Genomic DNA, 247,309 nt, shown 5'->3' on the forward strand with positions numbered 1-247,309 from the left:
ATGAGGACAATAATTCCTATTGCTGGGAGGGGAATGTTTCTCAGTCCTGGGACTCGGCGATGCGCGTGTTCCGCCTTTTGAAGAAGGGGGCTTTTGGTGGCCCCGTAAAGGCCACCATCACCGCTATATGAGTAGGAAGATGCATTGAACAATGTCCAGCCCATTTTGAAGTGCAGGGCAATGAACCAGAACTGTGGAACAGACACTGTCCGGAGAGCTTCTTGACGCTGGCCATTGTGATTTAGGCAGACTGTACTCTGCATATAAAGTATCCTTATCGCGGGGCAGGTTAGACTTTCGCTGCGATAAGTACGGGACACCGTCGAAAGAGTGCACGATTAAGCTGTAGCAAAGTACCCGGTACCAAGCCTCAAGGCCTAAAAAACATGCTGCATGCCGTCGCCTAATTGGTACCCGGTACTTCTTATCATGCACGGAGCGACATTCCACGTATAAGGATTCCCACAAGCGCCCGGCTTTACCAGCGACTGGGCCTCCCCCCTGTTCAAGAGGCGAACTCAAGCAAAATTAAGCACTTGGGCCTCTCCCCACCGGGTCCTTGAACGCTGATTTGCAGTAGTGCTGCCCTGTACGAGTCCGACACCACTCCCAAACCCACGCTAATCAACTGTACGGAGCCACTCCCGTCTCTGTTATTGTTAAGATCGACGTGGGGCCTCTTGCTATGGCTCCAACTAAAGACTGAAGAAGCCATTATCAGTTTATCAGCATGAAATGTCGAGTTAAGTAACTAGCTGGTTATCACTTGGCACGGTTATTGCAAGGCAGCGGGCTTCAATAATAATGGTCATGGCATAAAAAAGCACGCCTCTCCATCGACGAAAATCTGCTCACAGAGGTCATGTGCTATGTAAATAGCACTAAACCTAGCCTAACTAACGTTCCCAACCAATTTTGAAGGGATAAAAATATCCCATCCTTGTCTGGATGAAAAATACTATTTCAACCAAAATCGATGCCGAAAAGGGCAGCCGGGCCGGATGTTTCCCGCATGGGTTCATAGACCCCCCCAAGAACCATTAGAGTTGTAAGGATTTGATTTATCTTGGGACCTTTTTTTTAAAAAAATGAGTAGAGTAAGACAGTATTTGGGCGTACTGATTCAGCTAGGTCTTTACCTTGCGTGTAGTACCATACATGAATATATGGAAGAACAATTTGATAAACAACTCCCACTCCTACTCCTTCCTCCAAGCCATTTTTATTCCGACCAAGGTGAATCTTCGGGTATGTGCATATCTGGAAACTGGAAACACTTTTACGGCAGTATTGAACTCGACCTCTATCATATTCGATGCCGACGACAATCCTCGCACGCTCTCAAGTGGCACTGACGGCATTGGAGAATGTAGTTCCAATGTCGAGCAGAGCATATCTCGCACCGGTAACCTCTTCTCCCTGCACTGTCCGTTATTCGTTCAAACCGGCGCGAATGTTCACATTCATGGTTCTCAAGTAACTCGCGGCGCATCTGGACAACCCGACGTTCTCGCTCTTGAGGTGCCAGAGGCTGAACGGCCTCTCTGTCAACGACTTGCTCAGCCCGTGCAAGTAAATGCCGTTCGCTCCACTGATCACATTCGCAATTTTTCCATTGCACCCCACACAAGTAACAAAATTCAGCTTTGCAGGTACAACTAGATTCTCCATCAGTAAAAGCGCATTATATGTACATAGAAGGGCGACCTTACGTCATGTGCCAACAGCCATACTCATGAGCCACCATAGCCTTACAAGAAAAACATCGTTTCCACCGCTCACTCATAGCGAGCTCTAGTATGGCTTGAAGAGCTAAGTCCGCGGGACAATCATTACTATGGTATGGAGTTTTACACATTGTGCATGTTGCACTGCCACAGTTGCCACACTCCGCTCTGTCCGATATAATTCTGCTAGGAGGTATGAATTTTCCGCAATCTCTATTGCTGCAGTATGTTCGATCCTTTGTGGAAAACTCAGCCTCTGCGTTCTGAAACTGTTCCAGTTCACCGGCAGATAGTTCGTGGAGGACGAAAGAGAGTGGAATCTGTTGACGGCAGCATTTTGGAGGAAACAGAGTCTGGTCGGTGGTAGATCGCATGAAAAGGTTTTTCAGGCAATCGTGGCAGTAGCGGTGGTGACAATCCAGTCGAATAATTTGATGCAGTTGCATGGTATCTAAACAAACGCTGCATTGTACCCCCATAGAGAACCTCTTCAGCGCTTTCTCCTGATTATCAACATATGCCATTGGAGGCTCAGCTTGAACAGACAACTCGTCGTCGTCGGCGGCATCGGTATTTCCATTGTCACGAGAGCTGCTTGCCGGAGTCTGGATTTCATTTGTAATGAAAGTTTCGGAAATTGATTCAGCGTACGGCGGCGGGGCCTGTGGTTCAGCGTTTTCATCATTGCTGAATTGGGCCGCAAACCGTCTATCCTCCAGGGTTTGTTGATCAGTCGAAACAAGATCTGCAATAGCTTGATAGTCTGTGGCCACGGCCGACGCAATACTATGGGCAAATTTCTGGTCCTCAAGGAAGCTGACATGACCGCGAACCTCATCCAGAAACGTTGCAAGAGCCAGTTCCGGATCTGGGTGTTGATTTTCACGATATTTACCTTTCTGGCGGTCCGTCATCAAGTAAATCTCCTCAAGCTGCATGGCAAGAGCAGTAATCTCGTCATCCAGGTTGGAGTTCATCTTGATCGCGGGATATGTGGACTTCAGGCTCGTCACTATATAAGTGAAGAGTCTGATGTGATACCAAACAGCAAGGGAGAAAATGACCGAGGGTCGACAGAGATTTATTCTGATGGAGCTCACCGCTAGCTCTTTTTCTCCTGCGGAACTCGCCTATGAAAACAGCTCTAAAGTTGAAAGATATAAATATCAGTAGTCTCTTAACCTTTGCTTCCCCTCTTTTTCTCTTCTCTAAGGTCAGTAGTTGGAGTGTACATCCATTTAGCATTGCAGTATGGTGTTCTTTCACTTGATAATAACATGAGGAAGGGAGGAGTTATAGCACTCGGGAAAAAACTTCATGTCCCTCGCATATATGTTGAACTCATTGTTTTTGTTTATTTTGGCCTATGGATTTCTTGTCATGAATTGTCGGATACAAGATTCCAGTTAGATCAGTGCTGTACTCCTCAATCGATAAATTAAACAGCAAAGTTTTGCGGCCAAGTGATAAGTGATCTAGGCCTATGTGAAACAAATCAGCAGGCACAACCGCTAATCAGAAAGAATCAATTTGAGCCAGACGCCAATATCCGGAGAAAAATTCAAACAGAATATAATCTATACAGTTCCTCAAAGTATAGTATTAGAAAAGAAAAGAAAAGAATCATATATAACAAAGGAACCCCTGTAAGCGGGAATTTTCTCATTGCAAACCAGAATATTAGTTAGCAAGCGGGTAGAGTAAGGCGCGCCGAAGACTGGTCCTGGCCAAGAAAGAAAGATTCATCAAGTTGAAATATCAAAGTAAATAGTCGTTATTCGCATCCTCTTGTTCTTCGTGGATACTGTCAACCTGCCCATCTTCTAGAATATCACCTTGCACGTACGCATCATTAGAATTAGTTTGCTTAGAGAACTGGAACTCGGCATCCCAGTCCATAGTATCGGCTTCTTTGCCGAGTAAAAATTTACCAAACACCAGTGCAGCGTTGTAGACTTCTTTTCCTGTAGGAATAATTTCTTCTCTGGGAAGTAAGAAGCCATAGCTCCCTTTATCCCGGAGTTTAATTTGATAGGTGTATCGAACATGCAGTTCATGATAGAACCAGTCCAACGCACTTCCTCCAGCACTCTCCATACGTTTTAAAGTAGCGCCCTTCTTTTCCTTCTTCTGGGAATGGCCAATCTCAACTTGACCCTCGCAAGCGGGGCTCACGTCGTAATGTTGACTGTCGGTCTGGCGAATAGCCTTGGCGATCCCAAGACCCAGCTCTTGGAGATTCTCCAAGGTTGGAGGACTAACAGCGCAGGAATATGAATACGGGTATAAGATCTGCTGGGAATATGAGTGTAGGTCTAGGAAGCCAACAAGTGTTGAATTGCCACCGGTGGTTTCGTTGAGCGCCCATTGGGCAATCTTCTTTGACTCTAGGCCGCCAAAGGGCTCATTTCCCGCAAAATCTTCGGAGCAGGGGTTACTCCTACTATCGTTGCCATTCCATTCAAAGCCCCATGTTCGATCCAGATCGATACCGGGGCAGAATGCTAGGTCATTTTCTTGTCGGTTTTTTCGCCATAGACGGTCCGTCTCCCAAGTATACACGTATCCATCGGGATTAATTGTAGGTATTAAAACCCAGTCAAACTGTTCGATCAAAGTTGTGATTGGTTTTGATTTTCCATAACCCGTGATGAGAGAATATGCGAGATAGTTTACGGTAGAAACGCCGATCCACTCTCTGGCATGCGTGCCACCAGTAACAATGATAGTCTTGCGTGGTTTAACCGGCCGACTAGGGTCTGAAGGATGAGCACCAATACGGAAGGCCATAAGCTCGCGACCTTCGACGGAAGTTCCCAAGCTTATCAGGCGAACATGAGAGGAGAACATGGACGCCAGCAAGCGCATCCACGGTAAAATTACGGAAAGGGGTTGATAATCCTGAAAAAAAATGTTTTGATTCTCCGAGTCGGGCTGAATCGACGGGGAAAAGGCACGGGTTTGGTCGCGGATTGTGGAGGTCTGAGGGTAGGACTCGTAGATGGCCTGGGCCAGGTCATGAAGTACGGGGACATGTGCGGATTTCAGTGAGGCTGGAAGCAGCCCCAACAGCGATGGTACCTAAATCAGAGATCTTATTAGCGAGCGCTCTAGGAATTCCGGAGGGAGGGGGGCAACGAACAACATCCTTCGCCAGCCTGATATCAACCCATTCGTTCGTAGATGCCCAGACATCGAGGAAAAGAGTATTGGACGCTTCTAACAGAGCGTTGACATCGCTTTCTGATCTGATCGTGAACCGCAGTACGATATCGTCGCCATACCGTGCACGGATGGAGGAGGGGACCTCGGGCCACAAAACGGGCGACTTTGAACCGGACGGCCGGCGGCGGCTGTTTGGGACTCGCCAGATGGTCTCTATGATGGAATCACGTAGCTTAGTCCATACCCTGGGCGGAGAGGGGTCGAGAGAGGACGGCGGGGGCGAGTGGGAGGCATCGAAGGGGGACTGGAATTCGTGGACGCCGGATGACGGGACGGCGACGACGAGAGGAGCGGAGATCAGCGACGCAGCGGTGATGAGCGACAGGACGTGCATTCTGGCGCCAGATAGGTGCTTTATATCATGGCCGAGAGAAGCTGTAGAGGAGAAGAACAGGACACTCGCATTGTCGATAGCTAGATGGTGAGGAATAGTGGTTGGCTGTTGGAATTCCGGATTCTGGAGTCTCGACAGGGCTCTGCGGACTAATGACAAGTTATGTAACTAACTAACCGTTCCCTCCTCCGTAGTTGGCCAGCTAATTCATAGGCCAGTTAGTTAGTTCGTTAGCTATGCGGATGGTCTGGCAGTCTGGAGACAGTTACATACATACTCCGTACTGAGGACCAGAAATTCCTCTTCTCTCTCCGCCCTTGCTGCGATCAGCACCGCCGTCATCAGCATCATCGACGCAGCCCTGCGGCTCCAGCGCAGCGCCAGAGCAGAGTCTAGCCCTCGCCGTCAACCCAATCAGGCGCCAGCCCTCCTCGCCCGGGAAACAGCACGGTGGCTGGCCGTCTGACTTTTGCCCCTGGGTCTTCCGTCCCATTGTTTCTCCTCGCCTACTCACGGCCAAGCATCGCAACAACCCAAGCCCGCCGTGTCTTGCACTGGTCCACAGTCTGATTCACGCTGCCTGCACGCTCTGGTTCTTGGATGCTGGCGATCTCCACCTTTTCCGCCTGTTCCCACGTCAGCCTTGGGGCCCAGTCCAGCCTGCCCTCGCTCAGTCTCAGCATCCTTGCCCAGACGCCACTGTTCATTCCTTCACTGCCTGCCGACAGTCGCGGGTGTCACTGGGAACGCAGGAGGTGAGTCTCTTCCATTAGTTAGTCTAACCACCAGCCATTGACTGACCCCAATCGCTTTCTACCCGGCAGATTTCCAGTTGCTGTATCCACTCCCTCCGCCCCTTCGCTTCCTTCACTGAGACAACTCTTTGCCTGCTCCACGTGTTTGTTGTTTTTTTTTGCATCGCACGGCTCCTTCAATTGAGACTGGCCCTACGCGGCCCCTGAGATGCCCGTCAACTGTACCATGACCTATGGAGCTTGACCATGATCATCCTCGCTGACAGCCTGACGACTACATCATGCCGTGGAAGGGATTGAGGTTCGGTGGTGCCAATCAGAAAGGTAGCTCCCAAAAGCCACTGCCGCCCGCTTTATGTATTCCTCCTTCTCGACTGAGCGAACAAACCCCTCGTTCGCTGCATTCCAGCGACCACACAACGCCGCGCGGCTCGGATTCTTTGGGGCTGCCCAACCAATTCCCATCTGCGTCGTTTGATGATGGTGAACGCTACGCCAGAAGAGCACCAGACCGTGTCCTTCGCGCTCAAAATGCCAAACGAAACAGGTTCAGTTTATTGCGATTTCGACATGCATCCGATCCTCAGCTTTCCGCTTCTTATCAAGACGCAGAACCTCCGCCCGTCCCCTCAATTCCTTCATCTGCAAAGAGTAGGTCATTTGTCTTTCAGTGATGTAACTTCATACCGGGAATTCCTTGGCTAATCGTTGCACACTAGCACCCAAAATTATCACCACTTCCCCAACCACCAGCGAACCTGATCCACTCGGAAGACGCAGGAGCATCTTCAAACTCTCTCACAAACCTCGCGTAGAGCAATTAAAATCGTCTGATTCCACTCCATTCGTCCATGTGAGCGCACCGAATACTCCTTTTCAAGGCGCCGTTACCGCGCCATCAAGCGTCAGGGCATCTCACATCAGTTTTGATGAACCTCAAGGGAGGCTGTCGACGACGTCGTTACGTAGTGGAGCCGCCAGAAATCATGATGGGCTACATCATGGCTTATTACCCGCAGCGAGGTTATCAGAATCATCAAGGTCGGAGACAAGTTCTGGAGAACTAGGTGGTGTGTACAACACGACGTCCAAGACAGATGCCTCTTCTAGCACGTCTTCATTTTTTCGTATCCCAAAGTTCAAGAAAAACCGAAATCCTTTATTTCCGATTCCGAAAATACCTCCTGGGCCAGACCAACGATCTCGTGCTGTGCCTGACTTAGCCGTTGGCCAAGATCGTGAGCTGCTGTCTCCTCTCCCTTCTCCATCTCACTCCTCCCCAGGACGTGCTTCTCCAGCTTCCGGTTTCCCCGATGGAACACTCATTCGCAAAAACTCGACATCTGCCCATTCCTGCAAATCTTCTTCTTCACTCAAGCACGTAACCCGACCAGGCCGTAGGGGAAGATCATCTACAATCGGTTCCCTTCCTGATATTCAGGATGATATCAACCACTCGTCTCTTGATTATAACCCGTCAAGTCGTACATCTACTTTCACGGCTCCTCGAAAGAGTTTTAGCGATCTGTTTAGCCCTTCTCAAAAGTCAAAGCAAAACATAGATGGGGATAACTCAAGCATTGTGCCTGGAACCCCCCAATCTCTGACATCCAAGCAGAATTCTTTCTCTATAGCACGAGAGGTTGCGAATTCTCCGGCTAGAGAACCAGATGATACTCCAGCCACCTATTTGACACGTCTTGAGGCCGTTGTTCACAGAGCTGCCATCGCAACTGTTCTTTCACAGTCTGTGGATGAGTTCTATAAAACCACCTTGAGGAAGTATATGCGTGGGTTTTCCTTTTTTGGTGATGCAATGGATATGTCAATTCGAAAGCTGCTCATGGAAGCAGAATTGCCAAAGGAAACACAGCAGATTGATCGCGTGCTTCAAAGTTTTGCAGATCGATATCATGAATGCAATCCCGGCATTTTCGCGTCAACTGGTAAGTCGCGTTCATGTTCTTGTTTTGGGAACTTAACTAATGCACATCAATCTTAGACCAAGCATATTTTATTGCATTTTCCTTGTTAATTCTTCATACTGATGTTTTCAACAAAAATAACAAGCGGAAAATGCAAAAATCTGATTATGTTCGGAATACCAGGGATGAGGGTCTTGCAGAGGAGATTCTAGAATGTTTCTATGACAACATCTCCTATACCCCCTTTATCCATGTGGAAGATGAAGTCAATCTTGGCGTTCGAAGACTAGCGCCCAAAGCAAGAAGCCCATTATTCAAAGTTGGTAATTCCGACCGCTCAGTAAAATCATCGAGAGATCCCGTCGACCCTTATGCTCTGATACTTGAAGGCAAGCTCGGTGTTCTTCGACCCAATCTTGGAGATGTTATGGATTTGGAAGATATATACAGCTCTTCAGACCCTAACTATACTCCAGATATGAACCGCCTTCATCAAGCGTTCTACAAACCTTGCGTGTTGCAAATCGTATCTGAAAGGTCGCGGCCAGATGCCTTTCTAACACAATCGTCCATTGCTAACCCTGCTGAAGCCCAGCCAGGCCTCGTGGATATCAGGGTTGCCAAAGTTGGACTTTTGTGGAGAAAAGACACTAAGAAAAAGAAAACGAGATCTCCGTGGCAAGAATGGGGTGCTGTACTCACTGGCTCGCAACTGTATTTTTTCAAAGACGTGCCTTGGGTAAAAACACTCATTGCGCAATATGAATTGAGACAGAAACGTGGCCGTCGCCAGCCGGTAACTTTCACACCTCCTATCACTGATTTCAAGCCGGATGCTGTTATGTCGACTGCAGATGCAGTGGCCTTGATTGATCCAAGTTATAAGAAGCACAAAAATGCCTTCTTATTTGTTCGTCATGGGGGGCTTGAAGAAGTGTTTCTGGCCAATAGTGAACCGGAGATGAACGACTGGATGGCAACTATTAATTATGCTGCTACTTTTAGAACTGCCGGCGTTCGTATGAGGGGTATGATTGGTGCTAATTACGAAGGTCGGCCGCTTCAGAAACGCGCTCGTCCGAGTTCGATGGCCTCAGACACATCCGAATCGCCAACGCTCTCCGAAGCCTCTGGGGTTAATACAAGACGGATGGACCCGCAACTAGCGGAGGAAGTATTTGCAGCCCGGCGTGAATTAGTCACAACGCGAATACATGAAGCCAATGAAAAGCTATCCGCGGCCCAAAAACAACTTGAGGACCTTTTGCGAAATGCTAGGCATCTTCAAGTCTTAACGCCCATTCACCCACGCGCCAGAGATCAAGTTGTTCTTGCTGCTGGACGGATGGCCGCTAAAATTAAATGGGCCAGACTGGATATATGGCGCACTAAATGTCATCGTGACGTACTAGCGTCCGACCTTGCTGAGGAAGAGAAGAATATATCGGTGAAAAAGGTCCCGAAGAGTAGTTCTGCAGCTGGGGATGAATTATCCCTGACTGTCAGTGGTGATAGTCCGCGCATCTCCGATTCCGCTCCAAGTCTTGCCCCTACATCCCCTAAAAGTAATAGGTCTTCGAGACGCATTCGCTCTCGTTCTCCGACACCCATCGTGGATGCTGATCCACCATCCGACTTACTCGAAAATGTACCAATCATTTCTCGAAGACCGGAAATTGTGAAATCCTGTTCGTCTAACGAAATAACGGTTCTACAACGTGATCAATCAGGTAGCAGGAACAGAGACGACCCGGCGTTCGACGCACTAAAAGTGCTCAGTGATACTTCTCTACCACGCCAGTCATCGGTAACCAGCTCCATGCGCAGATTAGACCTCACTAGTTCCACAAGACAGGTCTCGCTTCAAAGAACACCCACTCCTAGTGTTGCGGATACCGAAGAGGAGCGTCTTCTTCGGGAGGCCGGGATCTTATCTAATGAACTCCTATCGCATATGTCTGCGGCAAATGAAGCAGCGGATTCAACCAGTAGCAATAACGTTGATGACCGTGCCGAAGTGTCAGCCGCTGAGGGTCGCGGCAAGGTACGGAGAAGCTTACACCGAACACTTCGCGAAGGCCATTTCATACCTCACCACCAACGAAGCAGAAAGGGCAGAGACTCGGGTACAACAATATCCCTTGCAGATGAAGGGAATTCCACTGCAGAGACAGAGACATTGGCTCGTGGTTCTGGGAGGTTTACCCTCCATGGGAAGAAGGCATCGGTGGTTACCTTCGGCTCTGAATGGGAGAATATGTCGCCGGAACAACGACTACAGCAACGCAAACCGCCTCACACTGAAGACCCCCGTGCTTCTGACATATTATGTCTGGATTCTCAGGCCGAGCTGCCAGGTGTCTCTGAAGTCATGGGTGTCGAAAGTGCGTGCCCCACCAGACCGATGACATTGACCTTACCGCACGATGGCACTAAGGCGGCTGCTGCTTCTGCTGTCAGCCATTCATCAGCCAAGCCAAGTCCGGTCAGCCTTGAGTGTCCGGCTATGCATACAGACCCTAGTACTACTACTACTACCGCCAAAGAAAAAACACCCGTCGACTCTGGCAACACGGTTGTAATCGTACCTGCCACACCCGAGCAAGAAGTTGACGAAACTACACATCCCTTTTCAGCGGAAATTCTGTCCAGCCACGCAGAGTCTCAACCAGCTAGTCGTGGTTCTGCCTCTCCTTTGGCCCATACCCCAATAGAGCAAACCCTGAAGGCATGACGTCCTTCGGAGTCCCCCCCCCTCCCCTCTCCTCCTTGTTATGCTTTTCTCTGTCGCCTAGAGCTCATTTTTGTTTTTATTCTTCTTACCTCATCATGACTTTACGATTGTTCAATGCTACCGGGTTGGCTTTTACTTGATTTCGCTTTGCATTCAAATCCGGCCCTATCTTCTGTCTACTTTTTCTCTTGTTTGCTCTTGTCTATAGCCAAAAAATTTCCATCCACATTCACTGATCAGCTATGCTTCCCCAATTTCTGTTGTTGCCATATTTCAATTCATTCTCTAAGCTGGTTTTCCTCTATTGATGATACATGACGGTGTTATTGGCTGCTCTACAGTTTCATACTTCATTTGTTACTTGTGGAACCAAAATAGGCCTTGTAGACGGTTTTTCTTTCTGGTCTGCTGTTCTTTGTGTGTTTAAATTACCACATAGCCTTCGCTTGAGCCTCAATACCATGCACATTGTCTAACAGTTCCATTAACTATCCTTTGTGGAAGTATGTAGGTACCGAAAAGGGAGGCTTACATAGTTTACACAGAGTGGACGCAGGTGCTTCTCAGACTCTTTTGCTCCTTCCTCATCTTTGCCCCCCGCCCAGTTCAACTCCTTCTTTATATATTCATCTTGGTAGCATTAACATGAACAGTAAGCGTTTGACCCTTGGCTGTTAATCTTTCTCTATTTTGGTATCAGCAGAGATATTATTATCGTTACTGACTTGATCAGCATACATATATCACTACTTCATTCTATCAATAAATGCACCAGCGTCTGCTTCATTATATACATTTTTTGCACAATGGATACCATACTGCAGCAGATACCTATGGCCACTGTTACAGAAACATACCAACCAATGGACACAGATCTGGACACGGATCCAGAAGATTCCGTAGTTCCAACACCAAGTGAAAGTTCAGACTCTGACACAATGGTCCAATTATCCATTCCGCTTATAAACAGCAGCAGCTCCAGTGAACGTTCAGATTACTCTTTCTTTCCCAATATACCTACAGAAGATGGAAATAATGCTAGATATGTGAGCACTGTCACCTATCAATGTGGTATTCGGCATCTGACATGGTGTCCCTATGGCCTACTAATCTATGGCTTGAATAGAAAAACCCAATATGTACCCATGTTGCTAATAGACCGCATACTCACGGACGTATGGATGTAAAACACAGCTGGAAAATAGGAGTAGTGGGGAAAGCGAAAGGCATGGGGCTAATATCAGCAATGACCATGCATCGCGGCCACTACATCCTCTGTGAAAAGGTGATGGTGGTGGAGGAAACGTTGGAATCAATGGGAAATTCCATCAAAGACTATAACAAATTGCTGGCAGACCAACTCAAGGAAGTAAGATATCCGGACTTTATTCACCTATTCTTTAACCTGCCAAAAGATTCAGAAGAAGATAAGGGAAAGTTTGGTGCCTATTTCGATAAAAACTGCATCCCATGCCCGACGTGTGACAACCCCTATGCTAGAGCACTTGGACCTAAGCTGCACTATCTCAACCATTCTTGTTCCCCAAATGCTCAGCCGACACTTATTGAGCGCACGGCCAATGGTGTTAAAGAATATTATGTGATTGTGCGTGCAAGTAGGAAGATAGGGCATGGTGAAGAAATCACTATAGCATATACAGATAATTACCTGCCACCCGCCTGGAGGAAAGAGAAAATGAAGCAAATTTTTGGATTTGAGTGTGCCTGCAAATGTTGCATGTACCCTGATCCATACTTAGAAAAGAGCTTTGCATTTATTGGTAAACGGATCCTCATCACGGCTTCATTAGAGATTATGCAGCAGAAACCAGCCCTGTCATTTAAAATTGCATACGCTATTTGGGCGAAGTTCATTCAGAATGAGTTGACGGACAGTCGATGCGCTGGCCTTATGTGGAATTGTGCGGAGAAGGCTGTCTATCATTCAGATGCAGGCCGAGCTATGATATTTTTGACCATTGGCAAATCAAATCTCTTGAAGCTTCAAGGGAGATATGGGCCAGATATGAGGAGGCTTTGCCATGCGGAATCAAACCTTGAATCAATGATAGCTCAGAGTCCGTCTAAACGGGGTTTATCAACACGGGAAGATGGAGAACTCATTGATGTTGACGGCAGAGGATGGAAAATCTTATTCATGCTGGATGTACCTGATGACGACTATCTTACTTTGTCTAGCCTTAGAAATCAGCAGGTCAAGGACCCTGCGGTTGGACATTTTGAGACAACCGGGCAAGAAAAGCAACCTGAGGAGGAATCAAAGGATGACCTCTCTGAATTTTTAGAGGCTCTCAGCTTAGAGAAAAAGAAATATGACGAGATTAGGTTGCAGAAGGGGAAAGACAACGGGAAGAAACATAAGAAAAAGCGTAAGAATAGGAAGGTTAAGTGAGCATATCCTAACCAATTGGTTAACTATCAAAGCAACAATGCCCTCGACAAATAAAAATGGGCCCTATTATTAATACCAATCAATAGCGATAATTCATAGCAAGTACTCTGCATAGTCCATTCAAAGGTTCTGTCAACTGCAAGCACCTCAGATATACTCTCATCACTTTGTTATAGTTCTCCACACTTCTGGTGCTGCTCATGGGTGAACAAGTACTCCATTATGTCGTATTGTTTTAGCGATGGTCAACTAGGTACGGAGTAGCTTGTGTGGGTGGGTGTTTGTTTTGTTTGCATGGATAGTCATCACCTTTTAATTCCGAGTATCCAGACATAAACTCAGATGAAAAGAATACGCAGATTGTTAAGCATCAGGCGCCCGGTTAATTTAAACATCAGGTCCTAGTTATCAGTGTGTAAAACACTTATAAGACATGGGATTTGGAAGTCCTGGTGGCCGTACAGTCAGCATCAAACCCACGCCGTAAGTTACACCCTACCCCCAGTCCACCCAATTACTGATGCAATATTGTCACAGTCCCGAGCGTGGCAGTTTCCCTCTAGATCATGATGGTTTGTCTCTCCTATGTGCGCAGCACCGTTTATCCTGCTGTATTGTATTTCATATTAAATACTCACGTCTGTCATGTAGGAGATTGCAAATACCTCATTGCATCATACTTGCACTGCTTAAAATCAGTCGGGGGTGTCAATGATGAGAGGTGTCGAAAGCTGGCAAAGGGATATCTGAGCTGTCGGATGGATAAGTGAGAACTCTATTTCCTCTTTTGGATATACATACTAATAAATTCCGTTTATTCGAAATAGCAACTTAATGGCTCCCGACGACTTCAGAAATTTAGGCCTTACATTTGAAGACAAAAACAAGTCAGAGAAATCGTCTGAAACGAATCCGAAGACGAACAATACTTCATCGACGAAATGAATGGTGTTCTTCTGCAAGGGCTTGTTTGTTTCAGAGCTTTCAAGAACCTCTCAGAAACAAACCCATTTGGACATTTGTGTAAATTATTCCAGTACTGATGTGCATATCATGGAGTTGGTGGCATTTTATCATATCCCCGGTTTTCGGCGTTTATTGGGTATAGGTGCACAGTACTGAGCAATTCCTCTCCTATGTAGAATATGCATATGTATATTTGTATGTATATGAAGGTATTACTGGTTAGGAATCTACTTTCAATTTTATTTTTATCAGTAAAACTCAGCGCCCCTTGTTAGCCGTGATAGTTTAGATTCTGTGGTTAGATTTCGACCTGCGCGACCCTCTACTCCCCGTCTCAATCCTGTTGAAGTTCCGAAGCTAAAGCCTCTTAACATCATTTCCACAGTACTTCTTCTAGAGTGACTAATGGCTCGCAATATCACCTAAAATAATCATATTCTATGTCTTCTGTTATTCTTCCTCCCGATCCATGCCTCCTTTCCATCATCCTCATCACTTGTTCCCGAGCCGGCCCTAGATTTGTCTACCATTACCCCCCAGCTTTCCCACTAGACTCCCCTTCCTCACGGCGCAGCTCTGGTGCTAGGGCGAATGTTGGAGGTGCCGACTCCAATCTCTCAACTGACGGCGAAGAGGCCTCCAGTTCAGAAGATGACGAGCTGGAAGATCAAACTGGAGGACTTGGTGCTACACGACCTACTGATAGAACTATACGCCGCCCGTCGTCAGGTAGTCAGACTACCAGGTCGTCGACACAACACCAGGAAGGACCTCTAGGAAGCCCAGCTGTGGAAGGAGATGGGGGTCTCCGTACCAACAGACGACCTGAAAGCCCAGGCGAGCGGCAAATTCCGCCATGGGACGTCTTTTTAGACATCAAAACAGATGTGTGGGAAAAATTACTATGTCCAGCGTCCTCCTGGCATAAAAGGCGTTTTGAGGTCGGAGTAAATGACCTCTCCTTTGTGGGATGGCCGGTGTTTGTGAAAGATGATGGGAGCTGGAGAAAGAAGAAGAAAAAGAAGAAAATGCCTCCTGAACATGCCGGCATGGGTATTTCTGGATTACGGTCTATGTCACAGGCTGACCGTACAGGAAGTGCAAAGAAGGTCGACGGGTTTGCCTACTTCCAAAGCTCGCGTGATGTGCCTGATGGACCTAGTCGTTCGTCGACCGAGAGCACGACTGGAGATGAGCACTCGTCTCTCAGTGAGAATGGCGATTCTATGACTATGTTCAACGTTGTCTTTGTGATGAATCCGCCAACCCTGGAGCATAATCAGCGGATCAAAGAGAACTACGATAATGTCATTAAGAAATTTGGCAAGGGGCTCAAGTTTGAGCAAGCAACAGCGAATTATGTCTGGAAGGAGGCTCAGACTATCACCCATATTAAAGATAGAGCTCGAGAAAATAGTAAGGCGTCCCTTTCGATTTGTAGGATACTAAATCTTGAGACTAACTACCATACTAGGATCGTCAATGTCGGAGCTATACGATCAGCTATTGTCCAAATCTTCTCTAGCACAAGCAATTGCGACAATCTATGATAACATATCGACCTCAAAGATAGCGTCTATCACTCTTACACCAAGGACCACAATGAGTCTCCAGATACCGCCGCTTACGTCGACCCCATACCTACCAGGTCCTACAGAGCCTTCTTATCCAGGACTCTGGCTCACTACGGCAGACAGCCTTTCAGCCGCAGACGAGGTCGCAGATGACGCAAATGCCGGTCAAAGTAAGGTGCTGGCCAAACATTTCGCATTGCTTTTGCTCAGTGATGAGACAACTATACTGAAGGACATTGAGAATTCAATGGGGACTTTGGGGCCTCCGCTGGCGCATTATATCCGCTCGTCAAAGCCAACCAAGTCGTTTGCACAGATTGCTACCACTTCCTCTATTCCGCTGAGCGATATCCAAGTCCTGGCGACTCACCTTATTTACTGGCGGCGAGCTCGAGCTGTGCCGCCACTCAACAAACAAGACACCTATATTGTTTCTCCAAATTGTGATCTGAGTAAATTAGCAGTCGCGACAACGGTATATGAAGCGGCATTTCCCACCCTTCCGAGCCTCGCAAAGATGTTAACGATGCTAAGCGGGGTACCACGACCCTATTCCAGCTTCATCCCTAGCAGAGACCATAAAGGAATTTACTATGATATCCTTGCGTGGTTAATGCGGGGAGGTTGGGTAACACAGCTTCGCACATTTGGATGGATAAAGGTGGACCCGGAGATAAAGAAAGAAGCCGATGAGGCGATAAAACGAGAAGAAGATCTCGTTTCGTCTACTGCAACCATTGTCAGGGCAAAAAGGCCTCAACTTAGCAACGATACATCCTCGTCGTCCTCGTCTTTGGACAGCGACAACAGTAGCGGGACGCCTGTTCCAGGACGTCATGCATACTTCCACGAAGGGTATCTGAATAGACGCAGCTCGCCGCGGACTTCATCTCTAATTCTCCGGCCGCAACGCGCGTCCCCAATAGAGGGACGGTGGCTTGATGAGATTATCTCGCGGTTCCCCGACGACTGCATCTCAGAAATCCAGAATGATGGAGAAAACTCCGAAAGCGAAGCGCCTATTCACAAATATTGGAGCACTCTCACGAAGTACTTCAACGGTACGGATGCACTGGAGAAGATAGCCGTGCGGGAAGGACTTAGTCGCAAACTAGCGTCGAGGCTCCTGACGCGGATCGACATCAACGAGAGCCCAGAAGACGGCGACGTGAATTCACAAGAGAAGGTCTTGCTGACCGTCCGACATTGGTAAGCAGTGTTTGGCTTGTTTGGTGCGTTTGCTTGGCATCACAGGCCGGTATTTCGCCGGTTCTGCGTAACACGGGTCTGTCTATACGGAGCACAAAGCCGTCACCAGACACATTGGCAGCATTTCAAATCATCTCATCGATAATTCGAATCTCGATCAGCCTCTGGCCAATGACGGATCACCCGCCAACAATTTACACATACCGTAACGAGCTTTCACACACCAACTCCATGCGGGCGTATAAGTTTCAGCCGGCATTGTGACGGGCCTGTAATACGAATACGTCCTGGGTTTGGAGCACAAGAGCTGCCAGTCCTGGTCCTGGCTGATGTGACCTCGAAAACTAAGGAGAAATCAAACCACGCGGCTTGCACCGGGCTGCAGTGGAGGAACATGATGCCTCAGCGTTTTGCCGTTGAGACGTAAGTAAAAATGGAGAGGCGGAAACTAGGCGGGGGCTACAGGTCCTGCTTCCGAGGATAAGACCCTTTGGCAAGCGCTTTTCTGGGCCCCACGGTGGGAGACCAGGCGCAAAGTTTCGACGGCGCTGTAAGTTTGTTTTCGGCTTTTCTGGTGGGCGGTATTTTGATGAAAGTTTTTTTTCCGTCTCTTGGTAGTTATTGTGAGCCCTGGCATTAGCTGCGTAACTACTCCGTAACTCCGTAACTATCGCCTATCAAACGTGAATCTATAGTGTCGACTGCCTGTGAGGGGCACGAAGGGGGGTGTATTAAGATGACACCTGGGCCACTAGGGTTTCCCAGCGAGTCAGCATTATTGCTATTTGGCAGGCGATTTTTTTTTTCTTGGGCACCGCAACCGGTTTGTCTGCTGTTTCCAAAGAAGCTTTTTCTGACACCCACACACAATTCCATAGAGCAACAGAAGGTGCAGCAGCCAAGTACAGGGCACAATGGCACTCTATAGTAGTAGTTGCAAGCAGTATTACTGCCATCACCAGTGAGCGTCCCTTGAAGGGTGCGTTTGCATGTGGAGGACTAGGGCAAGCAAGCCGAAATTGATGGTGTTACAGACACTCGTAATACAGAGTACACACTTCAGGATTTGGTCGGGAGTTTCTTAGGTAATGCTGTTTGCTCGATGGCAAGCCAACAGTCAGGTTTGGAAGAGCCCAAGAGAGCTGGCGAGAAGTTGGTTAACTGGTTGGTTGGCCGGGCTTGCTAACCGCTGAAGCCATATCGCGTTGTCTGCTGCGTATTCATAGTGAGCACGGCCACTCTGCAGCTCTGTGCCTGGATTCTCTGCCACTACTGCTGCTATTTTTGACTCTGGCTCTTGCTCTGCTTGTGCCTTGTACCTCTGCTGCCACGCCACAGCCCGCTCTCTGTCGTGCGCCGGCTTGCTTCGTGGGCATCGTCCGCTGACGCCCTCGGGCTGCTAGTCCCCTTTCGGCTGTTAACTAGTGTTACATAAGCACCGGCTCTTATTATTTTTTTCCCTCCAACATCCCACACTCCTCCCTCGCATCGCCTGCAGCTCGACTCCCGTTGTCCTCCTCCTCGCCGTCCCCTCCGTCTCCGACTCGCCTCGTTCGACCATTCCATCCACCTCTCGTCCCAGCTGAGCGTCTAGTCTGCCTCGTCTGCCCTGAACCAGCGCACTCTGACCCTTGGGTCACATCCCCCGTTTTGCTCCTCACCTTTCCCTTGAATTTTCTCGGCTGTGACTGGCTCTACGACATTCTTTCCTTTGGCTAGTCTGGCCCTTCGGTTCTGTTGACGGCTTTGCCTGTCTAATATTCGGCCCTTGTGAGCCGAGTGCTCATCAGCCCAGGTACCGTCACTTCCGTTACCCGCCGCTATCTCGCCTCAGCTCGCGTGCATCTTCGACCATCGTCCACTATCGCCGCCGTTGAAGCTAGTGGGGAAACTTCGTCGGAATATCATCTACTGTGTATCATTTGCCATCTGACTTCCTTGTTGACTGCTTGACCTACTCACGTCTTTCGATGCCTATTTGTCTTGTCTACGTACTATACATTTAAAGATCAGCCGAAGACCAGCGTCACGTCGTATATTCCACACTTTGGTGGGATAACGGATATTCCGATTACAGCCACATAATCCAGATCCTCTTGGCTACCTGATTGTGTGGTCGCCAACCATCAGTGGGGCAGCTCGCTGGTGGAGGTTGTTTCTTGTCCGTTGACTGGTGGTGGGGAAGTATTATTGGTTATCCGGCAGGATACTCTTCTGGCTGTTGTGCTGTATACCAGTGGAACACACGCGACTCTCGAAGCTTTCAATTCACATCTAGTGACACCTACCCCAAATGGAAAGTCCAGCAGCAAAGCCGGCGGCAGACATGCCGACCTTTTCTTATGCGCAGGCCGCGAAGGGTTTAGTTTCCTCGACGTCTGCACAGCAACAGTCCGAAAAATTCGACAAATCATCGGCTTCCCCAGCTGATGAGCAAAGTGCCGGGGTTGCTGGAGGTTCAGACATCAGTGGAGAGCCAATGTCAGCTTCATTCTCTGTCAATGGGCTGAACAGTGTTATAGAAAAGCAGACAGATCCGGCACCAGGGAAGCATATTCTGTCAGCATCATCGTCCCCGAGCATCGCTACTGCCTCTACCGGGACTATTCCTAAGGAAGATGACATGTCCTTGACACCTAACGGCTCGTCCGACTCTACCTGGGATAAGCAATCGCAGGCCTCTCTTACTATTGAAAGATCGCATGTTCGAGAAGGCGCTGAGGACGATTCCTCGGAGAAAGGAACGGAGAAAAGTATTGCGTCTGTCAAAGAACTAAAGCCTGCTCCTATACCTACGGTCAACATCTGGCAACAAAGGCTTGAAGCCCAAGAAGCGAAAGCAAGAGCCAGTGCTGCTCTAAAGCCCGGCGTTTCATCAAACGACCCATCTCCGAAGCCACCTCCAACCGTCCAAGGCTCTAGCTCTCGTCCTGACGGATCAAAGGGTGGAAACAGACAAAAGCCATTGGATTCTCTGGGAGACAAAAAGAAATCTGGTGAGGGTGCGTTACACCCACTGATTGTCATATATGTAACTTGACAGAACTGATATTTTTATAGCCTCGAAAAAGACTGGTTCGCGCACTCACCGTCCCACTACGGATGCTGACCCTACTGAATCGATCCCACCAGTAGCGAACTCTGCGTTATGGCCAACTCCAGAGTTCGCACGGGACGAGGGACAGCGAAAAGTCCAAGGAAAAGTTGAAAAGACTGAAAAAGCTGACAAAGAAAAGCCTCTCAGTTCTCGAACCCACGGCAAGGAGAAATGGATGCCAGTACCATATGTACCAACCGCTGTGTTCAGCACCCCTCTACCTCCGGCTGCCCGAAGAGGTGGACGAACTGCAAGAGGTGGTCGTGATGCAAGTGCACACAGCGCTAGTCACACTGGCGAAAAAAATCACGCTAGTTCCAAAACGGGTGAACGAAGATTTGCCAACGATTCGAAGTCGAAATCAAATGGTGTGGATGGTTCCCATAACGATGAAGGACAAGACTCGAAATCCCAGAACGTTGAAGAAATTCACCGACAATACTCGGCAAACACTCAACGTTCCTCGAACCTCGAGTCATCCTCCCAGCAACGTTACGACGCCAAATCAGTAGGGAAACTGCTAGACACTACAAATTTGCCTTACAGCCCAACGTTGAAACTTCATGGCGAAAGCCAGAGTCATTCCCGCTATGCTCAGACTGCAGAAAGGCGATTTGAAAATGGGCCTCGATCTGCCGACCCATACAAAGAACCTATTTCATTTGCTTCCCGTGATCGAGACTTTGGAAGAGACCGTGATTATCAGCGAGAAAATTACAGAGGCGAATCTCGTTCTGAGAGAGGCCGTGGCGGTTATCGCGGAAGGGGCGGACACCCCAGCTACACGAGTCCACAGAATATTGTCTATTCTGCGCCACTTCCCCAACACCCATTTCCTGCACCCAAACCATTTGCATATAACGGCGAACGTCAGCGTATGCCACAAGCTAGTGCTCAAAATGGCGCCCAGAGCGGTTCTCGAATGGGCCTGCGCTCCCCATCCATGCCAGCTCCAGCAATTTATGCAGCTGCCCCGTACCCAATTCAAACCGACCTAACATCGTTATATGGCTACCCGCAAATTCATCCCGGCCCAATGACCGCGATTCCATACCAGCCATACATGGAACAATACTCGTTGATGGGCATGATTTCAATGCAGCTGTATGTGTAGATATACTTAGTGTACTGGGTGATGACACTGTGCTAATATGATATACAGAGAATATTACTTTTCCGTCGACAACCTTTGCAAGGATCTATTCCTTCGCCGACATATGGATTCTCAGGGGTTTGTTCTTCTTACTGTCATTGCTGCATTCAAACGTATCAAGTCGCTCACTGAAGATATGGATCTTCTTCGTCTCGTTTGTCGACAACTAAAGACTGTTGAATATAGGCCGGGTGAGGATGGTCTGGACCGCATTCGTAAGAAGGAAAAGTGGGAACAGTGGGTTCTTAGTATGGAAGCGCGAGATCCCTCCGCTCAAACTGAGGGACCGCCGGCTGCTACCTCGTCATCTTTCCCGCAATTTGATAACTTCAATGAGAATGGAATGACTTCACAACAGGATGGATACCCTCATATTACAAATGGAGCCGCTCAGCCCTGCTCCGAGACCTTACCTCATTTCGCCGCCCCCCTATCGGATACTGTCAACAATGATACCTCCGCCCATTCGATCAAGTTATCCTCTGCCGCGCCTGAGTTCTCCCCCCAGGCCCCTGTGGTGTCTGCAAATGAAAAAGCTAGTGAACGAGATGCCGTTGCTGAGAATGTATTTCCAGACGAGCAAATTGGGAATTTGGTGATTGTGGTGCGTAAGCCAGGTGCTCCCAGCCCAACACAGTCACCTATTCTCGGTCCCTCGTCTAGTTCTTTCTCAAATGGCTCTGTTGACAATTGTAAAGCAGCCCACGGGCAATTAAGTGCAGGCAATATATTACCCCCCCCTCGTCAGGATTCTTCGACCAGATCCGACAGGTTTGTCCTGCCCCTCAAGTGTCTTTCCACATTTCCCGATTTACTAATTTGAGAATAGATTTAGCGTCGATACTGAACGACTGAAAAGGGTTACCGACAAATTGACAAAATCCTTTTCCACGAATACGCTTCCCGAAAAAACGAGAAACCCTTCGCCTACATTCTGGATCAATTCTAAAAATAGCCCCATAAAATCACCCCAAACCGATCTTATTCACGAATCATACACGGTATTCCGCAAACAAGCCCTTGATAAGTGGCTCTCCAAATCCTCGGGGGAACTCCCTGTGGATATGGATGTGCTCTATCAATTCTGGTCGCATTTCTTGGTTCGAAATTTTAATTCCCGAATGTACAATGAATTTAGAAACTTGGCGTTTGACGATGTTTCCTCTAGACACTCTACCAGCGGTATTCACTATCTAATAAAGTTCTACGGCAATACTCTTTTGAGGAACAAAATCATCGCTGACGGCCTCGCTAAGGACTTTCTTGATTTGGTGCAATCGGAAGCTAATGCAAAAGAGCGACCTGCTTTTCGGCGACTTCGCAGTGTATGGAGAAACGGCGCCTTTAACCTGAAGAGTAGAAAGAAAATTGATGAGTTGATCGATGAAAATTTGCGGTCTCAACTCGACCATTACTCTAGGGTTTAGTATCACACCACATCAGGACAAATCATATGGTGTAGTCGGCATCCTCCCTTGCGAGTTTTGCAACCATGCATCTCAGCCTCTCCAAATTCCAGTTCTTTGCGGCGTTGACTCATCGATCAAGTTCTTTATTCATTAATTCGGCTGTCACGTTCTCACTTCTTCTTTTCTCCATCTCAAGTTTACTGCTTTTATAGATCCCATTCTGACTTCAATATTCTACGGCTTTCAACTTCATTTCTTCCCCTTTTTATCTTCTATGAAATGTGATATTCAAAAAACTGTGCCTGGGAGCATTAAAAAGAAAGATGGATTTACTTTTCGGCTAGGGACAAAAATTACACCCAAGGTCTCAATTATCGCATCATAAAATGGAACGTTTTGTTAGGCAGGTCTGGGGGTACTTTTTGCAATCACGTTTGCTTTTTTTCTTTCATTTCTTTTTAAACATTTCAATTGACCTTTGAGAGGTTAGTCTTACTTTTTCATATTTCTGACCTGTTTTCCTTTTTGTTCAATTTTCCACGTTTTTTTGCATATCATTTTCGGTCTGCCTCCGACATTGCCTTTGTTCTCTCCGGCTCGCAGGACGGATGAGTAACATGTCAGTCTTAATGGCCTGCATAGGTGGCAGAGCACTTTCACACTCTTCTTCAAAATTGGGAATGTCTCTTCTAATGATTTATGGGTTTGTTGCATGGTTCCAGGCTGTTTTTCCCTTTTATCTTCCACTTCTCTTTGTCATCCTTGTCTTAAAATCTTTTACCCAAAGTATCACCCTGAAAAAAGCTCATAATGGCATTTTCTGGCCTCTCTTTCCGTATCACTATATTCTTCTAGTACTTCTACTTCCTTATTTGTCTATCGATCAAAACCCATGTGCCCTAGGTTTTTATAGTACTTGATTTTAAAACTCATCGCTGCAGATTCTGCTTTCTTTGGAGTGCCAGCGCTGTCATTACTATTTATAGACAGGCAATTTAATATCAACACCCCGTCAGGTTTTGGGCCATCGAAATTTTTCCATACAAAAAAATAATTCAAATATATTAATACACCTATGTATATTAATACACCTATGTAAGTAAGAATGGTGAAGACTTCGTCTGCGCGATAACCCATCACGTGATGTGGCCAGAAGACCTCAAAACAACCTTCATTGAAATCGATCTTTCTAACTTGAGATCGCACTTCCAGTTCATTTTTGCCGAGCACCACTCTGCCCAGCATGGAGTTGGCTTGCAGGTCAATTCTATCTCGGAGGCTAATTTTCCCCCGTACCCGACAATGGGGACAACCCCCTATGCTCATCCCAACATACTCATGCGTTTTCGCCCATCCTACTGCCCGTAAAAGTACGCCGCAACGTCAGTTCACTAACTCACGAACCCTCGCTGCGGATAATTCCTTCCTCAATTTTGCACCCTCTTCCAGCGGTGGTTCCATCCCCCCGACATACTTTTCCCACCGCCAATCTCTCCCCGCAAATACGATCATTAGATTTGTTCCACAGCAGACGGCATGGATTGTGGAGCGCATGGGAAAATTTCATAGAATCTTGGAACCCGGGTTAGCGATTTTGATACCTTTTCTTGATCGGATTGCATACGTAAAAAGTTTGAAGGAGGTAGCCATTGAGATTCCTAGTCAGAATGCTATCACGGCGGATAACGTGACGCTAGAGCTAGACGGTGTTCTCTATACGAGAGTCTTTGATGCGTATAAGGCTAGGTATGTGATGAAAAGACCTGTCAATTACCTATTGGCTTGTTATGAATGGAGCTGATCTTTGTTGTAATTAATAGCTATGGTGTTGAAGACGCCGAATATGCCATTTCCCAGCTTGCACAAACTACGATGCGTTCCGAAATCGGCCAGCTGACTCTGGATCATGTTCTTAAAGAGCGTGCGAACCTCAATGCGAACATTTCTCAAGCTATTAATGAAGCGGCGCAGGACTGGGGCGTCGTGTGCCTTCGTTACGAGATTAGAGATATCCATGCGCCTGAGGGAGTTGTGGCGGCTATGCATCGTCAAGTTACTGCAGAAAGATCTAAGAGAGCTGAGATCTTGGAGTCTGAAGGGCAAAGACAGAGTGCGATCAATATAGCTGAGGGTCGGAAGCAATCAGTTATTTTGGCATCGGAGGCTTTGAAAATGGAGCAGATTAATCTTGCAGAGGGTGAAGCTAAGTCGATTCGGCTCAGAGCCGATGCTACGGCTCGAGGCATTGATTCGATTGCAAAGTCCATTGAGGAGGGCCAGCAAAATGCACAAGCAGCAGTTAGCCTTTCTGTTGCTGAGAAATACGTCGATGCGTTTGGCAAACTCGCACGTGAAGGAACGGCGGTTGTTGTTCCAGGGAATGTGGGGGATATGGGTGGCATGATTGCAAGTGCGCTGGCTGTGTATGGGAAGGTTACTGAGAGCCAGGCAAAAGTAATGGCTTCAAAGGCTATTTTGCCAAAGGAATCTTCGAGTCAGAATGAGAGTGTCAACCAGAACGCGGCTGAGGAAGAGCTAAGCAGACGGCAGAGTCATGCCCAGCAGCAAGAGCAAGCGGGGGGCGAACGCGATGTTACTGACAGTGTCTTGGAGTCGTTTGAAGAGACCAGCAATCACGGAAGACCATTATGATTGATAACCGCCGGGCGCGCAAAGCCTACAAAGTTCTTTACTCCCACTCGCCTTCTCCAGTGATCTCCATTTTCCTGGTTGTCAAATTGGCTGCACCCCCCTTAGCATTATCGTCTGGCGTTTTTGGTCCTGGATTTTGGTCTGTACTATGACGGGGGACACTGGAGAAAGAAGAGATTTTGTCTATTTATGTGTAAAGCAACGGGATTCGAATAGCATAGCCAATATCAAAATGTACAACAGGCGGCTCGTATTGTATTAGATGTTAACTACTCCGTGCTACTAAGGTTCTAGTGCAGACTCGAGTGTAGTTATACTTCGCCCTAAGCTTTCGGATCCTTGTCGCAGCCAAAGCAAGAATAAACTAACTAATTCGTTGGCTGATCGTCTCTCACTGTGGCTGTCCAACCTCCAAGACGCAACCCAGCGACTGCTTCTTCTTCCTTTTTTCAGTTCCCTCCGCCGAAACGCCTTTGCCACAGAATTGCGATTCTGCTACTCCGCAAACCGTTGGCCGAATGCGAAAGCATTTCGAGACTGAGCATCCCGCTTTGCGATGAGCGACGGTCAAGCTCCGTGAACACTCGGTATTCCTTTGCGAGCTTCACTTCGTTAACCAATCGCGCGGCGTCTCATCTTGGTCTGCGCGACGAAGACCGGCGGAAGAGGACGCTGCAATGCATATAATCAAGCCTGTTTGGTTAACGCATGGAGGTGGGTGGCTACATTGACTATAGAATCGACAGCGCAGAATAGGAAGCTAACAGATGATGGGATCTTTGGTGTAGGTGAAAAAAAGGACTACGAGGTCTACAGTTGCGATGTTTCGCCTGACGGAAAACGGCTTGTGACGGCTGCTGGAGGTGAGCCTGTCTTTCAGCGTGATCGTTTTCGTGCAAGCAGATAATGCCGTTCCCCGCCCCTTTCTTCATATTGGCCTTCATGCACCGGGCGCTGGCTGACGAGTTGTTAAACCGAGTATAGATGGCCACGTACGAATATGGTCGACAGATGCAATCTTCAATGCTTCGAATGCAGATTTCGCTAGCAAGCCTAAGCAGCTAGCATCGTTAAGCAATCACTCCGGTACCATCCATACAGTCCGATTCTCTCCTAATGGGAAATACCTTGCCTCTGGAGCGGATGATAAGATTGTCTGTGTTTACGTGCAGGATGCAAGTCCTCCTTCACATTCGTCAACTTTTGGTAAGCCCAACTGCAGTGCGGAGGTGAGAGATACAACTTGAGCTGACGGGAATGATATGGATAGGAACAAATGAACCCCCTCCCGTTGAGAACTGGCGTACGATACGGAGACTGATTGGCCATGACAATGATGTCCAGGATCTGGGCTGGTCTTGCGACTCTTCCATCTTGGTTTCGGTGGGGTTAGATTCGAAGATTGTTGTATGGTCCGGCCATACATTTGAGAAATTAAAGACCATCTTAAGCCACCAAAGCCACGTCAAGGGAATCACGTTTGACCCTGCAAATAAATATTTTGCAACTGCGGGTGATGATCGTACTATCCGGATGTTCCGCTTTACATCTCCAGCCGCGAATTCTACCGCGCATGACCAGGCTCAAAACTTTGTATTGGAACATACAGTGAAGGCTCCCTTTGTGAATTCTCCCTTAACAACCTATTTTCGACGTTGCTCTTGGTCCCCAGATGGAAACCATATTGCTGCTGCCAACGCCGTCAATGGTCCTGTGAGCGCAGCTGCTATCATAAACCGGGGCTCTTGGGATAGCGATATTAACTTGATTGGCCATGAAGCTCCTGTTGAAGTGTGCTCTTTTTCTCCGAGATTATATTCAGCAAAGCCTTTGAATGAATGTCCTACAGACAACCAGGGTCATCCTCTCCATTCGCTTGTCACTGTGATCGCTTGTGCTGGCGGCGATAAATCTCTGAGTATCTGGATTACGAGCAACGCACGTCCCATTGTAATAGCTCAAGACCTGTCAGCGAAAGCAATATCTGACCTTGCTTGGTGTCCAGATGGAAAGGGCTTGTTCGCCACGGCTCTAGATGGCACGATACTACTCGTTCGTTTTGAAGACAAAGAGCTTGGATACGCTATGCCAATTGAAGAAAATGAAAAGTCTCTGGCCAAATTTGGCACAAATAGAAGAGGTGCAGGTATTGTTGAGTCTACAAATGGACTTCTTCTTGAGGAGAAAAGTAAGGCTGGTGAAATAAAAGGGGTTGAGGGCCGTATGGGTGCTTTGATGGGTGATAATCATGTGTCAACTGAGCCTGGGGTCAATGGAACATCCGGTGATCTGATAATGAATGGGGCTATTTCAACAGGAAGTGCAACGCCGGTGGCTACTTCAAAAACGCAGCAGAATGGGCTTTCAAACGGTGCTACCGGAGAACAAGACAAGCCAGACCCGTACGCTGCAAAACTAGAACGATTGAAACAACGCCCAACATTCACAAAAGATGGCAAAAAGCGCATCGCGCCCCTTCTGGTCTCTGGCGCCGGCGGCACACAATCCTCTCTTCCTCAGTCCAGGCTTATGGCTGCCTCGGCCAGTGCCCAAGCTGGAAAGCCAGAGGGCCCAGAAACGATTCTGGATCTCTCAAAGCCTTTTGATGGTCTTCCAAAAGGCGGACTTGCTGCCTTGCTGTTTGGAAATAAACGCAAGTTTGCTCAACTTGATGATAGCGAGGAAAATCCTCTTGAAAAACGGGTTGCTGCGGCAAACGAAAATGGAGTGACTCCAATTCTTGCAAACGGGCGAGATGGACTCTTGCCCGCAGTTCCCACTATAGGCTTACAAGAAACGCCTGAGTTCATTAGGCCTGCTGTGGTGAACCCTGTCATGGCCGTAAGCCAATTGAGATTAGCAGTGCCAAAAGTGAGAAGCCATATTCTCCAAGATACCGATGCCTCTGGGAACCCCGTTGATGTGGCCACCGGTTCTGGAAATTCCTCTTCTCAATCAAAAGCGGACCTCGTATTTGAAGCTCGCAACCCTTCTGGTGCGAGCTTAACGGGCAGGGCCGCTGACCGAGAACCTGCACGAATTACTCTTACACGCGGCGACCAGCCTATTTGGCAAGATTTCCTGCCTAAGGCTGTTTTGCTTGTTACTGGTAATAAGCGATTCTGGGCTGCTGCTTTAGAGGACGGGTCTGTATACATCTGGACTCCTGCAGGACGTCGCCTTCTCAATGCTCTCGTGTTAGAGGCGCAGCCAGTGATTCTTGAGTGTCGAGATTCCTGGCTGATGTGTATCACTGCAGTTGGTATGTGCTATGTATGGAATATAACCAGCCTCACGTCGCCGCATCCGCCTATTTCCCTAGCGCCTGTGCTTGATGCTGCACTTCACACCCTGACCGATCGCCCCACAGCAGCACCTTCTATTATTGCCGCTCGAATCAGCTCTCAAGGTCGCATAATTATGGCTTTATCGAACGGGGAGGGTTATAGCTACAACCCCTCTTTATATTTATGGCAACGGCTGTCCGAACCGTGGTTTGCCGTTGCCAGCCAGTACTGGAATACTACAGATGCTTCAGTGGGAGACTTGCAGGTGGCGAACAGTCAAATTGGATCAGATGCAAAGGTACCTATATCCGCCGGAATTATACCCTTCCTAGAAAGAAATACTACGCATGAAATCCTCACCCGTGGCCGTGGGTACCTTTTACAACGCCTCATCAAGGTTGTACTTTCCAAGGAAGGCTTCGAAGCCTTTGAAGCGGGTGCATCTATTGCTCACCTCGAAAACCGTGTTGCAGCCGCGCTATCTTTGGAGGCAAAAGATGAGTTTCGCTTATATCTATCGATGTATGCAAAGCGTTTGGGTGCTGAAGGTCTAAAAATTAAAGCTGAAGAGCTGCTGGAAGGGCTTCTCGGCGGCATATCTACGGATGGTGAGAATCAACAGTCATCCACGGAGCACGGAGCAAAAAATATAGGAGATGGGCCTTGGGACAGCGAATCGGATACCCTTTGCGGCTGGCCACGACGCGAGCTCCTGAAGGAGGTTGTTTTGTCTCTAGGTCAGTGAATTTCATTTTTTGTCATTTTTGGTGTCCATGGTGCTAACTATCCTATAGGAAAGCACCGAGATTTGCAGCGTATTACCGTCCCATATGCCCAGTTGCTTGGTATTCTTGACGTTGATTCTAATAAGGAAGATGCTATGGTTGTTTGATTTGTTTACCCCGTAGACATGGCCTGGCTCGTTTCTGGCGTTACATGGGTGGTGGATTGTGGTCGGTCTTCTGGTGGATGAGATGGCCACCACGGAGTTTGGGCGGCTGTCTATTCTAGTTATTGCGTCCTGTAGTATATAGTTCTCCTACTACTTCGTATTCTAGCGCTGTTCCATTTGTTGACTCCTGAAGCAGAGGTTGGAATTGGAGTCCTGGGGTGTGTGGCACGTGACCGCCCACCAAAAATCCTGCAGCTGAATTTTCCCTTCAAATTCTGTTCTTTTTCTAGTTACCCAAATACTGCGAAATTCGCAAACACTCCTCCCCTCTTCTCCCCCTCTCTTTCGAAAGAGAGATCCCTGGCCCATTGGGTCTTTTCATTGTGTCGTCCTTCTGGGTATCGCGGATATCCTTCTTTTCTACCAATTCACCTTTTTCACAGGTCGCAGCTGGTCCTGCTTTTTGCATAAGGCATCTGCCCAACCAGGCCCCGCGCGTCTCAACCCCCTCCCACTTTGTAATCCTTCGCACCTACGCCAGCAAAAAGAAGAAGAAAATGCCTCCTAAAAAGGCAGTCAAGGAGGAGAAAGTCCCTTTAGGTCGCCCAGGAAACAATTTAAAAAGTGGTATCGTACGTGCGGACTCAATCGCATTGTCTGTCCTTGGACTCTGTTCGTCTTCTTTTTTGCCTTCATTTCTTGCTCATAATCTAGCATATGCGTACTAACATACATACGTTCTCGTATAGGTTGGCCTAGCCAACGTCGGCAAGTCGACGCTCTTTCAGGCTATCACAAAATGCTCTCTGGGTAACCCCGCCAACTTTCCATATGCCACGATTGATCCTGAAGAGGCTCGTGTTATTGTACCCGACGCACGCTACGACTGGCTTTGCGATCATTATAAACCAAAGTCAAAAGTTCCCGCCAACTTGACGGTATATGACATTGCTGGCTTAACACGTGGTGCTTCCACCGGTGCTGGTCTTGGCAATGCCTTCTTGTCGCACATTAGAGCAGTCGATGCCATTTTCCAAGTCGTGCGTTGCTTTGATGATGCTGAAATCATTCACGTTGAGGGAGATGTTAATCCCGTGCGAGATCTTGAAATTATTAGCGAGGAACTACGCATTAAAGACATTGAATTTGTCGAGAAAGAAGTAGAACACCTGGCTAAACAGACTAGACGAGGTGGACAGAGTTTAGAGATGAAGAAGTTAAAAGAAGAAGAAGCCACTGTTGCAAAGGTTTTACAATTTCTGAAAGATGGCAAAGATATTAGAAAGGGAGATTGGTCCCCTAAAGAGGTACGCTTTACATTCTCTACTAACTTCGTTTTTTTATATGGCTAGTATGATGAACAAGAGCTATAAGCTCGATATAATCCCAGCTCGTCGAATGTCCTCGTTTTATCTCACGTAGAGGACATGTTGAGATGAAGTCCAACACCTGAAATTTGCTTTTCTAACAACCGCCCTCTAAATTTGAAATTGAAGCATACTTTACTTTTACTAATTTACTGAGGAACAGGTCGAAGTCATCAATCCTTTGTTCCTTCTAACTGCGAAACCTGTTGTTTATCTGATCAATTTGAGCGAGAAGGATTATATTCGACAAAAGAACAAGTATCTTCCGAAAGTTGCTGAGTGGATTAAGAACAACTCGGAAGGGGATCCAATCATTCCCCTGTCTGTGGCTTTCGAAGAACGATTGACTCGTTTTGAAGACGATGCCGCTGTCGAGGAAGAGTGCAAGAAGCTGGGTACCAAGTCCGCATTGCCAAAGATTATTGTTACTATGCGCCAATCTCTTAATCTTGGCAGCTTCTTTACTACTGGAGCTGATGAAGTAAGGCAATGGACAATTCGAAAAGGAACAAAGGCACCGCAAGCCGCCGGTGTTATTCATACAGGTATACTTATGTTAAACTAAGCTTGGTCTACCTGATGCTGACGGCCATGTAGATTTTGAAAAGACATTTATTCAGTGCATCGTCTTTAACTACGATGTCTTGAAAGAATGTGGAGATGAAGCAGCAGTCAAGGCTGCCGGGAAAGTTCTCACAAAAGGCAAGGACTATGTTTTAGAGGATGGGGATATCATCCTAATTAAAGCCGGAGCTGCGAAGGGTTAGCTGGGATACTATTTACACTCCACGCATTTTTTGGCATTGCAAAAATAGCTCCTCATAGTTTAAAAATTAATGCTATGCCCCACGATTTATGAACAACCAGCTCGCTCCCTTCTTTGTAGACTTGGCGGGTAAACTCTCTTGTCATGTGAGCACCAAGCCCTAATTGGGATCCTAGAGTCTCCCCGCAATGGTGGCCGGAGCTCATCGTGGCAGCTTCAATGTTTACCCTGCTCTCTTAAGGCTTCTTTGGACTTTGTTTTGCATTAATATACTCGCATCTAAGCTAATTTTGATCATTGCCAACATGTTTAAAAAAGAGTATGCTTCAACGCCCCTATTCAAGTCAACCGCAATTTTTACCCCGCTATTCCCCATGCAGAGAAGAAACGGGCCGTAACGAATGCGCACTCGTTTCTATGCTTTTAGGACTCTCTGTGTTGGTAGCAAGGGCAACTAAATACTCCAACCCAGATACGTTCTTTTCGATAACACGCTAACTTTGCCTATTATTTAGGATATCCCCTGGGGCGCGCTCCAAAGTTAAGTCCTCAGTACAGAGATCACTACGAAGCAAATTCCTCGAGACATACCCTGGTTTCGAGCCTTATATCGATGAAGTTATGCCCAAAAAAGCGTCATTAGAAGCAGTGAAACTGTACGCTTCTCCCATCCAGCTCCTTATTCTTTCGCGAGAGAAGAATATCGCTGATTTGGCCCAACAGTCCCGATCGCGTAACTCTTTACCTTTGCGATTCAAATCCTATCTTCTTTCAATCTCTTGATAGCCCATTAATTCCCCACCTTCGTGTCCTCCATGCCTTCCCCAAAGCTCTACCTACCATTGGTATCGACAGAGGTGCAATCCGTTTCGTACTCTCCGGTGCAGCATTAATGGCTCCTGGCTTGACATCCGCAGGCGGACGACTACCTGACCCGGCAAAAAACCCAGGAGATAATGAGTTGGAGGCGGGTCAGGTCGTTGCAATCACAGCGGAGGGGAAGGAAGAGATTTGCATGGTGGGCCAACTGACAGTTGGCACAGAGGAGATGAAGAAAAAAGCTAAGGGAGTTGTCATGGACGAGGGCCATTTCCTAGGTGACGGGCTCTGGAAGTTACAATTCGATTGAGCGTTTTTTGTCCAGTCTTTTCTCTTTCAGTACACGAATGGTGCGCAACTTATAGGCTTTGGCGTATGGAGTTCATTTTAAACTTGCATACAGGTATTTTCCATGAATCGGTTAGTGTATGGCTTTGCAAATAAATACTCGACAAGAAAGTTTGACTTTATATTGTCTTCCTATACGATTGGATGGCGCGATTAGGAAAGAAGGTATTCATGAGCTGCAAACTGCATATAAGGTAAGAGCTGTTATGACAATTTAACAGTCAATTCGCACGATCATTTTATGACAGCGACTCTGAGCTCTGTGTACCTAGAACGGTCTCCGTAGCTTTTAGGCCACCATCAGGTATTGCATAGCCATTCAAAGCAGGTGGTGTCAACTGATCTCCCCTCCGCAGCCCAACCCTGACAACAGCACGCCTAAGCATATCTCCTGAGCTATCCAGTGCTAGAAGAAAGCGAGCGAGCTCACCGCACAGTTCCCAATCCCCTTTGTGCGAAGCTAAAAGCAGAAGTCTTACCACAGACTCTTCAGTTTTTTCGGCATTATTCTCATCAGAATCGTCAAATGCGTGAAGTACAAGTAAATAGCCACCTGCAGTTTTGAGCGAATTGAATTTCAATGCTTGCTCGAATAGCTCACTAGGCGGGGGTAGGTAGGCGAAAAGTGTCTTCCACGACCGTAACTCCGTTTTGCGAATACATTGAACGAGTATGTCGAGGTATAGCTCGGGAGGGTTTCCAGCTTGTAAGAATGAGAGGACGGAGGGAAGTAAAGGCCCCTGCTTCGACGAATCATGGTCTTCTATGTGCGGATTATCGACTTCTTCATCCAGCACGTGATGCAGGAGTATTTCTAGGGCATGTGGAAAATATGACAGATGGGAAAAGTGATGACATATTGAAAACGCCGAAGGGGAATCAAACTGAGTAAGATTATATTGAAGTATGTACGGAAGGAAAAGGTGGCTCTGAGGATTGTTAGCAGCGTTTCACTGATACTGAAAATATAAGAGACGCACCCTGATAGCAAATCGATGCAAAGTAAATGGTACGTCCCGTCGCTGAGTAACTTCGGGCTCTATTCCAAGAATAATACCTTTATTAAGAAGGATAGATAAAGGATAAAAGTCGACTGGTATTGGCAGCGGTTTAGATATGTCGATAGAAGAATTTTTAAGTCGAATAACATCATGAACATCACTCCAGACCAATAAATCTTTGCCGCCAAATATCCATAGTGAGTCACGAAGAGAAATGTCAGATTGAAAGTAGTTCAATGCGGAAGCGGCGGATGGGCTCGGGGGTAGCGATTCATCCCCTGGTGGAGCAAAGTTATAGTATAATTGATCACGCATCAATATATAATACTCAACATCATGTGCTACAATACGCATGTCATATTTTAACTCTGCTGCATCAGAGATAGAGGGCTGTAATAAAACCAGCTTCCCGTCAACGAGAAATAAAACAGAAGCCACGGCGACATCTTGCGATGGATCACCGTTTCCTTGAGAGTCTGGCGTTAGTAATGGCACATTCAACCTGATTTGCTGAGATACTTACGAAGCTGATCGTCTGGCAAAACCCAGCTAATAGCACGGACACGGGTTGGTGCTCGAACAATCCCATGAAAAGCGATCTGTCCGACTTGCACGAGACTCAGTTTTGTTCCTGTCGTGTTAATAACGTAGTGATAAAGGATGTTTTCATAGGTGTACACTAGTAAGGAATCTTCTCCAGAAGGTCCAATGAATACCGCTGGTGATGGTAGAGGTTCAGCGTATAGGATTGATGAGTCGTTTAGCACGAGCTCACGCGAATACATTCGGAGCTAAAACATCAGTAAATGGCAAGCTAAAAGATGGTATAGGAGACTACCTCATAAGCAGCATTGCACTCGACGGCTGCAATTAAAATATGGCCATACCAGCACATCCCTCCCTGTACGGCAAAAGAGTCTTCTTGCTTCTGGTCTTCGAATGTCTTCCATCTGTGGCTTTGCACGCTGTAGTGAGCCAGACCCCGTCTTCCGGATATTGCAACATATTTTCCGTCCTGAGAGACACAACAAGACCGAATTGGCCACTGTGAATGCAGGTAGTGTGGGGGGTATTGCGCATGGTGCCATAGTGAATCCTTTCCAGATATTGTAGTTAGATCAGGTAAATCATGGCCACGATACAAAATAAACTCAGTTCCAGTTTGTAAAAGTGCTCTAGCCAGGTTGGCAGACGAGAAGCATCCTGTCAAGGCACTTCGGGCAAATTCTAAGATCCACACTCGTCTATCATTTGGGGCCGTTAGGATAATATCAGATCCACCCCCGATCCAGGCGCCAGCTGAAACGCCTGTGAGCCATTTCTCATCGTTTCCCAGAACCTGAGAAGAATCCACGTTAAAACTATTCCCCCCGGCCTTTCCGAAAACACTCCATGTCGTCCAACCATGCTTATAGCCGGCAAATAGGCAATAACCATCCGGGGAGTAGCTTAGGAACGATATAGCCCCCATGGATGTTGGAGATGCAGGGAGAGAGAGCTTATGGGACAAAGGAATGTTCCCCATGTAGTCCCTGGCCGAATATATAAAGACTTCACCGTTCACACAGCTAACCGCAAGAAGAGAAAACCTCGCATTGACAGCAACTTGTTCTGCTCTCTGGTAGCTGTTCCTGGGGTCATGAAATTTGTGGCCCTTGAAGATATATTTTGGGGATCCACCATCTTGAGGGTCTTCAATACTATGCTGTACAGCATATACTTGTCCATCGCTTGTAATCCATAGCAGCAAGTTCATAGCACGATCGTACACCATATCCAATACAGCCGTTGTCTTAGAAAACCATGGGATATGATGCAACAGCTCTGTAGTGGTTTGATGGCCATATTTGTCAGGAGTCCACCTGATTGACTGTATTGCTGCAGGTTTGACGGTAGCTACCATCAATTCGTTGTCAAGGGCCAACGCCTTGCTTATGCCAGCATCCACTTTTATAACCACTCTAAATCGTATGCTGGCTTCTCGAATGCTGTGCGAATCATCTGCTACAAAGCCATGATGTCGCCTTAGCTGAGTATGCAAAAACCGTTGATGGTAAACGTTCGAGCTTGAGGCAACGGCAACGGAATATGTAATAAGATACCCATGAAGGGTCTGGACAACAATGATCGCAGCGTCCGGTCGCATCAGGAGGGCCACGTTTGGGCCATAGTTCTTAAGGGAACGCGGGGAGCGCTTGACTGCAGCAATAACCGCCGTGGGCTGTATAGGTTACTTAATTAATACGTATCGTCAAAGAAGTTAACTCAAGACATACTTTGGTCTGCCAGACTGCGAGGGAGGACTGGGTCATTGTCGCGAAAAGCTGCCCATTTTTAGACACACGGAGCCCCTTTATGGGCTCACTCGCCCATACAGTAGACGAGGAATCAACACTTTGCTCTTCTTTGCCATCTCCTCCTCGATCTACCTTAGGACGGGTGTTTTCACCCCTCTCGTCCTTAGCTGCAGCCCCATCGTCCAACTCCGGCGGATCAATGCCTGGACCATTGACTGCGTAGATTCTGGGAACTCCATTTGGCCAGTACATTGCTGGGCGGTGGTCGTAAGCACGTTTGGATAGCAATCACCTTGGGTCATTTTTGAGGCGTAGAATCATAGTCAAAGCCGTCAGATATTCGTCCGCATTCCGCTTATGCTGTCGTTGAGCGACCAGCTTACGCCTACAAGCAACCACGCCGAATGGTTGCGTCATGTGATTTTTGCCCTTGCCGCTGAAGGAGGTTGCCTATCCACGCAGAATGGGGATCTGCTTGTCGACCACTTCACAACCCTCCTTCGGCCGTTATTTTTTGCTCGACAATTTCTCTGGTCGCATTCCTGTACCAAGACCAGATTCCTCGCTCCAGGCACAATGGTATTCACTCTCTCTCCCGCCCCTTTCTTTGTACCCCGCGCTACCAGAAGCAGCACTGACCAGGCAACAGACTACTCTAGAATCAAAGAAAGGATTGGCACTGGCTGTAATAGATTTCTTAAATGCCAGTGTTAAAGATGGAACTATTTCCGCGGATGATGCCGAATCTATCGAAGTCGCGCAGTCCTGCATAGCCGATGCATTCAAGGTTGACCCCTCAGACGCTGCTGCGATGAAAGCAGCCGTTGGAGGACAATCACTACTGAGCATTTATACAGTATATGAAAAACTAAAGGGAAAGACCGCTGCGCCCTCTGCCAACAAAAGCCCCGAAAGTGACTCGACACCAGTGCCGTCGCCCAACCCAAAAGCCGGAGCCCCCACTACAGAATCCGACAAACTAAAGTCAGAAGGCAATGCCGCTATGGGCCGCAAGGATTACACGGAAGCAATATCATTCTATACTAAAGCTCTGGAAATTGCCCCAGCAAACCCTGTTTACCTTTCGAATCGTGCCGCCGCTTTCTCCGCCTCGGGTAATCACGCAAAAGCGGCTGAAGATGCTGAGGTAGCTGTAGTTACGGACCCGAAATATGTCAAGGCTTGGAGTAGATTAGGCCTCGCAAAGTTTGCTCTTGGAGATGCTAAAGGCGCTGCGGAGGCCTATAGGAAAGGCATTGAAGCTGAGGGCAACGGTGGCAGCGATGCGATGAAAAAGGGCCTGGAAACGGCAAAGAAACGCATTGAAGAAATGGAAAAGAAAGATAATGAACCACCCGCTGAAGACGTTGATGATGCACCTGGTTTAACCCGTGGCGCCGGCGGTCCTGGCGGCATGCCTGACTTATCCTCTCTTGCAGGCATGCTCGGAGGGGGTGGCCGCGGCGCAGGTGGTGGTATGCCTGATCTCAGCTCGATAATGAGCAATCCAATGTTTGCCAGTATGGCACAGAATCTCATGAGCAACCCGGACATGCTGAATAACCTCATGAGTAATCCGCGACTCCGACAGATGGCTGAGAATTTCGGCACTGGTCAAGGTGGTCAAGGTGGCCAGGGTGGCCAGGGTGGTCTTCCAGACATGTCAGGTCTAATGAATGACCCCAGCATAGCAGAAATGTAAGAGTCATTTGTACTCTCGGATTTTTATATTTTTTTTTTTCGCTAACTTTCTCATTTTATAGGGCACGTAATCTCATGGGCGGTGGCCGAGGTGCTGGACCTGCTGGTAGAGGACAGTGATATATCCCTTTTGGCGTCAATTTTCAGTAGATTAACCTTCCGGCGGATTTGAATAGCAAGTTAAATTTTAAAACGACTCTCACTTTTAAACAGTTTATTTAATGCCTTTCCTTATGTGCAGTTAGTTCCCTTACCTGCTTGGTACGAAGTGGTTTCATTACTGCACTATATATAGCGTAGTAAAGCTGCCAGTCTACGGCAAGCATTTACGATGGTATAGAGCAACAACTATGATAGTATAAGGCGACTTAAGAGCCACTTAACATATCTCGTATTTTAGTATTTGATCGCTTGAGCCCAGAAGTTACGCCTATTTACAGTGAACATGCAAGAGAAGAGAGGATTTTTGCCATGAAATAGCACAAAAACGCCAGCAGCAAATGTGGTGCGAAGCATCACACAGAAACTTGAAAATTAACCCACCAGATCGTGATCTATATGGACTCCAAACTATTGTACATTGGTGAAAATAGTACAATAGTACCAAAACCAGAGCTATGCAGAGCAAAAAATGGGAAATTTGGTAAAATCATCGGGACAGTAATGGCAGGACAAAAATATCAAAAGAATATTGGAAGATTTTGATTAAGGCGTGTTTAGATATAATCCCGACCAGACTTTTGAAGTTCAATCATTCTCCAGCCTCTGGTCTCCGGGTTGTTGACATCCTCTGGAATCCTTGTTACACCAATAGCATAGGTAACCAGTTGGACCCTATCTTCCATACCAGCAGCGAGCTCATTTGTCTTTGCATTACGGTATACGTGTACTTCCTGGGTTCGGCAGGTGATAATAAAAACAGGTATATCGCCGGGTTCTAGCATGCGAGCGTGGGATATGTCAACGTGGCGAATATCAAGAATGCGGCCATCTGATTTTAGCCCAGCAGTAGTATATTGTTTCGCCAGGGCAGCGTATACGTGAAACTGGGCGTCTGAGAGCCAAAGCTTCAGCGTTTCAGCGTCTCCTTTGACATAGGCGTCTAGGACTTCCGGAAGAATATATTCTCGTAGCTCCCGCAGGAAAGGCTCGATTTGGAAATTAGGATCCATCTGGCGAAATCTTTTAATTACCATGGCGGTTTCGTTTTCGGCGAAGAAACCGGCTACGCGATCGGATATACCACGCGCGGTCGAGATTAAAGGATTCTCGGATTCGTTATATGTGTTTTTGAGGTTAAAATATTTTTGCATAATACGGCTAGAGTCTCTAAACTCACGCCAGGATTCTTTCCAGGCAGCATCTTTATGAACAGTAACGTTGGTGCCAGCACTGTATAACTGTCAGTTATGAATTTTTCTGTCAAAGTGCTATGGTCACTTACTTTGGGTCCTCTTCCATCTGTTCTACTCTGTTAAGCTTGCCAGACTTCAGCTCATTGAGCTCCCTTAATTCTCTCTGTTTCCGCCTTTCTTCCTTTTCAACCCAACCTCCGTATCGAGAGCTGCTACCGTCGTCTATCACACCCTTCATTTCCCCAACAGCAGTTTTATAGGCCTTTGTAGCACGAACTGGCCTAGTGGCTTTCTCAATGCCCTTACCAGTAGCAGAGACTCCAGTTCTGATTCCTTTGACAACAGATGTGTCCCAAGTCCAAGCGGCTCCCTTTCCAATGGCTTTCCCGGTTTGTTTCAAAGCCGAGGAGGTTGTAGAGGACGCAGCATCGGAGGCAGCTTGATACGCAGCACGAGCTTTTCTGACCGATTCACTCTCAGTAAATTGGTTGGCAGATGAGGCTAGAGCCTTAGTGGACTCATTCCACTCTTTGGATGCTTTGAACTCTGACCGGAGAGTCTCTGTGAACACTTGCCAGGGGGTCTTATCGCCATGGGGAGGGGGCGGCGGAGCGTCTTTTTGTTTGGCATCATCCTTTTTCTCTCCATCATTCTCCTTTTGTTCTTGCTGGGATTGCTGGTCTGTCGATTCGTCTGCCTTTTTTCCCTCTTCAGGACCTTCCGATTTCTGTTGCTGCTGTTGAGTGTTTGGAATTGACGTCTGAAAGCCACGGCGATCATAAAGAAGAGCGTGGGCTAAGCCAAGTTGCCGGGGAGCTGCCTGGGGAGACGAGGAAAGAAGGAGGTTGCGCGACTGCGGGCCATTAGAGCCGAATCGGAGGGACAGGGAGTGGCTCAAGAGTCGTGTTTGAACCAATGACCGTCGATACACCGGGGATATGCTATATGCAACGCTCTGGGGGATATAGCAGTGTCGAGAGAAGGCTGGTCGGCCAGCGCCCGGCGGCAATATTCTCCCTGCAGCAATCATGCTCTGTATAATGCGATTGCGGCGAGGCGAGCAAATAAGCTTTGCGGAGCGCGACGCAGTAGAGGATTCAGTAGTCGTAAGACGGGGCCGAATGGCAGCCACAAGGGCACAGAAGGAATCGGGCTGGCGGCTTCAGAAGCCGTGTGATGTGGTGGTGGAAGTCCGAAAAGGAAGACGAATTCTCGATGAAATCAACAATTTTTTGACTTTTCTGCCAAGCCCGCCGCCGAAAAACATCGTTTCCGCTCGAGAAGCACGGCAGCAACGGGAGTTGGATGCGTTTATTCCTTTTTATCATATCTTCTTTGCTTCGATTTTGCACCTTTCATCGTACATCCACATTAAGTTTTATACCCGAAAAGCCGTGCTTTGGCCATTGAATATGAATAGCTGCCTGGTCAAGAGGCTTCCTGCTGCCTTCAAGCAGTCCATTTTTAATCTACAATCCTCCGCATCTCCGTCGATATTCAGGCCTTTCTCTTCTTCGACCCGGGCATACAATACCGATAGGCCCCCTCAACAGCCCTCGGAATTGGGAAAACTGTCCGAAGACACAAAGGCAAACACTCTAAAAACCTCGATGGCAGCCATTCAAAATATCACGCATGCCCTGGCAAATCCATATGGCACCACCCCCCCTCATCACCTCCACGTCTACGCCCACAAACACAACACACACTTGACCTTAACACGTCCCAACCGAAGCCCTTTGATGTCTATCAGCTGTGGGTCAATTGGGTTCAAAAAGTCTCACCGCAGTGGATATGACGCTGCACATCAATTGAGTTCATATATGATGGCAAAGATTCAAGAGCGCGGGTTTTTGATGGATATTAAACACCTGGAAATTGTTTTGAGAGGGTTTGGTCCAGGCCGTGAAGCTTTCACTAAGCTAGTACTGGGGAATGAGGGCCAAAAGCTCCGTGAGAAAATCATTCGAGTGACGGACGCAACGCGCTTGAAGTTTGGTGGAACCAGGAGTCCAAAGGTACGGAGATTGGGTTAATAGCTCTGGTCATGTTAAGCTGCTTTGATTTCAACTTTGACAGTTCCAAACTGCACTGTTTCCTGCATGGTATCATGAATGGGTGTATACTGTATATTAAGACGTCTCTTTCTCCAATTCCTTGTTAGGCTCCTGGAATCAACCTGTTTGATTCCCTTGTACTTATAAACCAGTTGTATCATGCCCGGTAATATCTTCAGCTGTGCTGCTGCCCTGCCCTGCTGCCTCAGAGTAACTGGTGGGCGGATCACGTGCAGCTCTGCCAGCTTATCGATAAATCCAGAATCAAAGAAGATGAAGAGCTGCCTGTCACAAGCACACCAGCACGGCCCAGGATTGTTTTGCTTGAACCTGTATCTCTCTTTCTATCACTCTTAATTTATCCCATCTCCCCCAGATCTGCTATCCTCCACCGATTCTCCCGCAGCCTGCTACATCCTATCTGCTTCCTAGCTCTTCTAGGCTCCCGCGCCGCAAACGGCTCTAAAATCGAACACCTAACCAAACAGTGTAGCCGTCGGAGTATTGCTGTCGCAAGCCTGTGTCTGAGCCCTAAGTGCGGCGAAGCTTGCCCGCTGGCTCTTCAAATGTCGTTTGAATGCCCCCTTTAAACCCCTTTCTCCGTGCTTTCTTCCGCAGCGTGCTCCCAGGGCAATGCGTTCCGGTTCAGAATCACGTATGCCCTTCCATTTTCTCATTGCTATAACTATAGAATTTTTCCTTGCTAAATTTTAGTTAAGGTATTACTGGTGCCTGTCACCGAATCTCTTGTCAATGCCCGCGACCGCGATTCCGATACCCCCTACGTTGACCTCATCCACGCCGAAGAGTTCCTGGGAAGCCATGTTCTCCGGGTCTCGACCTCAGTATCGGCGAAAGATGCATTGGCTGGAGCGCGAGATTTTAGGGGTAAGGCTAGGCAGATGACCACCGCAAACGGCCGCACTGTGGTCATTAGAGAATCGATGGTGTTTAGTAACAAAGGTGTGGCGACCAGCAAGACTGAGTATGCTTCATTTCTAACTGGGACTTTAGGATTTAAGAACCTAAACCAAGCACAGCTCCTTTCCGATATCCTCTACTATGCGACGGGAACAGAGTCACAACCATGGCTAATCTACTACATATCTAAGCCTCTTCTTGGGACCTATGATCCGGGTGGGATTGCCCAAGCCATTGTGCCTGGGACACTGATACATGCCCCAGAAGACTTAAATGCCATAGGACGGAGCAACAGCATGCCGAATTTTGTGCGGAAAGAGCTCCAATCTTTCAGCGAACTACTTGCGAACTTTCCAATGATTGCAAAGCAAATGCAATCTGGATTAGAACGACTTTTGCGCGAATTTGGCAAAGAGCTTGGAAAACCGTTGCCACCTCCACCATCACTTTTGTCGCCTAGTATCGAAAACGAGTCTTGCGGACCTGATGAAACAGCCTCAATTCGAAGCATTGCGTCGTCGACCCAAAGGACACTGCCATTCAACTCCGCTGAATACTTTGAGAGTGATGAAGACCTAATTAGACGCGCGCTAGAGACTGCAGTGACATCAGCGATTGACCTTTTTCGGCTCGTAGATAGACAGCAATTGTCTCTCCTTGGAGCTACTACTAATCTTACTGGGCCAATGGTAGAGCGACTGATTGAAAGCTATATTACCGAGCAAGTTCATGATTCTCTTCTGTTTCCTCGAGTTCGCGGTTTTCGAAAGTTAGAAGACGCGGATCTAGATGCGCGAATCCGTCAAATGGAGCACATCGATGTATCACAAGTTGGCATCGCAATTGACGGTGGCCGACAAGGAAAAGAAGAGCTTATCCATCGTCTTGGGAGAGGCGTTGAAGAATTTCGAAGAATAGCTCATGCCAAATGCCCCCAAGACATGTTGAAGATATTACTCGCAACAATTAAGGTCATAACCATCGAATATAGACCCGATACAAACAGTGAAAGCATATCTGAGAAACAGCAGCCCTCCGTTTTAACGATCAACGCTGATGTTTTAGTTTCATTGCTACTTGTTGTCATCGTAAGGTCGCAAGTTCGCCACCTCCAGGCCCTGCTATCGTATATGCAGCATTTTATTTATACCGATGATGTCGAGAGCGGTGAATCTGGATACGCTCTGAGCACGTTCGAGGCGGTCCTCACATATCTTCGTAACGATTCTGGGGGGCTGAGGAAAGCCAGCGCAAAAAATCGGCGACTTTGGTCAGCTACTAAAGCAGGCAATGTCCCTGAAATGAAAGCAATTTTGGAGCCAGGGAGCCAAGATTCCACATCTATCTCTGAGAATAATCATGATATTGGGGGACAAGAAGACTTAGCTGCGTCGAATGGTTTAGTGGAAAAGGCCGCTCAAGATTCTCTGGACCCGTGTGCCAGTACCAACGGCATTATTTTGCCAATTGTCACTCAGGAGCCTATAGATATATCGGAAATTCCGGAAACACCGCGTCTAGCACACGTTTTCCCCTTTCAAACGTGGCAACAAAATTCGCCTCCGAAGAAAAAACCTCGCAAGCGAGTCTCCATGGACGTTGGCAGCCTGTCCGAATCTTCGAATTTCTCTTTCATTTCTCGCTCTACCACCTTTGGCTCTGTAGCAAGTTGTGTTGAAGGTGATATATCGGCAGAGATCTTGACAAAGACCCAGGATCCAACAGGCGATTCGATACCTATGATGGCAGTTGAAGCTTCCCAACCAGAATCCCTAAAATATCTCCTAAATCTTGAAGAATACTACCCAATGGAAAGCATTCTTGAAGATATCAATAGCGATGGGACCACATTGCTGAGTGCCGCTGTTCAGTTAGCCCATACCGAAATTGTTGATATCATGTTAGATTACATTTCGCGAATACAGGAACATGATATTCTAGTTTCTTATCTCGCAAAGGCAGACAGCAGAGGGAGAACGGTCGGGCATTATCTTTTCAGTGTCCCCTCTCTAATACGCCAAATTGGAACCGCACTTCCCTGGAGGCAACAAGATAAACATGGTCAAACTCCACTTTTTGCACTTTGCAGATCTTATGATCATCCGGATTACAAGCTTATGGTTAATGAGGCTTTGAGCATAGCTCAAGAAGCTCAGAGAGACAACCTCCCATTACGACTAGATGACCATGTAGATATGAAGGGAAACACACTTCTGCATATCGTCAGCGACGCCCAAATACTGCATAGAATTCTTCATGAAACAGATTGCGACCCTAACGCGATAAATGACAAACGCTTCACTCCTCTGATGGTGTCAAGCAAATATGGCCGTATTGATCTCGTTCGGATCCTGTTCGCAGATGCCCGCGTCGACCCCCATCTGCGGGAGGCGCGAGGGCTGACGGCAGTGGAGCTGGCTAAAGACGACGAAGTTCGCAATAGAATTGACGATCTTATATTATTCTCCAATCCACAACCATCCCACCTCGATCCATCGGGTCGTATTACAACCGTCGTCCGGTCCGTTTTTGCCGAGGATGCGAGCATTCGCTTCATTATCAAATCTGGTGCCCCTAACCCTACATCTCCTTCAGGGGATGAGCAGCCGAAAAAGATGCTAACATATACCGTTACTACATGCCGGCGCAGTCTCACTGACTTCGAAAATCTCGTTAATTCTCTGAAAACAGAACATCCTGCTTCATATATACCCGACGTTCCCCTGTTTCGTTCGCCTTTGCAGATCTATTCGAAACCATCACGAGCTGTGCTTCATGAGATCCAAGAGCGTTTAGACATGCTACTTAAAGTTCTACTGGCACATCCCACTTTCTCGACTCATGAATTACTATGGGAATTCTTCCTCATGCCTGAGGTGCAGACTGATATGATCCATGAACGCTCGCAACGGAAAGTCGCTGCACTTAAAGAGCGAATAGCAGACGACTACCAACCAGTAACAGCAGATGATATTCGGGACATTGAGCAAATTGTTGGTCACGCCCAGGAAGCTGTACGCGCAGTCAACGCCGGCACGCGGAGCATCATCCGACGCGGACACAAATTGCACAACACCTCCACCGATCTCGCTGATGCGATCTCCATGTGTGCATATGCCATGTCGTCTCTCCAGCCTCCGACCAACATCCTTCCTCAATTGCATATCGACGCCATGAACCGCTTCGCCGCCAGCTACGCCTCCTCCTCCCACGACTCCACCCCTCTCACTCAATTTCTAGCTTCCCTGACCTCATCTCACACAACCACGGCAGCCATGCTCGATTCCCTTTCCCGCCCCGGCACACTTATTTCCTCCCTCAACAGCTCCACCCGCTCCCTTGCCCGCTCCCACTCCTCCCTAGCATCGAACTCGCTCCCGCGCAAATTCAACTTCCCAGGCCTAGAAGAATCTCGTCAACGATCAATGCGCGAGCAGGAGCAAAAAATCAAGGAGCTGAATTTGGAAGTCGAGCAAATGGGGAGGGAGATTGCGTGGAACAAGGACGTGGTGGTCGGCGAGTTGGCAGGGTGGACGGATTGGCGAGGAAAAGTGGGCAAGGCAGCTATCCGGGAATTTGTGAAGACGACGTTGGTGAGGGAGAAGGAAAGGGCGAAAAGAATGGAGAGGTGCTTGAGAGGTTTGAGGGGGCAGTGATTCCTATTTTTTTAACGATACTTATGTAGGTGGATGGTTTTTATCTTATTACTTAGTGGATGGGTATCTATTAGCGGGACGCTGGGTGTGTCGGCGATCACTCCGCCTATGCCACTTCGCTGTGGTTTACTTTGGGGTTATTTTCTTGCTTTTGTGCGTAGTGATTACCTGGGTATGGGCATCTTTAGGCTGGAAATAAGTTAATAGCCCAATGAGTGTGTATGTGCTATTAATTTCGAATTGGCAAATCTTACTATATTAAAAGAGATTTGAAAAAGAAAACCCCTATTTAATTCAATTCTAAACAGGCACTTCCCACAACAGGGTCCTAATACTAATGACATGAATTGGGAATATCATAAAACTTATTGTTCTCCGAAGATACAAACATGAATGCTCCGATGGCAATGTTGCAAAAATTAAAGGAGAAATGCTCTCAAATAAATGCTTAAAGTATTAAAATCCAAATAAAAGAGGACGAACAGTCCAGGGTTGTATGAAAAGTAGGGGCACAGTCATTTGTCACATGAAAAAGAATGTAGAGAAGTTCTGTTACCCATTATGAGGAGGTACACTATAAGTATTTATCCCTGGATGTTGCGGCAACGACTGGTGTGAATAAGTTTGAGAAGTAGGTGGTAGTGGTTGTTGTTGTTGTTGTTGTTGTTGTTGTTGTTGTTGTTGTTGTCCGGTCTCTGAAGGGCTACTTAAAACAGGGTCCATCGGAGAAACGCTGCTGACAGGGGAGTACTGAGATACATTGCTGTTTCCTAGAGGATTAGTAGATGATATACTGCTACGTGCAGTTCTGTAATCGACAGTGTTGCTGTAACGTGCTGAGGGCTGACTTGGTGTTGATTCAATGGAGGGCGGAGTGAGTGGGTGGCCGGCGACTAGTTCCGCGACAATAGGTAGCTGAGGGGACATTACCCTGCCGGCAGGTAAAGATTTTCGCTGGATAGACATGTTTTGCTCAGCGTTATTTTGTTTTTGAGACACTTCCATCATGGAAATTGGCCTTAATTGAGAGGCTTGAGGGACTAGCTTATCCGAAGGAGGGTCGCTGGCAAAGGAATGGTGATCTTGAGAATTGGAGCTCATTGCCAGGGAGGCATAATAGCGACTGCTTCTCCTGGGTTGATTGTTTGTACTAGATTCATGCTGGGAACCATCCTTATGCTCTAAAAATGTAGTTTGAAAATCAGTCGCATAGGGGGTCTGAGATGGCCAACTGGAGGCATTGGGGTACTGCATATTATTCAAAGGTGTAAAGGGAGGCTGCGTATCGTCGACGTCTGGCAAGTCTCCACTCTCCGAACCCGATACCGCTGAATACTTTAATTTCTTTTTTTCTTCCTCATCTCGATGTTTTTGCCACCGTTTGTAGTAAAGTAGAGCAAGGAAGGAAATGGAAATAACAATAAAGCCCCCAAATACGGACCCCGCCGCAATTCCAGCTTTGCTAATACCGCCATCCGGTTGTGCTGGAGGAGGCGTTGCCGTGGCGGAGGGGTTCGTGCCTGGATCGCCTGTTGTCGAGACAGGAGCCCCGATGCCAGGGGCCAGAACAGAAGTGGCAACGGATATCGGTGCTCCTGGGGGAAAGGCAATGACGTTTGGGATCGATGTAGTGGTAAGAGAGCTGGTGGTAGATGTAATGAGAGTTGGAGGACGTATAGATCGAGATGAATGGAGAGATATAGGCAATCCCGTAGGTCCATTAATAGGCATTTCGGTGAGTCCATTGATTGGCATTTCCGTAGACTTAGGGATAAAATCTAGACTAGATGATGATGACCGTAGTTTATTGCTGTCATCATCATCATCGTCTTTCCTAGCTTTACCCTTATCCCCATCCTTGCCCTTGTCCTTGCCCTTGTTCTTGTCCTTCCACCTTTCCTTATCGTTTTTCTTATCGTCGTCTTCGTCGGTAGGAATGGGGCCACGAAAAGGGTGATGTTTTTCCTTTTTGTCAGGTAGAGGTGGTTCTTTAGAACGGTTTGAGAGTTGTACTGATCGGCGCATTGCGCTTGGGGAATCAAAGAGCGGCACGTCAGCTCTGAGAAGCCGTTTCTGGGGAGAGTCGGAACGGCGTCTCATAATACAATCGAAAGGCACTTCGTTCGATTCGCGTTGTTCCCTTACAAGGGTTGAAGGGAGGTGTGTCGCGGAAGATGACCAAGAATCAAAAGCTATAGCAAGAATAGCAAAAAGGAGATGATTCGTTTATGGCCTATTGAGTTAGATATACAGAGTAGGGCTGTGATTCTGTACAATGCGGCCTAAGAGACAACACAACGTTTACAACACACAAGCCTGACGAGCTAGCAAACAGGCAGCGAACAACAGCCGATCAGCACTGCATAGAAAATGCTGGCGAAGAACCTGCACGTTTGACGGTTGGATGTATGTTGCAGCTGAGAGAGTCGGCGAAAACACGGCGGGCCTGAAAGTCTGCAACGAACGGAAACCAATCCTATGAAAATATAATGCCGCAGTACAGAGTAGCTAACTAACTAGTTACTCTTTTATCAGAAAGTTCGATGTCTCTTCCTGTATAGTGCTAGTTGGTGCGGAGGCTTCCATGCTGTGGTTGCAGGATGGCTTATTACATTTCGACACAGCCCCAAAGGCTGGAGGGGGCAGCTTTAAGAAGTCCAAACAAGTGATTCATCCGGAGAATCCCTGTCGTGGCGCCTGTTAAAAGGCACGCGAAACGCAAGGAATTGACTATTTTAGGGTTCGGCTGCTCGGGTTGTGACTTGTGAGTGCAACCCGTTCGACCCGCCCAAGACTTCCAAGAGACATGAGAAACCACAGAGTAGCAAATTTGAAATAACATTATTTGGCGATGGTCCGCTTTACTTCGTAACGCCAACCAAGAATAAGCCGTTTGACGCCGGACAAATCTCTGTGCCGAGCCAGCCACTGCGATCAAGTGGTCGGACCCCACAACGTTCCGGGGCGCGCATCAAGGCTGTGTTTCAAAAAGGGATGTTTCCCAAAGCCAATCAAGCGCGCAGAGCACAGGACCAGGGGCTGTCAGCGGAGTCGGGAAAGCTGCCGCAGGAACGATACTTATAATCACAAAGGCACCTGAAGCCATTCGTCCACAAACGATGGCGCAGATGATTGCGGCGCTCCTTGGGCGAGCTGAACGGAAGTTGAACGTCCCGCTGACTAAGCAAGTGAGCGCCTTCTTAGTAATCAACGGCCTTGGCACGTGGATGAATTAAAGGCGGAACGGCCATACGATATTCCGGAGTCGGATTTACATCGGGCCGCTGGAGCCGAAATCTCCCGATTGAGTTTAGCGAGATCATCGGCCATGACGTCGAGCGTCTCATGAGCGAAAAGCCCGAATTTCGCCGTCGCAACAGCGCTGGTTTGCTGAAAATCCTGGTGCCTGGCAGGCCGAGGGCCCTGTAACGTATCCGTAGTAATAAGGAGCCTGGCATCATACCCTCCTTTGCAGGTGGCGCCTCGGCGACATTGCCTATAAAACTGCAGCAATGTCCCTCTCTTCCTCCAACCCCCGCTTTGAACCGTCCACCACCGCCACTACTACATCCATCGCCGGCCCAGAGTCAGCAGTCATTATTGCTCCAACCAACAAGGTCTCATCTTTCCTCAAAATACCCAGGCACCTACCAATCCTACGGACCCACCACAGCTATCCCGAAACCAATATGCCTCTTGTCGTCCCAGAAGTCAACGAAAACGACCAGGCCGCCTGGGCAGCAAAGCTGATGGGCAAGAAACTAACCGATGGCGTTACCGACAATGTGGTATGTCTCAATTCCCATGGTGCGAATATTCCTGCAACATTCTAAATCATTCTTTTCGGGACTGCAGTCCTTTGCGAAAAAGGATCTTCCAGAGCAACACCGCATCCTCAAACCCGGCGACTTTACTACCATGGACTATATTCCAGATCGGTTCGTCCTATCTAAAAACAATCCTACGTCATCAATCTCTGCTGACGACTTCATGCTCTGACTATTAGACTGAATGTTTACGTCGATGAATCCGAGACGGTTACAGATGTTAAGCACGGGTAGATCTGCAGCCTTTCCATCAGGACCCCGCCTTAGTGAATAATGTACATACATCTCTAACTCGAAATTATTCTCACTTGCGAATGTTTTTTTTTTTTTTTTTTTTTTTTTTTTGGTTTTTCTCCAATCATATTGCTGCACTGATCTAAGACCACTCCTTCAACACTGTAGCTCCTTGGTCCTGCTGTCTCGTCTTGGACAATAATCAACCATCACAAAGGGTCACTAAATCCACCCCAGCAACTCCAGCAGCCTTTTCAAGACTCCATCCAATAATTGCCATTCTTCCATGTTAATCCTAGTTTTCTCAAGAAACGATTTTCGTCACATGTGAGAACCTACTTCGAGCAACAGGTTGCCACACCTTGGGAAGTTTGGTTCGGGCACAAGGTGGAGATGGGGTACAATCGTATCCCACATGTGGAGAGGTTTTGGGGGCCTAAGCACCTACACACGGGGTTCTCTTCAACGCGCAAGGTATCCTCAGTCTCATTTCCTCGCCCTGGCTGCGCAGGAAAGAACACAATAGAATGATATCTAAGGATTCAGTCATCATCATCATCAGAGCTGTAAGCGCCTAATCCAAGTGCAGAGGATGCTTTAGGAAATGGCTTGGCTAGTGCCGTAGTCGGCAGCACGGACGTAATGGCCTTTTCCTTTGGTTCGTCCTGCTCTGGATCACTAGCTGCCTTAGGCAAGACTGTTCGCACATCTGCTTGGTTCCCAACTTTGCGAGCGGTAAGATCGCTATGTGTTTCATTATTAGCAGTGCGAGGCCCGCTGCTAATATTATAAGATTTTCGCAGTTTAACCCCGGGAAGTGCATCATGCTCCTTCGGTCGTCTTCGCTTTTTGCTCGTCGAGATCGTCCATTGTTCGTCTTCCGCAGCTGACCCAGCAGTGCCCATATTTTCGGGGTTACTTTCCAAGAATGCTTTTTTCTCGGCTTCGTCTCGCTGACGATGGAAAATCTCCAATTGTTCCATGGTTTCCTGCTTCACCGCCGCTTCTTTCGCACGAGTCGACTCGAGTACAGAATCAAGGAATTCAACTTCATCTTCGTCAAGAGTACGGAATTGGTTCTTCAGCCGGATGGACTCTTCGAACGCTTCTTGCTTCGCGGCTGACGATCACAACAGGCATACGTTCCAGTTAGCGGGAGTGTCCGTTGTCATTGCATGATAAAATAATCCGTAAAGTTAACACAAAGGAAAGGAAAACCTCGGCCAAGTTACCTTTGTTTTGCTGCAAGATTTCGTAAAGGCTCTTCCCCCCCTCATGCGTCCCTGGGTCTGCTCGACGTTTCCGCGATTCTTCGAGCTCTTGCTTAACCTTTTGCCATGCCGCGTCGCTCTTTTCCGGAGTATAATCTGTTGTACCTCCTACAACAAACCCAGAAGACATTACTTCTGAGTGTCAGGTTCGCATAGCCGTTAATAGTGGAGAGTCTCAGATGTCTATTTAGGGGGCAGTTGTATCAGGCGCTGTCGAGCAGCACGAGCCATATTACCTAACAGCTGACTAACTTACCAGTCACGTGTAAACATGTACTTTTTGTTGAGCAGGAGTCAGGTGACTTGTCAGGTGACCAGGTCTCCAAAGGAGGAACCGGAGAACCATAGGTTTGCCACCTCCTCCTCTCAACCATGGTACCAATTTCATTATCTTTGTCTATCAGACTGATGAAGGTTTGCTAGGGGTTTTTCATATGTTTTTTCTGTAGTTTCAGTTATAGCATGTTCATCTATAAGTATTTATGTCTTATTTGTTGAAAACAAGATCAGATGCAATATTATAGATGCTCAGTCATATGATCATCATGTGCTTCTGTGTCATTTAATGGTTATGAGTCTGGACTCTTTTAAAAATTTGATTGTTATTTAAAGATATGTTCAAGATACTTTATTTTACTTTTGTTACTCATATAAATAGAGATCACTATTAAGTATCTTGAGATCATACATTGAACTTTCTATTTAAGCTTAAATCTTAATTGTGAAGTTTGTGGAGATCTAATGCATCTATATATTTATTAATCTAAGTCTACAGAAAATCATAATCTAGAATCAACATCTCACTTCAATAATTAATTAAAAATGAATAAATCATCTAGAAGAGTTGTTATGCTGAATAGTTCTGATGATTGAGAAGAATGAATTGAAGACATCAAGCATTTAATAAATCTCCATCAATTGTGATCATACATCAATCTGACAAAAGAAACACATTTCAAACTTCAAAAATCTGTTATAGAGAATTTTCTTTCTTCTGAAAAAATCAAAGAAACTGCAACTTCTGTGAATATGAAACATGCAAGAAATATGCAAAGAAATCAATACAGAACTTAAAAGAAGAGAGTTTTAGTGATGCAAGAGCTATAGAAGACAATAAGAGATCATATAAATCTGTTTCTGAAAATTCTTACAATAAGTGAATTGAGCAACATAGAAACTACTGCAAAAGAACATCTGAAAGCTCTATATGCTAGAAATGCAATGAATGCTTCTCAATTAAAAGCTAGACTAATAGAGAAATTCAAAACTCTTGAAGAAGAGTTAAAGAATCAAATAATCAAAGCATATTTACTGAACTACAAAAAAGCATTAAATCAGACAACTGTGTACAATATGTGTGAATATATTCATAAATCTTTTGTCTCAAAACAATTTTTGAGAGCTATCTCTTCAAATTATAGAAAGTTCTTCTATATATATCTATCTAAGCTTCTAATCAAGAAGAATTTGAATTGAGAACATGAGCTGAATGTTTATAGACATATTCAGATATTTCAGCAGTTGTTAAAGAAAGATACTGAGTCAGATTAAAGTAATAAGCTGTCAGCATATTTCACTGAAAGAATCATTCAAAATAAGTCATCAGAGAAGAATAATGAAAGTATGAACTCTGCATGTCTTTGCAGAGAGTAACATGATTGAACATACTGTTCATATTTTAATTCACTTGTTCAATCAACAGACTGAAAACCAGATCCAAAAATTGATAATAAGATCAAGAAAGCATTGAAGAATTCAGTGAACAAAAGAAAATTAAAGAAAAAGATTGCAAATTGAAAGAAATTGAAGAATTCAAATAATACTGAAGAAGTTAGCACTTCAGACAATGTGACAGACAGTAATGCTAACAAAGTCATTGTCAAGACATCTTCTAATCCAACTATCTTCACTTTCATAAAAGTTTTTAACTTCACTAACATGAGCAATAAATATGAATTCTATTTATTACAGAACAGCTTTATATTAAATGAAGATGCAGATGCACATATTTGTAATGATTTTACAAGATTTCAAAACTATCAGAACACTGATTCTTCAGATATTGTGCTTGTTGAAAATACTTATTGTAAAATTCATAAATACAGTGATGTTGAAGTTTATACTCAAATGTCAGCAGATGCTGATAAGATATTACTAAAGAACATTCTCTACATTTCTGACTTTCATACAAATCTAGTAGTGCATGAATTGCTGTGTGCAAAGAGTTGTTATTTGAACAATGAGTCTCTTACAGTTTACTATATCAGCACAAGAGATATCTTGTTCAATTTGACTGTTAAAGAGAGAAAAATGATCATTGAATACAGATCTATTAACATTGCAACAGACAGTATAATGAAGAGTGTTTTTACTGTCTCATTAAACAAAGATTCAGTTAATAAACTGATCACAGTGTTGATCTTCAGCTCACTGAAAATCATGAATATTTGACATTTGAGACTTAGTCATCTGAGCAGAGAGTTTCTGACACATCTTCTGAAGATGTCTACTGACATGAAATTTGAAAAGATCTCTTAGAGTTCTCTAATAATGAAGTGCAGATCTTGTGCTCTTTCAAAAGCAAAGTAAATTATACACAGAACATCATCAGAAAGATCTACACACTTATTTATGAAGATGTCTGTTGATCTCATACAGTTTACTTCAGATTATAATGGAGATAGATGAACAGTTCACTTATATTGTGATTATACTCATCTGCACTATGTGAAAACAATGCAGCAAAAATCTGAAAGTTTAATGTGCACAGTAAAAATGATAAGAATAATTCTTCATTTATATTAATTAACTATCTTGACTATTTGAATTGATGAAGAAATCTCTATGTAGTCAGAACTGACAGCTTTGGCTCAAACATATGATATAGTTGTTCAACATTCAGCATTCTACATTCCAGCTCAAAATGAAGCTGCAGAATGTGCAGAAGCTTTAATAACAACAGCAGCACATATAATGTAAATTGAAGTCAACTTATCTGAGAATTTATGATCAGAATGTGTCAAGACTGCAGCATATATTTTAAACAGAATTTCAGTTAAAGATCTTGATTGAAACACTTCTCTTGAATTCTTAGAGAAATATCTTCAAACTGCAACTTCTTTAACTGAAATTAGACATATAAGAGTTTTTGACTGTAGAGTGTATTCTTTAATTAAGAATGCACAATATGAAAGAAATCAGAAGCTGACTTCTAGAGCAGAAGTAAGATATCTTGTTGAATACAAATCAACAAATATTTTTCACATTTAAATTTCAGTACAATGAAAGATTATATTAACAAGAGACATTATATTCAACAAAGATACACTATTTGATTCTAATGAGATTAGCAGCAAGCTTTTATTACAGAAGAGCTTTATTGTGCTGAATACAATATCTTTCATTGAAGTAAGTGATATTAACAAGACAAGTTTAAGTGAGCATGACAGTGAAGATGAAGACTCTGAGAAGAATACACCACATGAAAATCACAAGACTGTTAATCAGTCAATAAGATCAACAGAAACAATGACTAAGACACTAACTGATCAATCAGAAGAGACATATGCATTGTCAACATTAGAGTCTACATTAAAGTCATTAGCTTCAGATATCTACACTCAATCTCTTCTAAATGATTTAACAACATCATCAACTGAAATAGAAATGCTGAATCAACTTTCATTGACAGTCAATCATTCTGCTGTGAAAGCTACAGAGACAGTGAGTGATGTTGTAGTGAAGTCATCTGAAGATATAACATCTATTACACTTTCTGTCACTAGTTCTACAGAGATGATGAGCATAAATGATGAACAATTAATAGTCAATCATTCTGCCACAGAGATGATGAGCACTAATGATGGAATTTCAACAGTCAATCATTTTGTCACAGAAGTGATGAATGATTCAGTCAGTGCAAGCTTAAGTGTGAAGCAATCTTCTAGACAAAGTGCTAGAATAAAGTGTCAAAATGCAGATTGAATTGACAGATGAACAGTTTATACAGTGATTCTGTAGTAAACAGCACATTTGAATTCTTTTTATAGAGACTATTTAACAGCTTTTACAATTATGAATTCTAGACTTCACAGAGAGAATTTTCTGAAGTCTTCAAAGCATTATTTTTCAATGTTGCAACATTCACATGCTGATGACTTTAAGATCATCATGAATGTGGAAATGAAGAAGCTACAAACAAAAAAATGCTTTGAAAAAGTAGAGAGCTTGAAAGAAATACATTCAATCTCTTTAATGTGAATTTATACATACAAATTTGATGTTAATGGTTTTTTGAAACATTATAAGACAAGACTTATTTTTTGTGAAGATCTGAATATCAATAATAAACATGACATCTACACCACTACTCTCACTGCATGAATATTTCATCTTTTAATGACTATAACAGCTTATTTTGAAATGGAGATCTTTCAGATTGACACTGTTAATATGTTCATTAATGCTTCATTTGATAAATCTGTTTATTACAGATCAGCAGAGAATTATGATAAGAAAAGAGATGTTTGAAAGATTCTATGTATCTTATATAATCACTCTAAATCTTCATGACTTTGATATGAAGATCTTGCTTCAACACTTCAGAAACTAGAATTTCATCAGATTTGTAAAGAATCATGTCTATTTGTTGATAAGAATATTATTATCTTCTTTTACATAAATAACATAGTATTTTTATATCACAGAAAAAATGTTGAAACATTTGAGCAGTTATTGAAGAATCTATGAGTGTGTTACAAGCTTCAAGAGATTGAAGAGCTAGAGTGATTTCTAGATATCTATGTCTTATGTGATAGAGATGCTCAGAAGCTTTGACTGTGTCAGAATAGTTATATTGAGAAGATCACTAATAAGTTCAATCTTACAGAGTTGAAGTCATCACATACATCAATGATAACTGTGAATATAGCTCTCTATATGAGAATGCAAGATAAGCAACAAATACATATCTATCAATAGAAGATTGATTTGACTCTCTATGCTGCTATTATAACACAGTCTGATATTTCATTTACTACTGCAAAATTAAGTGAGGCTTTGGTTAATTCAGAATCAGAACATCATACAGCAATTGAGAGAATTATCTCATATGCTTTTTCAATAAAGTACTACACTCTTGAATTCCATGTCAATGACAGATTGAATACTCAGAGAGAGAATAATAATATCAATATCATTAACATCTATTTAATAATCATCAGTGATTCTTTTTTTACAGATGATTTAAACTCAAGACACTTCTTTCAGAGCTTCATATTTAAGCTTTTTAAAGACTTAATTGATTGAAAGTTCTTCAGATAAAAGACTGTTACAACATCTTCAACAAAAGCTGAGCTTTTAGCACTATTTTATACAGCAAAAGAGATCATGTGGTGGAAATGCTTATTTAAAAATATTACATTGAAATTAGAAAGAGATTTTGATATTTTATGTGATAATTTGCAAATAATATGATTACTGATTTCAGCAGCTCTTTAACTAATTATCAAGCTTCATCATATTGATATTTATCACCACTGATTATGACAAGCAGTTACTAATAAGAAATTGAATATTATCTGAATTGAAAGCAATAATATGTCTGCAGATGGCTTAACAAAGATCTTATCTAGACAGAAATTTGAAAAATTTATTAAGCAATTGAGACTTATGAATATTGATTATTTAATAGAGAAGAATTCACTGTCTATGCTGCTGCCAAAGCTATGAAGATGTGTTGAGCAGAAGTCAGATGACTTGTCAGATAATCAGATCTTTAAAAAAGAAACTGAAGAATTATAGATTCATCATCTTCTTCTCTTAATCATAATACTGATTTCATTATCTTTGTCTATTGAACTGATGAAGATTTGCTAGAGGTTTTTCATATGTTTTTCCCATAGCCTCAGTTATAGCATGTTTGTCTATAAGTATCTGTGTCTTGTTTGTTAGGAGCAAGATCAGACGCAATATTATAGACGCTCAGTCACATGATCATCACGTGCTCCTGTGTCGTCCGATACTTTTCCAAGTATGGAGTACGGCGTATAGCTAACTCAATTGGTTGATTTAACTACCAAAAGGTAATAAAAATATCACTGTTGTCTTGATATTATTGAATGAAGGAAGAGTTTCAGGAAGGCGAATATTATTACTTCAGGCCGAGAAGCCTAAGGATGGTCATCCTTTTGGTACAGTGATTAACACATCGTTTCTCAACGACCATCGTTGCTGATATGGCTACTCTAAATGAGCTCTGAGAAACCAAACCATTTCGTGGATTTTCCTAATATTTCGATGCAATTAAGTCTATAGAGTAGTCTACAGAGTATGCTGGCTCTTTTTCTAGAAGGCCCGCCTTTTGAATAGGCGATTGCCTCCTGTTTTTTCTTTGTAATAGATCGCCCTTCTATGTCCTCTTTTAGCATGAAAGAGGTCAGAGTTACCCATATATTGTTTGTATTCTCGGTACACAGCGATATATCAAGCCTTCAGCTTAGCTGCTTGACGTTTGTGGGCTTCAAAATTCTGTTTTTGAAAACGTGAACTTATCCTGCGAGGACCTTCACCACGCTTGTGAATCTTGAACCCCTTTTCTTCCATGGCCTCTTCCTACCTCGGCTCCACACACCCCAACTCACTAGCCCCATGGGGTTATGCTGTCTATCGGCTCACCTACAATGTAGGATCCGAAGAAAAATGGGACACTGCCTTAAGGATCATTCAAAATGCGGTTTACTCGTCAATCGAGGTTCGGAATAGAAGAGCAAATGAAATGCCGGACAGACACCGAAAAGTACGTTTTGAATATCAAGAGAGAGGAGCTAGACACCCTCGAACCCCCACAGTCTCAGTTCGGGACGTAAAAGATAAATTCCATCTCGAGGTTTTTAATGATTACGCACACTACAATGGCCTTTCATTGAACCAGGTTCGAAGCAAGTTTAAAAAGTGGATAACCAGAGTGTACTGGGAGACTGGCACGCATGAACTCCCAATTACTCCAGAGTTCTGCATCGCGGTAGACGATGAAGCGCTAGAGTCTCTATTAGTTAGCGGCGGTTATGGGTTCGTGAAGGTCATAGCAATAGATCCATGCGTCTCATCCTGGGAGAGTAATTGCGGATGGACACATGCTAGGCCTGTCGACCTGTGGAAATTCTGCGGTGAAGGTACAACTGATTGAATGGCCAAGTAATGTTGATATCTCGATTGCACGGCCGATTTTATATGTTCTTCGTTGATACTAGGTTTAAGTCTAAGGCCCTGCAGTTTAGATAGCATCTTTTAGGCAAAAATCCATAACCAACTCCAAAGGAGATTTGAAGTCTGGAACATTTTGGATCGCTTCAGCGCTGCCCCGTAACAGCCACTTTTACCATATCAGACCGGTCTATATAGTTCTAACTTGTAGCACTAAAGTAGTATTGAGACGAAGCCCAATACCGGTACTATAAGCGCCAGAAAATTGGCACTTTTTGTATCTTTATAAAGCTGTCGCCGGTGACCGTTTTGCATATCTAGCGCGAACTTCGAAAGTTATTATCACTTGCTGCTTTGTTTTCCCCACCGCCTGCCGAGTATTAATGCCGAGGATAGCTTAAGAACTTTGGTGGATCCCAAGGAATTCAGGTTTGGGGGAACATAATTTTTAGTAACTGCCTGTATGGAGTAGCCAAAGAAAATAGGAGTCCTGAATCTGATGATATTCACAAGGTGAACACCAACACTATATCCTAAAAGGATTCTGGAAACAAAGAACGCTAAACAAACGTCTAGCTGGAAAAACAGCAGTAGCTGTGATGAGAATCGAAGTTCTTGCTGCAAGTAATCCGTATTGTCAAACTGGCTAATAGCATTCATCATTTCATTGGTAGGATATGGTTATCTTCCCTTTCATAACTCCAGAAAACGACTGGCAACAAAGGTAACTGCATGTGGCTAGAACATCTTCATCAATAAAGCATCAAGGATAATTCAATTTTATTCTCTTGCCTAATTCCAAAACCCTTATGTTAACAAGAGTCCCACGGGGGTATTTCGCAGTAACAAGTATGTAATTTATGGAGTACGGAGTACGCTCCATGAGTGAAACCTACTACAAAAAGTGGCAATCCACGTAATAGAATATGGAGTAGTGATATGGAGCAATGCAGCCCACATAAACCCCAGAGATACGGAGTACTCCGTAATAATGGAGACATCCGCTATTGGGTACTCAGCTTCTGTCTCATTATCATTAAATGTTGAGAGCTATAGTATTTGCTTATGTTATCATCAGGGCTGGTGCCCGGATAAATTATGGTCCGATTTCCTGCGCCACAGCTGAGGTCATCGCCTTAAACAAGGTGCGCCACACGATTATCCTCTTCCAACGACAACTACAACCCAGCATCACTGAGGCAGATCAATCGCAGCCATGGCGCCGACCGCGCACCAGCTGCTGCCCAAGGTCTGGCGGGTTGCCAGGTAACGTCTTCCGCCCTCTATTCAAGAAGATGCACTTTCTGACACCTTTCCAGGTTTGCCTTTGAGAAGGCATCCCGGGCTTTGTGGGCAAGACTGCCCGAGACAGGCCAACCTTCACATTTAAAGCTTCAACCAGTATATGCCCATATCAAACACCGTCAACCTATCAATCGAGCAGCGGCAATTCGCCAAGGCCAGAGTCGCTATTTCTCAACCCTTCGCGCGTCCTCACGACGTCTTGTTGCCAGGACTATACCGTCTTCAAAAATTGGCACCGCAGTCAACCGCTTGACAACTCGAACACCATTTGCCACGACTTTAAGACCAAATCTCACCGGCGGCACCCTCTGTCGGACCGCCGGTGGATACAGCATTGGCGCAGGCCGCATAGGTGGGGCAAGATATTTCTCGAACAGCCCGGCATGCCCTGCTCAAGTGGTTCAAAACGTGTCTGCCGCTGTCCGAGCATTTTGGCTTTCTGGCCAGAGAGCTAGATTCGATGGCATTGATAAGAAGACTGGTCGCAAACAATACAAGACGGTAACCGCCCTGCAGGCAGAGGCAAGCCGAAAAATGGCAGATACTCCCTGCAGTGCCGCCGGTTCTTATGTCGACTTCAAGGTATCTCCGACAATCACTGCTTTCGGTTGTCTTAAAGAAATGCAATCATCATCGACGTCCTCATTCAACTGTGAGCAAATCACCCTCAATACACCTTCATTGATGGATTTGCTCTCTGGCGACCTCGCCCGTGCTTTGAAGGATTTTGTCGCCGTTGTAAATGATTTGAAGAAGCTCTCCACATTGGGAGACTTGCCTGTAGCACTGCATGACCAGTCTACAATCCGTATTCGCTTCCCTGGATGCGATGCAGAGTCTGTGGAACGGTTATGTATCGAGGTTGGCGTCCAGCGCGGCATTATCCACCAAGATGCGGACTTTGAGTCCCGAAACGGTGCCCAGATGGCATTACTCTTCCCCTTTGCGCCGAGCCATCACGAGTCTGAGTCCGAGCTCTTTTCCTTCTATGACCCTCCGGCTGTATCGCCTGACAAGCTTGACTGGCGGGAGATGATGCTTTCGGAAAAAACACAACGCTCGACAAGCACCAACTGGAAAGACTATCAATATGTTTCCAGCGCCGAGCAGAATCCCTGGGCCCGCTCGCTCTCCGGCTACGAGAGTATGGACATCAGCGATCTCGGTGATCGGGCGTTTTTCCCCGACATCCCCGAAGTCACTACGCCTAGCAAAGGGTCAGACTTCGGGGGCTTTGAAGGCATTTACAAGTTCCTCGAGGAGTGCGATAGAGCACGGCGCTAGTAGTCGCCTTACCATGATATCTTAACGAGTTGCTGTTTCGCATACCCTCCCTTGAAGCGTTTCCTTAATTGATATTTTCGCCAACTCCCGGGGTTGGCTGGATGCTCCGCCATCCTTCAATTTTGCCGTTTTTCGTGCAATTTGTAATTTTGACATGACATCTCTGCTCTACTTTGTACATACCTAAATACCATAAACGCAAATATAGTATTTCTTCACACTCTGCTCTGCTCACAATCCCTCCCTCCCCGTCGTCACAAGAGTTCTGGTGCGTGGCAAGACGTGCCCCGCGCCAACGTTCGCTCTCCTCGCCAACCGCCGGTCTTGCGCCAAGCATCACGGCTCTTTCTCTCTCAAACTCACCCGCAACTCAAGATTCTGCAGCCAGCCTTACGCCATTTGTTACTCTCGCAGACACACGCACCCACACTCCCACGCACGCCCCCGTATCGTATCGACAACCACCGTCGAGTCGAACGGGCCCCTACAACGCAGCAACGGGCGGGCCTAGCTAACTAGTTAGGTGTTTTCCAACCCTCCCCACGGAGAGACTGACGTCGCGCGCCCGCTTTCCGGCACGCGGCAGGGCAGTGGCCATGGATGGTTTCAACACGGAGTCGGATAGCGATTATACTAGCTTCTGGAGAGATTGGGTGAGTGAAGGCATTTGGTTGTTTTTTTTGTGTTTGTTGGAGCCGTCTCTTGACAGCTACAAAGAGGAAAAGGGTTTAAGGTTTTGGCTGCTTTATAGAGAGAATGGCAGTGGAACTGAATATACGTCTCTGGCACTGTCAGCCACTATCCAGGGAGACGCTGTTCTTTCTCAATTGTCCTTTGCTATGCCCTACGCGATACTCCCAGACCCCAGCTAACCACGAGACCCGGCTCTGCCGATTTTAGTTTATATCCTCGCGAGGAAATGAATACTTCTGCGAAATCGACGAAGAATACCTCACGGACCGGTTCAACCTGACGGGACTGAACAGCGAAGTCAAGCACTACCAATATGCCCTCGACCTGGTGACGGACGTGTACGACCTCGACGCCGACGATAATATGAGAGAACAGATCGAGAAGTCTGCCAGACACCTCTACGGCCTCGTACACGCACGCTACATAATCACAACCCGAGGCCTAGCAAAGATGGTAAGCCTCCGCGTCCCCCTTCCCGTCCTTAATATATATAAAGAAATATCAAGCACCAGCTAACATCCCTTCTTTTGTTCAACCAGCTCGACAAATACAAACAATCAGAATTCGGCAAATGCCCACGGGTGATGTGCGAGCAGCAATCGCTGCTGCCGCTGGGGCTGACGGACATCGCGGGCGTGAACCCGGTCAAGCTGTACTGCGCCAAGTGCGAGGACCTGTACAACCCCAAGTCGTCGCGGCACGCGTCCATCGACGGCGCGTACTTCGGCACCTCGTTCCCCAACATCCTGTTCCAGGTGTACCCGTGCCTGCTGCCCAAGCGGTCGCTGCGCCGCCACGAGCCGCGCGTGTTCGGCTTCCGCGTGCACGCCGCCGCCGCGCTGGCGCGCTGGCAGGACCGCAAGCGCGATGAGATGCGGGAGCGGCTGGCCAGGGTGGGGATTGAGGCGCCGTTTGTGGAGGATGAGGAGGACGAGGACGAGGAGGATGAGGTGGAGGATGGTGATGAGGAGCCTGACGAGGAGGAGGGGGAAGAGGGGCTGCCCGTGGTGGGCACGGAGATGGTGCTCGGGTTGCCGGTGAGTGAGCAGATGGAGAAGGCGATGGCGGAGAGTTCGCGCATGGACGTGGGGCCGTGAGCGAGGGATGGGGACGGAGCTTGGATGTTGGATACGCTGTGGCTCGTACATACACACGCTATTACTACTAAACTACACTTGGGGTGCAAGAAGAAAAAAAAGAGAAAGAAAGGATAAGATTGGGAAATGGGGAGCATACCCCCTGAACTTAGCTTTATAGCGAAGAGTGAAAGGCATTTGGGAGGGGGGGTGGTTTTCTCATATGGATGGGCGTTTGGAGTTTTTGTACATGGGGTTCTTTTTTTGTTCTTTATTTTCTTTTATTGATTGTTTCTTGCATTTTGCATACAGTCAGTGCCTTTGTTCAAGGTATGCATGTTGGTATTGGGGGGACGGGCGGCCCTTGTTTAAGAGATCCCTTTATTGTCTGATACTCCGTATAGTCTACCATAACTACCACTTTAAGCCATCCGACATACTTCCCTAGACAAGAAGCCTACCGTCCAACAGAGTGTAAATAGATAGTCATGAAGTATTCAAGAATTGGTATCAATTCTATTCTTTCTACTGTAATTTAGTCTCCTGAGTGGCAATCTTCATATCTACTCTATCCATTGTGCACTGGCAACACACACATCTCTCTTTCATAAAACAAAAACACGCAACCACCGACCGCCCTCAAACCATCTCCCCTCCAACAAGCACAATGGTTTTGAAGCCTGTCGTACAGCCCCTTCACAGCTGCGACTTCTTCATACCAGACATACTCAACGCGGCCACAATCACCGGCAACACACTCACAATCTCGCCCAGCCCGGCATACGCTGGCGGAATGCGCACCTTGACGAACGCACCGCCCGCCAGCAGGATCGCCAGCACATTGTACACGGCGGACCAGACGAAATTGAACAGGATGCGGCGGAACGCCGCCTTGGAGACGTCCAGCACGAACACCAGCCCCTCCAGCCCGGACAGCAGCACCACGTCAGCCGTCGCGCGCGTCACGTCCGACGACGACCCGATCTGCACGCCGACGTCGGCCTGCGCGATCGCCACCGCGTCGTTGGTGCCGTCGCCGCAGAACAGCACGGTGCGGCCCGCGTCCATGAGCGCCTTGACGTAGTCGCGCTTCTCAGCGGGTGTCTTGCGCGCCGCCACGTTGGCCGCGGGGATGCCCACGGACGCTGCGACGTCTTCGACGGCCTTGCGCTCGTCGCCGCTGACGATGTGCAGCGTGATGTTGCGCTGCTGGAGCCGCGCGATGACCGATTTGACTTCCGGTCGGAGGTTGGATTTGAGCCCGAACACCGCGACGAGCTCGCCGTTGATGGTCATGCACAGCGGCGTCATGCACTGCTGCACGACGGCGGTGACGGCCGGGTGGCCTTCGACCTGCAGCCAGCGCGGGTTGCCGGCGCGCAGGGCGGCGTTGTTGAGCGTGGCTTCGACGCCGGCGCCGGGCACGGACCGGACGTTCTCGAGGCGCTGGTCGGCGGTCTCGTTTTCAAGGTACTTGGCCACGGACACGGAGACGGGGTGCTTGTTGTCGGAGACGAGGGCCTTGCAGATGGACAGGATCTCGGCGCGGTCGCCGGCCAGCACCTCGGCGGCGGCGACGTCCAGCTGGCCCGTGGTGATGGTGCCGGTCTTGTCGAAGACGACGTCGGTCAGGCTGTGGGCGCGCTCGGTGGAGTCGGCGGACTTGATGACCACGCCGCCGCGCGCGGCCACACCGCCGGCGACGACCAGCACCATGGGCACCGCGAGTCCCAGCGCGCACGGGCACGAGACGGCGAACACGGCGATGGCGTAGGTGATGGCGGTGCCGACGGCGTTGCCGGGCGCCTGCATGCGCACCTTGATGCACACGGCGACCCAGGTGACGAAGACGATCACGGCCACGGTCGAGACGACGGGGACGAACCAGCCGGCGACGCGGTCGGCCAGGCCCTGCACTCGGGGCTTGGTGTTGGAGGCCTCCTCGACCAGCCCGGCGATGTCGGTGACGGTGTTCTTGCCGGGGAGCCGGGTCAATTGGCACTTGAGGATGCCCGAGCCGTTGATCGTGCCGGCGATGACGGGCATGCCGACCTTCTTGGGCACGGGCAGACTCTCGCCGGTGAGCATGGACTCGTCCAGCTCGCTGGAGCCCTCGATGATCTTGCCGTCCGTGGGCACGGTGGAGTGCGGCATGACCAGGAAATTGTCGCCGAACTGCAGCAGCCGTGCATCGACTTCCCGGTGTTCCTTGCCTTCAAGCAGATTGGCAGTGGCGGGCTGCAGCGAGCGGGTCGAGACCGCGGCCACGGCTCGGCGCCGGGCGTAGGCGGCCACCAGCCGGCCAAAGAGAACCAGCGTGATGAGCAACGTGCTCGTCTCGAAGAATTCCTTGGTCTCTAGCGGCTTGCGGGCCATGTCGAAGCCAAAGGCCACGACGGAGTAGAAGTACGCCGCGGTGATACTGATGACGACAAGCATGTCCATTTCAATGGTGCGGCTGTAGATCAGAGAGGAGATGGCGGGCATGTAGAATTCCGGAATAGCAATGGCCTGCACCACAGTCGCCAGGGCGAGCGAGATGTACGCCTTGGTGTCGCTGTGGACCAGGTCGTGGCCCCAGGCCAGCACGGCCACGGGGATGGTGAAGACGGCGGCGGCGACGGTCTTGATCAGCATGTCGTAGAGCCGGCGGCGTTCGGCGGTGGCGGACGGGTCCTGGTAGTTGGGCGGCGCCAGGCCCTTGGTGTAGTCGCCCAGCGAGGCGAGCAGCGAGCGGGCGCCGACCTCCATGGGGTCGTAGGTGACGCGGGCGGCCTTCTTGCCGAGCGGGGTCACGTCGATGACGCCGGGCGGGAAGTTGTTGGTGAGTTGGGCCATGGACTGCTTGGTCACCAAGACGTCGATGTACTGGTCGCTGCTGGAGAGCTTGGAGCACTGGAAGCCGGTGGCGCGGGTGACCTGGCGCATCAGCTCGTTGACCTCGATGACATTGGTGTCGAGGTCGAAGTCGGCGCTGCCCATGACGAAATTGACGCGCACGTTGAGCACGCCGGGGGTCTCGCGCAGGGTTTTGGCCATCTTGTTGCCGCAGCCGGAGCAGGTCATGCCGCTGACGGACAGACAGATGTGCTCGTGGCCGGCAGACTTCTCGAGGTCGACCTTCTCGCTGGCAATGATGGCGCCGCCCTTGGATCCGCAGCCATGGTCGTCGCCGCCGCCGCAGCAGCTGTCAGCTTCGCCATGGCCATGGTCGTCGTGGCTGTGGCCGTGGGCATGGTCGTGCTCATGGTCGTGATCGTGATCGTGGTCATGATCGTGGTCGGGGCCGGACGTCAACAAACCCCGGGTCTCCTCGACGGAGACCATCTTGTCCTTGTGGTCATGGGCGGGACGGGCGCCAGCCTTGCCGAAGAGCGAGAGACGCGAGGGCTGACGGGCACAGCAGGGCTCCTTCTGGGGGACGAGCACGCTGCGGCAGATGCAGCGGGCGGACTCGAGGTAGGAGTTGTAGCGGTCGAAGGCGGACTGCAGGTGGCTGCTGCACGGGTTGAGGTGATTGCCGTCGCCATCGTGGTCGTGCTGGTGCTTCTCGTTACCGGCGAAGTCACCTACGGGGCGGGCCTGGGGTTAGTGATGCTGGTGACGAGTTGAGGATGAGGATCAGCCGGGCGAGCCGTACCGTTGATTTCATTCTCACAGGCCATCTGGCATTCGTAGGCAGCGGCACTTTCGATGCAGCTTTCTGTAGCAGGTTGGGCAGTCAGAGACGAAGGATTCTGTGCACAGCAGGATGAAGACGGGCAAGGGGAATAAGAGGAATGAGGACGGAGAGGAGAAGGAGAAGAAGAAGAAGAGGGGAAAAAAGAAGAAGCCGGTGGATGGCGGAGACACGCACTATCGCATCCTTCTTTGCCTCCGTCCTGGCAGCAGTCCTCCAGGAAGGGCGTGGCCGCGTCGGCGGCATCCGCAGCGGCCACAGAGTCGCTGGGACGCGGGTTACCAGAGCACGGCGCCATGAGCACGCAGGAATTGCAGGACGGGAGGCGGGGAGAGAGAGAAGAGAGAGAAAGAGCAAAGCGAGCAGGAAGTAAGTCAGGAAGAGCAAAAGAGACCCAAGAGATTGCGAAGCAGACCAAGAGATCGATGGAGCCGGCGAGGTCGGTGCAGCGTCGTAGTCGAGAGCGTAGTCAAGACGAAGGAATGTCACCCGCGGCCAGGACGTGCGGAGCGACGCAGCATAAAATATAAAATTGGAGCCGGCCGGCCGCTGATCCCGGGAAGTTATAGTAACTAACTAGTTAGTTATTTACCTAGCACCGGCTGCCGTTGTCGCCGCTGGGACCTTGCCGGCGCGCGCAGACAGCCGTCATGTCAGCCAGCAAGCCCGAGAAACTGGCCTCTGTGTTTCTGCCCGGCACGCCCACCGGCGCACCGCCAGCGTGCAACGCCATCCCGCTCAGCGAGGGCGAGGCGACGGGCGACCAAACGCGACAATCATAATGCGGGCGATCCCGTATTCGCGATGCGATGGGTCACCCAGCTCGGCTCCGCGCATCCGCAGCAATCAAGCAGCAAAGTTCAAACGCAACCCTCACGGACTAGTTAATCTGCAGGCCGTTTAATTACCGCGGGGGATCGTGGCGCCCGGGGAGAGCCCAGACGCAACGGGCGAGATTGCGAGCAGCATAGTATAGCTAACTAGCCACCAGGAGGTGCTGCGACACACGGCGGTTGAGCAGCGCGGGATCTGGGGCAGCGTTTCGGGGGCAGTCCCTGTCGCACCAGGGCCCGGCGATGCGACGGTGTTGCGAGCGGCGTCGCGACGAAGGGGGACACGCGGGCAGCCAGGCAGGCTAAGGCCGGCGTGCGGGTGCCAAGGGGGGGCACACAGGAGGGCAGGGGAGCGCGATGTCACGCCGGCTCGCAGGGGTGGAGAGAGAGAAGAGAGGAGAGGGTGTTAATAGTTGGCCAGCCAGCCAACTACCGATAGACAGAGACAGCACACAGCAGACGCAGACACAGCAGACAGACAGACAGACAGACAACTAACTGCTCGACACAGCGCGCCGCCGCCCTTTTAACGGCTCGCCCGCCCGGGGACCTTGCGGGCAGCGTGGCGCGCGCGGTAGCACGCCGGCCACCCACCCCCGCGATGAAAGAACACCACCGCCGGGCGTACCGCTCGCCCGCCCCAACCGCCCCCAGGGACTCGCGCCGCTGCTCTTTCTTCGCGCCCGTCCCGCCCGCAAGGTCGCCCGCCCAGCACTCGCTGACAAAGAGCACAGCACGGAGTGCAGAGGATACGGAGTACTCGGCTTTTACATCGTTAACTAGTCAACTAGCTAACTAACTATTCCGTACCCATCAACTCACGAACTAGTCAACTAACTAACCAACTACCCTTCAACAGACTCGTCAGAAACCTCACAGCACCAGCTCGCCAGCCGCCCTCTGCACCTCGAAAGCCGAGAAGAATTCCGGGTGAAGAGCGACCATCTTCTGGTGCGCCTTAAACGCCTCCCGCCGGGCATCTGCTCCCAGTTCCCCTCGCTCCCCGCGAGCAAGATCGCCAAATGTGCCCGCCCAGAACGTCCATTTGAACCGGCCCCATGCTCGGTTTCTCTCAGATCCTTCAAAAACCATGAAGCGATCGAGGACATCTGTGGCCAGTATAAAATACTGTGCGGCCATCATGACACTGGTATCGCGTCGAATACCCTCCGGAAGGATATGTTGGTAGTCCATTGCTCCAGGAGGTATGCCCTCCTCCAAACAATCTCTGACGTCATACGTAGCAAACTTGCCGAAAGTGTTGTCCTCGCGAGAGATTTCTGCTGCAGTGGCGCGTGCGAGAAAGGCCGTGAAGTTTACCAGCTGGGAACACTGCTCTTTCACCTCGGATTTTTTACTAAAACAAATCTCCTCAAAGATATTTGCTAGACAGCGTATATCTATCAGTGATTTGTTCGCAAATAACCCAGATGATTACTTACTCTTATCATCATACCATTGATCATACATCTCTAAGTAGAATGATTCGTCCTCGGGGTACACAAAGCGGTCCATCTGACAAATACTGCTCAGTACATATAAGACTAGTCTTGAAATCAACACTCACTCCTGCAATCGGTTCCTCCAACGGCGGGATATTATACAGCTCTACTATGAGCCGAATAAGCTTATCTTGCTTTGTATCATTGAATGGAATAAACCAGGAGAGGCCGATAATCATTTTCTCGACAAGATCGCTGAGGTGCGGCCAGCCTTCTTTCTCATAGTTAAAATACGGATATTCCCGGCTCTCGTCAGCCCGGCCGTCCCAGAAATATTGGGTGATGGCAAGTGCTGTCTCGTGCGGAGCCTTGGGGTCGTCTGATAGAAGCAGGTTCTGCACCATCACCCCAAGGTCGTGCTCAGCGCTGCCGCTTTCGCAGATGATGTAATGATCGTAAAGCGCCGTCATCCATGGCTCTTTTGGATCGGTTGCCTCCGGCATATTGATGACAGTAAGGTGTTGAAGATGTGAGATGGGTCAGTAGGCGCCGACAAGAGAAGGAGAGGAAGGAGGGGCGGGTAGATGAATAGAGTCATAATATGGCGATGTTGACTGTGAGGGGCGACGGCGTAGTTAGGGAGTCAGCCCGGGCCTCGAAAACGCCTCGACAGGGTTCAGCTAGCTCCTCCATAAGCTTTGCAATTAAGGGGTACACTGGTTCAGCGGCTAGTTTTAATGAAGGAGCCAACTGCAGCTAGGTTTGGCGTAGGCCGAATTTACAGCACTTCATAGGCTGTCCGCCTCTTGAAAATTGTTGCTCCTGCATCAACAACTCTCATTCCGAGCGGGGTGTTTCGTTTCGCGCCGTCGCAAGTGAATTGTCGGTTGGCAAGCCTAGCTACCTACGGTCCCTGGTTGAGGCTGCCCACTCAGAGCTCAATAGCACAACAATAGTGATGTTCACCCAATTGGGAGATCATGTAATTCCCTGTCAAAGACTCTAGCTGAAACTCTTCTTGATTCTTAAAGATGCGCCGACTGACTTTTTACACCTCCCTATTGGCTGCTTTGGCTCGCTCGCCGCTCGGCCCGCTCCCATTTTTCCCGCGTTCAAAGCCACATATAGTACGCGCCAGGACCGGTGTTAGCTGATTATTATCGACTCTCTGAAAGCCAGACATTCAGTTCTTTTTCACCTTGACTTGAAACTAAATCTTTCTCGCTTTTGGACCCCACCTTCTAGCATCAAAGCCCTCAAATCAGCATCAAGACTCTGACCCGTCGTTCTGGTCCATTTGTTTCAATATCGTGCCCAAAACAATGATTGAGGGCTCAAATATGGAGATGATAGTATATGCAAGGCCACAGTTACTGTACAGAATGACAGAGCGCGTGTGTATTTGCTATGCTTGGGGAGCAGCCGCGGTGTTTATTTATACAGCCCTCAGGTATATAAGAGTCTTTCTTTCCTCCTGATTTCAGCAACCTTCTATCTACTCAGAGTCACGATTTCAAAGATATACCACATTCAAGTTGAAACTAGGAGCACTCTTGCAACAGTTCAACGCTCCTGGGTCTCCAAGAGATCGGTACGGCGGTTCCACTCTGCTTGCACCTGACTATTCGAAGGGTCTTTCGCACATAGTAAGCACTCTACTCAATATTTTGTTGCAATATTTAGCTTAACAAGAATCATCCTCAGTCTTTGAGCCATGGATAAAGGTAAACGTAGGGATAAAGGCAAACAACCAATTGATTTTGAGGGGTACCACGGTATTCCTGGTGGCCCCTACGAAGAAACAAGAGTTAGACGCAATTCAGAGGCTCCTATAAGTGCTCTGGTATGTAATGATCCATACCATAGTGCTTGTCAAAAGTGTCTGCAACTCTTAGAACCCCCACCCACCTCAAGAGAAATCCTTATATTCGCCTCCGCAACTCCCTCTATATATTATCTCCAAAGTTGGTATCAAGAATTGTTGCAGAAATAATTATTAAGGGCTCTTAAGGAGGCTGGTAAGGGTCTGATAGGGCTAAATTTTGAGAGTTGCTGCTACTTTTGACAAAGCACGATATTTCCCAGATAATATCAGACTGAACTAATATGTTGTAACAGCAATATAACTCTCCCAGAGGCAATATCCCTGGCCGTGGAGCTTTGGAAACTGCTTACAATGCCCCAGAAAATACTACATCCAAATTTCCTAAGACGTATAGAAACCTTGAGGGCCTCGAGGGCGATGCAAAACAGTTATTTGATCCGAAATGGGAGGCACGACAACGAGAGTTATCTGAGTACCCGCTCACTGGACCCTATGACTACAGTTTCAAACCTGATAAGCGACTTTCTACGCTGAATCAAGTGCAAAGACCGATTCCGCCAAGCGAACGTCGTGGAATTATGGACCCCGACAACAAAAAGGCCAGAGTTCCAAATGACCCTGGGCCTCAAAGGGTGATCTGGGCCTCTCCCAAAGATCAGTATTCCCGAGAAGATGGCGGGGTTTTTACACCACATTCTCGTCTCGACGTCGAAAACCCGCACGGCCGAGAACTTCTTGGAACGACCTACCACCCAGAAGGAACAACTCGTGGTTTCGAACGGTCTCGCCTCAGCCCACTTGATCGGCAGGGAAGACAAGATGATCAGCGATACAGAGACCGATCTATTAGTCGAGGCCGTCATTCTGAGAGCTGGCCTTCCCGGTAAGCGATATTCGGGACGGACGTTGATAAACATAGCTTGGGGGAGAAAGACAGCCACGAAAGGTAGAGCAAGTCGTTAGGGTTATTATTTGGCAGGGAAATGGTATGACCAGAGGTTTGCTAATGGTAACCATTTTATAAGAGCCGGAATGCGTATTCATATTCGGCCCGATATTTATCCGGAGCGCAACCTCCGGAACATTATGATGAACGAACAGCGAAGTCTCATTTCTTTACACTACGGAGTATGCTTTCCTTACTACTTTTCTTTTGTACGTATGTTTTGCTAGCGGCCTCCCAAATTGAATAGCTTTTTGGCCTGAGTTTTGCTTTGGTTTGTTAGGTGGGTTGAGTTTTCGATACGAAGGGCCAATCTTCCATTGGCCTCGCCCCTATGTGTGTGTGTGTGTGTGTTATTCGTTATTTTTCATAGGCTCTTATGGAGTCTTAGACTATGAAGAGCCACTCTCCCTAATCTGGCTTAGTTACAGTATGTGTTATCCTTGATATCTGGGCTCCCACCACTTCATTCTGTTGAAGTCTCAAACTGTAAGTATGTTTAGGAGGGGCCAAGGTCCCTTATTTGACTTTTCAAACACATCAAATTCTCCTCTTAGATCATATCCCCTAGGGAAATCCTCACAAAACCTAGAATGTAGCTTGTATATCTAAACATGACAAGAATCAATAGAAAATCAGAACAAGATGTATAAGATCACACTAAGACTGACAAGCTCAGTCTATTAACTTAATCTAGCATATGCTTAACTATGTAATTCCCATACCATCACTCACTCTAAACTTTTCTAGTTCCCAGCAGTCAATAATCTTTACTTCTAGGGAGAAATCTCTCCATCTGTTGGTAAAATACCATTTGGAGATAGCAGGATTCAAACCCATGACCTTCTTTCCCAGGTGGTTGTGCCCCAAAAATAACAAAGCCATGCCAGAAGGATTCCTGCAGACATTTACCAACTACACCATACACCCTCCCCGCCTCGCCCCTGTGCAACACCGTCTACTTCACACTTTTAACTCTACAGATTCCCCCCTATGGCCCCGCCTCAGTACTCATACTGCGTAGCATCCACCTCATATAAGGCCACTTCGCCGAGATCACTACCACCCGTTTCCATACCGAGCATGCATACGTCCTGGCCACATCTGACACTATCTCCCGTTCTGAAACGCCTGCGAGCACAGTCTGGACTGAATGACCTCAGACTGGCCCTGTTTCAACGCAGCTGCATGCACCACCAACAGCTTCTCGCCTCTTCTCTTCAACGCCCGCTAACCTGCTCAGCACTCCTCCATTGCCCGCCACCTTTCGCCGCTCCCGCATCTCATCTCCGAATCCGGAAACCGCGCCCGCCTGTTACCACGCTGCCGCCTTCACGGTGTCTGAAACGCGCTCGCTTCCCCTCTTTTGACATCCCGTGCAGCGACCGTGAACCACCTCCTGGGGGCCCAGACCTCTTTCTCCGTACGTCAATGTGGGCCGAGACCAGGCACGTCCGGTTTGACAGGTCTGCATGTTGCAGGGGCCTGGGCCGCGCGCGCGCGCTAGGGACGCTACGGCTGACACTGACAGATGCGCTCGAGCCTGTTTCCTGCAGGGACTGTGGGCGGAGGTGGCTGTGGTAAGAGGGCGTGGTCGTTAGTGATACGGAAGATGTTTTGTGGCCGTGGTGATGGATGCGATGATGTCATCTTCGGGTTAGCATTTTGGGGTTTGTTGGATGTGAATGGGGATGGCATAGTAGTAGGTATTGTTTTGGTCGGACCAACTTCGGCAACCCAGTACTCAGTAAATAGTCGACCGTTATATAGAACTGTACAGCTATTTATAGATTCAGAAGTAACTATCAATCACACGCCTCTATCCGCCGCAGACCCTCTAACGCCTTCATGATAACGCCCGCCAACTCACCACTCCTCCAAATCCCATCATGAGACTCCTTCAAATCCTCAATCACGACCACCTGCCTCGACCCTTCATTCCCACCTGCCTCCTTCCACCGCTGCCCCATCTCCGCCATCGCCTGAGCCTGCAGCGGATCAACCAGCTCATCCGCGCCCGACGTCGCCAGTACCAACAACCTCCCCGCCCTCCACCCATCCACAATCCCTCCCTCGCCCACGCGGCCCGGCGACACCCCGTCCCATACCCCCTCGTCCTTCCCAAACGCTGCCTCCAGAAACTCTTGGTACGCCGGATGCTGGTGCGCGTCGCGCAGCAGCCGCAGGTCGTAGATCCCGGACACGCCCACGATCGCGCGCGGCGGCGTCACGTCGTAGCCCGCTCGGTCCGCCGCCCCCTCCACGCGCTGCATCACCGTCTGCAGCGCTAATGTGGCGCCGCAGCTATGCCCAACCAGCACGTAGCGCTCGCCGAAGCCGTAGGTGCGCTGCAGGTGCGCCAGTGCACGCAGTACATCATGCACGTGGTCTGGGTGCGTGGCGTCGCGGAGCTCTTGCGGGTCCGTGGTAGCCGGGTCCTGCGGGAAACTGTGGTACCGGGTGAGGCGGTAGTCGATGGAGGCCAAGCCGGCGATGGCGGTGGGCGTGCCGGGCGTGTCGTCTAGGAGGTGCGAGACGGTCGTGTCAAAGGAAGATGCAAGGATTTCCGGGTCGCGCCAGGCACCGCCGTGGATGTAGCTGGTGGGAAGGCGTGCGGCGGGGCGGTGGTGAGCGATTGGTGTGAGAGATGGAGGAGGTGGGAGGAAGGGGTAAAGGGGGAAGGGTTTATTGGGTTAAAGACGGTCATGGAGAAGGAGGGTGATCGTACATTATCCAGGGTCCCGAGCTGCATGGCTGCTCGGGACTGTAGACCTTAGTGTTGTAGAGGACATGCCCTGAGGCGTACTTGGTGTACTCCTCCTTGAACATAGACATCTTGGGGGAAGTAAGCTAGATTTTTGTCGGTGGGCTGGCTTATACGACGCGAGGATAATGGACCTCGTAATATGAGGAGATTCAAGTGATCCAGATGATGTTTTTATACAGCCGTCTATCTTAAGGAGGATTGTTTAGAGCAGTTGAATAGCGTTAAATTGCACGGCGTTCGTAAGAGGAATTGACGTAATTTTGAGGAAGTGAAGCAGTAAGCTGCAGGTAGATATATATCAAACGAGAGAGCACCACAGCTTATATTTGGACAAGCAGCCAATGCAGTTGGACTCGCAGAGCGGGAGTTGTTCCTCTCTGGCCGTTGTTGATTCGTCGTCATCAATTAAGGTTCCTCCGAGGTTGTGGCTGCTTATGTCAGCATAATGCACGCTAGGCCGTTTCTGGCTATTCTTCCTGGCGAGCGCAAAAAGCTCGAAAATCACACAAACCAAACGACGCCGACAGCACGAACTCGCGCACCCACGCCCGTCGACGCTTGCTGTACCCGGATTGTCTCGCAGTATTATCATGGCGGAGTATGTTTCTCCAGTTCTGAGCGAAAATGAGGCATTGCTGACGTTTTTGCAGGAGAGAACAACCGCTCCAGGCCGTCCAGGTCGAGGCCCTGGTACGAATAAATCCCCCCTACAAAGCAACAGCAGCACCATATCGGACATTTTGGACGGTGACTAACAACTATGTGATGAAAAGGTTGTGATGAAAATCATCAAACATGGCACTCAGCTCTTCCCCACCCCCGCAACCGGATCGCTCGTTGGAATGGACGTTCGCGGGGCCCTCGAAGTCACAAACTGCTTCCCTTTCCCCATCGTCGATATCCCTGCCGACTCGCATTCCGATGGAGCTCCTCCAAACGCCGCTGCAGCGGCCCCGCGCGCCAAAGCCAACGCCGCATATCAGAATGAAATGATCAAGATGCTGCGAGAAGTTAACATCGATGCTAACAATGTCGGCTGGTACACCACGGCAAACATGGGCAATTTTATCAATCTGAATTTTATTGAGAATCAGTTCCACTACCAGAAGGATCTTAATGAGCGGGTGGTGGCGCTGGTGCATGATGTCAGCAGAAGCTCGCAGGGCGCTTTGAGTCTTCGGGCCTTCCGCTTGTCGCCCCAGTTTATGGCTGCGTTTAAGGAGAATAAGTTCACAGCGGAGAAGTATGTGTGCTCTGAGTATATGGATAGACTGGGCCTTGTGCTAACGATTTCTCCCCTCTCGTCCAGCCTTCAAAAGTCAAACCTTAGATACCAGGACATTCTCATCGAGCTTCCCGTCCATATCCACAACTCACACATCCTTACATCCTACCTTCACCAGCTCCCCTCCCCACCTCCTGCCGAGGAACTGGACTTCCCTCCCTCTCTCGCCGCCCTAACCGACGGTCCGCTCGCCTCCTCGTCCCTTCTCACGCCGAACTTCGACAACCTCTCGCTGAGCATCGACCCCATCCTCGAGAAGAACTGCGACATGCTCCTCGACAGTATCGAGACCCACCACACCGAGAACAACAACTTTCAGTACTACCAGCGCTCCCTGGCCCGCGAGCAGGCAAAGATCACCGCCTGGCAAACCAAGCGCAAGGCCGAAAACGCCACCCGCACCCAGCTCAAGCAGCCCTTGCTCGCCGAGGACGAGTGGCAGCGCTTGTTCAAGCTGCCACAGGAGCCTAGCAGGCTTGAGAGCATGCTGAATACCAGACAAGTCGAGCAGTATTCGCGACAGATTGATGGCTTTGTTTCTTCGACTACTGGGAAGATGTTTGCCGTTCGGGGCAATCTTCTGCCTGGGGAGTCACAGGGTTAAAGAAGGAAGAGGAAAAGGAACGGTCTTAATCATGACTTTTTTTCGGACATGTCTTGAAAAAGCGAGATTTGTTCTCTTGAAGGGAATTGATCCGGTTTACCGCTCGGAAGGCTCCTTTTTTTTTTATGAGATTTTGATTTTGCATCAGTGCATGGCGCAGTGGAAGGACTTTATATGGCCGACTCGTCGTTGTTGAGTATTTTTTCATGTCTGTGAGATGATGTGCTGGATTTTCTGTTTGCAGCCGTCGCTCTCTCTGGTCTGATATAGAGCCTGCGAGACTGGTTACAATAGAATGTTGTTTTTTTCAAGTAGTTTATATTGAGACGATACTACATTTATATCTCATTCGAAATTGGAGCGGCCCAGTGGGAATGTGATAAGGTTACGAACCAAAATTTGGATAAAATCATATTCAAAATGTCATCCCGTCAGTAACTAACTAATAGCTCCAGAAGAGAAAAGCAAAAAAAAAACCCACAGAGGGTACAGTACATACATACACGCATGAAACGAAGACTAGCCAGCAAAATATACAAGACACCAAAACACAGATATCATAGCCCAATGCTCAACGACACTGGTCCTCAATTAATAAAGAGGGGGTATATGCGGCGCGCATCGAGGAGGAACAGCCAGGAATATCCAATGGTTGAGTGGGATGCCCCTCCGAAATGACCATAATCCAATGCCCGTGGGAGACTTCAGCCCCAAGAACACCGGAAAACCCCAAAAAATCCCCCTTTGGAAACATGCACAACCCAAAAACATAAATGACAAAAAGGGAAAAAATGTACAAGTAATAGGTCCAGGGTAAGAACCGTAAGCCAATTGGTAAAAGGCCAGAATCACAAAACCAAGACTATAAAAATCGTTCCAAAGACATATCATCGTCAGAATCCTGTAATCTTCTTAAACCAGCTGGTCCTTTTCGAGGAACCGTTCCCATAGGCATAGCGACCATCAGGCTCATAGCGATGGTCGAGGTAGCGGTCACCGCTACCCTCGCTGCTTCTCACTTCCTTTTCGGCTACCCTGCGAGACTCGCGATGTCGTCGACGCCTCTCTCTATCTGCGTCATCGTATTTCGCCTGGTTCCGAGATCGATGGTGGATTGCGCGTCGAGCCTCTTCGTCTGAGGAGAGGGAGTGGTTATTAGCGTCTCCACGCTGCGCGGGGAGATCAACAACGGTCGGCATGATCGGCGGCACTTCGGGAGGATCCGTGTATTGCGAATGGATCCAGGATGAGGTCTTGTCTTTACCGCCATTGATCATAACAGGATATGGGAGGTCGGCGGGAGGGCGAGACGATCGTGATTTGCGAGACGACTGATGCTCATCACGCGATTTGTGGCGTCTGGATTTTGAGGCTTCATCGTCAGGGCGGCGATGTCGGCGATGCCGGGTCTCTGCTGCATAGTCGTCGGGGTAATCTCGTTGTTTCTCACCGACATAAGATCGGCGCCGATGGGCCCTTGGGTCTGGGGGTGGTTCGCCGTTCATATCGGCTTCGGCGGCCCGGTGTCTCGAGCGGCGGTGGGAGGTTCGCGGTTCATCTGCTGGAGGCTCTTCTTCATTGTTAGGGGGCTCTTCTTGGGCTGCTCGCCGTCTCGCTTTTTTCTCCTGACGCCGTCGCTCTTCCCGCTCTTCTTCCTCTCTTGCGCGCTTTTCGCGGGCTTCACGCCTTTCGTTTTCCTTTCGCCGGGCGCGCCTCTCTTCAGCTTCGCGAGCCTCTTGCTCTGCTACGTGCTGTGCTGCTCGCCTGGCTCGTCGTTCGGCCTTCCGGGCTTCAATTTCTTCGGCGTCGGTGTTAGGCCCGGCTGCTGGCGCTCCATCCGCCTCCGCCTCTTCGCCATTGGTGCCTGGTTTGGGTGCTCGCCTTTTCTTTTCTTCTCGCCTTAGGCGTCTCGCGTCCTCTCTCTCTGTATCTGTCTGCCTCCTAGTGTCTTCGTCATAATAAGATCTCGATTTACCCCGCTCACGAGGCTCAGTGGAACGGCCGGCAGGCCGTCGAAACGAACCGAAAATGCCAAAAAGGCCGCCTTCAGGCTTCTTTGGCATCGTAGTAGATCGGCGTAACGGCGGTCGTTCTTTAGATGGGGATTCTACGAATGCAATGTCGTCTGGGCCGGACACGACTTCAGGTCCGTGGCCAGAGGATCCGGGCTCCACCATCACGATATCGTCAGCTAGCTCCGTCGCCTTGGCTCTCGACTAGTTAATGGGGAAAACAAGATTAGTGACTGTTCCTTGGCTGGGACTCCCTGTAAGAAATGCATTATTCACTGCGTTGTCCATACCTCTCTTTTAGATTTTCGCTTGCGAGAGTCTCGCGGCTCTTTGGGAGCTGGCGGATCGGCGACTTCTGGTGAATTCACCATCACAATATCTTCATCGTCGATTGGATAGGGGTCGGGTGCTGGAGAGGATGACGTGTCAAACAACGTTTTGAAACATCCAGAAAAACAAATAGCCTACCTGCAGCCTTTTTCTTAATCTTTGAACTTCGCCTTGAAGGTTTTGAGTCGCTTATTCCCATAACCTTCGCAGCCTTGCTCGAGATCTCTGGTGACTCTTCAGGGGGCGTAGGAGGAGCACCCGAATCATCAATATCAACAGATTGTCGTCGGGACGCCGGGCGAGAAGCACCATTGGTGCGTTTAATGGACCTTGTTCTTGTTGGGGCCGCACCTCCAAGCATGAAATTGGAGAAACTCAGGCCTTTATTTTGTCGGGACAGAGGGGGACGCCTATCCTTCTCTTTTTCAGAAATCGACAGCTTATCAGGGCTCCTATCGCCGCCATCCGGCTTCTCTCTCCGAGTTGCAGCTGATTTTGATCTCTTGAGTGTTGTGGGTCTTTCTTTCTCCTTTTTCAGTGCGGCTTCATCGTCACCGGCAGCCTTCATCTCCTTTTTGGGAGACTTCCTTGGTGTAGCACCCCAAAATCCCCACGTAGCCCCCGCAGTGCGCTCTACCCTAGCGCGCTCCTTTTTCACGGCCTTTGGAGCTGGCGTGGAGGGATCAGCATCACCACCCTCAGCCTCGTCAGGCTCAATGGGGGAGGGGGGAGGGGATGCCATTTCGGGTTCGGCGCTCTTCTTCAGCGCGGAGCTTTTCTTGTTCTTCTTCATTTTTTTTGCTGATGAGGATGAAGCTTTTAAGGTTGGAGGGTCGGGCGATGGGGTCGAAACATCAATCAAATCATCATCAAGGTTCGGAAAGCTACCAGGAGCCGATTCTTGCGGGCCGGGGGCGTCGTCGATCACGGGCTCAGGGACGGGCGCATGTTTCTTTGACTTCCTTTTTTCCTTTTTCGATTGTTTTGATGGAAGCGCCTCTTTTTCCGATGCAGCGGGCTCTGGGGGTTCCTGCGCCGGGGGCTCCACTGGCTCGTCTGCAGGCGGGGCGGGTGCAGGGGCGGGGTCCGGGGGTGGGAGGTCCTTCGCCTTAGCCTTTTCCTTCTCCTTTTCCTTGGCTGCCGCAGCCTCCTTCTGCTGTTTTCGATTCTGCTCGAGGATGCGAATGCGCTCCGCTACCGATGCCTTCGCACCCACTCGCGCTGATGACGAACTCGTGGTCGCTTTGGGCGCTGGCGCTGCTTTGTCATCCGCAGGCCCGGCGCTAGCCTTATCTGGGCTCTCCCCGCTGACGTCATCCACTGTGTCGACCACGGCCTTGGCGTTTGTCTCGTTTGCGGCTTTTGCTTTGCGTTTGCTCTTTTTGCTTGTTTTGGTGTCGGCAGGGGGAGGCTCTTCGTCGACAACGACGGCCGGTTCGTCGGGCACAGGTTCTGGAACAGGCTCCGGTTCTGGTTCTGGGTACGGTGCCGGCTCTTCTTTCTTGGATTTGCTCGATTTCGACTTGCTTGTGCTCGTATATCCACCCCAGATACTAATAGGGACTGGGGCTGCGTCCGTGGATTTCGTCTCTATGACAGGTTCCGTTCCCGGTTCATCAGTAATGTCAACAACTTCCAGTCCGCGAGTTTTAGTCTTGCTTAATTTCTCAAATTTTGATGTTTTGGAGGCCGACGTGGTCATCCGAGAGAGACTTCCTTGCTTTAGACCTCTACTTCCAGAGCCACTAAAGGAGTTCCACGTAATGTCCACGGCATCATCGAAATTCGGAATGGGTGGAACTGGGTTTATTCCTTGGGTGGGAGGGGTAGGGGCAGGTGGGGGGAGCTCACTTTCATCCTTGCCTTTCTTCTTCTTTGCGGTTTTCGATATTCCCCAGATATCCCAAGGGCTACCGTCCGCTGGCTTAGGTACCAAACCAGTTTCCACGGAGTCTGTAACGTCGTCGACACGAATTCCTTGATTCTTCGAGGCTCTGTCCTTTGCCTTTTCCTTCGAAGAGAGTCCCCAGTCCTGGGCCCAGGTGCTCAAGGTTGGCTCTTCAAGAGGCGGTGAAGTTTCGACCGGGAATTCGCCATCAGGGCCCTTGGTTTTGGTGGCCTTGGTCTTTGTTTTCTTTGATGCCCCGAAGAAAGTCCATGGATCCGCAGCTGAACTATCAGGTTTAGTTGACTTGGAAGGCTCAATATCATCAAGAAGGTCAATTGCTTCTGTTTTACCTGTGTCCTCAGGAGGATCCTTCTCAAGATCGTCGCTAACGGATTTTTTGTCTGAAGATAATACTCCCTTCTTCCCTTTTTTCTTCTTACTACTAACACCAACGTCGTTCCATGCACTCTCTTCTTTTGGAACCTCAGGTGTAGAGTCGAGTTTCAAAAGAGGATCCCCAAAGCCCACATCTCCAAACCCGTCACCTGCAGCATCGCCTTCGAGATTTTCTTCCTTAGTAGCACCCTTACCAGCCTTACGTTTATCCTTTTTGGAAGAAGATTTTAGGTCTACGTCATTTTCTGCTGGTGGAGGCGCGGGAATATCATCGATAACAGGAGGCGTAGGGTCACTGGCTCCCTTTTTCCCTTTTTTCTTTTTGCTGATAGGGAATTCTGCCCAGTCATCTGCTGGTGGAGGCTCCGTTTCTTCAGGGCTCACAACTGGTTCAGGGAGAGGCTCTTCGACTAGATCTTTGCCTTTCTTCTTTTTGCCCTTTTTAGTTGACACGGAAGCTCCGAAAAAATCGTCAAGAGGATCTGCTTTGGGCGGTTCTGGTTTAGGTTCTGGTACAATCTCTTTCAGTTCGGATGGAGCTTCCTCTACTGGCTCCTTTCCTTTTTTACCTTTCTTCTTCTTGCCCGACACGTCACCCCAGGCCGACCATTCTTCTACTGGCTCGGCTTCGGATTCCGGGGCCGGTTCCGGGACTGGAGACGGTTCACGAGGCGCCGGGGGATTGGGTATAGATTCCTCTTTACCCTTTTTGCCCTTCTTCTTTTTTGTGGTGCTAGTAGCCCAGCTGAAAGCATTTGCTACATCCGGTTCGGGTTCTGGTTCAGGAGCAGGCGTCTGGTCTATATCCTTTGTCGCTAGAGGCTCTTCAACAACCTCTTTTCCTTTCTTACCTTTCTTCTTCTTTCCAGATACCGCACACTCATCAACCAGCGGCTCCGCCTCGAGTACCGGTACCGATTCGGGTTCGGGATCCGCGACAGGTTCTGGGGCTGGTTCAGGGTCAGCCTTCCCCTTTTTCCCTTTTTTCTTCTTCGTTCCAGTTTCCCAAAATGAGAAGTCTTCAGCGGCTGAAGCTTCAGGTTCTGGTTCAGGCGCTGGGTCAGGCTCCTTGACTTCTTCTGTAGTCTTCCCCTTTTTCCCTTTTTTCTTCTTCGTTCCAGTTTCCCAAAATGAGAAGTCTTCAGCGGCTGGAGCTTCAGGTTCTGGTTCAGGCACTGGGTCAGGCTCCTTGACTTCTTCTGTAGTCTTCTCCTTCTTTCCCTTGTTCTTCTTGTTCGAGCCAACATTATCCCAAGACCACAAATCATCTGCAGGCGCAGGAGGCTCGGGCTTGGGCTCCGGTGGAGGATCAGGAACTGGATCTGAAACGACAGGGGTAGGTTCAACTACATTTTTTCCCTTCTTTTTTTTGCCTTTCTTGCCGACAGCTGTTCCCCAGACGTCCAAATCATCGACAGGGGCTGTTTCGGGAGCCTTCTCTGGTTCGGGAGGCGGCGGCGGAGGCTCCTCAACCACAGGTGCATTTTTTCCCTTTTTCTTTTTATCTTTTTTACTACTGGGGGTTTCCCATGTAAAATCATCAGTGGGCTCCGGATCGACATCTTTTTTTGACACTTCCGGGAGCGGAGGCGGAGGTGCTGGTGCCTCCTCGACTGCATTTTTGCCCTTCTTCTTTTTGGACTTTTTGGAAGTAGTTGCCCACTCTAGGAATTCATCATCAGCGGCAGCATCAGCATTTGTTTCTGCCTTCACCTCCTCGATAGTTTCAACAGGCACCTCTACAACCGGAATTTCTTCGACGATTGAGATCTGCTTCTTTTTCTTGCCTTTTTTCCCTGGGGTAATTGACCAAGTATCCTCAACAGGAGGATCCGGCTCTGCGGCAACAGGGGGTTCAGGTTCAGGCTCCGGCAGTTCTGGGGCGTTGTTTTTCTTCTTCTTACTCTTGGTCACATTCCAGCCGCCCCATTCTTTGGGCTCGTTATCTTGAGGAACAGGGTCCACAATAACCGGGGCATCCCCCAGATCGTTGCTGCCCTTCACGTCCACTTTATTATCATCAAAGCTTGGCTCTGGATCGGAAGCTCCTTTCTTTTTCTTCTTGCCTTTCTTTCCTACCGGAGTAGTCCACGAAAATTCATCTGCCCCATCGTTTCCACCGCCTACAGGATCGCCGTTTATGGCAGACTCGTCAGCCTCATTTCCCATGGTGCCAAAGTCGAGGTCAAATATATTCGTTGACTTCTTCCCCGTTTTACCCGTAGTAGACCAAGGGTTTGTGGACTCAGGCTCTTTTGTTTTAGAGTCCTCTCCCTTGTCTGCGCTATCACCATCATGTTCTCCTGAGCGAAATCCGCTTTTCCAATTTTTGCCCCAGGTGCCAAACTCAAAGGAGTCTCCAGAAGGCTTATCAAATGAAAGGTCAATCTGAGGTACATCATCCAGACTGATGTCCTGAAAGGAGTTCGACTGCGTATTCTCTGCTGCAGCAGGGGCTGGATCCGAAGCCTGATAAAGCAACCCAAGTCAAATTTAGAAACATGAACAGAAAATGCGATCATGGGTTTCTTACCTTCCCCTTCTTCCCTTTCTTCTTTTTCGTGGTCGGAGTGAACCATGAATCATCCTGCTCAGCATCGTCTGCCCAGCTAAGATTATTGTTGGTCTGATTAAACAACTCCTCTTGTTTGGCCTTTTGCTCTTCCTCCTCTTTTTTCTTCCGTTCCTCCTCCTCCTCCGCTTCTTTTCGCTTCCTTTCTTCCTCTTCCTCCTCTTCCTGTTTCTTCTTCTTACTCTTTTTCTTTTTGCTACTGCTCACATTCCAAAATTCGTCCTCGCCACCATCTCCATCCCCACCTCCTGCGCCGTCGCCCCCATTACCGCCGTCTCCGCCATCACCGCCGGCCCCTGCGCCCGCGTCAGCGCCGCCTTCATCAGCTGCATCATTTTCATTTGGGGGTGGGTCGTTATTCCCGCCGCCTCCACCAGAATTACCACCAGATTTCTTGTTGTTGGCTTTGGCTTTCTTTCCCTTCTTCCCGGCGCAACCTTTGAATCGAGAAGAGTCATTCCAGTCAATCAATCGATTGGCAGGTTTGCTGAGGGCGCCTTTTGCCTCATGGTCTGGGCTTGGTAGAAAGGCGCACCTCGGTGGATCCTTTCTGGCCAAAGGAGCATCTTCTACAATGTACTCAGGCGGCAGGTCACCCAGAGCATCATCGTAAGGTGGGGGGCAGGTCACATAGGGGTCTGGTACCCAGTTTAAGAGCGAATCAAGTTCTTCAAGCAATGCAGATACTTTTAGAAACGAAATATGGCCGTCGCATATTGAAGGCTGCCAAAGTCAGAACATGCCCAGCACTAAGCCAACAGAGCTTATAAAAAGTACACAAAAGAGCCATCATGATAGTGAGGGTCCGTAAATAATCGAGAAAAGAAGATGAAGTGAAAAAGGGAGCTACAGCCTACCAGCAATGATGGGGGTGGGCATACCAGGGGCAACGGCTTATCACAGATGATGCTCGGAGTGATCAACATGGAATTTGAGCCAGCAATATTATCAGAACAATCTGCTTTGCTTCTATCTGCTACTCGATGCCTGGGACCCATATCTAGAAGGCGAATCTCCATGTTGTAGGTCATGGTGACGAAATGCTCGAAGCTAGTGAAAGGACAGTCAGCTACCACTCTGCATTATTGAAACAACTTAATATCCTAATAGAAACATCAGACAATCAAGCCCATAAAGGCTAAGGCCGTTCGGAAGCATAAAAATAGTAGCGAGGCTCTTCAGGGCACGGCGGGGCGGGGCGGGGCGTCAAGGGGCGGAGTGGAGGCGCGTAAATGTAGAGTCCGAGCCGCAGAACTTCAGACTCCTTCAGCAAAAGTCCCAGAAGTGTCCAGGCATTCACCATCCACTTTTGTGACCCAGTATCAAGGTACTTTTGTGGCTACTTTCTGGACTGCGGGGTGTCCAAGTCGTCGAGTAGCACTCAAACAAGGCGGCCAAAAACGCGAAACGGACGACGAACCCGAGCTCTTCGCAAGACAGGGAGCCAGCAAGAAAGGTATCTCGTCAAAGGACAGGTGTCGCCTTGTTCGAAAGTCGCGCGCGAGGCTGAGGGGCGCAGATTTCATGGCATGTCGGTGAACAGCACCAGTCTGCAGCAGATGGCATAAACGATACCGTTGCGAAGACAAACAGGCCGTGTCGACAGCGCCTCCAAGCTCGTCACGATCGCCTCCCCGATAACCGCAGGTAGAAGGTCGTTTCGTCGTTCCGCCGTTTCGCCCAGCGCTGCCTTTTCGCGTTCCCTGGCCCGCATGATATGCACGTTTCACCTGGACAAAAAAGATCACGCTGCTTACCTGCCGGGCATGGCACCATGCAAACCGCAGTGCCACGCAGACGCATCCAAGCCCGCGACCAAAGGGTGCTTTATAAGAGGGTGTGCTGGAGGAGGGCGCGTGCGCGGCCGCGGCGTCGTCGGCGGTCGCTCAGCGGGATGTTGAGATGATGATTGGGGACGGGAAGGCAACCTCACGCAGGGACCAGCCACTGAGAAAGGCGGAAATCGGCAGGGAGGGTTGGCTTTGCGAGGCCTCAACGAGCGGGCGCTGCGCTGTGCGTGCTGGGGAGAGCGAGCCGGGGCCAGGTCGAGCAGCGAACGAGGATTCTTTTTTTTTTTGTAATTATTTTGGCTGTTGACGGGCTTATCGATAACTAGCCGTGTCGCCCGTTGAGATGACGCCGAAAATTCTATGTTGCTGGGTTCCCTCGACATGCGCCCAGCTGTCCGGCGGTTTCGCAGCGCTCGATTGGCCTCGCCCACCAATGCTGCCGCTGATTTGCGATCACAGCAGCCTTGGGGGCTCCGACAGGCTGCCAATGGACTCTTGCTCAACCAGCTCGTATTCGATGATTTGACAGGCGAGCTCGCTGAGTCGCTGCAGCTCGTCTCTGGGGAGCCTCAACGGCAACAGTTGCCTCTCTATCAGTCCAGACGGGCGCACCTCCCACCCCGTCGCATCTACAGAGCACAGAGCCTATTATTTAATACACTACAGGGCACCGCTGCTGCTGGGACGCCTCCCGCCGTCACCTGGCCTAGCTGCGTCGGGTCATTCCAAACTCTCCAGCAGCCAAACTCTTGCCGGCTCCACCACACTCTTCCGTGGAAGCAGACACTCAAAATAAACTCTCCTCGCCGTGCCAATGACAGCACGCTCAATGTTGACACCTGAGCGCCCAGCCAGAAACATGCAGGTATGCCTGGTCGCAGTGGCATCGCAGCAACGCGAGGCAGAAACAGATCCGCGCACGCAAAACAGACACCTATCATCCAAGCCTGTCCGCTGCTTTTTTGCCTTCACCGGCTGGCAGGAAGGGAGGCGGTAATGCGTTGTTATCACCAATGCGACTGAATTTGCGACATGGTGGAAGCAAAGCTGGGCCAGCATCCCGGGTTGTTCTCTCACCGCTCGTTCCGCATGCCAATGGATGAACCCACAATTCGACACTTGAGACTCAAGCACCAGACGCAGGGTCGTCGTCGTCTGTGTTGACGCCCAATGACTTCGTAATAAGACCCCGGGCCGAGCAGATTGCTGTCCAAATGGCAAATAGTGCTCCATCCTAGAGCTGCGAGGTGTCGATTGTCCGTGGCTAGGCAACCACCTTCACACACCTATTATTTGCTGGATGAATACATTTCAGCCTGTGGCGAATAAACAATACATTGCACTGCCAACCATTCAATCATAATAAAAAATAAAAAAAAGGATGGAATTCCAAGAATACTCTGCATACATAAACCTACTGACATAACGAAAGAGGTACTGCCTGGGCCGGTTGTAGCTAACAAGGATCCAGTGCTAAAGCACATAGTAAGGTAGTGACTAGCTGCGTAAAAGAGATATCTTCCACCACACCAGATTACTCATACAAGGCCATATCGCGCCGAAAAACTCGGAAGTCAAAGAGTAAATAAGAAACAGAAACCCCTTCCATGGAACCTCTGAGTGGTTGGGGTTGTGGAATCTCAGCAAGTGGAATCCATTGAATCAACGACTAAATCACAAAGTAGCTGCGGCTTTCTTCGATTGCCGCTTTGGTGGCTGCTGGCCGTACACCGACTGATACTCTTTCGTGTACTCTCTAGTCGCCTCCTTGGCTAGGTTGACATATTTCTGAGATGTTTGGGTTAGCAATGAGAACTATTGTGGAGTTGGGAGTAATATTCTCACCTCTTGCTCAGCGCTCGACAGGTTTCGCCAGGCTTGGCCAATATGAACCATTTTCTTCGTCAATTCCAAGTGGTCAAACTCGCCGCTTTGAAGCTTCTCTTGGGCGAAGATGATATATGAGGTCTTTGGGCGTTTGACCTGTCTTGAATCCGAGATCTCTCGAACCGAGCGCTTAGTAAGTTTGCGGAGCCTTCGTCGTGCGGTGTTCGCTTCTTTGATTTGTAGCGCTGTATGACTCTTCACCCATTGCGCAAAAGCCTCTCTATTAGCCTCGACGTTGTCTTTTGCGACGGCCCGGAGGCGCTATATTCGGTTAGTTACGCTTAATTGTAGCGTGAGATAAAACACACCTCAAGCTCCGAGGCGGACAAGTTTTTATATGCCGCAGTTTTTTCCGAAATGCCTCCTTGTTGCATCTGTTGAAGCATAAGTCCGAACGGGCTGTGGGGCAGAGCCTTGGGCGGCGATAAAGCTGCAATCTTCAGCTCCTTGATTTCCTGCCTCTCCTTCTTCTTCTTCAAAGTTTCCTTCTGTTTATCCGTCAATGCCTTTCTCTTCGGCTTCTTTGTGGCCTTGGACTTCGCTTTGCTTTTTGGCTTGGGTTTCGACTTTGATACCGTTTTCTTTGTCGTTTTTTTGGTCGGTTTTTTAGCCGCAGTTCCCTGGGGTCTGGGCTTTTTCGATGCAGCTGCACGGCCTGTGTGGGCCTTGGGTCGAGCGGCAGCAGTAGCATAGGAATTTCTCAAACGAAGGGGAAGGGTCACGATACCCGCATTGCCGGTCAATGATGTTGATTGAGTACCTGTAGACGTACGCAGAGAAAGGTACGCAAGTCGTTGGGTGTCACGGGGAGTCAACCGGCGAAAGATGGTTGTTGCGCGGCGCGCAAGAATGTAAGCCATATCTTCTTCGCTGCCAATTAGCCCGTTATACAGTCCACAATTCCAGTGGCTTATACCTGATCTGTGGGATGCTCCAACTGCCGCGAGTGCATAGGACAAAGGTTTATGATATCAGGCAATCCCGGGAATTCGTAGAACTCAAGTGTGCCCACACGACGAGGTATTTCGATTTGAACCAAAAGCAAAACGCATCCCAGCACAGCCGGAACAGGAGGTTGGTTTGTTTTGGTTGATCTGGGCAGCGAGGCGCGACTGCGGGTCACGTGGACGGCATAGTGGATGAATCCAAGTGCGCGGAGTAGCCATGCACATAGTTAACTACATTCAGGGTGAGCTGGCAGGAAAGTGTAGTCTCTGCATCCGACTGCTCACTGGCAGAACTACTAATACCCCACACTGTCTACGAGCAGCGTCGCTTTCATACAGTGCATGTTCTGCTCAAGCTGCATTGAGATGGCGTATTCTTGGCGTCTTAGTCATCCAATTTGAGTTTATCTGGCATTGCCTCTTTGGGTTCAAAGTCATTCGCTTGAAGCGTTGCAACCAGGCGTGAAGTCGTCAATGCAGCAAAGCAGTTTGCTACATCTCTACCTTACTTCATTTCTGCGGGTTATTTCATGCTTTCGAGTCAGTTTATGGGTTGATTCTAGACTGTACCGAAGGCAGTCGCTTTGGTGATTTGCGCCCAAAAGCCATTCCCTAGACAAAAAAGTTAGGATTTGGCCTACGGAAATGGCCAGAGAGACTCGCTCACCATCGCCAGTAGGCAGTACTCACTCGTCGTCGAAACGAAGTCGCAGGAACGGTGACTACTACGATAAGAGCCGTCGCGATGATGGCAAGGTTAACAGGAGGTCTCGAAGTCCTACGGTAAGTCGGCAGGCTGCTGGCATTGGAGATTATACTAACATGCTTATCTTTCTGCAGAGACAATACCGTGATAGAGACTATGACAGACATCGAGACCGAGATCGAGACCGAGATCGAGACCGCGATCGAGATAGGAGTCGAGAGCGTGATCGTGGTTCCGGCCGTGATCGCGGCCGGGATAGTTACAGAAAGCTAGATCGCTCAATGGAGAGACGAGAAGACTACAGGGATGATGTACGTGATGATACTTCATATCGTCCAAGCCGGAGGGATCGGTCACGACCTAGATATCACTCACGGGATCGCCACGATGGCAGAGATTATCGCCACCGGAGTCGCGACAGGCGACATGACCAGTCTCGCGACCGCGGGCGGAGACGAAGAGACGATTCCGCCGATTCGAGATTCGCGTCTAGGCGAGACGCAAGTAGAGATCGCACAGCCAACAAGGCGTCAGCTACCAAGCCTCGGGAGGTACAGTTTTCTCTCACTCAATGACGGGAATGGATTCCGCTAATAATTTTCTCAGACCTCCAAGCCGTCAACCCCACCAGCCCAGACCGACGAGGAGAAGAAAGCAGAAAGATTGGCAAAGCTGGAGGCTTGGAAACAGAAACAAGCCGCTGAAAAGGAGCGAAAACAAAAGGAGCTCGCCGCCGCCGGCGGTGCGCGCAGTATTCTTGACGAAATTGATAAAAGATCTGGATTGAGGCAGACAATTGTATCAGAAGCACCTCTGACACCTCAGACGTCTGCACATACACCCTCGAAAACAATCAATTCAAAACCATCTACAAGTAAGACCCCGAATCCATCAGAACCCGTTTCGTTACTCGGAAAGGATGTCACCGCACCCAATGGCTCTACGTCGACCTCACCAAGTGAAGTTGCACTCACAGCTGTCAAGGATACACACACTGGTATGTGTCCCTAGTTCTAATTTTACATGTATTGGTAATAGATGTTTTAACCCTTTTGCTTAGAAGCCGCTCCATTAAAGGCGCGAGGTAATGTCAGCGGGTTTGGTTTTGGTACCAAGTCCGCCGCCGAACCGGAGAAAGCGTCGAAACGTGCGATCGATTTCGGGGATGAAGATTCCGGTCGTAAAAAACTCATGAAGCTTCCAGATCATTCCCTTGAAGATAACATTGACACTGTTAACGGAGATGATAACGGTATTGATGAAGGAGATGACGAAGACGATGTTGATATGCAAGACGGCGGAACAGAAGAGGAAAACGCTGCTGCTGCGAGAGCCGCAGCGGAAAAACGCGAGGAACGACTTCAAAACGAATCTTTAGACGTACCTCCAAAATCCGAGGAGCAAACAGACAATGCAGGTGCCGATACAGGCCCAGAAGTCCCCGCAGACGATGCTATCCCTGAAGCAATGGACGTGGATGAGGGAGACATCGATCCGCTTGATGCGTTCATGTCTGGTTTAAAAGAAACGGTTAAGAAAAGACCCTCCCGATTGAATACTTCAAAATTGAAGCATGAGCCTGAGCCCCTTTTTGGGGATGGCGATGATGTCAACCTAAAGGCGATAGATCTTGAAGCCGACGATTTTCTCGCAATTGCGAATAAGACTAGGAAAAAAAAGGAGTTACCGGCTGTCAACCATGAAAAAATGAATTATGAGCCGTTCCGGAAGAATTTCTACTCAGAGCCCGTAGATTTGGCCGGACTCAACGAGGAAGAGGTCGTTGCCTTGAGGGCAGAGCTCGATGGTATCAAAGTCCGGGGCGTCGATGTTCCCAAACCAGTGCAGAAATGGTCGCAATGCGGATTAGGAGTCCAAACTTTGGATGTCATTCGCAAGCTTGGATATGAGCAGCCGACCTCGATTCAGTCACAAGCCATTCCAGCCATCATGTCCGGGCGGGATGTGATCGGTGTTGCAAAAACTGGGTCCGGAAAGACTATTGCGTTCTTATTGCCCATGTTCCGTCACATTATGGATCAAAGACCCCTTGATAGTATGGAGGGCCCAATGGGGCTAATTATGACTCCTACTAGGGAACTCGCAACTCAAATTCATAAAGAATGCAAACCATTTCTGAAAGCCTTGAACCTTCGTGCCGTGTGTGCATACGGAGGCGCCCCTATCAAGGATCAAATTGCGGAGTTAAAGCGTGGAGCGGAGATTATTGTCTGCACACCGGGCAGGATGATTGACCTTTTAGCGGCTAACTCCGGGAGAGTCACTAACCTGCGACGTGTAACATACGTAGTGTTGGATGAAGCTGACCGAATGTTTGACATGGGATTCGAACCACAAGTGATGAAGATTAGCGGCAATATCCGCCCTACAAGGCAATCCGTTCTATTTTCCGCAACGTTTCCCCGCAACATGGAAGCACTCGCGCGAAAAACGTTGACGAAGCCCGTGGAGATCATCGTTGGTGGCAGGAGTGTCGTGGCACCTGAAATTACGCAAATCGTGGAAGTTCGAGCTGAAAACACGAAGTTTGTCCGGCTTCTCGAACTCCTTGGTAATCTATACTCAGATGACGCGAACGAAGATGCGCGTTCTTTGATATTTGTGGATAGGCAAGAAGCCGCTGATGGTCTGCTTCGGGATCTAATGCGTAAAGGATACCCCTGCATGTCAATCCACGGAGGAAAGGATCAAGTTGACCGCGACTCTACCATCGATGATTTCAAAGCTGGAATATTCCCTGTCTTAATTGCCACCTCGGTAGCAGCGCGAGGACTGGATGTCAAGCAGCTGAAATTGGTCATTAATTATGACGCACCCAATCACCTTGAAGACTATGTCCACCGAGCTGGCCGCACGGGCCGGGCAGGGAACACGGGAACTGCTGTTACGTTCTTGACAGAAGACCAGGAGCGATATTCCGTAGACATTGCTAAGGCACTGAAGCAAAGTGGGCAGGTTATCCCTGATGCCGTGCAAAAAATGGTTGATTCCTTCCTTGAAAAGGTTAAGTCCGGGAAAGAGAAGGCCAGTGCATCTGGGTTTGGTGGCAAAGGCTTAGAGAGGCTGGACCAAGAACGGGATGCAGCACGAAATCGTGAAAGGAAAACATTCAAGACCGGCGACGAGGGTGAGGAAGAGGAGGAAAAGGATAAGAAGGAGAAAGACAAGGGAGAGGATCTCTTCTCCAAAGCTGCTTCTGCCGTACAATCCTCTACGACTCCTGCAGCCGCTACATCAACTGCTACTCCTGGTGTTCCCAAGGGCATTGATCTCGACGGGAAGATTACCGTGCACAAAACCGAGCGGCCTGCTGCAACTGCCACAGGCAACAATCCTCTTGATAAAGTGGGGTCAGCGGTTGCCGATATCCATGCTCGCCTCAACAAGGCTGGAGTCATGAGGTCTGGCGTTCCCATTGACAACAAAGGCCCTGATGCCGGCGCCTTCCATGCCACTCTCGAAATTAATGACTTCCCCCGTAAGTTTCATTTTCTTCGATCCCTGCTCCCTGGTTTCATTTACTCTCTAGGAATATTTACTAACGTTTCTATAGAAAAAGCAAGATGGGCCGTCACCAATCGCACCAATGTCGCAAAAATCCTTGAAGCAACAGGCACATCCATCACAACCAAGGGCAGTTACTATGCCACTGGCAAAGAACCGGGCCCCAATGAGAATCCTAAACTATATATTTTGGTCGAAGGTGACACTGAAGTTGTTGTAACTAATGCCATGCGCGAGCTTATGCGCTTATTGAAAGAGGGCACTATTGCGGCGGTGGACAGCGAAGCCAGAGCTCCAGCAAGCGGCAGATACAATGTTCTATAAGGAAATTAGATATTGGCGTTCTCGATGCAAGATCGTATGCGGCGGTTCGCATTTTGGCGTTGTGATGTCTTGTCTTTGCTTCCTCTCTTGTAAATATGATAGTTGAGATCTCATTTCCGGGATTCCCGGGGTTTGTCGTTTCCAGATGCCTAAAGCAGATTACGGCGCCTAGACTATCCGTCCAAAATCACAAGTGCATGGCCTAAGAACGCTCACAAACAAATATCAAAACTGTAACTATACCAATAACCAATTGCAAGCTGTTACAAGGTTAGACAATATCAGTATATGGGCAGTGGGGTTCGCCCTCACAGGTCATTTCATCAGTCCTCTAGACCAACATCGCTGTATTTGGCACACAAAACAAGATAACTAGACAAAGCACGTCATTTATTCCCATCTCCTGGACGTCTCGGCAGCATCGGTAGCCCTGCTGGCGCGCTCCGCCTGGCTGATATCGTTCAGCGTCTTTCCCTGCGTCTTTGCCTTCTGCGCAGCAAGCTGCGAACCCAATTTGCCTTTAGTCGAGGCCGCGTTTTGCTTTGCAGCTCGTTCCTATAGCCAGGTAACACATGTTAGCACGGAGTAGTTAGATGGGTGGATGATTGGTTCAACTCCAGGAAGCAACTCACCTCTGCTGCACGCGCAGCAGCACTGCGCGCCTCCACATTACTACCGCCCGGCTGATCGCTGTTGTTACCCAAAACTCTTCCGCCTTGCGACGCCGGAGTCGTCGTGTTCTTGGGAACGGGGATACGGGCGGCAGTGGGTTGGGCGCCGGAGTTCCCGAGTGGGCGGCCTGGCTGCGCGAAGTGGTCATCGGAGTTGGAAGACTTGGAACAGAGACTCCCCATCGTTCCGAATAGTAGATAGTTAAAACAAAAAGGGCTATAAAAAGAAAAAGTAGGTGAAGATGAAGGGCGCGGTGGAGAACTTCCTCCTGCGCGAATCCGCCTGCACCACGCCGCCTCGACTCGGGTCCCCAGCAGTAGTGACTCAGACAGCTGCGTGAGTGTGATGATCAAAGACTCAGCGCGCCAGTCGTACGTTTCCTAGTCTGCGGCCCAGGGAATTATCTGGTTTGATCCCAGCCAGAGAACTTAGAAGATGTTGCGCCTGCAAGTGGCTGTGGAGGTGTGGATGCCCGACAGCCACCTCCCGGGTGGCTTACGTACGTTGGTCGGGGGCCAGACAGAGGGCTGAAAATTCTAGATTGGGCATGCTGACAGATACAGAGGATAGTTACTTAGCTCCCAGCAATGTGGATTGCGGCTTGCTACGTATGGGCGTAGTATTACTATTTAGAGAAATTAAGACTATGGTGAGGAGAGAAAAAAGCAGTCCCAACAGCTTCCGTGAAGCTTGTTTCCTACCCTGACAATTTGTATCGAAAAACACGGTTGAGAGAGGCCCGGACCTTTCCAAATAAAGTCAGATGCTCCTTGTGGATCTTCAGGAAGACCGCCGGATCCGAGTGTTGCATTATCATAGCTTGCTTCGGCGGGGTCGTAGCAATAATGTCATCCTTCTCCGCATCGGATCGGGCGGCTGCCATGTCCTGAAAGAGCTCGTCCATGAGCTCGTCCACCCCGGCACCAGTTAGGGCTGAACACTGTCGAAACGGCGCCTGGATACTTTCCGCGAAAGCCTCGCCTTCCTCCACCCGGACCTGCCAGGCGTTGTGGGGAAGATCAGTCATGGTTGCAACAACCAGCACAGGCAGCCCCTGCGCGTGCGGCAGCTCGGTCTGCACGTCTGCGTGCAGGCGTTTCAGGGCGTCAAACCCGGCGCGATGGGCCACAGAGTACAGCAGGATGAGGCCCTCTGGACGGCGGCCTGTGGTAGCGTCGGAGATGCACTCAGATGCGACCAGCTCGAGGACAAAAGAAGCTTCCCCGGTGTGGTGGTCTCTCCGCCCGGAGCCGTCCCAGAAGACGTCATATTCCACGAAAACCCTAGCCGTGTGCTAAATAGAACAAGACAAGAGCGGCATTAAGTAACTATTTTCTAGCTTTTTAGGCGAGAGGGGCATGCGGAGAGCTCGTGTCGGGCCAAAAGAAAGTATGCTTTTTATGGGGAAAAGGGGGGGAGGGAAGGTTGACGGGCAACTCACCCGCACAATCAGGCCTCGCTTGCCGACGCCGGGTTGGCCAACGACCCATGCGGTGAAGACCTGCCTGTTCGAGGCGGGAGTCTGGAGAGGGTTCGGCAGCAGGTCCATTCGGCGGCCGGACTAGTTCGAGTTTGGGAATAGGGGGCAGGATCCAGGAGAGGGCGTGCTATGCCCGCAGGATGGGAGACAGAACAGCAGCCGGAGAATATGGTGTGACGCCAAAGGAACGGCTGGGGGGGGGCGGACGCATCCCGCACCTTTTGATGGGATGGTGCAGGGCTGTGACAGGGCCGGCAAAGCTAAGTGTTCCTGATGCGGATCAAGGAAAATGTTTCATTTGCAGCGGTCGGCTGGCGGGCGGTGATTGGTACGCAGGACGTGTGGCGGCAGGGAAGGGCCCAGCGGTGGCGGCGGCAGGCTCGCGTGCGCTGGACGGCATTGGGAGAGGCTGCGGCGGGCGAGGGCCAGGCGGTGCGTCGGTGATGCCAGCGCGAGGATGCGCATGTCGCGATGTCGCCGCATAGGGTAATATGTTTGTCGCGGCTCGTGACCGGCCACGGCTGCCGGTGACGGTTGCTGCCCGGCGCCGCCGTACACGCGCGGTACACGGGCTGACGAGGCCGTCCCCGCCGCGCACGGTATAGCGCTACCGGCCGCCAAGCGCGCCGGCGCCTGAGGGCTCAGCCGCGCACGTGCCGCCAAGGGCCGCGCGTTAAGGCGCTGAGTCAGCCGCCGCCGCTCCGCCGCCCGCAAGGTCCCCAGCGCTGTTTCCCGCGCGATCGCGAGCCAAACTCGGCGCCCGTTTTGCTTTTGCGCAACCCAGCCCCTCGCTCTGTGTCGTCCTGTCAGATCCTTCGAACGTACGTCAGACGCCCGCTCCGTGTCCCTGTGGCCGTCGCCGTCCGCCCGCCTGCTGTCAGTCTCCCGTTGGCTGCTCCCGAATCTGCTGCCATCGCCGACTGACCGGCCTGATATCGCGAGCAGCCTCCCTCGCCCGGCCCCAACGCCCATCCCACGAAACCCTCCCGTTTGTCCGTGGTCGAGCAGCTGAGGCTGTCCGGCCCTCCGATCTCCTCTTGGATCCATGTCGCCCAGGCCCGACGCGGATCCATTCTGTCTAGAATGCCACTGGGAAAACTATCATATGGCGGAGAGCGATCTGCTCTCGCCATCAGAATGCTTTGATATAGCCTGCTGGAACAACTCGGATTTGGGCAACCATCTGTCCTCCTGCGACGGCCCCGACTGCTGCGATATGGACGACTGTGCTCGCGGCTGTGCCGACGTCTGCGACGGTTTCGTCGACTGCGACAAGTCCACCATCTGCTCTGAGGCCTTTTGCGACAATTCCAACTGCCAAACCGAAGGAACCGCCTGCTTCGACAAAGACTGCATCGGCTCTCACTACGACCACGACGCCTTTCTCTCCCAGAGCGGGCCCCTGAGCTGGGACTGCCTGAGCTTGGTGCCCGACCGCTCCAATAACTGCGGCTTTCATGACGACGGCTTAGAGAGCGCCCTTTCTTCGCATATGCACTCTCCAGGAACTGCCATCCCCTCCGACATATCGTTATCCCTCAAAGACTTGGGCCACAACTTTTATGCTAATCAGAACTCTTTCAACTCTCAACCTCATATGCCTCCTCCGCAATGTATAAATCACAATCTCGACGCTATCTGTGTGAGCAATATGACCGACTTTTGCCACACTCTCGGAAACTGCGCATACCCACACCGATCAGCAAATCCACCTTCGACTCTTGGAAACTGCTCTGAGACCTCCGCGCCTTATGCATCACTACACTCTTCTCGAACACCACATCATCATTACCATCACAGATACTCCTCCCTTCACACACTAGGATCACAATTTTCGCGACGACGACTAGATGCCACTCCCACTGTCACAGAATCGACACGGACTACTCCCAGTTTAAGTCTCCAATCAAGTCCGGTTCCTACTTCATCATGTCGGGACCTAAACAGCGTCGGCCCCTTTGATTCACCAGACTTCTTAGGCACAGAGGAACTGCATATCTGTCGATGGATCGCTCATAGCTCTGACAATGCAATCTGCGGAGCAATATTTCCCGATGCGGGCAGCCTGCAGAAGCACCTGACGTCGGTCCATGCTGATCCACGACAGGGGTGTCAAGGACAAGGCTATTATTGCTGCTGGGACGGATGTTCCCGGCCGGATGAGCCCTTTTCCCAGAAGTCCAAGCTCCAGGGTCATTTCTTAACGCACAGTAATTGTACGCTCTTACCTCCCACATCCCCTGCCGCTGCGGAGCCCGTCGGCCTTGTGCGTGGATACTAATAATGCCGATCTAGATAAAAGTTTTCAATGCTCTATATGCGGTAAACCGTTTGCTAGACAAGCCACGCTGGAGCGACACGAGCGAAGCCATCGTGGAGATAAACCTTATAAGTGTAAAGAATGCGGGAAGAAATTTACAGATAGTAGCGAGCTGAGTGGGTTAAATCTAGACAATACTGGTGCCTATTCGGTTCTAATTCTTGACAGAAACGCACATGCGCACTCATACGGGCGAAAAGCCGTTCAAATGCACGCACCCGGGCTGTACCTTTGAAACTGGAGATGTATGTATCGGTCCTTGAATACGTTAATTCCCATCCATACTAATATTTTTAGTCTTCGAATATGTCCAGCCATAAATTAAGTATGTCAATACTGGCATCTGTTCCGTGCACCCGTTTGACAACAATGTTGACTAATATACTTTGCGCAGCTCATGGTGAGAGGAAACATAAATGCCCGTACCCCGGGTGTTCAAAGAGTTTTACAAGGCCAGGTAAGTCACCTGTGAAAACATGGAAGGGATGGCTGGTTAATGACAACTCCGCTGCATCTAGACCAGTTAAAACGACATCTTAAAGGAACCCACAAACACACGAATATATTGCCTGTCCGGTTAACGTCGCCTCTTCGAGACACGTCTATCCCACAAGTTTAATATCTTTAAATGAAGGCTAATTGCATTCTTAACCACAAACCCAACCAAAAATATATTCAGATAATGTAGCGATGACTGTATACAATGAAAATAAGCCAGCAACAGTAAATAACACAGATATATGAGAAATGATACGATATTCAAGCAGTCATGTTACATGCATATGTACTCCGCAATAAAGATATCGCCATCTGATATTCAAAAGAAAATGGGTTTATTCTGCTCGTGATTTCTCCTCAAGAGCCTCTACGGCGTTTTTGAGTTCCCGTATTCGCTGCCCAACCCGACGTTTAATCTCCTCTTTAACCTCTGAAGGTATGTGGCTGGAGAGAGATGCTGTAGATTCGCCTCCTTGGGCAGGTGACACAGACTCCGCACCTGTATATTGTGCATACGCACGGTCTAGATCATCGAAAGCCTCACGCAGCGATGCCCGATCAGAGGCTGCATATATCGTCGCACCGTCTGTAGATTCTGCGGCGATTTCCAACTAATCGAATGTCAGTTCGGCAGCACATGGGAGGGAATCCAAGAGAAAAGGTACCTCGTCTTTGGCGATCTCGTATCTATGCCCGGGCTCAGTCTGAAGAGTTCAACTAGTTTGTAGGGGGGGTCTGATTTGATAGAACTTACAAATCCTGTAGTTCCACAATGTACTCGTCCGCAGTGGGCTGGTTGGGCTCGTTGATAGAGTAGCTTCTTACATGAATGTGATCTGCCGGTAGGCTTGGAGTATCCAGAAAATGACGATATCGTCTCAGACTGCGTATGCTAGAGTAGCTGCTGATAATGGACGTATTCATGCGTGCAAATGGCGCGACGATGCCTCGTTGCTGTCGTAGGCGGGGTCTGAAGAGGCATGACGCAGCTGCGCCATTTGAGAGGCAGGCCCAACGAGCATGTTGCCCGCTCCTAGTAGACTGCGCAAAAATGCTGGTAGGATACATTCTGAACAGAAGTTCTACGGTTATTATGGGGGTTCATCAAATGATGGAGCTGTGACGATGCTGGCTAAGCTACCCGGGTAGTCAGGTGACGTCACTCCCTATTTGGGAGAACATCAGAGTATCAACTTCACGTCTACAATTTTGCTCTACGCAGCCCCTGAAGCTTAGATGCGTCCCTTTTTGCCCATTCCCTCATCAGCTTCCGCACAATCTTGCCACTAGGCAGCTTGGGCACCTCGTCTATGAGCTCAACACCACCCGTTAGCCACTTGTGTCTGGCAACGCGGGGTTTGATCCACTCCTGAATCTGCCCTCGAGTTGGAGGATTCTGGCGCTGTTTCGCAGCTTCTTTGAGTACCACGTATGCACGTGGAAATTCTTCATCATTTCTGTGGACAATAAATTTAGCATTCGTCGCTGTCCAAGGCGATGCCCGGAACTCTAAGTAAGAGCCAGACTTACAGTGTCAATCCTACGACAGCAGCATCGGCAATGTCATCATGTTCCAGTAAGACGGCTTTCAGCTCTGCTGGCGCCACTTGGAGCGCGTTAACCTTGATAAGCTCCTAGCTCTCACAGTGTTAGTCTATGGGCGCTAGGGATGCAGGGAAAGACTACACGCCTTTTTCCTGTCTACAATCCAGAACCAGTCTCCGCGCGAGACTGCAATATCTCCAGTCCGAAGCCAGCCATCCGGCAGCATGGTTTCTTTGGTGGCTTCTTCATTTTTCCAATATCTCATGGCGACATTAGGCGCCCGGATGTACATTTCCCCGGGCTCCCCGTCGGCGACTTCATTTCCGTGGTCGTCTAGAAGCTTGCACTCGCAGTTTGGGTCAAGCACCCCAGCGCTGCCAGTTCTAGGCACCGAGTTAGAGCTAAAACAGTCAAATTTCGTTTGGGGTCATCCATACTGGTCTTTCAAGCAGGCGGGGACTCGCATGGCGCCCGTGGTGACCTCCGTCATGCCCCATCCTTGTTTGACGGTTACTCCATATTTCCTGGCTACTTCATTCTGCAGCTCACGCGACAGTGGGGCGGCCCCGCAGGATATTTCGAGCACGCTGCTCATGTCATACTTGGCTGTCTCTGGCCGTTTGCTTAGCATCACCATGATTGGCGGCACTAGGTGGAGATGTGTAATTTTATAATCTTGGATGGCTTGGAGGAAGTCTTCAAACACGAATTTCTTCATCACATATACAGGGAATTGAAGATGAACTGCAAGAAGAATGGTTACCATTTGCCCGTATGCGTGATATAGCGGCAGAAAGCCCAGCCATTTGTGCCTGGGGGGCCCTTCAGGGCCATATTGTTTCAAGACATCGCGTGTAAAATCCGCTTGCGAGACATTCGCAATCAAATTCCGGTGACTTACGCAGACGCCCTTGGGAAGGCCCGTGGTGCCAGAAGAATAGTTGATCGTTGCAATTGTCTCCACCGCTTCAGTGGGACTCAGCTCCGGCCATTGGTAGTTACGCGCTTCCTCAGGATCTGCTAGCAAGTCACGCCAGTCACGGACTCCATCTCGCGCACTGACCTCAGTTTCTGAGAACTGGAACAACCGATCGGCAGGTATACCAGCTCGCTTTGCCGCCGTGAGTGCCGTATCAATTAAAGAAGGATGAACGAGAACGAGTCTGGCCTCGGTGTTGCTCATTTGATATACCACTTCTGCAGGCGTGGGTCAGACACAAAACAGCTCAATACGTATAGTAATAAGAATAGGCCGAAGATCTTCACAAAATCCTTCTCGGGCTTCCAAGGCCTAGACGGGCCTTGGAGTGGACTCACCATCAACGCTATATGCCGGGTTAATGCCGCTAAATATTCTCCCGGACCCGATAATGCCTAGATATGCCACCGGTACGAATATCTGGTTAGGCGTAAGGATAAGTACCACTTCGCCCCTCTTCACGACCTGTGCTCCTGCATGATCCCGGAGGGTTTCCAAGCTCAAGCTCAGACGTCTGATCCAACTCAGGGCCGCGGCCGTGGAGAGCTGAAGGGCAGGGTTGGCAGCATCAAGCCAGATAGGATCGGTGGCGGAATGCAGCTGTGAGCCTGGGGGGAAAAGGAACGAGAGGAGGTTGCATGATGGGATTGAAATCGGTGCAAAGGGAGATTTCTTCACCATGGTTGCGATGTAGTTACTCCGTATGTGCCCTGATTCGTATGTGTGAGATGGATATAGAGGCGGTGCTTCAACGACAGTTCAAGAGGAGGATGGATCCCACAGAAGCCTTGGGGGCGAGGTGGAAACCTCCGCAAAACACGACTTCCATGCAGCACAAAGCCTGCAGAACAAAGGGAGAGGACCAGAGCAACATGCATTGCTTTCCGAGGCAGCGCTGGCCACCTCGGCAAGCACCTCATCACCCTGCAGCGTCCGGCCCAGATGGAAACCCCGTCGCTAACTAACAAGAGGAGACGACGCTAGTTGCTGCTAAACCCGCGGGCCGAGCTAGCGCCAACCATTGGATGATGATCCTGCGCCATGCGATTTGTATCAAGAAGAGCTTCACAGACAAGGAGGACTTTCCGCTGCCAAGGGCTGCGCACAACGGCCCTCTGTGACATAGGCTGCGTGGAGGCCACTGCTACATAACTACGAGTTGACAACAGCTCGGAATAAGACAAGACTACCACCTCTATCAGTTCCATTATCTATTATCTAGGTCCGGTCCACAACGCCTACTAGAGACATGCCGACTCTCATCTGTCGCTATTTTCATTACATAGTAGCTACTATTTTGTTTTTTTTTTTTGATAAGCGACATTCGAGAGGCTCCCATAGCCGAAAACAAAAACAAAAAACAGTACTCTATCACTATGTACAACGCAACCTTGAGAAGATGACGGCCTCCCTCCAGGCATTCGCGAGTGCACTGGATTTCAGCGTCTGTCTTCCGGTCGCTTTGACCACCGCGACTTTCCGTGGCCGTAATCGTCGCGGCGGTCTCTGTGCAGGCCCCGCTCGTGCTGATCCTTCTCACCCTGACCGCCTTTCTCATCCGGGTGTGTGTGGACGCCGTCTCGGTGGCCTTTCTCATGGTCATCGTGCTGCTTGCCATCATGGTCCTGGCCTTCATGATCATGGTCGTCATCGTGATCATTATCATTGCCGTCATGATGGCCATTATCATCATCATGATGCCATTCCTCGTCCTGGTGTTCCTTTCCATCGTGGCAGTGCTGGTCATACCATTCCTTGTCCTGGCGATCTTTGTCATTGTTGTTCTGGGGACGTTTCGCCTCGCGGCAGCGTTGATTGCGCCATTCCTCGGTCTGGTACTCTTGACCACCACGCTTGTTATTAAGATTAGTATTATGGTGATCTGTCCCATGCTTGCCGTCCCAGGTACGATGACCCTTTCCGTCATCACGGTCTTTACCATTGTGTCTGTTATCCTGTCGGTCGTCTTTGACTCGCTGACGATCCTTCTCCTTCTCCTTCTCCTTACCGCCGCCTTTCTTCTTATCCTTGGAGTTGCCCGGCTTCCGACACATGTTAGGCACCGGCACGGCGGGTGCCTTACGAGACGCCGCGCGCCACAGGGTCTGAGTGTCCGGGAGGATTGAATCGCAGCGGAGCTGCTTGAGTGAATTCAAGAAGGTATCGTCTTCCTTCTTGCCCTTGCCATTCTTGCTGTTGCTATTATTATTATTATTATTATTCTTGCGGCGGCCCGCCAGAACCTCCATCTTGGCGGCCTCGATCGGGAGATTGTTCCGCAGGCGCTTGGCGGCCTGCTGGCCTTCCTTGCGGAGACGGCGGCGGTCTGTGAGGATGCGGAGTTGTTTGAGCGTGTCCTTGGAGGCCCGGACGGCGCTGGTACCCTCCCCGTCAGACTCGAAGCGGTTGACGGAGTTGATGTTGGCCTTCCAGATCGCGATGGCCTGCTCGACGTCCGCTTCCCGGGTGGAGAGGGACACGCCGGCGAGGAGACAGAGTGTGAGTGAGAGTGATAGAAGCTTCATGGTGGTGAAAAGAGACTAGTATCACATACCCGGGCGTGTGCATGTGTTAGGGAGGGAATGTATTAATGTGAGGATCCTGTCTCGAGTAACGGGTGTACCCCTTGGGAGATATATATACCCTGACGGAGAGCACAGAAATAACAGGTTGGGAATGCATGATGCCACGATGTGTATTCTTTTCCTCCGTCTCTGCCTTGGATTTTCATTTTATACGGGCCAACATGAAGTGGTGGTGGTGCTGCCAGCAGTTATAATAATATAATGCCTTGATTTGCAGCTCCCCCCCCTTGAAAAAGCAGAGAGAGAAATCCAAGGCGTTTGGACACTTTATAGCATTCATGTTGTCTGCGAACGGGGTCGGTTACATTTGCCCATGTGGCTTGGAATGCTTGAATAGAGGAAACCTGCAGGTGGCTGAAAAGCCAGGATTGCCAAGGACAATCTGCTGAAGTCTATGCGTGGCCCGGGCGTGACGACGCCTTGATAGTAGTTCAACGTAGCTGGCACTGGCATAGTAAGTCTAGACTGGATTCGTAGAGAGTTTTGCGAAATCAGTTGCATCGTGGAGGTGAGCTTGAATTGATATTTATTTTCTGAAAATCACATCAAAAGTGGAGGGCAAAAAGGCCGAGATGGGGTTCATAAGCTCATGATTAGATAGTAAAGGAGAAAAATGTTTCTTAGTCATCAGGGGTTCAGGCAGTTATTTCTTGGAAAATCGTAGCGTCATCATGGGGAACTTCTTGGTCGTTGACAGCGGTCAAAAAATAGCAAGTCCACAAAAGGTCATAAGTAGGCCGTTAGAAACACAAAATCATTAATAAAAAAAAAAACGTTGCCAGAGGCGAGGGACATCAAGTACAAAAGACATTAGGGTTGTTAACTTCCTTGATACAGGGCATTTGGGGGGCCTAGATGCGCCCAACGACACAAAAAAGGCCTCATATTAATTAATACCTATGGGACTTCTCATATCTATCACGTTTGTCGTATTTATCATATTTGTCGTGGCGACGAGGCCGATTCGCATCGGAATAGTCGTCATAATAGTCGTCGTGGTCGTCGTCGTAGCGGCGGCGGTGCTGGTGCTGGCGCTTGGAGCGGTGCTTGTCGGACGGCTCGTCGGACAGGCCGAGGGCGGCCAAGCCCTTGGTGACATAGGCGGACATGCTCTGGCTGCGCTTCTTGTGGCGGCGGTTGGCCTGGTTGCTGACGTCGCTCGAGTAGCCTGACTTGGGCGAGCGGTTGCGGGTTTTCGAGTAGTGGTCAAAGGCCTTCTTGCCGGCGGCGGCGAGCATGCCCGTGGTTGCGAGGCCGGCCAGCCCCGCGGCACCGCCGCCACGGCCGCGGCTTTCGGATCTTGCGCGACGGGAATCTGGGACGAGCCGTCAATCAGGAGATGCAAACTAGTCAGGGCGGGATTGAAAGGGATAACTACCGTTCTTGCCGGAGCCGCTTTCGAGCAGCTTGCCAATGCCACCGGCGCCAATAGCCGCGGTCAGCACGCGCCGGCCTTTCTCGCCGGTCCAGCCACCGGGCGCTTTGCGGGCACGGTAGGCCTCGGCGGCACCAGCGGTCAGCGCTGCAGTCAGCACGGCCTTGACGTCCTTGCCGGGGCCGGCGCGATTGCGGTCAGGCGAGCGCGAGTAGCTTCTGCTGCGGTCACGGCGGTCGCGGTCGCGGTCACGGTGACGCGGACGGCGGGCGTCGTAGTAGTGGTCGTCGTCGTCGTAGCTCCGGTCGCGGCTGCGGGTGCGGCGCGGGTGGCGGCTGGAGCGGTGCGAGGACGAGGCGCCGGCCGGGTCGCCGAGGCCCAGGGCAGCCATGGCCTGCTCGCTGAGCGACTTGCGGCGCGGCGGCTTGGGCGAGGGCGAGCGCGACGAGGCGCTGGAATACGACCGGCGGCGGCGATCGTCTGGGTACCAGGGGGCGGTTAGTCATTCATATTGTCCTTGTTCTTATTATTATTGCTCGTTTCAGGACTCACCTCGCGGGCGGTGCGGGCGACGGCCGCTGGTGCGGTGGTGGTGGTAGCGGGTGTCATCGTCGTCGTGGTCGTAGTAGTCGTCGTCGCGGGCCCGCGCGGGGTGGGAGCGGGAGTGTCGCGAGCGTTTCGGGGCGGCGGCGGGATCGGCGTCCATGGGGAGATCGTCGGGGCGGGCGCGGTGGGCGTGGTCCTGGTAGTAGCCGGCAGCAGCCATGAGGGAGAGAGAGAGAGAGAGAGAGGGAGGATGGAGGGCGAGTCGATGGCGATGGCGAGAGAGAGCGAGAGCGAGAGCGAGAAGTTGGCAGCGCTTGGCTGTGCTGCTTGGCGCGGAGCCTCGAGAAGCATCGCGGCTTCACCACCATCGCCATCACCATCCTCTCTCTCACTCTCCAGCCTGGATTCCCTGGAACCTCGCGGCTGCAACCTTGCCCGGCCCAGCTGACGCCCTCACGCCGCCCGCGACACGCTCAGTCTGGCTTTGGCCCGAGCCCACGCCCGCTGCCCGTCTCGTGTTGCCGCTCGCCACCACCACCACCACCACCACCATCATCACCAACCATCATTCATCGCCCCCCCCCGATGCAACAGCACGCCAGCCCGCGGATGGTCTCCGGCATGCGTGGTCGTGCGCTGCAAGGTTGCCATGCGACGAGTTGCCCGCAGCACGGCTGGCCGTTTAATTACACGCTGCCGGGCCGTTGGCCTCACACGCACACAACCCTGCCCTGCGCCCGTGATCTCCTTCACCCACGCTCTCTCACCCTTCGCACCCCTGCCCGCGGCCAGCCAGAGCGGGAAAAAGAAAAGAAGCTGGAGAGAAGAAAATCATCGCGGCAGCCCGCCAGCCCTACCAGGGCCGCTCCCTGAGATGACGCTCCCGGTGCCAGCAGGGTCCAGAGCCCGGCAACCCAACCCAGCCAACTACTTTTGTTTTGAAACATTCTTCGCACACATCGTCGTTAAAATTTGGTTACGCCAGCTGACGTCCCTGGGGGGTCCCTTTCCAGGGGTTGGCCCTCAAACGGCCCCAGACAAGTCAGTCAGTCAGAAGTGGTTGGCCCCTGCGTTTCCAGACCCCCAAATTATGATTCTTTTTATTACCCAAATTTGCGTGAATACAAATGGGATCCCTGCCAGGGATCTCCTACACGCAAAGGGAAAAAAAAGAGAGAGAGAGAGAGAGAGGCGGAAAGAGAAAAGTGCCACTCTCATCTAGATGCCTCCGTATAAATCTGACTTCGGATACTACATCACCACACTGCATGGGTGTCTGCCTCGGCAGGGCAACCTCTCCGGTTCCCGACGCATCCAGAACGAAGATCCACCTAAAATGATCACTCTGCTGCATCTTGTAGTAGTTTGCGCGCCTCCACTTAGCCGAAGGAAGGGGGTGCAAAAGCACTCTACGGAGTAGGCCCTAGTCAACTACTCTAACTAAACTAGTTAATTTAAACTAGCTGGGCGAGCTAACTAACTAACTAATAGCTCAACGGACAGGCCCGGCCGTCATTTCCAACTCTTGAGCTATGTTCGCGACCCCGTCGCCGTTGGGTACGATGATGGAAGACGGGCGCCCGGACTCTTGGTATTTTTTCTTATTTTCTTCTTATTTTACCTTTTTTTTGTTCTAGACGGCCGGATTCTGCTCAGGAGCTGAAAGGATGGCGCACACAGAAACACACACACACACACATCCCGGCAGCGAAAGAGAAAGCATGCGTCATGGATTTGGAATAAATAATACGTCTTGACAGCCAGTCGGGCCTCCTCTGTGATCATGGTAACAGCTTGCAGCCAATCACGCGGCTTCAGGGCCTCACTGAAGTTTGCCCCCCGGACCAGGGCTGTAAAATTATTCAGGCCGCCGCATGCGTCTACCGAACCGAGCTGGCGTGCGAGTCAGGGGGTCATCTCGTGATATTTGGTAATATCTTGCCAATAATCGTTCTATATGAAGAAGGGGAAGAAGAGAGAGAGAGAGAAAAAAAAGAAAAGAAGAGGTATTTACCAAGAAATAAAGGAAAGAAGAAAAAGAAACAATCAAGTATAAGCAGGGGATGCTCGTGTACCACAGCAGCCCTCTTCCCGGAAAGAAAATAAAAAGAAAAAGAAAAGAAAAATAGCAGTCATTTTGTTCCGTCTAACGCAAAACGTGCCCCAGATATACACAAGCAAGTCACACGCACGCACACCCAGATTGAAGGGAAGGGGGGTGTGGGGGGGGGGGGGGGGGGGGGAAAGGGGGGGGGGGGGTTTGAAAAAAAAAAAAAAAAAACAACGTTCATGATGACAGCAAAACAAGCGGTTTGAGGGCTGACACAAGGCTTGTCCTGTGGATCATTTGGTGATCAAAGGCAGGGTGTGCCAGGGATCTTCTGAAACAGCCATCCTTCCACAGAAACACGCCTGGCGTTCAACTGTCAAATGTTGATCAGTGGAAAGAGAACGAGAGAGGGAGAGGCAGAGAGAGAAATGGTACTCCGTAATAACAGGGCAAACAGAGAAAGAAAAAAAAGGTAATATAATAACAAAATGAAGAGAAATAATAATAATCATACTCAAAACACGATGCTTGTTCGCAAATACCACCCTCCCCCGCTCCGTCCTTTCAATCAATTTAACTCGAAGTTGGACGACGGGGCATGGCGAGCATGGTTCTTCGGTGCGCTCGACCAACTGCTCGATCTCAGGGACGTCGGTGACGAGTCCAAGTCCGCCTGGCCGTACCCACCACCAGCAGCAGCAGCACCGGGCCTGGGCTGGGGAGTGGAGCCGGACGTGGGCCAGGACGACGTCGTGGTAGTGGTGGTGGTGGAGGGCGGCGGCGGCGGCGGCGGGGTGAGGTCGCGGTCCAGGGCGCGGTGGGTGCGCTGGTGCTGCTTCATGTTGTCCTTGCGCGTGAAGGCCTTGTTGCAGACCGGGCAGTGCACGCTCTTCTCGCCCGTGTGCGTCTTGCCGTGGCGCGCGGCGTGGCCCGAGGTGGTGAAGGTCGCGGCGCACGCGTGCGAGGATGCGTAGGGACAGGGGTACTTGTTCTTCTTGCTGGGCGGCGGCAGCGGCGGCGGAGGACCCTGCTGCTGCTGCTGCTGCTGCTTGGTGGTGCTGGTGGTGGTGCTGGTGCTGGTGCTGGTACGGGTGTGATGTGCTCCTCTGGCGCTGAAGGGCGAGGGTGGTGACGGCGACGACGACGGGTGTGGCTGCAGCTGCGCGTATGCGGGGGCCTGAGCGGCGGCGGCGGGCGGGGATTCGGTGTAGAAGGCGCGCGGCGAGGAGTCGATGTCGGTGTATGTCGAGCCCGAGCGGGCGTGGTGGTGATGGTGATGGTGGTGCTGCTGCGGGTGTTGGTGGTGGTGATGCTGGCGGCGGTCGTCAGTGGTGGTGGTGGTGGTGGTGGTGGTGGTGATGGCGGGCGCGGGCCTGGCTTTGGGCGCACTGCGCGGCACGGCGAAGGACGGGTTGTCGTCGTTGTTGAGGATGGACACCCGCTTGGGGCGGCTGTGGTGCTGGACGAGGTGGTGGTGGTGGTTGTCGTGGTCCATGATGCACCGCGAGGGCATGCGGGCGCGCAGAGGCGTGGATGAGCGGTATCACACAAACTAACGATGGACAGACTGAACGACGGGTATAGATAGAGACGGTCACGGAGCGCAGCCGGACAGGCGCATCGCAGCCGACCACGCGGCGCCTTATAACAGCACCGCACGAGAACGCGGGCAGCAGCAGCAGCTTGTGTTTCTTTTGGGGAGAGAATGAGGGCGGGCAGCAGGGCAGGCAGACAGCAGGTTGGCAACACGATATCGTGGTGCTCTCGCTGCTTCTACTTCTTTCTCTTCTTCTGCTTCTGCTTCCGCCCTCCCCCGGCGGCCAAGACACGCTGCGGAGACCCTTTTGGCTCGAATTATCAGGGGCCCCGGCGGGCGGAACGCAGGGCGGGCCAGCCGAGAGAGAGCACGCGTGCGGGTGCGCGGGCCCGACCACGACGCTCCCGACCACGACGACGGCCAAAAGGCAAAAAGCAAACGGCAGCACACACGAGGGGGGGACGGGCGATCATCGCGCGCGCAGGGCCCAGGGCTGCGACTGGCGGCGGGCTGGGGGGGAGTGTGATATTACCCAGGTAGTTAGTCGGTCCAGGGCCAGGCCACGCTGCGAAACGGCGGCACCCGCCGAAACAGCTCGCTGGCCCTGCATGCTTAACTAACTACCATGTCCGTCGTGCTCATGTCGCCGCTGTCGTCGTCGTCGTCGTCGTCGTCGTCGTGGGAGCTGTGCCCGCTGGCTCAGGGGGCGGCGGCGTCAGGCTGAAGGCGGGCACCGCAACCCGCGGGCGGGATCGCGATCTCGCAGCCGGCGCGCACGCACGCACGCACAGAACAAGGCCCTGAGCCCGTCGTCGGATGCGCGGGAGAGCCAGCCAGCCCGGTTCTGCGGGCTGGTTCGATGCAGGGACGTCTCTTCTCATCTGCCATGGCCAAGCCCAGCCAGCCAGCCAGTTATTAAGCCCCCCGTCGCGTCTAACGCCCGCCCGACGACGAAACGGCTGGAGGCAGCGCCTGGCCTTCGTGTCCACAACGAAGAAGACGAAGCAGCAGAAGAAGAACAAGACGAGACACACAATCAAACCACGCTCGCTCGACCGGCCGGCCCGGTCCGCAACGAGAACGCGTTCTCGCCCGCGTGCCACGCCCCGTCTGCCCGAACGCCAATCCAATTCGGCCTGCCTGCTACACAGGCTGCGTGCGCTTGTTCTCGCGGAGCCCTTCCTTCTCTGACTAGTGAGTTACCTCCCGGGAATGCTTTACTTTTACTCCGGCGAGATTTACTTCGTTGGCTAGTTAACTACGTGGGGAGAAAAGAAAGAACACGCCCCATGTCGGGCAGGGCCCAAGAGCTGTTGTGCATCACGCTGGGATTGGATTTCTCTGAGCTAGAAGTATGCGGGCGGGAGCAACTCGCCTGTCGCGCCGGCAAATGAGAGAAAAAAAAAAAAGAAAAAGAAAAAAAGGGAGGGGGGACGGAGCTGATGGGATAGTTAGTCTCGCCCGGAGGAAATGATATACACAACGGGAAGCAATAATGTAGAGAGCGAGAGAGACAGTAAGAAAAAAAAAAAAAGAAATCGCAAATCCTAGAACTGTATGCATGAAACGTTGAGTCTGAGTCCCCTCATCCATGACCCCCCCATTTATTAGCCAGACCAACGTTTCCGGGTATATCCTTTCATATCGCGCTGCGAATTATTTGCCTTACAAGATCGAGTCAAAGAGAGTAAAGAAGAAAAAAGAAAAAAGGGGGTGATTCGCTCGGAGATTGATTGCCTGCTTCAAAGACATCCATCAAAAAGTTAAAAAAAAAATAAAAAAAGAGAGATCAAATCCGCACAGGCTAATGTAAAGCAGGACAAACACGCGATGAGGCAACCAGCTCGAACAGTCAGCCAAAAAACCACAGTCCACACGACAAACCTGCATACCAACGTGTGGCACCAGGTCGTAGAATGTAGGTATTATTAGTACGATACGGCCGAGTCTCTTTCTGACTCGCTCCGTTCCGAAATGGCACCGATATCATTTTGATGTGTGTACAAGGGCGCGCATGCCGTGCAAGGGCGATGCGCGAGGCCGAAGAACGGCCACGAGGGGAATAATGCGGGTGTCGAGGGTATTTTTATTTTTGGTGCTTCTCTCTCTGCAAATACGATGTAGTACGGCAGGATAGCCGAGAGGAGAAGACCACGAGCATGATGCAAGCCTGGGGCGGACGAAAGCAGTCCACAAGGCTGCCCTTCGTGTGCCCAGGCGGAAGAAGACGAAGAAGAGAGATAGTTGACGATGATGATCTTGCACAGAACCTCACGCTTGGCTTGGCCCGCGAGAGAGAACGCGTCCGTCGTTCACCGTTTCTTCCCAAGGTTCAGCCAGCTGATGTCCGAGCTGATGAGCGGCGGCGGGCCGGTCGTGCGCGCGTTGGACACCATCGACTCGCCGCCGTCGCGCGTCCAGCGGTCCGTGTCGCTCGGGAGCACAAACGAGCTCGAGTCGTGCGGCACGTACAGGCTGGCCGAGTACGTGCTGCTGGCCACGCGGTCGTCGACCGTGCTGCGGCCCCCGACCTCCGCCACCGCCTGCTCAAAGTCATACTCGTCCGACGCGATGCTGATTGAGTCGCCGCTCGAGATCTTCGCCCGCATGCTGTTCGTCGCCGCCAGGCTGCCGAACGTCGGCACATGCTCCGTGCTGGGGCTGCCCGACGCCACCTGGCCCAGCGGGTGCGGTTGTTCTCGCCCCGGCGGCGGCCCGGCTTTGAAGTCGCCCACGCCACCCCACGACGTCCCGTGGTAGTCGGATTTCGAGTCCTGCGACGACGTCGTGGACCGCAGCCCGTTGGGGTAGTTGTTATTGTTGTATCCCGACGCCGTGTCGCTCTGGAAATACTTGCTCCACCCTTCGTCCGTGAGCCGTTGGCTCCCGTCACTAGGGAGCGGCACTCCTAACGTCGGTTTGGTCTCGGACGTTGGAACCGTTTCCACGTTTCGGAGCGGGCTGCCTCCCTTGCTAGGCTTGCCAGTCAACATGTCATCGAACGTCGTCGCCGGTTTAGATAGGTCGTCTGCTTTGCCGGTGACAAGGGCCCAGCTATCGGAGGATGGAACCGGGCCCCGTGCCATGGGCTGCACACTCCGCGTCAGGGGTTGCATGCCTTGGTCCTGGAAGTCGAACTGGTCGCCATCACTCAACCGATGCTCACTCTTCTCGTCGCTAGGATACTTGCCCCTGCGCCTCTTCCACCCAAGCAGCAGAAGGACGATGATCAGGAGAGCAGCCAGGCCTAGGAGTGCCCCTAGAGTCGCGCCGATTATCGTTAGAGTCCGTCGGTTGGACCCAGCAGCGGCGGCGGAACCTGTTGTCGTTGGAACCACGATGTCTGTGATCATCCCCGTGCGTCCATCGGAGGTGCCCGTTGGCGTGGGCGTGACCTGCGCTGCTTTGACCGAATCTACAAAGAAATCAGTGGTATTGAGCCAACTGTTTCGAGATTGGTCGAAGAGCGCGATTGGATCCTGTTTGTTGCCTCCCGAGATGACAACAAGGCCGTTTGCATCCTGCGCAAGCGAGTACTCACTGCGCGTCGTCTTGGGGGCGAACGTGCCGTTATACGAAGGGTAGCTGGCCAGAGTAAGCTCCCTTTTGCGGCGTTTCGGCCTGGCGATTCCGACCTCTTGACCAGGCGGCGCCGGGGTGCCTCCCGGTGTTACCATGGTATACCTACTAACGGCGTTCGGAGAGACGCTCATGTCGAACACTTCCAGGACCTTGCTGCCGTCATTGCCTAAAACCATGGCGCATCGCACTTTGGACATCTCAGGTAAGGGTTTCGCGAGGTTGGCACCTGTATCCTGCCACCCTTGTTCTGCGTTGAAGGAGAAAACTTTTGTATTTCCAGGACCGCCACCAACCATAACGGCTTTGTCTTCACTCCATGGTAAAAGGATAGGACGGAATGCGGGAGGCACGTAGGAGTTAAAGGACCGCACGTTGTGTGGAGGCGTAACGGATATCAGGAACGACTGTGTCGAGGGGTTTGAATCTTCGGCTTGCGAACCGGCATAGACAAGAAGGGATGCGGAGGCGTTGATATAAATGGCGGCGTGGTTGACGCGGTTTTGGACGTCTTTCGAGACAGGAATGATGGACTCCCACTTCTGATCCGCAAACGAATATCGCTGTAGACCGAGATAGTCTGGAGACTTGCTCTTCCCACCCACGAGGTAGAGGCCTAGATTGTTAGGGTTGCCGTCAACACTGCCCCTGACACAGGCAGCGCCCTCCACCACCTGGCCCATGGGCAGCGTTTTCCACTTCGCATCTCGCTTTAACGGCAGGGACAGGAAAGCAGCGGGGGTATAGACGTAGAGGGTATTATTATGGATGATAGAGCAATGGCCGACGAGGTCGACCGGAGGCGCGGGGAGGGACATGGCATCGATTAAGCCGTCGATCGACGACTACAGCAGGAGAACTGCAGGTCCGCGTCAATGAGCAACTCTCAGCGAGCAGAAAAGAAAGGCAGGGCATAGTTACCGCGTCAGCAAAGCCAGAAAACAAAGAGAACTTTTTGTGGGGTTTTGGCGAAACGCGGGCTCAATCGCTTATGCTGAGGGGATAAAACTCGTCGCATCCCTGGGGAGGTTTATGTCGCGGGGGGGGGGGGTGGTGGTGATCTGCCGGCGAGGAGGAAGGAGGAGGATGAGCACGATTGCGGGCGATATAGCACGGGCTGCTGGGGATTCTGTGCGAACGTAACGAGTGACTGGTGATGGGTGAGGATGCCGGCACGGCGGACGCGAGATGCCAGAGCTCAGAGGGTGTGGGCGGTGCCGGCGGTGGTTCGGAGGAGGAATAACGGTCTCTCAACCCAGGAGAGCAAGCGATCGGACGATGCGAAGAGAAGCGGCCGCATCAAGGCCGGCGGAGCACGGTAAGGAGCGAATAATGAGCGTGCCTCTAGGCCACAGAGTCTGAATTGAATCCAACCTCTCCCTCTCTCTCTCTCTCTGTCTCTCTTTGCAAAAGAGAAGGCAGTTAGTTAGTTGGTTAGGCGAAGAGAGGGGGGGCGGGAAGGGGAGAGACTCGCAGCGCCTGAAACAACGGCGTCTCTGTTTCCACTTGTCTGGGCTGATCAACTCCGAAACCGCCGAGCAAATAACGCGCGAGCCGGCGGGCCCAGCACGAACCCCTGGCGTGCTGGAAGCGGAGGATGCGGGTGGAGGGCGCGGCAGGCGGACTGTGTCTGCCCACGCCGGCGATGAGGATGATGATGATGAGGTGAGCAGCAGCAGGAGGCGGCATCGCCGCTGCACAGTTACACGTCCTTCTACTATGTACTCTGCCTAACTGCCCACATAACTACAGCAGATCGATCGACCGCATCACGCATCACGATGCCCAGCAGAGACAGCAAATGTGACAGGCCCCCAGGCTAAGCCCGTCCGGCTCGACCAGGGAACCACCAACCAGCGGCTCCGCTGGCCGTATCAAGCCTGGTGGCTGGCAGGATGACGGCGCCCACTCACTGTCAAACGCCGCCATTCGCGTTGGCGATCGTGACGGCGTCGACTCTATATTACACACTTCTGGCCCGGCTGGCTGGCTGGCTGGCTGGGTGGGCTGTGTCTGTTGCTTCGTATCGTGTAGCGGCGATCGGCAAGGCTCAACACTACAATTAAATGAAGCCCGCACACTGGGGACCAGATTGTTGTTTATGATTATTATTATTTTACAGAATTCTGCCTGGCCCAGGCCGCTCGCTGGTGTGCAACGGACCGGTGGAGGCCTGGGTGCTGCGATCTGCCGCTGCTCGCCCTTCATTCGGGTGCCTTGCCCTGCTCTTGTTTCCACTGGTAGGCCTTCTGCAACAGCCGGGACAGATTCGCCGTCGACTCGTCGTCCGCCGGGAACACGTAGTCCATGTACTCCTCGTACCGGTCCTCCTCGAGCTTGCGTCTCTTCTTCACCTTGCGCGGCATTTGTTTCTCGATAGAGGCAATGTCGCTTGCCGTCCCATGGGTTTGTTCGAACGCCTTCCAAGCATTCAGCAGGGCCACTCTCTGTTATTTATTATTGTTATCAAGTCAGAGTCGATCGCAAACAGCCGCCAAATCTTAATCTCGGGGATAAACTTACGTCTTCCTTTAGCTCCTTTTCCTTCATCACCTTATGGGCCCGCTCGAAAATTTTTCGCGCGCGCGATTTTGCCTCGTCAGAAACAGGTCTCTCTTCCTCGTCTTCGCCTTCGTCATCTTCCGGGATGTTGATCTCGAATCGCGCGTAATTGATCCAAACCTTGACGTGGTCCGTTTTCTCAAGTAAGCGCTCGTAGAGCCGCCGCGTGCGCTCATACTCCCCTTCATATTCCTCAAAGTCAATATACGCCTTCCACAATAGTTCTGGCATGTCCAGGGTCGGCTGATTAATCCCCAATTCGTAAATTGCGCGAGCTCGATCCAGGTCGTCGAGTCCTCTTTCAAGCTCGGCAAATTTTGTCCATGATTCTGTCTGGGCTGGGTTCCACTCAATTTGCTTCTCAAAGAGTGTTCGACAGCGTACGAATTCAAAAAGTTGCTTTTCTAATTCAATGTAGCCCCTGAATATCTTATCCTTCGGGCAAGCTCCAATGGCATGCCCGAGCGTTTTCCTCGCACTCTGAAGATCCATCTGCCGGATTTCAAATTGAGCTTTTAGTAACCATACCTTGGAGAATGTGAATTTCTTATGGGGAATTAACTTTAAGCACTCCTGGTATATTTGACGGGTTCGTGAAAAGTCGCGATTCTCCATCTCTTCCCACAGTGCGTAAAATATCCACAGGTAGATATACCGACGCCAGTGACGTTTTTCCTGCGAAGGTGGCACTTGCGCAATGGCTCGTTCATAAACATCTCGAGTCCGTTCGACGTTACCTGACGTTTCTTCAAGTCGGATATAGTCAAGCCAGGCATCGTAGTTCCTTGCGTTTTCTTTCACCTGTTCCTCGTATTGAACTCTTCGCTTGGAGAGAATCACATCCTCGACTCCCTCTTGATCGCCGAATTGCTTTTCAAATGTAGTATAAGCCTTGTGCAGAGCAACAGATTTTGAGCGTGGTAGCCTATCCAGAGCATACTTGTATATGGCTCTCGCGCGTTCATATTCTTTCAGCTTCGTCTCATAGCGAGCATATGAGATGAACAATCGCTCATCCATAAAATCTTCACCCAAAGTTTCAATAGCTATCCCAAAAACCTCTCTGACCAATTCACAGGTTCCATTCTCTTCTTCAAACCGGCTCCATTTGATCCAGTTCTTTGGCTCAGGGTGCACAACTGTAAAGCGTTCAAATATAGCCCGAGCTCTATCAAACTCGCTGTATCGTTTCTCAAGCTTAATATATGCGCTCCATGCATTTTCATCCGGCTCCCAAGTCATCCAGCGCTCGAATACCTGCCGTGCGCCCGAAATATTGCCCAGCATTTCCTCCATGTACACATATTTGTACCACAGCTTATCCACACGGGGTAGTATAGTCACTGCACGGTCAAGGAGATTCCGTGCATGGTTGATATTGCGCGACTTCATCTCCGCCTCAGTATATCGAATCCATAGCACGACAGATGTAGAATCTACATCCAACGCGCGCTCAAAAATCGATCGGGCCCGTCGAAATTCCTTCTGTTCTAGTTCCCATTGCGCGTAGCGCATCCAATTGTTCATGTTGATCCTGTTTCGTCGTACATAGTCCTCGAACTCCTTTCTTTTCCGGCCCTGATATTCATGAAGTTCTTCAAGATCCGCAAACCGCTGTGTTGGAGCCTGGAGGCCTGGTTCCTGGCGGTCTACCGCTTCGCGGAGAAGCTGCTCTGCGGATATTTGCTGGGGAGCGGGCGCCTTGTTTTTGACCCGCGGAGGGCCTCGTGACGAATCCATATCGGCGAAGCAAGGTATGGATTCTGGTAGTATAAGAAAGGTTATAGAATAGAGGGCAATAGAGAATTCGCAGTTCAAAAATGAAGGTGTTCGAGACTCAAGCAAAAGATGATGATAGCTTAAACTTCACAGGTCTTGGCGGATTACGTTGGTCACGTGGGGATATCTTTACACCTTGAGCAAGCTTCAGAAAACATTCTAGAACGATAGGACGCATCATTGTATATGCTAGTCTTAATGCTCGTCAACTATGGCGACTTTAGCAGATGAGCTACTGAACGATTTTGAGGACTCGGGATCAGAAAATGAAGCCAACGAGGAGACTGGGGCTGACGACCTTGCAGAGAGTGCTGATGGCGAACCAGCAGTTAAAAAGGCAGCATCTTCGATAATTTCTAAAAGAAACGGCGATGACGAGGATTTGGATGGTGATGTCGATATGGGAGCCACCCTCGACGGCGACTTTGCCCCGTCGCAAGAGGAAGAAGAAGATGCTAAAGCTAAAATTGAGAATATGCGATTTTCCCGAGTGAGCGATGTAAGAAGTGTCGCACGCCTGATGAAGACCCTACAGCCTATATTAGATGTAAGTCAAGATATAATATCTCGGATTCTAGAGTTTTGACAGAAAAATATACTAATCTCTCTTGCATTTTAAGAAAATTTCCCATTACCAATCCTTACCGCCAGAACAGCGAACGACATCCACAGGTTCTATTGAAGATAATCCAGAGTACCATCTTCTGACAGAGTCAAACTCTCTCTCTACCTCCATCGATAGCGAAATTATACTAGTACACAAATTTATTCGGGATCATTACTCTGCTAGATTTCCGGAACTTGAGACTCTGGTTACAAACCCCTTAGACTACGCGAAGACGGTGGCTATTTTGGGAAACAGCCCTTTGAACGATATTAAATCTCTGGCGCTTTCAGTGCACAACATGGTTGGCGCGACTTTAAGATCCGTTCTTGATGGACCTCTGCTGATGGTTGTCGCCGTCGAAGGGACAACCACAAGGGGTGTAGAACTAACCGAATCTGAACTACGCACGGTTTTGGATGCGTGTGAAATGATGCTCTCCCTGGATAAGGCCAAATTTATTCTTACAGACTATGTTCAATCGCGAATGAACATCTTCGCACCGAACCTTACAGCCCTTATTGGATCCCTTACTGCGGCCCAACTTCTCAACTACGCCGGAGGCCTTACAGGCTTAGCCAAGATGCCATCGTGCAATATACCCCCATTAGGCTCGAAAAAGCAAACTCAAGCGGGATTTGCTACTAACGTTGGTATTCGACATCAGGGGTTTTTATACCACTCACCCATTATCCAAGAAATTCCAAATGACTTAAAACGCCAGGCGATGCGTATCGTTTCAGGCAAAGTGGCCTTGGCAGCCCGCGTCGATAGAGTGCACAGCAGTCGGGATGGGTCAACAGGCGAAGAATTGAAACAGGCATGTTTAGAGCGGCTTGAAAAGCTAGCAGAGCCTCCACCAAATAAAGGTCCCCGGGCCCTCCCTGCTCCGGACGACAAACCATCCAGAAAACGCGGTGGGCGTAGGGCGCGAAAAGCCAAGGAGGCTACTGCAATGACGGATATGCGAAAGGCTCAGAATCGCCTGGCTTTTGGTAAGGAAGAAAAGGAAGTTGGCTACGGTGCGGGAGAAGGTACCAAAGGACTTGGTATGCTCGGTCAAGAGAACCTAGGACGGATTCGTGCTGCCCAAATTGATCAAAGAACGAAGGCGAAGCTCAGCAAGTCCAACAAAGGGTGGGGTGCTGCTTCAACAGTGGGAGGAACGGCGTCGTCGCTGCGTGGTTTTGGCCAGACTGCTGGAAGTGCATCTGTGCTAAACGGCCAAGGACTCAGGGCCGCTGGGGTGGGGCCGTCCGTGGGATCAGGGACAGCGAGTACCATTGCATTTACACCAGTTCAAGGCTTGGAGCTCGTCGATCCCAAAGCACAGGCTGAACTTAGCCGCAAACGCAAAGCAGAAGAAGACAGGTGGTTTAGGAGCGGCACGTTCACGCAGGTCGGCGGCGGTCAACAACCAGATACGGGAGGATTTAAGGTTCCAGCGCTCCCAACCAAACGACTGAATACTGGCGACGGGAAAATGGGACCTCCGCCTCCTCCGCTCAAAAAGCAATGACGGTACTGATGATATTCTGTACTCTATTCGGCCTCTATAGCCCCCTGCTTTGTCCTTATTTTCTGGCGTTTGGGGAGAATGGAATGCAAGGTTTGGGCGGCGGTTTGATGATTGGGACTGCTGTCACGTTTGATTTATGATAGCTAGGTGTCTCTCTTACCCCGACCAGAGACAACTACATGCCAGCCCGGCTCCAACATGGCTGTTCGACGTCTCCTGGGCTGAGTACGAGTAAACCCATATAAAGCCGCTGCTGACAAATCCTTACACGGCCCGCACGGTGCCTCGTATTTCCCGTACAATACGCGTAACTAATGCCACCACCCGGCCTGCCCCGCCAAAACAATTGACGGACAGAATTCTCCGAATCCGCAACTTCTTCCATCCTCAACCCCCTCCCCTCCCACCTAGAATCATTTACCTGCTATTCTATTCATTTATTCTCCAGTAAGCTGCTCCATGATAACTTTTTCCAATTGAATTAACCTTATTAAGAATCTCCTTTCCAAAAAGCTAACATACTCGACGATAGTCTACCCCGCTGAATTCCTTTCCTCCCGTCAACATGAGTGCTCCCGCCAACAAGTTCAAGGTTGCAGATATTGTACGTTCCTCTCACTATAGTGTTTGGTCCCCTGATTATACTAATTCTGTGATTAGTCGCTGGCTGCCTTTGGGCGCCGGGAAATTGAGCTTGCAGAGATCGAAATGCCAGGTCTCATGGCTATCCGCCGAAAGTACGCGGAAGATCAGCCATTGAAGGGAGCCCGTATTGCTGGTTGCCTTCACATGAGTATGTTAACAGTTCTAAGTATATAAACAGCGTCGTTTGTGAACTAACTGGATCTTTTAGCTATTCAAACCGCCGTGTTGATTGAGACTCTTAAGGCCCTTGGCGCCGAAGTTACCTGGTCAAGCTGCAACATCTTTTCCACCCAAGACCATGCTGCAGCTGCTATCGCTGCTTCTGGTACCCCAGTGTATGTTAAACATTGCCGGTTTATTGCGAAGCTTATAGCTAACCAACAATAGCTTTGCCTGGAAAGGTGAGACCGAAGAAGAATATAACTGGTGCATTGAACAGCAATTGTTCGCTTTCAACGATGGAAAGAAGCTCAATCTCATCCTTGATGATGGTGGTGACTTGACGTCGTTGGTTCACAAAAAATACCCAGAGATGCTCAAGGACTGCTACGGTGTATCGGAAGAGACAACGACTGGTGTTCACCACCTCTACCGCATGTTGAAAAACAAGGAACTCCTGGTTCCTGCTATCAATGTCAACGACGCTGTTACCAAATCGAAATTTGATAATCTTTATGGGTGCAGAGAATCTCTCATCGATGGCATCAAGCGTGCAACTGATGTCATGATTGCTGGCAAAATCGCTGTTGTTGCTGGTTTCGGTGATGTTGGCAAGGGCTGTGCCCAGGCACTTCACAGCATGGGTGCTCGTGTTATTGTTACTGAAATTGATCCTATCAATGCCCTGCAAGCCGCAGTTGCTGGGTATGAAGTCAACACAATGGATGAGGCCGCATCTTTGGGCCAGATCTTCGTTACTACCACTGGTTGCCGTGACATCTTGACGGGCGCCCATTTTGAAGTCATGAAGAACGATGCTATTGTTTGCAGTAAGTAACGCCAAGCCCATGTTTTTCTGTGGGGTTCTAACCTCTGCAGATATCGGACATTTTGATATCGAAATCGACGTTGCCTGGCTCAAGGCCAACGCCAAGTCTGTTCAGAACATCAAGCCCCAAGTTGACCGCTTCTTGATGCCCTCTGGTCGACATATCATCCTGCTTGCTGAAGGCCGTCTTGTCAACCTTGGTTGTGCCACTGGCCATTCCTCTTTTGTCATGTCCTGCTCTTTCTCCAACCAGGTCTTGGCCCAGATCATGTTGTACAAGTGCCAAGATGAAGCATTCGCCAAGAAGCACGTTGAATTCGGAGCCACTGGCAAGCGTGAGGTCGGCGTTTACGTCATTCCCAAAATCCTTGATGAGCAAGTCGCTTTCTTCCACTTGGAACACGTTAACGCCAAGCTCTCAAAACTCACTACTACCCAGGCGGAATACCTAGGATTGGATGTGGAGGGCCCTTTCAAGAGCGAAATGTAAGTTTTCATATAGGCGATCCGGCATTTTGATAGTCATATGCTAACAATTTTTTTTCTCAGCTACCGATACTAAATATCATTAATGTTACTAATATGCACAGCGGTCTCAACACAAGCGCCGCATTAGTCTTTCAACATAAAGCTACGATGTTATGAAGAAGGATACCCTTTCTGACAGTCATAGATTTGGGGTGTTCAATACAAATTGGGATTGTCCTTCAACAGCAAAATCACAGGGTTTATCGGGAATTAGGGGGTATTTTCATCTAATTATTGCGTGTTCTACTTCTTGATTTCACTTTTTAAAAATATTACTCTATGGAGCCAGTAGGTATTTACAATATATTCACCACCTACGAAGCCACCGTTGATTACAATTATAGATGAATTGTGTTAGCAGGGTATCATTACCGTGTAATTGGGCATCTTGGCTAGCTTTCTGCTCCCATGTTTGTGTAAATAGACAGCTTAGAACTTTTTGGGGCGGACTTGTGTTCCTGGTTCTAATCTGTTGTTTGAACGCTCCTTGAAAGAGCTGGCTGGTGCCTGGAATACCACTTGCGGTAGTCGGGCCGTGGTTGAATTGAATTCTCATATGTATGTACCTAAAGCCTTTAGAATGGTTAGCTATGTGTTTGACGATGCCACGCGACAAGTTTTCGAGGTGTGAAATTGGAAGGTCAGATCAAGTGTAGAATATTTGTCCACACACAATTCCACCAGCACAAGGCAGGGGAACTGTCAGCATTGCAGAATTCTGTTGTTCATCCTTTGAATACCACTGATAAGATGAAAGAGCATGACTTACTGTGCGCTGTAGCGAGTTGAGGCCAAACTGTCCGTCAGCCCGAACGTCGTACGTCGTCGAGACAGATCACAAAAAGTCGAAGTTTTGATGGGCGCCGCACGTGACGCGCCTGCAGGCCCGACTTCCAAGGAACGGCGACGACGAAGCGCAGCGCCGAAGACTCGCGAGTGTGCGGGAGAGTGAGACAAAGGACGGAAACCACTGCGAATCCCATCGAGTGTGCGGGTAGCAGACAGTCGACGGCAAGATCGAGCCTTCCTGTGCATCCACAACACTCGGCCTTTTAGCGTCTCCGGCTTTACCATATTTCTACGCGATGGCGGAATCACCAGGCTCACCCCTTTCTTCGCTAGCATCGGAGGAATTCACCGAGGATTTGCAGTTCGAAGACCGGGCTCAATCCCCTCCGCTACCCCATGCGCCTCCCCCGAAGCGACGCAAGACAGGAATAGCATCCTGGGACCATCATACCCCCATGTCCTCCATACACGACGAAATACCTCCCTCGCCTTCCGCGTCCATTTCCTCCGATAGTTCGAATGAACTCCCAGAAGCCTCCAGCCTCCTATCGCTGATCGGCGGCGGTCTTGATGATGACTATAGCGGTATTGGCAAAGATCAAGTCACCGTGTGCCGGTGGGAAGGGTGCAATGTGCGAAATTTGGCACACATGGATGCTCTAGTCAAACATATACACAACACGCATATTTTATCCAAGCAGAAGAGATATCTCTGCGAATGGAAAGACTGCCCACGAAAAGGCCAATCGCATGCCAGCGGCTATGCGCTCCGAGCACATATGAGAAGTCACACCAAAGAAAAGCCGTTCTATTGCAACCTACCTGGTACAGTTTTCACTCATTCATGTTTATCATATGGTATTCTAACAGACAGAAGAATGCGACCGCAGCTTTACCCGATCAGACGCCCTGACAAAACATATGAGAACAGTCCATGAAACGGAAGCGCTGAGGCTTGTCGACAACATGGCCAAATCCAACGCCCTATCGGGGTCGCCGGGACAGCCCTCGAATAAACCACCCCGACTAAAGCTCAAATTATCCCAGTTTTCCAAAGAAGTCGGCCATGAAAGCGAAAAGAATGACAAAGGCGGTGATTTCAGAGAAAAGGAATCGCTATTAAATCGCTTTGATACTGGATTTGGGTTCGACGGCCATGAACTGTCTTTACCTCCGCATCAGCTATATGCTCTGTTGCACAGGCAGGTCTATTGGGCCGAGCAAGAGTCAAGGCGACTGGAATCGGAGTGGCAGGTGATCAAGCGCCGAAGGAAAGAAGTGTGGCGAGAGAAGGAGTCGATTTTTGAAGATGTGATCTACGCTGAGCTGAAGGTATTCAAATCAGCTTTGACTGCTGAAGATTTGGCGCTTCAGGCCGTATAATGCCATGGCTCCCCAGGGCGCTTTCAGCTCCGGGATGGTGATACAAAGATAGAATTGCTGTGTAATTTTAGGTCCTACTGGGGCAACACTGAGCCTTCCATTCAGGGAACATGTTTTGAATTCGTTTGTACAAATAACGGCCGAGTTGTTGTATTTGCGATGTTGAATATTAGTCAAGTCATCTGTATGCAGTAAATCTGGTTCCTACGCTCGGTTGAATCATTGTATCTCATATAACAACCACATGGAAGCACAGGTTGTGGGCATAGTTGGCTTTGCCATTCAAAAATGCTCTTAGGTACATGCTTAAACATAAAATTATCTCCCAAACACAGACGTGACAACGGACCGCTGAAAGAGCTCTAATGTATGGTACCTTGCATTGTAAGAAAACAATATCTGGCTTAAGTGAAAGAGGAGAAAATATGCAAGTAGCCACCCAACCCAAATAGACAAGATCAGACCCGAAGAGATGTAAAACCAACTCAAGAAAACGGTAGGCCGCCAGGCTCAAGATGAGCGGGGTCAGATCCGTAAAATGTAGAAATGAACAAAAAACACAAAAGGGACAAGGTCATGGAAACAACGGTCACCAAGCTCAAAATGAGCGGGACCGAGGCCATGAGTAGACAAGAAGAAAAGCACTATCCGCTGAAAATGCCCCTCGAAACACATATCCTTGTGATGCCTCGGAAAATGAAAAAACGGAAGAAAAACCTCTTCAAAACCATAAAAATCAATCACAGTCGTGGTCGTCATAAAATGCGGCCCCATGATCAGAAAACTCTCCAACACCAATTCTTTTTTATGAACGCCTGATAGCACCAACCCAGATGCATCAAGCCAAAACATTTTTCTTTAATTTTCATAGTCGACAGCAGAGGAAGGTGGGGAGAAAGAGACAGAGAGAGAAGGGTAACAAAACATAGGAGTGGTTTGCTTGCTTTCATGGATTCTTTGTGTGAAAGCTTAGGACGTAGATTTGGATTGTGCAGTCTTGTCTGAGTGAACCATCCGTTTGTAAATGTCGAGAAGAGCGCTTCCGGGAGTGCCTTTATTGGGCCAGTAATGTGCGACGTGATCCCTAAGCAAAATTAAGTATTCGCAGACAGCATTAACGGGATTCGACTAGGAAACTTACCATAAACGTGTTTCAAGGAGTTCACGGGTTTCTTCTTCACCTTCAAGAGTTTTATGGATGAAGCCGCCAACTGAGGATAAAAGGCGACGAAGCTCTTTAGCCCGTTGGACTTTGTCTGGGATACTTTCTTTATTGCACTGTGAAATCTGCCTTAGGTTGTCTCGAATGGGCTTAAATACCAACTTAAGAGTATTTTCTTTATCAGGGATAGAGTTGACTTGGTCATAACTTCGACGGCGAGAATGAGCGTCACTATTACTATGTCTATGGCGACTTTTGTCGACTTCAGATGAGAGCTTTCGAGGTTCAGCGGTAGCTGGCGTATGCTGTCGATCACTACCACGGCCGCCACGAGCATGAACACGGTGTCTAAGAGAATCTGATTCTCTGCGCTTGCGGTGTGCCGATGGGGCAGGAGAGGCCGAGACACTGCCGCTGGTCTGGTGTCGTGAAAAAGTATGCTTTTTATTAAGCCGTTGGTGATTTTCAACCGCTTTCTTCGTGGCAGCATTGTTGCCGTTGCTCGATTTTTCTCTCAGGACAGACAGCAAATAGTCGGCACGGCGTACTAAATGAACCGCACCTGGAGATTTCATGCCTTCGCCATTTCGGCTTAATTCATTCTTGCGATCAGCTCGGTGCTCCTCCAAGAAAAATTTATCAGCAAGTCCCAAGTCGGCGTCGTCTCGAATTTGCGTCCAAGCTCCATATCCATGCCGAGCAATACCAATGCATAGCATTCCATCTTCTCGCGCCCCCCAAGTGCAAGAATAGTCCGCAGCTTTTGTCGCCTCCGGAAGTCGAAAACTCTTTGGGTCACTGATACCTGATGTGGCTTGTTTAAGAAGTCGCATCTCGATAGGCCGTTCAACGATTGTTTCAGCGTTCAGCCGCTTAACACCATTATAATTAAAGAGAACAGCTTTCCGCTCCTTTTTTGTGAAAGTCTTGCCTTCTCGCTCCAGTGCACGTAATTCTTCATTTGCTATCTGAACATGTTCTGTGGCAGATTGAATAATTTGTGTCAGAACTGTTTTCACAAGCGTCAAATTCCTGTCCAGGAGTTTTGCTTCCCTAAGGATATCTTCCTCCCGGTCGTTAAAGTCGCCATATCGAAGATATGCACGAACGAGGTTACGAATCTCCTTCTCATTAAGAGGTCGGTTCGGGTCTGGTGGAGCCAGTATATCAGAATCGTCGCCAGCATCGACATGAACTTGTTGACGGGCTCGGCGTTTCGCTTGTCTTTCCTCGCGCTCGTCCATAAGGACCTTTCGTTTCCTTGGCTTGCTTCGCTCAATCTCTTCGGCGAGATATTTGTCCTCGAGTTCTTTTTGCTCCTCAGCCTTGATTTTTTCGAGTTCATCCTTTGGTATGATCTCCTCCCAGGTAAGATCGTCAACCTTGACGTCAACAAACTCAAAGGCCTTTAAGAATTCTTCACCACCGTCAGCTTCCATGCCTTCCGCTTGCTCCGTTTTGTGTTCTTCGGCATTGGCAAGAACTGCATCGATGTCAAGTTCTTCAAGTTTTTTCTGATTTCCGGATTGCTCAAACATTCGTTGGCCTCGCCTTTTTAAAATTCTGGAGATGTCATCTGAGGAAGTAGGTTCGTTGACATGATGGCCGGCGCGGACCATCTTATCCTTCAGCTCGGTCGCCTCCTTATCGGTCACACCTCGCTGAATTGTGATAAACTCAAGAAGCAGCTTGTTTCTTGCTCTTTCGATAACTTCTTCCTCAACTGTGTCTTTCGACACTAGTCGATAGACACTTACCGGCTTTGTCTGTCCAATACGGTGCGCTCGGGCCATCGCCTGTAGGTCAGCCTGGGGATTCCAATCAGAATCGAATAAAATCACAGTATCCGCTGTCATTAAATTGATGCCGAGACCTCCAGCGCGAGTCGAGAGAAGGAAGGCAAAGTCGGTGCTATCAGGAGCATTAAAGTGCTCGATGGACAATCGACGAGGGCCAGCTGCAATGGTACCATCTAATCGTTGATATGTGAACCCACGGGCGTCCATATAGTCGGCAAGTATGTCAAGCATCCGAACCATTTGACTGAATATAAGGACTCGGTGGCCGTCGTTCTTTAGCTTTGCAAGCAACTGATCAAGTAGCATCATTTTACCGCTGCTGGTGATGAGAGCCCTAAGGGCATCCTCACGTCGAGTGCTGCCTTGTAGGATTCGCTCCTCTGCACTCGCAAACATGAAAGGGTGATTGCTTGCTTTTTTTAACTCCATCATGATGTTGAGCAGAGACTGCTTCTGGCCTTTAGTACCCTGATTAAGAGCAGCATAGTTTTTAGTCAGAATATTTTTATAATATTCTAACTGTACATCTGACAGCTCTACTCGTATTATTTTTTCCGATTTTGGCGGCAAGTCGCTCTCAACCTTGGATTTGGTACGACGAAGCATATATGGCTGAATGGCCTTCGTTAGCTCCGCTAGCTTATAGCTTGCAAGCTCTGAGCTCAAATCCATGTCATCATCAATGTCAATCACTCCCGGATTTAGGAAGTCCATCAGGGCGGAAAGCTCTCCAAGGTTATTTTGGACGGGAGTGCCAGTAATTAGAAGCCGACTTGGTGATCTGAATTCGTTCAGTTTCGCATACAGCTGGGAATCCCGATTCTTGAGACGGTGGGCTTCATCAACGGCGAGAAATTGCCATTTAATTTGACTTAGGAAAGAGGCATCGACCAATACGTATTCGTATGTTGTTAGGAGAACATGAAATCTAGGGCGCTTGATGTTTCCATCGACGAGAAGCTCATACTCCTTGATAATATTACGTGAAGTCTCATTTCCACTGTAAACGACATAATTTAGGTCCGGCGTCCAGTAATCGAAAGTTTCGGCCCACGAAGGCATTGTTGATAGAGGAACCACCACAATGAACGGTCCTTGTTGATTTCTCACATGGCGGAGCCAGTTGATAAATGTGACGGTCTGTACAGTTTTGCCCAAACCCATTTCATCGGCAAGGACGACATTCCGCCCGCGAACCCAGTTATATGCCATAAAATTAACCCCTTTCACTTGAAAATCTTTTAATTGGCCGTTACAGATAAAGTCCGGAGTGCCATGGATAGGTTCAAAGACAGATCGAGTCGATTGGTTTGATTCCAGTCTGTTTGAAAGTGGAGGACGGGAACAGCGATCAAGGTAACGATCAATTTCTTGCTGGGCGATGTGGCTGACCAGCTCTGCGGCTTCCCATGTACAGCACTCATAAAACAAGCGTTTCCATTTAACATAGTATTCCGTTTGGCCATCGATCTCACGAGATCCAATAATACGCTCAACTTGTTTAAAATCCTCGATAGCCTCAACGTCACGCTCACGGTCTAGGTTCCACTTTTCTTTTTCCTCGGGTATCAAATCTGGGTCCTTGAGGAAATATAGCTCTTGCATGAGAATCTTTCGTACATAGTTATCTAAACGGCGTAGACTTCGACATCCAGTGAGCGAGTCATCAGTTTCCCAAGTTGCATGATAATGTGATTTTCCTTGCCATTTTATGCAAAACTCAAAATCTGAGCGTCCAATATCGACTTTTGTAAAGTCACTGCCTTCTATAAGTCGATGGTTCAACACAACGTCGATGGCAGGGCAGTTGTTGTCGATAACGTTTGTCCATTCAAGGGGAGTCGCGTTCTCCGAATCTTCCCCAAACAATTCATCGTCATCATCCTCATTATAGTTCAACACTTTATTCGAACGACGGGTAGAGAATCGAATTTCGCCATGTGTAGGTGTTAGATCAGGTTTCGGCTGGAGCAACCGACGACGATTGTTATGTCGACGCCTATGTGTTTCATTGTAAGCGTCGCTAGAGTCGGCATCTGAATCATGGGAGAGTGACACTGAAGGTTGCTTCGATGACTGGAGAGACTGGCGACGCCTTCGTTTGACGGGTCTTACAACGGCATCGGAATCGGAGTCCGCATCCGTCAGAGTAGTCTTGCGGACAGTACGAGTGCGGCCGCTTCGGCGTAATCCATATAAGCTTGGGTTATTGCGAATGAAATCACTATCATCAACAGGCGACTTGCGCTTTATGCCTCTGCTTGATGCGTTGTCTGATGTGCGTGAGGAGGCGGATACACCGTCTACCGCATCGGAAACATCCTCCATGTGAGAATCGCCATCCTCGTCAATGGGTATCGGGCCATCCGGGATCGAATTACTTGAATCGTATTCTGAGGCGGGCCGCGAATTTGGTCCAGGCTCCGTCAAGTGACCGATACCATTTTGCAATGCGACTGGGCTATCTTGATCGTCGGTTTCGAAGTCGATATCGTTCGCAACACTGGGCGGGCTGTTGTTCTCTTGACATGACACTACAGTCGAGTGACCCATATGGGACAGACGATCTATAGCGGCCATATCGTCTTCGATTGGTGTGATATGGGAGCTTGCATTGCTTGGGATCACCAACGCGGTGGCTAGGGCAGTCGGGTCAGCATTGCATGAGGATTACGGGCATGGAGGCATTGTAACAGGGTCAAGGGCATAGAGGGACGACACGCGACCCAAAGTACAAAAGACTAGGGGTATTTCGAGCTAAAATAGCCATAGATAGCAAAGCTCGATGAAACTCGATGACATGGTCAAGGCGTTGATGAAAGATTGATGGACACAGAGGTCGAAGGAAGGCCAATGGGTGGACACATTTTTGCAGTCAGAGAGATAGAACAAGGGCCAGACAACACAGACACCAAATTCTAGAGGCAGAGAGAAAATATCACGCGCGCCAGCAGCATCCAAGGAGCAGTTCATCCCGAGGAGTGAACCAGAGGAACTACAGCAGAGGACGTGCAGAGAATGCGAGCTGGCGGCGGGTAAAGACAGATCAGAAAGAAAAAATGGACTTACGATCCATAGCTTGGACGGCCCAAGCCGAATACACGCGATTTCAATAGTATCAGCGACGGGGACGTCGTGGTGAAAAGGTACAGTGTGAGGAATGAGGCCCGGACTGAGAGTTTGGGAGAGAGAAGAGAGTGAATGGTTGGAGTCTCGCCAGTGAGGGCGACCCCAATCAGGCCTAGTGGGCGTTGTTACGCTAGTCCCAGAGTATACGTAGTGTGGCTTACGTCACGCATCCTGATCACGCGAAAAGCCCCTGGTTGGCTAAACGAGCCCCACCATGTCGGGTCTTTATAAAGCCGGGTCCGAACAGTTCCTGCTGCACGGAAATCCCGTTTGACCTGTCCGGGCTGTACACGGGCGTTTTCTGACAAATCGCTGGCGCACATTGGCTGGAGTCGCTGAGTCAGCACAGCTGTCTGTCATCAGTTCGTTCACTCAAATCGCACAAACTTCAATATCCGTAGTTCTCGGCCGCCAGCAAACAGCTTCCCACTCGCTTCCAACGGGCCTCTGCCGCTCTCCTCAATACTCCTTGCCGGACACTCCTCAATATACTCGTTCAAATCTCTGATTCGATAAACGACTACCAAGAGGCAGCAAATCGTGTCCGGTTCTTCTATCGCGGGGTACATCGCCAGAATCAGAATCTGCGCCAGAGGAGAGATCAAGCTCTGTCACCATGTCGGAAAAGCTGACTCGGTATAGCTCTTCCTTGCATATCTTTTTTCAATGATATGATGTTAATGACTTCATTTCCTTAGAATTGCCATCGTGAACAGCGATAAAGTATGCCCCGCAATCTACCCCTCTACCCATCAACTGTTGTTGCAAATGCAGAATCTCAACATAAGCTCCAGTTGCTAATGCTAAGAACTCACTTTATATAGTGCAAACCAAAGGTAAGTTGTTGAGAATGCTCAGCCTGTACCGTATAGTATGTTTGTGGGTCAACTACTAAGCCACTTTTCACTAGAAATGTCGTCAAGAGTGTAAGAAGTCATGCCCAGTCGTGCGAACAGGAAAGTTGTGTATTGAAGTTACATCTGAATCCAAAATTGCGTTCATATCTGAGAGGCTGTGCATTGGGTGTGGTATTTGCCCAAAAAAATGCCCCTTCGGCGCAATCCATATTATCAATCTTCCAACGAACCTGGAGACTCAGGTAACGCACCGATATTCGGCAAATAGCTTCAAACTTCATCGTCTGCCTATGCCACGGCCTGGCCAGGTGCTTGGTTTGGTTGGAACAAATGGTATTGGGAAAAGTACTGCTCTTAAAATACTTAGCGGCAAATTGAAACCCAACCTTGGCCGGTATGATGACCCTCCTGACTGGGAGGAAATTCTTAAATATTTCCGTGGATCTGAGCTTCAAAGTAAGCATGTTCATGTTACCAGAACGCTATGTGAGCTCCGTCTAACTATCAGGACAGACTATTTCACAAAAGTTCTTGAAGATGACCTTAAAGCTGTTGTGAAACCACAATATGTTGACCAAATCCCCAAAGCTGTTAAAGGACCCGTGAAATCAGTAGGGCCTCTCATCAAGACTAGATCTCAGATGGACAATATGGAACATATCATGGAGGTCCTGGGTGTGTTATGATGCCATTTCTGGTCTTAACTCCTTATGCTGATTATGCATCCTGCAGAGCTTAATCAAGTGAAGGATCGCGATATTTCTCTCTTGTCGGGTGGTGAACTTCAGCGTTTTGCAATTGGCCTTGTTTGCGTTCAGCAGGCTGATGTGTAAGCTCACGGCCCATCTACATTTACTTCCATTATTGCTCACTTCCAATACTTTAGCTACATGTTTGATGAGCCTTCCTCTTATTTGGACGTTAAACAGCGTCTCAGTGCCGCCCGTACCATTCGGGAGCTGTTACGCCCCGACGATTATGTCATTGTCGTTGAGCACGATTTGTCAGTCCTGGATTATCTCTCCGACTTCATCTGTGTACTTTATGGTCGCCCCGCTGTCTATGGTGTCGTCACTTTACCATCCTCCGTTCGTGAAGGTATAAATATTTTCCTTGATGGCCATATCCCCACTGAAAATCTTCGGTTCCGGGAGGAATCCCTGACTTTTAGAATTGCGGAGGCTGGTGACGACTTTATTATTGATCAAGGCCGGGCTTTCAGCTATCCTGCAATGGAGAAGACACTTGGCTCTTTCCATCTTCGCATTGAAGCAGGCAAGTTCACAAATTCTGAAATTGTCGTCATGATGGGAGAAAATGGGACGGGTAAAACGACGTTTTGCAAAATGCTTGCTGGAGTCGAAAAGCCGGACGGCGGTAAAGCAGTTCCAGCAATGAATATCAGCATGAAACCACAGAAGATCACTCCAAAGTTCCAAGGTACCGTTCGGCAGCTCTTTTTCAAGCGTATCAAGGCAGCCTTCCTTTCCCCTCAGTTTCAAACCGATGTTTACAAGCCTCTTAAACTCGACGATTTTATCGACCAAGAAGTCCAGAATCTTTCCGGAGGAGAACTTCAGCGAGTGGCTATCGTTCTGGCATTGGGGATTCCTGCAGATATCTATCTAATCGACGAGCCAAGCGCTTATCTCGATTCAGAGCAACGTATTGTGGCTGCTCGAGTCATCAAACGCTTCATCATGCACACCAAGAAGAGTGCATTTATCGTTGAGCACGATTTCATCATGGCTACTTATCTTGCTGACCGAGTAATTGTTTTCGACGGCAAGCCATCTGTGGACGCTAGGGCAAACCAGCCTGAATCCCTTTTAACTGGCTGCAATAAATTCTTGAAGAATTTGGATGTTACTTTCCGACGCGACCCTAACAGCTACCGCCCACGAATCAATAAAGACAAGAGTCAGTTGGATCAGGAACAGAAATTGAATGGAAATTACGTAAGTTACACTTCGCTTTGTAGATGTATCCTTCTTAACATATTTGCAGTTCTTCCTTGAAGATGAAAGTTGAGGCACCCTACAAGGGCAGTCCAACCTCAGAAGACCTTATTTGCGGTCACTTTTCGGGTACTTGTTTTCTGCCTGGCAACCCCAGCAAGTACTACATGTCCTTGGAATTCGACATATATTACCCTCGGGGTTACATAGTTTGGCCAGTGAAGCGTTCCAGGCCCGAAGGTGTTCGATACACCTTTCTATTTTTGATACGAAACAAGTTCTCCAAAAACTGTATGTGACCACTCAATAACCCCCGATCATCTTCTTACAACCAGTGAGACTAATTTCATCATAGGCTCCCAGTTCAATTCCTTTTTCCCGAATTGCTGAAGATACTAGCATACCTGGCAGCTGCATTTTTGCGTTGAGCATATTTGCCCAAATTGAATTACAGTGAAAATTTTGAATGCCCTTTTGCATTATATGATTGCTCGATATGACAGCATGTTGTGATTTTTGATTTGATTTGAGGTTTTCCTCAAATAGTTTATTAGCTGTATTCGTTCTATGCTGTCAATACTGGACTCAATCCTGGTTCTATATCTTAAATAAGCTAAGCTCCTAGTGATTTAAGCCAGCAATTTCAACGAATACATGATGCGACATCGACTGAACATGAGATAACTTGATGTGGAAAAAGCTTTTTTGTTTTTGGATTGATAATTGTAGCTACACTGGTAAATAACGTCAATTTTGATCTTCGTCTGAAAAATGCGGTCTAGTACAACGGCGAGTCTGAAACCACGGCCAAAATAGGCGCAGATTTCAACCGAATTGCCTTTGAATAAGAGTTATTAGTACATAGTCAGGGAAAAGCTATCTGTCACTTAATCTTCTTCAATTTCACCTTCCTCACTACCCGAATGAACAACTGGAGCCTCCTTCTCGACAGCCGTTCTATCAGAATCGATATCCATGCGAGGGCTACGAGGACGCACGCGCTCTCGTTCTTTATCTCTTCTGGGTCGATCAGACGCCCGATCGGAGTCTCGCCCATCACGTCTGTAGCGTTTGGCACTTCGGCTTCCCACACTTTCAGTTTCGCTATCTCGTCGTCGACGCCGTTCATAAGGGACTTGGCCGGAAGTACTCCTACTCACGTCACCGACGCCATAATCTAGCTCATCGCGACTACTTCTCGGATCGGCACGGCTAGGATATAATCGGTCGCGGTCGTCTTCCCAATCACGACGGTCGCGATCGTAGTGACTTCCTCGTTCCCTATCTCGGTCTCGGCCCCGATCTCTACCCCTATCACGATATAACGTGGGAGGTGGAGAAAGCCCGCTAACCTTCCTGTAAGATCTTTCACGGTCGGCCTGAGCTTTTCGACGATCAGCCTCGTAAGCGTCCGGTTCCGGTGTGCGGCTCATACGGCTAGAGCCCTTCCTTTCAGCCCGGTATGAGGACTGAGTACTGCGATGACCGCGTTCTACACGGTCCGAGCGATCGACGCGGTCGTAGTAATCACGCCTTAGAGTACGATCTCGGTCTCGAGCCTCGCGATCTCTCTGATTATCCTCCTCCTTTTCTTTCAGCCGACGGATTACTTTTTCAAAAGCCAGCGTACGCAGTTCGTCTGATTCAACTGCGCGATATTCTTCAGTGGTTTCTATTCTCGGTTTAATTTGTTCCCACGTATCTGACGGGTGAATGGGCGGATCAAGGTGTTTAATTCTTGAACGCAACGCATCGATAGCACGACGTTGCTGACGATTGGCCGCGTGTTTTTCATCTTCCGTCCTACGAAGCACTTTTTCTCGAAGACGATCAAAGAGGAGCTGAAGGGTATCACGGCTAATCCCCTCAGTTCGGCCGTCTGTCTTCATGATTGATGCAAATTCATCAAATGTTGTCTTAACAGTAATTTCATATCGTTTATCCTATGCAAATCATCAGCTCTTCTGTCATCCTTTGGGTTAAAACTGGGGTCTTACATCCAAAACATCTAGAACATCATTCCGAGGAGCTCGTAGCGAGCGTTCTTCATCTTCAATCATGTCCCGAAAAAGATCTAAAGGAGTAGAGCCGGTTTGGCCAAGAATCGCATTGTAACGTGAGTCTTCTTGCATGAGAGGAAGAACATCCATCCACTTGGTCCCGGCTTTTATCTTGCCCTTGTTTCTCAATTCCTGTAAAAGATTGATGAAATTATCCCTGTTTTGCCGCTCCCGTCTGATCTTGATCGCTTTTTGTTGTTGTCTGGCATCGTTGAATGTGCGTTCCAAAGATTTGATATGATTCTCAAAAGCTGTGAGAATATCTGTCTGGGTCAAAGCTTTGAATTGCTGCTCATTTTGAATACGTTCGTTCGACTGAATCAGATTTTGTGCTTCTGCCCAGCGAGTATAAGGCTCCAAATCCAAAGCTTTCAAAATTTCAGCAAGATCTTCCTTCGCCGTCTTCCGTGACTTAGCCTCTGTTTCGACGTGCTCCCGCTTGAGGTCTAGAATATATTCCTCGAAGAATTGTCGTCGTTCATTCTCATCACTCGTAGACCTAAAGATTGTTTCACCTTCGACAATAGGTCGAATGGTTTTCCATCGGCTATAGTGCTTAATCTCAGGATGACTTCTCAACATAGTGCCAAAATCTGTTCGTAATTTGGCTATTCTTTCTTTGGCTCTATCCTTTTCCTGAGTGAGAACATCGACAACGTATTTATCAAAAGCGGCTTTGCGATCACGCGGGTCTTTCAGAGCGCGGTACTGGGGATCTTTTATCACAGAGCGCATTGCTTGTTCCCAGGTCCAATCTGCCTGCACATTATTTCGCCGGAGAAGTTTCATAAATGCAGCCTCTGCATCTTCGAATGTAGAATAGCCCAAATCGGTTTGCTGTTGAGTGAGGCTAGAGCCAAGGGTACCATTGGTATCTGATATGCCATATTGTGGCCGACGATCTCCGGTGCGTTCGTGATCTTCCCGCTCGCGTTGCGCTGGATATGTAGGGAGGGATGTTACGCCGCCAGCGACAAAACCAGACACACTAAATGTATTAGTAAAGACTCCTATTCTCACCACAAGCTCAAACTTACGCAGGTCCTGGTATTGGTGAATTTTGAGCTTGCGCAAGCGCATTTTTATAGGCATCCGGCATCTCCCAGGAGCTCTTTTTTGTCTCGGTATTATACCAATATTTTCGGCCACCGTCAGCGGTATACTCTTTCCACGGCTGGTCTGCTAAAGCCCGCTGAAGCATATTATTAGCTTCAAAGAAGTATTAAAGAAGAAGCAACATCACATACCTCCATTGGGGTCATAAGTTCGATTGGCTTTGCCCATTGCGTGGCCTTCGTTTGGACATTGTAGTAATAAACGCGTCCCTCACCATTGCGTGCCTCCTGCCAAAGCATAGGCGGAGCTGAGCTAGATATAGGGCTCATTGTATCCATGGTGCAAGGCTAATCAGTGCAAATTCCTCGACAGATGCTTAATGCGCGTGGATACGAGAGGAAGAAACAGTTAGGCGCCTGGGACGGGAGGACTGGCTGGAGCCGCTTTGATACTGCCGCTTTGCTAAAGAGTTTTTAGAAAGTATTCCTCAGGGGTTTCGGTTGCATCCAGGTCCATATGGTCGACAAGGAACTGCGAACTCTAGGCTGAAGAGCTTCGTTTATCTCTGATTCTCAGTTTCTTCAGCAAATGCTGTGGAAAATAATTATTCCGAATGCTAAGGTCATGTTCAATACATTACCACTAAAGTATTCCACCAGCATAACACCGCTGACAGCGACTTTGATGGCAACATGCATGCGCGAGTTAACTCTACTCCATGCTTGCCGCAGTGTGGCCAGCCTCTAACTATCTTCAATTCCCGGCTATCATGGCTATCAGCTGTTTTTTAAATAACGCGAAAATTAACACTATTATCCCATATGAACCAGAGATTGATTTTGAGAGTGCTTTGAGTCTTTCGGTACAGCATGGCTCCGAGGACGGTGCATGGCCGTTTTCCAATATACAACAACGCAACCTTCTTTTCTTCGGTAAGCCGCTGTCCAATTCATGGGCATGGCTTGTCCTGACCAAAACCTTTAGATGAGCTTGTCACTACATATATTGTTCTTCAGCTGGTTGACTGCGAAGAAGCTGCCTTGAAATCACAAATACAAAATATAGCGCTCCAGCTGGACGTCTATGCTTTAACTGTAGCGGAGTCTAAACCAGAAGCTGAAAACGCTTCAGCGTCACCTAAGGAGGTCATATTTTCTAGCTCTATCAGGGACATTGATGACCCCCTTGTGATCGTCAATGCCGTGGGCGATGACGAGGGCACCCGGAATCATATATACGTGATTTGGAAATCAGAAGCATATTTGAGTAAGTGTTAACATTCTAGCTTTTCCGTGATTCTAATGCGTCGAAAGATCGCCCAAGGGCTCGTATACAACATCCGTCTGTAATATTCTCCGCCTCCGCTACGATCGGACCGGTGAAACGCTTGCAGAGGGCTGTTGAGGACGAATATCTTCCAAGTCTCACTCCTGCTTCCGCGAATGTCTTTCAGCCGTTAATCGGATTCGAGGCACAAAATACTGCACCACCATATCTTCCAGCATCTCGACTCTTGCGCGTGGCACCTGCCGCAAAGACCGAGGAGCCATCTTTTGACATATCGCAGTCCGCGCCAGTCCCTATTCGCATCATTCCCGCCGCGAGCGCAAGAGTGCGGTACGCCCGAACGAACACGTATTCTACTCAACCTGCGGTAATCGCTAGTCTAGACTTTGAAGTGACCCCTCTCATGAATCTCGAGCTGAACTTGGAGTCCGTGGAGATTTCATTGTTACATGGTACAGTGGAAGATTTCAGTTCTTCATCTGATGTTAAATTGCCTATTTTTTGCCGTGCACGAGACGACCTCACGTTCATTTACAAGCTGGTTGCGGGTCAGGCCGGGCATTATTCTACACTGGATATTTCGATAAAGGCTGTTGTTTTGTTGTCGAAAACCTGCCAGCCAGAAGTTTCTATGAGATGGAAAACAAGTATCGACTTTTCTATACCTCTTAATCCTACTTTTGGTGGCGCCAGCCAAGCGTTACAAAGAAACAATCGCCCCAGTAGCCTTTCCATGACTATGAATTCGACAGGAACATCATTTAGCGGGGCCCCACCAAGAAGGTCACCCATTTCTCCAAGGGAATGCGGGTTAACTGTGACATTTTCCGCTCCATTATATGTTGAAGTTGGACAGCCATTTGACTGGTGTGCTTTCATTGTTAACAAATCCGATAAAATGCGGCATTTCGCCATCACAGTCATGCCTAAAGACCCCAGGCCTAGCGAGAGCCCTAATCCACAAAGCCCATCCTCTATCAATACCAGCATTGCCGCGGGTAATGTGGCAGAAGCCGTTGTAGATGAAAGCGACATCTTCATAATGACACAAAAAGCAGTTCCCCATGAAACAAAATTACTCTTTCTCAGTTCCGAAGTCATATCCAGGTAAGCGTCCCTTGTGCTTTTGGTGTAAAATGATCTTACTGACTCCTCCGTGCAGGCCTCTCCTTCCAGGAGCCTGTTGCCTGGTACACCTTCCAATGCTTCCATTATCACTAGGAAATCTCCAGGTAGCTGCTATCAGGTTTGTAGATTTAAACAGCAATGAATCGATCGACATTAGAGACTTGCCAGATATAGTCACTGTCCCGAATAAGAAGCAATGCTAGAATTGGATGTACCGGCTGGATACCGGAATTCTAGCTTATTTGCTCTGTAAATGATCACTAAAACCAGAAATTTTCATTCCCAGGGCCAGCTGTCGTCATTAAAATAGCTGTAGTGTTGTATCATCCATGCGTCTTAATGATCACATCCATGTCTCGGAGATAAAACGAGGTGTCCCTTACTAGCGCCGCCCAGAACCAAGAGTTGCCCGCGAACCTGAACTCACCACCTTTTGCGTCATATACCATCCGCCAGACATTCAGCGTTCTTTGCGTTTCTCTTATTACACCCTTCCGGGCGTATACACTCACGTTCACTATGGTTGGCATGGGGAGACTTAAACTACTGGATAGTTTAAACAGACGGTACCTATATGGCTATGTTGTAAGTCATCTCCAGTTCATCGTACCCAAGATCGAGGTCGTGTGCGGCGACGATGCGCTCTTTATCTATGGAAAAAAGGCTCTGGAAGCGATACTGATTTATCTTCTCTAGCCCATACTGCATTTGTTACTCTTCGTTATCGAGATGGCAATCACCATGAGGTTGGCATCGAAATTCAACTCTTACTATGCCGAGAGACCAGGTATTACACTCGCTACACCGCCTGGCTTCGAAGCTCAAGTACTGATCATACCGTCTCTATTAGTTCTAACGACAATGGTAACCAACGCAGTAAGCATACCCAAATCATTTCTCCCAATACTTCCTACGTGGCCGGAATACTGAACTCAGCGGATATCAGGTTCTTGGCGGAATAGCGGACACCGTTGCACAGTCGATAACGGCAATCCGTTCACGGATAGAATACAATCGCCGTAACCGCCGATCTGGTGACGACCTTATGTCTATAGAGATACAAGATCTACAAAAGGAAAAGAAACCCCCGATCAGCGAGCTCGGATACCCCGGCCGGATGCCAGCCCCATTTGATTTCGAGCGGCTTACACGCTTCATGGCATACGGTTTCTTTATGGCTCCAGTCCAATTTCAATGGTTTGGCTTCCTTTCGAGAGCCTTCCCAGTTACAAAGCAGCATGCAACTCTTCCTGCGATGAAGCGCGTGGCGATGGATCAACTTATCTTCGCTCCGATTGGTACGATGTCCGACAGTTTAATCGACCCCGATGGTTTACTGATCAGTACTAGGTCTCGTTTGCTTCTTTACATTTATGACTGTTGCAGAGGGTGGCGGGCGTCGTGCGATCAGCAGAAAACTACAAGATGTCTACATTCCTACTCTAAAGGCCAACTTCATTCTCTGGCCAGTAGTGCAAATTCTTAATTTTAGGCTGATGCCAATTCAGTTCCAGATAGTAAGTGACACTATTTATTCCCCTGTAGCACAGCTGTGGCTGAAATGGTCTCTAATGCCTCAAAAACAGCCGTTTGTTTCGTCGATTGGCATTGCCTGGACAGCCTACCTATCTCTCACGAATTCGTCGGACGAGGAATAAGCATCTATTTGGGCCGGACGTTGATATATTTTTGGCGGGCTCATTGCGGCGCAGTCATGTTTTTCGGATTTCGTTACTCCCGTCTGTAAGTTGTTGGCTTTATACTCGGATTTTTTGCTAATTTCAATGGCGTACAACTGTAATAAATGTGTGGTTAGTATAGCACGTATACATATTCTGCGCATATTTTCTTTTATCACAACCTATGTATAATGCTCTCTCAGCCGTCCATATCCGCACAACACAAATTTTCTTTAGGATCCCCACCTAGAGGTGTCAAATGGCATCAATACCACAGCGGTTGAATTTGGGAACTTCGTGTCAACATAGTAATAACTATCCAATCATCAATCATCTACATATTTACATACTCCGTATAGAGTATAGAGGTATCAATGGAAGTGAAATACAGCAATCATCCTAAGGGATGAATGGCGTTGGGTTTCTAATCCGATAATGATGATATTTAAGTCGCCCTTAGCCACTGCATATTGCTGGTATCGTTTGCATGATCGTAAATTCAACAGGTACGTAATTATGATGGTGTTGCCGTCGTTTTCGAAGAATACCGTGGGGATTACATCATTGCGGGCGTTTTCCTCACCCCACCCAACAATCACCCCACCAAGACTCTACGTTCAGATATTTTAGAACAACCTCAGAGACGGTTTTCTTGCAATTGACGCCCTTGTATTCTTTTTCACCCCAGGAACGAAACGGTACACAGATTGCGTCAAGATGTCTTTGTCCAACAAGCTGGCCATCACCGATGTCGATCTCAAGGGGAAGCGTGTGTTGATTCGCGTATGTGCACCTCTTCGAACTCCTGACTGGGAATAGCACAATGGCTGAATTCGTATTCCAGGTTGACTTCAACGTACCGTTGGATAACAACAAAAAAATCACAAACAACCAGCGGATTGCCGGTGCATTGCCTACAATTCAATTTGCCATCGACAATGGCGCTAAGGCTGTTATTTTAATGTCTCACCTTGGGCGGCCAGACGGAAAGCCGAATGAAAAATACAGCTTAGCCCCCGTGGCGCCAGAGCTGGAAAAGCTCCTGAACAAGCCCGTTGTCTTCGTGAACGATTGTGTTGGAAGTGAAGTTCAGGGTGCCATTTCCGCAGCCAAGGATGGCCAGGTTATTCTTCTTGAAAATCTTCGCTTTCACCCTGAAGAAGAAGGAAGTTACAAAGATGAAGAAGGTAAAAAAGTGAAGGCCGATAAGGGCAAAGTCGAAGAGTTCCGCAAGCAGCTGACAGCATTGGGTGATGTGTATATTAGTAAGTTGCATTGGATGTACTAAACAAAAGTGTGTATGGCGCTGATGTATGGATGTTTCTAGATGACGCATTTGGAACTGCTCATAGAGCCCACAGTTCGATGGTTGGAATTGATCTGTCTCAGAAGGCTTCAGGGTTCCTGGTAAAGAAAGAACTTGAATATTTCGCTAAGGTCCTTGAGAACCCTCAGCGACCATTCTTGGCAATTCTCGGAGGTGCCAAAGTCTCTGACAAAATTCAATTGATTGACAATCTTCTTGGAAAAGTCAACAGCTTGATTATCTGCGGTGGTATGGCATTCACCTTTAAGAAAGTGATCAACGACATGAAGATCGGAAATAGCTTGTTTGATGAAGCTGGAAGTAAGACCGTCAATGACATAATGGAAAAGGCGAAGAAGAACAATGTGAAGGTTGTTCTTCCAGAAGACTTTATTACGGGCGATAGATTTGCCGCTGATGCTGAAGTTGGCTATGCAACAGATGCAGATGGAATTCCAGACGGCTGGATGGGTCTTGACTGTGGTGGAAAGAGTATCGAACTCTTCAAAGAAGCCATTGGTGAAGCAAAGACGATTCTTTGGAACGGTCCTCCTGGCGTGTTCGAAATGGATGCGTTCGCAAATGCTACAAAGAAGACACTTGACGCCGCCGTGGCAGCAGCAAAAGATGGTAAAGTGGTTATTATTGGTGGCGGCGACACGGCGACGGTGGCTGCCAAGTACGGTGTCGAGAAGGACCTGAGCCACGTTTCTACTGGCGGTGGTGCTTCCCTGGAGCTTCTTGAGGGCAAAGACCTCCCTGGAGTTTCAGCTCTCTCAAGCAAATAGACCGCAATTGTTTTAACACCACGAGAGCACCGAGAAAAGTGACAGAGGTGCCTCCATCTCTTTACCGCGAAGAAGCTACCTGTATGTATGTAAATATGTATTGATTGAAAATACCAACCCAGAAGAATTGAATAACTTGCAAATACATTAGACTTGGCTCTGCAACGATGGACATTCTTTCGTCTTCATATTCCGAGAATTTGTATTCATCAACTTGTGTATATCAAACAGAATGCTTGGAAGATCCTGACGTAATTTGCTCCGAAAAACACATCGAACGAAATATTTTTTTATCGTTGTTATGGCGGGCCAGTGTAGCTTCGGCGCACAGTATGATGGGACGTTCAGAGATGTCCTTCGCTCGTGGCCGGCACCGTTGGGCTTACTATCCCCGCAACGCTTAACAACCCCCCTTAATTTCGTAGTCCAATGCACGCGTCCAAGTAGAAGAGAAGCTAAGCACGTACGCCACGTACGCCTGTCACCTATCATGATACCAGACCTTGTCATTGCTTCACAGCTTCGACTTTCTTTAATTCCTCCCTATAATGAAGAAAGGTTTATCAATAATTGCTAACATAGGAAAGGCTTAATATGGACTTGATAGGAGCTCACCTTAATTGTTTCGAAAACTCTTCGTTATTATCGTCGTCATCCCAACTCTCTTCCCATAAGTGATCGTTGGTTCCAGCGGGACCAAGGGCCTCCGCATCTTCTTGCGGCCAGTCTGAGCAGCAGTTATATTAGCTTTGAAATCTAGAAAAAGTATAGAGGAATATATTTTGAATCGTCAGCTAGACAACGTACCTTCTACCGGAAAGTCTTCAAATTCATCATCTTCTTCTAGAGCGGCTGGGGCTTTGGTCGCTTGTGCTGGCTTTTCGTCAGAGGGAGTATTAGATGCAGGACCTCCTGCAGGTAGTTGAGACATGATGGAATCGTGTAATTGTTTTGACGTAAAGAGAGACGATAGGGAAGGATTGCATGAAGATGCAAAGCCATGGAGCTACAGCGGCTTACACGAAAGTGGCGATGCAAACAGTACAAACAGATCTTGAACTTTCCCAATGATTTTCAGCGGATCAAAAAAAAAAAAAAAACTCACCGCAAAGTACTCCGTACTCCATACTTCTTCCTTTCAAAGCAAGACGATTTATCATTCCGCCCAGCATGCCTGGGGCCAAACGCAGATCTGATGTTACTGAGGGAAATGCTAGGAAAAAGAGCAAATTGAAGAAGTTGCCTGAAAACGAAGTTGGTACTCAGAATGATGCCGCTTCTGACCTGGATCAAGATTCGGATGCCCCGAAGCCTGCCGCGAAACGAGACTCGTTCAAAGCTACGAAGGGAGAATGGCGGAAGACAAATGGGAAAGCCTCTGCAGGTGGTGATAAATTCGCTAAAAGTATGTATTTTTCTGCCCCTTGTCGGGAAGCTAGCTAATGCCCCGTGTAAAATAGTGACTTCAAAGGACACCCATATAAAGCAGAAATCCGTTGCCCAGGAACGAAAACTAGCCAAGCCAAATGCACCCTTGATTGTCAGAACGAAAAAGCTCTGGGAAAGATTGCGCCTGAAATCCCACGTCCCTCGCGATGAACGGAAACAGCTCGTAGCCGAACTCTATAGTATCATTACTGGCAGGGTGCACGATTTTATTTTTAAGCATGACTCCGTGAGAGTCATACAAACTGCTCTGAAGTATGGCATACCTGATCAACGCAAGGCTATTGCCCTAGAGTTAAAAGGAGCCTATCGCGATCTAGCGGAAAGCAAGTATGGCAAATTTCTCCTTGCCAAACTCGTGGTTCATGGCGATGAGGAGATCAGAGACATGATTGTGCCTGAGTTTTATGGCCACGTTAGGAAATTGATGAGACATCCAGAGGCGGCTTGGATTTTGGATGATATTTACCGACAGGCATTAACACCCACGCAAAAGAGTGCGCTGCTTCGCGAATGGTACGGCCCTGAGTTTGCGATATTCAAGACACCAACTGCGAATGAAACCTCTGAACTGTCGAAAATTCTGGAGGAAGCTCCTGAAAAGAGGGCCCCGATCATGCAGCATCTTCTCGAGCTTATCAACCTGCTCGTCCAGAAGAAGACTACAGGGTTTACTATGTTACACGACGCAATGCTTCAATACTTTTTGGATACAAAACCTGGCAGCACTGAGGCTAGTGAATTTATTGAGCTGTTGAAAGTCGACGAGGACGGAAATTTAGAAAAAAACTTGGCTTTTACAAAATCTGGCGCGAGATTGATGTGTCTTGTCCTTGCATATTCGACAGCTAAAGACAGGAAGCTGTTATTACGGATGTATCGTGATACAATTTCCATGATAGCGGAGGACGCGCATGCCCACAGCATTCTCCTGACAGCATACGAGGTCGTCGATGATACGAAACTCACCGCGAAACTGATTTTTTCCGAACTATTTGGAGACATGGCTTCCAGCAGTCAACGCCACGAAGTTCTGCTTCAGCAAGTAGAGCATCCTTCCTATCGTATTCCCCTACTCTATCTTTTCGGAGGCGACAAGCTCTCATGGCTTCTAAGTGAAGCCGACAAAAAGATCCTCGACGAGGTCCGTAGCATCAGATCGAGCACTTCAAAGAAAGATCCCACAGTGCGACGCAATGAATTGATTAGCGCCGCATCACCTACGATGCTCGAATTCGTCGCTTCGTCAGCGGGCTCGCTTGTAAAAACTGCTTCCGGCTGTCGGTGTATTACAGAGGTAGTTCTAGGTGCTAGTGGAGATAAAGCTGCTGCCGTGGCTGCTGTTGTTGCAACTGTTAATTCCGAGCCAGAGGCTATGGGGACACCATTTGCTGGACGAATGCTGAAGTCGCTGGTGCAGGGTGGCAGATACAACCCCGACCTAAAAGCAGTGGAAAAAAGCCAGCCTCCTTTGCAATTCGATGCATTGCTCTACGACGAAATCAAGAAGGACGTGTTGTCATGGTTAGTTGGGCCGAACCCGTTTGTCCTTGTTGCTTTGTTGGAAGCGGACGACTTTACGAAAAGAGAAGAGCTCATCAAAACATTAAACACTCACAAAAAAGAGCTTTCGAAACTTACTGAATCGTTATCGAAAAAAGAAGACGAAAAATCCGGGGCCCAGCAAGCCAACAGGAAAGCAGCTCGACTTCTGCTCGATGCAATGAAGTGAGCTGCGGTATGTTTGACAGGGATTTCGCTGGCCCAAGAAATTGCCTCTCCTGCGGCGTCGTGTATCTATTTATAGCGTACCATTTTCCAGAGAATCTAGACCTTTCTGCGACGAGCAAACAGGAAAACGGATTGAAGCCGTGCAGTCGGCTGGTAGTCATTCTATATTACATTTCTTAAGAAACTGGAATAACTACCAGTGAATTTCATCTTTCAATAATCGTAGCAGCGCATCCCCTACGGTAGACCACCAGGATATTGCCGCTCGCAAAGCACAGGCACCACAAGGCTGCGGCAACACTCGCCAGAAAAGCCTCCGCTAGTCACCTTGGCCGCTGACGAAGCTTCGTTCAAGCTTTGAGGCAGCATTGACACCCCAAGGGTTGCTTCTGGATACGTATTCTAGAAATCCTTCCGCATTTGAAGGCCCAAGGGCATGTTCTTCGTCCATCGCTAAACGTACCTGGCGGCAAGCCTCTACCTCGGCATCATGTTTCGGGTGGGATCCTGGCTATACAACAGGACCGCGCCCGCCAATGTGTCGACGCAGTCGCTAGATTCTCTGACTGAGTCACAAGAACGTGAGTTGGTACCCGGGTCCTTTTGATCCTTGTCTGTATGCATACATACATACGTACCTATAGGCATGCGGGGCTGACCTCCATATGAAAATGTGCTAGTCGAGAATGCACTGGAAGGTGAATTATCCATGACTTCTCCGTGCTCTTGGTCTCGTGCCAAACACGCACCGCCCTTGGGAGCCCACGGCTGACTTTTATACTCAGCGGCTACGCTTATAATGAATGATGATATAGCCGGCGCCGAAGAGGGCCTCGAGGGGGGCAATTCGTCGTTTCACAAGGTCTGTTGCGTAACCTCTGGCTTCCCGAGAATGCCGCGGATTGTTGATTGTGTCCGGAATAACTAGCTAGGGAAAGGCATTGTCACTTTCATTAGAGCCACACTAGGCCTTGAGCAAGATATTATGCGTGAAGGTCATTTACTTCCGTTTCATTAGTATTATACTATATTTGCTGACGTTTTGAATTCCTAGCGGCTGAAAGGCTAACAGAGGCCGAGAACAGTGCATATAACGATCAACGCAGATCGCACCATAAAGCAAGCGCCCTCAATTCCTATCGCTCTGCTATTTATGAACCTGGTACGGAATATTTGCTATGTCAGAGCATGGCACAGCTAATGGCCGCTCTCGTGGGCGTACTAAGTGAAAATTTAACGGAAAGCATAAAGGCATTCTACAAACTCCGCAAGGCGTACATCGCACTTGATGGGATTATGCAAATGGAAACAAAGTATTTGGAAAGCAAGGCAACCGACAAGGTTGAAATGGACCATCATCCATCTGGCACTATTGAAACACGGACGGAAAGTCATAATTCCCCCAGGGTGCCGACTCCTTTTCGGATTCCAGGGATGCCCACAAATCCTAGTAATCAGGGTGACGTTGCCGAAACAAAACTGGGTGTGGAGTCATCAAGAAATAGCAATACCGTTCAAATATTTCCCCATTTGAACGCTGATGTTCTGGCTCATCCTGTCGACCAATTTATTCACTCTGGAGCGAGTCTCTGTTTTGGACTATTGCTTCTTCTTATTTCTATGGTCCCACCCACCTTCAACAAGTTCCTTTACATTGCCGGTTTCAAGGGCGACCGCCCAAGAGGATTACAGATGCTATGGAATGCAAGCAAATCCCAAACCTTAACTGGAGCAATTGCCGCTGTCACCCTTCTTGCTTTCTACAATGGCTTTGTGCGTTGTTGTGATATTCTTCCTGACCGATCTTCTGAAAGCCATGATGATATTGAAGGGTACCCTCTGCACAGACTAGGAGAACTATTATCGGATATGCGTGGTCGTTTTCCTCAGAGCCAACTGTGGATTCTGGAAGAATCAAGGATGAAAGGAGCCCATAAAAAGCTAGAAGATGCCTTAAACCTGCTTACATCACCTACGAAAAGTCCTCTCAAACAAGTAGAGGCATTATGTGTTTTTGAAAGAAGCTTAGATGCTATGTATCTCCATAAGTATGAGCTTTGCGCCGAATCTTTTTTACAAGTATGCCAATAGCCCATCCCACAGGCCCCTTGTTTCGTCTCATTCCTCATACTGACATCCTTTGAGTGCGTCGAATTAAACTCCTGGTCGCAAGCCTTATACTATTACATCGCAGCGTCTTCACATCTTGCCATTTACCGGCAAAACGCCAGCCGTTCTCCTACCGTAGCAGCTCACCATGCGTCAAAAGCAACAGAGCTTTTTCGTATGGCCCCACAGTTTGCTGGTAAGAAACGGTTGCTGGCATCCCAGCTTCCCTTTGATGCTTTAGTCGTGCGCAAAGTGTCCAAATGGCAGCTGCGTGCGAAGCAATGGAACATTGATTTCATTGATGCTATCGGAGTGGACCCGATAGAGGAAATGATTTATTTCTGGAACGGCCACAGCCGCATGTCTGAAATCCAGCTGGAGAGCTCCTTGAAGAACCTTAAATGGTCAGAGGGCCCAGAAAACAAGACCTGGGATCGGGAAGATCATGATGAGCAATGTATTCTTGCTCTCCTTCGAGCATCGATTCTCCGCTCGCTGGGTAAACATGAGGAAGCCAAAGATATATTACAGTCGCATGTTCTTTGTCATGATAAAGCCATCTTCAAAGGCCATCTCAAAGACGACTGGACGTCCCCATCAGCTCATTATGAGATGGCTGCTAATCTATGGATGGAACGGCGTTCCTTTGTTCCTTTTGATGCGCACTCTATGGGCAGAAGAAATGGAGATGGTACTTTTGAGAGCGGGGATGATAACATGGAGAAAGACCTTCCTTGCGAAGAAGATAGGGAGAAGGTTGACGAATGTAAGAAGTGGCTTGAAAAAGCTGCGCGGTGGGAATCCTTTGAGTTGGATGCTCGCATAGGGCTAAAAATTGCAATGGCAGAGGCCACTGTACAAAAATGGGACGCTTTGTATAGCGTATCATGACGTTTGAAGTCATATATTGAATGTCCAGTCAAATTGAATTAAATGCTGCGTTAGACTTGTGAATAGAATGCAATAATACGCGAAAGCCTCCACCCACAACTGGTAAACCCAACATTCCATTGAAAATACTCCGTATATTAAACCCAATTCACAACTTTTCGCTAGATCATATAGTGCCATTATTGTCGCCGGTAACAGGCCACGTCTGAACGTCTCCATACTCCCAGTCCCCTGCTTGAATTTTACACATTCTATCTAACTCCGTCTGGTACTCTCGTCGTAGGCTGTCTAAAGTCAGAACCACGTATGCTGAGGGTTTAGCCTTTTTGGGCGTTTCAGCTTTGACATTCGGGCTGGCCAAATCAGACACTGAGGCATCCGGGGTATACATCGTGATATCATTGTCTGGTGGGGATTTAACTTGACCTGTACCGGGCCCACTTTCGATCTCATCAGGCTTGACAGAGCTAGTGCGGTATTGGCTTGGATCAACAAGTACATAGGCTTCATCACTTTCCATCAGCTCGAGCAAATTTATGAGTTCGAGTAGTTCATTCATGATGGGATCTGCATCTTCTTGCGCTAATTCCGCGCTATAGATGTTTGTCGGGAGGTCTTTCTTTGTTTCACGCAATCGACAGAGGATCTGGTATGATGTTCTCGCAGCATTCTCAAAATCGCTTCGCGCAATATGGATCGCTTTCAGCGTAGTGAGATATTCCATTGAGGAAGGAGTGATAGCGCGTTGAGAGCCTGGGGGTGGAGATAATTTTTGCTTTTCGGCGAGTGAAGCAAGAATCTCATCCAATTGGTTACATATGTTAGAGTTAGAGTATAACGGGAGACGTAAAAATTTCCTAAAGCTCGCTGCATTTGAACCGTGCACGGCAAAGCTAGTTTCAACAAGAGCTTCGAGATCTGATCGGCTAACACTGCCGTCTGGGTGTTGTAAGAGAGTGGCATAAGCCTTATCGATGTGATTTGTTTTGAGATATGCACGGAACAGGTGAGGCATCAGGTCAAAATCCGGGTCGTTTGGTCCAGAAGCTTGAAGAGCAAGTTCGAGAAAATGAGCAGCATGCGTTGGTGACTTTGCTTGTTCGAAAAGGCCAGCAACGTGAAGAAGGTATTGGGGAAGACCATTGTAGAAGCTATTTTTTGCGATACTGTCAATAAGGTTGGATGACATTTCTTGTAGATCTCCGATGGGTTTTCCGTACGCTGCTGATATTAGCATTAGGCTCGATCAAATTAGCTGACGATTATACGTACATAGCGTATAGGATGATCTCTGAAAGCTGGCTGCAGCCGCATCGAAATCGCACTTTGCAAGATAGAGTCGTCCTTTGACATAAGTAGACCAACTTGTATTTGGTTGGAAACGAAAGAAATTCGTCGCAAGATCTATGTTACCGGAAGAAATCAAATCACACTGAATATAAACCAAAACGTTTTCTAATGACACTCCTCCTTGTCTCGTAGCCCAAGAGATAACATCTCGAATCTGGCGGGTTAGCGTATGCAGTTGCGAAACACCAACAGTGGGGTTTGATTTAATGTGAGATGCAAAGAGGTCCTCTAAAATTGAGAGGCTATTCGCACGATCAAACGCACAAGTTCTTGAAGCATGATCGGATTTCGCGTCGATAATGCCGCTATTCTGCCCTTTAGGACTTAAACGGGTATTCGATCCTAGCCAATCTAAAAGTTCATACTCTTTGAGTAAACTAACAATAGTAGCAAATAACTCGGGACCATTGAGATCAAAAGAGTTTTCGGGTTTCAACTCCACATCGATAAAAACAATCAATAGTAGCAGGTCGTAGAATGTCTGTTTGATGAGATAGATGGTTTCCATAACTCCCTCCATAACAACGCTGTATCCAAATTTTGTGGACAGAAGGTTGGAGTCTCTGCCAGAAAATCCAGAGGGGATTGTATCAAGGACGGCAAAAAACATGTCAGTCGATAATTTGTCTATTTGAAGTGACTGGTCGATATTCGCAGACGCAATTTCATACACGTTATCTGTCAGGAGATCTGAAAACCCACAGCGCTCATGAAAGGCTAATAGGCGCTCCTCAGCGGACAGTGAAATCTCCATAAAAAGTTCTGTATGTAATGCAGAGCGACAAGCCCGAGAAAGTTCCGGATTCAACATCTTGCGAAAGGAGGCAGCTAGGCTCACCAATTTTGCTGATTCATCCGGATGGTCTCCTAACTCGACGATCGAGTTCGGGTGGAGCCAATCCCTTGATGCTATAGGTAAGTTTTCACGTAGGGAGGACGCGTCGTTGTGGAAAAGAACTTCCGTGCTACTGCATTCTCGAAATAAGGCACAACCATCAGTGAATAATACCCAAGGGGAATCAGAGTATCGATCGTATGCGAGTGATAGGGTTTCAAATCTCTTTCTATTAACCCCTTCAATGATGTGCCAAAGTCGGCGCCATTTCCCGTCCAACGCCTTACAGTAGCGTGAGAAGTCAATGGTACCATCTGCACACCTCTGCAGTTCCAAAGAATCTTGAATTGCCTGACATGCTTGTTGTTGTAACTCACTAGGTTTCTTCCGATTGATATTCACTTCATTAGGCTTGATAGGTTGCAGGAAAATGGATAGAGAAGCTTGTATGACAGTTAAAGGGTATCTTCCAGGAGAAAATATAAATTCCAACCACTCTGAAGTTGGATCCACCATGCCAGGCCGTAACAGTGTGGGTGGAAGGTCGCTATGTATCTCTAATGCTGTTCGAGTCCAATTACTCTGCCAAACATTTGGCAGATTTTGTAGATCAAACCGAATGCTGTGAAGTTGATATAGTCCGTTTCCCCTCCATAACACCCACAATGTTAAAGTTTTTCCCCCATAGCTCGGCACAACTTCAAAATCTGTGATATTCCAAAGGAGATGCCCCGGAGAGTTCGGTTCTATAGCCTTTAATTTGGAATCGGGAAACATATTCTCAATTTCTAGGTGACTTGTCAAGCTTCCCTTTACGGCCCAGACTTTGAATTGACTATCGTCATGTGGTGTAAATGTTATCATATAGTACATGGCTCCGGCGGTGGTCTCAGCGGTGAAAACTCGAATCAATGCAAATTCGGTGGGATTAGGCAGCGCATCCGAACGAGATGTCGAGGCCAATAGATCTTTCGATGCAACCAATCGATGGCTAGCCAAATTCCAAATCTTCAAGGAATGATTTAGACAAATGATGACAACAAACGCCTGATCGGGGGTGATGGCGATAGCGGTAGGGGTATTTGGGTCTAAAGATTTGCCATTATTTTGAACGGAGTTCGAGTTGCCCCTTTTCACAAACCCACGCAACGAAGCACTCCACGGCCGTTCGTCAAAGGTAATTAGAGACCAGCTGGAACCTGTGAATATACCAGAAATCAGTCATATTGTTGGTTTGCAGTTTGGGATGCGAGGGTAAATATGAATTACCGTCGGTGCCACTCTTTCTTGTTAGGCGAAGTAAAGCTCCACTATGGAGTGATATGAATACTTCCAAAGGAGTGCTGGCGCATAGAAGATATGGATGTGTGAAACTCAGCGGTGGCGGACGATAAGCCTTACACCAGTCGGCTACATTTTTCTTTATGGCATCGACATTAAGAAAACAATGCGACTGCAGATCGAGTGTGTATAGCTGCCGCGAGGCCGTGATAACAAATATACTGATTGCGTCGTCATCTTCCTCGTCGGATAAGCCAACACCATGTGGCAAAATCACGTCTGGAAAGTTCAAGCGTAGGGTTAAATCTGCTTCTTGAGGTTCGTGGACGCTCCGAGTAAGATCTGCTGAACGAAGTTCAAGGACGCGATCAGACCCAACAACCCGCCATAGAATGCAACGAGGGTAGGTTTTTCGTTTGCGGAAATAAACCGAGGCCTGTGTAGCTAGAAATTTGTCTGTAGATGTACCGTCCTCTATAGGTGAATGGTGTTGGACTGCGAATTCAACGTGGCCGGCTGGCTGTTGCGGCGATGGGACTGATATGTTCACGATCGACTCCGTTGAGTCTGGTTGAATGCTAACCTTAGTCTCTTTGAGAACCTTCAACATCTTGTTTGTTGTATCGGACTAGCACTAGGAGCTCATGGCACACCTGCTCTACTTGCTAGGTGGTACAATTTGATCTTTTGAGAGCTGTCTGTAAGCTCAAAGCAAAACAATGAGATGGAGAGTTTGAGAGCTCATCGCAGGGGTTTGATTACATAAGGAATGATTACATAACATTGGGTGGTCGAAAGGCGGTGAACGGGCCAAGGGCAGAACCTAACATTAGTGTTTACTTTAGAGGCAGGAAAGAAGTGTATTTCATCAGTAAGCAATAGAATTCGAATTTTGTTTCAAGATATTCCAATTTACCACTAATAGGTCGTTGAATACCAAACTGCAGGCGCACAGTGCCGGCCTCCAAGCCAAATAAACACAAACTGCTCTCTTCTATCTTTGTGGTCGTCTTGGTTTTCCAATCGCGTAAGTATTGCAAATAACACTCGGGGCATTGTCATCGTCATCATCATTATCATTCCAGTGGGTATAGTCGATCAAATCAACGCATCTCCGTAGATCTTGTTGATGGCGGCCGCGTTTGCGCAGGTGTGCCTGGGGGATGAGGGCTCGGCAAGGGGCTATTGGGGTTAGATATCCAAATGCCTTCTATTTCGATACCGCTCTCCATAGCTCGTGTTCCAAACGGTATATCGTCGTCTTTGACGGCTTCACTGGTAGGTTCTTGCTGTAATTTCAGCTCTTTTTCCTTCGCTGCCATTTTTTTTATTCTCCATCGGTTGTATAATTGTACACAAGTTCCATATACGAGGACAATGGCCTACTCCAGGTGTAAGGATATGCATTCGCCAGCATAAGAACAGAGTTTATTTACGATAAGGCATCCCAGAACCTATGTGGAATGTCAGTATTGAGAAACATGTTTTTGAGGGAAAAACTGTACGTACAAAGCACATCTTCTCCCATAGCTGCCAATCAACCCAGAACCCCATGTTTCTGGCGGTATGATGTTACGGAGACAAATCTCAAGTAATCGACCCTAGCTCAGAGGGTGTAGGGTAAGTTTTCCGCGCAAACTTGGAAAGGTGAAGGAATGCACCTATAAATCAAGCTTCCGGGGGAGGAAGCGCTACATACTGAGCTTTCCACAAGAATACGATGAGTTCAGCGCGGTAACCAGCAACTGCATCTTCTTGTCTCATTTGGCGCCTGCCACCTCATTCAACAGATCTATATTTGGAAGCTGACTCAGCGGCGGTTAGAGTTCCATTTATGTTAGCGCCTTGCTTAGTAAACACCGCGTCTGCCTAGGGACGCGTCGGGATCAACAAGTCGCTTTGCGAAGAACAACAGGCGTTGATACTACAGCACTAACACCCTATCTTCTCCGTGCACGTATATCATACCAAAAACATACAGGAAATGGGAATAGCAGACGAGCCCGAAGAAAGCTATGAAGATGTGAACTCTGCTGGCCCTGGAGCACCCACCCCACTGTCTGCTCTTGAGGTACGCAAAATTCATGGCTACTGTTCGGCATCGAATGTTTATATCAAACTGTTCCAATAGGGAGTCAATGGTCTCACTGCTCGGGATATAAAACTTCTGGTAGATGGAGGTTACCACACCGTGGAGGCTGTGGCCTATACGTATGCAAACAATTAGATTGTGTGCCCTCTCTGGGGCGATACTTCATGATTACCCAGTTAACTGAATATATCTTAGGCCAAAACGGATGTTAGAACAAATCAAAGGCATATCTGAGCAAAAAGCCTCTAAGGTGCTTACTGAAGGTATCTACTTACCCATCCTGACGTTTGAAGGCCATCTTTGCTGATCAGGTACCTTTTGTAGCTCTCAAGATAGTCCCAATGGGATTCACAACCGCAACGGAAATGCATGCTCGAAGAGCTGATTTGATATGTATTACTACTGGGTCAAAACAGCTGGACACTTTACTTGCGGGGGGAATCGAGACAGGCTCCATAACGGAGATTTTCGGCGAGTTCCGGACTGGGAAAAGCCAGATTTGCCATACACTAGCAGTCACTTGCCAGTTACCCTTTGATATGGGTGGGGGGGAGGGAAAATGTTTATATATTGACACCGAAGGAACATTCCGACCTGTGAGACTTTTGGCGGTCGCCCAGCGGTATGGCTTAGCCGGTGACGAGGTCCTGGATAATGTCGCCTATGCTCGAGCATACAATTCCGACCACCAGCTTCAATTACTCAATCAAGCTTCCCAAATGATGTGCGAGACTAGATTTTCCCTCTTAATTGTGGACTCGGCCACCTCGCTCTATCGAACGGATTTTAGTGGCCGAGGAGAACTTTCGTCGCGGCAAACCCACCTAGCTCGATTCATGCGTACTTTGCAGCGGCTTGCTGATGAGTTTGGCATTGCTGTTGTCATCACCAATCAGGTGGTTGCTCAAGTCGACGGTGGTCCAAGTGCCATGTTCAACCCTGACCCGAAAAAGCCCATTGGGGGAAATATAATTGCACATGCTAGCACAACGCGATTAAGCCTTAAAAAAGGAAGAGGAGAAACCAGAATTTGTAAGATTTATGATAGTCCCTGTTTACCAGAAAGTGATTGTTTGTTTGCAATCAACGAGGACGGAATAGGCGACCCAAGCCCCAAGGATTTAGAAAAAGCGGAATGATTTTACCTGAAATTTTTCTAGGGGAGAGAGAGAAACTGATATATTCAGCAGTTTAAATGCCAGTGAGTACAGGATCAGTTCATCTTAATACTAGAAATTGACTAAAATTGGCTTTTGCAAAATTATCTTTTAGTCTGGCATTTCGAGATGTCTTTGTCATTACATACAACAAACCCATATACACAATATTCATAACTTTCATTATTTCTCCGATTTCGCAGTTTGATAGCTTTGCATCAAACACCAATACCCAGGGACATGATCCAGCCAAAGTTTGCCAAATCCTTGAATATCATTGCGCCAATCCCGATGCAACTCAGACGAAATTGCTGCCCAGTTCATCAACTGGACGCCATGCTGTACCAGCCGCTTATGGGCTGCCTCCCGCGTGTGTTCCGAGAAGGTACCCGAGCAATCGGTGACAACAAAAACCTCGTACCCTTGCTCTCTCAGACTAAGTGCTGGGAAAGTGGCGCATACTTCAGTCAAAACACCGCTATTGGCAAATCAGAATTGTTCAGCCAGAGAAGGGCCGGGGAGGAGCTGGTGATACCTAATAACCACTTGCTTTTTGCCTGTTTTCTTGACTGCATTGACAAATTCCTCGTTGTCCATGGCATTAATTTGCCCTGGACGACGAATAAGGGGGGCGTCGGGGAGTGCGTCTCGTATTTCCTTCACCATAGGGCCGTTCGGCCCAGTATCAAAGGACGTAGTGAGGATAGACGGGACTTTGAAGAATTTCGCAACATCAACCAAAGCCACTACATTGTTCTTAAATTCGTCTGCTCCAAAATCTCGAACTAATTGAATAAGGCCAGCCTAGAAAAAGTGCTGGGTCAGCTCTGCATAATCCTGAGACCTGTGTAGTTGGAGAGACTCGCTTGATGGTCAACAAAAAGGAAGACACAATCCTCTTTATCGAGTCGGACATATCGCGGAGAAGCCATTTCGATGTAGATTTTGTACTGAATTTTTACTGAATTATTTTGGCATTGCTTCACATCCTCGTTCTACTCGGTATATATATTACTCAACGTAATCTTGTCGAAACTGGGAAAGAAGTCTATGATGTAATCATGAAAGTGCCGGCCTGTGGGAAACCCAATCCCGGATAATGGGCCAATACGAGAATATTTATTTCAGTAATGTATGGAGTATATGCACATTGTTTTGCATTGTCGAAAGCTGAGTAGCTTACGCCGGGACACATGTGTGAGAAAACGAGAAAAGCAATTACAAGTCTCTTAGAAAGGGGGGAGGAAAAAAGGATATCCTCCATTTTTAGCTCGGAAAACACTCAACAAAAAACTGTACATTCCAAGTAGCACAAGGCTCCAGACAACGACACTTATTTGTTGTGTCTTGACATCCGAAATCCGCGGCACTTTCATAGCCAGTGCTATTGCGGCAAAGGATAAGGTTCCATCTTCCTTAATATTAGCAATTGAGCCAAAATAAGCTTCGATACAAGTAACTTACACATGGCGGCAATAATCTGGCTTTCCAGCCCAAATTGGTTCGAAAACCCGCCGGCAAAATATGTGATACCGCCCTTACCGTCGCCAGCTACGTATGGAGCTTTGCGAATGTGGTTGAACATGTGTCCACTCGTGAAGAGAAGGACAGCAATCAAGCTCAAGGCAGCCCATAGATTTCGGCTTTGCAAAAGAGGTAACAAATAAGGCAATGCCACGGTAAAGATAGATATTGAGCCTAACAGCAGCGTCGTAATGCCGATGATCCGCGCGTAGTTGATAGGGTGAGAAATTCGAAGCGCCGGAGCGTCGTGGAGGTGCCGGCTAATGGTCTTGTAAAGATGCTCAGCGATCATTGGTCTATGGGAGCGACAAGTATGATTAGTAGAGTGGTTCCATGGTAAATCGTCGTATATGTACTCACGAGGTAAATTCGTATTGACTTGGAGGGCCGTCGGGTTTGGCATGCCTCCCAACCGTTGGAGGGAAGACAAGAAGAACAGGAGCCGAATGGAGTTTCAACTATAAAACATATCAGATTAGTTTTGATGTATAGTCACCTGGGAGATCTTTCATACCTGTTGAAAAGCCATCTTGCCCCTGTCAAAGTCCAATGTACCAAAAAGCAGTCTTGTATCAGGCGTTGCCTTGCTCCAGCTCTTCGCCAACAAGTTCCATTCCGGTTGCAGGTCTCGACAAAGCTGGCATCCATAACGTGCATCCATTGCTGTAAGTATAACTGCGGCATAGTAGTCTCGAGGCTTCGATGTCATATCATTATAAGTCGAATCGTCCAAGTCAATGGGTGACGACGAGTAGAAGCGCTGGAATTTGTCGGCTTTCCCCGTTGCTGCACTAGCAGCCCCAAAAAAACCCAAGCCACAAGATGCAAGAAGAATGAGTCCCCGTGAGAGCTGCATTTCGAATCAATTGGCAGCTTTGCTGGTTCTGCAAAGCACGGCGGGCAGCTTAAGCAATGAATTGCACTCGACGTGTTAACTTCGCGGCACATCGTGACCAGGGCTTGGCAGGAACCTTCAAGCCATCAAATTATTTTTTGCTGGCGACAAATTTATTACATCCGAACTCCGGAGTACCAAACAACCGCTTGCAATCGACCATGGCAAAGCATCTGCTACCCGTCGATCCAGACACGGAATCCGTCGCTCAGCAACCACAGAAAAAAAGGAAGAAGAAGCAGCACAAGTCCGACCAGGAGAAGACCGCGACGCCGCGAGACGAAACTCAAGAATGTTCGCTCAATGGTGACAATGATGGCGACAGTACTTCAATTTCTGGCTATGTCCCCTCTGCGGATCTTCTTTCTCTCCCTCAGTCTTCTATAGACGAATTTCTTAGCACGAATTCCATCAAAGTCGCAAGCTCAAGCGAAGAACAGAATGCTCGTCCGATTCTATCCTTCTCATACCTTCCGAAGCGATCGGATAGCCTATATCGCCCTTTGGAAAATTTCTCAAAGCCAACTCCTATCCAGGCCGTTTCCTGGCCTTTCGCATTTTCCGGCCGGGATGTTATAGGTGTCGCGGAAACAGGCAGTGGGAAGACCCTCGCCTTTGGCTTGCCATGCTTGCGCAAAGTCCTGGAGTTGAAGCGTACGCGGAAACCTCGAAGGCCATCCTCAGTTATAATCACTCCTACCAGAGAGCTTGCGATGCAGATCTACGATGAACTGCGGAAATTTACGGCCACTACAGAACTGGGCATTGCCTGCATCTATGGCGGAGCGCCTAAAGAACGACAACGCCAGGAGATTAAAGCTGCGTCAATTGTTGTGGCAACTCCCGGAAGGCTAAAGGATTTGCAGAGCGACCAATCTATTGATCTGTCAAAGGTCAAATTTCTTGTGTTAGACGAAGCAGACAGGATGTTGGACAAGGGCTTTGAGCAAGATATCCGAGATATTATCGGCGCGATGCCCTCTACAAAGAAACGTCAAACGATTATGTTCACTGCGACCTGGCCTACTAGTGTGAGGAACCTAGCAACTGCTTTTACCAAACACCCAATTACTATCACTGTTGGGGAAAGCGATTCATCAGATATCCGCGCAAACGAGCGTATCAAACAGGTTGTGGAAGTTTTGAAACCACATGAGAAAGATAATCGCCTGATAGAACTCTTGCGTAAGTATAATGGAGGCAAGAAGAGTAATGATAGGATTCTGGTTTTCTGTCTTTACAAAAAGGAGGCGATGCGGGTTGAACGTTTCATTCGTTCTAAAGGGTTCAAAGTTGCTGGTATACATGGTGATATGAACCAGACCGATCGATTCAGTAGCCTTGAAGCCTTCAAGAGTGGCTCTACAAGTCTCTTGGTTGCAACGGATGTAGCAGCCCGAGGTTTGGACATCCCTGCTGTGAAACTCGTATTGAATGTCACATTTCCCCTAACAGTAGAGGACTATGTACATCGTATTGGAAGGTATGTACATCCCTAAGCACTCCGCTACATTTAAGTCTGACTGCTCCTTAGAACTGGTCGTGCTGGTGCTGAAGGATTGGCGATTACCCTCTTTACAGAACACGATAAAGGCCTGTCAGGACCGTAAGTGCCTCGTCAAATCACACCATGCAATTCATTAACTAATTTTTGCCAAAGTTTAATCAATGTCCTACGAGCAGCGAAACAGGGTGTACCCGAGTCCCTCCTTAAGTTCGGCGCTACTGTTAAGAAGAAACAACACGATTCTTATGGGGCTTTCTTCCGCGACGTAGATACCACCAAAGTTGCCTCAAAGATTACGTTTGATGATTGATCGATATTAAAGTTTGATTGGAGGCGTTCGGCGATTTGATCTGAGATTTCCAGGCCAAAAGTTTAACATCTGCTGCTTTAGATAGTATCGTTCAAGGTATAGACTATACGGCATTAGAAGTATTTTCTGTAAATATAGCCTTTATATCATGACTCACATAGTGCTTCCAATCGCTGCTGCGACAAGAAACATTTTGATGAAGTGTTTGGTGGTGAAAGCTACCCCCTGCTTGACAAACGTATTACTCCATGCAAAGACAGCAGCAGCGAAGGCACAAGTTTCGTTTCGTGGAAAGAATTCACGCAATCTTAAGTCCTGCTTATTTTTGGAAAAATACTTGAGGATGAACCAGAGGCTCCACCCAATGCGGAGGCTCATGTTCACCATGTTTGCCCATACGAGACCTTGAACACCTAAAGCCAGCATCTTAAGAAGAACATATGCAGTAAGTACGAAGACAAATGAGCATATTGCCATCCAAATTGCTTGGACTCGAAGCTCCGAATTTGTCGCGGCAGATGAGACAAAAGCTTCAGTCATTCCATTGAATGCAAGAATTGGGATATAATAGCAGTATGTAAGAAGCACTCCCTGCACATTTGCTGATGACCAACGATGGCTAAGAAGAAGCTCCAACACCATCGGAAGAAGCAAGGGGCCGATGAACCAAAGTATAACAGCCAAGAGAGAGTAGGCATAAAGAACATCTCGCAAATATCTCTTTGCAAAAGCCAAATCCTCTAGGCTTGTTTTTTCGCCATTTTTAGGAAGCCGTTGGCCAAAAATAGATCGACTGCTTTCTTCGATAGGTTGGAAGATAATCCGGGCGATGAGACCACCATAATTTGACGCTAGGGCAAAAAGGCCTTGATCCTCGAGGGTCGAAAGAGCTGCAAGTATCATCGAGTCACCCTGAGTGAGAATGTGTTTCACAACTGATTGGAAAAAAAGGTTTGCACTTCTATAGAGTAAGGTGGGAGATAGGAAGCGGAATAGGAAAGATGAATCCGTCCTTATATTTAGGTTAGTAAATCATACCCTCAAAAGAATGAAAAATATTACCCACGATTCGGAAATGTCAGCTGGAAATAGGGAGAGTCCATGCTGGATAGAAATCCCTTTTGCCACCGCAAAATAGCCACAAAATATGACAATGCTATAACTAACTTGGCCAACCGCAAACGCCAGAGGGCCAACCTCTGAGCCCATGCGGCGCATAAACAGAACAGTGCCGCAGCTTAATACACCTTTAGCAAAAGACGCGGAAGTTTCAATGATTGCCCGTGACCGGAGCTGCATGTAGTACTGAACCGCGGCGAAGCAAGGCTCGGCAAAAAGTTCTAAGGCAGTAGCAACACCGATCAAGGTGAGGCTCGCCTGAAAGTGCGACGTACGCAGAACCTCTTCCAAGGCAGATCGGGTATATAAAATACTAAAGATCTGCAGTAATAAAAGACCTAAAATAAGCGCGACGTAAGACACATTCACCACCGCTTGACAAGAATTGCGTGAGGAATTCCGTCGACTGTCCGACTTTTCGACTTTTTTATGTAATTCTGTAGCTTCATATTCACTAGAGGCATTTGTCTGGACCGCAACTCTTATGCTTTCCCGAGAAAAATAGAGCACCGTAATGGAATATAGCTCTAGCTGGGCTGCAATCCCCAATTCTTTCGGAGAAATATGGGATAGTAGGATTTGGTTGGCGGCAAACGTTACAGCCCGAGAGAAGAGCTGAATTCCAACAAGGTAAGCAACACTGGAGGTTGCGAGCCTTGCCATGTCACAGATATCTCAGATGAAAATCAATTGCCTGAATTAGGGCATGCTGTTTAGAGTCGACTAAGTACGGCGTCAGAAGAGATTCCCAGTATGCTTATATGTCCTCCGTAAGTATGTACACATATACGTCATAGCGCAATGCACGCGAGGTCATAGAAACAATTTCTGCATGATAAAGACAACTAGTTACCTGTTATCTCAGGACGTTGAAGGTAGAGGTAGTTGGTTACAGTAGCAGCTGACTAATTCCCATAGTAACTTAACTACTCTCCGTACAGAGTACTACATGCATATCTACGGAGTGTTTACGGAGTAGTTACATGCCTAAACTTTCAGGCTTCAGCGCTGGTCGCCATACATACACAGAACAGGCCTCTCTAGGCCCCGTTTTTCTACATACGTGTATCGTTGATTCGCCTAACACGATTAATTGTCGCAGAGGATCATCAACAATAACCATGAGGCACGGCTCTATCAGGATAAATATTTACATCAAAAATTCATATTCCAGAATTATCGCGGCAGTTAAGAGGCCGAGGGAAACCAATTTGGGTATTTTCGTTATTTTTCGCATCTATCTGAACTCCATATATCCCATACTCCGGTCCATTTAAGCTCATAGGAGCCTCCAGTGTTCGTATTTTGTTAGGCCTAAACCAGAACTCCATATAATAAGATAAGCTGCCTCCATGTTTCACGGCAAACCTAGGAAAGAATCGTGCAATGCTTTTAGTAAGGGGTTTCATGCCGGATCTTGCTTGGTCTGTTTACTAGGAGCCGATTCCCCCTCAGATGGCTGGGCTTCAGTTGCTGCGGAAACCCGTTTCCTTTTCCGGACAAGCGAGCTCAAGTCATTCGCGCTTTTCATTGCCTCACCCAGAGATACCTTACTACCCGTCATTTGGCTTTGAACAATAATACTCTCTTTATTCACCGTGTCATCCTCGTCTTTTTGGGGTGGGCGACGCAACTCTATAAGCTGAGGGAGGAGTTAGCAGCTTGATATTAGTATACGCGGCAAAAACATACTCTCTGTTCCATATCAGATACAATGTCCTTCACATCATCGAGGTAGCGGTTGAGTTTGGCTGCTTCCTGTGACTCTGTACTGTCCAAGTCTGCCAACTTCTTCTCTTCGATAGAAATTCTGAGTTTGCAGCATTGTATTGCCGCTTTCATCTGTTCTACCGCTTCTTCCCTGACATTGAGATCAATCTGCGAAGGTCCCGATTCGTTGTCGTCGCTTGTTCGGGTAATGGAAGAAAACTCCAGAGCTAGTGATAGTTTGTAATGGCACTCAGCAATTGCAGAATCTTCGGGGGCGCAGAGTTCGCGCTTAAGATCCAGTGCCGCCCGAAGGTCAGCAACTGCGTCCTTGAATCTTTCGCCTTCCAAAGATATCTCCGCTTGTAAATCATAAATGTCTGAAAGTCGCAGTTTTACCTTCCGGACCTCAGCCAACCTAACATCATCATCACCCTGATCCTCCGAAGACTGCGAGAGTATCTCTAATTTGCGAAGTGACAGCACGCGCGACATATCAAGAGTCTCAAATGCGTTTTCAAAATCATCATCTTCTTCTGCAGGTCCCTCCGCTTCGTCATTTCCTTCATCTTCCTCCTCATCATCTTCGAAGTTCTCGTCTCCGGTAAATTGAAAAAAAGCGGTATTCGCCGACTTTTCCACATCTGTTGTTGAGGTTGTATCTGTCGGCGCTGAAGTTTTCTGGGGTCCTGGTAAGTTATCAGGACACAGTGTAGTGGCGGATTCCTTCCCAGGCGGCTTTCCCGAGTCCACTGCGGTTTGAACGGCGGCTTTGGAACCAAGAACGTCGCTATTGCTCACTGCAACGTAGTACAAGCACTTCCCATACAGATATAGTAAGTCTGCGTTTTCAACGGCCATTTCACCATTGACGTCTGCCTGTAATTCGGCGGCCTGTGAGTATAGATCAGCTGCAGTATTGTAGTCTTTGATCGCGGCTTTTGCGGAGGCGAGGCTTGATAGTTCCGCCAGGCGGTCCTCTTTAGACTGCGAGGCATCCATTATTGGAGAATTTCTGAAGGGTGAATGAGCGTGTTCGAGGCTGCGGGCAGGGGAGCAGAAATGAGCCGGTAGTCGCGTGGACGAAGTGAAGCTGATAAGCTAACAGTCGCGTTGAATAACAAACTTCGCCCGGAGCTTCCGCAAACGCCGAGTCACGTGAAAGTGCTGCTCGCAGCGCCAGGAAAACGACAATCTTCAGTCCCGAATGCCCACTTCCTTCGCGCTCTTCTCTCGCAATCGTGGTTGGTGTCAGTAATGATAGGTTTGGAATTGTGATTCCAGTTCTGAAGCTTTTGGAGATGATATCCCCACCCGCCAGACCCTCTGATCCCCACAGTTCCAGCGATGCCCGGTTTTGCCATGGAGCGTACTAATGCCACTAATAGAGCATCGGATTTCGACATAGAATGCGAGACAGACTCAGCAGAACCGCATAAAAAATCTCACTCGAATGGTCTCACGAAGAGGCAGCGATCGCCTACCCACGAACAACCGCGGCAGCGCGATGGTCCCACAGTGTCGCTGGATGGACTGCCTCCTGAGCTCGCCCATATTACCATCGGATTCTTCCCTTTCTCGCAGCTTATCAGCCGAGTTACGCAGCAAACATGGAATACGTTGAACGAACTGCTTGTTGACTTAGGGAGTGCTCACGCGACACAGGATAATGCGCCGGCGCAATTAGCCTTAGCTAAAAATACGATGGGCGGAAGAGGGCGCGCGGACCAAGCGGCGGAAGATACTTTGAAGAAGATTCGTATTCTAGATTTCGCACAGTCAAGGCGGGCAGAATTCATTAAACTGCTTGTACTTTCACAGTGGGGTCGGCAAGCGAGTGAAGTCAGCAGGCTCATTGACATTCATGCATTCGTTCGCCATCGATATACATCCTATGCGATAGCGCTACAACGGATTGGAGATATGAAGCATGATCTTGTCGGAGCCCAGTTTGCGAACCCTGACCTAGAAATTGCTCTGGACGTTCTATCTGGGGAAGAAAATGGCACGAGCTCAACGGTCAGCTAACTAAGTTTTGCTTTAAACTGGGTCAAGGACAATGCTGATAGGACTCTACATATCTAGCTCAAGTTCTTCTCACCAGATGTGTTAACCCCTCATGCGATGCTAGCAACTCTTCGGAGAATTAATAAATTAATTAACATGCGCCTGACGCTCTTCGAACACGTTCCAAATATTTTTTCGAATTACTTAGTTCATGATGGAAGAGTGACGTTCACTGTCCCTACTGAGTTTGAAATTGATCTATCCGTCGCATTTGAAGCCCATACAGCCCAGTTTTTTTTGGTGGATATTAGATTTTTATTCTCACCCTCGTCAAACCCGAAAAAAAGACTGCGTACGCTCCTGGACCAAAAGGTCAATACCACTTTGATGAACTCCGGGCTCATTGGGTGTTTCAACTTATTGCATAACATTGTGTTAACGCACAAAATCACCATTCTTTTCAGGCAAGCCGTAGAGCTTGCCCGCAACTCCTGGGCTGAGAATTTACGCGTGGAATTGCTCCGTCGTACACTGGTTGTACAATACTGGACTAAACAAGCTGGAAAAAAGAGTTGGATTGAAATTGGGGTTCGAAAAGGATCTAGCTACGATACTCCCGGCAATACCTCGGATTCATCCTTGCATGTTCGCTGGATGCGTGATAACCAAGAAGTTGACGGAAGTAAAATACAATTCAATTTGGAGTCACTTAATATGGAGTCAATACTTCTAAGCGTCATATCTTTGCATATTACTCACATACTTCGCCTTGCCTTCGATAGTGTTCGCGAGAGCCGCTTGTATCGCTTGGGTGAACTTTATATAGGAATGTACGGTTCATCCAGGAGCCCTGGTTACCTACAAATGCAACTCACACAGGCGAACCACTTGAAGGTAATGATGGACGCGATATCCGGCAACGTCGTCCTGCGAATAGTGCCGTTAACTTTAAGTCGATATGACAGTGATCTAAAATCAGATAAAGGGGTTGCTGATAGTCTCGTTGGACGAGTTTCTAGAATTCGCTGTCTAACCGCCCTAGAGGAAGTTGAGCGTCAAGCAAAGATCGTTGGATGGATGCCCTTTAACATGAGACGTATCCATCCAGAGCACCTTAGGCGCGTCTTCTCGCCGCAAGCCCTCCGCTCCATGCTTTTTTTTCGCCACAAATCCTGGGAGTTGCCGCTTCTCATTGCTTTCACCAGCACCATGGATGGGGACACCTGGTGGATTGTGAGCCTTCACGTTCAACATGCTTCTACTGTCCCCAGCCATACGGGGTTGCTGGAATTGGCGAGCGCCAAAGCTATTTCCGGTTGGTTTAGTACCTCGTCCAGGCCATTAAACAATGCTCACTTTCAAAATCTCGCTACCGCTCTCTCCGGTATGATTATGCTTCAATCGAGCGTTGATTTTCTTGATTCTTTCGATGGGATTCGTTATTTTCCAGCCGCCAAAAATTTGGCAATACAACCCTATCTGCGTGTACCAAGCATGTACCTCCGTTTCGGTGATGGTGCGTTCCGATCCCACCTTTATCTTACGACCATGAGTCCAAAACGGTCTCCCATAGGTGAAACGTTTAGGATATCATTCAAAGGGATCGAGCAGCATTCTGGTTATGCTATCATGGTCATTTTCGGCCAGCTGAAGACGGCCGCCGCCGACATGGCTAAACTATATGCGAATATGCCAGGGGACGTAACATTCCAGCCGGGCGGACGTCGTTTCGCCATAATGTTGCGCGTTCCAGTCGGAGCTCCTATTATCCCGTCCTTTCTTGAGAAGCTACAAGAAATCAGCGACACTGTTGCTACGATTGAATTGATGAAAGATCAAGGGTTCGACTCTTTTTCTCTTGGCCCTTCTCGATTAAATTTCATTTACCCTGACGACAAAGAACTTCGCGGCAGCATCAAGTTCTCGTACGAACGCAATAACGCTCAACATTTGCCTGAAAAGACCTCAACACAGGCAAGTTTGATGCGGCGACCTCAAATGGGCATCGACTTTAATATCCGAAATCCACATTATCGTATCAGGGAGTCTCTCTCTGCCACCCTGAATCTCAACCAAGGTGGTCTGAGATTAACCACTGAACTGCTCACACTAACGTTACCCGTATTGCGTGCACTAGAGAAAATTTGCTCCGAGTCAGGTGAAAATAATCCGCGGTGTTTTTGGACGCAATTCGCGGCACGAAGCGCAAAACAGTATCAAATCCGTTACCCATACCTCAGATATCATTTCTATCTTAGTGTTAACCAACGAAGGGGCCATGTTATTTGGATCCTGCAAAATTGCACGCCGACAGTTGTGAAGTCAGATCATACCGCTTTGGAACTTCGTTTGAAAGATAAAATCTACACTTGCCAGGGCACAGGATGGAGAGGCATCAATCAGGGCGGCATCGCACATGCAGAGAATGCCTGCGATCTCATTTTTAATATTCACTACTTAATTAAAGCCTACATCTCGCAAATATCGCAGACAAGCTTACGCGATAGCCCTAAGCTTAATTCCGCGGCAGACAATCAACCCGAAAAGAGTATATCCAATGCGAAACCACACATCCCACAACCTCAGACTTCTTCCCAGCGGAATAATGTGATCACCATAGACTAAATCCTAAACGGCGAACGTGCATTTGTGCCATCCCACCTTCATCAGGCGAGTTATGTAGGCACAACGGAAGTGATGTGATGTTTATATTGTAAATAACCGAGTCTTAGGAGGCTTGAAATATGCTATTCTATAACAGTGGCAAACTCATGGAAGTGAAGAATGCCCTAACGCAGGGAAGTCTATATGCATGGAATATATGCTATAGTATGGTGCCCAGTTACATTCGTCGAAAGAAGTAGATATACGCAAACTGTTTCATTTCCTCGATATCGCCTGCCTCCACGACCTTTTCATCATTGAAGAGGACCCAGCTGTCACCCATTTCGGAAGAAACTTGTTTTCGTACAAACGCAACATAGTGCCTAGAAAAGAATTAGTATATATTCTATGCGCCGCAAATTTTCCTACCTACCCTGCGTGAACCGAAGGCCCTTTATGACAAATTATCGAACGCAATTGAAATACAGGGGTAATGTCGTTAGAGCCTGGAAGTTCTGCTGGTTTACTTCCAACAGAATCCTCTTCATTATCGTCGGCCTCTTCTGGATGACTAAATACCCAATCTACGGCTCTGCCAATGTCTCCAGATGTTTCGCGGAGAGCCTTCCGGGCAGTGGCTCGGCCGATCCCCATATCTGTCAACTGGCAAATTTTCGCCTCATCCTCAGTTGGTTTGGCAGACTGTTCAAGAACGACCGGAGTATCAATATCCGGGTCATCCATATGCGAGAGCAACCAATTCAAAGCTGCATCAGCATCGGTGTTACCTGTGGCATGGAGCGCTTTTGTGACACGAACTTCCGGGAACCCCATGCCGAGAAGCATATTAGCCGCCTCGGAATTGGGTGTGAACTCGACCTTCGGCGGTGAAGGTTCATCTTTAAGTAGTATTTCGCCTTCTTGGTGGCCCAAGGATAGATATTTGCTGAAATCAAGGGGCTCGTCACTCACGTCAACGGGTATATCAAGCTTAGTGGGCACCCAATTGACCAGTTCAAATCGCCTGGCATTTACTATGAGGTTTTGTGGAAATGTCTTAAAAAGAGATCGCTTTCGAAATCCTTTCTTACTTGCACATCCGGAGCATGTTAGTTCAACGATTTCTTCTCCGGTAAAAATATCAAGACATTCTGTGAGCGACACGCGTTGGAAGTTGGAAGCCTGGTTTGCTCCGGATCGGCGAGTGTTTTCTCCCGTTTCATTGGCTTCTTTTAAGCGACGAATTGGAACGTGTACAGAAATGTTATCCTGTTCATCAACCTTGTATCTTACCTTTTGGCAAGATAGACATTGCAGTCGCTGCTCTAATGCAAAGCGGAAAGAAGCCACAGGATTCAAAGAGTCCGAATTATTGCTAAGGCTAATAAGTTTGAAAAGGTGGAGAAGGAGCTCAAAGGCATCTTGCTGACGCATTGTTGAGAATTCGTCGTGACCTCTACCAATAAGGTGCTTGAACATTGCTGGAGATAACCCTGACTGATAAGGTAGATCTTCGGAGCTTGTGTGTGCTACCACATCCGAATCTGGAACAGAATAGCGGCCAGAGATAAGGCCATCTGCAATTTTTCTTAACTGAGTCTCAAGATCTTCTGCTGGCAGAGATGCGCTTGGCGGCTGTTCTCTGGGTCTAAAATACCGTGTCTCAAATTCTTGTAGCGAAAGCAAGCATTGTAGAACACTAGCAAGATAACAACTATTCCCAAGATTCCGTAGACCAGTGAATCTAGGCCCAAATATAGGTTTCAGGTCCTTGCCATCATTGGAAGTCATCGTGAACTCCCAGCTAAGATTCTGTTCTATCTGCATCTCTGTAAGGCTCTTTTCAGTTTTCTTTTGATCAGCAATCATGATTCCCCAGTGAGCTAAATGGTCTCCAAGATCTGGATCGATTCTTTCTTCGTTGCACGAATAGCAGAATATGTCAGCAGATCCTTCTGGTGTGATGGAATTAAGCTTGACTGCGGCAGTATGACTTGAGTCTTGAGCGTGTGCTAGTGCATGCGAGTTACCTCCCACACCCCCGAACTGACTGCGACCGCAGCCGACATTTCCGCATTGTAGGCAAAGCCAGAGATTTTCTCGTAGGTCGCACTGGGAACAATGGGCTAGTTCTAGAGTATGTTAGAAAGCGGACAGTAGCATAATAAAATGAGCAAAATTACATACGTTCGGCTTTTACTGAATCATTTTTTTCTTGGTTCAGACATAAAACATGCTCGCAGGACGTAAGTTCGAGTTCCCAGGCTTTGACTTCCTCCTTCCTAGAAAATGTCAACGCTGACATGACCCCGTCTACCACCTCCGCGAGTCTTGGAGAAGTAGAAGGATCGATATTATCAATTTCACAATCGTAGCATATTACTTTTGTCACAGTATTATAGCGATCTTCTTCGGTCACAGGGGCAATTGCTAGCTTTGACATCTTGGGCGGAGGTTCGTCCCTCTATGAAAATTTGGTCAGTTTGACGTTGCTACAGACTGTATCGCAAAAGAGGTAGAATGAAGAGTGATGCTAAACCTGTACCGGCTTGCGGCTTCTCTTGATATTCAATGCCAACGGATGGCCCGAAAGGGCACGGTGAAGCTTCGCATGGTCTCTGTCTCCAGTGCAGCCCCCGTTGAAACAATAGAGACACACATTCAGCCCAGATACATCGTCCTTGAGGATTATTAGCGCATATACTCGAAAGAAGAGCTGAACACAGCTTACTATTGAATCAAAACACTGGGTACAATCAACGCGATACACAGATTGGCTAGGGGTTGGGGGGTGAAGAGCTTCCGAGGCAGTGTGAAGACACGCCATGTTCCTTCAGCAGCAGAGTATATGGAGGAGTATCGATAGAGTATGGAGCCCGAGAGATGTGGCCAGAGGAGTTGCAGTTGGAAGGCAGGGTTCCTGTTTTATATGGATGGCCATAGCTCGCCGACGATCGCAGTTACCTCAGCGAGCTCCCCACCAAACCCTATTACTAATTTGTATGTCCCGCACTAGACTTCATACGGCTAGCTAGATCTGTTCCAGAACAAGCAGTTGCTGATTAATAAATACGCCATCTCCAAATGCCGTCAAATCCGCATTAAGACGCCCGTAAGTCCGTGGCAAAGAGCAAGCAGACAAAACTATCCCGAAACCAACTGCTTGTCTATTATTTCATCCTCCTTCGTATCCCCATCATCTCACTTTTTATCCCTGGTTTGAGTCATCAACACGTCAGGTCCTCTCTTCGTCCGCTTAAATACCCCAATTCTCGTTACTTTTTTTTCATAATGTTCCGACGAGCAGTAATAAATGTGTCAAGGGTTGCTGCTGGGCAGCTGATGCGGCATCCAGTCCGCCCAGCTCTTGCTTCCAAAATACATGCCCCCATTGTTTTGCAACCTGTCCGCAGAAGCTATCACGAAAAAGATAAGTTTCACTCCATACGGCCGGCTGCCGAAGCGACCTTCTCCCGGCTAACATTCTAAGCACTGCTTGAGCACTACAGCAATCCACGAAATGTAGGATCGATGCCAAAGACAGACCAGGATGTTGGAACTGGTCTAGTTGGTGCTCCTGCATGCGGCGACGTGATGAAACTCCAGATTCGCGTGGACAAAGACAGCAATACCATTAGTGACGTAAAGTTCAAGACGTTTGGCTGTGGAAGTGCTATTGCCAGTTCAAGCTATTTAACAGAATTGGTGAGGGGTATGACTTTGGAGGAGGCTGCGAAGATCAGAAATACAGAGATAGCAAAGGAATTATGTTTGCCGCCTGTGAAACGTGAGTGCTGACCGAGTTGACATTGATATCAGTGACTAATTTTTCCTTTTCTTTCCCTTAGTCCACTGCTCGATGCTCGCAGAAGATGCCATCAAATCTGCTATTTCTAACTATTACACTAAAAATCCTAAGGCATCAGCGACAGATCTCTCGGGCACCGGCTCGCCTATTCCTCGCGTGGAGGCCCAGTCCCATGCAGATCGTGGTAGTGAAGCTGCTATTGGTTGAATAACCCAAACAAACTGAATTTCAATCCCAAGTTTTTTCTCATTGCTCAAAATTGTTATGTTCGATTCCTCTTGTTATATATATTTTTGAAGTTTAATTGATGCTGATCTAAATTTCGGCTTCAATCCTCGCTGTGAAACGGCGTTCACGACCTACCACGTTTGAATGCTTCTATCATTCTGTAAATATGCAAGTATTCTATTTGAAAATATCATTAGTCGCATGATGTACCGGACTTGTGTGACGCTACTATGCTAATGCAAATCGGCCATAATATCCTCCTCAAAGTCAGCCATACTGTTATTACCCTCCCCTGTCATCATGACAGCTTCGCTGCCATTCTTCCGCCACTTGGCCTTCTTTAATCCATCAATATAATCTCGGCCCAGCTCCAGTTTGATATCAGTTCCATATATGTCATGCACTAACTGGTCCACCCGCTTCTTCTGTTCGAGTAGCTGGTCCCATAACTTACTTTCCGCCGCACCCCTCAATGCGGGAGAAAAGTGGTCAAAACGGAGTATTGTCGGGTCTGCAGGATTCGAAGATTGAAAGAGACGAGCACTCAGTTGGGCGGTTGAAAGAAGTTTTACGATATGTAATTCAACATCTCGATCACTTCGATTTTCTAGGCCAAGTCGTTGGGCCGTATCTGGTACAGGAAGCGCCACAAATGTCTGCTCAAGTTTACGGATAGAATGACGTCGACAAGCATCGAGGATTTGGATAACAAGACCCGTGTTGTTATCCTACTGGCAGTTAGTTTACCATGCTTATCCGACATATGATGATTAGTGAACGGCCTACCTTACGCCAAAACTCTTTTCCTGCGATGATTTCGCTTTTCAGTCTTGCAATTGAGCCAGTTTTGAAAATAACTGCAAGCGCATCATACTGTTTCGCTAATGCTCTGTATATTTTCGCCACTGAAATACTGACGGTATGAGGTATGGATGGTACCTGTATCATTTATTTAGCCCTTTTCGCCGGATATTTAATATCAAGATCACAAGCATCTTACACTACCCTTTTCCAAAAGCGTAACAAGAACCCATTTTTTGTATGCTTCCACCATGACCATGCTTATAGTCGACTTAGCCGGCGCTGATATTACAATTTGCAAGAAGTGGCGGGCTCTTTCCCATTGCTTTAAGCCAATATATATCATGGCTCCATACAGGAAGTATTCGAGATAGGTTCTGTGTGTGATTCGCCCAGGTAGCCCCGAGGAGGCGGTAATGTAAGACACACTAGGTACCTGCCTATGACTTGGGAGAGCCTTAGACCATTTGATAAAGGTTTTATCGGCGGTTGTTGGGAAGTGGCATATATTCCGGTCCAGGACCCGTGTGGCAGGTAGATAACATTGCGCAAGCAGGCATAGGCGGACAAATATTGTGTGGATAGATGTGAAGGTAGAACCTGAAGGGTCTAATCGAAGCATTGCTTGTTGGATTGAGGTAATGGCTGAGAGCGGCTTGTGGATGTTAATAACAAACTCCATAAAGGGAGGAAAATCTACAGAGATACCTTTAGCCCAACTTCACTCTCTTTTGCAAAAAGTTCAACCAATTTATTAAATTCATGCCCAGCATATCTCACTTGAACAGTATCAAACACCTGTAAGAACGCCGCAATTTTGCACCATAATCCTCCACCAGGCCGCACGATAGCGGCAAAAGATTGGGCCGTTGAGCTTTGAGCCGCTTGATGGTGGGCAAGTAGAAGAAACAAATAGCTTATGGAACGGGTACTAGGATCTAAGACGCTCTTATTTCGAGAATATTAGTGAAAACTGCTTGGCTGCCATGGCAGTACTCAGGAAGCTTACATCAAGAGTTTGAAGGTTAGGAATTGCCCTGGTAAAATCACTGGGGCTAATCTTGCGAAGATGGGATACGAATTCATGTGCCTTCTGCTCAATCTCCGTTTCCGATGTGTTTCCCGGCGTCGAGTGTGGGGGGAAGGAGGTCAACAGGCCAAACAAGTCCGCCATCTCTGCTCGATCAAAGCGGCAGGACAACGCCGCCGGCCTGGGACTAAAGAGATTGCACCTTTTCACACCTAAATTCGCGGCTATTGAAAATGTCTTGTGCAAGTGGACAAAGTAAGGCCCCAGCGGGCAGGCTTGAAACTCGTCCTACACTTCGGCTGCCGAAAGAAATAAGCCTCTGCTCTCATAAACTTTCTGGCCCCAATAACATGCAGATTAATTCCTGAAAATATTCTGAAAAACAGAAGCCTTTCGGTGAGAAGAGTTTCCTGTATAGAGAGAAGACAATGGCTTGTTGTGCAAAGCTGTTGCTTGGATATCTTTCAAGGAGCTCCAAGTAACTACGGGGCAGCATAGACCCCACTATGGCAACCAGTTAACAGTTGTCGGCCCGTTTGCCCCGCCCTAAGAGACCGATTCCAACGCTAGCACCAATCAGTCGAATGTGGATTTTCCACACAACGCTTTGAACTTTAAGATTTGACTAGCCTAATACGGAGTAGTACGAGCTATGACGGCTTTCTTCGCCGGCGACTTGTTGGTGTCTTGGAGAATATCAATGCGTAAAGGAGGCACTCAAGAAAATTAATGATTTTTGAAAGTTTCGTTTCTCTCAACCGATGTAACAACATCAACAACTTGTGACTTTCCCTCCCAATGAAGCAAGGCGTGGACAGCAGAGGAGAACCAACGGCTTCAGCCCTCGTGTTTTTTTGACAGAAAAGTATTCCATAATAAACACTTGAGCTTAATGCTAACCGAATACTACTAGTTCATATGAGATTCGTAGATCATTATAGCGGAAATGGTTCAAGGTCATCATAAATGCCGTCGAAGGCCAATATGATCTACTGTATGAGTATTCGCACATACCTACTACTTATCACCCACATAGTTCTCGAATTACGACTGGGCTCGCCTAGCTATCTACCAGAAAATAATGTTATCTACATTTATATGGTGAACAGTTGATAAATAACTACCACATGATTTTCACAGAAGGTTACCTAGCGGCGAATTCGTCTTATGATTGCCTATGCCCCTGTTGAGGAACAACGAGAAATCACCCCCAAAACTATTCAGGAGCTCAAGCTGCTACTACTCTGGACTACAACTCCTAACTCTATTTCGTTTCCACTTCGCATCTGGGCCTCCTAAGACGCGTTACCAAACGCAGCCTTGCTTTCCCTAAGCTTAGGCAGCTATATTTGTGGAACTCTCCAGGAGATGTGACATGGGAAACAATTCCTATAGCTCTGACGCACCAGTCTATATGCTTTTAAACGTACACCACAGCCGCCTCCGTTGCAAGTGTTTCTAGGCATTCTCTTTAATCATTTAACTTCATGGCTAGCAGTTAGTGACCTATTTGATGCCTAGGGGTCTCCAACAACATATTGCGTGTATGACACATGCAAATAGGGAAACAAACACTTTTTGCTGGTGGTTACTATTTCAATATCAATTGTCTTGGATAGTAGTGTGCTAACTTGCAAAACCACAACTGGTCCACTTTAAAGACCGTGGCTGTTCTCTCAAGGTACATACAGCTCTTACAAGGGCCACTACCTGTTTTACTGAGTAGGACGCTTTGACAGTCGTGGAGAGACACGGGCCTTAATAATTGGGTATAGATGCTAAAAATGGCTGGCCGAAGTCTTAGATCTGCGGGAATATAAAACCGCCCGGAACCATACCAGGTTTCCACAGCCGCGAATGTTTTGTTTGTGGAGACTTGCCCCACATCCCAGCTCGTTAATGTTGCTCAATACTACTACTAAGACACAATTGCTAAGGAGGCATGGAGATGGACTTTATCCGTACATCCATACTGTACCATGGTAGACGCAGTTTGGTCATTAGACGTGTCCCTTGGCTGAGGATGCTGGATTCTCTCAGCGGCGTTTTTTGCAGAAGAAAGGAGAAGTCACTACGGAGTACATCCTTTAATCAGGGATGTTCGCGTCTGGAAAACTGCTGAAAATATTAATAAGCGAAAGGGCAGTATTATAGGAGGTACAATCCCCCGTGCTCTGTGTTGGTAAAGGGGTTCAGGAATCCCACAGGATCAGCTCGATTATCAGACCCAAAAAATATCAAGATTTTCTTCTGCAAATCCTTCTGGGAGGAACAGGAGGGGGCGGAGAAATGTTTTCTTAGGGCTCCACGATGAGAATCTAAGGCATTCCACGGAGGTTTTATGGTTGTCCATGGGTATTCAATGATCTACATCTCGTACAACTAGATCAAACTCAACCGTTATACCTGACTCACCAGGACAAACATATAGACAATGGCTTCTTCCCCTTGTATGCTGCATCCCCATCCAACCTTCGGCCTTGTGCATCCTGAACTTCCATCTCCGAATCAAGTTTCTCAAAGCCCAGTTTCCAAGCCACCATAATGTTGCTCAAGGGGGTCTTGCCTCTTGCTCTTTTGGCTACGCCTTGCATCGTCGCCAATCCAATTTGTTCACAGTACCAGGAGTGCAATAGCGGTGATAAAGTAAAACTACAATATCGGTTCTGCCTCACGACCGAAGATGGCGACTCCTGGTTGGACTACGAAGTGAAGGATACGATTACATACTGGGAAAAGTTGAAGCAATGGAAGCCCTTTCATCAAAATGGGTCGTATAAATATGTCCTAACAGTCACCTTTAACGACAAGAGACTTAATAATATCACCGATTTCACAGCGTACAGAAGCTTCCGTGAAAGCTTTGTTCCAGTAGCTCCCGTGGCCGGCAAGCAAAAGGTCACCGGTGAATTCGCCATTGAGTTTGGTGACACTCCGTTACGATCATGCCAGCTGAATGCTGAGTTCTAAAACACGCGGATATAATGTTGAGGAAGGAGCATGGGAAGGGGGATTCGTTTTACGGGAAAGATGGATCTGTCTGTATGTTGCATCGGCCCCCGGGGACAATGACGGCTTCTTTCTGTACTGGGCAGATGAGATTAATCAAGGCGTTCTTTCAACGATGTCATAAAGATTTGGGAGTTTTCCCCTCCAACAGTTTCCGGTTGTTGTTTTCAGTGCCTATATACGAAGAGTGCGCTATCGGCCTTAGAATATGTAACTAGAATATTTAGACTTGGTATACACTTGAAGAGAACCAGGGTAGGGACCCTACCTAAGAAAGAAGAAATAGCCAGATGGCGATGAGGGTCGCTCATCATACTCGTATTCTTTCAATAAATCCGGCGAAAACGTGTTTTAGAAGACAGAGATGTGGATATTTCTATGTTGGTGCTGCTGTGCGAAGTAGCTAGTTAACTACTCCGTACCCAGTTGAGAGTCATGGTAGAACTTCATCACACCCTCTGGACTCGAAAGTACCATTCAAAAGAATCAAAACCCCTTGCCATTTATCTTGATGGCTAGCGATTAGTTATGGACGAGGCAGGATCTGGGTTGCATGCACTATTCCCAGTAGTAGGATGCAAGAAGAAAAGGGCAAAAGGCGGCTGTATTTAAGATCCAGAAGTATTTACTCCGTAATGACTGGACTTCGGTCGGCTTGCAGTCAATAAGCTGTTAACTACTCCGTAGTCACCTCTGGGCAGGGTGTTTTGAAACACGAGGCGAACGCTATCCACCCCAGGCCAGTCTCTCTGGGCTCCCAAGCAGTAGGGCGCGCGAACGCCAGGGGTGTCACTTCGCAGGCAGCAGCCCAAGGTGGCCCGTGCAGCGTAAGCCGGCGGCCTTAACACAAGGACCCAAACCGTAATCATCCTTTGAGCTGAGCGGCATATAACTCGGCGAACAACCAGAGACTCGGCGCCCGCCGTGGAGGTTCCTCAACACATGATCTCCCAAATCACTCCATACCGCTGCCTTAGTCTAGGGATTGCTGTTGACTGGGCGCTGACGTTGCAAGCATGCATGTTTGTTGTGACAAGAAGCTGAGAAGGGCCTGGTCATGGAAGCTGAGGCAGCTGTGCCGGCTCAGGCCTTCAGACGATGTTTCGCCGGGCTCCAGAGCGGCTCGCGCTGCAACCTGCCCTAACAATTAACTAGTTAATGGAGTGTTATTGACTCCAGGCTGATATGTTTAACCATAACCAGAATGCATCAGATGAAACTTCTCAGAACAACCTCACTACTATATGTGTATGTATATCCCTGAATTACATAAACCCGAGTTCCATAAACTTTGCGTCCTTGATTGACTAGGTATGCGTCAGGGCCTGGGCTTCCGAATGGCTAAAATGCTTTCAAGAGCGGAAAACCACGGGCTGCTAATTTACTAGCTGCCGGTGCAGCCTGGAAGTCACCACCCGGCGGCGTATACCCCCACCCCCCAGCTCATGCCTCCTCACAAGGGTACTTCGTGTGACGTCAGATTGAAAGAGTCCTGGAGGGCAGATTTCAATGCTCTTCGTAGTCCTATTACGATTCTGCTGTCCATACGGAGTACACAGATCCTTCCTAGGAAAAGGCCACACAGACCCCCGCGGAGATCTGCGACGAAGACAGCTTCTTGTACCATTAGGATGATAACCAAGAATTTGCATTCCCTATAGAGTACCTCACACTGAGATTCTCCAGATCCCAAGGGTATAAAGAGTAGGCCGTTCCTATGCTCTTCTGCTTCATTCCCCAATCGACTTGAATACATCCCTTCATCTTCAAGCTGAATACTGCATTTCTCTTTCCAACCCACTACAATGTTGCTCAAGAATATCTTTTCTGTTGCTCTTTTAGCTGTGCCCTGTGCTCTTGCCAATCCGACCCCCAATGAAGTTCCGACGACCATCGAACGCCGTCAGAAACCAGACATGGTGTTCACCCTGGACAGACTGCAACAGTGAGCTGTTCAAATCAAAATATCGCCTTTGTGCCAAATTCCGTGGCGAAGTATACATGCTTTTCTTCGAACTCCAGGGCGTGCAGGTCAATCAGGGGGGATGGAAGAGTATGCCCTTTGGTTGGCAAGTCCATGCCCTTGTCAATAGAAAAGAAGGATGGGGTAAAACCGGGAAGTCGGAAACGCCGAATATGTCCCAAGAGCTATCTCGGGTCACTATCGAGCCCAATAAGAAGCAACAGGTCAAGGGAGATGTGCGACTATTCCTCGAAAACGTCGAAGGGTTTTCGACAACCTGCCAAATCAATACCGAATTCTGAGGCTCCTAGCTGGAAGCCGCTTGAACAGACATACGCAGGACATCAAAGCGAAATCCAATAAACATGGGCCTCAATCACAGACTCCATGACTTTCTTCACATCTACACATCACCGTATTGGTATTTTGGTGCGGTGTTCAAACCTTGATCCTTATATAACCCGAAAGGGTTTATGGTAGAGGGGTATGAGATGTTTGCATTTTCAATTTTGGTTTCACCATTTTCTTTTTTTTTGTAACTTGTTTTTAATTTTGTACTGCAGCTTGCTTGTTGGAACCAAGATGTTTCGAACAGGGAGATCACTCATTTATTACCATGTATCGCAGCGACACAGGTATAGCCACCCTTAGAAAGTAGAAACCTGTTATCATTTGCCTACATATTTCAAGTAGTGTTAGTAGGAAGTAGGTCCAGGGCGTCTTGTGCAGAAACTCGATCGGAAGGGTTGAGTCTTAATAGGCTCTTTACGGTTTCTGATAGTCCCTTGAGCGCTGGTTCGTGTACTCCATCAAATCTCATATCGAGCTCTGACTCGGATTGGTGGCCATTCTCTGTAAACAGGCAGTGTTAATGGTAAATTCAAAGATGGTAGTTATCCACTAGATATTACACGTACGAGCCAAGCTGTCCTGGGCCCTCTCAGCAACCAATCGTTCCCATTTGTCCCTCCATTCATTCGGTAGCTCGCCGCCCACAAACTGGACCATCCGCATGATTAAGGCGGTATTATCACCAAGGTAAAAAAATGGAATTGATGTAAACACAAAGGAATAGATCTAGTTTGAAGTCAGCAAGTTGGAGGTTAGCTAAACAAAAGAAGAAAAAAATCACCATCAAGCCAGCACGCCATAAATCAAGCCTGTAATCGAGGTGATCTGTCATTATCGACTCCGGCACTTGCAAGTTTCCTGGTTGGGAAAGCTTGCTAGGCGCACTACCTTGATGAAATGCCTCTCCAAAATCAAGTATTCGCAGGTCCTCATCATCTTCATCTATCCAATCATCCCATTTTGCAGCTTCAACCATTTGATGAGGCATGCCATCTGCTAGCGGCGCCCCATCAATTCTGACAAGATCCTCCACTCTAGGTGCTCCAAGAACCTCAAAAAGATCCTTTTCAGATAGTTGTGAGAGGCGATTACAGCTGAATGCAATGTTTCTACCGCTGATATCTGTTCGCTTTTCAGATGAATGTCAACAAATAAAAATAGCAATGCCGGGGGCCTACCACCATGCACTAAGCCAGACTTATGTATAAAAGCAAGAGCAATTAACAATTGCTTTGTCAATTTTAAAATAGTGTCTTCGTCCAGGCGGTCTCCACCATCACTGTAGTCCTGAAGAACTGTGCTGATTGTGGGCCCAAGTAATTCAAAAACAATACAGAGATGGTTTCCATTGGGCCCTTTATGAAAAAAGTGATCAAAAACTTCAACGATGTAGTTTTTCAAAAGTCCACTTTGAGATTTCTTGGCTAAGATTTCCAAATTTTCAAGCTCCTTGGACTTTTGCGAGCTATCTGCCGTAATAATCTTAATTGACACCCACCGGCGAAGTCTATAAATGTTAGCACGCTTGGTTTGCCATGATGTTTCATTACCAGGCATACCTGTGATCGCGAGCAAGCCAGACTGTCGAGTAGCCACCCCATCCCAATTTGTGGTATATGGTATAGCGGCTATCATTGAGGCAGTCACCAAGGATTACAGGGTGGTACCCGCCAGGTTTGTATCTTGCTATCCATTCCTGTGTGTGAAGCAGGTTACTTGGGTGGTAGGCTTTCCACTCTTCATTCATAGTTAGAAATGTGAGAAGAAGGTATTTGTAAATCAATGTTATTCTGATGTAACTATTTCTCGTCAGTTGGTTCTTTAGGCTTTATGCCCACTTGATCAATATGCTACATACCTATAGATATGTCTGTACACTCAATATACGGAGTACAAACATGTGCAGACAAAATTCGAACGGAGGGTGGAGTAAATAGTGCTATAGCACTCTCTGCAAGCAAAGCAAGAATTCTAAATTATCCGTGGTACTCATGTTGAAAGGCTCTGTGCACCCTGCAGCTTTGAGATTAGTAGCAATTTACATACTCCGTAGTCAACTAGTTAACCATTAACATTAAGTGTTGAATTCCTTAGACTAATTAAACCAAAGGAAGACATTGTCAGAAAGTTGTTGAAATTTTGGCTTTGCGGAACCTTAACCAAAATCGTTGCGGGGCGAGGGAAGCACGTGATAGGGGCAGAAGGCCAGGCGGGGCACCATGAGGCAAAAAAGTGACTGGATTGCCTATATGGGAAAAATTGCCTAACATACCTGTATACAATGTCCCTGACGGTGTCCAGTCCGTCAGAAATAGCCTGCCTTGCTTCTGTTGTCTCGAGGCAGCTTGGCACTCTACCCGTCGTGGCCCGAAACAATGCATTGACCGCAATTCACTCTGCTCTCAGCCAAAGTAAGGAGCGCATCTTGCGCGCAAATGCCGAAGATGTCCAACATGCAACAAAAGCTGTCAATGAAGGGAAGTTAAGCCAGAGTGTATTGAAGAGACTGGACTTGAGCCGCCCAGGAAAATACGATGAAATGCTACGCGGGATCCTTGATGTTCGAGACCTCGAAGACCCATGTAAGCCTTGTCACCTCAAATTCTATCCTGCAAGTCCCACTGACATAATCCTCATTCAACATCCATAGTGGGAAAATTGTCGTTACGGACTCTGCTGGATGATGGGCTGATCCTTGAAAGAGTGAGCTGCCCCATCGGCGTTTTGCTGATCATATTCGAAGCCCGGCCGGAGGTAATCGCGAACATTGCCGCGCTCTCCATCAAGTCTGGAAATGCAGCTATACTTAAAGGTACAACCCGTGTTGAAGTTTTTGTGGGAGGCCATTTTCTAATCCGAACTCCTAGGTGGGAAGGAATCTATTGAGTCTTTCAAAGCAATAGCGCACGTCGTTTCAGACGCTCTCTCATCCACGGACGTGCCCAACGCTGCCATTCAGCTCGTAGAGTCGAGAGATGTTATTCTACCTCTTCTGGCTCAAGATAGGGAGATAGACCTTGTTATACCTCGGGGGTCCAATGAGCTGGTTCGCTTCATAAAGGCCAATACAAAAATTCCAGTGCTTGGGCACGCTGATGGCTTGTGTTCAATATATCTTCGTGGGGATGCAGACGTTTCTATGGCGAGGAGTGTCATAGTCGATGCAAAGACGAACTACCCCGCGGCTTGTAACGCGGTCGAGACTCTTCTCGTAGATGAAGAAGCGTTGCACACCTTGCTACCACCTGTTGCCGAGGCATTGATCGCTGAAGGTGTGACTCTACGCTGTGATAAACTATCCAACGATGCTCTCCAAGGGAGAATTTCACCTGCTCAAGCAGCCTATTTACAACAGGCAAAAGATTCGGACTATGATACCGAATTTTTGGATTTGATTATAGCAGTCAAAACAATATCAGCCACCGCCTCCTTGTCAACGCTAGATGTAGCGATGTCCCACATCAATGCACATTCATCAAAGCATACTGACGTTATTTTGACATCTTCAAAGGAGGTGGCTGAACGATTTCTGCTTGGTGTTGATAGTGCAGGTGTGTACTGGAATGCTAGCTCAAGAATGGCGGATGGAATGAGGTACGGCTTTGGTACGGAGGTTGGAATAAGCACAAACAAAATTCATTCTCGTGGACCAGTTGGCCTCGAAGGACTAACAATCTACAAGTATCTCATCAGAGGCAATGGCCATACTGCTGGAGAATTCCAAGGTGATGGAGGAAAGCAATGGAAACACAAAGAGTTGCCTACTGAAGATGAATAGGCTGTATTTAAGTAGTTTGATTTGTTCAATTTTGTCAACCCAGCTTGTGTGTACATCATGCTTGAACCTTCCATAAAGCGGTAATTGAATTTCCTCACAACACCTTGAATACTCGTTCGCCGCGTACACATGTTTCCCTTAGCATTCGATGAGTTAGAGAATAAGAAACTCGTTTCGATTGACTCAAAAACCCGACTAGCTAAGTGAATAACACAGGTCGATGATTGTAGAAAAACATAATGCGATAAATTAGACCTTGAAGCCACGCGATCGTCTCCGTCCACGAGCTCTTTCGAATTTTCGGCCTTTGCTGGCAACCTTGGGTTTCTATTTTCATAGTTAGACAAGAAAGTCGTATAGAAGGGCCCGGGAAGACATACCTTTCCGCTGTGAGGGCCGAATCCAAAGTGCTTGACAGCTTCCCGAGAGTTTTTCTTTCCTCGGAGCAGAATGGTGTTTGCGCCAGTAGGAGCGCGAAGAGCGAGCTGATCCAGAGTCAAGATCTCACCACCGGCTTTTTCGATTCTGGCTCTGGCAGTAGCAGTGACCCGGAGCGCGGCAACCGACATCTTGGGAACAGTGAGCAGGCGCTCATCATCGGTAATGGTGCCGACAATGACAATGGTCTTGTTGCTAATCGACTCTTCCGAATTGTCCTTCTTGATGATTTGCACCAGGCGAGAAAGGGAAATTGGAGGGCGGTTGATACGGGACATGAAGAGGCGGCGCAAAATGACCTTGTTGAAGTTCGAATCCGTGCGGCCTGTTGTTTCCCTCCATATTAGTAAACCCCGGACCCATCTCTATCAAGGGAAAGGATGTGCCATACGAGCAAGGAAGCGATACAGCTTCACCAAGAGCTGAAGGTAGACGTTATCGCTCTTGGGCGCGGTGCGGTGGGTGCCGCGCACATGGTGACGGTCTAAATCGATACCTGCGATATTCAAAAATTATCAGTATTGGCTTCGTACGCAGAAGAAGAGACAAAACAGTGTCCGTTTTCCTCAGCGTCAATACTCACCCATGGCTGCTGTGAAAAACCGTGGTTGTCCTTTTGCACCACCGTGGAGTCCAATATTGCTCGTCGTGGTTTTCGCTCAAAAGATTTTGGAGGCGGAGTGTGTGCGAAACCCTACACTAAGCCTAATTAGGATAGCGGCAATATACACATAACTGGGCTCTGTGGAGCGCTGTAAACCTTATCTATACATACGGAGCACTACATAGACACAAGTGAAATGTTGGATTGAGGGACGAAACGGATAATTGCAGAACATATATCAAAGGGTAGAAATACGATAGAATCCAGTTCTATATGTTTCTAAAAAGGTTTTTTTCTTCCAGAGACAGATAAATTATGCGTTACGTCAAACCCTGAAAGTTCAACACCCCAGGAGCCCATGTTTCGCCAATTTGGTTAACTTGAGTTATGAACTGCCTATTTTTTATCCTCGTGGTCCCCGCCGATGAGTCCCCACTGTCGAGATTGTGTTCATCTGGATTATAGAAAGGGTTTTGCAAAAGCCTCACATATGCTGTCTGCAATGCACGAAAAGCCTGAAAAAAATAATTAGACAAGACTCCGGTTCATGCGCGAATGACTCTGCTCCTCACTGGCTTTAGATCAGAGTCGCGAAGACCAACTAGCAGATTTGACTTGTCAGACGTAGCTGGTTTCCCCTCAAGATCAACGATTATCAGAAATTTCACTCCCGTGTTTGTCAACCAACCGTGCACTGCAAATCTCTCATCTAATGAGTGCAACAAGCCAAAGTCCTGGTTGACAGAGGTCTGGCGTTGTCGCAAATCGAGTATGTCGAGAGAGGAATTGAGAATTAAAGAGAACTCTAACTGGGCACTTTGATGGGGTGGAAATATCGAAAGGTGAAGGAGGTTATCCTACATTTAATAGATTTCAGTGAAATACTCCTTGGCTTTCGGTGAAGGAATGCAGGACCAATACCGATTTGCCAATGACACCGATGCATGCTATGGATGGGGTTCCCATTCCACCGGCCTGGAGCAGCTGAGGGCGTACTTCTTGTGTGTAGCACGCGCGCGAATGCTAATGTATTAAATTCTCCTTGAATCAGTAAATACTCCAAAACCGTACGGCTGAGGAAGGTCATGGGAACCCATCCATCTCAGGTGAGCCTCAATGTAGTAAGCTCAATGGTCGCTTTATACGGAGGACGAAAGAGAGCTTCGTATCTGGCATTAATTCCATGCCGTATTTTACAGGCCCGGTGACTAGGTAACTATGGGGCGGGCAATGTCAACTCTATCTATATGGAGGCAACGCAACTTGAAATGTTGCAAGTTTTCCCTCTGACAATCACCCTAGGTTAATATGTAGACTTTCTCAAACCTATACTTTGAGACATTCAAAATGCAGTACACACCATTCATCTCTGATATAGAAATCCCTTTCTACTCATCTCTTGCCTCACGGAAGCTGAACCATGATAAGCTCGATGACTCGGCTCGCAAGCTCCTGGGTTTCTATGAACTCCGGCCGTCCGATCTACCTCAGGCATCTTGCCGAATGCAGATCAACGGAAATGCTCTAGTAATAGACGAGTGGGTCTACGTCTAAGACTACTATGGCATTCTACTAAGCCCTTATAGGGTCCCTACTGGCTCCTTTAGGGCCGACGGTATAATAAAAAACTTCAATACTGCTGAAGATTACCAAAATTCCGACAAGAGCGCACTGCTCCAAGAAGCAGGACAGCGAGTAAGTTGCTGATCCTGACATAATTCATCTGGCAACTGGCTGATTGTTATTTTCCAGATTTGGGACTCGATAATGGACGAAACTGTCTATTCTCAGCCCTCCATTCTCGCATCATTCTTAGCACTTTCGTTTGCAGATCTCAAGAAGTATAGGTTTTCATACTGGTTTGCATTTCCAGCCATCCATTCAATCCCGCCATGGTCTTTGGTAAACGCTTCTGAGCCTAAGGACTCTGCTATCAGAATAGGCACTTCATCTCAACCCTCCTTAGAACAGTTGACTATTGATGGTAGAAATGCTTTGGTGACCGCTGTGCAAAATTGGCGGCACAAGGCAGATGTATGCCAACACGGTTTTTTCCTTGCCAAAAGAAGTCAACCCACAGCACTTTCGGGCAATAAGGAGCATGGGTTATCCTGGGTTGTTTCGTCACTTTCTGCTTATGAGACAGGGTTCTTTCAAGATTCTGCTACAGAGGATTGCTTTGTGTGTTTTGCTGATCCATCGAATTATCGTGATACTCCCGGCTGGATGTTAAGGAATTTACTCATTCTAATCCGGTATAAGTGGAGACTTAATCGAGTGCGAATAATTCGCTACCGTGACATTCTGGCAACGAACATGGAAGTCCAGAGCATCATTGTTGACTTGATATCCGAGTCTGTGGAGAATGTGAGCAATGCCGACCTGACAATGCCAAAGGTCAGTGGATGGGAGCGAAATGCTTCCGGCAAGTTATCTGGTCGTGTAGTGAATCTTACGGAATATATGGATCCTCAAAGGTATGGCTTCAAGTTAAAGAGAAGAATTACGAAAAACAACTGATGAATTTTCTATTATAGATTGGCAGACCAATCTGTAGATCTCAATTTGACACTAATGAAATGGAGAATTAGCCCTGGTCTTGACTTGCAAAAAATTAAGAATACTAAATGCTTGCTTCTCGGCGCAGGAACCCTGGGGTGTTATGTTGCAAGATGTCTACTGGTATGGTTCCCATAAAAGCAACAAATACCTGTGTGCTGACACGAAGTAAGGCTTGGGGTGTAAAAACAATCACATTTGTGGATAATGGCTCTGTGTCGTTTTCTAATCCTGTAAGGCAACCCTTATTCGCTTTTACCGATTGCCTGGATGGCGGTGTCAAGAAAGCCCTACGTGCAGCAGAATCTCTCCAAGAGATTTATCCTGGGGTCTCTTCTACAGGCTATGTTCTATCCATTCCCATGGCTGGACATCCTATGGTAAACCCCGATCAAGCAAAGACTGATTACGAAACTTTAAAACGTCTCGTTGACGAACATGATGCTGTATTTCTATTGATGGACACTAGAGAATCTCGCTGGCTCCCTACTGTAATGGGAAAAGCTGCTGGAAAGGTTGTCATGAATGCTGCCTTGGGATTTGACACCTTCCTCGTTATGCGTCACGGTGATTCAAAAGTAGAGCCCAGTCTCGGCTGTTACTTTTGCAACGATATTGTAGCACCAGCAAACGTAAGTCATTCTCGTTATCTCCAGTTTCCCCTGCTTCTAATCCCGAGTTTCAGTCGGCAAAAGCACAGACACTCGACCAACAGTGCACAGTAACAAGACCAGGAGGCTCTATGATGGCTTCTTCCCTGTTAGTCGAACTTTTTATCTCACTCCTCCAACAACCGGAGGGGGTGGCAGCTCCTACTACTTCAGAAAATGGGGTTGAATCTCCAAATCCCTTGGGCATTGTTCCACATCAAATACGAGGGTTTTTATCTACATTTTCATTTATGAATGTCACTGGTCGAAGCTATGAGTTCTGTAGTGCTTGCTCAAATACCGTTCTTAATGCATATAGAGCACATGGCTGGGAATTCGTTCAGAGAGCAATAAATGAGAGTGGATATATAGAAGAAGTTAGTGGGTTGAAGGAGGTAAAAACTACACTCTAGCATTTGGTATCAAAATGCTGACTGTTTTCAGGTTCAACGGCAAGCTGAAGAGGCAATCGCTTCTTTAGAGTTGGAGGACTCTTCCTTTGAAAGTGATTCGGATTTGATTTAAGTTGCCATTTATCTTTTGACTTATAATCGCGGGGTTTCTTGTTGGTATTGGTGCAAGGGAATATGCGCATTTTTGGATTCAGAACACATACTTAAAGACAATCTATTATAAATGTCTAATATTTCCATAGAGTACGAAGTGCTATCAACGGTGCTTATCAGAAGCATCCAAGTCGCCCTTTTTTACAAAGCGCAACAATTCAAGTGGCGAAAATCTTCTGATTAACTTTATAAAACAGTTGTTGGGTTAATAGTTTCTTTAAAAACAATAAAGCCGGTGTAAACATTGAAGGTATTTCTGGTAAGAGAATTTGTTTTTCTAGACTATGCAGAAGGCCAGGTAACTAGGCAAATATCGTGTCCTGGGCGCGCGTCCGGCCTTGTAGGCTAACCCATACCCTATTCTGATGATTCTTGGATATCAGAGTTCTTAGATGCATCCCGAAGGTCAATTAAATTGTTAGGCGGCTACCCTTAAAATTAGCCGCTGGAATGGAAACAGGATAAGATGGCTCACGGGCAGAAATTGGCGAAGCTTCACGCCAGCCTCGTTCAGGATCGCAGCTGTCTGAAGAAAGTTAGACATGGTGCATATATCTTGGATGTGGAAAGACAGACTTCCAAGTCCATATTATACCCCACGGAGTAAACGACTTCGGATATACCCATCTGTGCTATTTTCACGCTACAGGTAAGACAGGGGCAACTGGTATGAATAGTTAGTATCTGAATAGCAAAATATACTTGTAAGAAGGAAAACAAACGTGTCGCAGTAGAGGACGCTTCCGTCCCCGATTCTTTCCCGTCCGGCTTCTAGAAGTGCATTTTCTTCAGCATGAAGGCAAAGACATGTCGATAATGCGGTCCCGCTCCCTTGATCAAGATTGCAACGAGGGCCTTCGAAATATTAGCAGAAATAAATATCAGATAGAACTCAAGGTAAAACACACATCCTCCGTCGTTGCAATTTTTAGTATTGCGAGGCGTACCATTGTAGCCTGTACTCATGACTCGTCGGTTTTTCACAAGGACGCAGCCGACACGTCGTTTCATGCAATTGCTTCGTTGTGCAGCTAAAGAGGCAAGCTGCATGAAATACTGATCCCAGCAGGGTCGCAGTCGCTGCTGGTTCATTAGGTCCAACTGATCTAACGCTGCGTATAGATCTTGCATTGATGACGATGCATTGAATAACCGGACATGGGCCCTGCTCTCCAAATACATAACTCCATTTTTCTGTCCATATTGACATTGATCATTCAAAAGCACAAATTTTTCTAGATCTGGTGGCTCTAACTGTTTCCTCCAACATCTGCATGGGCTGTTAATATATGTATATTATAAAACATCACAGGTGAGCAACCTATCTGTAAACCGCCACCAACGCAGGCTTATAGGGGCATCGACACTGACAAGAAGGAAAAACGGCCGCAGTAGTAACTTTTCAAGAAGAGCTTCATTGGACATATCAGTGATGACCCATTGTTCCCGCCATCTGGTTGTAACAAAGTGCACTAGATCATCAGCTGACTGGAATGAGTGTGCAGCGGGTTCCGAAATATAGCTACTGGGAGGAAGTTGTAGCTGGTCACTAGCTTCGGCTTGAGAAGACCGACGGGGTTCCGTAGTCAATCGAAGCAATTTGAAGCCATGCTTTTGAATCAGGTATTTTGCAACTGAGTGCTTCCCTGCACAAATACCTAAGACACATCTGTCAATGAGTCTGTAATAAGATAAGACAAAAAAGAAAACAGTAATAACCTCCACACAAGCCGACTAGCATGGCTCTGCGAGGGCTTAACTATCACATAGAACACCGTTCTGGCTAGCGGCAGCAATAATAATAGGATTCCTGTGATCACAGTATATCTAAGACTTTGCTACCTTCTATCGACAGAGCAGTATAGAAAATGCATTCGAGCGCCCTTGGGCAATTCACCCACCATCGACACCACATGTATAGGCTCTATTGGTGGTTGTGCGGGGTATTGATGCTTGTATGGATTCAGTATTCAAGCTCCGGAAAGTTACCACTAGTAACGTGGCCCTGCTTATGTAAGCTCGTATGAAGCTTTCGAGGTTGAGCTTCAAAACAACAAAAACGGCGGAGTGAAGCGGCTGAGCGCGAACAGACCCAGTCTGTCTGGAATCCGGGCTGTTATTCTGTCAAGCTGAGACACCTTGCGCTTCAATGCTGATTTTCTCGGTGGTGTTCATTTGCCATCATGTTCTCCACGAATGCCGCATCTCAGTATCCTACAATTCAGAGAAACTCTCGCCGGCGACAGCGCCCTTCAGATGATGTTGCGACGCCTCCCAAAGCAAAAAAACAGCGACCTTTACTACAGGAGCGTGCGCTCGAAGCCGATATTATCAATCGCCCTATAGATACACCCTCCGACTCAGAAGGCGAGGACGAATCGACCTCTTCGGGCGCCATAGATCTAAAAGAGATTCCTTTTCGAGGATCGAAAAAAGTTGATAGTGTTGATCGCCTGGATATTTCGAGTATTTTAGTATGCAGCATAACTTTGCGCTTCTGTTTCGAGTGCTAATTGCGGCTGTTGATAGGCAAACAATGACTACTATTCCGTTACTCTTCTACCTTCTCTCCCAACCAAGGTCAGAGATAATTTACAAGGTGGGTGCCTTTCAAAAAGTTCTGGCTCCCTCAAGTCTAATTTTTTTAGTGCCGTTCCGATGTAATATCTTTCCAAACACTGGCCACTACCTCTTTTTGACGCGCAAGCACGCCATCGTATGCCCCATACCATATGCATCAGTCGGCACCGAAGAGGTGGCTATCCTCTCGCTGCCAGAAACATTAGCTTCTTCCAATGATCCGCTTCCTCTTGGCACTTTAATCTCCGCCTCTACCCATTCAGAGCCTGGCTTGATTATCGTCCTCCCTTGTGCTGGAACCATCGTTTTTTGGGAAACGGTTTCGAACCCGACGATATTGGGATTGATCAAACAAAAGGAAAGCGGGATTCAAGACTCAATTCCCCATTTATTATCGGGTGAATGTGTAACGGACATTGTTAATATTGAACCAGCTGGTGTTGTTCTCATCCTATCTACTGGTCGACTTTGCCATGTTTCTACTCGTGATTTACAAGGAAAACCCACCATCAGCTTTCAATTTCCGAATGCTTCCTTACGGTCAGCCGCAAGTGGCTTCTTTGAAGGGTTAAAGAACGTTTTTTCAACTGCTTCTTGGCGGAGAAAAGTGGTGGCTGCGAAAGCTGGCAAATCTCATCGTCGAGGCCAGCGTGCCCTCTTGGTTGCTACAAATTCTGGGTTAATTGAAGCCTGGGATACTCATTGGATGACCGGTGCCGCTCTCAAATCGCACGCAGCCGTCGCAAAAGAGATAGTTGAAGCGGTACAGCAGCGAAATCTGTTCGATGACGAGATCGATTCTTATGAGATCGTTGACTTCGCGTTTCGTGAATATTCAGAAGGTGACTCTGAAATTCCCGACGACGTGGACAGCACATACTCCCTTTGGGTACTAGCATCTCTGACTCGCCAGGCGCTGACATCTTATTTTGTGGTTGAAGCGAGCCTTCATGGCTCCAACACGTCAGTTGACCAAGTTTACCCTGTTCATCATGAACACGTCTCAAATGACTCTGATATTACTTGGAAGCCCCGATTATATGTTCCTCAGCCTGGAGATACTGGATTTATTGTATTCCCCGGTGGTGTCACTATATTGTCCTTGGTGTCAGTGGAAGGGTCCCCATCTTCGCAACTACTCCAACCAAATACTAGTAAACCAACCCCGTTTCAAGATTATGTCAAATTCAGAGACAATTCTGGCTACGTTATTGCTGGTAGCGGAGCCGAGTCCGATAGCAAACATCCGTCTTGTGTATTGATGGTTCAGAATTGTGGTCTGATTCGTATTTCCGCCCGCCCCCAGTCAGTACCTCATGAAGATATCGACGGAACCCAAGTATCAACCAGATCTCGACTTGAACAGCTAGTTTTCTATGAAACAGCGGCCAACCCGGTGGACCTCACGTGCTATGAGGAACTTCAGTCGCCAGTGTCAACTCTCGAAGATGCCGCTCTGCAGATTAGCCAGAGTATACTCCACTCAGATTCGAAATTCGTTCCAACGGTGGTACCAAGCCTTGAGGACCAAATGAAACTTCGTTCAACCGCACTGCATGCCTTAGCTTTCTTTCTTAATAAGCGGGACTTGCCGCTTTCTCATACTGCAAAATGGACTTTGTTATCACACGCGGAAAAAATGGCCGCCCATAAGGCGGTATGGAAAGCCCAAGAGACTATATCCAAGTCTTCGCCGAATGGTAAATCACGCTTGGAATATATTTTAGGGCAGATGGGAGAAGGGTTTAAAACTGTGTTGGATTGTGATGCTAAGGAAAAGGACCCCGTCAGACATTGGTTTATCCGCGACACATGGCGAATGGAGCTACTTATACCCTGGGTTCTACATGGCATCCGAGATACATCCGGCGAATCCATCCGAGTAGATAAAACACTTGCTTGGCAAGTTTGGCAAGCAAGCGAGCTGTCCCTAGCCGTTTTACAGACAGTATACCAGTTTCGAGAAGAAAATCAACAATTATATGGACTGGAAGGCTCCAGCCCCTATGGAGATGGACCCGTTACACCTGATTACAGCGAGATCTCAGCATTATGGACGGCAGAAAAGGTTAATTTTTCAGAAAGTGAACGACTACTTGACGCCGAGCTAAATACCTGTCTGCAGTGGGTGAGGCAATTTGCACCTACAGGTAGAAATTCTGATTCTCATACGACTTCAATAATAGAGAGAATTAAGCAGAACACTCCCAAAGCTTTCAAAGTTCTATCACACCTGTACATGGATCGCTATCGTCGCCTACTTTCTGAAACATCAACCGATGGCCAAGATGCCGCCAAAGATTTTCAGGAATCATATATCGTGCGTCGCAAGACTCATCTTTATAAAATGGCGGCAACGGGGCTCCTAGAAGAATCAATGCAATTAGCCGAAGAGTTCCAGGATATGGATGCGTTAGTTGAACTCATGATTGAAAAGGAGGATCAAGTCCGGGAGCGCCATCCAGCGGAAACTGGTGACGCAGAGTATGATGCAGAGATGGAAATTTGCCAGGCCAAAATCGACGGATATTTTCAGAAATTTGGTGAAGCATGGGCCACGCCATTCTATACCCGGCAGATTCTCGCTGGTCATCCGCAGATGTTGTTGGGGACACCATATCAGGAGCACGTTACTCGCTTTTTACGAAAACGACCAGGTTACGCTAAATTAGGCTGGATGAATGAAATTCTGGGAGAAAATGATTATGACAGGGCTTCAAAATCTCTGGGGGAGTTTGCTATAAACCATGAAACGGATCTGTGGAGTAAACAAGTGGAGCTTGCGATAGGAAAACTTTCCAGACTTTCTACGCTCGAGACATCGGAGCCTCTAGATCTAACGACGCTACAGGCAGACGTCAAGCGGTTTGATGACATTTCAGAGCTTGCCCGGATTCAAGAAATGATCTACGAGCACATATCCCCTGCAATCCATGGTGCAATTGACAGGAGCGCGGAATTGCAGCTGGCGAACGAGCAATTTGGGAGAATAATTGTGAGCTCAAAGCCAGCTCTTCGCGAAGCTCTCGCACGTGGTTTAGCAAAGATCATCGCCCAGTTTCCGCTTGATGCTGATGAGCTAATTGATGTTTTGACTTTGATGGACCCTGTCCAAGCAACAACGGATGACGAAGACAATGAGATAGTTGGGCATGAATTTAGTCTGGCCCTCAGAGTCTTGAGCCTGAGCGATATAGGCCGTGAAGATAACGAGTACTATGAAATTCTTGAAAAGATTATTTGGCGTCGCTGCATGATTCGTGACGATTGGAATACTATTTGCAAGACAATGCAGAGAGGGGATAGCGAAGTAGAGGCTGCGATGCAATCAAGCGCTTTATTCAGAACGTTGGAGGACACATTAGAAGGTATTTGGCTGCTGTCTTTCAGATTTCTCTTCAGAGATTGTTTACATGTTTGCTAACAGCGTTACAGGCTCTGAAGCTGCGTCGAACTCTACTTACCGACTATACCCCCCCTCCGATGTTACGGACCCGGGCATCTTCCCGCGTAAGCTTGCTTCGCGGCTTCTCCCAGAGCAGCAGGCTCACTTGCTGGACGATCTCAAGGCAGAAACCGATTTGCTGGACAGCTACATTGAAGAGGGCAAACTAGAGGACTGGTTTTCGTGGTTTGTCAAGTCACTCCGGGGCAAAGCGGAGCCCTCTGCTCCACAAAGCCCCAGTTCTAGTTCGTGAGGTTTGGGACCAATTCTTGATTTTGGCACGGCGTCAGCACTTGTAGGGAGAATTTTGATGGCGTTGGAGTATGGAGCATAGCAACAATTTATTTGGCTGTGGTTGCCAGTGAGATTCTGGTGGCATGTATCAACAATAGGAGCGACAGTTTGGCGCAGCTACCATTCTTCCCTGCAGTTTGCAATAATCTAAAAGTGTTCCTGCAAATATTTTGCTCTAGTGTAGGCATATATCCGTCAGAGCACTCTATAGATTGAACTCAGCCCTGCAGCACCTATGTGCAGGCAATGACGACATGTCGGTGGATTATTAATCCATGCCTTTTTTGGCTCCGAAGCCGCTTCTTTGCCTCTCTGGGGAAGCGAAAACATAAAAAAAAAAAAACTCAGCTATTCCACTGTGGTCTCTTTCATCTAAGGCTGAATCCCCAGGAGATCTTAGCTATATTACTGATTCGCCGAGAGGGCCCCCTATGGCTAAGATGGAGCGCATGCTTCTCCTCTCCCCGCCATCGCTCGCCGCCCGCCCTGACATGCTTGAATCATCACTTACCACCTATAGCCGATATGCCACAGACCTGCAGATGCTTGACCGCCTGGCCGCCGGCCTCGTGGCTCTTCCTGAATCCACGTACGACATCGTGATGCTCCTGGCCGATGCCGATGGGCGAACAAGCCCCACCCCGCTGATGGATCGCGGGGTCCTCCAGTCGATTGTCCGCACACTCCGTCCCGCCGGCAAGTTAAAAAGCGACAGCGGCGCGTTCGCGTCCCCTGCGGCATCGGAACGTACGGAACTTATACTTGCAGGGCTGGTGTTCGATGACACTGGGGGTCTTATGAAGCCGGATTACGGCTCGCAGGCTGCGGTGCCGTTGAGGCTGGGCAAGAAAAAGGTTACAAACGGGGTGGTGAATGACACATCCCCTGAGGCGACGGAGGTTACAACTGTTAAGAAGACAAATGGAGATAGTGCAGTGTCGGGAATGGGATTTGTTGATTTCAGCGACGATTTTACGGTCCTGGGCGATGAGGACGGACTAGAAGATGACGAGGAGCTGATTGATGAAGATACACTATTGGACGAAGAGGATATGCGACGGCCAATTGTGCAGCGTAAGTATCATCGCACTCTATGCCTCACGTGCCCATCTACGGAATCAATTCTAACGCGCGCGTGCTTTACCACTTTAGCTCCGGAATGTCGCCCCAAAGCTGGAAAACGTCGTCGAGCGTGTAAAGACTGCACTTGCGGTCTGGCAGAGAGACTACAGGAGGAAGACCGGGCGAAACGAGCCAACGCCGACGCGGCTCTGGAGACCATGAAGCTGGGCGCCAGCGACCTCGCAGAGGTGGATTTCACGGTGCAGGGCAAGGTGGGCAGCTGTGGCAACTGCGCGCTGGGCGATGCATTCCGGTGCGATGGGTGCCCGTATATTGGGCTGCCGCCGTTCAAGCCGGGCGAGGAGGTGCGGCTGCTCAACAACGACGTGCAGCTGTGAGGTCCGTGTAGTTGATCAACTAGTGGCTGATCTGTGGGATCTGTGGGATCTGTGGTGTTGTTCATAACTAGTTTGTTAATTAAAAGCGAGAAGGCGTTGTGCCGCGGCTGGACGTCGCCGATGGATCACAGACTATTTATATATTATTTCTTGTGCTGCTGATAAACCCCGGCCGGCTCGGCCTGCGATCCTCGTAATCGGTGGGCGGTGATTGGGGTCGCGGCGTCTCGGCGGAGAAAACTCAACTTGAAACTCCGCTGCGTTTGGGCTGTCTCGGCCGTCTCGACGCCTCGCTCAGCCCGCCGCCGTCTGCAGTCTCGTCTGCACTACTCGAGTTTTTCGCGAATCGTCTCTCCTGCCACCATTCTGCCTTCACACTGTCCAGCGCCCTCGCCCTCGCCCTCTCGTCCGTCATGTCGTTCTCCTCCCTCGTCCAGGACATTGCCTTCAGAGACTCGCACCCCGACGACCGCAGCTCCGTCGTGTCCCGGGTCTTCTCGCGGTCGCATGTCAGCACCACAGCGACCAGCGTGAGCATCTCCGGCGACATTGGCAGTCAATTGCATGCTGGCTACAGCCATCCGCTGAACCGGACATGGCAGGCTGAGAGGCAGCTAACCAAGGTCAGCACCGCTGCAGCCCCTTACCTGCCCATGTCCCACTGACCCAGGCACTCGCAGTCTATGCTCATCTACCCGCTCTTCATCACCGACGATCCAGACGAAGAAACCCCCGTTCCCTCGCTGCCAAACCAATACCGCCGCGGCGTCAACCGTCTCATCCCCTTCCTCACGCCCCTCGTCAACAAAGGCCTCAGCTCTGTCATTCTCTTCGGCGTACCCCTCGCGCCGAACGCCAAAGACGCCCTCGGCACCTCCGCCGACGACCCATGCGGCCCTGTCATCCAAGCCATCCGCCTCCTGCGCAGCCACTTCCCCAGCCTGTACATCGTCACGGATGTCTGTCTCTGCGAGTACACCTCACACGGCCACTGCGGCATCCTGCGCGAAGACGGCACCCTCAACAACGCCCTCTCCATCGACCGCATCTCTGATGTCGCTCTTGCCTACGCCGAAGCCGGCGCCCACTGCGTCGCCCCCTCCGACATGAACGACGGCCGCGTGCGCGCCATCAAGCTCAAACTCATCGAGGCCGGCCTTGCCCACCGTGTCTTGCTCATGTCGTACAGCGCCAAGTTCAGCGGCTGTCTGTACGGGCCCTTCCGCGACGCGGCCTGCTCCACGCCCTCGTTCGGCGACCGGAGGTGCTACCAGCTCCCGCCCGGCGGACGCGGGCTGGCGCGCCGTGCCATCCAGCGAGATATCGCCGAGGGCGCTGATATCATCATGGTGAAGCCTGCCAGTAGCTATCTGGATATCATCAGCGATGCGAAAGAGCTGGGCAAGGATATGCCCGTTGCGGCATACCAGGTCAGTGGCGAATTTGCGATGATCCATGCCGGTGCCAAAGCTGGCGTGTTTGATTTGAAGACCATGGCCACGGAAAGCACCCAAGGTATCTTACGGGCTGGTGCTGGTATTGTTGTGAGCTACTTTACCCCGGAGTTCTTGGAGTGGCTGAGCTCCTGAATGCAGTGGTAGCTATAAAAACATTCAAGACGGGCTATACCGTGAAATGATAGACTCTTGCATGATATGGGGGTTTTCCGTTTTTAATGATTCGTGGCGCATCGGGATGCCAATACATGATTTGCTCTCTTTCTGTATATCAAATAAATTTATAATGTTTATTCCCTGGTGGATCAGTCCTCTAAAACTCTATGTAATAAAGAGATCGATGTCTCTAGGCTGCTGGCACACGACCCGGTCGATCTGGAGGTCCCAGGTATCCAAGGCTGATCACATGAAATCATCCAAGTAGCTTTCATCACGATCCTGATTGTTGCTCTGGACTACGTTCTCCTCACTCATCAGGTCATCGTAAGCATGTTCCTTTTGCCATTTCAATTCTTCCCGTTCCTTTCGCTCTTTTTTCTCGGCCGTGCGCTTTTCCTCCCTCACTTTTCGCTGCTCTTTCCGGATTTTAGCCAGATGTTCTTCCTTTTCAGCTTTCAGGTCCGGGTGCTTCTCGACCTTAGTTTTGTTCAACCTGTTGACTATGGGGTTTTGGCGAGCCGGAACGAATATTTTCTTGGTCTGCTTGGTGCTATGGAACGAGACCTGCCCAGTTGCCATTGATGCCGACTTCAATAGGTTCGACCATGGTGTATATATTATACTAACGTTATCCTTTTTATTTCCTATATTTGCAAAGATACCCATATTAGAAAACAATACTTGGTGATGTAGAGCGTCCATGAAAAAACCACCCACCTTCGATGGAGTTCGCCTTTGTAAGTTGGGCGCAATCTTCAAGCAGCTTTGGAGGAATGTCTTCCCAGGTTTGCCCCTCATTTAGTCGAAGATAGACGTGCGCGCTCGAAAGATTATCGACATGGAACTACAGGCAATCAGAAAGACAAGGCTACCAATTGCGTTTTGCCGTGCCGCATTTCACGAACCCTGGGTGGTCAGTCCAGACAGGATTTGGCAGATACAAGTGCCCAAGAAAAACATACCAAACGTCATTTTCTAGTCCATACTTGATCAAATCCTCGTCTACGAAGAGCCACTGTATCAGTTTCAAGGCAGCAATAGGAGTAGGTAGGTACTTTTGAGTTGACGAACTTTCCTCCTTGTCTTTTCCGACATAGATGAACGCCGGGGGATCAACAACATCCGAGGTAAAATAAAACACCATGATGAACACCCACAAAAAATACAGCACCAGGATTCTGAACAGCAAGCCTCTACGACGCCCGCAATATTATGGCTATGCCCCTCGAAGCTTCCCCTCGTGTTTGTTCTGCTTATCGATATACCGCGCACGTGAGCCAAGCTTTTTATCCGATGACTCAGCCCACACCAAACGCCTGGGATTGGATCGGCGCCAGCAAAAAGGCTATTCCGAACACCCTCGAGGGGCAACCGTTGAAGACACCGTTCATGAGCCGTTGCTGAGCGGTTCGGGGCGGATGAAGGGCTGATTTGGGAGTTCCATGCCAGTAGCTAGCTGTTTGCCTCACCTATGTACCCTATGTTAGTCGCCGAGAATAACATCCATGTGATTGGTGGCCGAGGATAGAATCATGCATTCAACTGATATGATATGTATCATGATGTGCACCTCGCAGGCTAATTGTACACATTTGTATCGGTTTCTTAGAATGTCTGGGTGATATTTATAAGTCGTCCGAGATATAAGCTGTATTAGTTACGTATACGGGGGAGTGTTGCATACTTCCCAGAATACCGTCTCAGGAAACAATCATATGATATACTGTATTTCACTTATTTTGAATTTTTGTTGTAGGTTGAAGTAATATTGCCCTGCTTTCTGTACAAAGCATGCTCTGTTTGTCACAGGTTATCGAGATACCCCAGGTTGTATAGCTCCTTGTTATCTTCGAACTCCATATCCACGAGCATAGGCGTGCCGAGCACCAATCAAAGACTTCCAGGTATGCCTACTCAATAACTCATTCCCAGGCCGCAGACAGGTCAAGCTGGTCCTTGCGGCCATGCTAAGACGTGCTTGGCTGAGTCACAGGCTTGTGGGAGGGACGAGCGCTTCGATCACCTGAAGATAGAGTTTATCCCAACCGCATCTCCTTTCTCCCTGCAACGTCCCCTTTGACGTCTCCTGAAGCAGCCTTCGCTCAGCGGAATAGTGCGAAGTCTTAGAAGATGTTGTGGTTCTTTTTGAACATGTCATATCTTGAATGGTAGTGTGAGAGGTAACTCTATTTCCGAAAGAGCCAAAGATCTTTGCCAACGACGCGTTCTATTTCAGCGTCGCGCTTTTGTCATCAAACACACAAAGGTAGCTTCCACACCTCGTGTTCGTCTCTTAAGGAAGAATCAGGCTAACGCTGTGATTCTAGTGTTTCACACATTCTTCCGTATCTCTATCACTCGAGAATCCATATGCTTTTCCTCCCGGCTCTATCATCTGAAAGTTGATAGCACACCGTTGGTGTACGGTGGTTTTGCACTTTGGATTATGCCACACTCTCGTGGCATTCGACAATTTAGCTCCTTTATAACGCGGACTGGCAAAGTGGACTTCTAGATGCCCAAGAACAGATCAATCAGAGAAGGCGTCATTGTGTGTCCTAGATGGTACACTCTCGCAGAATCTCTCAGGGTCGAGATGATACCTGGGGAATAACCAGCGAAACTACTGCGCATTTGCCATAGCTCTCGTCGGTGTGGTTACCGAAAGATGAAAGCTCCATTTCGATTGCTGGATCCATTGCGTGCATTCTCCCTAACTTGGCAATGCATATCTAGCCCTCACAAGGAATATGTCACTATAGAGAGGCAGATTTTGCCGGGTATAGACCTGCAAACTGGGGAAGATGTAGATATACCGAAAAGCATGACCGACGTGCGCCGAAAATGGTGATAAGAGTGTTACCGAAATAAAATATGTATGTCTGTACTGTATACCTACATACGGAGTACTTTGGAGCCAAACTTAAAGTCGGAGCAGTGTTCTGCAAATCTTCGTGCACCGAAGTAACACGGCGCTCAAACCTTGGTCGTGATGTGTGACTGAACCGGATATCTTTCTCGTTGGATTCGAAAAACTCAGAACGACAAATAACTAATGCGCAAGTTACATAGATTTCCCTGTGTGGCTTAGGTAGTCGTTTATTCTCAATAACTTTGACCTCAAGCAAACACTGGCCCTCTGGGTGATGCACAAACGCCGATTATTGTGCCCTTTTTGCTCTCACTTTGAAGGGGAAAAATGAGGCTCTTATTTTCCAGTCTCACGCTGATGTCACGTTATCGAGTCATTTTATGCACCGTATAGCCTAGCTACTATTCCGATGTGGTCATGATCAGCTTTGACCCCCAGGGATGGGAACCCCTAGTTCAAGGTGCATACCTGTTTAGCTCGTGAACGGCAGCGTGACTCGAGCCGCTCGCATCCCAATCTGAATCAGGTACAAAGAGCTATGGTACGCCAGGGCGTGGCCCGCCGACGAACCGCATGGTTGTTTAAACTTGCGAGTCTATTACCTATTCATAGTTCTCTACGAAGTATATCAAATTATTTCTATTGGGCTAGATCGCTCTCTGAAGCGGGATAGCGGGGCCGAAGGCAGGGGATTTCAGCCAACGATATGTGAAGGAGCGACTGTTAAATAGTGGTCACCTATTATGTTTGTGGTAAAGTACCTTGTACTTCTCAGCAAGAGGGGGTGCATTGGTGCCTACGCAGCTTCTCATTTCCCTAGACTGCTTTTCTTGCGGGAGTCGTCCATGTGAGCACTGTTTTCATTTCTTTTGAAGCAGTTACGTGAGTCCTATCTCTTAGATTCAGAAACGATCGCAAACCTCGGACCAATACAAAGACCCTGATATCTTCATTCCGACTTTCACGGAAAAAAGCAACGGTTGTTTAACGAACTTGGGTCGAGTGTCAGAATGGCAAACAGCGCTGCTATGCCGAACAACGAAGCAGTCCGACGTGCTTTGGAGTCCGCCAGATCTAGCGAAGATGGCCAAATAGACCCCCGAGTGAGCGCAATCCTAGAAATCGCCATTGGTGAGCTCTGGAGGAAAGTACAGACGCAACCCGATACGTACGTTTTGAGCCGTGACGAGTTTGCGCTCTTCAACTATTTTCGAGATCGATTCAGGGATTCTTCAATAGCTCAGCGTGCAGTGGAACGGTTTTGGAACAATTTCCGTGGAACGCCTTTTGATATCGACGCTTACCTCAATTGCACCAGTCGAAACTGACCCAGTTTGGCAAGCATTCCTTTGCAGAAGCTCTGATGGCCCATCCGCATCTTTACGGCCCATTTTTTATGGAAAAGGGATAGATCAAGCCTCGAGTTCCCCAAATCAACGGGCACCCTTGAATTAGCCCTCTTCCCCATTGCTACCTCCTCGTCAAACCGCTTTATGAGATGTTCATGGTTATCCCCATATTTATTTTAAAGGGGCACTTGATCGTTATTTCTCGGGCTCTTCCCCTCCAGCGTGGTACAGATAATTTCCTTCTCTACCAGCTTTTGTTTGCAATTCTATGAACACCTAGGTTCCTAGTATTCGACTTCCATACCCGATTTCTAGGTCTTGTCAAGCTGTCTAAGCGCGTGTGCGCTTTCCCGAACGCCGTGTCCTGCGAAGAGGAATTTTGCAGGCCATAAAAAATTGTGTTTTGTACCGGGTATCCCGAACCTAATTCATCTGTTAACTAGTTAGTTAACAACCACCAGTGCCCAACACGCGAATAATGGCTGAAATTTGGATTTCGAATGGCGTTGATCGGAGCTGTTGGGTTCAGTTCCATACGGAGTATATCGGATGTTATTTTGGTCTTAATATTTTGTCCTTAGTTTTATTTTTTTGAGATTTTTGAACCACAGAAAGTCAATGTTCCCAGCCCCTCACTGTCTGTCAACTTCCTCTTTATGGGTGGGTCATTTTGCTGCTGCAACATATCTCCTCCATATGGTGGGCGTGTATGGAAATCTGTACGGAGTACCCTGCATTTTTTCGTGTTTGTGTTCCCTCCAAAGCTACTATTTACGCAAATAAGTCTTTGTTTTCTAGGGTGATTGTACGGGGTAACTAATCAGGCAAGCCTGCCCCTGGATCCTCTATCACTACTCCGTACAACACGCACCATGCCCACTGATCTCTCTCTAAAGTATGGTGGAAGAAAAAAAAATTGACTCTTTGAAAATAGAAACTATTCACAGGACTCGTCGCAGACTACATACGGCGCTTGTGAATGAGGATATTGCTTTTTTTACTAGAAAAAGTCAGGAGGCCTTTGTTTATTCTGCCGGGCGGCTTGATTTCCTAGCAAATCTGGGCTTCTATGGCAATATGTTGCAGGTACATACATATTACACCGAGGGGGGTCCCAAAAATTGGGTTGCATAATCGCAATGGCGCCCTCATGTTTTTTGGTGTACGAAATCCCTGAACGGCATACTTGAAAACCGCATCGGCTCTGTGGACACTAGGAATTCATGCAACTCCCAACCCAATTCTTAGAGCCTTTCAAGAGGGTTGGCGCCGCTCTTTCCCCCTCAAGTCTTAAAACCCTGCTTTCGGGCTGCATTTGTATGGACCGCCCCCAGTATTTGCCGAGGATTGATCGCGAGTATCCTAGTATCAGCCGCAGCCAATTAACTATTAGTGAGCTAAAGGCGTGATAAATTCGTGGGGCCCGCCGTAAATGGAATATCGATATTGAGACTCGACAACAAATTCGAGAAATTTAGCTCTGGAATATGCTGAGCGAACCCAGTTTGTGCTCCCGTAACTTTACGGGGATGCGGGAGCCGTTGTCTTTTGAACCAACAGCAAGTTCAACTGCCAGGTTCGGCTAGCTAGGTGACAGACTAGCTCCGATATTGGCTTTTTTCTTTTTCGTTTCTGCTCTATCTTCGGGCGCCAACTACGGAGAAATCTCCTGAGAAAGTTCAGCGATGGTTTCCTGGAAGGTGTGTGAAGTTGTGGACACTCTTGAGTTTTATCCCTGAACGGTTGGGATAGCACCGACCCACAAAACCCAGGCTAGACGCTTTACTGGCTGCATACACTTGCCAACCACCCATGCCACAAGAAGAATTGTGAACTCTTATTTTGAAGCCCCGGGTTTCTGTTTGGCCCTCACACAACGGTGTCACAGTCCCAAATTCCTCGTTTCCCCTCTACTGGCAGCTGATAGAGCTGCTTACGAAATAACATTTGAGCTGCTGCCACCCGTATCTTCTTCGCAATTTCCTGTACCCGAATCCGAGGGCGATCTTGCTCTGTTGTCTGTCTTCCGACCAAATCGAAGAAGAAGAGCCTGGCGAGAGCACGCAAGGATCGTTAGATGACACGGTGGCTTTTGTCCCGTTATATGTACTGTGCAGGTGAAGATGGATCGCTAATACGAGCCTCCAAACTCTTTACTCCTTGTCATCAGCATATTGCCATGATATGAGCCCTTGAACAACAAATGTTGCGTCCAAATTTCGGCCGATTTCATACATGGTGCAGTTGGAAGTGGCGAGCCGCTAAGTCTAAACCACATATCACATCGTTTTGCTTTCTAATAGTGTACTAGTGTCTGGACTGCTTCGTCTATGGACCATTTTGACAGCATAAGCCTGCCTGATGTATAACAAATAGCAAACACGCGATGCCTAATTATAGAGCTCCGGCGCCGGCGCCGATAAAACTGAGCACGGGGCACCGACTTTCTCCAGATCTCCATTTGCCGTCAACAGCAGTCTTATTTTCAATAATTCGATTCTTCTTTTCCCCACCGGAGGATGCTTCTTTTAATCGGTGTCTTTATCGTGTTTACGGAAATCCGGCTGGCGTCGATACTCTATTTCCCCCCTTGTTTCTTGGTGGTAACTAACTTTGCACTCTTCTATTCCGCCTATCCCCGAGACGTCCAACTTACAGTTAAACATACATACAGGACGAGCATTTAAAATAAATAATACGACCTCTTTTCTCATTACAGAAGCTACTATGGTGCCCTAGACTTTTATTGTTGTTACGTACACACGGGGCCTAACGCCCTCAAAGGAACGTATAGCGTCCATATTCAAAATCAGCATCAATCATTACACTTAAAACCCAGGTCGGCTTCTTTCACCAAGACCAACACCTCCCGTGAGAAATTACTCGGGCTAGAGTCCTGACCAAATCTGACGTTACATGGCCTTGAAATTTTACGTGGAAAGTGTGTCTAACATGTTAAGATAGGTGCATTCACATCCAAACATCCGCCCCGGGTATAAGGCTCAGCAAGGCCGAGAATTGGTCGAAGTCACCTGCACTCTAGCGCCTAAGTCGAATGCCAGTTAGTATGTATGTATTTAAAGTCATACTAGCATACATACATGTAGGGTATAGAGTGCTATATGTTGCTCGAATATACCATCTCGCAGCAGGAATTGCAGATACCAGGTAACATCCCATTTTTACCTTCAGCAACAAAATACAAAGTCAGCAATATACACTTTGATCATGGGCCTCTTTCTCCTCAACTGGTGTCACGTTGAAGGGATATCTTGGGACTTGAGTGGCGGTGTCACAAGAGATATACCAATCGACAGCTTTTTGAGTAGATAGCACACCATTCACGGGTCCTTCCGAAGCACTGGACACTGAGTATCCAGGTGAAAATGCTAGGAATACACGAAGGACAGGGAGGGACTGCCACAAGCAAATGTAATCAACAATGCCTGCACCCACGGGCCAGTACGGACTTTCGTAAATAGGGTTGATTGAGAACGCCCATTCTCTTCTGCCCGCGGAAGTATTGTGGCACTCTTTGATTAAAGGAATATTGTGGCCGGCATCGATCGGCCTGCCCCTTCAAGTGCGCTGCATCACGGCGCGGCGAGTGCCCAGGGGTGGCTGGCGTGCATGCATATCAAAGAACGTTCAAGACGCCACATCCATGACCCTTGAGCCAGAGTAGAGCCTAAAGGCCAGGAAAGCGAGACTCTCGAGACGCTTGATGCTCGATCCCCAGCCGCCAGGCGTCTCTTTCGGAATGGCGCAGCCATGTCACGGCCGGACTTCGGGGCTCTCCTTCCGAGCCCGCCTTTAGGTTCGTCGGATGCCGCTGGGTGGATGGTGCAGCTATCTAACTACTACGGAGTAGTGAGCTAGCGAATACTAATTCAAAAGGCTATGGAACCACAGGCAATCCAAACATCTACTGGGAAATGTGGGTGGCAAAGTCAGTAGGCACGAACTACGGAGTAATTACTCTTCTCTATGGAAGCTTGTTTAACCGCCGGCGTATTCCGTACCACATCTGATCAAAACCACTTTCCCACCATCAGGTTGGTCAACTAGCTCAGCACTGCTAAACTTGACTGACTCTTCTCTATAAAACGCTTTCCATTTACTCCATACTCTGTATCGCATTTTTATTAGAGGAGGATCAACTGACTGTGAGCCACAGGGCGCAGCTCGACGCCCAGAAAAAGTAGATCCTACAAGGCCTCGCTCCTTCCATAGGGCAGAGGGCACAAGCTAAGATTGGTTTCAAAGGAGGCGGGGCAGAGGTACCCCCGAGTACCCGAGGATATACTGACTTCTGCTAATGATGGTTTTCAAGAAGCTCGGTTGCCTATGGCCGTTTGCACGAATCTCTGAAAGTGGTCCAGCCGCACTCCTCACCATCGGTTTTATTTAACAGTCTGTACAGAGTACATAGCTGGCACACATTCACATTTTCCTGCTCTCAAGCAGCTTTCCATCCAGACATGCACACGCACTCAATTCTGCCGATTTCCCAGCAGAGCCTTTCCATAGTTACGCCCGTGCATACTCAGAACTCCATCAGCGAGCCTGTTTGGAGTGTTCTAGCGCCGCTTGGCTGCAAAAGCCGAGTGTTTCCCTACAACGCCCGAACATCATGGGTTCGGTCACTGCTTGCCTTTCTGTTCTTTCGTTATAATATTGTTCAACCACCTGTCGTTGAACGCCTCTATTTGACATGGCTGTGTATTTGGTTAATCAAGCAGATAATCCCAGGTTGGTAGGCTATCGTTGAAAGAGCCCTCACTCAGAGGAAAACCTTTACAACTATTCTCCGAACTTCCTTGCTTGATCATTCTATGCACTTACGACTACTGCACTATTAATATTAGTAGTAAGATCTCACCTTGTGGGGTCGCTAAGAAAGCCCACCGCCTATCTCATAATAGTACAAAGCACAGAGGATGTATACGCTCGAGCTTGCCTCATTGTTATTCCCTCCGGAAGACTTTTCACATGCTTCTCTCTTTCTCCATGGGTGCCAAATACACGTCTCTGAAAGGCGATAATGAAGGGTTTACTCCCTACATCAGACTTTTCTACAACGCCAAAAAACAATAATACTAATATTACTTGTGAGGACACAAAACCCTCTCCCCATGCGCATCTCCATTGCATGCTCCACCATCTACTTCTCATTGACTTTATTAGTTGTAAACCCTTTACAAATTCAGGGTGTCTGGGCCCATATCCAATGCTAACAATGCCTTGGAAAAAGCTTTTTTAGGATGGACTAAAACAACGGTGACTCCTAGGTGCGCCTATATAACTATGCTATGTTTCTCCTTGCTTGAGAAAAACTTGTATATCAGTTCATGTGCATTTCTGGCATCATGAAGGCAGTTTTTGTGACGTCAACTCTGTTGGCTCTGACTCTTGCTGCAGTTGCACCATCGCAATATGCTCCCTATGAAGACAAAAAGGTTTTCACTGTCAAAACCACTACTTCAAACCATGAGAAGCTGGCTATCATTGTCAAAGACCTGGGTCTTACTGCCTGGGATCTTCCAGAAATAGCAGGATCTACAGCAAGTATCGCTGTAGCACCCCGTCAGCTTGCTGCCTTTCAAAAGGCTACGAAGGGCATGGATATAAGGCTCTTGTACGCAAGTCTTGCCGGTGCCCTTGCAGCCGAACGGGTTGTGCTGGAGAGATATCAGTGTAGGTTTTCGAGCCACCACCTGAGTAGAATCAACTATGAAAGAGCCTCACTGACAATTTTTGTCTGCTACTAGCATCGAATCTCAGAACTTGGTTCATGAGCTACCACTCCCCTGCTGAACACTTGACGTTTCTCACAGATCTACAAAGCCAGTTTAGCCAGAATTCAAAAATTGTGGATGTTGGCCCGTCATATGAAAGACGTACAATAAAAGCAATCCATATCTTTGGTGACAACAGCAAGCATAAAAAGCCTCCTATCTTGTTTCTGGGGACAATTCATGCGCGCGAATGGATTAGCACAATGGTAAGCCCACCCCCTAGCTTAAAACTCCATCACCCTTATTGTCCCGTCTGTTTCAGTACCTGTATCTCACCGTAGCTTACCGTTCGATTAGGTTGTCGAATATATAGCATGGATGCTGTTGAAGAGCAAAGATGAGGCCAAGATCAAACGCCTTCTTGATCAATATGATTTTTATCTTGTTCCAGTTGCCAATCCTGACGGTAAGTATGATGTGATATTTTGTTGTCCTTGGTTCAACTAACACTAGTTAATTAGGCTTTGCCTATACACAGGAAGATTTTACATCATCGATGGATTTCCCACCACGATTTTGGCGTAAGAACCGTCAGCCCACTGGAAATCCCAAGTGTATTGGGACTGATTTAAACCGCAATTACCCATGGCAATGGGGTAAAGGGCGTTCCTCCAAAGACCCATGTTCCGATAGCTATCAAGGTATTGATAATCTACCTAGCTGACCTAAATCTGAAGCTAATAGCAACAGGCCAGGCACAGGGTTATGCACCAGAGATTCAATCCGTGAGCCAGTTTGTGGATAGAATAACTGTAAATGGCAAAGGGAAGATGTTTGTTGACACTCATTCATTTGGTGGCATGTTCATGACACGTAAGTTAAACATCGACATCATGTTAACCACAGCCACTGAATCTTTTTTTAGCATATGGCCATAATTGCACAAAAAAACCTTCGAATCATGAGCAGCAAATGAAGTTTGCAACTAAGTTCGCTGAGGTAGTCAAAGCTACACATGGTGAAATCTACGATGCTGGGCCAATGTGCTCAGTTCTGTATGAAGCCGGTGGAGCCAGTTCTGACTGGGCGTATGATGCTAAGAATTTTGAATATTCTTTCATCGCTGAGTTGCGTCCCACTCGAAAGAGATTAGGCGCTGTGCCTCAGGGTTTCCTCCTGCCACCACAGCAAATTATACCTACTGGTGAGGAGACGTGGGCTGGCATCCTAGCTGGCATGAGCATGATGTAACCGAAGCTACTTGTAGCTTCTTGCGTATAGCATCATACTTCACTGTAATTTACAAAACACCGAGATGATAGAGAGGCGTTCTTGACGAAGCCTTAAAAGGGAAATAAATAACTCTGGAGCTTCACCGCTGAGACCTCTGGTCCCAAGGAATATAAAAAGAAGAATAAGAAAAATGATAACAATTGGATATGGCGGTGTGACCTAGGATCGCGCAGTTTACGCAAGTCAATGCCTGGCAGTATTAACTATATTATGCCTAAAGATAGAGCCACCGGATTCGTGTGGTGGTATGTTTAGAAACTGGTATTAGCAATTACAAAATTTCAAGAGCATGCAAGTATGCCTGCCATGTATATGTTGATTGGGATTTCTAGAACGCTGGAGGAATTTGCTGGACACAAGATAGTATTGGTGCCAAGCAATCCGCAATCCTTCCCCCTGGCCACCACTAATATTAGGTGTCCCCACGCCCGAAAGCCTAGGCTTAACCACACTCCCTGCTAGCAGCCCGGCCGTAGCGAGTTTGAGCGGGTGATCGCTTGTCTCGGTGGAGGATATCATCAAGAGTTTTGCTCCTTACTAATACAGTAGACAAGGGCGAGGGGGATTTTCGAACTCTTGCATATGGCATACGGCTGCCCAGAGTACTATGACAATCGCTATATTTAGTGAGAGTAAACTTCTAATACAACTCTATGCAGTATTGCAGGAAGAAGCAGGTCCGACAGGTGAGGAAGTACGATCTATTTATTAGGGGATCTGTTTTTTGATGCAAGACCAGCGGATAAATCCGCCACAGTATGCTGGTGTATGCTTCTATATTTTACCTATCTACTCCGTATCCCTTGATGCAATCCTTTGAGTTTGCCGTGCTGTCCATACTTTAGTGCGATATATACGTACTTGCATTCGTGTAGAATGTGTACCCACGCAAAATGTTGTTTCCGGCCTGAATGTGATTATATTAGGAAAATGTTAAAATCAAACCCTATATCAGAGCACACAGTTTATAAGCAAACTTTAGAGTATAACCAAGATTCTTTAGTTGAGATCTATAAACATTAGCGATGTTATCGTATTGGGCCTCCCCTAGACATAAAATAGATGTGAGACATACCATTCAATGGCTGCTCCTAGGAATGTCGACACCAGCCAACCTGCCCTTCTCAACATCCTTCCTCGTAGCACCAGCTCGTGACTTAGGAAGGCCCATGGATACTAAAAATTTCACAGCATCATCCCACTCGCGTTGCTTGCGCTTCGAGTCCCAATTGAGTTCCTCTGCCATGATATCCACAACGGTAGGGAGGGCATCCAGAGCTGCCCGGGCATTTAAAAAGGCCAATCTAGTTCTCCGGGCAAGGACATCTACAGGTGTCTGGGCGTATTCGCGGCGAACGGCGAATCGAACCTCGCCATCGATGAAAGGGTACAGCGGAGAGAGTCGAACTCCACATATGGGGAAACGCATATTTGTGGGAGAAGACATGGCGGCCACCTCCCAGGCACGATCACCGTATGATTCCGTAAGGTGGCGAGCAACATCAGTGGCTAGTCCAAAATGCTGGATCAAGTTGATAAAAAGAGTCCTGGAGAAGCCATGGGCACCAATCAAGCGGACTTGATGCGTTTGACAGGAGCCGTCGAGAATAGCCTTGTCGTCGTAGAAACCAGTACCACTGATATCCGGGTTTTCACCTAGGCCTTGTGGTTTAAGGTTGAATTGTTTAATAGCTTCGTCCACGGCTTCTTCTGCCATCTGTCGATAGGTAGTCCATTTACCGCCAGCACAAGTCAATAGGCCAGACTTTGATATATTTACCAAGTGGCTTCGAACGAGGGATTCAGTGTTTTTGGCTTTTGGATCGCGCACTAGTGGTCGGATGCCAGACCAAGCGGCAAGGACGTCATCGCGTCGAACTGTGATATCTGGAGCCAAATATCCCCGAATTTCACGAAGAATCCAGTCAATGTCCTCTTCTGAAGGAATAGGGTCGTAAGTGATGGTTGTTGGGTTATCAGTGGTGCCTGCAATTGTGTTTCCTTGCCATGGTAAAAAGAATATCACTCGTCCATCAGAAGTTGCTGGGTCGATGAGTCCCATCTTGGCTGGACTATAGTAGCCAGGCAAGACAATATGGGCACCTGAGCTAGGGGCAACAATTTCAGCAATACTGGAATCGTCCATTCTCCGGATAGAATCTGTAAAGGGGCCAGTTGCGTTAATGATGCCCCTTGCTCTCACAGTGAACTCATCACCACGTCCATTTTTGTCAGCAATCAAATCCTTCAAGCGCGCACCAGTAAGCTTGCCATCTGCATCCTTAATCAGATCAGTTACTTCCATGTGATTCACCACTGTACAGCCATATATGGCAGCCGTCATGGCAATGGATACATTCATGCGTGAATCGTTGTGGGCACCATCTAGGAGAAGTTAGACAGTGTACAAATAAACAATTTAGAAGGTGTGCAGCCTTACCGTAGTATACCAAGGCACCAAACAAGTTGTCTTTCTTCAGCATAGGAAAGGCAGCGAGTGCTTTACTTTTAGGAAGAAAGTAAGAGCTCTCAATTCCCTCAGAGCCGGCGAGGAGATCATAGAACTTTGTGCCAGCCCAGAAATAAGGCACCTGCCACCATTTTTGGACCGGAACCATGATTGGAAGCCACATCGAAAGATGTGGAGCGGTATGGAGAAAATATTTCCTTTCACGTAAGGCTTCTTTGACTAGAGCATATCTTGAAACGACCTGGTTAGCATCAAAAATCACTTCAAAAACCACCATTACAATTCGAAAACATACTGATTGTAGTCCAACTCCCAAACAGCCTTCTCTAAGTATCGGACACCCCCGTGCACCAGCTTTGTACTCTTGCTACTTGTGCCAGCGCTGAAATCATCCCGTTCAACAACAGCAACTTTGAGGCCCCGAGTGGCAGCATCAAGAGCGATTCCCGAGCCAGTTGCTCCGCCACCAATGACAAGAAGATCATATATCTCTCCACTGTCATCTTCCTCTCCAGCCTTAGTTGCAACAATTGTATTCTTTAGCTTTCCTTTGATCGAATCTAGGACGTTTTCCGTACAGCTTCGCTTTAGGTCTTGAATCTGTTCATCACGGCTCTTGATATAGGGGAACCGGGGAGGCTGGAGCTTCCCACTAGCACCGTATCGTGGAGGAGGGACAGCAGCGGGGTCAGAACCGGGGATATTGCGCGGCCGGTAGGTGATATACAAAGTCCCACCAACACCAGCAATGGTCGCGACGGTATACAAAAACGGTTTCAAGAACCGCCTGGGTGGACTTGCAGCCATTGTCCCGCGTCAGAGTCTGTTGGAAAAGAGGGGATTGCTGGCGTGAGTCGATTTCGCCTGGTATTTCGAAAGATGGACCCGCGAGACCGGACTTAACTAAATGTTCGGACGATAAGCATGCCCTGACATGTGAATAGCACTTTGACCAGCAGCCAGCGTTGAACGACCCCGCAGCAGCGAGCGCGAAATGAGAGAAGGTGTCAACCTGATATGACAATGAGCCGTGAACGATGCACAATGGCCCTGATACTGCAGACAAAGAATCTCGCGGCGGGAAGAGTCGTCGCACGGAAAAAAAGGCGATGAAAAAGCTCGAACGAGCAGGGCTGGGATACCTCATGGTACCTTTTCGCCACGCAAATATTTGCCTGGCAGTAGGTACTTCCAAGTAGCCACAGCCAGTCACGTCATCACCCTTTCAGGGGCCCACTTCGGCCAATCAACGCAAGCGGCTCTAACATGCGGGCCAGCCTAAAGTGGCTAGCGCGTAACTGGAGATATGAATATCCGAGCCGATTTGTTTGCCCTATTTGCCTGGCATGTGATTTCTTCACTTTCGGCGTTTCAGGCGTCCCTGAACAGCAAACGAAAAAGCTACGGAGTACGGAGTACCGAATCTACCGATTCTCCAAAATTGAGGACCAAACCACTCATCAAAGGCCTTCAGGCTCTTCATTGGGGTACATTCAGTCTAAACTCCTTTTCTAGTCAACCTGTGAGCTTCCTAAATAAGACACGGAGCACTCCGTACAGCCCAAGTTACCAGCTAGTTTGATGACTATCCACATAGTTAACTCACTGCAGATACAATCTTGCGCTTCTATTGTTCAAACAGTCCTCCACTCCATCTTCAATCCGCAGCAATAATAATGCTCCAGTCTACATGTTGACAACACGGCCACCAGCGGCATGCGGAATGCTTCCGCCGATCGCGGATGACTCATCAGCCGCAGTTTGCACTGTTTGTGCCAGCGGAGCGGCTGCGGTCGCTCCCGCTCAGTGTGGGGGAAGCCGCTTGCCGGGAGAACCGCACGGCGGAACAAATTCCACAATTTGGCCGCCCCAGGTAGTTGCCATGGCGCCCAGGTATAAGAGAATGGCCAATCTGCACGCTGGCAAAACGCGTTACTCCTACAGATGAGCGACAGCCTCGGCGTTTCCGTTTTCCTACAATCGGGAGGGACGCGGATTCCACCATGGCGATAGCATCTATTCTCTCTGAGCTCGTCTCCGGGGCAGTGGCTCGTCCGCTGGAGGCGTTGGCTGCCTTGGTGCTGTTGGTTCCCGGGGTGTACGTCCTTGTCAATGAGTTCATTCGGGCTGCTGCCCGTGTGCCGGGCTTCGACGGACCAAAAGGCCTGCCCTTGATTGGGAATCTAGCGCAGATTCGCGTCAATGCTGCTGAGCAGTATCGCAAGTGGTCGAAGAAATACGGCCCGGTGTATCAGATCCAGCTGGGGAACATTCCCGTTATTATCGTGAACTCAGCGGCTGCAGCTAAAGTCTTATTTGGTCAGAATGCACAGGCTTTAAGTTCACGTCCGGAGTTCTATACTTTCCACAAGGTTTGGGGTCTCTTCTTTCTTCTAGAGAGCCTAACATGAGTATGGAATGTGCTGACAGTGTTTCCCTTATGACTAGGTTGTTTCCAACACTGCTGGAACAACCATTGGGACTTCTCCGTTTAGCGAATCGCTGAAACGACGCAGAAAGGGTGCCGCTTCTGCTTTGAATCGGCCGTCTGTGCACACCTACATTAGCCACTTGGACCTCGAATCCAAGGACTTCGTTGCTGAACTTATGAAGTACGGTAAAGCTGGACGGGTGGCTGTAGATCCAATGCCTATGGTTCAGCGACTCAGTCTAAGCTTAGCTCTCACTTTGAACTGGGGTGTTCGAATGGCTTCTCAGGAAGAAGACCTTTTTGCCGAAATCACCCATGTCGAGGATGAGATCAGCCGGTTTAGAAGCACAACTGGCAATTTGCAAGATTATATCCCTCTCTTGCGTTTGAATCCCTTCAGTGGCGGGTCCAGAAAGGCAGCTGAGATGCGTGACCGTCGAGATAAGTATTTAGGCTACTTAAATCGGGGCTTGGATGAGAGAATGGCGAAGAATGAACACAAGCCGTGCATTCAAGCCAATATTATGCTGGACGAAGAGGCGAGACTGAATCCTGCTGAATTAACCTCCATTAGTCTAACCATGCTCTCTGGCGGGCTGGACACTGTGACCACACTTGTAGCCTGGAGTATCGCTTTGCTTGCTGGGAGACCAGACATTCAAGACAGAGCTTCTGAGGCCATTGAGAAATATCACTCCGTGAACAAGCCTCTCTGTGATGCTTCAGATGACCAGAGCTGCGAGTATATTGCCGCTCTCGTAAGAGAATTTCTAAGGTAAGTCGTGGCATGCCTCTCACCTCACTGTATGTGGTCTTGCAGGCATATTCAGTTGCTTATTAAATTTTCAAGATACTACACCGTACTCCGCCTCGCTTTGCCCCGTACATCCATCAAGGATGTCATTTACCAAGGGAAAACCATCCCCAAGGGCAGCGTATTCTTCCTCAACGCATGGGCCTGCAACATGGGTAAGCCGGCACCACGTCGATAGTCCAGATTTTTGTTTTTAGAACTTCCTTCAGGCCCTCTAACGAAATAATAATGAAAACACCATAGATCCCGACGTGTGGGCCGACCCTGAAACATTCCGTCCCGAGCGCTGGCTGGAACAGCCGGACGCACCCATGTTCACGTACGGCGTTGGCTACCGAATGTGCGCTGGCTCTCTTCTAGCCAACCGAGAGCTGTATCTCGTCTTCTTGCGTATGCTAAATTGCTTCCGGATCGAGCCCGACGGCAAGATCGACTGGGACCCGGTCAGTGGCAACTCCGATCCCACTAGCCTCGTTGCCATTCCGAAGAAATACAAGGTCAGATTTGTGCCCAAGAAGGAGAAGATCTTAACTGAAGCTCTGGAAAATTTTGTTCCGTTCGCAGGAATGGAGTGACGAGTCTTTAACGCTATCATTGGTCTATTTCCTTATTTTTTTTTTCATTTTTTACACTTTTGCTTTTTTTGCCTCCTTGTCATTTACTGGCCCTGAGCCCTATATGTTCTGTTTCATCTTCTTGCGTCAGATTCTGCTGACGCACGAACGGGCTTGGAATATTGTTGTGGAGCACTGTCCAGACCTTCTGGTCCAATCGTTTTGAGAACATCAAATGGATTGCGGATTGGGCAGCAGAAATTGTGGTCTTTGCTCCCACACACTGAGATGGCTCCAGTAACGGAGGTCTGCGGAGGCAGGGGTCAAAACTGGGAAGAAGACTCTATGTATCCAATAGAGAGAATATGAAAGCAAAGCAACTGCAGATTCGATTTTTGCCGAACTATGAAAATAGATATCTTCTGTGGGGTAACTGCAGCCAATGCAACCTGAATCTGAAATGACGTTCATCTATGGAGTGTCTAGCATCAATACATTCAATAATGGCATTTCATTTGGTTCTTGCAGATGATGTGGCAAGCTTGCTTCTACCGAGATTTGTCCAACACACTGATTCTTTAAATTTTTTCTGAGACTGCATTTGTGGTTTGACAATTGACATCAAAACACCCCCCAGAGGGATTCGGATGGAGCTCCAATACACCAACCTGAGTACAGTGTACGCAAGAAAACGTCGACACCACATCTTCGCGCCACTTCTTTGGAAAAGAGAGGGAGGGAAAAAAGCTGGTACGGGAGAGTTGGGCTGACAGCCACAGCACCCAGCGACAAAATAATAATAAACCCTAACGCCTGCCAGCATTTGTTGGCCGTTATTTCGCAAGTAGATGTTTCACAGGCACAAGACCTGACAAGGATGGGGTGGAAGCAAAAGAGGCAAAAAGGCCAGTATCGTCTTGTGCAGCCTTTCTGTCTGCGGGTAGCCTTAGGATCCGATTGGCCTAGATGGACGAGCAGGAGGAGGGGTGTGGCTGATTGCTCATATCAATACAAACTTGCGTAATAATCAGGAATCCATAATCACAGTGTCCCAGCCAACACCGCCATGGACACGTAGTCAAGTCGTACGTTCCGAAAAATACTGATGGGCGCAAAAGCCCACGCCCATATGCAGCGACGGGATCATCCACTCCCTGCAGGGTAGCCTTTCTGTCGCCAATGTTCTACTCGCTCGACTGACGTCAAATACCCCGAAGAGAAGAAGAAAATATCAGTACGGTCGAGGAGCCAGTAGATTGGATTTACATCTGGCCATCTGACCATCAGACCGTTGGGACAATGAGCTTCTGACGCGATCCGGCCGGAGATCTCCAATCATAAGCCTGGTTACACCGCAGCATGCTCTGGCTGCAGACATTGGGCCTTGGGGTGTTTGTATTGAGTTTTTCTTTTCAAGAGGAAATCTAGCAATGCTAGCGGGCATGTCTTAGCATATTTGCTTGCAGTAACAATAAATCACAGGTCAAACACTGTGGGGGTCAATACAGCATTGTTGCTAAGTATGATCCCTCATGTAGGGCAATGGAAATATGTGTCGGGGAAACAAGCTTGGTAAGTGCAAGTAGGACACTCTACTCTCCACAGTGTTACCAGGTGCATCCGAAAAGTAGCCTTCTTCAATATGTGCTCTGTGATAATTGTGCTTGAGGGGGCAAAGTTGAAACCACAACGAAGCACAAATGCAAAAAGTATATGCAATAGAAAGGATGTCCCCGAAGGAAAAAAAAAGGGTTGGCAGTGATTGATACCAGAACTAGCTGGGCTTTCAGCAGAGATGGGAACACTCTCGGGTAAAAGCAGGCTGTGGTACGATTGTCAGACTGGGGGGGGAAATGAGGGGAGGGGGGAAGAGGACGCCTTGAGACATGGTGAGAATCAACGTCGCAGAGCGTCATCGCACAAGAGGTAACGGCGGACGAAGCTCTGGACCCTTGGAGAAACGCACCTCCGCCTTGTATGTACTGTAAGCATGCATTTCAAGGGCGGTTCGAGCTGTTTCAACGAGGCTACCCGGCGCCCTCCGCCTCCCGCCTTCCGCCAGGCCTCGCACTGCTGGCGTCAGAGGTTACATCCATACATGTGGCACGCAAACCTGTTGGAAGGCAAGAAGACAAGACAAGAAAAGAAAAGAAAACCAAAAAAAGGGCGAGATTTCATTCCGAGCCGGACGAGGCGTGCGAATCTGGGCTCACGGCCTGGTTTCACGTCCGGAGCAGACCAGGTATATACAGAACGCGCACACACACACAATCTCTCTCTCTCTCTCTCTTCACTCCGTGCTTGCATACGCCAATTCGCAGGGGGGGGGACAAAACCTGATTCAATCCGCGGAGCTGCTGCGAGTTGGATTGGGAGAGGGGAAGGGGATTTAACAGCAAGAATGATATTAATAACAACGGTATTAATAAACCATCCTGCAAGCTGCCAGGGGGGGGAATGAGGGAGAGAATCAGAGAGCAAAGAGAAGCGTCATCATCTTCCGGACCAACAGCTGCACAAAACTAAACCTGCTACAGACCAGCGAGGCTGGGAAAAATGCCGCGTTGCCGTCCCGCCTGCATCGCCCATTACAAAGGCAGATGTATCCTGTACAGAGGACCAGGCATGAGCGAGTTGGTATCGGCGCACAGCCGCGTAGTCTTTTGGCTGGTAAATTACGCCCGTCACACCGCGGAGCACCATTGTCCTGTTCTGGATTCGCACAGTCGGACAGCAGAGAGACGACGGCGAACAACCGGCGGGTCTTGTGGTAGTTGTGACTGCAAAGGGGCAGCTCGGGATAGGAGAGGGTGCTACAATGGTCTACAGAGGGTGGCACGCATACACTGCTGGGGGCGGCAGAGCTGCATTGAAGCTCGCGATGTCTGCGAATCCACCCCAGCACCAGTAATTACCCCGAGGAGCGAAATGTTTCCAATACGAATCTGCTCCGTCGGGTTACAAAGACGGCTCAGCGACAAGCATCTGCGCAGCACACATAGAGTCGGTTTGCGGGGGAATGACGCCGCGGACACGGGAGAAGAGCAGTCCCCGGGCGGGCGGGCCAGAGTGAGCGCTCAGAGCCACCGGGGGCTCGATCGCCTGGGAAGCGACGCGACAGGCAGCGAGAGAGTGCATCCGCGGCCGGGGATGCTGGGCGGTCCCAGCAGGTCAGGTCGTCGAGGCCGATCTTTGTGTTTTGGCCGGGTCGTCAGAACAAAGAGCCAGCGACGACACGTGTGTCTGTCGAGTGCAGGCAGGGCATTCCAAATAACAAGGAGAACAAGCAGCAGCAGCACCAGAAGCCGTCAAGCTCAACAAGCGGGTTTCAGCCAGCGATAGCGCCGCCGCCTGCTATTGACCAGGATGCCGCGTTGCCCGAAGCAGCGGCGTGCAGAGCTCAGAAAAGGGCGCGTTTGTTGCTGGCGAGCGATCGACGCAGGGGATGCCCCATTTTCCTTTTCGTAGACGGGACATGGGGGGGCTGTCTGGCTGTGTGCGGAGAGTGCTGTCTGGCCGCGTCGACAAACGCCCGTTGTTGTCACCGTCGTTGTCAGCCCCATTCGCTGTGGCATCTCTGTCCATCATCAGGCGCGATCAGCCCCAATCATAGGCGCTGAGGCACCGTCTGATCATTAATTAAAAAAAAATTTCAAAAATAAGAAGAGCCAACGGCACGCTAACTCGCCAAACGTCCTGCTGCCAATCATGCCGCTAGGCAGGTGTGTCAGGCGTGCGAATTTCATGCATTAGCGCAAACACATGGGCCGTTTTGGTTCATGTCCACTCAAGAACGAGCTGGAGCGAAAAGGAGCGACGATGGTGCCGGGCTGTTATTTTTAATTCGCTTGGAGGCCTGGGCCGATCAGCACGTACCCCCTCCTCTGATTCCTCCTGCTTCCTGCCATCCCCTCCTAAGCATGGCGGTTGGGGAGAGGAAAAAGGCCCGGAGCGGAAAAAGGCCCGGAGCGGGAGGAGGAAAGAAGAGGCAGAAAAACGTGGAGTGGGCGATGTGGTGGCATTTCAACGCAAACCAGGCGAGACTCCAATCACCGGTTCTATTGAGCGTGAACCATTGCCCGTCCCGTCATGCAGCTGCAGCAGCTGCAGGCAGGTATGTAGGCAGTAGTAATTCGTGATCTGGAGCTGCGCGTTTGATTTGCAAAACGGCGATAAAAACCGTCGTCGGCTGCTACTGTTGCAGACCATTATTGCGCAGAAAAAAGAGTTGTGGTTAACTCCGTGGGACGGGCGAGTTTGGATCTCCCGCTAATCAATCCTGAGATTGCCACACTTGCATGAAATCTGTCTAGCGCTTGGACTGCTTTCTCGCTAACTATGGAGGGAACTAATTTTGAGTTGCGCCTTTCCCAATGTTTGTTCGGTCATTTTCGTCTGTTGGTACCAAACGGGCTGAGAGGCCCGCTGAGCTGGGTGCTGGCGAGTATATACGAGTACGGAGTACGGGTTGCTGGAACAGCTGTCAAAAAGGGTCAGAGATGCTCATGACGGCGAGCGACGCCAGGCACGCATCTTTGGTTCCGAGCGTATGGGTTTAGCCGGGAGGAATTGACAGGCGGCGTTTACATACACAGGGCGCTGGCGGCGAAACACGAGTTGGCTGTTCTGTTGCATGCAGAGACGGGCTTGAATCGGGCCAAGTCACGCCGGTCTTTTTTTCTTCCCCTTGAACGTCTTGTCCGCTTAAGATGGCTATGTGGCACAAACTGATAGTGCCTGCGACAGTCCGACAAGACTTTGACTATGCTTATTTTAATATCTTTTAGCATTGTTTTTTTATTTTTTTTTATTTTCCTGCTAGCCGCCGCTGCCACGATCAAAAGTCCTCCCACCCCCACATCACCAAGACGAGTGAATATTGGAAGAATAGTGTTTTCCCGATCGGCCAACAGAGTTGGCGCGCATCGCCAGCCGGTCAAAGCTGGCCGGTTCGCGTAGCCAGCTTCCCAGCTTGTTTGCGGCGAAGCGCCCAATGAATCGCAATAGCCGCCTCTCGCGGACGCTGCGAGGCAGACAAATGAGAGCCGCCGATTAGGGCCACGGTCTTTGTCAACAGCGCATTTTAGGCTCGGGGAGGGGGGTCCTCACTCTCCACAGTGGGCACAAGGCCCTCGTGGATCCATGGAGGAGCTGCCACCAGCTCTGTCACCAAAAAAAAAGACTCCTGAGGTTGAGGGGATTGGCGAGCCTTAAGCTGACGAATGTCTGAGACGAGCTACGGGGTTGAAAATTTTCATTTTGACGAGAATCTTGAAAACGTTTTTGTGTGAAAAAAACAATAATATATACGGAGGAGTTAGCCGGCATACGGATGTGCACCAAAAAAACAGTCAGAGGCTTGTCTCAATTCGTGCCTCAAATCTTCGACAATTGGGCATTTTGGCTTTTGGTTTCTTTTTTCTTCCTTTTCTTGTGCATCTCGTCGGGCTCCACCTGCAGGGTTAGTTGCAAGGGTTGCTACTCAAGGTGGCGCCACAAGTGCCTTTTCGCTGCGATCGGGCTATTAAGTATTATTTATTCTGTCGTGAGTGATGGCGCCCCCTACCCGCTTGTCACAGGCCCTCTCACGCCCGAAAAATTGCCGCCCGGCGAACACTCCATCGTAGACAAGAGCCACCACCGGCCAGGATCCGCACCACGGTCTACTGCTGGGTGTATATTATTATTATACTGTGTATTTGTGCTGCTATTATTGTGCTTGTGCCTGTCGCAGGCGTGGTTGGGACGCAAGGCGCGGGCGAGCTGGCAGCGCGATTGGAACGGGGGTGCGACGGAACGCTGCACTCAGAGGAAGGATCGAGAAGATGTATGCCTGCCTTATCAACGGAGCTGAAGCCCGGGGCGGCCGCTGAGTGGTGAGGTTCGTGGATTATTGAAGGTCCTTGTTCTCTGCATGCAGCTGAGAAAGAGAGAGTTCAGGCCTGCAGCGTGCAGCGTAACTAAAAAACGGACGATGCGGTGCTGGGGTTGCAGGCCTGTCGGCCCTGGTCTGGCAGGCCCCCTCGACGCATGGTGGGTGCCTGGGCTGCGCGGTGGTGTGCTGGACCTCGCTCTGGTGGTGGCTGCTCGACGCTGGTGGTGGTGGTGGTGGTGGTGGTGGGCTCGCACTCCCACGCCAGAGCCCTTCACGACGACGACAACAATGCAGGCTCGATACGCCGCGATACTAGCGCCGTACGCTCCGATCCCCCACAAAGCCACGCCACCCCAAGCCTGCGCCCAGTCACGCTAGTCCCACAACGGCAAGGCGCCATGCACAGACGCGGGCGCTAGAAGGGGTGCGTACGGGCGATACACTCCGCCTAGCCGTCATCTATGGCGCGCGCTGACTGGCCCGCCGTGCATCACGTTGCTTGTTCCTTGCTGGCCGGCCCCCACCGCGCCGGCCAATCAGCGCGCGCACACCCCTCCGGGCCCCACCGGCTGGGAAATTTTTCGTCTCGCGCCGGCCAGTCGTGACGGCGGCTTGGCGGGCCCGTGGTCTCAGACGCCTTCCACGCCCCCCTCCCGTAATTACCGTATCCGTGCTGTCACCACCCCCCCGGGCAAGACGACATCATCGCTCGCCGGATACTTTTTTGCTCCTGCATTATTGCTTGCGCTGCCCGCCCCTGCGCTGTTCCCCCCTCAAGCACTACAAAAGTACCGTCCGCGCCCTTTTTTCCCAGCTTCACCCATCACACCACTTTCTCTCCGCTTTCCTCTTGCCCATCACGCGTCCCGCTGCTGCTCGATCTCCCTGACTCGCCGTGTGATCTGCTACGCTGTCTGCTCCACCCTTCCCTTCACACGCCATCCGCCTGCCGGCCCATCCCACGCCTTGCCGCCCGCTCAAGCCGCATATACAAACCCGCTCGTTCGTCCTGCTGGCCGGCTCGTCCTGTGCTATTATTACGCTTCAACAAGCCCTCATTGCAAAAGAACATCTCAATACTGCCGCTTTCGTCTCGTCTGAACGCTCCTCGCCGTCTGTGACTCATATCGTGCCTGGGTTAACCATGTCTACCGATTGGTCTCTCGATTTCTGCATTGTCTGTGACCGGCAAACGCTGGGCGGGGCATACTGTTCGCAAGCTTGTCGACTGGCGGAGATGGATCAATACTCTACGTCCGACTCGGAGCCGTCCTCTCCCACCACGACGGCCACCAACGCCGCTCGCTCAGATCAATCCTGGGTTGTCTTTGGCAAGACTACAACGTCCTCCAGCAACAATAACAACGGACAAAGCCAACGTCCCTTTACCCCTCTCGTCTTGGCTTCTTCATTGAAGACGCCGCAAAGTCGAACGACCCTGTCTTCCATCTCCCATATCTTCTCTGGCCCCCGTCGACCAGGCCTGTCGCCGTCTTCGTCCCACACTTCGCTCTCATCTATGAGCAGCTCATCAACGGCCGGAGCACACCTCTCTGGCCGTGTCAAGAGCGAATTGCAAGAATACGCCGGCTGCTTCGATCAAGTACGTGATTGGAAACGACGCCTGACTCTTTCTTAAGCGGCCTACCGCCCTTGCCAGTATATTGGCCTCTACATTTTAAACTCAAAAGCAATATTCCTACTCTCATTTTGACAACCATTTTCTACCATTCAACAACTTGTGTTCTCTATGACATTATGGCTTACAAACTTTTTTCTTCATCTCTACTTCGGATCGACTTTCATATGTTGGAAGGAAAGGGGGAGGTGTGTTTCAACTCATCGTCTAAAAAATACTTTGCGAAATACCTTGCGTTATAAGCATCAAAATCTATGCAGCATTTCAGCCGGCGTTAACATAACAACAAATTCTCAAAACAACATTTACGGGACGGAAGTTCATTGGCGCAAAATTTGTCTTGGAAATAAAATTGTTTTCTTTTTATATCATCAGAAACCAGACCAGCTTTTCCAGGTGGTTCACCACAGGGGAAATACCCCCGAGTGACTGAGAAAAGGAAAGAGGTGGTTCATCATGCGTGGGACATTCTAGGTGCTGGTTGCAAAAAATTTCAATCCATACTAGGAATCGGACAGTTTTTTTCTGGGAGCATGGGAATGGGCCTGGATTTCGGATTCCTGGTGTGCACAATCTTGCTTTTTTTAACTTTTTTTTTTTTTGCTCAGAAAAGGCAGCGAACGGTGTTTCGCTACTTTTAGATTCGACCCTCAACAGGGCTGAAATGATTGGGTCTGAGAGAATTTGTCTACATATGTATATTTCTGTTGGCTTCTTGTGTTTTTGAGCCTGGGTGTGTGGACTTTGGATTTCTCAAATGTACGATGGCCAAATATTTGCTACCTTCAACACCTAATTGACAACTCATCTGCCTTGTCTGAGCCAACTTTCGTATTTTCAGAGAAAATTTTTTTCTTACCACTATTTCCGATGGTGAGTCATTCTGCGAATGACAGACCCGCACAGCTCGTTCCTTGAAACTTGAAGAAAAAACCATTATCTGTTGTCTTACACAAATTCTCCATACGGAGTGCAACAGCTTTTTTTCAATTTCCCGACACAGGAGCGTTTTGGTAGGTATCGATGTACGTGAAACTCTCGAACCATGGATATCATCCACCAAAACCTCCTGATTTTTGACTACCCAGGCACCTTCGTTTTCTCCCATGCTCACTATCCAGGCCAACTTCTCCCCTTTGCGGATTGGGAAAGGACTAGAATAAACTCTCTTTCGAGGCAAATGAGGAACGGGTCCAGCTGACTTCCCTCCCCAGATCGCTAAATTCCCCGTATTTGCACGGGTTGAACCAAAGTTGGCTCTAAAGATGGCGCGAGTGGGTGCCCACTTTTGGATGCCCTCTCTCTCCCTTGACGGTTATTTTGGACCACCAACCGAGAGAGACGAAGTGGCGACGTCATGCTCGCTGATTCCCGGACGATCAACTGATTCAGGGTTCTTTTCAGCTATTACTTTTTTTTTATTAATTTGTTACGGAATAGTGGGTGAGAAAAAAAATTTTTTTTTTCCCGGAAGGCGGTGCAAAACGGGTAAGGCAGCGCCATCTCAGCTCATCAGGGCCAGAATGTGGCCTTTGTCGACGTCAACTGTCTGGGCTACAATTTAATTGTGCTGCCTTGTCGCGCCTTGTTTGGCTGTTGTGGGCTTTCCGTATTACATAGTTACTCCGTACAGCCTTTTTAATTTCTGCCTTGGAATTACATATACTCCTCCATACGGAATACATCCACCCGGACGGGGGCCGCGTTTAAAAGCTAGGAGAAAATAACATTATAATTAACTAATAAGGGCGGTTGATAGGGCTGGAAAGCAAAATCAAAGGAGCAATAGCTGAAACCGCGATATCCGAGTGAATCTTCTCGAAGCAAAAAACAAGCATAGTAGTAGTATTATTTGGGAAATGAACAAAAAAGAAAGGAAGAAAAAAATAGAAGCATGTGCAGGACCTTGACAGCCTGGTTAGTTCGCTGAGGCGCTTATTTTCGAAGATGGGCAGAGAAGCGAAAAAAAAAGTTTTATACTCCAAATCACCACCAAGCTCCGGTGGCAAAAAAAAATTAAAAAAAAAAAAAATTTTCAGCTCTTTCCCACCCCCTGTTTTAATTTTCGTCCCAACAATCAGGACAACAGACAAGCGCTCGTTCACCCACGTTTCCGCCTAAGGTTCTGAAGGGCCAGGCTCATTCTTGGACCCCGATCGCCAGCAAATCCTTCAACACTGATGTCATGAAAATCAATATTCCAATTCGCATCTTCGGCTATCTGCGCTTGTTCTCCCCAAAACACACAATGCTCCGTAATAAGCCCATAAATAATACTAATGGGGGTTGTCTTGGAAGAACGCGGGACCCTCCCGAGTGCGCTGGTTACAATCGGGAACGTGCCCCCCTTTGAACATGTTCGGATGAAGTTCGGTTCGGGTTGGAAAACGCTTTAAAAAAACCATGATGTGTCCATCGGGCCGAAGGTAGTAAACAGCTGGACCGGCCCTTTTTTTTTTTTTTTGTCGAAAATCAATGCTCTTGGGCACACGGATGATCGCCAGCTGGGCACTACTGTTATTTCCTACGCTGCCGCCAGAGTGCATATATGGCGTGATATTATACATGATTTGCGCGAGTCAGGAACGCTGTTCATTACGTATGTATGTATGTACCTGTCCTCGGCGTAGATTTTGAAGGCCACTGGCAATCTTGCATTTGTATCAGACAGAGGTGCCGTTCGCTTACAGAATACCGGGCAAGGCCTCGACCTTGACTTGAAGGCCTTCTGCAAGGCACCCGCTCGACCGCGTTGGCAACAAGCCCGTTGTGTTATGCAATTGAAAGCTATTATCACATGGAAGAACTGGCATATCTGTCTTATCCATACTCCGTACATCAGCATGTAACATTGCGCATGGGGAAATAATGACATAAATATCGAGCCTTGGCTGCGCAATATCAAACTCGTTCAGTCATCAAACTGAGAAACTATTTCTGAAAGGAAAAAAAAGGAAAACACTGGGCGATTAACTAAGTAATAAAACAATGATGTTCAGAAAGTATGATGAATAATAAGGAATTAGGAATCCACACGAAAATGGGGCTGCAGGCCGAGTGGCCGAGAGCATTCTCTGTCATGTCATGGACCCATTCAAATACCCACTGGTGAATAGGCTGAAAGAGCTACAAAATACACAGTCATATCCTCGCAAATTTCAAATGTGCGAGTCGATCAGTTCGCAAAACTAATAGAGTTTCATGCAACAAGGCTTTGACGAGCTTTCACCTTCTGCTTCTCCTTCTCCGCCCACTCGCGACTGGCCAGCCTTCCGCGCTCGGCCGCTTCAGCTCTTGCACGTCTTGTGGCTTCTTCTTTCTGCCGACGTCCGTGCTCTCGGTCTTCTACTAGTTGTCGATCTCGTCCAAGTACCGCTTTCCCTCGCAGCTTGGGCAACGGGGTATCTGTCATGGATGGCGTCTTTGATGTAACCGTGGAGTGTCTTGCTTTACCTTCATTGATACCAGCCCCGCTGGCCGCATTGTTGACGGATCGAGCTGTTGGGCCACTGCTCACTGAGGAATGACGCGTGTCTCCAGGAGCAAAGGAGGCGCGGCGCCCAAGGTGCTCATCGGAGGCACTGTGAGTAAGAGACATCCCATCAATCGAGGCCGTCCTCACCGACGATGAGAGGCTGGATCTAGGGACGGGGGCCCGAGCGATAGAAGTCGTACGGCTCGGTACTTTGAGTGGACTTTCGGTACCACCCCGGCTAGCTCTAGATCTACTGGTGAATGTTTCTCGTACCTCAGCAGGAATATGGCTATATCGAATCTTGGATGCTTTGAACAGTTTTCTTTGCTCCCTCTCTTCCTCTTCTTTCTTGAGGCGTTCTTCCCGCTGAGCTCTCATGCGTCGCGAGATGGCTTCGCCCGGCAATTCGAATGTTGATCTTGTGAGCGGTTTCGTTGATTTGGCCGGGATGAATGCTGGCCTAGAAGTGCTGAGAGACGCGGTGCTCAGCCTGTTTTCTTTCTGCGACTTGGTACCAGCCGCTTTTGGAGTGCTTGGTCGAGGCTCGGTTGACTTCCCCGTAATACTTGTACGACTTGCTAATGTTTGGTTTGGGCGAACAATGGGGCGCTGGCCCTGTTTAGAATTTGGCGGCACTCGTGCGTTGAAGGCCGGTCTCGGTGCCATTGGATACAGTCGAGGTTTTGAGCCATTGGAGCGCTGCGATGTCACGGAGGCCGAAACCTTTTTCGACGCTGCTAGATTGGTGTTTCTTTCTGCAAGGCTCTGAGGCGGACTCAGTGGAGCATTTTCGTGTCTGGGACGAGGACTGGTTATTGGAGAATCCTCTCCGCCAGGAGAGTCAAATCGCATCGGCAGGGCCTCTCTGACCTCCTCCAGCGCGTCTTCCAATGCGTCAATGGCTTCGAGAGGGTCCTTAATTTCTGTCATCTTCGTGGTTCTCTCAGAAGTACCAGGATCCGCTGTCTTTTCCCAATCTACATCCTTCCAGCCTTCGTTGTTTGTAGGTTTCAGGGGTGGATTGGTGCTGGTTGTCTCAGAAAATGATTCTTTGTCCATTGTCGGCTCTTCTAATGGGTTCATACGCGCGTCCTGGTCGGAATAACAAAGACTTCTGTGCCAATCCAGAGTCTATTGCATTGATATGGAAATAGAACTTTCCTAAAGACTCCACTGAAGTGTCAGCTATCGGTGCAACAAAGAAGAGGAGTATCTGGTTTTCCTTCGCGACTTTTTTAGACTGACTGCGATGTAGATGTCATCAGAACGTACCTCAAGTCAGAGCGGGGGAAAGCGCCCGCGGGATTAGTACGGAGGATGTTTGGAAGGAAAGTGATTGGTCTGATAATCTTTTAGAAGCGAGCGATATCTGCTTCACTGTCTGGTTGGTGTGCTACAAATCATTCAAGCGGATAAACGAGTGTGTGCTTCTTTAATGCGCGCCTTTGTTGTGTGTTTAGTATCCTTGTTTGTTTATGTGCCCAGATCCTGGTGTTTTGTGGCAGCAAACGTGCTTTGATTTGGGGGGCAACAGTGGCGTCTGGAAAGTGGCATTCTCAGTTAATCCGTCAGCATTGTTCTGCAGAGCTGACGTATATGGCATTGCATTTGTGATGAAGTTGAGATGATGCATGCGGTTGAAGGCTAGTATCAGGGGTTAGCTGAAAGCCAATTAACCCGTAACCTAGATTCAAATATGTAACAAGGAACTATCAACTGCTCCAGGAAAGGCACCACTTTCCAGTAGTACAACAGCGAGGATAGAGGATAGATTGCATCATGGAATGCTAACCGAAGAGGATTTACAGAAGTTTCACCACAACAAGCCGGTGCCTTGGCGCGATGTGGTAGCCGATCTTTGAGTTGCGCCTTAAATGCGGGCAGCGGGGAAGGGCTCGGCCCATGTTCCATTTCACAACAGTCTGTTCGTTCTCTATCCGAGTTACGCTGCCAATTGTGTTTAAACTGTACTACGCAGACAACGGGGATACTTTTCAAATGTGATATACGGTGAGTCTGGAAAATGCAATTGCCACAGATGTGGGCAAGAGTTGAGAAGCATAATATACTTCATACATACTTTCCATTCTTGTCACAAGTAGACGGCAGGGTATCAATCAACGATATCTCTAAACTCCAAAAGAGGTCAATTTTATCCATCATGCTCCGTACACCATCTAAGTCACCATACCATAGTCAACTATCAATCAACGTAGTTCACAAATAGTTGTCATGCGCCAGAAGCCATCTGAAGCATTCGCAATCACGGCCACTATCAATATTGCTATTTCTACTCTGCATCTCCATCTTACAGAGCTATCACGACGAATCCTGCGGCGCCGAACTCGACGTTGTGCGCAGAGGTTCGGCGGGTATTCTCACCAATGGCGCAGGAAGAACCGAGGGCTCCGCCCTTGGAATATCTGCTTGAGAGGCTGATTCGGCTTCTACAGGAGGGATCTGGGATGCTTTTACTAAAAGGAGAGGGTAATTAGATTCATCGTGATACCAGGTGTACTGATGTAGATCCCACTTACTGGATGCCATATTAATAGCTCTTAACACATTCTCCCAGTTTGCCATAACGCACGCAACGGCTGTAGCATAAGCCACGTAAATGGTTAACGCAAGAAGGCCTTCAATAGAGCTAGCACCTGTTGAGAACAGGCATCAAGCTTTTTTATGGTATGACTGCTGAAGTTACAAACCTTCTGCGCCGTCTCGCAACGTTTCAAGCTTCTGGTTTAAGGCTTCCATTTGGGTCGCCAATGCGCCGCTTACCTCGCGCAACTGCTTGAGGTCATCGAGTTCAGACCTTTTGGCAGCAACACGGGCAGCTAGGATCGATGATTGCTGTGTGGAGACATTTGACAGCGCACCCGACTGTCGTAGTGATGGGGCAGTGGAAGACGAGAAAACGCCGGTTGGGCGAGGGCCATGGGCCATAGTACAGATTCTCAAGGGTATAAGTAGGCGCCGGCAGGAGAAGCTGCTCGTTCCGCGTGTGAAGTCGGTGATAAGAGTTGTGGTGATTGCAAGGGTTGACGCCATTGTAGAAAGGCAGCAGGATTAGCCGGTGTAGGCAATTTCTCGCGGGACAACGGCGCTAACCCTAAACAGATAAACATCAACAAATTCCTCGTTTTCGACTTGGACGTTGATCGACTCGACAACCTGCCAGACAGAACGTCAGCCATCGCCATCTCCGACAAGTATGAGAGGCTTGGACCTGGAAAATTTTCTCCCGATTATATAGACAGTTATCGCCACATTTGAAATAGCGATCGAGCGGAGACTATCAGTATCACATCTGACTTATACAACCCCCGGCTTGATGGCTCGATTAAACGACCTCCCTCCGGCAGCTGAGTCCCTGGAGTCTCGTAAGCCCCACTGCTAATATTTAAACAACTGCGTACTGACTACATAATTTGACAGTCAAGCGTCGATTCATACGCCAGAATAGAGAACTTGCCCGCGCAAACTCCCTTCAATCTGCTCGCATCAGGACGTTGGAGGCTGATGTGACCCGCGTCCTGGCCGAAAATGTGACCCTTCGAGATGAAATTGGCTGGCTGAAAGGAGAGCTCGAGAAGAGCCAAGGCAGTGACCGTTTCGATACTCAACTATTCACAGTGAAAGAGAAACTTGGAGAAAAGCTAGCGGAGCTGTCCACGCTGATAACAGATCTGGGTGCATTGCCACAAAGACGAAAAAACATATTGGCATCACAGCAGACCTTAGAGGCTCAGGGAATCTGTTTGCCTTGTGTTCGACCTCCTGTCCGGCCAGGCCACAATGCCTTTACCGATGAAGAGAGATTGCCCGTAATCATGGAAGACAAATTTTACCCGAGACTCACGCCTGAGTAAGTGTAGTTTACTAAGAATGTTTTTTTTCCCCTCTTGGTAGCCAGGCTAATATACGATCACTAGGGTCGACGAGATACCCGAATCTCCAATTAATGACGGCGGAGAACAGAAAACATCTATTTCCCCAACTCCATCGCCAAATCGCCTAGAATCTGCTGATTTTTCGGCTACCTTTCTACCAGATGGACTGCTCGGCACGAGTGAATACTCTAGTAATGATATTTTCATGCCGCCTGCTAAATCGCCGACCCTGGAGACAAGAAGAAGGCGGAGAGATAGCTCGTTGTTAAAAAATATAATCCCCAATGTGGATGCCATCACTGGAAACAATGACCTTGACTTCAACCCACAACCCTCAAAAACCGGCTCAAAACGCAAATTTACCCTACAAGAAAATGATTTGGTTACGAAAGCAACAGCAGAGGAACCAGATGATTTCCAATATAATCGATTGACCGTATTTTCTGAGCCCGTACCCCAAGAGATATATAGTATTGCAGAATCCCAGCCTACACCAACAACATTTAGTCCTATTGAACCTGTAAAAAGAGACCGAAATCGTGGCCGGCGTGCCTTAGGACCAAGTGAGTAACCTGTTTTATATGCTTATATTCTCAATAGTTCAATAATACTAACATATACCTTCAGAGAGCTCAAATGCAAATCTTGCATCTCCTGTAAAAGCAGCTTCAGAAAAAATGAAGCCTCATGTTGAAGCGAAACGGCCTCCAGTAAGGTCGAAGGGAAAATCTCAGAGTAAACCTAGAACGGAAGACATTAGCGATTTGAATACTAGCAAGCCCGACGCCGCAAAGCTTGCCATTTCCGGAAGCCACTCGAAATTTCTACCAACACGAAAGGTGGAGGAAAGCATTCCTACCGAAACCGCTTTAGAAATCTCAAATCCAAGAATACCTAAAAATATTCCCAGCCCGAACAGCTTCAAGATACTATCAGATGTCAGGCCAACAGAGCTTCATTCATCTGAGACCACAAGGACACGGCAATCTCGACGTTCACGAGGGCCAATTAGCTATGCGGAGCCGAATTTAAGAGATAAAATGCGACGCCCCACAGAAGAGCTTATAGATGCTGTTGGCAGCGAAAAAACTCAACATACATCCAAACAATTTGCAGAATCAAACGAGAGTTGCCCCACGGGGGAATATTTACTATACCCGGCGCAATCCGAACGGTGTGAACCGCTTCGGTCAATAACTACTTTAAACGCGCAAGGTTCTACTGCTATCTCAAATTTCGAACCACGTTTGGGTCCATCGGCCTCAAGTATTGCAATCTCGACACTTGTTGCCGGAAGCAAGAAGCGTTGCCAAACCAGTAAGCCAAATGAGAGCCGAAGACACTCTTCCAATCCGGCAAACTGTAGCGCTAACCCGCATGCTTCGCATTCTATATCCAGTCGTGAAAAACGGCTCGATACCTTGAATGCTGGGTCGTCGACTGACATGACTGGATTTGATGAATCCATGGAAGAAAGTATATCTAAACTGGTGGAGAACACGGGAACGGATCCCCCCACCGAAGCTGAGGACTCTTCAGCACGGACACGGCGTATCCCTGTAACAAGAAGGAGAAGCATGATGGTGTAGGATAGCTACTCTTTTACATGTTAGCAATTATTTCTAATCAAATCTATTCATTCGATGGATATCCCATTCCACAGATCGTTACCTTGGTTCACAGCAAGTAATTGCGGAACGATTCCCAGAAGAATGCGCCAGTCGCTATGATTTATATAGGGATATGTAGGCGTCATTTTCCATTCCGGCCAATTCAGCAAAAAGAACAGTTTTCCCCCAAAGACCACATCTCCAATAGGCGGAAAGTTTTTATCAAAATATACGAGTGAATTAATCAATTTTCTTTTTTAACATCTTCCCCTTTCTTGTTATAATTTGGAACCCGTTCATAAGCGTTTCGTTTCGGCTTTCTCTCTGGTGGTTTTAAACCAGAGTCCGTATTCGAAGGGCCATCATTGTGGCAATTATCATGATCATGGCTATTATCGTTATGCGACCGGCAGCCGCGAGATCGGCCTTTTGCGACTCCGGCCTCCCCACTATCTACTTCGCTATCACTTCCAGGCGAATCCGAATCAGAGGAATCCGATTCGGAGCTGCTCTCTCCAACGGCACGAGGTTTATGGTATATACAGCAGACTAGTCAGAGGCAAGCATTAGCAGGATACTCTGAGTCCGTTTCATTAGGAAATTCATACCTTTGGAGCTCTTCTTTCCCTGCCCTTCGTTATTCACAACATCATCGGCCCATCTTATGCCCCTCCTTTCCGCAGGCGCTAATTCTCTCGTGGATGGTTCGCCACGTAGTATCAATGTTCCAGTGATAGGTAAGCCATGTCTTGTCAGTTCAGCCTGAGGAGACTCGGTTTGAGTGGTAGTTGTCGTTGGGGGGGTTGGTCTGCTTGATTGTGACATGATATGTGCAATTATGACGGCTATGTGCGAGTGTTAGCAGTTAGGTATATACACGAGGGCATAAAAGAGGAGCGTGATGTCTTAGAGGATAGAGGTGCAAATACGGAGCACTCCGTCGTGGATTATTGCATTGGTTGGAAGATGGATCATCGTTTAATAAAATCATGTCGGGATGGCAGAGTAGTGCAACCAGATGCAAACAATGCAAATTCTGGTCTATAGAGTACTCCGTATTTTATAGTTTTAGGACGGCGCTTTTAGAGCCGCCACTCAAGAAAACGTTGAAATTACGGGGGTACAACCACATAATCTTACCAAAGCTGGTAGTTCAACTTGTTGGTTGAATTGCTATTATATCTGCATGTAGTGAGGGCACGGAGTATTTGAATTTTAAATTTCTTCATCTAGTACTCTGTACAGGTAGCTATTGAGCTCAGTGCAACCACGCCCACATTACGGAGTGCTACATCCAAACAAAACACCGTCCAAAAAGGTTCTAAGTCCGCAAAAACTATGAAAATAGTAGGAATAGTAGAAGAGCATGTAACCTCATAGCTGGGAGAATAGTGGGAAATTGCGTAGTCTCTTGGCTGGTGGGATGGTAGAAAATCCGTAGTCACCTAGCTAGTAGAGAAAAGAGTTAGTGAAAACGATTTAGAGATTTGGAAAATTTTCACTGGCAGATCATCTCTGTATTAAAAAAAAGCAATCGCTATACGGAGTATAGTAGATTCAAAGCGGTGAGCTCCTTCTACCGCGTACATAGTAGTCGAAATACACGTTGTAGCTACTATACCAACATTGGAACTATGATGCCTTCCAATGTTGTTGTATAAAACGGCTCGGAAAATCAGTAGAAGATCTGGATTCCGCTACGGGGGTACGGAGTAGTTAAGGTTGGGTAGCTAACTAACTACGGGGTACTCCGTACTCCGTACCTTAATTCGCAGAACTCGGCGTTAACTCCTATAGGCCGAAGGAAGACGAAAAACCATAAAGGTTAGCGCATTCTCTAAGACTTGTTATTAGGTACGGAGTACGGAGTAGGTTACCTAGCCACGAATTATGTCTAAGTGGGCGTTCATTTAACCGGCATGTCCTGGGGATATATGTATATCCTACTCGTGGCTATTCTTGTATTAAATTGGTTCGTCCTACGAAATCTATACGGAGTAGACATTGACACCGGGGGTCTGGTAGGGAGCATGGCCTGATCGACATGCGTTGAATTAGTGCTCCGTAAGACTAATACAAAAAAGGAATAGCTCTAATTCCAACCCGCTCCGCTGGGCTGCACCCCGGACATCATGGTAGCACACAAATAAAAGTGGTGAAGAATTAACGTCAACAGCCACATCACTACCAGCAAGGGAAGCCGGTAGTACTCCGTTTTCCACATGTCGTGCTTCTGACTCGGCTTCAGGGCTTGGAAGGGCAGGGTATCAACATTTTTTGGTGGTATTATTGCCGTACTCTGTATATCAGCTTTGCGAACTTCAAACATGTGAAAAAGAACAGCAACTCAACACTGATATCATTTTACTTGGCGTGAAAACCTGCTTGTTTGGCTCGACCCTGAAGGATGTCTAACTACTCCGTAGTGTATGGCCTAACTATTCAGCCCCTTTCACTCAGCATATCTGTGCCGCAGAGACTGACTCTCGCCAGGCGGCAAGCCATCGGCATACGTATAGGTGCAGCCTCATTCGAGCAAAAGGATTACAGGTCTTCAAACAAGGCGATACCTTGGAACTTGGGTCCAACATGGATATGAGTACTGCAATAAAGAACATTCTAGGTGGGGACTGATTGAAGTTGAATATTTTCTGTTAGTCGTTGCGAAGAGAAAATGCATATCACTGATGGAAGGGTGGCTGTGCTCTTGGCTGGGTAGAAAGCTCTCTCGCACAAGCCCTGGCCGCATTCTATTTTCACAAGGCTTGTCTAACTACTAGGTATGTAACTACCTATGATACCCATCAAGAACCAGTGAACAAGGAGCCACTTAACATTTGATGAAGTCATACTACTACGGAGTCCTTGGTGAGGATAGACTTAGCGGACTTAGGGAAAATACGTATACTCCGTACGCGTCACTGAATTCAGAACAGTGACGAAAAGTCGCAAAAACTTCCCCGGCCAAGTGATAAAGAATATAGTGACTTCAACAAGACGTCCTGTCCGGATTTACACTTCTACACATGTCCAGCTCCTTTTCTCTTGGATTTCTCCATAACTTCGGCTTTGATACAGATTATCCAAAGCTCATCTCTTTTCTGCATCCCAATGCTACCCTGCTAATACAATTATGTACCCTTGCCCAGATCCTTTACTGGCAAAGAGAACTCCTGCCTGGCTGAACCGATACTTTGCTATCAGTGCCTGGTAGGTGGGGCTACTGGCCGGAGATCTACCCTTGACAGTAATGGAAAGCGTCGTGTTCTGTCCACCGTACCTTGGAGGTTGGCATTTGAAATTCATTGTTTAGTGAGAGAGCATTTGATTCTCTAAATTCTTGGCTGTATGGCGATGAAGCCTTTCATAACCATGGCACAGGAATCCGCTGTTTGGGGTCAGAGAGGAAAGCGTTCCAAGAAAGAAGTTTCTAAGCATCACTGGCAAACTTAAGCAGACTTTTTTTGATATAAAACACCGTATGTCCCCTCTCAAACCTCCACCTCTGTTGCTATTCAGATCTCAAGCAGATTATCACAAGCTCTTATTCCCATTACCTGACCATTTCTTCATAGCAAGATGTATAGCGAGTTTCTCATCACCCTAGCCTTTTGTTGGGTTACTCCTGCCCTTGCTTCCCCTATCCTTGAGCAACGGGCCCTTGACCCAACTACTGTTCTGAACCATGCCATTTCAACTACCCTTCAGCAACGGGCCGTTGACCCAACTACTGTTCTGAAACAGGCCATTCCAACTACCCTTCAGCAACGGGCCGTTGAGCCAACTACTGTTCTGAAACAGGACATTAATCCAACTACCCTTCAGCAACGGGACATTGCTTCAAGTACTGGAGCGCCTGGCTCTACTCCAACCAACCGTGCTTTGCGCTCAGAAGCGAGTGCTCTCTAAACCAGCATGTTCTCCTCCGCCCAGCAGCCATCCACCAACCAAATTCGCCTCATTTCCACACGCATGCGCCTCCCAGTGACTAGATCATATTGGCATGGTAAAACTACCGTGATCAACATATGCTGAAAAGGACATATACTGGGATTGGTTGCCAAAAGCCAGCGGTTTGGATGTTCTAAATATGAAACATTTCTTGTATCTTGTGTATTTTTGAGGGTGTCTGGCCAGATGTGGTGTGCTTTGAACGGGTTTGGAATTTGATGTCAAATGGGGTGGAGTGAAGGTACCGATAATTAGATCTTGCATTTATATTCCGTATATAGAAGATATAAAAGCAGTCCCAGTTTCACTTTAAACTCACTCTAACATATGCATGTAGTCTTATATAAGTCTTCTTTCTGGAGATGAATGCGTCGTAGTGTCTACTTCTTAAGTTGGTGTGGGCCCTACGGATTGATTCTAGAAATGGAGGAAACTAGGCTGAATAGTAATAAAGTAGGGTGAGATTCTAGGTCTTACGCTGAACAAGAGAAGTAGGTATTCTAGAAATCAATATTGGCATGTCATTGGGATTATCAAGTCTCAATATATATTAACATTGCCCTTTCAGCCACCCCCCTTAAAAATAAAGCTCACTAATTACCCGGCTCCTAGCCCTATCGTTGTCAAGTTCGAAAGGTTCGTATTGGCAGGGACATCAGCCGCCTCGGGATCGTAGGAAGAAGAATTACAACACTCTGTAGCTGCGGATCTTTCGTGGGGAGAATTTGTGGTCACCGGCCTCGTTGCGGTAGCTGAAGTGCTCGCAGTCTCTCTCGGAGAAGAGCTCAAACTTGGTTGGGTCACGGTGGTGGTGGGTCCTGGGATCGAAGTGTGCGCGGTCCACATTGAGCGTGGGGTGGACGCCGACGTTCTCGCACTTAACATCGTCTCTGCCGCTCATCGTAGACTCGCGTCCATCAGTGGCGTGGAGTGTCAACTTCCATGCGGAAGCGATGCTGAGGGAGGAAAGAAGAGCGAGAGTAATGAACTTCATGGTTTCTGTGTTGAGAATTAGAAATCATCCACCTAAGCTGATAAGATGTTGACGTACCGAAGCTGCTTCGATTGTTAAGCAAAGAGATATATCTGAAATGATATGAATTTTGATTTGTTGCTGAGAAGAATGAATTTCAACGGAGGAGGAGGCAAAATTTATATGTTTCTCCGGAGACTCTTGCCATAGTCTCCGTCAAGGGTAAAAAGGAGCATCGCATATTAGAAGGTTGATGGATGTAACCTGATTCTCTGAATACGGGAATAGGTACTGGAACAGCGTAGAATCTATATCAAACCTGGATTTTGTCTGCTTGGATTCCCCCAGTAACTTCGTGATAGGCGGGATTATTGGAAAGCAAACCAAATGCTCTCATGGCCTTCATGCATCTACTGCGGTATCCCCTATAGGTCATCGAGACTCTGGGGTATACGAGTAGGCAAAGTCACCGCCATCCAATTCGGAACATTACCCTGGTATCACAACCCCTCTTAGGCATGAGAAAGCTACCCCAGGGTTTTAAGAGAAAGCTGGAGACAACGGCACAGCTCTATCAGAAACTGGAACGCTCATTTGGACGAACCAAACATGTCGAGAGGCCTCAGCAACGTCTAAACGCCAGGTTCGCCTTGCTAGACGGAAGCGAGATGGCGTTCCAGCAGCAGAAGAAAGCGGGAGAATCGGGCCTAGAAGAAGAATAGAAGCTCTCAGACAGACACATTGTAAGTTCTAAGAAGGTTCTTTAGCATGATCAAGAAATGCTGATGTTGGAGGGGGCAAGAGGCAATTTCCAATGGATGTGAGATATCCCCTTGACGGTGGTGCCAGACGGATTAGCAACGCAACCTAAACCCTAGGAGATTAACTGATATGGAGGTTTTCCGCACTCGGCTAACCATCTCCAGGGCTACATGGCAAGGCGAGCGCAGCACACGTCAGCGGAATAGACCTAGCATCAAAGATGCAAGGGGGGCGGTAAAACGCAGCGCTAGCCATATGCCCAAGGTAACCGGAATTTTACATATTCACATGATCCAGATATTATATGTCCACTGCACATGGATGGCCTGGCTAATTGTCCGAACGACCTGGCATGCCCTGCTGGGCAGCCGAACCACACAACTGAAAGGAATCAAAGGGTTCGGCGAGCGCGACGAGGAGCAGGAGGCCATACAGGATACTATTGTAAGGGAGTAACTAGTTAATTCTTATTATTGAAGATAAGACATCTGTTAAGCTGCATCGAGGGGTTGAGAAACTTGAGAACGTTAGACTTTATATGGCCAAAAGCTTGGTACTGGAAAACGAAACAAGCTTTGAAGAGAGGTAACTAACTATAAATGTCCTGCTCGTCGCCGTTAAAGTAGACTAGGCTCAGGCCATGAACCTGGGAGTCCGGTTATAAGCCGCCAAATTGATCGTCAGGCAGTGGTGCCCAGGATTTCGAACCAGAACCTGGAGAGGTTCCCGTCCGTTCGTCAGGACCAGGCCCTCTGGACCTGTTGGGGCGTATCCCGCAGCCTGGTCGAGCTCGTATAGCGAGCCGTATCTCTGTTCCGTGAGGATAGGGTCTTCTAGTCGGCTCTAGAGCGATGCAAGGTTCCCCGTTTTGTTTGTCTGCGATGAGGAGCTATCCTAGATACCACCAGCTAACCTTCCCAACAGCAGATAGAAAACAGCAGTACAACAGGCAAAAAGGCCCCGCATGCTGTTCCTTCACTTCCTGGTGGAGCAGTTAGGTCGCAAACCCGTCAATACCAGAAACTTTTGAAATGGGTGTATTGATATTCTAAAATCTGCGAATATCTACAGCTTCCAGGACCAGGAGGGACTACGTGTTCAAATGCGCGCCAGAGTCACGATAGGACATCCATGTGCGAACTTAAATCCAACAATAAGAGGCAATAAGTGCCGATACACTGCTCCAATTGCAACGTAGTATTCCTTTCTTTTTTTTTCTCCTGATGTGGTATTGAAATAGTAAATTATCCCCTTTTGACCCCTTGCGCCAGCATACACCTTTCACTGGGTGAAGTCGCCAACCTATGCCAGTAGTTGACGCTTTTTCAAACATTGTATACGGAGTTCGATTCACTCGGGGACATGATTTATTTCGGGAGAAGGGAGGAGGGGGGGGCCCTTTTACAAGTTGTACAAATCCCAACCATCGAAAATACCGCCCTTTGAGCGCGAGCTGGAAGAGTGGAGAGAGTCCTCGCCGGCAGGCTTTGAAAACTCAGCTCTCAATTCCTCTTCCAGTCACAGCTCATCTTCCTGATCCATCTCGGCAGGTTTCAACAGACCGCCAACCTTCATTGCACGGTCTCTCTCCGCAGCTTTTGCTTCCTTGAGCGCCTGCTCTCTTTCTTCGGCGTAGAGTTCAGCATTATCTCCAGCGAACTCTTTCAACGAGATCAAGAAATCTCTCAGGTGAGTTTTGAACTTCGTGAAATCTTCGTTGAAGGCGAACAGTCCCTGCACAAACTGTTTAACTTGCAACCTGCAATATACTATATTAGCAGCCCAACATGAAATATGATACGATGAAGGACCTACTCTTGTAAGTTTTTAAAGGCCGTCTGGAGAAGGTTGGCCACGTATTGCTGAAGAAACTCTCTGTTCGGTGTCCCCATTGGTGCTTGGTCTGCAGAGTAAATTGGTTGCTGTATTTTATCAGCGGCGACAAAGTAGAACATGCGGGAAAGAAGCATGGCTTGGGATTTAAAGCCTAAAGGGAACCCTGTTAGCCTAAATCTTATGTACCGTAGTATTGTTTTAGCGTACCAGCTTTGTGATCAGTATCGGTAAGAACGAAGAATACGTCCTGAAGGATCGGAATGTAGAATTGCTGGAAAAATATCCCTGATGTTTGCGGGTTGGTTTCTGCCATGTTGTTCATCAGCTCAAGGCACATAGCCAGACCCGTATTTTCCACTTCTCGGTTATCATGCTTGCTGGCCCACATGCAAGAGTCAATGACAAATTTAAATTGGCTTCCATCTAGTTTAAGCAGCGCAGGGAAGCAGTAGAGGTTGATAGCCTGGAGCAATTTGAAAAAGCTGACACGATGCTCGGGGTATTCGTGGAAATCTTTGTTGATCATCTCCAGGGTGCATTCAAAAACACTCTCCATAATAATGGGTACTTTGTCTTCCATCATGCCCTGAGGTGATATTAGCAAGTTGCTAGTCTACCATGGAAGACAGACGAAGGGCAGTAGAGGGCACTCACATGAAGCTTGTGGATAATTGTCGTCATAACATTTAGAACCTCCGCTTCTCGAGCATCGGGCACGTTGCGGTTATAATCTAGAAGAACGGCTTCAAGAAGTGGAGGGACCATGTTGCTATTGACCATTTCCAAGTCGTCTGCCTTCTCGACATAGATATCAACAAGTTTTAAAATCTCCTTCTTGATAGTCCTAAGGCCGCGAACTTTCGGTGTCTTCGTTGCAATATTTCCTAGCGCCAGTCAGTATCACATCTGATGAATCCGAGTCAACATACTGACCGTCTCTCGCAACAGCTTCATTAATCAACTGGCTCGAAGCACGGTACATGTTCAGCATATCATGATATATGCGACCAATCTGCGAATAAAAGTAACTACCAATCGAAGAGCATGCCGCGACGTTGGTCTTCATGATATTCCCCACAATCTTTATCGTTTCTCCGTCTTGCAGAATCGCAGGGTCCTGGTTCGCTTGGTTGATGATGGCATCCCAAGCAGAGTTGGGTAAGGACATCAGTTCCCCGATGAGTCGGTCCTGTATCGACTTCTGGCCTTGAGCCGAAATCATGTAGCCACAGGCTTCGTAGAAGGTGTGAACCTGCTGTGGCGATAGATCACAGGTGATCTTTCTCATTGACCCAAGAATTTCGTCAATGAACGGTTCCGACTCGCCAGGCTGATGCACAGCAAAGTGTCGTTTACACTTGTTGGCAATCTTGATGAAGGTATCGCACGCCATGTCTTGGACACCTGTTCAAACCGAGAGTCGGGTTAGAAGGGTTGAATACAATGGCTTCGTGGGTACATACCTTCATGTGTCTCATGCATGAATTCAAACAGTTTATTCACCACGGTCTTCAAGAACTTCCAGTGGGCTTTCAAAAACCTAGGGTATTGTCCAACAATATACATAATATTACTTGCAACCACAGCTTTGTTGTCTTTCCCTCGTTTCATCTCAGTCAATCCAAGAAGGTCTTTAATGACTGTCACAAGGAATCTCTTCTCTGTTTCTTCGTTCATCGCACCAGATATCGACCCGATAGCCCAGCATAGTGTGTTGCAATTCGCCCACGACCACTCAGTGCCATCCACCTGTTTGGATAGCTTGTCTGCCATGATGTTTTCCGTGTCGACGACGTCGAGATGTGTAAGGTAGACCAAGCATTCTCTGGTGGTCTTGTATAATTGAATAGTGTCGCTTTCCTTCACAAACTCCCGGACAATTTCACCCTCATCGTTCTCGACGATCAAGACTTCTTCAGGTCGTACCATCTTCTCGATCATCACAGTTCTGAGGCTGGAAAGAACTTCGGAGAATTTATGTTTTCGAAGAGGATAATTAGCGAGAGTGGTAGGGTTAGGAGCTCCTCCGTTGGAAAGGCCGCTGACGCCCATGCTCACAAGGGGATTGATATCCGTGATTGGTAGCTGTTGCATCTCCTCGTATAACTCCTGGACAAGCTTCGTCCAGTACTCTAGGCAAATCTTAAAGATCTCGCGGTCGTCAATTTGACTGATGCGGATGAGGTAGAAATGGCCATGTGCTAAGTAGTCACGATTCGGAAGACGCTCGATAAGCTAGGAGATTGTTAGATTGGCAGAGTTGGCGTAATAAAGGCAGCACGGAGGGACTTACATTCAGGCGAACACTAAAAAAGTTGGTGAGAAAGAGTGCCAGATTGAGAACGAACTCCTGATCTCGAGAGTTGCTGGTCGAGTATGTCTGTCGTAAATCCAGAGATAAGGGAATGATTTTCGAGACGGTGGTTAGAGTCTCAGTGAACATATGCACAAGTTTCTCGTCATATGAAAACTGGGAGCCAACCTGCAACCCTCCGATTTCGGTCAAGCACTTCATTGTCGCATTTCGAAAGTCTGGCACATCCAAGAAGCGGTTAAGAAGCGTGTCGATAATCTGAGTCTCAAAGACATAGCCCAACGGAATCCAATTAAGAAACCGTAGTAAGGTTTCTAAGGTAGCCTTAACCAAGCTGCTTTGAGTTGCGGTGCTTAATACCTCGATGCACAATTGGAAGATCGACGAGAATTCCTGACACATCGTAGTTTTCAAATTCCGGGCCTTGGTCGAGGTCATCTGGTCCTGCGAGTAATCGAAAACCTCCTCTGATAGCAAGCGCAGAATCACCATGTTGTTTTCGCAAATCGACAAACTGGTGTGGCATGACGAGATGATTTCGTTGATGAATGTGGGCCAGTTATGCGGCCACTCCTGCTTCAAAATGGACACCAGTACCAGATTCAACTTGTTCAGAAAGGCCCGTTCGCTTTTCAATTTATCCTCTGTTTTCGAGTGTTCGATGATGCAGTTGACGATGAAATTTCGAATTCCTAGAAACGACATGAGCGCAACGGCATCGACCTATGGGGGTGGGAAGGGAAGAGGATGCGCACCCTGACATTGATCTCGTGGTAAGACCTTCCAGCGTGTCATAATAACATCGTCTAAAACCTGAAGTGCCAGATCTAGATACAGAGTCAGCAGCTAGGTATTTGCAGCAGGGTTCAGGGGGGCGTGCTTGCATTTCGTCTGGACATAATTCGACTCTTGGAGAATGTTCCCCACTAATAGCCAGGCATCCGGATTTTGCTTGAACTGCAAAATTGAACGTAAGTATCACGCGGTGGGGATCAGTAAATCCTCACAAAGTGACGGATGACGCACCTCTGTTAAAGATTGCTGGGCTTGTTTCCGCTACAGCAAAAAAACATCAAGAAAAAATCAGTATCTTTGGAATTGTTTTTTTTTTTTCTTTCTTTTAGAAAATTTAGAAGTACTAGCAATGGAACGTACAACATCCCCCGATCCTTCATAGAAAGCTCGGACAGTGTTGTCCAGCTCCGGTATTGACACGGACATCGCGCACCGAGGTCAGCGACGGCACGCAGCAAAACACGGTCAGTTTGCGTCTTGCCCAACCAGCACGTAAGAATTGAGAGTGCCGAATATATATCACGAGCGCGGCAGAGGCGATAGGCAGCAGCCTTGGATGCCTGGGGGGATGGATTTGGCCGTCGACGAGGGAGAATGGGAGAGAGGGTGTGTGAGGGGAGGGGTAAGTAAATGTTGGTAAAGCGGTGGGTGGCTTTTGGTGATAGGTCACGGTGCTGGATCAAGCTCGCATGGCGGGGGGGGCGCGCGGAGGAAGCAAAAGAAAAGAAAAACCAGCGAGGAAGGCCCAAAATACAAAACCGCTTGAAGCCAGCAAAAATGGTCGATTGTTGCCCCGAGAAGAATCCAGCGCAGCAATTCCAGCATTCCTTGATAAGCACGCTTAGTCAGCCGGCCATCAACAAGAAACGCAACTTCGCTCAAGGGAGTTAAGTAACCGTCAGTAGCGACGGCAGGAGGGGTCGTCTTAAGTCTAGGGGTTTTAAAGTGAAGCATGTGAGAGTGGAATTCAACTTGATTGACCTATACAGCCCGGGCGTTCATTATTGCGGAGAGTATTTAAAGGACTAAATAAGAAAGAGAAGGATGGAAATGCCGTCATGAAGATAAACAAACATGGCTCAAAGACGCAACGCTTCAATATCAAAATCACAGCCGCGACTCAAACTTCTTACGGGACTCAGGAGCATTCCCTCGCTTGTACTCATCCCATGCCCGCTGGGCTTCGGCGCGAGCGTCATATCCAAACAAGAACTTCTGGAACACGGGGTCGGCCCAGCGGTTGGGAAAGCCTTCGAAGGGCGCCTGGGTCAGCAGAACCCTGTCGCGCTCCCGTTGGTTTTCGCCATCGTGCATGTGGAAGATGTCCCGCAGCGCCGTGCTTCCTCGAACCACGCGAGTGGTTCTTGCCTTGCGCACTCTTTCGTATATGGCGAGTAGATCGCCAAGCTGGGATCTATTTTCAACCTGCTCAAAAAGCGTGCCCAGTACGGCGCCGTCCTCCACGGCCTGTGCAGCTCCTTGAGCTCTGGGGTGGTTACATTAGTTTTGAGAGTATCGCAGCAAATATTCCAACACTTACAGATATGGAAGGGTTGCATGGCAGGCATCGCCTAGTAGGGCAAACTTCCCGCTAGGATGTGACCATGTTTTCATTTCCTCACTGTTTTGCAGTCTCCATTTCTTCGTTTCCTGGACCAAGTTGAGGATAACTTTCAGCCGTGGATCCCAATTCTCAAAGAGAGTATGCATTTCTTCCAGGTCCGCCTGTGCAATATTCACAAGCTCGGGTAGATTGTCCGGGCAGATCAACACAATATTATAAAGACCGCCGCCCTGGAGGAAATAGCACACGGCGTGCGCGTCTGGCCCCATCCAGTAGTTAATGCAAGGCTGCTCCAGGAATTCTGACAGCTCGGGATGCGTTCTCATATCCTCGGCCTTCACAATAATGCGATAAGCCAAGTCTCCCGTCAGACGAGGAGGGTCGGCATGGCCAAGGAGCGCTTCCCGACATACCGACTTGAGGCCATCGGCGCCAAGCACAATGTCGGCATAGAAGTCAGGCTTTCCTTTCAGCTGCACGGCCGGGGTCTGAAAATCGATGCCGACGACGGTCGAATCAAGTAAGATCTGGACGCCCTGCCGTATTGCCGCCTTCAAGAGGATCCGATGGTAGTCGGCTCGGTGGATGTGCAGGTACGGAGTGCCATATTGATTTTCGGTGTAGGGCAGGACGTTCTGCACCGAGAGTACGCGCCCATCGCGATAGGAGCGGAGGATGAAATCCTTGGGGCGAACGGAGACGGTCTCTATTTCATCGAGAAGATCCCATCGCTTGAGGATCAGGGAGGCGTTGGGAGGAATTTGGATGCCGGCGCCTATCTGGAATGGCAACGGTCTTTAACACTAGACGCCACACGCGGCACCGCCGAGGAAAAGAAGGGGAGGGGGGAGCAAGTTCATCAGTTATACATACCTCTCCCAGCTCGGGGGCCTGCTCGAGAAGAGAGACCCTGTGGCCGGCTCTGGCAATCCCAATGGCGGCGGCCAGGCCACCAAGACCGGCTCCGACGATGGCCACGTGAAATTGAGGTCTGGGCATCGGGTAACTAATCTGATCGCGACAACCGCGCGAGCGACCGGGGAGAAAAGCAGAGATCAGGAGAGCAGGCGATAGACAGAGCGGTTAAGTAGCCATTCCATGGCTTTGTCTGATCGGGGCGCTGCTCGGGGAGGCGCACATCTGGAGTTGGCCGGCAGTGCGGTAGTTTGTTAGATGGCAGTGAAGTTCGGTAGGTAGCGAGTGGTCGCCCGCCAGGCAGAGTCGCCGGGCAGGCTGGCCGGGCACGCTCGTCGCTTCGCCCGCGGCCGCGCCTGTGGCCGTGGGCAAGCAAGGCTGGCGTTTTCGGCAATCAGCACGCCGCACGTGACGGGCCTGCTTGCTGGCCGTCTTACCACGTAGGTACTCTGTACTCCGTACTATACTCCATCTTGGGCCGCCATCTGGCGTGGTCCCGAGTTTGCTGCCGATCAATCACGCCCGCCTGTTGCACCACATAACTAACTAACTACGCCGCCCGGCAGGCCTCAGCTGCCCATGTTGCATCTGCCAGACGCTCGCTCGCTCGCTCGCTTGCCTGCTTGGATTGCCGCCTTTGTTTGCTGGAACGCCGTGGCGGCCCGGACTATCCACGCGCGCTCTCTGGCGCAACAAAGCCGAAGATGCGTCGTGTCAGTAGTGGGGGGAGGTAACCAGGTAACTACTCCTATGCAGCACCTACAGCCCATTCAGCTTGCCAGCGCGACGAGTGATCAGCCAGGGCCCTGCGCCGCCTGCTCCTTCAAACAAGGGTCCGGTCTTTTTTTTTTTTTTCTTCTCTTTCTCCTTCCCCTCTCTAACACACAACAAACTTGGCTTTTCGCCTTTCCTACGAAGAATGGCATGATTCGTGACACTCGTACGACACTAGTCACTAGAGCCCGAGGCCACTTAAACTACATATGAAAGAGCAAGGTGCCCCCCAGGGGGCTCCTTTTTTTTTTTCTCGATCAGGGTCCCTCGGCGCCTGAAGCGTCTGGCATCGGCTGGAGGCCAAGAGGTCGTTACCAACACGGCACACACCTCTTTTCCGCCGACTTTTTGCCGCGCGGGGGGTCGCACTCGCCTGGCCGGGCGGTTGGGGAGGGGAGGGGTGAGTACCAAGCTTCGTTGCCGAGGAGCAGGGCGTGTATCATCGGACTGTGCGGGTGATCGTCTTGGGGGTGGGGGGTGATATTTGGCTTTGGGGGCTGACTTTTTTTCCTTCGCAAAAACTTGCCGAGCACAGCACGGCAGAACTGTGTGGCCTGTGGGCTGATGATGGCTCCGGTGTATAGTATTATTTTGTCTGGGCCAGGATTTTTTTTTTTGTTTTCTGCCGATTAATAATTTGCATTCTGGCCGTCACAAAAATTCCCAGCGGCACAGACAAAAAACAAAAAGCCCAGGCTCCGATTCGATATCCACTATTTTCCCTCCTTGCGTTCACCGCTGCAGTGGTAGCAATCTCAGCCACCAGCCACAGCTCGGAGCCACGAGGTGCGATATCAGAAGTCAACAGGATGTTTTTGATCAGGCACCAAATATGAGTCGGCGCAAAAGGTTGTAAGATACCGAACCCAACGCCTAACTACCCTAGCTTCCGGAGGTTGCTTCCTATGCACCCAGCACCCAAGAGTAGATGTAGGCTACGGTGTATGACTAGTAATTGTACTCCATACGGAGCACTCGCGGCGATTTCTTACTCTTTTGTTTGTTTTTGTTTTTTTTTTTCGGCGCCCTGCGCCCATCAAACCTTCCACCCTATGTATGTAAGCCCAGTATGAACGCCCTCCAATCCCAGTGCGCGAAACCGTCAGATCCATCCGGGGGACCTGTGGCCCAAAAGCGCGCTCTGCTTCCAAATAACATCCAACCGCCAAAACAAAAAAAAAAAAAAAATAAAATCTTTCCCGCCCACCTCAATGGCAAAACAAAAATGCGCGGGCGAGGATGTGTGTGTGTGGCGGCCCAAAAAAATAAGCCCATCCTCCCTTTCCTCGGCGCGCAGTCACGCCGTACTCCGTAGTTAGTCGGTTAGTCAGTCACGCCGCACCGCCGTGTGCTCAGTTTAATCGCCAATCGAACCAAAAGCAGCCGAGAACGATCGAGAATCGTACGGTCCGGTATACAGAAGAGTATCGGGTGTTTGTCCATTATTATTATTTGCGGCCCAGCACAGCCCAAAACACCCCCCCCCCCCCCCCCTTCACTCCCTCCCAAGCCACTCCACACCCCAATTCCAGCCGGCAGCCGCGGAAACCACGGGAACAGTCCCCGGCCCTTCCCCTGTGCAACTAGTGGTTACATAACTACGACGTACAGAGTACAGAGTACACACCGACGGGTGGATGGAGAGACATCGAACGAGGAGAATTTGTAATAAATATGGATACTCCCGTGTCTGCGCTTGGGTCTGGTCTGGAGGAGTTGGGGGATCTGCGTTTCCCCGAACGTTCGAAGAAGGGTGAGAAGCGGGTTCTTGCGCTAAAGAAGGGGGCGTTGAAGCGTATGGTCACTGGTATTATTATTATTATTAGTTAATTAGTTGTACTTCGTACGCGCTGGGTATATGGAGTAAAAGAGAGCACGCCCCTATGCTCTGAGTTAGCGAGCTCGTTCGTGCCGACGCCAAGGACGGGATTGATTTTGTTTAGGCGCGAATTGGCCCCCGTTGGTTGGGGCCCAGGCCGTACGCAGCGCGTATGGGCTGTAATAATACCACGTTTTGCGTTCCGTCGAGGCTGGCTGGCTGGCTGGCTTGGTTGTGCTGAGGCGCCATAGATATTCTTATTGTTGTTGTCGACGCCCTTTCTTCCACGCGGCAAAGGGGAAAAAGACCCGCCCGGCGTCCAGAAAGCATGGTCTCTCCTTCGCCAGTAGTACTCCGTAGTACCTCTCTTCCCACGGCGCTGGTAGCAAGTTTCCTTGCTTGGGCACCCGGGGGCCGATCTGACGTGTCCGTCAACTCAACCCATTATTATTATTATTATTGATTATGCGCCGGGCCTTGATGCACGCGTGTTTCAGCCTTGTTTCCTTTGGTGTTCACGCGCCCGCGCGCGCGACTTTCTCAGCTCGGCTCGCGGGGAGTTCCGCGCTGCGAAGAAGGGTAACTACTACTGCGCGCATGTGGGCGTGGGTGTTTTACGAGCAACGGGTAGACGGGCAGATCCAGCGCTTAGATACTCCGTACTTGAATGATGTTTCAGGTGCCCGGTGCGGGCAATTTCAAACAGGGTTTGGTTGGCGGGAAGGTTATAAAAGAGTTCACCGAGCCTCCAGGCGTGTGTTTTTCGAACAGCCGTTACGTGGCCGTCGATGGAACACTTGGGTTACGCGTTGTTTTACCAGCGCCAAAATGAGGACCGTGAGAGAGCAAAAAAAAAAAAAAGGGCTGGCGCATGGCCCAGGTTTTGGACCAGCCGCTGGGTCGTGTTTTATCTTTTTTTATTATTTTTGCGCCTCTCGCGCGCGCGCGCACACACACCTGGGCTGGGCTGGGCGCGGGCGGGCGGGCGGAGGTTTTGTCGGATGATGTATCAGATTGGAAATAGTGACAGCGCCCACGGCTTAAGCGACCAGTGTTCCCACCTTCCGGAGGCAGCCAAGTCGCAGGCCCAGGGCGACGGGGCACATGGGGGCCGTTGCTGCAGCCAGAGCGCGCGAGCGCGAGAGTCCGTGGTTGGGAGAGAAGTGGGCGGCACGGATCTGGTCTGTCTGGGGGTTATTTGCGGGTATTTAGCTCGGCCGCTTGCATGTTGTTATTATTATTATTGGGCGAGACAAGACCTGGCGGGCGGCGGCGGGCGACGCGGAACGACCAGGAGGATGAGGAGTAGCGCAGTCGCAGTAAGTACTCCGTACTCCGTACTCCGTAGTGTGTGGTCGTGGCCGTGGCAGCAGCCAGCTGCAGCAGCAGCAGCGCCAGGGCAGGGCGGGCGCCGGGCACACGGGGGAAACCGTCGAGGCCGCCGCCGCCGCCGCCGCCGCCCGAGGATCCCCAGCAGGGGCAGTAGTAAGTAGTAGTGGCCCAAGCACAGCCAACAACAACAGCCGGCCCACCGCCCACCAGCGCTGCACGTTAGCGCGAGCGCGAGCATCAAGCAGCGACAATCCGTTCGTATTTCCTCACCAGGCGACTGCGCTGACGGCGGCCCCCTTCCTCCTGAGGTTGCATGGGCTGTTTTGACTCGAATCAAACCTTTTTTTCCTTCCTTTTCCCGCAAGGGATAAACGCGGTGTCGTATCGTATCAGCGATTTGCGCGCATTGACGGGGGGTGTGTAAGGACCCGGTTGATTGGCGGGGGTGGGTGTGTGTGCGATGGGCGCAGCGCAGCGACGCAGAAAAACCTTAAAACCCAAGCCAGAGAGAGTATTTAGTATTATTATTTCATCCCCGGGCGGTTGGGTTAGCGACTGGCGCTGAAACGATGCGCGCGCGCGCGAGAGAGAGAGAGAAAGAGACCCCCCGAGAGAGAGAGCGTAGCGTCGCTCCGCTGCTGGGCGCTGGGCGTGGGCCCTGCGTGACACGGAGCTCGCATACCAGCGCCCGCCCCCCCCGCGCGCGCGCGCGCGGCCGAAGCCTTGTTTCCCTTCGCGCCCTGGGCGCTGGTGGTGGTGGTGGTGGTGGGCCGCGTCGGGTCTGTTTGGGGTGGACGGGGCCTGGACCGGGACCTGGGTCGGGGACGCGGGTGGTTGTGCGTGCATGCGTGCGTGGGTTGCGTGTGTGTCTCTCTCTGTTGTTGTGTGTTTAGCACGGCGGTTTAATATCCAGGGGGAGAAGTGGAGGAGAGCGTGCCAGACATGCGAAACAGGCGTTGGGCGGTGGTTGGCTGGGATCTGCGACTGCCGCTCGGTTAGTCCGACGGCGCCCATTATTATTCTAATATTAGAGCGCGCTGCAGCCGACACGTCCCGGCGCGGGGGGTATATTCTCTCCACCGAGCTAGGCGTGGTGGTGGTGGTACTGGTACGCAGTACTGGTACTGGTACTTATTATTATTATTATTATTGCGCTGGTTGCGGGCAGCACCGCGCGCTGCGCCTATCTGGGCGGCCGAACACGGAGCAGAGCGGGACAGAGGGGGGGGGCGGGCGAGGCAGCGATTGGGCGGGCCGGGGAGAGGGCGGCTTGGGCGGCCCCTGCAAGTCGTTGCGATTCGAACCGGCCAGCCAGCGCGCTAGCGGGGCCCGCGAGCGACAATCACCGCGGCCGCAGCGCGTAGGCGGCGCCGCTTCGGGCCTAGTTTGCGCGGTTTGTCCGCGGTGGCGAGCGCCGGGGTGACGTGTGCGCGCGCCGGTATTGTATTTTTCGTATTACTTTATGTTGGGGCCCAGGCGCGCGCGCGCAACAAGCGACCGCTGCGCGCCGGGACGGGCGCCGCGGCGGTACCGTACCGTACTGTACCGTGACGCACGGCATTACGGTCTCGGTACATCCGCCGCAGCAGTCGCAGGGTTGCAACCTTGTTTTCGTCTAGCCCGCCGCCCAATCACGCGCCGCGCCCGCCCTCCGCGCCCGCAAGCGACAGCCGAAACGAAACGATACAAACGCCCAGCCGCCCTGCGTTTCGCCGGCGCTGGCGGTTAGACTCTGGCGAACGAGAAAAAAGAAACGCTGACGCTGACGCTGACGCTGTCGCCGCTGCCCGCGCCCGCCCACCCGCCGCCGCCGCCGCCGCGCCGCCTTGCTGGCCGTGCTGCTGGCCGACCGCTTGCTACCGCTGCTCCTCCTGCTGCTCTGCTGCTGCACCCACGCCCCCCCCCTCCCAACTCTTGGGTGCTGCGTGAGCCGTTGCCGCCAATTCCAGCCCCCCCCAGCCCCAATCGGGCTTAACGCTCAGCTCGCCCTCGCCCATTCTCTCGTGCCGCCCGCCAGCGACTAATCCCTAATCCGCCCTTCTGCCTCGCTCCCCAC

General features: G+C 48.8%; 83 protein-coding genes across 83 annotated transcripts in view; 44 read left to right on the forward strand and 39 right to left on the reverse strand.

Annotated features, from left to right (window-relative positions):
- LOZ57_004671 (uncharacterized protein) overlaps positions 1-164 on the reverse strand; it is a gene marked incomplete at both ends in the record, with an annotated part of 1,856 nt that extends 1,692 nt beyond the window's left edge. The window contains one exon of the mRNA XM_049253712.1: positions 1-164. This exon is cut by the window's left edge and continues 46 nt beyond it. Within this exon, the coding sequence (XP_049107276.1) occupies positions 1-164 (164 nt within the window).
- Positions 165-1,708: 1,544 nt separating this feature from the next.
- Positions 1,709-2,704, reverse strand: LOZ57_004672 (uncharacterized protein; the record flags this gene model as incomplete). Its single annotated transcript, XM_049253713.1, has 1 exon — positions 1,709-2,704. One exon carries the CDS (start codon positions 2,702-2,704, stop codon positions 1,709-1,711), a length of 996 nt encoding a protein of 331 aa, XP_049107277.1.
- Positions 2,705-3,485: 781 nt separating this feature from the next.
- On the reverse strand, positions 3,486-5,286 carry ECM14 (putative metallocarboxypeptidase ecm14; the record flags this gene model as incomplete). Its single annotated transcript, XM_049253714.1, has 2 exons — positions 3,486-4,808; positions 4,870-5,286. The coding sequence occupies 2 exons, from the start codon at positions 5,284-5,286 to the stop codon at positions 3,486-3,488; spliced, it is 1,740 nt and encodes a 579-aa protein (XP_049107278.1).
- Positions 5,287-6,322: 1,036 nt separating this feature from the next.
- On the forward strand, positions 6,323-10,700 carry LOZ57_004674 (uncharacterized protein; the record flags this gene model as incomplete). Its single annotated transcript, XM_049253715.1, has 3 exons — positions 6,323-6,692; positions 6,761-7,987; positions 8,044-10,700. The coding sequence occupies 3 exons, from the start codon at positions 6,323-6,325 to the stop codon at positions 10,698-10,700; spliced, it is 4,254 nt and encodes a 1,417-aa protein (XP_049107279.1).
- Positions 10,701-11,506: 806 nt separating this feature from the next.
- On the forward strand, positions 11,507-13,113 carry LOZ57_004675 (uncharacterized protein; the record flags this gene model as incomplete). Its single annotated transcript, XM_049253716.1, has 2 exons — positions 11,507-11,746; positions 11,827-13,113. The coding sequence occupies 2 exons, from the start codon at positions 11,507-11,509 to the stop codon at positions 13,111-13,113; spliced, it is 1,527 nt and encodes a 508-aa protein (XP_049107280.1).
- A 433-nt stretch (positions 13,114-13,546) lies between these two features.
- COX19 (Cytochrome c oxidase assembly protein cox19) lies at positions 13,547-14,058 on the forward strand (the record flags this gene model as incomplete). The annotated part of the gene is made up of 4 exons (XM_049253717.1): positions 13,547-13,596; positions 13,651-13,685; positions 13,765-13,879; positions 13,941-14,058. The coding sequence occupies 4 exons, from the start codon at positions 13,547-13,549 to the stop codon at positions 14,056-14,058; spliced, it is 318 nt and encodes a 105-aa protein (XP_049107281.1).
- Positions 14,059-14,519: 461 nt separating this feature from the next.
- On the forward strand, positions 14,520-16,866 carry npr3 (Nitrogen permease regulator 3; the record flags this gene model as incomplete). Its single annotated transcript, XM_049253718.1, has 2 exons — positions 14,520-15,495; positions 15,554-16,866. The coding sequence occupies 2 exons, from the start codon at positions 14,520-14,522 to the stop codon at positions 16,864-16,866; spliced, it is 2,289 nt and encodes a 762-aa protein (XP_049107282.1).
- A 2,322-nt stretch (positions 16,867-19,188) lies between these two features.
- LOZ57_004678 (uncharacterized protein) lies at positions 19,189-22,539 on the forward strand (the record flags this gene model as incomplete). Its single annotated transcript, XM_049253719.1, has 4 exons — positions 19,189-19,864; positions 19,923-21,063; positions 21,122-21,883; positions 21,942-22,539. The coding sequence occupies 4 exons, from the start codon at positions 19,189-19,191 to the stop codon at positions 22,537-22,539; spliced, it is 3,177 nt and encodes a 1,058-aa protein (XP_049107283.1).
- A 1,225-nt stretch (positions 22,540-23,764) lies between these two features.
- Positions 23,765-25,173, forward strand: SLP2 (Synaptotagmin-like protein 2; the record flags this gene model as incomplete). Its single annotated transcript, XM_049253720.1, has 2 exons — positions 23,765-24,267; positions 24,342-25,173. The coding sequence occupies 2 exons, from the start codon at positions 23,765-23,767 to the stop codon at positions 25,171-25,173; spliced, it is 1,335 nt and encodes a 444-aa protein (XP_049107284.1).
- A 677-nt stretch (positions 25,174-25,850) lies between these two features.
- On the forward strand, positions 25,851-29,352 carry HIR1 (HIR complex subunit; the record flags this gene model as incomplete). Its single annotated transcript, XM_049253721.1, has 5 exons — positions 25,851-25,887; positions 25,962-26,036; positions 26,158-26,379; positions 26,444-29,197; positions 29,255-29,352. The coding sequence occupies 5 exons, from the start codon at positions 25,851-25,853 to the stop codon at positions 29,350-29,352; spliced, it is 3,186 nt and encodes a 1,061-aa protein (XP_049107285.1).
- A 557-nt stretch (positions 29,353-29,909) lies between these two features.
- On the forward strand, positions 29,910-31,486 carry OLA1 (Obg-like ATPase; the record flags this gene model as incomplete). Its single annotated transcript, XM_049253722.1, has 4 exons — positions 29,910-29,984; positions 30,102-30,659; positions 30,883-31,264; positions 31,317-31,486. 4 exons carry the CDS (start codon positions 29,910-29,912, stop codon positions 31,484-31,486), a joined length of 1,185 nt encoding a protein of 394 aa, XP_049107286.1.
- Positions 31,487-31,790: 304 nt separating this feature from the next.
- On the forward strand, positions 31,791-32,614 carry TMA20 (translation machinery-associated protein 20; the record flags this gene model as incomplete). Its single annotated transcript, XM_049253723.1, has 3 exons — positions 31,791-31,804; positions 32,001-32,141; positions 32,209-32,614. 3 exons carry the CDS (start codon positions 31,791-31,793, stop codon positions 32,612-32,614), a joined length of 561 nt encoding a protein of 186 aa, XP_049107287.1.
- Positions 32,615-32,891: 277 nt separating this feature from the next.
- On the reverse strand, positions 32,892-36,202 carry RIC1 (WD40 repeat protein; the record flags this gene model as incomplete). Its single annotated transcript, XM_049253724.1, has 5 exons — positions 32,892-33,581; positions 33,633-34,129; positions 34,177-34,444; positions 34,492-35,874; positions 35,930-36,202. 5 exons carry the CDS (start codon positions 36,200-36,202, stop codon positions 32,892-32,894), a joined length of 3,111 nt encoding a protein of 1,036 aa, XP_049107288.1.
- Positions 36,203-36,413: 211 nt separating this feature from the next.
- On the forward strand, positions 36,414-37,652 carry sgt2 (Small glutamine-rich tetratricopeptide repeat-containing protein 2; the record flags this gene model as incomplete). The annotated part of the gene is made up of 1 exon (XM_049253725.1): positions 36,414-37,652. One exon carries the CDS (start codon positions 36,414-36,416, stop codon positions 37,650-37,652), a length of 1,239 nt encoding a protein of 412 aa, XP_049107289.1.
- A 715-nt stretch (positions 37,653-38,367) lies between these two features.
- On the reverse strand, positions 38,368-40,036 carry TIM44 (protein translocase subunit; the record flags this gene model as incomplete). The annotated part of the gene is made up of 2 exons (XM_049253726.1): positions 38,368-39,043; positions 39,096-40,036. The coding sequence occupies 2 exons, from the start codon at positions 40,034-40,036 to the stop codon at positions 38,368-38,370; spliced, it is 1,617 nt and encodes a 538-aa protein (XP_049107290.1).
- A 91-nt stretch (positions 40,037-40,127) lies between these two features.
- Positions 40,128-45,640, forward strand: LOZ57_004686 (uncharacterized protein; the record flags this gene model as incomplete). Its single annotated transcript, XM_049253727.1, has 2 exons — positions 40,128-41,024; positions 41,783-45,640. 2 exons carry the CDS (start codon positions 40,128-40,130, stop codon positions 45,638-45,640), a joined length of 4,755 nt encoding a protein of 1,584 aa, XP_049107291.1.
- A 552-nt stretch (positions 45,641-46,192) lies between these two features.
- On the reverse strand, positions 46,193-47,740 carry LOZ57_004687 (uncharacterized protein; the record flags this gene model as incomplete). The annotated part of the gene is made up of 1 exon (XM_049253728.1): positions 46,193-47,740. The coding sequence occupies one exon, from the start codon at positions 47,738-47,740 to the stop codon at positions 46,193-46,195; it is 1,548 nt and encodes a 515-aa protein (XP_049107292.1).
- A 1,589-nt stretch (positions 47,741-49,329) lies between these two features.
- Positions 49,330-49,701, forward strand: LOZ57_004688 (uncharacterized protein; the record flags this gene model as incomplete). Its single annotated transcript, XM_049253729.1, has 3 exons — positions 49,330-49,428; positions 49,496-49,578; positions 49,647-49,701. 3 exons carry the CDS (start codon positions 49,330-49,332, stop codon positions 49,699-49,701), a joined length of 237 nt encoding a protein of 78 aa, XP_049107293.1.
- Positions 49,702-50,243: 542 nt separating this feature from the next.
- On the reverse strand, positions 50,244-51,102 carry LOZ57_004689 (uncharacterized protein; the record flags this gene model as incomplete). The annotated part of the gene is made up of 2 exons (XM_049253730.1): positions 50,244-50,821; positions 50,934-51,102. The coding sequence occupies 2 exons, from the start codon at positions 51,100-51,102 to the stop codon at positions 50,244-50,246; spliced, it is 747 nt and encodes a 248-aa protein (XP_049107294.1).
- A 6,471-nt stretch (positions 51,103-57,573) lies between these two features.
- Positions 57,574-58,158, forward strand: LOZ57_004690 (uncharacterized protein; the record flags this gene model as incomplete). The annotated part of the gene is made up of 1 exon (XM_049253731.1): positions 57,574-58,158. One exon carries the CDS (start codon positions 57,574-57,576, stop codon positions 58,156-58,158), a length of 585 nt encoding a protein of 194 aa, XP_049107295.1.
- Positions 58,159-59,391: 1,233 nt separating this feature from the next.
- LOZ57_004691 (uncharacterized protein) lies at positions 59,392-60,764 on the forward strand (the record flags this gene model as incomplete). Its single annotated transcript, XM_049253732.1, has 2 exons — positions 59,392-59,441; positions 59,495-60,764. The coding sequence occupies 2 exons, from the start codon at positions 59,392-59,394 to the stop codon at positions 60,762-60,764; spliced, it is 1,320 nt and encodes a 439-aa protein (XP_049107296.1).
- Positions 60,765-61,360: 596 nt separating this feature from the next.
- Positions 61,361-62,554, forward strand: CKB2 (casein kinase 2 regulatory subunit; the record flags this gene model as incomplete). The annotated part of the gene is made up of 3 exons (XM_049253733.1): positions 61,361-61,417; positions 61,665-61,910; positions 61,997-62,554. The coding sequence occupies 3 exons, from the start codon at positions 61,361-61,363 to the stop codon at positions 62,552-62,554; spliced, it is 861 nt and encodes a 286-aa protein (XP_049107297.1).
- Positions 62,555-63,229: 675 nt separating this feature from the next.
- On the reverse strand, positions 63,230-66,198 carry LOZ57_004693 (uncharacterized protein; the record flags this gene model as incomplete). Its single annotated transcript, XM_049253734.1, has 2 exons — positions 63,230-66,102; positions 66,192-66,198. The coding sequence occupies 2 exons, from the start codon at positions 66,196-66,198 to the stop codon at positions 63,230-63,232; spliced, it is 2,880 nt and encodes a 959-aa protein (XP_049107298.1).
- Positions 66,199-67,918: 1,720 nt separating this feature from the next.
- Positions 67,919-68,990, reverse strand: LOZ57_004694 (uncharacterized protein; the record flags this gene model as incomplete). The annotated part of the gene is made up of 3 exons (XM_049253735.1): positions 67,919-68,430; positions 68,488-68,560; positions 68,613-68,990. The coding sequence occupies 3 exons, from the start codon at positions 68,988-68,990 to the stop codon at positions 67,919-67,921; spliced, it is 963 nt and encodes a 320-aa protein (XP_049107299.1).
- A 1,211-nt stretch (positions 68,991-70,201) lies between these two features.
- LOZ57_004695 (uncharacterized protein) lies at positions 70,202-71,199 on the forward strand (the record flags this gene model as incomplete). Its single annotated transcript, XM_049253736.1, has 2 exons — positions 70,202-70,330; positions 70,606-71,199. The coding sequence occupies 2 exons, from the start codon at positions 70,202-70,204 to the stop codon at positions 71,197-71,199; spliced, it is 723 nt and encodes a 240-aa protein (XP_049107300.1).
- A 1,861-nt stretch (positions 71,200-73,060) lies between these two features.
- BNA7 (Kynurenine formamidase) lies at positions 73,061-74,090 on the reverse strand (the record flags this gene model as incomplete). The annotated part of the gene is made up of 2 exons (XM_049253737.1): positions 73,061-73,853; positions 73,984-74,090. 2 exons carry the CDS (start codon positions 74,088-74,090, stop codon positions 73,061-73,063), a joined length of 900 nt encoding a protein of 299 aa, XP_049107301.1.
- A 522-nt stretch (positions 74,091-74,612) lies between these two features.
- On the forward strand, positions 74,613-75,911 carry LOZ57_004697 (uncharacterized protein; the record flags this gene model as incomplete). The annotated part of the gene is made up of 4 exons (XM_049253738.1): positions 74,613-74,620; positions 74,673-74,712; positions 74,796-75,265; positions 75,332-75,911. The coding sequence occupies 4 exons, from the start codon at positions 74,613-74,615 to the stop codon at positions 75,909-75,911; spliced, it is 1,098 nt and encodes a 365-aa protein (XP_049107302.1).
- An 893-nt stretch (positions 75,912-76,804) lies between these two features.
- On the reverse strand, positions 76,805-84,140 carry LOZ57_004698 (uncharacterized protein; the record flags this gene model as incomplete). The annotated part of the gene is made up of 5 exons (XM_049253739.1): positions 76,805-78,127; positions 78,214-78,332; positions 78,392-83,006; positions 83,071-83,832; positions 83,991-84,140. The coding sequence occupies 5 exons, from the start codon at positions 84,138-84,140 to the stop codon at positions 76,805-76,807; spliced, it is 6,969 nt and encodes a 2,322-aa protein (XP_049107303.1).
- A 2,433-nt stretch (positions 84,141-86,573) lies between these two features.
- LOZ57_004699 (uncharacterized protein) lies at positions 86,574-87,646 on the reverse strand (the record flags this gene model as incomplete). Its single annotated transcript, XM_049253740.1, has 3 exons — positions 86,574-86,687; positions 86,745-87,047; positions 87,095-87,646. The coding sequence occupies 3 exons, from the start codon at positions 87,644-87,646 to the stop codon at positions 86,574-86,576; spliced, it is 969 nt and encodes a 322-aa protein (XP_049107304.1).
- Positions 87,647-88,378: 732 nt separating this feature from the next.
- On the forward strand, positions 88,379-92,288 carry PRP5 (pre-mRNA processing RNA-helicase; the record flags this gene model as incomplete). Its single annotated transcript, XM_049253741.1, has 5 exons — positions 88,379-88,516; positions 88,574-88,990; positions 89,046-89,436; positions 89,500-91,938; positions 92,014-92,288. The coding sequence occupies 5 exons, from the start codon at positions 88,379-88,381 to the stop codon at positions 92,286-92,288; spliced, it is 3,660 nt and encodes a 1,219-aa protein (XP_049107305.1).
- A 390-nt stretch (positions 92,289-92,678) lies between these two features.
- LOZ57_004701 (uncharacterized protein) lies at positions 92,679-93,142 on the reverse strand (the record flags this gene model as incomplete). Its single annotated transcript, XM_049253742.1, has 2 exons — positions 92,679-92,843; positions 92,921-93,142. 2 exons carry the CDS (start codon positions 93,140-93,142, stop codon positions 92,679-92,681), a joined length of 387 nt encoding a protein of 128 aa, XP_049107306.1.
- A 515-nt stretch (positions 93,143-93,657) lies between these two features.
- On the reverse strand, positions 93,658-94,509 carry LOZ57_004702 (uncharacterized protein; the record flags this gene model as incomplete). Its single annotated transcript, XM_049253743.1, has 2 exons — positions 93,658-94,254; positions 94,402-94,509. The coding sequence occupies 2 exons, from the start codon at positions 94,507-94,509 to the stop codon at positions 93,658-93,660; spliced, it is 705 nt and encodes a 234-aa protein (XP_049107307.1).
- Positions 94,510-95,656: 1,147 nt separating this feature from the next.
- SUR1 (zinc-finger protein) lies at positions 95,657-97,379 on the forward strand (the record flags this gene model as incomplete). Its single annotated transcript, XM_049253744.1, has 6 exons — positions 95,657-96,656; positions 96,736-96,876; positions 96,929-97,005; positions 97,058-97,085; positions 97,155-97,217; positions 97,279-97,379. The coding sequence occupies 6 exons, from the start codon at positions 95,657-95,659 to the stop codon at positions 97,377-97,379; spliced, it is 1,410 nt and encodes a 469-aa protein (XP_049107308.1).
- Positions 97,380-97,593: 214 nt separating this feature from the next.
- LOZ57_004704 (uncharacterized protein) lies at positions 97,594-98,326 on the reverse strand (the record flags this gene model as incomplete). The annotated part of the gene is made up of 3 exons (XM_049253745.1): positions 97,594-97,869; positions 97,924-97,945; positions 98,013-98,326. The coding sequence occupies 3 exons, from the start codon at positions 98,324-98,326 to the stop codon at positions 97,594-97,596; spliced, it is 612 nt and encodes a 203-aa protein (XP_049107309.1).
- Positions 98,327-98,459: 133 nt separating this feature from the next.
- LOZ57_004705 (uncharacterized protein) lies at positions 98,460-100,463 on the reverse strand (the record flags this gene model as incomplete). The annotated part of the gene is made up of 5 exons (XM_049253746.1): positions 98,460-98,715; positions 98,789-98,892; positions 98,964-99,186; positions 99,241-100,000; positions 100,121-100,463. The coding sequence occupies 5 exons, from the start codon at positions 100,461-100,463 to the stop codon at positions 98,460-98,462; spliced, it is 1,686 nt and encodes a 561-aa protein (XP_049107310.1).
- A 758-nt stretch (positions 100,464-101,221) lies between these two features.
- Positions 101,222-102,307, reverse strand: LOZ57_004706 (uncharacterized protein; the record flags this gene model as incomplete). The annotated part of the gene is made up of 1 exon (XM_049253747.1): positions 101,222-102,307. One exon carries the CDS (start codon positions 102,305-102,307, stop codon positions 101,222-101,224), a length of 1,086 nt encoding a protein of 361 aa, XP_049107311.1.
- Positions 102,308-106,906: 4,599 nt separating this feature from the next.
- Positions 106,907-107,833, reverse strand: NRG1 (transcriptional repressor; the record flags this gene model as incomplete). Its single annotated transcript, XM_049253748.1, has 1 exon — positions 106,907-107,833. The coding sequence occupies one exon, from the start codon at positions 107,831-107,833 to the stop codon at positions 106,907-106,909; it is 927 nt and encodes a 308-aa protein (XP_049107312.1).
- A 2,354-nt stretch (positions 107,834-110,187) lies between these two features.
- LOZ57_004708 (uncharacterized protein) lies at positions 110,188-112,272 on the reverse strand (the record flags this gene model as incomplete). The annotated part of the gene is made up of 1 exon (XM_049253749.1): positions 110,188-112,272. One exon carries the CDS (start codon positions 112,270-112,272, stop codon positions 110,188-110,190), a length of 2,085 nt encoding a protein of 694 aa, XP_049107313.1.
- A 1,386-nt stretch (positions 112,273-113,658) lies between these two features.
- Positions 113,659-115,756, reverse strand: CLF1 (NineTeen Complex (NTC) component; the record flags this gene model as incomplete). The annotated part of the gene is made up of 2 exons (XM_049253750.1): positions 113,659-113,901; positions 113,978-115,756. The coding sequence occupies 2 exons, from the start codon at positions 115,754-115,756 to the stop codon at positions 113,659-113,661; spliced, it is 2,022 nt and encodes a 673-aa protein (XP_049107314.1).
- Positions 115,757-116,006: 250 nt separating this feature from the next.
- PRP31 (U4/U6-U5 snRNP complex subunit prp31) lies at positions 116,007-117,918 on the forward strand (the record flags this gene model as incomplete). Its single annotated transcript, XM_049253751.1, has 2 exons — positions 116,007-116,342; positions 116,416-117,918. 2 exons carry the CDS (start codon positions 116,007-116,009, stop codon positions 117,916-117,918), a joined length of 1,839 nt encoding a protein of 612 aa, XP_049107315.1.
- Positions 117,919-118,483: 565 nt separating this feature from the next.
- SAH1 (S-adenosyl-L-homocysteine hydrolase) lies at positions 118,484-120,113 on the forward strand (the record flags this gene model as incomplete). The annotated part of the gene is made up of 6 exons (XM_049253752.1): positions 118,484-118,522; positions 118,579-118,711; positions 118,772-118,898; positions 118,951-119,552; positions 119,602-120,037; positions 120,101-120,113. 6 exons carry the CDS (start codon positions 118,484-118,486, stop codon positions 120,111-120,113), a joined length of 1,350 nt encoding a protein of 449 aa, XP_049107316.1.
- Positions 120,114-121,164: 1,051 nt separating this feature from the next.
- On the forward strand, positions 121,165-122,251 carry LOZ57_004712 (uncharacterized protein; the record flags this gene model as incomplete). The annotated part of the gene is made up of 2 exons (XM_049253753.1): positions 121,165-121,693; positions 121,743-122,251. 2 exons carry the CDS (start codon positions 121,165-121,167, stop codon positions 122,249-122,251), a joined length of 1,038 nt encoding a protein of 345 aa, XP_049107317.1.
- Positions 122,252-123,220: 969 nt separating this feature from the next.
- Positions 123,221-128,288, reverse strand: hrp3 (ATP-dependent DNA helicase Hrp3; the record flags this gene model as incomplete). Its single annotated transcript, XM_049253754.1, has 3 exons — positions 123,221-123,335; positions 123,393-127,851; positions 128,282-128,288. 3 exons carry the CDS (start codon positions 128,286-128,288, stop codon positions 123,221-123,223), a joined length of 4,581 nt encoding a protein of 1,526 aa, XP_049107318.1.
- A 669-nt stretch (positions 128,289-128,957) lies between these two features.
- On the forward strand, positions 128,958-131,229 carry RLI1 (Fe-S cluster-binding ribosome biosynthesis protein; the record flags this gene model as incomplete). Its single annotated transcript, XM_049253755.1, has 8 exons — positions 128,958-128,977; positions 129,040-129,064; positions 129,166-129,177; positions 129,252-129,654; positions 129,712-129,873; positions 129,931-130,027; positions 130,085-131,156; positions 131,206-131,229. The coding sequence occupies 8 exons, from the start codon at positions 128,958-128,960 to the stop codon at positions 131,227-131,229; spliced, it is 1,815 nt and encodes a 604-aa protein (XP_049107319.1).
- Positions 131,230-132,043: 814 nt separating this feature from the next.
- Positions 132,044-134,610, reverse strand: PRP40 (U1 snRNP protein; the record flags this gene model as incomplete). The annotated part of the gene is made up of 4 exons (XM_049253756.1): positions 132,044-133,099; positions 133,154-134,204; positions 134,254-134,408; positions 134,464-134,610. The coding sequence occupies 4 exons, from the start codon at positions 134,608-134,610 to the stop codon at positions 132,044-132,046; spliced, it is 2,409 nt and encodes an 802-aa protein (XP_049107320.1).
- Positions 134,611-135,041: 431 nt separating this feature from the next.
- LOZ57_004716 (uncharacterized protein) lies at positions 135,042-136,670 on the forward strand (the record flags this gene model as incomplete). The annotated part of the gene is made up of 3 exons (XM_049253757.1): positions 135,042-135,204; positions 135,257-135,538; positions 135,586-136,670. The coding sequence occupies 3 exons, from the start codon at positions 135,042-135,044 to the stop codon at positions 136,668-136,670; spliced, it is 1,530 nt and encodes a 509-aa protein (XP_049107321.1).
- A 536-nt stretch (positions 136,671-137,206) lies between these two features.
- LOZ57_004717 (uncharacterized protein) lies at positions 137,207-138,345 on the forward strand (the record flags this gene model as incomplete). Its single annotated transcript, XM_049253758.1, has 4 exons — positions 137,207-137,272; positions 137,384-137,563; positions 137,634-137,985; positions 138,038-138,345. 4 exons carry the CDS (start codon positions 137,207-137,209, stop codon positions 138,343-138,345), a joined length of 906 nt encoding a protein of 301 aa, XP_049107322.1.
- A 738-nt stretch (positions 138,346-139,083) lies between these two features.
- PGK1 (phosphoglycerate kinase) lies at positions 139,084-140,460 on the forward strand (the record flags this gene model as incomplete). The annotated part of the gene is made up of 3 exons (XM_049253759.1): positions 139,084-139,149; positions 139,211-139,631; positions 139,694-140,460. The coding sequence occupies 3 exons, from the start codon at positions 139,084-139,086 to the stop codon at positions 140,458-140,460; spliced, it is 1,254 nt and encodes a 417-aa protein (XP_049107323.1).
- A 506-nt stretch (positions 140,461-140,966) lies between these two features.
- Positions 140,967-141,391, reverse strand: SEM1 (26S proteasome complex subunit; the record flags this gene model as incomplete). Its single annotated transcript, XM_049253760.1, has 3 exons — positions 140,967-141,003; positions 141,076-141,187; positions 141,268-141,391. 3 exons carry the CDS (start codon positions 141,389-141,391, stop codon positions 140,967-140,969), a joined length of 273 nt encoding a protein of 90 aa, XP_049107324.1.
- Positions 141,392-141,630: 239 nt separating this feature from the next.
- Positions 141,631-143,638, forward strand: puf6 (Pumilio y domain member 6; the record flags this gene model as incomplete). The annotated part of the gene is made up of 2 exons (XM_049253761.1): positions 141,631-141,865; positions 141,921-143,638. The coding sequence occupies 2 exons, from the start codon at positions 141,631-141,633 to the stop codon at positions 143,636-143,638; spliced, it is 1,953 nt and encodes a 650-aa protein (XP_049107325.1).
- Positions 143,639-144,436: 798 nt separating this feature from the next.
- On the forward strand, positions 144,437-146,637 carry IML2 (Mitochondrial outer membrane protein iml2; the record flags this gene model as incomplete). The annotated part of the gene is made up of 4 exons (XM_049253762.1): positions 144,437-144,499; positions 144,566-144,632; positions 144,692-145,716; positions 145,783-146,637. The coding sequence occupies 4 exons, from the start codon at positions 144,437-144,439 to the stop codon at positions 146,635-146,637; spliced, it is 2,010 nt and encodes a 669-aa protein (XP_049107326.1).
- Positions 146,638-146,803: 166 nt separating this feature from the next.
- LOZ57_004722 (uncharacterized protein) lies at positions 146,804-150,713 on the reverse strand (the record flags this gene model as incomplete). The annotated part of the gene is made up of 3 exons (XM_049253763.1): positions 146,804-147,858; positions 147,910-150,021; positions 150,092-150,713. 3 exons carry the CDS (start codon positions 150,711-150,713, stop codon positions 146,804-146,806), a joined length of 3,789 nt encoding a protein of 1,262 aa, XP_049107327.1.
- Positions 150,714-152,087: 1,374 nt separating this feature from the next.
- rhp51 (RecA recombinase Rhp51) lies at positions 152,088-153,334 on the forward strand (the record flags this gene model as incomplete). Its single annotated transcript, XM_049253764.1, has 4 exons — positions 152,088-152,174; positions 152,235-152,314; positions 152,391-152,458; positions 152,520-153,334. The coding sequence occupies 4 exons, from the start codon at positions 152,088-152,090 to the stop codon at positions 153,332-153,334; spliced, it is 1,050 nt and encodes a 349-aa protein (XP_049107328.1).
- Positions 153,335-153,841: 507 nt separating this feature from the next.
- OST3 (oligosaccharyl transferase subunit ost3/OST6) lies at positions 153,842-155,732 on the reverse strand (the record flags this gene model as incomplete). Its single annotated transcript, XM_049253765.1, has 4 exons — positions 153,842-154,137; positions 154,817-155,172; positions 155,237-155,334; positions 155,391-155,732. The coding sequence occupies 4 exons, from the start codon at positions 155,730-155,732 to the stop codon at positions 153,842-153,844; spliced, it is 1,092 nt and encodes a 363-aa protein (XP_049107329.1).
- A 200-nt stretch (positions 155,733-155,932) lies between these two features.
- DBP3 (RNA-dependent ATPase) lies at positions 155,933-157,588 on the forward strand (the record flags this gene model as incomplete). The annotated part of the gene is made up of 3 exons (XM_049253766.1): positions 155,933-157,254; positions 157,306-157,377; positions 157,432-157,588. The coding sequence occupies 3 exons, from the start codon at positions 155,933-155,935 to the stop codon at positions 157,586-157,588; spliced, it is 1,551 nt and encodes a 516-aa protein (XP_049107330.1).
- A 6-nt stretch (positions 157,589-157,594) lies between these two features.
- On the reverse strand, positions 157,595-159,370 carry RFT1 (Oligosaccharide translocation protein rft1; the record flags this gene model as incomplete). The annotated part of the gene is made up of 3 exons (XM_049253767.1): positions 157,595-157,691; positions 157,746-158,600; positions 158,655-159,370. 3 exons carry the CDS (start codon positions 159,368-159,370, stop codon positions 157,595-157,597), a joined length of 1,668 nt encoding a protein of 555 aa, XP_049107331.1.
- A 742-nt stretch (positions 159,371-160,112) lies between these two features.
- LOZ57_004727 (uncharacterized protein) lies at positions 160,113-161,416 on the reverse strand (the record flags this gene model as incomplete). The annotated part of the gene is made up of 2 exons (XM_049253768.1): positions 160,113-160,349; positions 160,400-161,416. The coding sequence occupies 2 exons, from the start codon at positions 161,414-161,416 to the stop codon at positions 160,113-160,115; spliced, it is 1,254 nt and encodes a 417-aa protein (XP_049107332.1).
- Positions 161,417-161,761: 345 nt separating this feature from the next.
- RGR1 (mediator complex subunit) lies at positions 161,762-165,046 on the forward strand (the record flags this gene model as incomplete). Its single annotated transcript, XM_049253769.1, has 2 exons — positions 161,762-162,433; positions 162,500-165,046. 2 exons carry the CDS (start codon positions 161,762-161,764, stop codon positions 165,044-165,046), a joined length of 3,219 nt encoding a protein of 1,072 aa, XP_049107333.1.
- Positions 165,047-165,263: 217 nt separating this feature from the next.
- ubp14 (ubiquitin C-terminal hydrolase Ubp14) lies at positions 165,264-167,852 on the reverse strand (the record flags this gene model as incomplete). The annotated part of the gene is made up of 5 exons (XM_049253770.1): positions 165,264-165,408; positions 165,459-167,157; positions 167,213-167,489; positions 167,571-167,705; positions 167,757-167,852. The coding sequence occupies 5 exons, from the start codon at positions 167,850-167,852 to the stop codon at positions 165,264-165,266; spliced, it is 2,352 nt and encodes a 783-aa protein (XP_049107334.1).
- Positions 167,853-168,556: 704 nt separating this feature from the next.
- On the forward strand, positions 168,557-169,040 carry ISU1 (iron-binding protein; the record flags this gene model as incomplete). The annotated part of the gene is made up of 2 exons (XM_049253771.1): positions 168,557-168,812; positions 168,874-169,040. The coding sequence occupies 2 exons, from the start codon at positions 168,557-168,559 to the stop codon at positions 169,038-169,040; spliced, it is 423 nt and encodes a 140-aa protein (XP_049107335.1).
- A 254-nt stretch (positions 169,041-169,294) lies between these two features.
- Positions 169,295-171,036, reverse strand: LOZ57_004731 (uncharacterized protein; the record flags this gene model as incomplete). The annotated part of the gene is made up of 5 exons (XM_049253772.1): positions 169,295-169,789; positions 169,848-170,000; positions 170,062-170,517; positions 170,571-170,810; positions 170,872-171,036. 5 exons carry the CDS (start codon positions 171,034-171,036, stop codon positions 169,295-169,297), a joined length of 1,509 nt encoding a protein of 502 aa, XP_049107336.1.
- Positions 171,037-173,436: 2,400 nt separating this feature from the next.
- On the forward strand, positions 173,437-173,862 carry LOZ57_004732 (uncharacterized protein; the record flags this gene model as incomplete). The annotated part of the gene is made up of 1 exon (XM_049253773.1): positions 173,437-173,862. One exon carries the CDS (start codon positions 173,437-173,439, stop codon positions 173,860-173,862), a length of 426 nt encoding a protein of 141 aa, XP_049107337.1.
- A 1,914-nt stretch (positions 173,863-175,776) lies between these two features.
- LOZ57_004733 (uncharacterized protein) lies at positions 175,777-176,166 on the forward strand (the record flags this gene model as incomplete). The annotated part of the gene is made up of 1 exon (XM_049253774.1): positions 175,777-176,166. One exon carries the CDS (start codon positions 175,777-175,779, stop codon positions 176,164-176,166), a length of 390 nt encoding a protein of 129 aa, XP_049107338.1.
- A 383-nt stretch (positions 176,167-176,549) lies between these two features.
- Positions 176,550-177,962, reverse strand: LOZ57_004734 (uncharacterized protein; the record flags this gene model as incomplete). Its single annotated transcript, XM_049253775.1, has 5 exons — positions 176,550-176,716; positions 176,782-176,941; positions 176,997-177,337; positions 177,394-177,722; positions 177,775-177,962. 5 exons carry the CDS (start codon positions 177,960-177,962, stop codon positions 176,550-176,552), a joined length of 1,185 nt encoding a protein of 394 aa, XP_049107339.1.
- A 534-nt stretch (positions 177,963-178,496) lies between these two features.
- On the forward strand, positions 178,497-179,993 carry PRO2 (glutamate-5-semialdehyde dehydrogenase; the record flags this gene model as incomplete). The annotated part of the gene is made up of 3 exons (XM_049253776.1): positions 178,497-178,797; positions 178,866-179,027; positions 179,083-179,993. The coding sequence occupies 3 exons, from the start codon at positions 178,497-178,499 to the stop codon at positions 179,991-179,993; spliced, it is 1,374 nt and encodes a 457-aa protein (XP_049107340.1).
- A 249-nt stretch (positions 179,994-180,242) lies between these two features.
- LOZ57_004736 (uncharacterized protein) lies at positions 180,243-181,018 on the reverse strand (the record flags this gene model as incomplete). The annotated part of the gene is made up of 4 exons (XM_049253777.1): positions 180,243-180,320; positions 180,374-180,756; positions 180,823-180,927; positions 181,015-181,018. The coding sequence occupies 4 exons, from the start codon at positions 181,016-181,018 to the stop codon at positions 180,243-180,245; spliced, it is 570 nt and encodes a 189-aa protein (XP_049107341.1).
- A 1,364-nt stretch (positions 181,019-182,382) lies between these two features.
- ATG7 (Autophagy protein 7) lies at positions 182,383-184,769 on the forward strand (the record flags this gene model as incomplete). Its single annotated transcript, XM_049253778.1, has 7 exons — positions 182,383-182,573; positions 182,622-182,730; positions 182,788-183,512; positions 183,573-183,717; positions 183,768-184,226; positions 184,280-184,639; positions 184,689-184,769. The coding sequence occupies 7 exons, from the start codon at positions 182,383-182,385 to the stop codon at positions 184,767-184,769; spliced, it is 2,070 nt and encodes a 689-aa protein (XP_049107342.1).
- Positions 184,770-185,167: 398 nt separating this feature from the next.
- On the reverse strand, positions 185,168-186,551 carry DCD1 (Deoxycytidine monophosphate (dCMP) deaminase; the record flags this gene model as incomplete). The annotated part of the gene is made up of 7 exons (XM_049253779.1): positions 185,168-185,236; positions 185,286-185,336; positions 185,387-185,474; positions 185,533-185,665; positions 185,719-186,080; positions 186,132-186,468; positions 186,530-186,551. The coding sequence occupies 7 exons, from the start codon at positions 186,549-186,551 to the stop codon at positions 185,168-185,170; spliced, it is 1,062 nt and encodes a 353-aa protein (XP_049107343.1).
- A 442-nt stretch (positions 186,552-186,993) lies between these two features.
- LOZ57_004739 (uncharacterized protein) lies at positions 186,994-191,088 on the forward strand (the record flags this gene model as incomplete). Its single annotated transcript, XM_049253780.1, has 4 exons — positions 186,994-187,284; positions 187,340-187,409; positions 187,459-190,758; positions 190,826-191,088. The coding sequence occupies 4 exons, from the start codon at positions 186,994-186,996 to the stop codon at positions 191,086-191,088; spliced, it is 3,924 nt and encodes a 1,307-aa protein (XP_049107344.1).
- A 472-nt stretch (positions 191,089-191,560) lies between these two features.
- On the forward strand, positions 191,561-192,589 carry DRE2 (electron carrier; the record flags this gene model as incomplete). Its single annotated transcript, XM_049253781.1, has 2 exons — positions 191,561-192,203; positions 192,282-192,589. The coding sequence occupies 2 exons, from the start codon at positions 191,561-191,563 to the stop codon at positions 192,587-192,589; spliced, it is 951 nt and encodes a 316-aa protein (XP_049107345.1).
- A 413-nt stretch (positions 192,590-193,002) lies between these two features.
- HEM2 (Aminolevulinate dehydratase) lies at positions 193,003-194,178 on the forward strand (the record flags this gene model as incomplete). Its single annotated transcript, XM_049253782.1, has 2 exons — positions 193,003-193,212; positions 193,270-194,178. The coding sequence occupies 2 exons, from the start codon at positions 193,003-193,005 to the stop codon at positions 194,176-194,178; spliced, it is 1,119 nt and encodes a 372-aa protein (XP_049107346.1).
- Positions 194,179-194,448: 270 nt separating this feature from the next.
- LOZ57_004742 (uncharacterized protein) lies at positions 194,449-195,349 on the reverse strand (the record flags this gene model as incomplete). The annotated part of the gene is made up of 4 exons (XM_049253783.1): positions 194,449-194,849; positions 194,923-195,049; positions 195,078-195,111; positions 195,168-195,349. The coding sequence occupies 4 exons, from the start codon at positions 195,347-195,349 to the stop codon at positions 194,449-194,451; spliced, it is 744 nt and encodes a 247-aa protein (XP_049107347.1).
- Positions 195,350-198,087: 2,738 nt separating this feature from the next.
- Positions 198,088-198,405, forward strand: LOZ57_004743 (uncharacterized protein; the record flags this gene model as incomplete). The annotated part of the gene is made up of 1 exon (XM_049253784.1): positions 198,088-198,405. One exon carries the CDS (start codon positions 198,088-198,090, stop codon positions 198,403-198,405), a length of 318 nt encoding a protein of 105 aa, XP_049107348.1.
- Positions 198,406-203,795: 5,390 nt separating this feature from the next.
- LOZ57_004744 (uncharacterized protein) lies at positions 203,796-205,415 on the forward strand (the record flags this gene model as incomplete). The annotated part of the gene is made up of 6 exons (XM_049253785.1): positions 203,796-204,123; positions 204,198-204,430; positions 204,522-204,630; positions 204,686-204,865; positions 204,915-205,037; positions 205,090-205,415. The coding sequence occupies 6 exons, from the start codon at positions 203,796-203,798 to the stop codon at positions 205,413-205,415; spliced, it is 1,299 nt and encodes a 432-aa protein (XP_049107349.1).
- A 1,120-nt stretch (positions 205,416-206,535) lies between these two features.
- Positions 206,536-208,734, reverse strand: GUT2 (mitochondrial glycerol-3-phosphate dehydrogenase; the record flags this gene model as incomplete). The annotated part of the gene is made up of 3 exons (XM_049253786.1): positions 206,536-207,842; positions 207,898-208,157; positions 208,223-208,734. 3 exons carry the CDS (start codon positions 208,732-208,734, stop codon positions 206,536-206,538), a joined length of 2,079 nt encoding a protein of 692 aa, XP_049107350.1.
- A 1,196-nt stretch (positions 208,735-209,930) lies between these two features.
- LOZ57_004746 (uncharacterized protein) lies at positions 209,931-211,747 on the forward strand (the record flags this gene model as incomplete). Its single annotated transcript, XM_049253787.1, has 4 exons — positions 209,931-210,299; positions 210,376-211,133; positions 211,209-211,327; positions 211,416-211,747. The coding sequence occupies 4 exons, from the start codon at positions 209,931-209,933 to the stop codon at positions 211,745-211,747; spliced, it is 1,578 nt and encodes a 525-aa protein (XP_049107351.1).
- A 10,692-nt stretch (positions 211,748-222,439) lies between these two features.
- On the reverse strand, positions 222,440-223,798 carry LOZ57_004747 (uncharacterized protein; the record flags this gene model as incomplete). The annotated part of the gene is made up of 1 exon (XM_049253788.1): positions 222,440-223,798. The coding sequence occupies one exon, from the start codon at positions 223,796-223,798 to the stop codon at positions 222,440-222,442; it is 1,359 nt and encodes a 452-aa protein (XP_049107352.1).
- A 1,236-nt stretch (positions 223,799-225,034) lies between these two features.
- Positions 225,035-225,766, reverse strand: DAD2 (DASH complex subunit dad2; the record flags this gene model as incomplete). Its single annotated transcript, XM_049253789.1, has 3 exons — positions 225,035-225,189; positions 225,253-225,369; positions 225,424-225,766. The coding sequence occupies 3 exons, from the start codon at positions 225,764-225,766 to the stop codon at positions 225,035-225,037; spliced, it is 615 nt and encodes a 204-aa protein (XP_049107353.1).
- Positions 225,767-226,049: 283 nt separating this feature from the next.
- On the forward strand, positions 226,050-228,197 carry LOZ57_004749 (uncharacterized protein; the record flags this gene model as incomplete). Its single annotated transcript, XM_049253790.1, has 4 exons — positions 226,050-226,098; positions 226,154-226,583; positions 226,651-227,171; positions 227,236-228,197. The coding sequence occupies 4 exons, from the start codon at positions 226,050-226,052 to the stop codon at positions 228,195-228,197; spliced, it is 1,962 nt and encodes a 653-aa protein (XP_049107354.1).
- A 265-nt stretch (positions 228,198-228,462) lies between these two features.
- Positions 228,463-229,043, reverse strand: YPI1 (Type 1 phosphatases regulator ypi1; the record flags this gene model as incomplete). The annotated part of the gene is made up of 2 exons (XM_049253791.1): positions 228,463-228,767; positions 228,827-229,043. 2 exons carry the CDS (start codon positions 229,041-229,043, stop codon positions 228,463-228,465), a joined length of 522 nt encoding a protein of 173 aa, XP_049107355.1.
- Positions 229,044-231,797: 2,754 nt separating this feature from the next.
- On the forward strand, positions 231,798-232,127 carry LOZ57_004751 (uncharacterized protein; the record flags this gene model as incomplete). Its single annotated transcript, XM_049253792.1, has 1 exon — positions 231,798-232,127. One exon carries the CDS (start codon positions 231,798-231,800, stop codon positions 232,125-232,127), a length of 330 nt encoding a protein of 109 aa, XP_049107356.1.
- Positions 232,128-235,422: 3,295 nt separating this feature from the next.
- CRM1 (Karyopherin transporter) lies at positions 235,423-238,759 on the reverse strand (the record flags this gene model as incomplete). Its single annotated transcript, XM_049253793.1, has 7 exons — positions 235,423-235,663; positions 235,720-235,891; positions 235,948-236,326; positions 236,395-236,624; positions 236,674-237,144; positions 237,204-237,975; positions 238,034-238,759. The coding sequence occupies 7 exons, from the start codon at positions 238,757-238,759 to the stop codon at positions 235,423-235,425; spliced, it is 2,991 nt and encodes a 996-aa protein (XP_049107357.1).
- A 1,197-nt stretch (positions 238,760-239,956) lies between these two features.
- On the reverse strand, positions 239,957-241,412 carry LOZ57_004753 (uncharacterized protein; the record flags this gene model as incomplete). Its single annotated transcript, XM_049253794.1, has 3 exons — positions 239,957-240,335; positions 240,390-241,192; positions 241,287-241,412. The coding sequence occupies 3 exons, from the start codon at positions 241,410-241,412 to the stop codon at positions 239,957-239,959; spliced, it is 1,308 nt and encodes a 435-aa protein (XP_049107358.1).
- Positions 241,413-247,309: the final 5,897 nt, after the last annotated feature.

This window comes from Ophidiomyces ophidiicola, assembly GCF_022830035.1.
Source record: "Ophidiomyces ophidiicola strain CBS 122913 chromosome Unknown scaffold_20, whole genome shotgun sequence".
NCBI classification, from domain to species: Eukaryota; Fungi; Ascomycota; class Eurotiomycetes; order Onygenales; family Onygenaceae; genus Ophidiomyces; species Ophidiomyces ophidiicola.